This window comes from Maniola jurtina, chromosome 20 (genome assembly GCF_905333055.1).
Source record: "Maniola jurtina chromosome 20, ilManJurt1.1, whole genome shotgun sequence".
NCBI classification, from domain to species: domain Eukaryota; kingdom Metazoa; phylum Arthropoda; class Insecta; order Lepidoptera; family Nymphalidae; genus Maniola; species Maniola jurtina.
This window is the reverse complement of record NC_060048.1, coordinates 12819225-13107582: the sequence shown is the minus strand read 5'-3', so window position 1 is coordinate 13107582 and position 288358 is coordinate 12819225. Positions and strand designations below refer to the sequence as shown.

Here is a 288358-nt window from a genome sequence, read left to right as displayed (position 1 = left end):
CCGAGCTCTTCGTGCATCAACAATTGTTTTATTTTTTTCTCGTTCGATGCAGTCAGTCTCCTTATCAGTTCGCCTTTGAGTTTGTCATATTTGTTGCTAGCGGGAGGGTTAATTATAATATCCTTAACTTCCTTGGAGTGTTGATTTTCAAGATGACCAATGACGTAATTGAACTTTGTGGCATCGTTGGTTATTCCAGATATGGCAAATTGGCCCTCAACCTGCGCGAACCAAATCTCTGGCTCCTCGGGCCAGAACGGCGGTACCCGTACTCCAACTTTAAAAACATTGTTGTGATTTGTCGACTCGTTCCCCTTGCTATCGCCGGGCGGCGATGATGCCGACGTGCCTTGTACGTCCTTACTCATGTTCGTATATAGAGGTCACCAGTAAAGGAATCCTCCGTGCGTCGATGATAAAAATAATTAAACGACACGAGTTCCTTCGTAAAATTTAGTTTTAATTTTTTCTCACAACAACATAAAAATAAACAACGTTAACCAAACAGTCTTGACGTATATCTTATGAGTGAAGGTTTTTTCTTTTTTTTTCAAACTTTTATTTTTAAATAAGTATGTGTGTAACCTACAATGAGCTATTACTGTTTACCATTGAATTAAATGTCGCCTATCTGAACAGAAATAGTATTGTACGAAGCCGGCAATATTAATTTTATGGAATTGCGAATCAAGTTGATCACAACAAGGTGTGACAAATTCCTGGTCGGCCGGCAACGCATCGGCGGTTCTTATGGTGCAAATGGCTGCAAATGTTCATAGATGGCGATAGTCACCATCAGGTGACCTGCTTGCTCGTTTGAACGCTATTTTTTATTTAAAAAAAAAGGATTTTGAGAAAATCCAACAAGATTTTTAAAAATCTGAATCCACGGTAAACCAGGCTCTTGTTCAAAATAATTGAAAAGTAGGACAGTATAAATTGAAATTAAAAGCGCTTTTCAATGGATTATAACGATAAAATAAAAAATGAAAGCGACCATTTTACTCTATTGAAAATAACACAATAGCGGATTGGTTAATTTTTCGTATATTTCGAAACCAATCTCGATTAATCCGTCTATTTTTTTCATGTTGTCATGCCCACTATTAAATTTTTTCGAATAACACCGAAAATACAAAAGTTTTTTGAGGTTATATACGAAAAACAAAGAATCTTTATTTATAAAAATTGTATATAGTCCACGCGGATGAAGTCACGGGCATAAGCTAGTCATAAATATAAAGCCCTTGCGAAAGTGTGTCTGTCTGTCTGTTAGCTTTTCACGGCATATCTGTGTAACCGTTTTTGACGAAACTTGGTACGGAGATTTTCTATCCCAGGGAAAGAAATACTACAGTTTCTCGTTGACAATCAAAGTTTTCCCACGGGATTCTTAAGAAACAGAAATCGACGTGAATGAAGTCTCGGGTTTCATTTGTTTGGTACAGAAATGGCTTGCGTCCTAGAGACGGGCATAGGCTGTATTTTATCCCGAAAATCAAAAATTCCCTACGGGATTTTTAAAAAGTAATTCTGCATCATCCTAGTATTAAAAAAATTACTTTCCTTTACCGTAAGCCTGTTGGTTATAGTCGATTCGTCTCTCACAGATCACAAATGGCTAAGTTATGGTGGAAGCATTAAGGCCAGGCTTTCTGGCTCAAAAGGCGTTGTTGCGCAATTCCACAGCTTTATGTGCTCATTTGGCAAATGCTTGGCGATTCGCCTGGGCCTGGCGCTAAACGAAACGCCATTGTTTACGTAACGCGTTATAAATTACCGTTATTTACCCATTACTTGGCTATTGCTCGATTTTAGGGTTCACTAGCCAAATTGACTATCTGCCCGTTCGAATTTATGTCAGTAGTTTGTAGCATTTTAGATTCATCTGAAATTCTCTAGCAAATTGATATCTACGTTCTATTTAACGGCGGTCTCTGCGCCACTCACTGCATACAAATTAACTTTTATTCTCATCATATTTTGAATACTAACCAATCAAAATCAATGAAATTTTGTAGACACAGATATTAGGGACTAATTTTAAAGTACCAACATTCGAAAGATTTATATGTAGCTTTGAAATAAAATATTTTTATGAAGACCTGGAAAACCACGGCAGACAAGACACAGCCAGTTCCTAGAGCGTATCTTAAAAAAATTCATCGAGTGTGATTGGTACTGATATATATGAGACCCAAACTACATTTGTTTGGTGTTCACTTCAAATAAACCCCTCTTAACACCAATGAAAATTGTCCAATTGTCTATTTAAACAGATATTACAATATTTTCTACCCTTTACGATCTGACATTTAATGGAAAGGGGACAAGGGTTCTACTGGGACAGTAAGTATAATGTACAGAGTGAGGGTTAGACACATCTTTTAATTACAAACTTAAGCGCGGCCCGCACCCCAAGGGACGCCGTTAATTTAATTTTAGCACCTGTCTTCAAACACGTGTCAGTAATAAAGCCATGCGGATTATGGTGTACAATTCTTAAAGCAACGTTCTTTGAAGAGAGAGCTAACTAGGCATGAAGTCGAGTCGCGCCGTAGTAGCCTAGTGGTTAAATATCGCTTGCTTTAACGGTGAAGGAACACATCGCGAGGAAACGTGCATACTTCAGAGCCGATCCGCACTTGACGGCGTGGTAGACTAGGGTCAATCTCCTTCACACTCTGAGAGGAGACATGTGCTCAGTAAGTACTTGGCTTTGCAAAGCTGTTTTGAAGCTTTTGATTTCGGTTTACAGAAATTATATTCCCGAAAAGGAATTACATTAAGATTATTTACATAAAATTCAGTACTTATACAGAGGCATGCATTTACATTTACTTTCTGTAAGTACATCGTTATGATCGAAATTATGAACTTTGGACTCAATTTCAGTGCAGTTTTAGGCCGTTTTGCTTAGATAGAAGTTCAGATTTATATTCAGTGCGCGCAAAAACATGCGGATTAAACAAAAAAAAAGAATTTTGGTCAAAAGTGTTCTGTTCGCCAACTCTTCAAATAAAGTAAAATGACAGTTCTAAGTAAGATTTATTCGAGCCAGTAAGGAGATGTCAGTATCTATTTCAATTTGTAGTTGATTTCGTTTGTAGAGTGCGTCGCGCCTCCTCCAGGAGGAGGGGGGGTGACGTAATTTGATGTACATCAGGGTGACAGGTGACTGACGTGAAATGAAACTCACAGTCAGGGGTCTCATAGGAGTGAGAGGGCCTGGGGAACTGTGCCTAATGCTTATCTGTGATATCATTTTCACTGAAAGCAATTATTGTAACCTCACCACCTGGGTGTGTCCGGTGCACTTCAACCACCCATCGTGCCAGATATTTTTCCACGCACATTCAAATTGTTGAACCCACTCTCTTCGGTAGTGTTCTATTTTTTTGTGTTGTTACCACAAATTCACGGACTTCTGATTTTTTCCTTTAGGTACTTGTGCCATAAGGCCTGCCAAAATTATTCAGGTTTCTAGGTCAACGGGAAGTACCCTAGAGGTTTTCTTGGCAGACACGACAGACGGACAGACAGATAGACAAAAAGTGATCCTATAAGGGTTCTGTTTTTCTTTTTGAGGCACGGAAGCCTAAAAGTCACCGAAGTCGGTTAGTAGTCTTTGCGATAGTCGCGTCGCATACATAATACATACATCTTAATGATTGAATACATAACTTTTTTTGAAGTCGGTTAAAAAGCCGAGAGATGTGGGCCACGTCATGACAGAAGCATGTCTGTCACGTTTCATCATCGCGTTATTTGATTCGTTTGTTTCACTAAAGTAGGCCTCGAAAGTTTGGGTTTAAAAAATACGCACCAAGCCAGAACCTGCTCCTTCTTTGAGAATAGGTTTCGAGGAGCGAACTGGAGCACCGTGCACCCCGGCGCCGCGCAGGGCACATTGAAGGCTCATCAGCAGCTCTCATCAATCAGCCCCGCATGGATCCGTCGTTTATTTTTGCGAAATTCCGCCTCCCAGTAATGGATAATGGATGTAAATCCATTTTCACTGACGCGCGCGATCGCTATCGACATGTAACAGATCGCTTTATTTAAGTACAGTGAAGTGGTAAGTGCGTGCTAAATAATTCATACAGGATAAAGCTCAAATGCTTAAGTCCTCCGCTTAAAAATACTATCAATTAACGATGTGAAAAATTAAAAACACGACTGCCCTCCCAAAAAATTGTGAGGAAATCTGCATGCCTAAGAGTTCCCGATGGTGTATGAAGTCTGCCCATCCGCACTTGGCCAGCGTGGTGGACTGTTGTCAAACCCTTCACATTCGTGAGCCGTCTCATGCTCAGTAGTGAATCGGCGATGGATTCACGATCTTGACGATCTCTTGTAGGGACTTCCACACTCACGGCTGCCTGAATTCAGCGGCTCCCTGCGACTCTGATGCAGCCTGCCCACCTATAGTAGGGGGTTCTTCCAATGCTGCACTTTCCCATGACCCCAACGTCTATTTACCGGTTTTTATAACTATGTGTCCTGCCCATTGCCACTTCAGCTTCGCAACCCATAGAAGCTCCTCGTATAACAACGTATAGAAGACGTGTCCACACGTTGCCGTCGCTTGTTGTGTGTGGCTAAGCTTTAATCCGTCCTCTCATAATCACAAAGGCCAGTTGATCACGCATTCGCAAATGATCGGCTTCCGCAACGCTAAAACCTACCTGACTGAAATTCAGTGCATCAAACCCGCTGAATATTTACTGAGCACCGCTTCATATGTGTGCGATTATATAACTTCACATAATATGTGTAGTGTGTGATTAACATTACAAAAATCTATTCTTACGTGTGGATTTCAGATTTCATTTAAGTACTTATGTACACAGCTGCGAAAATAAACCTACTTGTTTTTCCTCACGGTTTTCTCCCACTATCAACCTTGTTTTTGTGATAAACTCATTGCCAGGATATTGTGTTATTAGAGTGTGTGATTTATGTGGCCCGGCCGCAAATACAACCATCTATTACGCCGTATGCGGAGCCGCGCGCCCGGCACGTTGTTTCTGAGCGCCAGTTATATATACACTTCCGGGACAAAGTATAATGTATGGGAGAAATAGGGAAAAACATTGCCTATTTTTTCCTTTTAGGGTGTTTATGAAATTCTTGTCGATAATATTGCAGCGAGTTTTATTCGCTTTCTAAGTAAATATTTACATATATGTATATAGCAAACTCGGAAAACCAACATGTGCCACTATGCGCCATGTTTGGTAATGCAGATGGCATTTCGCCAGAAACCTTCCCGCAAGTTTCGACAACAACTGTATAAAGGTTCAACCGAATCGTATGAAAGATGCGCGAACGCTTGAGACAGACAATATTATTTTTTATTTCAGTATAGAGAAAAATAACTTTGCTACAAATAAAACCTCAACATTCTAGGAATATATCAGTATTACTTAGGTAAGAATGGACTAGTGGATACAAATGTACCCTAAGCGACATTTGAAACTACGCTTTGACGATAAAAATGTCGCTAGAAAGCTGCGAGTGGTGTGTTGACTTTATGCTAAGTACCTTTTTTTTTTTCTTTAATCTGGCGCTTTACTCTGATTAGCCAATGTCAAGTTTGTGATATTTTCAAGTTATTGAATTTATACAAGTATGGACTCCGTCTGCGCCGGCGCCCGCCGACACACGCGCGGCGCCCCCCTAGAGCGCTTCCCAGTCAGTTCCTCCACCAAAAAACACCAACTAACACAAAAACCAGCCACTCCCAACAAAAAAACACTCCAAACAAGCACAGCACGCGCGCCAGCAAACGCCATCGCAGACGAAGTCCCTACTAAGTACCTAGGAATATGTCAAATTATCAACACAGTTATGGTATTCGTGCTACAACTCTAGTAGTTATGTTAATAGCACCAATCCAGCTAATTAAACACATTACCTAATTAACAGTCAATGTCCGGTTACAATAACAGTCTACTCGGCGCCCGTGTACAACACAGTATAACGAGATAGCATTAGAGCCGGGATTAATAGACCAGTAAATCATATCTAGATCTCTATCAACATAGAGATATTTCATTCCACCCAATTCACCTGTCCTCGGGGGACTCGATCGAGTAATATTGATAAATAGATCGTGAATGCATAGATAAAACGGTATAGTAATATACAATATCTAATACTTATTCTACGTGTTCACGTGTCGTACATCTATATTTTGCCATCCATGAAAAAATCACGTATATCCGTTGCTCCATTCCAGCGTGATTGAAGGACAAACCAACACACTTTTGTATAATTATAATATTGGTAGTAATTTAATTATAATATTAAGATCTTTGTGACAATAAATTGAATTTTTGTAAACCAAATGGCATGAATGAGGAAAAATAACAGTGCTAGGTATTTTTACTGAGGGAAGTTCTCAAATAAAATCAAATCAATTCCAAAAATCTTGGATCTTGATCTCGATAGCACACTATCCGAGATTTCGATCCTTACGTTTTGATATCTGATGTTAGTGATAATAACCGAAAATGACGATCTTATAAGGTAACGGTAAAAGCGACAAGACTTAATTCAGTCAACCATCCAGTTACCGACTTGAGTCAACGCTGCTTAAAAATAGCAATGGATTGATATGCGAAGTCACAACTGGGCTTACACGTCCCTCAAAGTTTATCGGCGCAAAAAGGCGTTGGGATCGGAATAATTCATGCGGAAAATTCCGCGACGACGCGACCCGCAGCTATCGCTATGCCTTTCGCAAAAAGTGGACAAAATATATAAAAGAGAAACAGTATTTTTTACGGCATTGCCGCGACCTCACCTTTTTCATTGATGTTTTTCTTAATTTGTTTTCCTGCTAAAAATAAATTTTATCGTTCATTTTTTTATTATAAATTATCTTGTGCGTAGGGACAACCATGTTTATTTAGGAGTAAAAGTATTGTAGCTATTCCTTGCCTACGCTTTAGTTCAAATATCGGAAAATTTTAAAAGAATTTTTATTCTTGTTAATATTGACAAGTTATCACAATGCTAAAAATAGGGAAATACTGGAGGCATTATTAAAATTCCTAAGTATTTAGTTTCTTGTCAACGGTTTATTAGGGGTTTTTCCAGTAGAATCAACATTTAAAATGTGCATTTTAACTATTTAGTGCGCTCATAACCTAAATAATAGACGCGTTTTGCCTACCAATAAAACGCTTATTAATTTACTTACCTTACTCGATGCTTAAACAATATGAGATAGACGTCATTTGTCCCGCCTTAACGCATCTATCTCGCTCTATCATATAGCGCTGTCCCTCTCTTTCACCACCACCGCCTAGCAGTGCGAAGCGTGGCCCAAAGTGGCCGCGTTATTTTATTCATTGCGTTGAAAATCACCAGGCAGAATTCAAAGTTAAGCATCGAGTAAGGTAAGTAAATTAATAAGCGTTTTATTGGTAGGCAAAACGCGTCTATTAATTTGACTGTACCTTACTCGATGCTTAAACAATATGAGACGTGTTTGTTATCGCCTGGTGGTGGTGGTGATCTGCGCCATACAAAGATTTAACATCTTTGACGCCAATGTGACATATATATAAGACAACTGATATGTTGAGCAAATAATGCCATTTTCTTGCTAAGAAAAGAGAAAAGAAAAATTACGGGGTGTAAATCCTCATTAACAAACTATTCACATGATTGCGAATTAAGAATGAGTTTGCAAGTCGACATACAAAATAACAGAAAAGATATACGCGTGTATGTATTACATCAGGCAAACCATTATAAGCTAGGCAATAAATTTAGCAATTAAAATTATATGCGTGCCTGTATGTGTAATACTCAGTCAATAGGTAAGGCTGACCTCACAAACACTTGTAAATACATTCTTTGCATGTAAAGTCTACCTATTAATTAGACAGCATCAATATTAGGATAGTGATTAGTCATGAAAACAATTGCCATTGCAAGAGTGATTAAATATTTTAGACTCACTCTATGAGTCAATAACATAATATATACCACCAAAAACAATATAACTGGGTCAAAATACAGCTATTTCAACAACATTAGACAATTGACCCAATCGTTTCGAAAACATACTGAAATTATTACCGTCCTGCATGAAATCCTCGGACATCTGATATCTTAGATATCTATTAAGAACAATTTAATCACAATGAACAATCCTGGGTAAAAATAAGTAACTTAGTACATGCACAAAACATGCCATGGAGCGAATTTAAAATGGAAAGGTTCCTTTGTTTAAAATAACTATTTTCACTATGACCAGGAAAAATCTTCCCAGAACAGTCTAGTTTCTTTAGTTCCATGTCCTTTTCTTGGCTCATAGCTTTGCTATTTAGAAAAGTTCGTACAGTTCTCACCAGAACAGAAGAAAATTTTAATTTGAAACTCATAAATAAACAATTCATCATTGTTTAGGTATTTTCTTCATACTCTTTGTTTTATCATTCTACAAGAATTGGGTTGATGCCACTGTCAAAAATAAATTATAGCAAATTAAGCTTTTGGTTCCTTGCATATCATGGACTTCCGCAAAATAACGCTTGCTTCTATAATACATGATAAAAAGTCGCTGATTTGACTAGCAGCCATCCTTCCTATTATTAGAATTAGAAGTTTATTTTAAACTAAGCATGAAAAAGCTATAAAGGAACACTCTACAACCTGCGTTGGGCGGCTGTAGCTAGGACACTTTGAACCAGACCAGGACTTGTAATGACTTATTGTTAGCCGAAATGTTGACTTCATTAATTAATGATGAAGGGATTAATGAGTTAATGCCCAGCTATGGTGATAAAACGTAGTTATTACAAACTGTCTTCTGGCACAATGCTTAGACATTCCAAGATCTATCTTGGCGCGCTCAATATTACCATGTTCTAAAGATTTTAACTTTGAAGCAAAAAAGGAACAAAAACCTTTTGGAGACGTCTCTCAACAAGCTTAAAGTTTCATAAAACGAAACTTACTGGAAATCCTATCACCATGTAAAGGATTATTTAAATGATAAGAAAGCTTAGGAATGCGTTTCTTAACAACTCCGATAGCCTGTAAAGCACTCACCCAAAATTTGACAATCGAAAAGTGACAAAGACAAGGTAGGTAAGTACTACTTTGAATAATTCTGTGACTTTGACCTTTTATGACAAGAATGTTTAACTACGCTGACTTGAAGACAGTCAGCAATGCTCGTACAATTCACAAAAGATATGAAAAGAAATCGACCAAGCTCAATCATAAAAGTGGATATTTCACTGGTGAAAACAAAGAATATTCTCACAGTTTCAAATTATTGAAAGTTTTATGGTAATGTTACCCAAAAAGCCCCTATCGAGGATCAGGATATAGTTAGGGGCACGGTAAGCTGATTCGGTACGAAAATCCATTCCTTGCACAATAGTATCCGAACAAACTGTACAATAAAACTGTCTTAACCTGTTAATTTGACATCTTGGATTGGACTGAAAGCGCTCCCGCGTCGGACATACCTTGCTCCTGGAACTTTTACGATCCAGACCTACACATGACTATTAAATCCAGCAACATCATAGAAGATGTCGTAGATTTTAGGATTACAGCCCACTTATAACATATACAAGGTAAGGTATTGTGTAAATGCTTCTTGTAGCATCCTTGCACACAGATCTAATTCACTCAGAATTAATAACCATGTTACAATTACGAATAACTATGAAATTAAATCACAACCCCTAAACAGATCTTAAGTTCTGATACATCAGGCTGGATCAAAGTTATTATTCGAAATATAGAAATTCGATACATTTGAAATGAATTTTTGTCCGCTGAATTAGTTTCTGAACCAACAATTTTGAAAAATAAATGGGTTGTTTTATTTTAAAAGTATAACCATGAATCTTCTGCCACGAGCAGAGCATATGAAAATTTTTGTCATGTGACTTTGAACTGGAAAACGATTTTAACAGTTTAACATTAAATTTTCCATGTAGGAAAGCTGTCTTGTTTAAGATTATAAATTTGCTACACCGGGCACGGCTAGGTGCGAATAAATCTAGCATTTCATTCTAAAGTCTTTCTCCGCCATACGAGTATGCGGTTAGCAAATGCTAATTCAGAGGAATGCCAAGTCTAGAAACATAGTCGGCATGACCGTTGTTTTGTTGCAAAACTAAAAATGTATTTAGACTATGATCCAGGATTGAAACGTACAAAATACTAAATAACTATTAAATGTCCCACTTTGAAAGCATGTTTCTGAGAAGGAGCAATCTTAGCTTTAGGGGACATGACATGAAGCTACATGTCAATTATCAGTGTCAAATTCATTAAAACACTTTCTGACCAACAGAGTCGGTCACATATGGAATAAATTGCCCAAGGATGTAGTTATGACAAGCTCTGTTAACCAGTTCAAGAAAACATTAAACAAACCTTCGGAAAACTCGAAGCACCTCTGATATAGACGAATCAGCGAAAGCTGCTTAGTCTATTATAAATAATAATAATAATAAATAATGATAATAGTAATCTGGTAGCCACGATGCCAGTTCCCAGAGAGGAGCAGATTGCGTCCTCTTCTGTCATAAGTCCATGCCAGACGAAAAAGCTGACCATGACCTTGGAAATGAGGTGATACTTTTAAATAAACTCTAACATCCTGTTGACTTTTCCATCAAATGCATTGCTCTTAGCATACACGCATTTACATCAAAAATATATTGATTGATTGAAACTTACAATAACCGGAATTTCTCCTGGAATGCATCGGTTTGGTCCAAGGCTCGACAAGAGAAGTCTGCCCATCAAGCACGAAAACGCGATGTCCATGCAACGTTGTTTGTGAGAGAATAAGCTGCAAAAGGCATGTAGATGGAAGAAAGGAGATTCTGATACCATCATCTCAAATCCTTCGCTTCATGCAGACCAATAATATGAGGGAAGGTGCAAAAACCTGCTATTCTTCAGAAAATACAGTCTTGAGAGCCGAAATAGTGGGTCACGTGGACGCAAGCCGCCACTGTTGGCGCAAACATACACTCGCACTCGCGTACTGCAGCGGGTGTCACTCACGTACGAAGTTCGCACGCTCATGTCAGTCACTGAACAAATCTACCTGATCAGTTGATCACTTGGCAAGCTCATATAAACCACAACGATATGACAAGTATAGATTCATTAGGTTAGTTGTAAATAGTAAAAATATTATTATATAATTCAAACTATTTAACCCTTCTCATTTAGTGAAGACAGCCGTGCTCTGTAGTGAGCTGGTGGTGCGTTTATCATGATAATGAATTTAGGTTAACTTATCCATTGAATTAGCGTGTAATGATAGAATTAAGTTTTCTAAATAAAAATAATAAATTGCTTTGTTGGCTTTCCTTTCATGTTATTTATAGGCACCTTTACTTGGTCAGAAGTATGGCTCCTTTAGCTTGAGAGATGTGAATAACACAATGTTATAAACTTAATACTTGCTGCAATTAGCCAGCAGCAAGAGAGCGATAGCCAATTCAAGATGATTGCATTGCTCACTGTACACACTGTAGATGTCAATTTATGGCAATAGGACTGCGATGTTCGGATGACTCCCATTAAAAATATCGGGAGCTTGTAAAAAGCGGTATGCGGTACGCTTTATGAGATATAAGAATATATTTATATTTCTAAGTGTAATTTCGGAGCTTTTACTCTTCCCAATTTGTTTGTTACGTGACGCAAGTGGCCTCTGAAATTTATATCAATATATTTGCATTCGGTATCGCTTAGAACCCATACCTTCGTTAATAAGGTCATACAAAAGACCATAAAATTATTTACGTCGTGACTGAAACGAGAGCAGCTGTGCTCCTAGCAACGACTACCCTGCAAGGGCAAGTAGGCATGAACCATTACAAACAAATGCACGAGGTGTGCTGACCAGCCCGCGTAGTTCAACTGTGCCTACGAGGCGTAGCTAGATTTTTAATCGGCCAAAACATTAGGTCATAAGCCTGTACCTGTAAAATTGAGTTGACCAAGACGAACCAAAGGAGGTTTCGAAGCAAAAACAGGTATAACGGAGCGTAAACCTTAGCATAAATATCGGTGGCGCCCAAGAGCGACTGATTGATATTCCACTGAGACCATAACAATGTCATGCACACTCCCGCGAGGAGTTGCTTACTTGACTTTTACACTGCGCCTGCGAGGCGTAGTTAGCTTATTAAATGGCCCATGCACTCCCACGAGGAGGCATTTAATTTCTAAGCTGCACCTGCGAGGTGGATCTAGGTTTTTAAATGGCCTATGCACTCCCTTGAGGAGGCATTTAATTTCTAAGCTGCACCTGCGAGGTGGATCTAGGTTTTTAAAATGGCCTATGCACTCCCGCGAGGAGGCATTTAATTTCTAAGCTGCACCTGCGAGGTGGATCTAGGTTTTTTAAATGGCCTATGCACTCCTGCGAGGAGGCATTTAATTTCTAAGCTGCACCTGCGAGGTGGATCTAGGTTTTTCAAATGGCCCCTGCACTCCCGCGAGGAGGCATTTAATTTTTAAGCTGCGCCTGCGAGGCGGAGTAAGATTCTTAAATGACCAAAAACACTGCCATGTATACTCCCACGAAGAGCCATTCTGTTTTCCAATAATTTTTAAGCTGCGCCTGCGAGGCGGAGCTAGATTCTTAAATGGCCAAAAACACTGCCATGTATACTGCGTGGCGAAGGTAGATTTATAAAAGGCCTTTTAACATTTCTTTGAGCCTTACACTTTCGCTTCTCTTAGGTAACTCTAATACCGTTGTTCTGAATATAACCATGAATAGAATTCAAATTCAAAATGTTTTTATTCAATTAGACTTATGCCAGTTCTTTTGAATCGTAAAAGGCATCTACCACGGATTCAGTTCATGAAAGCCGGTCAAATTATCAACATATCGTGAGATAATATATATTTATCGTGGTAGGTGGGTAGGCACGAAAGTTTTACATCATTTAATAAGCTATAAAATTTGTTCACTTTCAATAGGCTCAATTAATCTGAAAACTGGTACCTGAACCTTTTCCTTTCAATGTAATCAATTATGTACTTTTAATCTGCAAGAATCTAAAAGTAAATGAAAACGGAAGCACCGGTACTACCGGATACCTTTTATATTAAATCATAAATAGCATTAGTTTTTTTTTTTTTTTTTTTTTAACCAATAAATATTTCAACATTTCTTTCCATAGAAATGATAGCATTTAAAAATACGAATGACGTGAATGTACACGACGTTGCGCGTCGCGCTGCACATTGTTCTTACCTACCCACAAGATTAAATACTATGTACCTACATTACCAATTTGGTATTATGCTGGTTTCTATAGTTTTATTTTTATTGTATAGCTATAATTAATTAACTCAGTGCCAGGTAAAACCAACTGTGGTTTTTATGGCGCTGAATGTAACAAAAATTGCAAATGTTTCAAAAACTACCTACCTTATGAAGTAGTTTTCCGTTCACAATGAATTGTTGGAAATTATATAGGATTCATTGACGGTAGCTTAATAAAATCGATATTTGACTCATGCGAAGTCAAACTATCTGTTGAATCATGTATTTAAATTAACAAACTACCTCTAAGATGACATTTTCATAAATAGCCAATGAATTTAGCTATGCAGTAAAATTTTGCTTAAGAAATAAAAGTATTTCTATACTCAAACATTTACAAGAATTAAATAAATTGAAAAACTCACGTGATCTGGTTTACAACCTCTATGAAATATTGTTAAGTAATTATACTCTTGCATGAGTATTATAATACTTTATCCAATGCAGGTAATTTTTTCTCCAGAGTGCTGCATTTTAGCAAGCACAACCGTTCTCGGCGGGAAACAAAACGCCAATGAATAAAATAACGCGGCCACTTTGGGCCACGCTTCGCACTGCTAGGCGGTGGTGGTGAAAGAGAGGGACAGCGCTATATGATAGAGCGAGATAGATGCGTTAAGGCGGGACAAATGACGTCTATCTCATATTGTTTAAGCATCGAGTAAGGTACAGTCAAATTAATACAAAAAATAAACATTTCATTTTGACTTTATTTTTTTATTCCATTACAGTTTAGTTACAACTGCAATCACATGTGTAGTAAGTGATGATGCAGTCTAAGATGGAAGCGGACTAACTTTGAAGGGATATGGTAGTTTTTAACCCCCGACCCAAAAAGAGGGGTGTTATAAGTTTGACGTGTGTATCTGTGTATCTGTGTGTCTGTGTATCTGTGTATCTGTCTGTGGCATCGTAGCGCCTAAACGAATGAACCGATTTTAATTTACTTTTTTTTGTTTGAAAGGTGGCTTGATCGAGAGTGTTCTTAGCTATAATCCAAAAAAATTGGTTCAGCCGTTTAAAAGTTATCAGCTCTTTTCTAGTTTTCTTGTAGAAAAGAAGGTTAGATAACCCTTAGGTTCATAATATTCAAGTGTCAATTGACAAATGTCAAGCTGTCAAGATGGACGTTGCGTGGATACATAATTATTTATTTGAAAATGATGTTTTGGAAAACTCAGATACTTTGGATCGTAGGCGCGGAATTGTCCAAGAAAATCGGTTCAGCCGTTTGAAAGTTATCAGCTCTTTTTTAGTTGCTGTAACCTTCACTTGTCGGGGGTGTTGAAAATTTTTAATTTACACTTGTATTAAACCCATACTCCTTATCGGTTTCCACACGGCATCGTACAGGAACGCTAAATCGCTTGGCCAGTCGTGCCACTAGCCACAACCGTAGCCTCCCACCAGACCAGACCAGAGACAATTGAAAAGTTATAGATCCCAAATTGCTTTTTCTGGGATCGAACCTGGGACCTCCCACTTATATAAGACCATAACGAAACCCACTGCGCCAGAGAGGCCATCAAAACTTTTATCAAAGGTCTTCACTGAGTAGATAATACATAATTCAGTGTATAAATTAATATTGGAACCGATTCTTGAAAATGGTAAATAAATTTAGTTTAAGGTTTTATTAGGTAGTATTGTATAGGTAAAGGCAAGGTATACCCGGAATCACACAAAGGGCTCGGTACTCGCTATTGTTCAGTAGGTACCGGCTGTATTCTATACCGAGTTATTGTAATAGAACAATGCTTATTTGCCCTCCCAAGGGGGGTAGTTGCTTGTTATTTCATCGAGACCTGTTAATCGATCAAACATGTCAACAATTACATGTAGGTACCTACTGTTTTGCGCTAAACAATGACCTTGTCAAAGCCTTGTAGAATGTGTGTTACTTTTAAACTCAAGTCAGGTCAAGGAGGTCTCCAAGGCGATCCTGATAAATGATATTGAGCATTGACATAAACTATAATTTAGTGCGATGGCCTAGGCCCTAGGGCCTAGGGCGTGGTCTAGGGCTATTCAAACGGCATTTGAGCTATCCATAGTTCCTCTCTCTATAGGCACGGCATAGTGTCACGTATTTTAAATTCGAATTTCAAAACTTATTGTCAGCTTCATAGCTCTGAAGTATTGATGTCGGAAAAAAGCTTTGGGAACAACAAGTGTAAATTAAAAATTTTCAACACCCCCGACAAATCATTTTCAAATAAATAATTATGTATATCTAGGCAACGTCCATCTTGACAGATTGACATTTGTCAATTGACACTTGAATATTATGAACCTAAGGGTTATCTAACCTTCTTTTCCACAAGAAAACTAGAAAATAGCTAATAACTTTTAAACGGCTGAACCTATTTTTTTGGATTATAGCTAAGAACACTCTCGATCAAGCCACCTTTCAAACAAAAAAAAGTAAATTAAAATCGGTTCATTCTTTTAGGCGCTACGATGCCACAGACAGATACACAGATACACAGACACACAGATACACAGATATACACGTCAAACTTATAACACCTCTCTTTTTGGGTCGGGGGTTAAAAAGAGAGAAGTGGGCCTCGATTGCGGTAGAATGACAGCTACAATGTCACGATCGCAATCACCTTTCATTGCTTAATGCTCGCTCACTATTGGCTACAATGAAATTCAGCCAATCACAACGATTGCAATTGTAATAATGATTGATGCACAGAACTACGAAATTGGCCCCCTGAAATAATGCCCTGAACCATTGCATTTGGTATATAAAGAACTTTGTATAAGATACTCGTATATACGTGTGAGGTAATCAATACATTCTTATACTTTCTTCGTAATGTACAAGGATAAAATAGAGTGCAGTGAGTACCGCACGGTCCAGTGGCGTGCAGTAGAATACCGGGCTATAAATTCACTGCTACAACTGGAATAGGGCTTGAGCGCTTATTTACTGAGCTTCCAAACTGGATTACAATTCTGCGAGTTCACTTGAACCGCTTAACAATGTTCCGTGAGTACGTCTCTGAAAATCATTCCAAGCTCCCGAATAATACGCGTACAATGATTTTAAGCTTATTTCGTGGTTTAACGACATTTTATATTGTAGATAATAATTTTATATTGAGTCCCGTCGTAACCACGACTCATGCAACCGAGTCGAAATATCGGAAGTTAAAAGCACCAAATTAATCGTGGTATATACCCGTTATCTACAATATATAAAGTACGCGCATATTTTAAACGCAAAACATTTTTCTCAGCGGTTGTAGAGTTAATTCCTGAGGAAGTTTCGATAATAATGCATTCTGTAGAACTCTCAGACATGCAGGTTTCCTCATAATTTTTATAAAGTGATATTTCATATTAAAACGCACATAATAAGACGTGCCTTTTCGGGATTGCACCCGAGAACTCCTTAAATAGGAGGCTGAGGTATAAACCACTTTACTATCACCATTTTATATTGTATCCCACCAGTTTAAAAGTTTTAAGTTTTAAATTCCAATTTTCAGCCATAAAGTAAAAACCGCACAGGCGCCTAGGCTTTTTAAGTTTGGAGCATTTTCCTAGTAGGTATGTAGAAAAAGAAATGTTATAAAGCAGAAAGTAGGGCACAGCTGAGCGCATAGTGGAAGCTGGAGTAGAGGCTAAGTTATTCACACAACTCACGCCAGCTCGAACTGGGGATTAATTATGTTGATTTATTCATTTCACTTGAGATAATACTTATAGCTTTACGTTTTCTATGATTTTATAGCTTCCTGAGAAGGGTTTAGACCACCATCACGCTGGTTAATTGCGGATTGGCGGACTTCACATTTGAAAACATTATGGAGTTTCCTCACGTTGTTACTTTGATATTTTTTTGAAACGCAGATTGCTTCAAAAATTAGAGTTGCTTATCTGGGATCGATATTCGAGAGCAAGCGTCTTAACTTCTAAGCTATCACTGAGATGGCCTTGCCATCCGTCATGCGGTTTTATGACTGTCGAAAATTTGAAGCCTTGCTCTTAAAAACAAAAATCTCGCACGAAAAGAAATAAATTAGTTAAGATTCTGAGTAATTGTAGGAAAGGAAGTATAAAAAACAAAAGGGCAAAATAAATTGCTCTAAAGCTAAATTGCGTTAGGGTCGGTCATAAATTAGATAAAAGTCGTAAATTTTAACTTAGAAATCTCTACAAGTGTACAAAATTGTAATCACGTGTTATGAGAGTGGTCTAGACAAGGCAAGGGCGTGAGAAAGTAAAAGGTACGGCCCATTAAGGGAAGTTTGAAATACATTTTATTTTCAGCCAATTAGCCATCAGCCAGGGTAATTCTGTGCGCAAGAGTGAACCAATCAGAAACCGAAATTTCGCTGGGTTTTTTTTTTCATTTCAGATCATGGGCGTAGACAAACATATCCGTGTGGACGTTTTAAGTCTACACTGGGAACGAGAGAGGGTCATTCGATTGAGGTCTGGCTCAACGTGCAGTAGAGCCTAACAGTGAATATTAAGTGTAGAAATATATTGAAATTGTGTAGTTTAATGATAGTAAATTATAAATAGAATAAAATAGTGTGTATCCGGACCAGCAGAAGCTGATATATGGTGATGTACTAATTTACATTTAATTTTAAACTAGATTATTTGAAAATCAGTTCCAAAAATCTTGAGTAAAGAATTATTTTACAAACTAAATTAGAGATGATATTATTATTTGGATATTAGGAGGTGTTACAATATTGTGTATAACTATTAGATTTGCATCCAAAATTATAGAAATGGGACATTTCTCTTTGTGGAACTAGGATTCAAATATATCTAGAATAAATAATGAATATATTAATAGACAAACCACTGACTCTACATTCGAAAAATAAGTCGGTAGTCTATAAAAGCCGGTTAATTTCTGCCGCACGCGCATTGACGGCGTGGCGTTCGACAGTGCAATACGTGAAAAGTGTAATCTGAAAGTGTTTTAGGGCATATCGGGTCACATGAGCTATATTTATCTGTTTTTGGTTTATTTTTGTAATTAATTTTATGTGGAATTGTGATTATTTCGTGTGCTTTATAAAATGAGGTTAGACTGATCCTTTTTCTTTGTTTTTGGTACTTCCTTTGTGGAATAAAAATAAGGTTCGATTGTTTTGAATTATTTTTTTATTTATTTCCGCTTCTGGTTCCTAAAATCAGAAGTGGGATAAAGAACTGCTAGAAGAAAACGCTCACATAAAGAATATCAAAAGGGAACAGGACTACCCACATTTTAGAATTTTTATGTTCATTTTCGTGTTTTGGTTCTACGTGTTACGTAAGTACCCTGTGTGTTTTCTTTTAATATTGCCACGAAATAGATCACGTTATTGATTGAAAGATCGATCCAAGGATGGCTCACGTGGCCGGGTTTGCCACAATTCGCGAAACCCGTCACGGGCTAGCTCGCGTTAAGATTGAGATCATATTCGCAAAGTTTTTTGAGAAGTCGAACGCCATGACGCGCCATGATTACTTATCGGGACAGAGAATTTTCATGAACTAGGTCCCAATCGACATTGTCATAAGACTCATTATCGTCGGTTACGTTCTTGTAATATACGCTCCCGTAGGTCGAGCTGTGATCGACGATTGTTTCAAGTCGTCATCTGAGTTGCTCACATAATTTGCAAAATACCTCCAATACGAGGAGCCAAAATTGTAACCATAAAAGTTAAATCGAATGGTCAATTTTCAAACTACCCGCACAGGCAGTTGTTATAAAAACAAATTTTGACGCAATTTAGTGTTTTTTCCATTTGTAAAAAGAGTAATCGTAATGTAGATGATTGTTTTGTTAAACAATATTTGCTGCAAGATAGAATAAAGTCGGTGTTATTTGCACTGTAGTTTTATCAAGGGTACCTGTAGATATTTTGCTTGGCGGTGAATCAATGATATCACTTACGTAATTTATCTGAATCGATTGATAACCATTTTCAGTGTACTCAAACTACCGTATTTTGCATATAACGTGCCATTGACAGCCAAGAGGTAGAATGAAATTATTTTACGATGTTGAACTACCCGAAATTACATTAGAAATCATTTTTTTATGAATAGTTAGACCTGTTGTATTAAAAACAGACATACTAAACCAACCAGGAGCTGCTTACATTTGAACAATGTGCTCACATTGATTTTATGTTTCTTTTCTCGAAATTTCTGGCGCAATACTGTACGCTGGCTGCGAGCTCCTGCGCTCTCGCCGCGCACGCCGCCGCGAGCTCCTGCGCTCTCCGCGAGCGTGACGGCTCGCCGGTGTTGCGGCGATACGCCGCGCACGCTGCTTCGAGCTCCTGCGCTCTCCGCGAGCGTGACGGCTCGCCGGTGTTGCGGCGATACGCCGCGCACGCTGCTTCGAGCTCTTGCGCTCTCCGCGAGCGTGACGGCTCGCCGGTGTTGCGGTGCCACGCCGCGCACGCTGCTTCGAGCTCCTGCGCTCTCCGCGAGCGTGACGGCTCGCCGGTGTTGCGGCGATACGCCGCGCACGCTGCTTCGAGCTCTTGCGCTCTCCGCGAGCGTGACGGCTCGCCGGTGTTGCGGCGCCACGCCGCGCACGCTGCTTCGAGCTCCTGCGCTCTCCGCGAGCGTGACGGCTCGCCGGTGTTGCGGCGCCACGCCGCGCACGCTGCTTCGAGCTCCTGCGCTCTCCGCGAGCGTGACGGCTCGCCGGTGTTGCGGCGCCACGCCGCGCACGCTGCTTCGAGCTCTTGCGCTCTCCGCGAGCGTGACGGCTCGCCGGTGTTGCGGCGCCACGCCGCGCACGCTGCTTCGAGCTCCTGCGCTCTCCGCGAGCGTGACGGCTCGCCGGTGTTGCGGCGCCACGCCGCGCACGCTGCTTCGAGCTCCTGCGCTCTCCGCGAGCGTGACGGCTCGCCGGTGTTGCGGCGCCACGCCGCGCACGCTGCTTCGAGCTCCTGCGCTCTCCGCGAGCGTGACGGCTCGCCGGTGTTGCGGCGCCACGCCGCGCACGCTGCTTCGAGCTCCTGCGCTCTCCGCGAGCGTGACGGCTCGCCGGTGTTGCGGCGCCACGCCGCGCACGCTGCTTCGAGCTCCTGCGCTCTCCGCGAGCGTGACGGCTCGCCGGTGTTGCGGCGCCACGCCGCGCACGCTGCTTCGAGCTCCTGCGCTCTCCGCGAGCGTGACGGCTCGCCGGTGTTGCGGCGCCACGCCGCGCACGCTGCTTCGAGCTCCTGCGCTCTCCGCGAGCGTGACGGCTCGCCGGTGTTGCGGCGCCACGCCGCGCACGCTGCTTCGAGCTCCTGCGCTCTCCGCGAGCGTGACGGCTCGCCGGTGTTGCGGCGCCACGCCGCGCACGCTGCTTCGAGCTCCTGCGCTCTCCGCGAGCGTGACGGCTCGCCGGTGTTGCGGCGCCACGCCGCGCACGCTGCTTCGAGCTCCTGCGCTCTCCGCGAGCGTGACGGCTCGCCGGTGTTGCGGCGCCACGCCGCGCACGCTGCTTCGAGCTCCTGCGCTCTCCGCGAGCGTGACGGCTCGCCGGTGTTGCGGCGCCACGCCGCGCACGCTGCTTCGAGCTCCTGCGCTCTCCGCGAGCGTGACGGCTCGCCGGTGTTGCGGCGCCACGCCGCGCACGCTGCTTCGAGCTCCTGCGCTTTCCGCGGGCGTGACGGCTCGCCGGTGTTGCGGCGCCACGCCGCGCACGCTGCTTCGAGCTTCGGCGCTCTCCGCGAGCGTAACGCCTGGTGCTGTGGCCAAGCCGTGCACGTTGCTGTTAAACGTGGCGCCTCATTATGGTGCCTCAGTGAGACCCACTGTCGCATGGGGTGATGTGATAAGCGTTTGTATTTGTATCAGCTAAAATTTGGTAAGACCTTTCCTATTTTTTTATCCAGTGAGGGTTTATAATGTCGATACGTGTTGTAGAAAAGCACTTTATTTGAATCATTGGTATCATGGAAAGTAAATACCTTGCTCCAGCTTTGCTTGCTTATCTTTGGGTAAAAGCTGTCTAGTATGAAATGCGAAACAATGACGCAGTATTTTAATAAGTTCATAAATGGTGTAATGTGGATGTGGAAAATGGAGATTCAGTACTTTTGGAAAACATTATAACGAACTTTACCAGTTCAACTAGCTTATGGATTTGATAATGTGTCTGTTGTTTCTGCCAGTTTTCAATCGAGTAAATCTCATTTTACCGTTGAGTTTTAGATTTTATTGGAAAGTATAAATTTTGATTGGAATCATGTGCTAAGGTCAGGTAGACCGAGCACATATTAAGGAGTTGATCAAGCGAATTAGACTAACTTCGTTTAACTTGTCTTAAGTTGTGCAGATTAGTTTTGTAGCAGATAGCACTTCTGCAGTTTCAATCAGAAAGGTATTGTTCTTCTACCGTCATGGATACTTGTTTGGATGGATGGAACTTTGTTTTTATTTGACCGGTGTTCGTGTATGGCTAAATTCCACCATGAGTTATCTACGGAAATGTACATACTTACCAAAGTGATGTAGTTTTTGTTGCTCTTTGGTTTTACATGCAAGGTTTTAAGTAAGATTCCTAAGTGAATGTCGTTGACACTCTCCCAAAATTTTTAAGATTAACAACCAGATTTTGTTGTCAAATACTTCAATTCCGCGGGAAAATTAGAATCTAAGATCCAGTATCTTGAGTATTGCGCTGCATGTTCTTGACAATAATATTCAACCGAATATTTTAATGTTTACTTTGTTGCAGTAGCACGTTTGATACGTTTACGTGCATGTGGGTGTGAGGCGAGATGCCTTGCTGGTTGAACCGTGTGGCTGGTGTGGTCCAGATGCAGCGTGCCCCCAAGTCTGGCGACTTAGTGGCTGGTTCTGGAAGTTGCATCCTTTCGATGCGCATCAGTTTGTATTCTGGCAAGCTTCGTCCTGGGAAGTCGTGTCCTTTAGATACGCATCAGGTTGTATCCTGGGAACGTGCTAATGATAAACGCATTCACCAAGTATTGCCTACTGTGCCCAATACGTTGTCAAAAACGAGATCGAGTTAAAACGTGCAGTAACTCAGGGAATTAATTTTATTAAGCGTATCAATCTTGATGGTCTGCGATAAAGGGTGAATGCTTGAGTCCAACGAGTTTATCAAATGGATTTAAAGACCTTGTATTTGAAATGAAATTCTCTGTGTACAGGGAAACTTGATTCGGGAATGCGTGGCCCCTGCAGAGTAGTCAGCATGCTGCCTGGTGGAGGTCGTTGAGCGGCAGCTGTTGAGTGGCAGCTATGGCAAGACCATGCAGGCATGCGGCAGGCGCACGGCAGGCACGCGGCAGGCGCACGTGGTGCCTTGGTGAGACGACTGGTGACCGGAGACGTGTGACGTGTTCTTCGGAACTCGACCGTTTTTGTCTCAATCGAAATAAAACCCTTGCTTGTAGCTCTATTGGTAACCATTCCGCGTAGTAATACACAGTAGTAGTACACACTCTCTATTCACTTCAAATTAATAAATAAACCAGCGGTTCATTTACTAAACTCAACTCAAAAATTCGATTTAGCGTAGGTTAGTATTAGGGAAAGTTAGGCTCTGATTAGGCATCATTAGGCTAGTGGATGGTAATCGATGGTGCTGTAAGTAATGGACGGATTGAGATAAGGATTGGTTGGCAGACCCGTCGGGAGTGTGCGCACTCTGTCGGGTGGGTGGTATGAAGGTTACCGCTGACAGGGAGATGCACATTGCGTGTGTCGAACTAGGGTCCTGACGAGGACTAGTCCGTGTGAGACGGATGGCAGACCCATGGTTGGGTAAATGCGTGCGCGCATTCTGGTTGGCTACTGGGACGAATCACGGCGCAGGGTGCTGGCGGTGAAGAGGAAGCCACTGGCGGGAGGCGCAGGGCGCGTCCAGGCTGTATTCAGTTGGAAACGCCGAGGAGTTTATGTAACAGGGCCCTATTTTATTATTTTGAGACGTCTCTGTGGTGAAGTCTGTGAGATGAAATTAATTATTAGATGATGTGAAATTATAAATGTTGTGTGATGAATGAATTAAATGAAAGCGTTGTCATAAAAGGAGAGTGACGTGAGTCGGATGATGACAACGTCTAGAAAGCTGACTTTTCTCCTAAACATGTTGTTTCTTCTACAGATGACGAAAATGGTTATGCCGGTGGAAGTTCACCAACTTTCGTGGTACAGGGACTGACATCGGATCCTTCGTGCTCCTAATCGACCGTGATTCCTCGTCGAGCCTATCAGCGGCGGGCATTGAAAACCTCGCATCTCCACTCTTCCTCGGTCCTGAGCCAGAGCCTTCGGCGATGGGCGACACTGCTCCTGATGGCACCACACCATGATCCCGGTTCGAGGACGACCCTCCGTCAGGAGAGGCCGTAATAGACAAACCACTGACTCTACATTCGAAAAATAAGTCGGTAGTCTATAAAAGCCGGTTAATTTCTGCCGCACGCGCATTGACGGCGTGGCGTTCGACAGTGCAATACGTGAAAAGTGTAATCTGAAAGTGTTTTAGGGCATATCGGGTCACATGAGCTATATTTATCTGTTTTTGGTTTATTTTTGTAATTAATTTTATGTGGAATTGTGATTATTTCGTGTGCTTTATAAAATGAGGTTAGACTGATCCTTTTTCTTTGTTTTTGGTACTTCCTTTGTGGAATAAAAATAAGGTTCGATTGTTTTGAATTATTTTTTTATTTATTTCCGCTTCTGGTTCCTAAAAATATTATAATTTACGCATAATGTGTGTCCTTAAAATTTACTTTATTATAGAAGTAAGAATTATAGATAATATCTCTATTGATTATGTGGGCATGTGTGTATTTTAGATAAAATTGATGTACATAATATTATATAAAGCCGAAAGGGTTTTTTTGTTTGAATATTTGCTTTTCCCTTTCAATAATTAGTATGGCTTAGGAAGCAAATATTCGGCCAGGAATTAATTAATGTAATAAAGTTACTTAATTCCCAGTCTAAATAATAAATTCAGTTTCTCTTCTTTATTTGGTTTTAAACTGAGTGAGTAGTAGAAAATCTATTCACCAGTAATAAATTATATGAATATTATTTTCCTCTTTTATTGCTATATTTAATTATACCTATATGAAGTAGTGAATATTGAAAGGAGATTCAAGTTAAAGATTTATTAGTTATGGTTCATTTGATTTTTTGATATACCTCAAACTTAAGTCACATGTGTGCATATTTAATTTGATAACCTTCAATATTGACTTTCTCTCTCTAATACCTACCTAAATAAAAGTACTTACTATGGAACTAAGAAATACAAATTTCTTCCATCTTACATTGAAATTAGTATTGAAATTGAGTAAATAAAATAACGTCATTTAGTGGAAGTTGATCACAAAAGTTAGGACGAAGCATCATTATCATCATCATGATCAATCTTTTATATGGTTATGAATGAACTAGAACATTTGAGAGAACTCTAGGGATGTGAAATTCTCACGATGGTTTTTCCTTATACTTTTATTTTCACAAAACGATTAGTACCTAATTTACCAAGAATGCTCTCCACTACTAAAGATAATATTGGCTGGGTTCGAATCTCAGGCTAAAGACAAAGGGACCTTTTACTTTCGAGTCATAGCTAAATTTCATCTACTTACCCTGAACGAGACAATGGAGTACACGCTGCTTCCAGAGGGCAGATGGCGAGGCAGGTAGGTACCTTTTTTTTTATTGTGTACCGATCTTTCCCAAACAGCATTTTAGGTAACATTATCTGTTAAAACCGACGCCAGCTGAATTTGTGAATCACCGAGTTTTTGAATAGATAAAAATACTAGTTTTGCTGTACTTTGTAATTCCTTTGCTTGATATTATATGGTACATGGTTGATTGGTGACGTACCAGCAGCGAGATTCCGGCACAAAGCAAACACGTCATGTCTTTATACAGCTGGACTCTCCGAACTAATAAATTGGCCAATTTATTGACAATCAATCAAACAAATATATAAATATACAAAAATACCATGGTTTTGGGGCGAGCCCAGAGCTCATTGAAAAGAACCTAGGTTTCCGTACCTAGGCAAATTGAAAACGCTTCGCAGCGAAATAGGAGAGTCCAAGTGCTGTGCCCCGATAACAATGCTAAAAGACTGAGATTTCAGTGTAGGGCTCCCCCCGTGCTTGAGGAATGCCGGTTGGTCTCAAACCGATGGCCTAAATAAGGCAAATACACGTATCAACTGATTTTCCACACTAACAGGACGTTCTAAATTAGCAAATCTCTCCACTCATTATATCTATTTTGAGGAGTTGAAATTTTACATTAATTTTTTATAATTCAATCCGTGTAAACCTGTTAGCTGGTCGAGAAGTCTACGTGTTCACCCAACGTACTGTACCAATTAATTACTTGTAAATAACTCATGACTTAAATACCTAGGTGTTTCTATAATTCAGCTGAGTTTATTTCTTATTTTATCTCTTCATAATGCCTAATCTTAACCACTAGTATAGACAATCACAGCGTACCATCACATCACCGCTCTGTGATGATAGAGCAGCAGTAGTGCAGTAGAAATAGTTACAGTACTGATCTAGTTAGTTAGATAAATAAAAATATAACGTTTTTCCCCAAATCTCTTATCGTCTGTCCCGTCGTCGGTATAAGAAACAGGAAAATGCCAGCAAAATCGCCTTAAAAATCTCAGACAAATCGGTGTAAACAAAAAATATGATATAAAAATTCCTTACGTATTATCTCTTTGAAGCCAGTCAAAAGTATTTAGACCGAAATCAAACGCGACAATCTCCGCCATTGTGCTGGTCTTTGATGAAAGTGCTGACCAAGTATTATAATAGGTCTCAAATGAATGGAGGCGGCAATTAGAGCAATCGAAGTGCGATGCAAGTTTAATGAGCCATCACTGGGCCGCGGCCGCGCCGGGCCGGCCGGGCCGCTCCCCGCCAAACTATTCTCATTAGCGAGTCGGACAGTTCGCCTGACTCGGCCCAAGTTAGCTGTCACAGATGGCCCCAGACACTTTTTTATTAATTTTTATACAACTTTTAATAATGATTTCATATTTTTGTCACAAGTTTTGGGAATTTATACAAAAAACGCATGCCTATCTATTTCTGTGCTAAGTAAAGGATTCATGTCCTAGACTACTAATAGCTTAAAACTAGGTAGGTACTGCATTAATAGTTGCAGTTTTTTAGAAGAAGTTTTGTGCTTCATCTCCGAGGATTATCATCAGATCTTCTCCAAAATTATGTGGGATGCCAGGCTGTAGGATAATAATTATTATTATTATAAGAGAAAAAAAACACGCCGAACTGAGTTTCCTTTTTGTTAAAAAAGTTGAAGTTGAAGTCCAAGTAAAAAAGAACCGTTCAAATTCTAAAATCAAATTAAAATATACTATAAGTATATAAAAAAGTCCTACGTCATCAACGCCCAGCCCAAATCCTTGGACCTAGGAAGCCGAACTTTTGCACAGAGGTTCCCTTCATGTCGATGACAGGGATAAAGGCAATATTTTGTTGAAATTCCCACGGAATATAAAGAATAAAGAGGATTTATATTTTCGCCGAGCGAAGCCACGGGGGATCGCTAGTAGTTGGTTCATTTTGAGATCTTACTCGCTATTTTAACCCTGTGACCTCACTTAGGTGAATCGTACTTTTGACATGACAGTTGGCACACAGAGCTAAAATGGCGAGAGAGATCTCAAAATGTACGCACCATATAACTATCGTAATGTGTATACCGAAATATTTTACTATTGACTTACTGAAGTTTTCTTTTTGAATTCTTTGAAAAGCACACAATGTTTGAGATTAAATTACTTTATGCTTCCTTAGCTGTATACTCGTACTTACCTTCAAAATTGTACGTCATTTTATAATACCTCGTCCCAGCCGCCTGCAGTCAACATAATATGGTATATCCCACGTATTATATTATGTGATACGTTCGGCAAATCCGGCTTTTGTCGGAAAGAGGCTTACGTCTGTTAACTAAATATCCGCTGAAATATTCTCCCTCTCAGATGTAGGACGCGCAACCCTCTCCCCTCACCCCGCGTGGCTAGCGTATAGAGGTAAAAAGCTTTTTTTTAGCTTCAATTTCATCAGATCATCTTTCACACAGGATAATCTCGAGCCATACTACCTTTTTCCTCTTCTTTATTCTGGTTCCCGGATTGATGAAAGTATCGAGAAGCTGATCAGAGTTGGGAAAGTGGAAGGCAGGAGATCATGAGGAAGATCTCCTATCTGGTGGTCAAAGAAACTGCTGTGTTCAACTTTTATAATTTTTTTTAAATTATCGACTAGTGCTTGGCTGCAATCAGACCTGCTAGCAAGTGATGATGCAACCTAAGATGGAGCGCGCTTGCCTAGAAGTTGCCTATTCACTCTTGATGCTGAGCAAATAGCTAAAAACTGAACCCGTTGGAAGTACATGATCTACCGCAAAAATGTTGACTGGCTGGGCCAGGGAGGTGATCGCGATACTCAGTCCTGAGGAACTCACTGGAGAGAGAGATCCTGGATCCGTGCCCGTAAGCAGACATTGTCTGTCCGTTATGCTTGATGAAAGTTGGTCATGATGGAAGTTCTGAAAGAAAGAAAGAAAAACTGTTTATTTGGTGCAGCTCCTCGCTAGATCACACCAACCAGCCAGCCAACCAGTCAAACTCGCTCCAGAATCCAAGCAGGCCACTTACTTTCTATATGTATACTACTTTTGCACATTCTTAGGGAGTTATTCTGGATTCTTTGTTTGTGGTTGTGGCCCACATTTTGTGGCACAAATACAAGTTATACCATGAAATAAATTATTTACCTCCTTTAGTAAATTATTTAAAGAAACGTCGAGACCCGCGAATAACATAAAGGTTTGATCTTGATGCACAAACAGCCACAAAGAAGGCCGCCAACCGTCCATCGCTGGATTGCATTAACAAAGTATGAATGCAATCGCACTGGAACCTCCCCCCGCCCTCCCCCGCCGCGCGCCCCGCTGGCGATCCTTTGCTCTTTGACTCTAAACGACCTCATCTCCGGACGATTTCGCCGAAGATGAGGTATTTATTCTTTGATCTACCCTTTTTCCATTTTCAACACATTCTTACAAGATAATGATTTTATATTCATGCTAAATCATCGGCATTACAGTTTGCGGGCACTCCAAACATAACTCCAGTAACTTCTCTTCTCATTTTGAGTTTCTTAATTTTGTCATGATTTATTTATTTATTTATTTAATTAATTATTTAATTAGAACGGACCTTTTAAGTCCAATTATGATGATTTTATGAATGACCTTTTCCTAAAATTTTAGCCTTTCCGAAGTTCTTGCCTTGAAAATTAAATATGAGCCATATTATGCGAAAGTGATCCATATTAAAAATGTTTATTGTTGGTCTATTGGTTTGTCTGTCAGTCGCGTCGCATCGGAACAACGATGTATCGACCTGATTTTTGCCGGGGTATATGGAGAGTATCCGACGCTACATTTTATCCTGCAAAACATTGAGCTCTCATGGGTTTAAACCCCGAAGTGCGCGACCAAAGTCACTGGCATCAGCTTATATCAAATAGACAGCAATTCTGACTTCTAACACAATCAGTGCGACAACGCTTTCTCGCGGTTTTTTCAACGACAAAGCATTAAAAGAATCGCACCGATTGTGCTCAGGCTGCAGAATACGAGGGTATACTAACGATAATAAAAAGAAGGGAGTTATGTGGAATAAATGCAACGAGGAAAACTGCAGCAGTCCGGTCCGCTAAGCTTTACATACATTGGTTGAACACTCGTTCACTACCGACCGAGTTCCACGATAGGTTTCTCTGGCTCTAAGCCTGTGTTCCAGATTACTGGACTGCAGTCGAAGCGCATAAGCGGGGCCGAGTATTGCTTGATTTATTTTGTTTCCATTGGATTTCTGTGAATCCGTTTGAAACATTGATTTTGGGTTTTGGTTGAACAAAATACATATTAGTTATAAAGTACTTATGTATTTATAATATTATTACTCAAAGTATAATTTGACCAAAGAGTAGGTAGGTAATAAAGCGTAATCATATCATCATAATCAACCTATTGCCGGCTCACTACTGAGGACAATCTCCTCTCAGAATCAGAAGGATTATGGCCATAGACGGCCACACTGATCCACCTCGGATTGACACTTATCACACACCTTTGAGAACAGTATAGAGAACTCAGATATGCAAGTTTCCTCACGATGCTTTCTACTCTGTTAAAGCAAGTGATATTTAATTATCTAAATTAAAACGCACATAGCTCCGAAAAGTTACAGGTGCCCCGAACCCCGGACGTGTCGACGAGGAGGTCGGCGCGGCGTCTTGACCACTAAGCTATCACGACTTTTTGATTAATCAATACAGATGGCTAAAAAAAAGGCTCTATATACACACAAACGAATTTTATCGTCTGAATTAACATCCAAATGACATAGAACGCGTTTTTGAAGCCAATTTTAGGAATTAGTTTTGCTACAAAATTGGTTATCGTTTTGTTTTAAAAAAACAATCTCTTTTTCAAACCTAGCTCGGCTTAAAAATTCGTTTTCAATTTTGCGTTAACTTCGAATGCAATATATGTATTCTTACGTATACGTACACCAAACTAAACTGCTAAACTGGGTATTGTTTCTCGTAGACAATCTTTTCGGTCCATTTTATTGTTTCTTCATAGTAACACTACGGATATTGTAACTCGATAAAACCTTCAGATATCCCCCACCCCTCACCCCAACCAGGGGACTACACCAGCGACTAAAAGTGGAACAAGGCTCTATAACAAATTATATTACAATTATACATTCGTACAATTATTCAGCCATGGGATGACCGAACAATGACGCTTTATACTAAGCTCTTTTGTGGCTTTTATAACTTCATTAGGGTTCCGTAACCAAAATGTAACAAGTGTAAATTAAAAATTTATAACACCCCCGACAAGTGAAGGTTACAGTAACTAGAAAAGAGCTGATAACTTTCAAACGGCTGAACCGATTTTCTTGGATTATAGCTAAGAACACTCTCGATCAAGCCACCTTTCAAACAAAAAAAACTAAATTAAAATCGGTGCATTAGTTTAGGCGCTACGGTGCCACAGACAGATACACAGATACACAGACACACAGATACACAGATACACACGTCAAACTTATAACACCCCTCTTTTTGGGTCGGGGGTTAAAAACAAAGCCATGTTAATGTCACTCTACTGTCTATCTGCCTGTCCGCGTGTCACAGGTCCCTATCTCGTAGGCGAAATGAGTTACTAACCAGAAACTTTGGAAGTTGGTGTAGAACTTTGACCCAAACCCGAGTATTGAATTAGAAATTCAATGCAATTATTTTTCAGGAGGGGTCCCATAATGAAAGGACATCATAAATTCAGCTGATAAGAAAAATAGATATGAATGTGGAAACTAGTCTCATTTATCGGTTGGGTTGTATTCTTTCCTTTTGTTTAGTTTTACTAGACATCGGATTTTATAATATGCAAGTGCAATTAAAACATTAATTATTTTCATAGCATTACTCTACTTTCTCTATCATAATTATAATTTATTCATTGCAATGCATGTTTTACAATAGGTGGTGCAATAGTGTTCAGGTCACAGTGTATTTACCATTATAATGGTGTGCAAAATATTACAATTATATTAATTACATGATAATTATGATAGTGCATAATATTTTAATAGTTAAATAATATTATGTTGGGTTACTTGGGCGTATTGTATAACGCAGGCACTCTGTGCAAGTCCTTGGTAATATTGGGAAAATGATTAAACAGAGAACGCCCTTCGGAGATTCCTATGGGAAAAGGTTCGTGGCAAATTAAATGCTGTTCTAAGTATATAAAAACCCAGATATTGAAGAAATAACGAAAGTTAACGCGTTTATCAACGACATCGGTCACTGATTCTCTTCACTGATTGGTTTCTTGCAGAAATCTTAATATATAAAAGAAAAACTGACTGACTAACTTACTGACTGATCTATCTCCGCACAGCTCAAACTGTTAGACAGATCGGGCTGGGCATGTAGATAGTTATTATATCATAGACATCCGCTAAGAAAGGCTTTTTGAAAATTGAACCCTTAAAGGGATAAAGTAGGGGTTTGTTTGTGTAGTCGCGGGTAAAAGTCGCGGGTATTAGCGAGTTGAATCTGTCTTCGAAATAAATATTATTTTGTTGGCGTCTTGCTTTGCACTTACAAAGTTATTGAGGAGAAAGAGACTGTAGGTATAGTAGATAAGTAATAATATAACGCTAGTAATTTATGAACCGGGCGCGAGATGAGCTGAGTCGGTGAGATGAAAGTTATGATTAATGTTGTACTTCTTTTGCTCTGCGCGGGTAATTGGAGCCTCAACAGCTCAACAGATTATACGGAGTATAAAAAGGATGCGAGTTTAAAGTTTGGAGAGTGTACTCAGGAACTTCATAATGTTGTTCCTCCTCGACCGATTTAGGTACCACACAGAACAGAAATCGTAAGCGTTGGCATCCTTATGTGGTCGACACGTTTTTCACAACGTTTCCGATACGAACCGCCATGATTTGCAATTATGCCCTTCCGGCATCCATGTTTCCAAGTGTGAATAGCTATCTTCTAGGCAAACAGACAGTTTACAGGCATTTAATTCTCATAAAGACAAAGAAAAGTCATTCACATGTTTACAATATTCGCCATTTAACTCATAAATATTTAGTACTCATTCAATGCATTTGTCGAAGTAACTCGAATTCCTCATAATGTGAGCAGCTAATTCAGCTTCATCTTAGACCTCATCATTGCTTTAAGGCTTGATTGCCGACAAGCGCAAGCCTATTGTCGTAGGTAGCTAGGTACTTACTCTTTGCACAAGTATGACAGCCTTCCTACGGGATAAACGAGGACGTGTAAGATAGGTACCTATATTGTAACGAATAGGTCAGTGCCTTTTTGTCAGGTATCAATTTGACCAGTAGGTAGGTATGTATGTTTCATAACTACATAACTTTCTATTAAAATATGAACCAAATCAGTGTGTGAAATCTGCCAATCCGCTGGGCCAGGGCAGACTACGGCCTAAGCCCTTCTCATTCTAAAAGAAGATCCTTGCTCAGTAATGGGCCGATGATAGATTGATGATGATGATGATATATATATATATATATATATATTATATATATATATATATATACTCATCTTTTGTATTTACTTGAGTATAGTGGCACTCATCCGTTCCCCGCAACAGACGTCAAAGTAACAGCTCAACAAAAAGCAAAGACACAAAAAGCTACAAAGAAGGTAAAAAGATGTGTTGTTACTGCGCGACACTATTGCGAACTTTGTTATAATAACCCACGACGACAACTTCGAGATAGGCGAAGAGCAGACAGGGAAATATTGTTAAACTACTTAGGTTCTTTATAAAATAACTAGATAATGCACCCCGGATTCGCTCACATGGAATTCCTGAAAATTCTTAGTAACGTACTGCTACTAATAAAAGCAGCATTCATTTTCCCTTACCTTAATTTAACCGATACAAGATGCTATTTTGACAATGGTAAGTGAGACAAATACTTCAACTATTGGACGTAGAAAAATTTAGTTGAATAGACCAAAAGTGTATTTGATGCTAATAATAATAGATAAAGAATATAATTTGCACTTATTGTAAAAAAATTGCAGGCGATTTTTAAATTATTATAGATACTGTAATAAACGATCGATTTTTCATATTTTTATCGTAATTACCAAAAAAAAAAATACAATTTGAATTCGCTAGTAAAGGTAAGAACCTTTTAACTTTCCTCAAGTACCAACAAGGTACCAAGATAAACCTTCCACCAGCTGTTGGCGCATAACTGTTTGCGAGTTGCAAGTTGCGGCTAGCGGGGCTGCCCGGGGCGGTGATCGCGGACCAACTTTATAATTATACGAGTTTCGGCACATTTTTCGAGTTGGATACTTTATTTTTTATGAGAGAATATAACTTTTTTTATAATTGAGTTTCTTTTAACGAATGCAGTTTGCTCGACAAATATGTTCATACTTTAAATGGGTCCAACTTTATTGCGATTTTTCCAAAATCTGTGAACAAATTGCGACTTTTGGGAGGCCTATCGGCTAGTGGATACTCTTTCGCTGTTGCCTAAAATGCATTGTTGCAGCAGTCGTGTCCATGTTGTGTCAGATTTCCATCCCAGCAGTCTTTGAGGGAATAGAGAAAGTGCACACACTAAAGTCTAAATGTGCACCAAGTATAACGCAGTTAGCTATAATCTCTGTGGAGCTTGGCCGCTGAGGCCAGAATTCGCTCATCATCATCATCATTATCAACCGATAGACGTCCACTGCTAGAGATAGGTCTATTGTAGGGACTTTTACACGTCACGGCATTATTACACATACCTACTAGTCAGTGTTAGAACAAAATAAACCATCCGTGTGCCCTGCGACTCGAGATTTGTATTCTACTCAGTACAACGTGTTCAGGCCGTGAATCCCGAGACGCGAGATATACGAAACATTACAACAAAGGACGCGGTAATCTGCTTGAATTATATTCACTAACAAAAACTATGCCCTGATATATCGCCTCCTTGCAACGAGCGGCATCCTCCGCCCCTGTTCACGGGAGTTCTTCCCTTTGCCAAAACATAGGATCGCTGGGCCTCAAAAGTGTTTGTAGTTGTGTAGCGTAGGTAATGTTTCTGTTATAAGTGTTACTCTACTTCAGAAAAATAGTAGAGCTAAATTAGTTGTATACTCATATTTTTCATTCAAGTGTGGGTATTAAAGACTTGTATTTCAACTAGAAATAAATGATAGAATTATTGTCTACGATCCAAAGTGTCTACGTATTGTCTCGTAGCAACGAGATATAATATATGCCTGGGCGCGTATTACGTGCTCTGTAAAAACTGCTGGAACTTTGTTTATCGACCTAGAAACGTTCTAAAAATTCCTGGCATGTCTAATACTAATTGTGTTTGAGCCTGTGTTGCAACCATAGCTATTGGCGCAAATGGACAGTGCTATAAGTAGGTATTATTAAGTGACAGTAATAACACTATGAAAACAATATGGCGTCGCTTTCGCCGCCAAGTCAAGAGTGTGCGGCTGACTTCAAACAGTTCTCGCACCAATTGCAGCGCATCCGTAATCGCTTTAGACAGGAGCCATGAAAATCTACCTTTACCTCACTGTATCTTGAACTTATAGAATTTCGCCTCTGCGTGGCATGTGCCAGTAGTTTCTGAGAGATGCAATGTCTACTTCCAAGCGTGCCACTCGATGTCCGTATCACTATAATTGCTTGTACACGTAAATTAGTACTGTTAGCTCGCTCTGCCTTGAATTTATAGAGCCTAGAAATTGTCCGACAACCAGAATGCTTTTGTTTGCGAAAACAAACACTCATTCAGAAGAAACTAATGGAGATCGTGCTATGAATTATTTGGTAAAATTAAGAAGTTTTAATTAAGTACTATTTGACATTACAAAGACTAACCCGTTGTAAACTTTTGTAGCTAGTACACAAAATCTTGCTCACATTATGATCACCATTTACGAATAAACCTAACCTCAAAAAGTACTATTATTCAAGTTTTGGTTATACCTGCTAGATAAAGTGACTCTCAAAGAAAATTCCCGAAAATACTATTATATGATATGTACATATCTACTAAAGCCTACCGTGCAAAGCCGTTTGCTGAATCCCCGCTAGCCGAATTCCGAATAGCTTTTAAAGGAAAAAATAACTTAAAAATCATTTATTCAGCATATCTCATTTCACTAAGAATGAAGGGTCTTACAGCGACCCTAATTCTATTGTTAGACATGTATTCACTAAGGTCGACATCCCGGCTTAAGAAAGGGAATGAAATTTGCATGGATATGTGGAACGTCTTGCGTATGGAATACTAATCCTAGCCTTCCGTTCCTTCCCGAACCCTTCCGAACCCTTCCGAACCCCGCCAAACCCCGGGAAACTCCCGTCTCGCGCTGAATCTTTCAAAAACTTATTATGTTATGTGATATTTTGAGTAAGCATCGCTTAGAACAGCAGCTATTATCGAAATACTTGTAACGGATTGGCACCTAAGTATCTCCTCTCTAATTAAACTTGCTCGAAGGCACAGGCCACGACGCGTAGAGGTTTTTCGAGAGGGTTGTTAAGTTTACTTATATAGTAAAATTATAACTATTAAGTACATGATACATTATAATTATCCTACAAATTCAACAATCATCACTACTTAATATTACTAATGTGAAAATGTGTTTGTCAGTACGTCCTTCAATCATGTCGCAACGCGCATGGAGCAACGCGGGTTGACGTGATTTTTTTCATGGATATACTAAAAGACCTGGAGAGTGAGTTAGCTACTTTTTATTCTGGAAAATCAATGAGTTCCTACGGCATTTTTAACACCTTAAATCTATACTAATCAATTACCAACTAGTTACTAAGTAAAGACTATAAAAAAGTGTACTATGTAAAAGTTTAAAAATCGCGAGAGAGATATTTTGTCGCGTTGATGTCTCGACGTTTTTTTTTTTATTCACTATAGGTAAGCGCTTGACCACAATCACACCTGATGGAAAGTGATGATGTGGTCTAAGATGGGACGCGTTTACCTAGACGTACCCTATAATAGCTAAATTACCATAAATACCTGTAAGAGTAGGAGAACTAGCTCCAATAAAACTCGCGCCATTGTTATTATTCATCACAGTTTATTATCAAACTTTTAACCATCTTTAATATTACTTTTATCCAAATAAACCTTTACAAATACTTTTGAATCATCAAATGAATCTACCACTGGTTCGGAACGCCTTTCCTGCAGAGAAGAACCAGCAAGAAACTCAGCGGTTGCTCTTTTCAAAGATTTGATTTACAATAAGATTCGATTTACAATATTTTAACCGAAATTACATTTAACCGTCAAACTTAAACGAACAAATTTGAAAGAAGTTAAGAAACTCAACATTTAAACCAAAGTTACAATTAACTGTCAAACTAAACCGAATAAATTAAAAAGGTAGACAAATTCAACGTGTTATCACTTCGACTGTCGATAATAGAATGCCGCTCCGCTGGACCGCTTCGCTTTTAAATACTATCGTGGCGGTGGGGTTCGGAAACGTCGACGACGTACGATGCGTCATTGAGGATTCTACTCGTCATTCGATCTATGAATTACGTGTCTCATTATTGCGCCGATACGGCCATACTGATCATAGGCGCGTCCCTGCGCCTACTCTCGTCCTTTTTCTCTGCAATAAAGTGCATAAATTAGTAAACCAACATCACACACACATAAACCCTTATAATTTCGAAATCAAAAATGGTTCCTCAACACTCTTATCACGTTAAGAATCTCATAGCCTCAGGGCCTCGACACCCATATTAGCTTTCACGTTAACTCATAGCCTTCACGTAAACACATTTCAATTATCTTGGAACACATAAGTGATAACGTCAGAACCTCATAGCCTCAGCGCTAATTTTGGTTCAGCCTCAGAGCCTCGGCGCTCATTTTAGCCTTGACGTTGACACATGAATTACAAGACAATTGAAAACACATAAGTGATCATCAGAACCTCATAGCCTCAGCGCTAATTTCGGTTCAGTAACCATTTTTTGCTGCTTTTTTTTTTCACATTTCAATTATCTTAAAGCACAAATGACGTTACAACCTCATAGCCTCAGCGCTAATTTTGGTTCACACATCAAATGGACTTTAAGGATAATTGAAACCCCAAGTGATGACGCCGGAACCTCATAACCTCAGCGTTAATTTAGGTTCAGCCTCAGAGCCTCAGCGCTCATTTTGGCCTTGACGTTTACACCTTCGGAAAGATAGTAAAAAGTGATGACGGCGGAACCTCAAGCCTCAGCGCTAATATTGGTTCAGCCTCAGAGCCTCAGCGCTCATATTGGCCTTGCCGTTTACACTTAAATAATGGAAAAGTACTTAACTTATAAAAGCACGTCAGTCTGCGCGTCAAATCCTCACTTTGACGTACTATTACGTTTACTCATAGCCGATACGGCCACATTACTTTGTACTTCAAATTTTGGTACGCTTTCCAAACGTTCGTTAATCGTGGCAAACTTTTCTTCTGGTCCCATTGGTTTACTTCGATGAAGTTCACGTCTATTGTTCAGTAATATTCATATTCAGAGGATATTCTTACTTCAGCTTTTACGTTAACATTTTATACAATATTATTATCAGTTTTTTTTTTTTTTTTTTCTTTCTTTTTTTTTTTTTTGCATTGTTTATCTTTTTGTTTGTTTTTTTTTTTTTTTTTGCGGTATTACCCTTTTTTTTTAAATATTTATCCTCTTTTTTTTTTTATCATTACTATCCCATTGTTTTTTTTTTTTTTGTATCATTGTTTGATAAATACAAAACCCCAACTCTACCTAGACCGGCTCTTCCACCCCTATACCGGTCCCAAACCGACCATCTAGCCTAGCTACCACAACTAGTACTATGACCTCAACCAACGGAAACCACATAAGGTAACCACAACTCTAAAACCTACAGTAAGTACGACAGACCGTGTCTACTGAGAAGTGTCTCTGACCAGAGCCGCAGAATAATGAATCGGTTTTGATATATACAACACCCAGCGTTACGAATTCATAAAACACCACGGGATTCTATAACTAGATCTGATATGTATCACCGACCTGTAGAACTCTGATTATAATAACAACAAGTAACTGGGCGACGGTACCCTACACTAGATTGGCTCCATCGTAACTACTATCTCAACCGTCTAATCAACATTTCTAACCAACAATATCCACACGTATGTAAATTCACATTATCTGTACAAATTGGAACGAACTCACCAATTACAACTGCAACTTAAAATCACTTTCACAGTACTGACTCAAGAAGTCCTTTCACTACTTCACTCTGTCGAAACACCACACGTAATGAATGCCGCTCTGCCGCTGGTTAGCGTGTCTACCCCAAAAATCTCCCTACCACTTCACGCCATTTTATCATAAAAATACCCGCGCCACTTGCTATTGGTCGATTCAAACATATCACAAGACTGCCAACATAAAAAATGATATTGCCAATATTGTTAAAGTTGCCACTTGAAAATAATATTGACTATGGACAAACACGATTTACTCAAAACTTTGAATAATTATGGAATTATTAAACAGTAAAAATCGAATCACGACAATTGTAATGTTATTATCTGTTCGTATTTGGTTGGTACCAAAAATTTGTAACAATAAGAAGAGAAAAAGTGGATTCGCAAACACATCTCTTTATGAGGTCTGTACTATTTGGTAGATAATAGGAACACATGGAACCACTTAAATTATAAAATCGCGTCAACACCTTGAAATTAAAATTTGGATTGCACTACAGGAACAAGCGAGGTCTGTCAGTCAGTCATCACCGATATGGTCTCATTGATTTCTTGGGTGAATTACATAATTTGAGAACATGTTCGGCCATTCTGCCCATGACAACCTTTTCTCGTCAGTAGACAATAAGTACCTCAGATATGCCGTGATTAAGTCAGTACTTTCATCTCTTGTAGGATCGCTTTATGGTGTGATTTGATGTATTCCACTGAAGGTTTGATTAGACATTTTTAACTTTCTCGTAAAGCTTGAGCTTGATCTTAATATGGGATGGTGTTATTAAAACTGATTTAAATTGTCTGTCAATCGTCCAAGTAAATTACTTAGTAGAAAATTCTTTACAATAATGGCCTTCTTAATGAACCAAACTTATGAACATTCAACAAATTTATGACTACAAGACTCGTATCTTGGTTGAAAAATGAAAACCTTAAAAATTTATTCACTACTATCATTTAAGACAAAAAGGAAACTGGGATACCGGTTCTACGTATCGTTGATATTTGGCATTGGCACGCACAACACACGGAAACGTTTAAGTGCGAAACTTGTAATTAGAATAAGTCTGAACCGAACGAGAAACTCGAAAGAAATGGCCAATACGAAGATGTTCCAGTAAGTCTTTAAGATAGCTTGGATTCGGGCTCCAAATACCTAATCGAGCAATCCATGTACCCACAAATGTTTAATCCGCCAAATGCGGCAGTGGTCTGAGAAACACGCGGAACAACTATTAAAATATCAACTTAAAAAAAAAAATTAAAAATCTCTGAGATTAAATACTACAAAAGATATTCATAACCGACGGCCAAGAAAGACAATTTAGTTTTCCCAACAACACTTCCTAACGGAGCCAACACTTTTAACGGAAATGGAAAATGATCAGCAAATCACCAAAGCCGTTGAGTCACCTCGCACAGACCCGTCAGCTCACCACAGAGTTTGTCAAAGTTATTCGATAAACCTGTATTACGAAGAAAACAACCGATTCTATATGACACAACATCCAGTCAGTAGCTTGGTCCTTGGTAATAGTATTCCACCATAAAACAGAAAACGTTGAAAAGAAGGAACACTGCCGATCAGTGTCTCCCACCATAAAACAAGCCCTTGATCTAGTACGGTATTAAGGATCACTTAAAAAAACAAAAATACTATGCTATTATGACCTCTCAAAGTGACTGCTGTGAAATTTAAGAATATTCAACGGTTCGCCATTAACAGCGAAATCTACGAATAATCAAAAACGATTTTGAAGACAAAAAAAAAAACGGAACTATCCAGAAACACAACAGGAGTCCGATAAATTGCTTAAACCCGTCTACTATCATCTTGGGACCACGAAATAGTAAAGTAAATGTTTTCAAAGAAATACACCTGTGAAGCTTTACAAAACACATCTGCTTCTAATAGCGGCCTACCACTGGAAAAATAAATAAAGATTATGATAATAATAAATGAAATGATAAAACAGCTCACACCACGCCAGGCACGTCATCTTCTGTCGGCAACTATCTTTGAAATCTTAGGTTTGTATCACGTTCCAGACTTTGGATACCTTCAGCCATTATTTCACTTATCCAACATCATACGTATGCCAATTCACTCAGGTTATACTCCTTGGATTGATTGTTCTAAAACTGGTACTGTACTCCGTGTCGTGGTTTTTAGCAAACATTCCCACGATTTTACTGCTCCTAAATGAGCGCTAGCTGCTTTCAGTCGCACTTCGTTGTATTTTAAATCATATTCATTTCTTTCACATCAGGGTTGAAGTTTGAAAATAAACGGTTAAAATCTATTCATTATTTCTCAATCTATGTCTCTAAAGTATTATCCAGAAATGCCGTTGCTATTAGCGAGGCGATGATGGTAATTGGCGTTGATTCATCCCTTCTTCTGATGTAAGAGTAGGAGAACTAGCTCCAATAAAACTCGCGCCATTGTTATTATTCATCACAGTTTATTATCAAACTTTTAACCATCTTTAATATTACTTTTATCCAAATAAACCTTTACAAATACTTTTGAATCATCAAATGAATCTACCACTGGTTCGGAACGCCTTTCCTGCCGAGAAGAACCAGCAAGAAACTCAGCGGTTGCTCTTTTCAAAGATTTGATTTACAATAAGATTCGATTTACAATATTTTAACCGAAATTACATTTAACCGTCAAACTTAAACGAACAAATTTGAAAGAAGTTAAGAAACTCAACATTTAAACCAAAGTTACAATTAACTGTCAAACTAAACCGAATAAATTAAAAAGGTAGACAAATTCAACGTGTTATCACTTCGACTGTCGATAATAGAATGCCGCTCCGGTATGTGAGCTCGCGCGCCCGCAAGGGCGCGGGAGAGGCACGTCCGAGGCAATGGCCTCCTGCATGCGGGATCTTCCGCCTGGCGTGACTACGCCAGGGTCCTTGGGTTGGCCCATGGGCCTACGGGCTTTCCTCCTCAGTGAGGAAGAGGGAGTTGAGAGCGGTCCTCACGCCGTCGTGGTCCGACCTAGCCGGGTGGAACCCGCTTGTGGGAAGCCCAGCTGGGTGGTCGACGTGTGCGGAGGACGCGCTCCGAGGCATCTATGTGGCGCGGTTCTCTTCTTCCTCCTGTCTGGCGTCCTTGGTAGGCTGGGCCTCACCGGTGAAGGCGGCGAGTCGTCGCAGTCCCTCCAGGATGCGCAGGAGTGGGTCTTCCCCGCCATTTTTAATGGCGTGGAAAACGTCTTCAAGAGTCTCAAACGCCACGGCTTTGATGGCCGCGACGCTTGGTTCGGCGGTCCTTTTGGGCTGGGGCGGGATCCCCTCGGCAGGTCTGGGCTTCTGCGCAGGCGGCGGCGAGGGTGCGCGGGTTGGCGATGTCGCCTTCCTGCGGCGACGACCTCTCCTCTTTCTGGCAGGAGCTCTCTGCGTGGCCTCTCGTGGCTTCGGGTCGTTTGCAGGCGTCCGTACCCTGGAGCCGGTGGTCTCGGTGCGCGGCGGCGGTCTTGGGACTGTAGCCGCGACAGTGCCCGCGCGTCTGTTCCGTGCCTCCTTGCGGAAGACGGGACAGCCCACGTGGTTTGCGGGGTGGCTGCCTCCGCAGTTTGCGCAGGTCGCCGGGTCCTCTCGGGGTCTTGGGCAGTCCCGTGCGCTGTGCTCCTGCGAGCAGATCACACAGGCCTGGCGCCTGTGGCAGTGCGTTGAGGCATGGCGGAAACCCTGGCATCTGTGGCACTGAGCGGGACCCTTCTTCCCTCTCCATGCCTCGATGCGGACTCCCCCCATGCAGAGCAGCTCGGTGACTTCGTACACTGCTGGAATCGTGTGTGGGGTGCGGCGGAGCATGGCGAAGAAGAGGCAACCTGGTCTGCCCTTCCTCGCCCTGATCTGGCGCACGTACTCCGGCTCGAACCCCAGCTGGCGGAGTTCGTCTTCTATCTCTGCCGGCTCGGTGTTGAAAGGAAGGCCGCGGATTGCGACCTTCAGGCTCCTCTCGGCCGGCAGTGAGTAGGAGAACCAGGACACGCCCTCCGTCTTCTCCAGGGCGGTGAGGTACCGCTGGACGAGGCGGAATTCCTGGTCTTCCTGAGGCGTGAATCTTATACCCTTTCCGTAAGGGCGAGCTGCTGGGTTTCTACCCAACTGGAGCTTAATCTGTTTGATGTGGTGCGTCCAGTTGGGCAGATTTTCCACGATGAGTGGCGGGTAGCGAAGCTTTCGCTGTTTCGTCGGGGCTGGGCCGCTCGGTGGCGCACCGCCGGAAGGGGCGGCGGCGGCGGGCTTCGGCGGTGGCGTTGCTCTCGCGCGGTCGGCGTAGGAGCGTGGGGCCGGCGTCGGAGCTCGGGTGTCGTCCGACCCAGAAGCTTCGGCTGTGCGTCGGGGCATCTCGTAGCGGGAGGGAGGGGTGGTCTTCGCAACCCGTTTCGCCTCAGCGGGCGCGTCCTCCTCCGAGTCGGTGCGCTGCCTGCGGCTGGGGAGCGCACGGCGATCTGGGCCTTCCAGGGCCAGGATGGCGGCGTAGTAGGCGTCATCCTGCCGAAGTCTAGGCTGGACCGTTGTCTCGCTGTCCGCCACACTGTCGTCGTCGAGCAAGGGCATCGACAGCGGGCGCGGCGCGGCGGTTAACGCGGCGGGCGCGGGTGCGGCGCGCGAGACGTGCGGGGCCGGTGGCGCGGCGTACGGCGCGAGAGCGCGCGTGACGGAGCCATACGGGGCTACAACGTCGGGCGCACTCGCGGGTGCGGCGCGTGATGCGGGTGCGGCGCGTGGTGCGGGCGCGGCCGGAGGCGCGGCGCACAGCGCGAGGTCGCGCGTGACGGAGCCGGTCGGGGCTGCAACGTCAAGCGCACTCGCGGGTGCGGCGCGTGATCTCGGATCGCGAGCATGTCGTTGATGGTGGCGGCCCTGAGAAGGGCCTTTGGAGGTGGATGGACGGCTGTCCATCCTCGCGCGGCTCTAGCGGCGCGTGGGAGCGGTCGTCACGCCACCCAATCGATCACCGGCTGGTGAGATCGGGCATCTCCGGGGTTCGGGCTTCTCCTCCGCGCAGACAGAGCGCGCGGGCGAAAACTGTTGGAGCTTTTTCTCAAAAAAAGTCTTCAGTTTTCTTTACGGTGTAGGGTGCGTGCGTAGTGGACGACGTAGCCAATCCTAGACGACGTAGCCAATCCTGGACGACGTAGCCAATCCTGGACGACGTAGCCAATCCTGCCGCTCCGCTGGACCGCTTCGCTTTTAAATACTATCGTGGCGGTGGGGTTCGGAAACGTCGACGACGTACGATGCGTCATTGAGGATTCTACTCGTCATTCGATCTATGAATTACGTGTCTCATTATTGCGCCGATATACCTTCTCATTAGTTTTTGATAAATGGTGTCGTTGACTTCATATTATTCCACGTGTCATAGGAACTTGACGCGAAGTGCGAAATATAATAATATCCAATTAAAGCCTGCGATACATACATACAATGCGCGACGGAAACGCGACATCTAATACAAAACGAAAAATTCGAGAATGAAAGAAATGAGAGACGAATGGCTCGAACAATGGGAATTACTATTTCGATATATTTATTATTGTTATAGTGGCAATAGAAATACACATTCTGTGAAAATTTCAATCTCAATTCAAATCTCAATCTATTACAGTTCACGAGATACACTCCGCTGACAGACGGACGAACGGACGGGCGGATAGCGGAAGCCTAGAAATAGGGTTCCGTTGGTACCCTAAAAATAACACCTGTATGAGATACAGTTGCGCGCTGTTGTCGTGTTACGCAACAGTAGATATGATCGCTTCGCACGATTCCGCGTTCTTTGTAACGTAATTCATAGCACGCGCGTTGTGTTGCGTCAGGCTTTTGGACAATATAATTTGAGGTAAGGTAAGAGCAAAGTTCTGAAGGTAATGGGCTCAGGGGGGGGGGGGGGGGGGCTCTCATCAGCAAGTACCTAATCGACCCGGTGCGAGCAACTTTGTTTACTAAAACATGCGAAATTATATGATTTACGAGTGTATAAGGTTGGGGAAGAATTTTACACGCTAATTTATAGAATAAGTACTTGCCGGTGGAAACTTCCAATATACGTAATATTACCTTTTGAAGTAATATTTACGATAACAAATTTTCAGGTATTACTTATTACATGTACTTTTGTTTGTAATAGAAGAATTAAAAGTAGTAGATGTTGGCAATCCATGTCCGGTGTCGGTGGTTGCACTGTCTGTGGTCGTAACGTCAGCGCTAGATCTGTGGTGAAGAGGGTGATGGTGGTTGTGCTGTCTGTGGTCGTAACGTCAGTGCTATATCTGTGGCGAAGAGGGATATGTAGACTCTTTGGACTGGACTTTCGGTTTGGACGCTAATTATTGTGTAATGTGAAAACGATTGAAGAATTATACGGTTTGTTTGAGTAATTCGGAGATTAATTGTTAATATCAGAAGTGTGCAGTGACTTACGCTATGGGGAGAAAACGATCGAAACGTAAACGTGCTCGTTCCACCTCGAGTTCTTCAAGCGCCAGGACACCTCCAAGGAAATGTAATAAGGTATCTCGCAAAGATACCGAGACTGTGAGTGCTTTGAACAATATTATACCTGACTTTGATCCCTTGAAAGATGATATAAATGCATGGCTTAACATTATACAATCTTACGCTCAAACTTTTACATGGTCTGACGAGACAATTCGTTACCAAGCTCTAAATAAGTTAAAAGGGTCGGCTAAAGTCTGGTACGATTCATTATTGCGTACAAACGATAAGTGGCCTTTATGGAAATGGAGCGATTGGAAAGTAAAACTATCGGTTAGCTTCCAAGTTCGAAGAAATATGTTTGAACTTTTAAAAGAAATTGTTGATAAAAAACCAGTTGATAATCAATCTTTGTACGAATTTTATTTTGAACAAAAATGTAAAATTGACCGTTTGTGTTTGAACTTTTCCGAACAAGATATTGTTTCAATTATAGTGGGTAACATCAGTGATTATGCGTCTTTAGAATCTAGCAATTTTAAAACGTGTGACCAGTTGGCTAGTTATTTACATGGGCGTATTTATAAGAAAAATATTAAAAATATGGGTAGTTCACGAGACGGACAACTAAAAGCGGGAAGTAATCAGGGAACACCTTCGGTTAGTCAAAGCTCACAAATGAATTTAAATGTGCCAAATCAGCCGAGTTCCTCAAATTCTGGCCCAGATATTAATCATAACCAAACCCAAGCTCGTAGGTTTATGAAATGTTACATCTGTGGAGGTAATCATAAAAAACAACAGTGCGAGTTAAATAAGTGTGATTTTTGTGGTAGGAAGGGACACGTAGAGTCATTTTGCTATCATAAGAAGAATTCAGGGAAAACAGTTGCTAAACCGGAGCAACAGGAGACAAAATTTGTTTCTTCAGACACCAAAGACAAGTTCGTTAAAAAAGTGTACGTTTTTGATACCTGTCACGAGGCATTTATAGATACTGGGAGTAGCTGTTCTCTCATATCCGAATCATTAGTAAAGGAGTTATCGTTAAAAGTTATTGAACTACCTTCACCTATAATATTACAAGGGTTTTCTAAACAGAGTTGCAAAAATGTAAACAAGAAAATTTGTATTAATATTTCATTTGATTCAGTTGCATTGAGTGATATTGATTTTTACGTTATAGACGATCTGGTTGGGTGTAATATATTAATTGGGCGAAACGTAACAGAGCGATCTGATCTGGTCTATTCTCGAGTAGGTGATTTACTGAAATTTCAATACGCTAGTGATTTAAAAGAGTACTGTAATCGCATTTTTGAATCTGAAGTAGACGTGCATATACTTCAATCTGAATTAGTGGCTTTACTCAATCGATATGAGGATTGCATAGCTAGTAGCATAAAGGAATTGGGTAAAGTTACTAATCATGAAATGGAAATTAAATTATCTAGTTCACAACCAGTCCAATGCAGACCCTTTAGAACCTCACATTCCGATAGGCAGACGATTCGCGACATGGTAGACGAGTTACTCGAAAATAATATCGTACGCGAGAGTAACTCACCGTACGCCAGTCCAGTCCTTTTGGTGAATAAAAAAAATGGAGAGAAAAGGCTCTGCATTGATTATAGGGCGTTAAATAAAATAACGGTTAAGGACAAATACCCCATGCCCCGAATCGAAGATTTAGTGGATAGGTTACAGGGTCATAAAATATTTACTAGTTTGGATTTAAAAAGTGGATATTATCAGATCGCGGTAAATAAGGATTCGGTAGAGAAAACTGCTTTCATTACTGAAGACGGGCATTATGAATTCTTGCGGCTTCCATTTGGCTTGGCAAATGCACCATCGTGCTTTCAACAAATGATGAATAAAACACTTGGTAGCTTAAGATTTGGAAAAGTGATTGTATATTTAGATGACGTATATTTAGTTTCGGAAACTGTAGAAGAAAATTTGAAATTACTTGAGGAAGTTTTGCAAATATTTAAGAAAAATGGTCTCACATTGAATCTTAGAAAGTGTCATTTCTTTAAGAATGAAATCGAGTTCCTAGGGTATAAAATTAAATCAGGGTGCGTTATGCCAAACGAAGATAAACTGGAAGCAGTAAAGAATTTTCCAATGCCAAAAACAGTACACCAACTTCGTCAGTTTTTGGGGCTTATTAGTTACTTTCGAAAATTTATACGAAATTGTGCCATCTTGTCAGCTCCCCTTACAAAACTGTTGAAGAAGGATGCTGTTTGGGAATGGGGTGATGTACAAAATCAAGCGTTTTGCACTTTGAGAGATAAATTGACCTCTGAAAGTATTTTGGCTATTTTTGATCCAAACAAAGAAACTGTTTTATACACAGACGCTAGTAGAGAAGGTTTAGCTGGTATTCTAACGCAAGTGGGGACCGAAGGCGAAAAGGTTGTACATTATTATAGTAGACAGACTACAAACGATGAAAAGAAATATCACTCTTTCGAGTTAGAACTATTGGCTGTAGTCTGTTCACTCCAAAAGTTTCGGTTATACTTGTTAGGTACCCATTTTAAAATTATTACAGATTGTAGTGCTGTTAGATATGCGTTGACTAAAAAAGACATAGTTCCTCGGATAGCTAGGTGGGTATTATCAACTCAAGAATTCTCATTTGATATTTTACATAAGGAGGGTAGTCGAATGCAACATGTTGACGCCCTCAGCCGCAACCCTGTGCCGTCTGGAAAAAAAACTGAAACCGAGATAATTATGTCAATTACGGAAGGGGATTGGTTACTTGCGGTACAAGTTCAAGATCCAGAATTATTGAAAATCAGGGAGATAATAGAATCAGGAGAGGCCGAAAGTAATAAAGATATTTTCAGTAATTACGAAGTATTGGGTGCAAAGGTGTATAGACGAACGAGTCATGGCCGACGTTGGGTGGTTCCCAAGAACTGCATCTGGCAGATAATAAAATGTAACCATGATGACGTGGGCCATTTCTCGTTAAACGGTTGAGCGTATAAGTTCTCTATATTGGTTTCCACGGTTGCGTAAAGTAGTAAAAAAGTATATTAAAAATTGTTTGAGCTGCATTTACTACAAAAACAAAGGGGGGCCGAAGGAGGGAGAACTATACCCCTTACCTAAATATGCCCAACCATTTCATACCTTGCATCTAGACCATCTTGGTCCTTTCGTAACTACTAAAAATAAAAACAAATATTTATTAGTAGTGGTAGATGCGTTTACAAAGTTCGTATTTCTTTCCGCGGTTCGTAAGACTAATACAGCTGGAGTAATTAGAGAGCTAGAAAACATATCAAAAACGTTCGGTAACGCTAGACGAATAATCACTGATGCGGGTTCATGTTTTACTTCGGGTAAATTTACTCAATATTGTCTGAATAGAAATATCAGATTACATACGGTAGCGACGGGCGTTCCTCGCGCCAATGGACAGGTTGAAAGGTTTAATAAAACTATTTTAGAATCTTTAAAAACTATGGGTGCTGAGACTACTGATGACAGATGGGATCAGTGTATAAAGGCATTACAACAAGGGCTAAATAGCACGATACATAAAACTACTCGAGCTATCCCTAGTGAAGTTATGTTCGGTTATAGATTACGCATGGATAGTGATACTTTAGCTCCAGAGTTGAACGACGAAGAGTTAGTAGACGTGTCTCAGTTGCGCGAAAGAGTCGATAGTAATGTTAAAGCTAGTGCAGAATGTCAAAAGAAGAGATTTGATAGAAGTCGTGTGAAAGCTAAACAGTACAAAGAAGGAGAACTAGTATTAATTAAGATACAAAGTCAAGGTAATGACGGTCAAAGCAGAAAACTGCTGCCAACTTTTAAAGGTCCATTTCAAGTAAAGAAAGTCTTAGATAATGATAGATATGAAGTGGTGGATCTGAGAGGTAGTCAAAGAAGTTCGAAAACATATAATGGCACAGCTGTGGCAGAAAATATGAAACCATGGATTAATATTGTTGACTGGAATTTAGATTAGAAAGTCTCCAAAAAAAAAAAAAAAAAGATGGTACAGATCAAACCCGTGTTGGCAAGTTTTCCTTGTATATATTTAATAATGCTATAATTCAATGACTATAATAAAATTTTCTGATCCTAATATGTCGGTGATTGCCAATATGTTAATCACAATATAAAAAAAAAAAAGATATTAAAATAAAAAGTGTAAGTATATGCCCTATAAGTTATATTTTCTTTTTACCACAGTTGAAAGTTATTTTGAATTAAATCATATTCTGGAGTAACTATCATACTTTGTTATGTATAACAATAATAGTTGATACAGCGAGCCGTGATAAATTATAAAAAGGTTAATTTATTGTGAATATTGTACCATGCATATAAAAAAATCACATTGAAATACGACGCTTGTATAATGTAATATTAGTGGGTTAGTGGGGAATATTGTACCATGAATATTTAAATAATATCACATTGGAATACGATGCTTCAACTTGAAGGCAACTTGGTGTCTTAAGTGAGTAAAGGCTCTTTGAGCGCAAGTGGTCTTCACCAACTTGGTACGCTTGAGTGAGCGACATGCTCTTTAAGTGCAGGTGGTTTTCAACTATGATAAACTTGGTCTCCTAAGTGTGGCAAAGTCCCTTTAGGTGGAGTTGTCTTGTTGTTTAAGTTGCAGGCTATCGTATGACTGCTAAGTGATAAGTGGTAACGAATGGGCAATATTCTTTAGGAACCTTACGAATATGAAACTATAACAAACTTGGTCTCCCAAGTGTGGCAAAGTCCCTTTGGGTGGAGTTGTGTTGTTTTTGAGTTGCAAGCTATCGTATGGTTGTTAAGTGATAAGTGATTATGAATGGATAATATTCCTTAGGACCCTTACGAGTATGAAATGTGATTCAGGTATTAACAGATGTTTCTTTTGCAGTGGTTTTATCTCGACTCGTGGGGTGCCCGGGGCGGGCACCAGGCAGCATGGCCGTGTTGGCAATCCATGTCCGGTGTCGGTGGTTGCACTGTCTGTGGTCGTAACGTCAGCGCTAGATCTGTGGTGAAGAGGGTGATGGTGGTTGTGCTGTCTGTGGTCGTAACGTCAGTGCTATATCTGTGGCGAAGAGGGATATGTAGACTCTTTGGACTGGACTTTCGGTTTGGACGCTAATTATTGTGTAATGTGAAAACGATTGAAGAATTATACGGTTTGTTTGAGTAATTCGGAGATTAATTGTTAATATAGAGTGAAATTTTAGCTGAGTTAGGAACTATTTTATTGTGAGGTGATTGTCATGGAACAATGCAGCATGCTACAAATTCACACATTAATAATTTTAAAGCGATTACGCACTCATCCGATTCGAGTCCGTAAAAATAACATCTACCTACATCTGCTGTTAGCTCCGACCGATAATTTCTTGGTGCCTTTAGATTTCCCATGCATTTTAACCGAGAAAACTACCGCCATTTCGTTGCAATTAGATACTGTAGAACATACCTATAGAGACTGTGTTTCTCTGACGTAAAACAGCCTTAAGATAGCTATCGATAGCAAAGTTGTAGGAAGAGGAAGTGGGCGAAACAAACATTGAGTAAAAGGCAGAAGTACAATTTGGTGGGTCGCAACTCGCAAGTTTAATGTGGCGGAGGGAGTTTGTCCGCTCGGCGAACTTGAGCGCCGTGAGAACTTCGTACAGAATATAAATTCCAATTTGAACTCGGTTGTTCAAATAGTGGGTAATGAACCTTACATCTTTTCAGTTTAATTCGCTTTTGAAAAGTGTACTATGTAATACGCACAAACTGAGAATAGCGCGGACTTTGCGCCATATCGTGACGTCTTAGCTGGAAATATTTGAATTTAATACTCTACTACAAAATCCATTGCAAAATTATAAATAGCATTGGATTTTGTAGATAAAATAGCATATTTCCAGCTAAAATGTCACCATCACATAAAATCCAGCCTATCCTTAGTTTTCAAAAAAACATTTCTTTTATTAGCTACCAGAATAGCCTATGACTGCGGACTCGCCCTAATAATGATAAGAGAAAATTCCGTCTAAGATGAAAGCGAGCTAGCTTGGAAAGGATTATGACCCTTAATCGATTTCTATGTTGCATCGTATCGGAAGGAAAATCGCTTGGCGCCACGTTTTTGTCTAGGATAGTATTAATATGTGCACACGAGTGTATGTCTGTGCGTGTGCCTATATTTTGTTTGCTTTGTATGTGTTTTTTCTGTATTAATGTTGTTGTGTACAATAAAAGACAAAGATATTCAAGACAAGATCTCGCCAGACCAGGTTAAAGTAAATAAAGAAATTATAAATTCTGATTGTCACTACCGGAAATCAAACCCCGACCTTTCACTCCTCAACGGTAACCACTGCACCCGGAAGAACAAAAAGATTAAATCAACTAATCACAAATATCTTTATTAAAGTTAAGATAATATTTGATAGTTGATTGAATTTTTGTGTTTTTGTTGGGGATGAAAGGCACCTAACCTTCGCAGTATTTCGCGAAATCTGCTTCCAAACACGATAAAAGGTTTTGGTGCCGTCTAGCAATGAAATGCGTCGCATATCGCTTGCTGCATGGCATACAAAGGCGTCCTCTCTCAAAGGTGAGAGAGATACCTACAGAGATCAAACCGAGTGATCTGAGCGATGCAGTTTATCGAGCTACAAACGCATATTGCACATATCGCTAAGATAATAATATCTAGATTTTTTTTATTCAGATACAAGTTATCCTTTGACAGATATTTCACCTAGTGGTAAGTGATGGTGCAGTCTAAGATGGAAGCGGGCTAACCTGAAGGGTAATGGCGGTTTTTATTAAAACCCTTTGGTTTGGCGGTACGGCATTGCCGGTAGGGTGGTAACTAGCCACGGCCGACGTCTCCCACCAGACCAGACCAGAGATATTATTAAAATTTCAAACCCCTGTTGGCAATCGAATTCAGGGTCTCGCACTTAATAGGAGCAACCACAGCGCTTGCCAATGCGCCAGGGAGTTCTTCCATATATTTCAGGGTACAGGCAATTCCTTCCTTATTTCTGTTATTTGGGTAGAACAGCCTTTTTTGCTTCCTTATTTCTGTTATTTGAGCAAATTATTTTTGTAATATTATTTTAGTAGGGTGATCATATTCCCTTGGACAAAAATTCTACGGATGAGGATAAAGATTAAAATTAAAACTCTCAGATTTCAGCCGGCGCGGCATTTCAATAAAACCGGTCAAGTGCGAGTCGGCGTCCACGTGAAGGTTCCGTACCAGCGATCAAGATATAACACTATGCGCTTTTTACTTATTTTTAATTTGCATGGTGGCAACTTTGGAATTTTTATATTTGTTGTTATAGCGGCAATAGACACACCGTGGAAATTTCAACTCCGTTCCGTTTCTATTACTTTTAATGAAATACAGTCCGCTGACAGACAGATGGACGAACATACAGATGGATAGACAGACGGGCAGTTTAGTAGGTCCCGTTAGTATGGAACCCTGAAAATTTTGTTACGGAAGTAAATTTCGGAGTCCGAAATGTCAAACAGTAAAGGAATCCTTTGTTTAAAAGGCTTTTCTCTTCACGCCTTCTTGTTTTGGTGTACGCGGGGGTATTATAAAGATAAAAAGCTCGGCCGAGGCGCGAGGCGCGACAGACTCCATCTTTTAATTACGGCCTTTATTGAGTTGAGGCCTGCCCTGTGTTCATTTAATTTGACATCCGCATCATGTTTCGTTCTATTCTGTTTATTTTGATATGGGTACTTTCAATTCAAGACTGAATATCATCGCATAGGCGCATCATTAATTGCCACCAAGTCTGATTGCAGCCAAGAGCTGGTCGATAAATTGAAAAATAGCTGACGTGCGTCGCGTCGATCCGTTGCTAAATTGCGACGTGATTGAAGGACTAACCAATAAACCAACAAACATACAAACTTGCATATTTATAGTATGGGTAGTAGGGTACAATCCATACTTTAGCAGATATAGGATAAATCTTATATCCTATATCTAAGTTTCGGTTCATAACTTCATAATTAATGACAAAAGCGGTGATAACCCTGTCTGTGGTTAAAACGTAGATGCGGGTCGGGGATCCGGGGTTCGATCCCGGGCACCTCTAGCTTTGAATTAATGCGCATTTTAATCAATTAAATATAACTTGTTTTAACAGTAAAGGGAAACATCGTGAGGAAACCTGCATGCCTGAGAGTTCTCCGTAATTTTCCAAGTCGTGTGAAGTCTGCCGACTGATGAGCAAACCTTTCTCAAGCTCAGAGGAGACCGTGCTCAGTAGTGGACTAGCGACGGATTGATCATGATGATGATGATAATGATGATGATGAAATTTCTTCAATAGGTATTTGAAAACCATAACCGTTGAATTTCTTTCGCACAAGGAGCACAAAAATATTGTGTACACTTAAAATGTATCATTTTCCGGGCGTTGTACAAAATGACCCTTCCCCATTTATAACCGTACAGAAGAATACAATATATAATAAGTAGATGGCGATAAATCCGAAAGAAAAGTAAAAGTAGGCTGTAGTGCGACCCGAAACAAAAACGAGGCCAATAAATTGTGTCGCGAGACACGGAAGAGGAAGCACCAGTAAATGTGATCGACATAAATATCCCATCACAAGCCGGCCCTCCACCGTCAGCGAAACTCTACTCTCTCATAATATTCCTGCAGCTAAAAAAGAAAACAACGAATTAAGCTACCTTTAAGTTCTTGTACAACCAGCGCCCAAACACCATCCTGAGGTACGAACCATAACTAAGCTAAGCTGGTTTGACGTACCACGAAATCATATTCCTCTGCTTAGTTATATAATTATTATTATTTTTAACTTTTAATATTTCATTTCAAGTCGCAATTAAAAAAACACTTTTGAAATAACTGCTACACAGCCGCCATAATTAATTTTTATTAAAAAAAATTATAGCCAATGTCACTAGGGATCACGTAAGAATTCTAACGATACCCCATACATCAAAATCTAGTCAGGCATTAAAGTTATGGACCCTAAAAACTCTATTTTTTTGGGCAGTTGTAATAATATGATTTTTTTAAAGGATATTAGCCATGCTTAATGATGAACTATTAAATATTTCCCGTTCCCCGCTTGTGATAGAAGTAGATACGACAATGTGCAACGGTGGGGTATGAACTGGTGACCTTTTCGATTTCAGTCTGCTCCTTTGACCGTTGAGCTATTGAGCGTTAATAACTGAAACGTTGAAGCGAAAATCTATTTTATCTTCCACTTGCTACGCCGTAGCCGTCGGCAAACCAGCCCGTAGATTGTCGTAACGGCTATTTGCTACGAGTCACTCGTATATTCCGTAGCCGCTGGTCACTAACCGCACCGCAAGTGATTTGTACCAACTACCAATCGATAACCGCTCTCGCTTCGATAAGCTGAGAGGCTCTGCTGTAACTAACTTGGGTTTCAGTTCGCTTTGCTGATCAAACGGGAATACAAATAGAAACGTTTTTTATTCTAATAAAGAATCGTCGAATGAATCAATCAAAACGAAACATATTATGATCATTATATTCATTTATATTATGCACTAATGATTAAATGATGCTCACATAGATTAATCCACAAGGATTCGACCGCATGGGTTAAGTTTTTTTTTTTTAAATAGCGTGGGATCTCTGGGAACTCTTTGGTTTTCTGGAATAAAAAGTAGTCTAAGTTCGTCTCCAATGTATGGTAACTCCGCAAACTTTAACTCATTTCTAAACAAAACGGTCTAAAACTGTTATAAAATTGAGTCCTAAGTTCGAGATTTCGATCAAAACTTCTTTCAAAACTTTCATTAAGTTTTTGATCCTTCTGTAAAATATGATTCCGTGCAATTACACCATTCTGTTCACCAGCTCCTCAATATTTCTTATCGAGTTTGATATCAGATAGATATAGGTATCTGATATACTTAGCTGAGATTTACAGAGCGCACTTTGGCTTAACTTAGACTTAAGTCACAGTTAAAACGAGACAGCGCTATACACTGGCATATGTGTCTCGTTTTAACTAAAACTTAAGCCTAAGCTAAGTCAAAGTACGGTCTATAGATCTCAGCCTAAGTGTGAATTCCGAAAGAGAACCATTCATGCGTGGTAATATGGAACTATTGTCGACGTTTACTCACTGAACTTTATCATGTTTTAGAAATTCACAAGCGGATAGCCGACGTATGGTACTACGCTAAAGAAGTGTAAATTGAAAATTTATAACACCCCCGACAAGTGAAGGGTAACTAGAATTAAGAGCTGATAACTTTCAAATGGCTGAACCGATTTTCTAGGATTATAGCTAAGAACACTCTCGAATCTCGATCAAGCCACCTTTCAAACAAAAAAAAAACTAAATTTAAATCGGTTCATTAGTTTAGGAGCTACGATGCCACAGACAGATACATAGATACATTAATATAGATAAGTTAAACTTATAACACCCCTCTTTTTGGGTCGGGGGTTAAAAGGAAATACTTACATTTTGTTTTTTCATATCCAATCTAATAAAACTGGTTGAGGCACATCGGTTAGATGGTTTGAAGGTCTATAACGGACATAGGTAGGTAGAAACATTTTTGTGTTTTATATATTTTAGGAATCCATAGGGAGGGTGGCAAGTGGTAGGTGGTAGGTATTGGGCAGTGAGTTAAATTCGCTCTGTGTAGAGTGCGAGCCGCGCTGTGCGACAAACGGCATAATAAATGGCTGTCCCAATAAACGCTGCCAGTTACCACGCTTCCATTAATACTGCACGCTCTATGCCCACTATAGCCGATACTAGTGCTGTTCCTATATTCATGTATCCATCATCATCATCATCACCATCAACCTACTGCCGGTCCACTACTGAGAACGAATCTCCTCTTGAGAAGAGTCTAGGGCGAGATCTATGAAGCACACTTTGACTTTGCTCAGATTTAAGACATTATTAAAACGAGAAAGCGTTATACCGCTGGCATAAATCTGTCTTGTTTTAGCTGAAACGTACCTAAATCTAAGCAAAGTCAACGTGCGCTCTATAGATTTCAATTTGGAACCTAAGCCTAAGATTAGCCTGAGATTAGTCTGTCACGCTAGTCCAGTGTGAATTGACAGACTTCACACACCTTTGAGAACCTTATGGAGAATTCTTAGGTAACTACAGATTTCCTCACGAAGTTTTCCTTTACCGTTGAAACAAGTGGTATTAAATTGGTTAAGACGCACATAACTTGGAAAACTTAAAGGTGCGTGCCTAGGATCGAACGCCGCACCCCCTACACAGGAGGCAAAGACCACTAAGGCTATCATCGCTCCGCACGACATACAATACAATACTAAAGGAAATTGAATTAAATTGTGAAGACTGAAGACGACTTGAAACGAACAAAAATAGATATTCCAACTCGATTCAGGTACTTACCAACTCGTAATATGATCGCGCAGAAAACAACGGCGCTCAATAAAAATTGAGAATATCAGCCGCCATTGGTATTCAATGTGACTGAGGCGTCTCCGTTGCTCAGTAGAAGCCTCGCCCTCGCCTCTGCAAACCGACCTATAGAAAAATATAAATGACGAAAGAACAAAATAAATGAAATTTTATTATGAATTCGAAACAAAAGTCTTGAAAATTGAAAGCTAAGGCCTCATTGACACGACAGCTTTTTTAATGTCCGTTAAAAAAGCGTCCAAATAGAACAAATGTATTCCCAAGTATATTATGTTCAAACGTCCGCTTTCTACCCACACTGGATTATCGTCGTGCCCACGCCTAGCACTTTGACCACGTGGATTTAAATTTTTCCTATCCCGTAGGATTTGGAAACTCTTTGATTTTCCGGGATAAAAATTGGTTTGGTTTACCAGGATGCGCTTCTTCTGTACTAAATAGATAATGTGGACTTTGTGCATGTTTTACAAAAATCGGGGTGGGGACGCTCCGCACACCCTGACAGCCCCCGCGCTCGCCCTTACCGGGTTAGCGCCTCATACCCCGATAGCCATCTCGACCTGTCGCAAAACACACCTACCCTGCCGATTTTTATTCTTTTGACGGGTCTTAACTCTTGGCAGATATACAGACGATGTGATGTAAGGGTCCTTTTTTATCTGAACATACGGAATTCTAAAAACAACTTTTCCGTAATGGAATAAATAAACTTTTCCACAGTAAACAGATTTCAATGACAAAATGGAAAAGAAATTATTAGAAGATGCAATTAAAATTGAGTCTCGCTAAAAGCGGGAAAAATAGAGGCAGAATTTATAAGTTGTTGAGAAGTTTTCATGTTCATAACGTGAAAGCTGAAACTGAAATAATGAAGTGGTTTTAAATGCAGCCGGTGACTCTAGTACAAGTTCGCACGAAACTAATGATAGTTTTATGGGTATTCATTTAACATCAAAAAAACCGGCCAAGTGCGAGTCAGACTCGCGCACTGAGGGTTCTTTACTACAGAAGAAGTAAAAAACTAACTTTGTTTGTAGAGATTTATTAGTTATTTTAAACAACTATGATTGTTAGAGCGTTGGTTTTATTTTTCCTGTAAAATATACATTTTCTATTGACCATAATTATTTCAGATTTTTTGATTGGTAAACTTCGGCGATAAGGGAAAAGTAATGCTATTTCTTTTTTCGACATTTTGCACGATAAATCAAAAACTACTAAGCATGAAACTAAATAAAAATCTGTTTTAGAATATACAGGTAAAACCCTTTTACAAGATATGCCATTTAATATCCCATGATTGTAATTCAACGGGAAGAACTCTATTGGTTTTCTTGATAGACACGAAGGACATACGGATAGACGGACAAACGGACAACAAACTCATAAGGATTCCTTTTTTTAATGCCTAACTACTTATTTCAATGACAAGAAAAACCATAAGAAAAAATGGCTATATTACAATCCTTTAGATACCGGCTACCAATTTTATGGATTATCTCGAAATCAAAAATATTGTTATAGAAAACTTTTAAAACTCGTACTAGAGGTAGGTAAATACTTGCTAAAGCTCACTCAATGTTTGAGTTTTATAGAAAAAGTTGAATAGAAACATTTTATCGATGATTGCGAATTTCGGAGATCACAGATTTTATCGTTTTATAAACTAAAAACTTAGTTTAGATATTATGCATTCGCAGACATATACGCTAAAATATTAGCAGCTATTACTGCAAGCCAAACTAAGCTTAATAATGTAAACTTTGAAGCATCGCCGTATATACAATAACTTCCGCGCTCAGCCACCGCGGCCGACGGGCGCGTTTCACGCTAAGCTCCACAAAGCTATCCCAGCGCTGGCCGTCAAAGGTTTAGTATCCGGCGATATAAAAGTTCCACTAGATGCGGCGCGTCATAGCAACATGTTCCAACGAACATCAGTGTCCGCACTCCTGTCAATCGTTATCCGCTTTAGACGCAGTTTATTAAATACAGCACATTAAACTTGCTCGATAACTTTAAATTAATTCACGTTATCATATTTGCGTAGGTATAGGTAGCTTTAGTACCTATCATAATAAACCGATAGTCATCCACCGCTGGACATAGTCTCTTGTAGAGACTTCCGCACTCTCCGGTTTTGCGCCGTCTAAATCCAGCGGCTCCCTGCGACTCGTTTGATGTCGTTTGTCTATCTAGATTGGGGAGATGGAGTCTCCCAACGCTGTGCTTTCGGGTGCGAGGTCGCTATTCTAGCACCTTGGAACCCCAACATGAAACATCTATCAGTTTTTAAACTATGTGCCCTGCCCTTTGCCACATAGTTATAGTCTGTTCTAAGTTCTAACTTATCCATGTTCGTAGAAACGTCTTTAAAGCGGATTATGATTGACAGGAGTGCGGACACCGATGCTCGTTGGCACATGTTGTCACTGCAGTGCCGCATCTAGGGGACCATTTATATCGTTGTTAATAACAATAACATCGCCTAGTAATTTACGGCATGCTGAATACCAAAGCGTAGTTCAATAAACCCAGTAAATACACAATTAATGATGCCACTAATGTCTGCTCTGCATTTGGCGCGTTGCATTCAAAAGCTTATGAATTCCATAATAAATTGCCTAGAAAATAAATGTTGATAAAGTCGATATAACTGCATTTGAAATTTAAGCTCACATTCGTCGGTCGTAAATTCGACTTAGTCGCTCGATGCCTCAGATGGCCAGAACATTTCAGCGTTCACAAGAAAGATTTATTAAACTTTATTTTACAAACGGTACCGAGTCCGTGGTCCCACCGCTTTGACCCACCGGCACTGGTGGATCTACAGTATATCACCCGTACCATGGTCCTGTGAAAATTTCTACTCTCTACCTATTACATTCATGAGATGCAGTCCACTGACAGACAGGCAGACAGACCAACAACGGAGGCTTAGTCGTTGGATGATATAGTGGTGAAAATTAATCACGTAGACTTAAAAATAAAGCTACGGGAGTTCAAAAGGCGTCCAGCAAGGCGATTCAGAACACTCGATTTGGTAAGTTACCGAATCGAGTGTTCGGGATCGCCCGACAGGTCTAATAAGTTCCCACGACAAATTCAGTCAATATTTTTTCTTTATGTAAGTAAGTAGATACAATGAAATGAAACACGCCATAACAAAAAAAACTATATATTAAACAGCAAAGTCTCATCACAACAAGCCGCCGCGGTCGGGCAGCAGAGGCCGGTCGTGCGCGCGCTTGTCCGGCGGCGGCGCGCGCGCGCGGCGCAGCAGCAGGAACAGCAGCAGCTCGTACTCCGACGTGGCGCTCTGCACCATGCGCAGCGTGCTCTCCAGCCGCTCCTGGCGCGCGTCCCAGCCGCGCAGCCGCTCCACGCTCTCGCGCAGGTACTGGTTCAGCTGCAGGACAAACTACATTGCGAAGCTTTGTACAGACGTGTGGCCTAGTTATCACAAGAGGAATGAGTGGGCTAGTTGTGACAACACATATCTATATTCTATACTAATAAGAGGTAAAGTTTATAAGTTTGTTGGTAGGGGGTAATCTCTAGAACTACTGACTCGATTTTGAAAATTTCACGAGTAGTAAGCTACATTATTCCTGAGTAACATAAGCTACATATAAGTATTTATTTTTCAAAAAAATTAGAGATCTCTGTAAAATTTTCAATCTACCCGTGCGAAGCCGGGACGGTCGTCAGTGAGTAACTGACGTAGCTTATTGCTTGCGAAGCTGAAGTGACAATGGGCACACGTTAGACGTAGAGGTCCCAAGGTGCTTGAATGGCGAGATCGCGCTGGAAAACGCAGCGTTTCTCAATCCATCGTGGAAGTCCCTACAAAAGACCTAAGTCCAGCTGTGGACGTCTATCTGTTTACAATGTTGATGATATCAATCGACTTCCATGATGCACCAGCGAATTGGCGTTATAGCGAATTTAGATTTTCGTTCTTTTAAAACTCACTGTGTAATCCCACGCATATTTAACAAAATTCAGACTACACCTACTGCTTAAAACGTCCACCCTACATTTTAATACCCTTTATATCCAGCTTTGCCGCTTATTGATAAGACTATGACTGTTTTAATTTAAATATGAAATAAGTACGAAATAATAATATTGTTGTTATAACCTTTTGAAGTCGCCTTTCCATTAATTTCCTTTGTATCCATTCGCAAAGGTATGTCATAATTGCTAGCAAAATCAAGGCAAGCGTGAAAATCAAATCATGCGCTGGGAACTCTAAGAAGAACCACGTGTGAGCGGTGGTCGCCGGCGGCGGTGCGGGCAGCGGGCGCGGCTCCGGCTTCACGCGTGGGCGCGGAAGGAGGCTCGGGAAGTAGTACTGCGTGGGCAGCAGCACCAGAGCCAGCAGCCCCGACGCCACCAGCCCGTTCGTGCACCCGCTTATAGCCATGAGCCTCACCGGTCAACCTCACATTTCTCGCTCCCAGATAAAATTCTATCACTTATGTACATTAAAGTTTCTGAATGATAATGTAAATACAACGTAAGATTTTTTGAGAACTAGCTATTTGATTGACATTAAATTTTCTTCTTTCAGTCACTTTTGCGACAGCTCTATTACAAATGCTAATGTCGCGGTCATCGGCCCATAGTGTGCGTAGGACCTTTTGTAGGACCACACTCTACCCATACTCTGCCATAGCCACAGGCACATAGGATGCATACGATCGGGATAAGGTCGAAGGAGAAAACACAAGGAAAATTTAAAAAAATATTTTTGACGATCATTTTTTTACCGGCTATAATAATGGTCTATTCAGCAGGTATTCACGATACGGTGTCCGTTGCTGTTATGATAATTATAAAATAATGATTATATAGACGTTAATCTTCATATGCCTGAACATATGAGCGAACTGGATTCCGAACGGTCGGCTTTTTGAACCCCACCCGTTGTATTATTGTCGTACCCACTCCTGGCACAAGCTTTACGCTTAAATGAAGGGGAAAGGGGAGTATTAGTCATGATTAGCATGACTAATATTCTTTTCTATAAAAAACGGTTGGAGTGCGAATATTTAGGTAAATTGTAGCCGTTATTTTGCCGATAGCGGTGCCAGCGCTAACTACTAAAATACCGTTAGCGGCATATTAAGTGTTAAAACTTTTCGAACGTCTGTGCTGTCAGTGTCATTGTCAAGTGTCAAATAAATGACAATGTCATTTTTGTAATTTTGTATGTGTTGTGTATTTTGTTGAAAAATTTGTTGTTTGAATAGATAAATCGTAAGTTTTATCCTTATTTATGCAAATTATCCAATATAATAATATATTATCATATATTCGCCAATCTAGTTTTTCCAATTTGCATATTAAAAACGAACATGTACGTATTTAGAGTTTTGTATTATTTTGATTCCTTCGCTCGCACGTAACTCATAAAAATTCCATAGCTCAGTATTCTCACCTGTTTCTCGTCCTTTCAGGGTCAACCGTATAATAATGCGTTAGTGGTCAGTGAAACAAAGAACGCGCAATTTATGTTTTTTCCGGTGTACAATTATATAACATGAAGAAAGTTGTGTTGTTCAAAAGTGTGTCAGAGGACTACGAAAATGCTTTCCGGAGTCACAACTACGAGACCGTGTTCGTGGAGCCGCTGCAGTTCGAGTATCTGAACCTGCAGGAGCTGCGGTACAGGCTGCAGGACAAGTCGTACGACGGCATCGTGCTCACGAGTCCGCGCGCGGTCGAGGCGGTCTCCAAGTGCTGGGCGCCGTCCAAGTTCGCGTTGTGGAACTCCAAGAGGATATACACTGTGGGTGAGGCGAGTGCGCACAAAATCAAGTTGCTCCTTGGCTTGGAAGCCCTCGGCGCCGCCGCAGGCAACGCTGAGAACTTGGCGACACTCATAGCTAAAGAAAATTGTGAAGGATCAAAATTCCTTTTCCCCTGTGGCAACTTGAGGTCAGAAATTTTACCTAACATTTTACACTCCAAGCAAATGTCAGTGGATGCTATCACAGTTTATGAGACTAAAGAGAATGAGAACCTCCGGACAAATCTACAGGAACTGAACGACACGGTCAATCCCTGCTGCCTGGTGTTCTTCAGTCCCTCGGGATGTGAGTACATTTACAGACAGCTTCAGACGTTCAACAACAAATTATCCAATCTGCCACACTTTGCTATTGGCAACTCGACAGCTCATAAAATTGAAAACCTTGGAGTGGAGATTGCGGGAGTTGCTGCTAAACCCAAAGCGGAAAGTGTGATTGAATCCGTGCAACAATACTTCCGGACTGCTGAGAAGTGCAGCTAGTGATGTAACCACTTCACTTAGTGGGTAAACAAATAACGTTCCACAGCCAAATATGAATATCAGCCATATCAATTTATTATTTAGTACAAAACAGAATTTGGATCCATTAATCTATTTGGCAGGCTTTATATTAATGTCAAAATTATTATATTATTGTTATTCTTCACTTTTATTCTAACCATCAAGCAAATTAGTGCTTTAGTTCAGTAGTCCATCCAGAAACCAAAATATTAAAACTAAATACATTATATTCAAAAAAAAAATTGGTGACACACTGTTTCAGTACATATATAAGAGCAAAAAAAAGTCTACTTTATCAAGATTCCTGCAACTGTTTCATGGTAAACTAACTAGAAGGATATTTCAACATTAAAGTAGCAAAAAAAAGGGAAAAATCTTTACAATAAATATTCCCTTTGAATGTTTAGAACATTTTATCAGCTCTACAGTAAAAACAACTAAAATTAGTCATTCTTCATTAAGTATATGTAAAAAAGCAGAATATTGTTTAAAGTATAGGATATTTTATGAACTGATTGCTAGGAGAGTACATCACATTGCTACAGCCCACCTTACCTTCACATAGTTGTACAGTATTGTAAAGTATGTTAAATGCAAAATAGAATCTTAGTTACTGTTCTTAGTCATTCAATGCTTGCATAAATAAATAGTACAATACTTAGATACTTGGAAACTAGGCTCAGACTTGTGTCACCTTTGCTATGTTAAAGTGATATAGCGTTTTATCTCTGGCATGAACCTGTCTCATTTTAACTGAAACTTAAGTCTGAGCAAAGTGAAAGTACACTATGGCTCTGAGCCTAAAACCAAAGCTGTTGTTGACTAGAAAAAGACAATTATTCATCACAGTTTGACAGCTACTTTGATAGGTGTTATTGCTGTATGGTGGTGGTTAGTTTGTATATTTTGTAATATAGAACTCGAATATGACTATAGATGTACAAAGAATTTTATATTATATCTAAATTGATAAGACTATGCATTAAAAGACAATTTATACAAAACTTGTTTAATCATTAACACAAAATCATACTTATTACCTACTGTAAGATCTACAAACATCCAAACATAGTGATACAGCTGTGATCCATTTTTATCTTCCGTTGTCTGCACGGGCCGTTAAGGTAAAGTCTATTCACTAGGATTGTGTCGGTACACCCCCAGGTGCACTTATTATTTTACTTTTATTTTATTATTTTTTAGTGTTTGTTAAATAATTTTTTTCTATTTTAAAAATAGTATAGAATACTGTTATACGTATATAATTAAACACAAGTTAAGCAGCAAAGACAATTTTAATGAAAATGTGAGTAGGTAGATGCCAAATCCTCCTGCGGGCAGTGGCGTGCCCAAGGTTTGAAGGTAGGGTAGGCATTTAGGTAGGAACCTATTTAATGGCATCATATTCCTCATTCTGGGAGTCGTGATCTCTTTCATTAATCATATAATAGTAGGATTTTTTTTTGGGATATTAATACGATGGGTTCCCGGGTCTTTCCGAATTTTTACTAGCAGTTCAATGAAAAATAGCATTCAAGTTGTCACAAATAGCATAAGCAGAGCTTTTATGCCTCTATGACCTACTGCCTGCGGGTGTACGCCGCACGTGGCGACATTTGATGTCGCGCGCGGCGGCGCGACACAGTGGAAACAACCCTAGGTATCTAACTAGCGATCAGACTACTAAACGTCCAGTTCAAACCGGCTGGGTCTGGGGGCTCGCGGACTCTGCCTGCGAGCGTCGTCCCATCTCCTGATCACCGACACGTACGTAGTCACTGCGCTGCCCAGCACTAACCCCGCGTTGACGACTGCAAGGGGCTGGAACACAACCACACAAAATAATTAAGTAGTTAAAATTAACCATTAATAAGTAATGGACCAAATTGATTGTGTAAATGATAAAAGTTCCCATGGGATTCTCAAAAGCCCATGCGTCTTACCGATTTATACGAAATTTTGGTGCAGAGGAAGCTTGCATCCCGAAAATTAACATAGGTAACTTTTTATCCCGGAAAATAGTATTAATTATTTTAAAAAAAAATTACGGGATTTAAAAAATCTAAATCCACGCGGACGAAGTCGCGGACATCATCTAGTTCCTTATAAAATTTAAAAAATCGTACTTTTTAAATGTATAAGGAAGTAAGCTTTAGGTATGTAGGTGCCTATCACTAAATGTTGACCACCGATTCTCAATGATATAAACATACAATCGCGGAAATGAACGCACGCAAGTTGAGACCTTGTTACGAGGCGCAGAAACGCCGGCCACCGACATTTATGGTAATTCGGAGTTTTTGCTCGCCAGAAACTTCATTATGTAGCTTATTATTTATTAAACTGGTATAAAATGTATTTGAATAATGAAACGAGTCTCGGCCCACGGCCACCGCCTCGTACCGCGGAATTAAGGGCGCTTGTCCACCAATGCAGAGCGGAGTGGAGACCAATCTGGTTTTACTACGTGGTAATTTTAATCACGTTACCTAACGAAAATTTGATTGGTCGACTAAATACATATCCACTCTGCTCCGCTTTAGTGGACAGGCTTCCGAATCCTGAAACAATAACAACACGCGAAGGCTTTGCGGCGGCGAGCATATTTCTTCAGCTATATGTATTTTATATATTTTTCGGTTTTATTATATTTTTTCTCTTGGTAAGAAAAAATGCCAAAAAGTAGAGAATGTAGAAAATATTATAGAATGGAAAATACCCCGTGCGCGTAGTCGAGCGCGCGTTGCGCGTCACAGAACGCTAGACTCAACACGCCAGATATGAGTAGCCATAACCCGATACAGGTTGACACGATGATATCCTGGAAAGGAAAAACGTTAGGAAAATGAAATATTCAATATCAATTACCTGCCTACCATAAGCTACAGTTTCCTAATCCTAGGCCAATGAGAGTGACGCCGGCATAACATAGCGGCCACCGGCCTATGTGTCGCCAACCAGCATCGCTAGAAAGCTTTCTAGGAAACTAAATAGACAACAATTTATTCAGAAGTACGACTTATATTATTAACAATCAACGTGTTATATTTCAAACCACGTACAAAGATTTATATACGTAAGGAGGTACCTACTTATATTAACACGCGCTTTTCTAGGGAAGTCCTAGGGTCAGCTCGAGCTGTAATTTGGTACAGCTGCTGTTGTTGGAATATTAGAATGAAGTATTGTTAGTGAGGTATTTTACCTACTAACCGTATAGAAGTAGGTCATAGGCGCATACGCAGCGAGCCGCAGGGCATCGACTGCGCAGAGCAGCACGAGAATTGCCGCGGATGCTACGGACGCGCCGCCCGCGAGCCGCGCGCCGCGCCCGCACCCGCCGCCCGCCAGCCACAGCACCGAGGAGGCCGTGCACACCACCTGCAAGCGCCAACAGAGAAACAGACCGAAGAAATAGAAACATTAGGTACTATTTATTCAAATAAACTTATCAGTAGGTAGTTACCTACGTCTCCTAATAATCATATGCATCTAATCTACCGCACTGGTTCGGAATGTATTTATTTCCTTTTGAGAATGCCTTACATCCTACATTAAAGGCCGGCAACGCATCGGCAGTTCCTCAGGTGCTGCAAATGTTCATGGGCGGCGGTAATCACTTAACATCAGGTGACCCGCCTGCTTGCTATTTTTATTTAAAAAAAGAACCAACAAGAAACTCGGCAGTTGCTCTCCACGCATTGTTGGAAGATTATGAGATGATTGAGAAATGAGAATCAAGGATTGATTACCGATTATGGTTCTCTGATGTTTGCTAACCGAAAGTAGTAGTGCGTACAGTAAGTAAATAAGTATAAGTATAGAAACCTATACCTACGCGAATAGGTAGTGAATAAGCTGTAGACCTCCAAATAGAAGGGTCCGGAGTTCAATCCTGGGCACGCATCTGTAACTTTTCGAAGTTATGTGCGTTTTAAGAAATAAAATATCACTTGCTTTTAATAGTGGGCTTCTTATTCTGAGGTGAGCCGTGCTCAGTAGTGAACCGGCAACGGGTTGATGATGATGATGATAGGAAACCTATTAGGCGCTGTATGAACAATATTTAAAACAAAATAAAACAATAATTTGTCACTTACTATTGATAGCACCTTTAGAACGCCTTCCGTAGAAGTGAAGAAATTCCTCTCTAAATAATATTCGCGTAATATCTCACGATCGCTTTCTGCCGTATTCGGCAGTTGCATCGAATTAACCATTTGGTGATGTATCCTGGGCCTAAGCAGTGATACAGGTGTTTTATCAATATGAAACCAATCAGTCACGAATACAAATTATTAACCTAATCTGGCAGATTTAAACGATATTGAATCAATTAAAGTAACATCCAATCAATCGGATCAGTAGATAGACATTACACGATACTTGAATTTAATATAAATAAATGTACGTACTTTATCTTAACAGTGGTCAACTGTAGCCATAGTTTAGCAATCGTACAGTTGGGCGAAGAAGATTCTTTACTCTATAAACTACATACTTAGATGAAACTACTATAACGTAGATTTTAAGGCGTCGTCGATAAGACGAAGTATTTTGCTGATAGTTTTGTCAGTCACTGCCGGTAGGTACTATATAATATGGATTACTGATAGTATGACAAAAATTTGGCTAATTCTCTGCTCCATCAATCATTCATCATTCATGATTTATGAAATCGACGAATGTACCGTCTGATATCATATTATGGTCATATCATTTTTGTTCATTTTTGCCTTTTATTTGGCATCCTTCACTCGAAATGAAACGTCTGTAGGTATATATAATGAATCAAAATGGAACAATTATTCGAGTGAAAATTCACTCGATAATGAATGTTTTTCAACTTTTGTGACGCGTAAAAGCCCTCAAGCTCGAAATCATACTTGTTGCAACTAAAAGTAAAATAAACAACACACAATTTGTATAAAAACCATATATGTATTATCATTAAAATTTAAAATTAAAATTTACTCGCACAAATATTACTGAGATCACAATAATAATAATATTATGTTACAATTCACCGATCCGCGGCAACTCCGCGTCGCCGCAATGACAATACAATGTACAACACACAAAGCAACGGACTCGAAACAACTTCACTGTTTCTGCGGCTCGTTATGCTATTACTTTACTTTACAAAAACTTGGATTGCTTTACAAAAGTTGGTCAATTATGTAACATTATCATTTATTATCAACTTATGTGAGCTTACAGCTCAAACTAATGTTTTATTAATAAACTCAAAATCAGCGCCTTGAGTGTAAGTATTGTGCAGTTTTACAATTCTTTTTTGAAAAGTTACTTCAGACAATATTTTGTCTAGACTTTAACGAATTATTATTAATGTATGGATTTGGTCTTCCATACGAATTGACAGATTAAAACCAGTGCTAGTGGCAACAATACTAACACTCAACTCTCAAACATTTCCACTTACATACAACAGAGACCGCAGAGATAAATGAATGAATAAACATCGGAAGAGAATCATCAAAAGTGTACAATAACAAGTGTGTTTGTGTGACTGTGATCGAAGCTAAAACAACACTTACAAAGTATAAAATCATTTTTCATTAGCTCACTTAAAAGTAGTCAAATCGTTTAGTACTTAAGACGTTCTTACCTCGACCTAAGCGAAGATATTTAATTACGGCTTGCACACCTACGCGAACATTAACCTGCACGTATAGTTTCGCGTCGTGGACTCTCGCATCCCGCGTTTATGACGCGCAGGTGTGGCCGTAGCTTAACAGTGAAACTGTATATAAGTGAAAAATCTTCCTTTAGAACGTCTTATTTTTACGTCACGTCTCGTTTACGCGTTACTTGCGATTCGTTTAACTTTGACGGTGATAGTCCACTGAAGTGAAAAGGAGCGGAAAAGTGTTCAACAATGAGCAGACTAATTAAAATTAGGTACTGAGTGGTAAAATTAACACGTCATCAACCAATAAATCTGATGGGTCTGCTGAACATGTCTCCGCTCCGCTCTGCTTTAGTAATACCATAGAGTCAACTCTTTAATCGCAATGTTTCGTGGAATTTTATCATTTTTTAGTTTTAGTAAAAAAAATCACGTAAAAATTTTTTAGCGATTGAAACATACACCCTAAGTAAGCCAAGGAAATATAGATTATATTGTGTACTAACAAACCGTGTACGAACATAGAGGAATCAAGCAAAATTCAGTGATATGTATAATACAATATTATGAAACAAATCTTGATTACAATTATTAAAAACTTGATTATATAAACATATATGTAGCTTAATGCATTAATACAATATACAGGTGATTTGGAAAGTGTGTAGGTAAACTCTTGCCCAGAAATATGTTATATATTACTAGAGCGTGCAATGTTTCACAAAAACGGCTAAACTTGACTGTATAGTACGTAAGTTTTAAGAACTCACTCGCCCTATTTGTTCTACGTGTCAACTGTCATGTCAAAAGTACGGTCCAGCCTTAAATTAAGGACTAAACTGGATCTCAAAATGTACGCACTATACCTACGCTTTACAACTACACATCTCGCTAATGTCGATAGAACATCAATCATCGAAACACTTTTAGAATCAAAAAGTAGTTGTTTTCTCAGTACTGCTGATTTTTATTTTACAATGTTTCCGCTTGGACTAATGGACGAAATGGAGGAATTTGAACCTCAATACAACCGTATTTAAAAATCAATTTTGCTGTGACGCTACAGTGCTTCGATACTCGATGGATAATGTTGCCGACATTACGGTCGTACTAAGCCGATTGTTGTACAAATTATTTACTATTTATTTATTGCTATTTGCTGGGGATGCTTTTACTCTCTCCGCCAATCATATCGCTATCTTCATCATAATATGACGCAATTCTTACGGTAAAGTAACAAGAGTAAAAAAGACTTATTCAACAGATAGGCGCGCTTTTCCTCGACGTTTCCTGTACGAAGTTTGCTCCTCTAGTAATATAACATCTCTCTGCTTCTAACAAACAAAATGTACAATTGAAACTGAAACTGTTATAAGGGTTACATTAAAGCCAAGAGACCAGCTGGTATGTTATTGCCCTGTATATTGTTCACAAATATTCATTTTGGATAGCATACAATTTGTATAATAAAGATTCACTTGTATAATAATAAAAAAGACTTAAAAACAAATATAAAGGTGTGTACAAGTATTCCTGTTATCAATGGTTTATCATCAAACCTGTTGCGCACGTGTCTTTATTCGCTATACATTGAAAACGTAACCACGCACCTAATGGAGATCGCCCAAGACGTCATTTTACAGCGATTCAGTACTGACACAATCTGATTCAGGATCCCCAAATCCCCAGTGACACTTCCGTAAATGGGGATTTGTGAACTTTTCTTCCACAAATCTCCATTGGAAATCCCTAGAGCTCCTGATGGGGATGAGGGTTACTGTCGCGCGTTGCAAACGTGGTTAGCGGCCAAAAGCAGCGCAGATGCGCGTTAACAAAACGTGCTATTGAATCGCTGCATTAAGTCGCCGTGCAATGTTCACACTTCAACTACACTTTTTTGCTGGAGATAAAGTTATCATTCCACACGGGGTTACGTTTTCATTGCCAGCCAGGGTGCGGGTTGGATACAAAAAAAAAACAAAGAACGGTACAAACTCCTAAGCTCATAGCGCGAGTACGACAGGTTAATTATGCCCACTGCAGCTGTACACTAGTCTATTTGACTCCTATTTACCGCTGCTCGATTCCGTAAAAGTGCGTATTAGAAACGAGGAAGTGAATCGCTTCGTACGAGTCCTTGGAACTTCAACAAACGATGCCTATACCTGTCTTTATGATTCGTCAAGGAATTAAGATTTTTGAAAAGACCCCAATTAGTTTTTGGCCCGTCAAAGGATTCGATGGTGGGACCTGGGCCACACGATGAGGCAGCCAAAGCTGTCAAACAAATATACTCAACCGGTGCTCGATTGCAGTAGAATGACAGTTACAATGTCACGATCGCAAACACCTCTGACTGGTTGGAGCTCGCTCACTATTGGCTGCAATGCATTGTTGCAACAAGAATACCCTAAATTCAGCCAATCACAACAATTGCGATTGTACTAATGATTGATGCAGGTTTTCGGGAATCGACCCGCTGGCATGCAAACGTCAAATAGAAAATAGTACAACATAGTGAGCATAGACAGTATAAAATTACATCCTATAACATCTTAATCGGTATATGTTGAAATCCCCTTACGACTAACTATATATAGTATCTTACGAAGTGTACCATGCAAACTAGTTGATCCGTTACTCAAGCGTCATAGTAAATGAATTCCGCATACAATATTATACAACGACGTGAATTTTGTTAAGTCAAACCTAAATCATTAGGATGTTGAGTGCTCCTCTATATTATTAGAACTTCCAGTGCGTCCAGTAATTCGAGCTGTGCTTTGACAGATCAGTCAGTCAGTCAGTAGTCAGCTCTTCTCTTTATATACTTATTTAGATTATTTATATCCACAATCTATTACTGCTTCGCAGTAGTTTCGCTAGTACAATGATTATTATTAACCACAGACACATCTTACCAGACCAAATTGATCCAGAAGGGAATCAAATCCTTAAAATGTCAAAGAAGTTCTCATAATATGAAGTTGCTCTTAGAGTCGTGCAGGAGAGGAAAGGATCATTAATTTAACTAAATTTAGAGTTTTTAAAGGCAAACTCACATGAGGAAGAAGGCATGGAAAGGGTAGGTTGAGGGTCAAAAGTTAATGTTAAAAACAAAAAACTTGTTACATTAGTGGTGGTTGTTAGTTTATACATAACTATTACAAACTACACTGACAAAACAAAAATCATGCTGTCCTTCTCTGCAGGGAACGGATTGAAAAGGACGGCACTATTTTTCACCCGTCAATTTAGTTTCATTCATGTACAACTGGATAAACGTTAATAACAAAATAAAAAATAAAGGTGCAACGCTTAAATCGATATATAACTTTGACTTAAAAAACCCAGTCTATATTACATAACATAGGCATAATATATACTGCAATATAATTATTTCGTCTACAGAATCCTTATAACAAAATACAATACATCTATTTTGGCATGACGGCCGGATCGACTATAACCTCTTTATCCTTAACTGACTGCGCACTGACCGCCGCCAAAGGACCTTGGTACAGCGAACTGACAATGAAACCATGATAAAAACATAGAGTAAATAACCTTATAGAAAAATAAAAAAATCTTTACAAAAAAGAAAGTATTTTTAATTATTTTCATTATTTTTTTAACGATAAATTTGAGCCTAATTTCACATCCTTTCGTTTGTGCACTTTATGAGTGTGAAAGTTGTATGTATATAGAGATAAAATCACAGCATAGGCAAGCCCGTCCGTGCGGAGTTAGAACGAATAAATCTAAAAAGATTCCGACGAATTGAGAACCTCCTCCTTTTTGGAAGTCGGTTAAAAATACAAAGATGGCCGACCGTCACTGTCAAATCAGATCGATCGTACTTTTAATAAGAAAAAATTACCCTTCACGTATGTATGTATACTGTATAATCCATACCTTACTTGTATACAATAGTAAAACTGGCATCAGGGAATAACACAACATCTTTGTGACAACATAAAGGTCGGCGCTGACAGACGCTCCGCTCAGCATTCAAATGTGGACTGCAATTCGTGTACTGTAGATACATTGCCATATAGTGCCATCACAGATTGATAAAATATATCAGATACGGGAAATCTTAATCTATTGAATTTGTCCAACAATATCAATCTCCGGAACACGATAAGCCCACATTAAATTGATAATCTGATGCTGTATGTTAAGCTCTGGTTTTGTAGGGTATCGGTGCGGTCACATAAGGACCGCTTGAATGACGTCATTCAAGTCAAGATGGCGACGCTGCGGGCTATGTCCGCACCGCTATCGTGGGGAACCAGAGACCGAGAGCGGCGCAAGTCAGCGACGACTATAACACCGTAATAAGAGTGAAAGAGACGCCCAACATCGCACACGTAATAATAATAATTAATCTAACGTTTGTGCAAAAACTACCAAGGAATGCTGCTCCATACAAATACTCCATACAAACAAACTTACAACTTATACACTAAATGGACTAGCATCAAAATCAGACTTGAGGAAACAATAAAATCTATACATTACGATGCTCGTGAATAATACGACAGGCGAGCAAAACAGATGAGCTATTACATGCATCATAGCGCAACAAATATTTTTTGTAAATATTGTCAGTGTTTAATGGAACCGACCCACTTTGGAAAATATTGCCGACATTTCACCACTTTTTAATGATTACTGAAATGTTAGAGATTCTTCAATCAAATAGAAGCTGAATATTGATCTTCAGACATCAAAACATTAGGTAAACGGGAAGAAAGTGTGACAGAGTAATTGTGAAATGCTAAACAATTCCATCTCAGCCAACTCTAGTAAATAAATAAATACCAAAAATAAATTGTACCACACATCACCAAGCATATACCTAAGGGTTAGTTATCCGCACACCTCTAATACTTGAGCATTAAGGCCAGAAGGCCTCAAGCAGAAGCGTCGAAAAAAACTTTGTCAAGTGTGACAACCCGAAAAAAGGTCCCCACTCAGCATAATGCTATATGCTTTACTATGCTATTTGTTTCTTGAGTGTGTGCACAAAAAAAACTTTTTAGAAGTTTCACATCTATTTTGCTCGACTGCTGTTACAGATCAATAGACTAGAATAGAATAAACACAAAATGGACGTGAATTCAGGCGAACTCTAATGGCAGTATAAGACAATCTTCCGACCACTACTAACCTCAGCTCCGCCACTCAACACTCACGGAAATGTCCTCAACTAAACCCTTGTCCTTACAATTTACATACAGCTAACGAAAATATAACTCTCAGTGCGCACTGATCCTAATCATTACACATATCTAAACATAAACACTAAGCCCGAAATCTATACAACTGTGGCTTTGCTCACACTTCAGATACTGTTAAAAGGAGACAGCGTTATATTGCTGCCATAAATCTGTCTTTTTTTGTTTTTAATTTACAGACTAATGCTTGGCTGCAATCAGCAGCCAAGCATTATCTGCAAGCGATGATGCAGCTTGCCCTCATGGTAGCTTGCCTATCTCATTTTAACTGAAACTTGAGTCTGAGCAAAGTCAAAGTGTGTTGTATAGATCTAAGTCCGGACCATCGCAAACCACACACTTTTGATCGTCTGATAGTGAAGACTAATCAATACAAACTATTTATACCACTGAGCGAGTACTACTTTCTGTAGCATTGCCAAAATAATTTCGAATGGTGCTGTTTCTGGTGTCTTTTGCTATACTAAACTTGGAATATCTGCATCTTTTTCTTTTTAATATTGCAAAATAAGGATGGAAAATTAATTTTAAATTAAATAATCAAAATTTTAGTGCTACTCTATACAAACTTAAAACTATGCTTAAGACTGACACCTAAAGTCAGGGGGGTTTTACAGTTTTAAATTAAGTTTATCGATCCTCTTCTCATAAATGTAAGAAAAAGATGTGAATTCTCTAAAATGTAGCTACAATCAGAAACAGTACCATTGAGTCCTTTCATTACATGTACAGTGTACAGGCAAAGCCAATGATAATAAATAGCCAAACTTTGTACTGCCCATCAGTAGTAAGAAAAAGTTTTAGCTATGAAAATACATTTTCAAGAAGTGAAAAGTTTCACAATCGATCCGATCAAAAATTTGTAATCTACAGAAGCTCATAGACAAATCAATTCTGTTCAATATATAATCATTCTATAAGAATCAAGACCTCAATGCAACTAGACAAGTCGAAAATTCTCGCTTCAGAAGACTTGGTATTTTTGTGCCAATCTGTAGCAAATTCGATAGGTGCCTACAGGTTTACTCTTAAAAAGTTCCATTCCAAAGATCTACTATCAATTGATGTTTCTTTAGTTTGTTTAAAAATGTTGATTGGTTTTTCAAAAAATAACGTAAAACCTTTTAAAAATAAAAACCCAGTCAAGTGCGAGTCAGACTCGCACACAAACGGTTCCGTACCATCGTACAAGATATAATATGTACCTAATACTTTTATCTAGATCACTGCGAGTTAATGAGGTTTGATAAATTAATTTTTCTTGACACCATTTTAAATGTTTTTTTTTAATGTAACCACAAATTCAAGGTTTTTGGATTTTAGCCTTTATTTGTGCTAAAGGTCCTAGCTAAGAACATTTTAACACCTTGATGTTTTCCAACGGGAAAGGGTCACCTTAAGCAGTAAACCTGCAGTTTTAGTTAAATAGCTGTGCAAAATATGCATACAAATTACTTCAAGATCCCAAACAACATACACCTAGACCCATTTGTTAACCTGATGGAAAGTCTTTTTTATTAATCGCTAGTTAATACATGTGATGTCTTGTATAAACTAGCGATAGTATATTTCATCACTGAAATGAATATATACAATTACTTTGGAAGAGGTGTAACATACAAAATTACATTGATTTTGTTCCAATTCAAAGCACCCCATCAAGTATGTCCATTTATTGAGAAATATACTATATGAAAAAATCTTTATTTTTACACTTTACATTCCCTTAAATATATATATTTGACTATCAAATGGATGAAGGTCTTTTATATGGGATCTTGGGCTGAGATCTATAGAGCGTCCTTTGATTTTGCTCAGACTTAAGCTTCAGTTAAAACGAGACAGTTTCATGTAAGTATTATAGCGCTGTCTCGTTTTCACAGTGTCTTAAGTCTAAGCAAAGTAAAAGTGCGCTCTACAGCTGATCCCAACTTTAGATTTATGTTAACACATCCCTCCTCAGATATCTTAAGATACACAGTTAAAAAAGCACATCACTAGTCAAATCGGGTACAAAAATTGGGGATCCATGGAAATAGTTTTATAACAAAACTCTCCGCACACGTCACAGTCAGCGTCACACGGCACACGGCACGCACAGTTCACTGCGCAAGTTTATTGTCTGTTCACATACCAACTCCTTCCTGATATATTAAGGATATCAAACGTCCGCGTCGCTACAAAATAGTGCTGGAAACACACTTCGCACATTGAAAACGAAACTGAACCTGGCTAAAAATTAAGATTCAATACCCTCAGTATGAAATTTTACTACTCACCAATTTTCACAGTATTCGAGAGTCGAAACAAAATAACGTAAAGTAAAAAAGACCTAAAGGTCATTGATTTAAAGTTAAAAATTCAGTACCATTGATTTTAATTTAACTTTTTGTTTGGAGCTGGCTGTAAATATATGTGCAAACTTGAGCGTTAAAACAAGGCTGTTAAGAGCCATTTTACTTTAACGCTAAAGTGTTTCCACTCTCAAATACTATCAACGTTGGTGTTAAGTAAAATCTCATATTAAGGGTACAGTATTGCAATTTAAACTTTAGTGTTTAGCAACCAAGCTTAACAGCCAATAATAACGTTCAATCTTATCTGTAATCTGTTGATAAGTTACTTAGCAATGTTGTTGTTTATCAAAAACTGCATGTGCTACTACGCTAAAAAAAGAATGTGCCTCATGCATTACTTTAGTGGTCTAAAACCATATTCGCATTGTTGCCTTTCTAATGAAACCAGTTGGGGCACATCGGATGGATGGTTTCAAAATCTACAACTGACATTGAAAACATTTTCGTGTTTTATATATTAGGATTAGAATTATATGGTCTTTGCGACAAATAACAATGTTCCTCCGTAATTTATCAATAGATTACAGATAGATTGATTATATTATTAACTACGATAAACATAAAGTGACACTAGTGTCATCTAGAAAAGTATAAAAATTATTGAATATAGTACAAAACTCTTTTTCTAACACATTTGGTTTAAAAGTAACTCAAAATTGCTGATTTTGTATAGTGCCACTTTTGTTTTCAATGTGTGACTTGGCACAATTCAAGTCACGCCACGCTGCGTGTGTGGATTGCAGCAAATTGTAGGAGCAAAGAGGCGCGACAAACACCACACAAGTTGGAGTAGTGTTCAGTGTTACAGGTGTTTCCAGTCAAGCTGTTCATTGAATGACGATTATGTTTATGCGAGTTCAATCCAATAGTGCTAACTTATTCAATGTCTCTACTTTTGTCATGTCATCTTTTGCCTTAAAATACTTCTTTCTGACCACAAGAGTTGTTCATATATGGAATAAATTGCCCAAGCATGTGGTTCAAGCTCTGTTAACCAGTTCAAGAATAGATTAGATAAACATTTGGAAAACTCGAAGCACTTCTGATATAGACGCACCAGCGAAAGCTGCTTAAGTGCTTAGTCTATTGTAAATAGCAATAATAAGTCTTTTTCTTTTTAATATTGCTACAAAATGATGTATAATAAATTTTCAACTGATTTAAATTTTTCGTGCTACACTACTTTGAACATTATGCTCAATACTGGCACATAGTCATGAAGTTTTAGTTTTATATTAAAATAACGTTTTCTGCCCTCATCATGTATCTTAAATGCAAACCCACTTCATTCAAACTCGACAGGATGGAGATTTGGTGACGCAGTGCTTAAATATAATCGTCATTCGCTTACAGGATCCACTTCTGTACCAGCAACACCAACAATCACACACAAAAAGTAACAGAGACAGCTGATACAACTGTAGTGCATGTTTTGTAATTTAAATTGCATCAAAAAAGAAATAACATCTAAGTGGATGTGAGCTGTTACAAGTTAAAACTCTGTTAGTTGTTTAATGAACTTTTGTTAGCAATTGGTAGTTTTGCTTGTACAGCGAGCCAATGAGTTAAGTTGGGTATCCACTATGTTTGTGTTCCCACTGTGCTCTGCACAACAGCAACTGCTCAAGTGGAGATGAGATACGCATATCCACAAAATCCACTCATGCCCCACAGTTTTCATAAGAACGTTGAGCGAATATGACGTCACCAGACTTAGTAGCTGCTAGCTAGTGTGGCAAACATTTTATTTTATTCTATGGAAGACTATAAAATGCCTCCTTGGTTTTAGGAATTTGAATTTTAAAAGAAAAGATGTAAAAGATGAAACGGATTGGTTTGCTTGCATTTACGAACACACACTGAGCGTGTGCATATGCATAGAGTTACATTTTACGTGTCACCACTTTGATAGAATTGGAGCGTGGAAACATAATGACGTCAGAGTCAAGTGAACCAATATTCTTTTTGTCTTTGATTCAAGATGAAAAATTCTGCACTATCTATTTTAACGTCACAATGGTTCCACTTGGAGTGTTGGCTGGAGATGTATGAACGAACTTAACTTTAAAACGAGACAGTTAAAGTCCATTTTACTTTAATGCTGAAGTAATTTTCATTTTCAATGCTCATTTTCTATCATCCTCGGTGGAATGAAACATCCATGCCGTAGATTTAATTCATCCTGGGTTATTTCAACTAGGTGAATTAAGTCTACGGCACCAAAAGTCTGATACTAGACACACTGTTTGGTGTTCACGGGACATCCGCCAGCCGCGGAGCATAGAGCGTGAACTGATCTACAATGGGGACAGTCAGAGCACACACATAGTGGAGAGCCACCTCTACACGCTTGCGAAGGTACGCTACGACGCTACGTCGGACACGTGGAGCGGTCGGGCGGCCGGTACGTGTTTAGAAGTCGGTGGTGGAGGCGGGTCACTATAAGGCGTGGTCGCGCGAGGTGGAGGGCTGCGGCGCGGCGGGCGCGGGCGGCGCGGCGGGCAGCGCGCGGTACGCGTGCTCGTGCGGCGTGCGCCGCGCGTGCGCCACCGCCGCGCGCGTCGCCAGCGCGCCGCCCGCGCACGCCGCCAGCGCGCCGCTCAGTCCCACCATCTGACACACCATACAGTACACTTGAGATGGACAGGAATCATGTGAAAAATCGGATAAGCCCACTTTGTACACCTTTGAGAACACTATGGAGAATTCTCAAGTATGCAGTTTTCCTCAAGATGTTTTCCTTCACTGTTAAAACAAGTGATATCAATTGATTAAAACATACATAACTCTGAAAAGTAGAGGTGCTTGCCCGGGATCGGACCCTTGGCACTGGGCCAGCGACTATGGCCTAACACCTCATGTTGATGAGGATGTGGAAAAAAAAAACATGTGAAAAACCTTTTTATATGTATGTATCGCTTGCTTAAAACAAGCCTGTCTTACTTAAAATAATCTGCGAAAAGTCACGGCAAGTTGGAAGACCTCCCCTCCCCCACACTGGCTGAACAGACATCAGGCAGCCGTTGGGTTCAGACAGTTCAAGACTGTCTTCATAAGGGCTTCCATACGCAAGCCGCTATGATGATGACTGTGTATGTCGTGATACTGACCGCGGCCGCGAAGAGCAGCTCCCCCGGCGGGCGGGCGATGGGCCCCATGCGCACGAGCAGCGCCGCGGCGCCGCCCGCCAGCCACAGCGCGCTCCACACGAACGCCGCGCCGCCCTGCAACCACACCGGTCAGCTGTTCACCTACTTTGGAGTACTTTATCATGGACCAAGTTATAGGCTTTCCCCATTATTATCGACGTGGAATCAAGAAAGCTTTATATTTCTAAGAGTTATCATTTAGTTTAGACTAATTAATAATAATTACATATGTAGCCTGTAAATGAGTAGGAGGGTTTACATAAGTTGTCTTATAATAATTATATTTTTGTAAACTTTTAGCTTCTTATTAAATAAAATAAATACACTAGCTGATGCCCGCAACTTTGTCCGCGTGGATTTAAGTTTTAAAAATCCCGTGGACTCTTGATTGACCAGGATAAAAAGTAGCCTTTGTCACTCTCCAGGTCTTTAACTATATCTACGCAAAAAATCAAAAAAAAAAAATGTGATGGAGCAGTTCATAATTAACTTGCAGTGCTATACATAAAAGTGTTAGGTATATAATTTTACAAAATCGATTGTACAACCAACACAAAATGTTTCGCAGCTACTAGCTATACCATAGAGTGTCTGTGACGCGCCGCCTACTCGACTCGATCTAGATACGACGGCGTCTAAACTAACCGCCGGCTAAACCACTCCACTCCACTCAAGAGAGCTCCGGCCAAATTCATTACCTAACTCACTTACTCTGCGTTTAAAAATACACCCTTTGTCCCAGCAGACAAGTTGTAAGAGCTCATCATGGCTCTACTCAAAATTCAAATATAAACTAGCTTAGACCCGCGACTTCGCCCGCTTGAACTACACAAATTTCAAACTCCTATTTTACGCCCTGGGGGGGTTTAATTTTCAAAACTCTTTCTTAGATGTCTACGTCATAATAGCTATCTGCAAGCCGAATTTCAACTTGATCTGTCCAGTAGTATGAGCTGTGTGTTGAATTGATAGATGAGTCCGTCAGCTTTTCCTTTTATAATATACAATTATACATATTTTGATAACAATAAGCAGACTTTGCTCAGCAAACTGCATAGTGTTAGGACAAAGAAGATGGAACCTACAAAACTTAAAATAGGTATATACAGAAACAAAAATGTATTTAAATATACTTCACCTCTTCTGGTCATTACATATTATGTTCTATATTGATAAACTACCCACTGCACAAGTACAAGGTCAGATGCCGTTTAACAAGACACCAAATATGTTAACTGATATATTACTCACTGTGCAAGTTCAAGATCAACGTGACACCAACTGTATCTTACATGAAAAAAGTACCAAGAGAGCATAGGAGCATAGGAAGCTAGGCTGTAATGTTGTGAAGGCGTTACATTTTTTTAAATATATAATTCGACGCCTGACTTAATACACTTAATTTGACTTTGGGGTGTTTTCTTTTCTCTCACCACCCACTGACGCAACCCCCAACGTCACAAGGCTGAGCACTATATATCTATACAACACTTATGCCCAAGAGCATACAAAAAGCAGTTTTAGTATGCTTACAATTAGCATAATAAAGAACTTTATGAGCATGAGTTCAGATGCTCATCTGATTGCAGGTGCTGTTGCCCACAAGTGGAACATTACCAGTTTGTCCCAGTCGAGCGGCAGCAGCGCGTCGAGGCGCGTGACGTGCAGCACAGCGCGCATCGTGTGCAGCATGAGCGACGTGAGCGCGCCGAACAGCAGCGCGCGCGCCGCGCCCGCGCGCAGCCCCGTCGCGCCCCACACCAGCCCGCACACACACACGCTGCACAACTGCACACACATTGTCTTTAAATTATAATGTTGTAATAAAAAGAATACCCTGCTGAGTTTGTTGCTGGTTTCTTCTTAGACCAGTAGGTCCATTCCGAAAACCTGCATCAATCCTTATTACAATCGAAATAATTGTGATTGGCTGAATTTATGTTATTTGTATTGCAACAATGCATTGTACCCAATAGTGAGCGAGCATCAACCAATCAGAGGTGATTGTGATCATGACATTATAGCTGCCATTCTAGCTCAATCGAGCAGCTAGTGTTCAACACTAAATAATAGCCAGCAAGCTTATTGACCAATATACAAATAACAATTTATTAAAGTAAAATTATGAGTTGTCACCGCACTGACTGTACAAGGTCCGCGGTATCAATGGATAATAAGTTGAGTTTGTCCTGAATGTATCCTCAATCCTGTTTGTTGTTGGAGTGATTCAAAAGGATCCAATAAATGTATATCTGGATTAGCTAGAAGTATTCGTAATGAAAGTTTGAAAAACTCTGAATTGTAGGTACAATGCTAGATGTTTCGGCATAACCAGTGCTTGTGTAGGGTTTTGATATGCTGTGTTGAGTAACCTCACCCATCGCATGACCATGGTTGGTTAGTTCTATCAGCTGTACTTGTGACAGTTGAATTCAAAGTAATTGTTGAACAATCTCTCTGTACAAGTACAGCAAAGTATACAGTAAGTGCTGGGCACTGGGGCTGTGTAGGGGTGGTAGCACTCACCGCAAGCAGGAGGGTGAGCGCGCCCTGCGGCGTGACCAAGTAGCCGGCGCGGCAGTAGACGGGCGCGAGCGCGCGCGGGCGCGGCGGCGGCGCGCGCGAGTAGTGCGCGTGCGAGTCCCACGAGCGCTCCGTGAGCTCGGTGCCGGCGGGCGAGCGGCCGCCCGCACCCGCGCCGCCGCTGCCCGCGATCTCGAAGTCCTGCACGTCCTCGCCGCGGCAGCTCGTGGGCTCCAGCTCGCGGATCTCGTCCAGCAGCAGCTCCACTTCGTCGGCGCAGTACAGCTCGCTGGCGGACACGTAGCGCGCCGGCGCCGCGTGCATAGCCCCGCAGCCGCGAGCCCTGCCTCACCGCATCGCCGCCAGCCTCACATCCCGCCGCGCACTAGCGGCACCGCAGCCGCGCGACGCCGAGCCTCCGATCGAGAGACGCTAGCCGCATTATTATAAAACTACTCAATTTAATCGTAAAAAAGTTTAATTACCTATAAATAAGAATTTAACGCTGTACTAGCACGCCATGTTTGTTATCGTATTTTTTTTTAAACCAAAACCAAATCAAACCATAAACAAAACGTTTGACAATTTATCGTTTTCAACTGGCTTACGGCTCTGGGTTCTAGTTTTTTAAGGCCTAATGGCGGATCCACATACTTGTGACAAACAGTAAAATATGGTATAACAAGCACTGGCGAGCGTGTGAAGTGTGAAGATATAAAATAGGAGTTGTGCAGTGCTAGGTAGGTGCCGTGCAAGGGTACAGTTCTAGTATCGACTATAACGCACAAATTACTCGATACTAGAACTTCTTAAACTGGACCTTTTCAAGTAAAGATTTTTAAACCTGTGAGGATGATACTATTATTGTCGCAATTAAAGTGCCATAAGCCTACGTTGTCTTATTAGTTTACAAATTGCGAAAAACCAAGTAAAATTTGAATTTCGCGGGCAGCCCCGTCGCTTCCACCTTAAATCAATAATTTAAAACGGTTAGCAAACTTACGTGAGCTCTAAGGGGGGCTTTTTTTATATGTAACATCCAAAGAGTAAATGGTAACATCCGTCAGGTCTATTTTTCCGTATAAAAATCCACCCGGACCACAATAAGGAGTTGAGTGACACCTCATTCATCAAAATCGGCTCGGTAGTTTAGGCGCTAGTAATATTAAAAAGTACTCTGCGGGTGGAACCGAGAAGTTACGAGCGGACATAGGAACTGACACACATACAGGTCAAACACACTCCGCCGCAGTCGGGCAAAGAATCAAACTTCGTTTATTATGACAATTTATTGTAATAAAGAAAAAACATAAGTATACTTTCGTACACGTACAAGTAATTAATATACCTACCTACTTAATTAATGATTCGAAAAGAAAAAAAAACGAAAACTCCTCAATGTCAACAAAATACTTATATCAAAATAACAAAAGATTATCGACACTAACCAACGCACGCACTGCACTCAGCTCTTCCATTGAATAGGGAGTGTCCAATTGTCGGTGCGTCCCGAACAAATACCTACTACTTAGTCCAGCCGGATATGATGCAATAGGGATGATGCCTACTATCTGCCTACTAGTGAAATCAACAACTTTTTACCAAACGACAAAACTTTTTGGAAAATTTTGGAAAACCCTCTATTTAATAATTACTATGAAAAAATTTATTTTTGACATTTTAAGCATCATCCCTATTGACGGCCGAGTGATATTCGAATATACATATACAAAAAAAATATCCCGACGAATTGAGAACCTCCTCCTTTTTTGAAGTCGGTTTAAAAGTCGCTGATTTGACTAGTAGTCAGCATCCCTATTGCCAAGTAAAATGTAATAATTTCTTCGTTCGATGAACTAATAGCTCATTTCTACTAAAGAGTAGCTTGCTGGAATGTTACGGACATTATCTGGCTCAATTTACATCGGAAGGGAATCGAAACCAATTTCTAAAATATTGCATAGCATATTGACTCGTATCTCCACTACATAAAACACAAATTCTTGCTCAAATGAAAAATTCGCGGGAATGCGCGCGAAGTCGCGGAAATTTTCTTTCTCTGTAGAAATTCGCTTAGAAGTCAATACGCTGTGTAATATTTTAGAAATTCGCTTTGATCCCCCTTTCAATGTAAATTGAGCCTTACACCTGAGGAACCTGAGGCTCTAATCGTCCACAGCTAAACGATTAATGGAGCGGACTGAATTCCCAAAGGTCGGCAGTTCAAACCCCACCCGTTGCAGTGTTGTCGTACCCACTCCTAGCACAAGCTTTACGCTCAGTTGGAGGGGAAAGGGGAATAACAGTCATGATAAACATGGCTATTTTTTTGGTGGTGCAAAGTTAAGCAGTAACAACCAATGTATAATCATAATACAACAGTCAAATGCAAACCTTATACTAGCACAAGTTGAGATATCTTTGCGTCCTTAAACTAACGTTCATTTGTCTTATACTAATTTGTCAGTATCACTAATTACTTAACTCTGAAAAAATACTGGATTTTGACTGAGGTAGGTGTGGCGATAAGGCTCACTTAGCTGAGATGTATATAGCGTACTTTGACTTATCTCAGGGTAAAAACTAAGTTTCTGACAGAAATCTGTGTTACTTTATTTTAGCAGTATCATTTCCACGTGTTTCTATAAAAATCTTTACTTGATAAGGTCTAAACTGGACCCTTTCAAGAAAAGATTTTTATATAAATAGGTGGGGATGATACTGTTATTGTTGCAAATAGAATGCCATAAGCCTACTTTGTCGTATTAGTTTACAAATTGCAAAAAACCGAATAAAATTTGAATTTCGCGGGCAGACCCGTCGCATCCACCTTAAAACAGTTTTTATAATAATGTAGTAAAATTGTATTCGTTTTAAAATTTATGGCCCTTGAAAAATCTCTATTTTTAGGGCAGAGGAACTTCATGCGTAAATAAACTATATAAAAAAACTGAAAAATTAACAACTTCATGTCACATTTTACTTCATAATAATTTCAAGTGTCTTTAGTTTGGGTAAAAAAATACTTTCTTTTGCCAAAAATAGGCGTAACTCCAAACGTCGATTAGCAATTATCACTTTACCGTTTTTGACTAAAAATCTTGATTCTGAAGCAAAATTCATGCACCCGGCCTCTCTCGTGGTGAGGTGCAGTCAGAGGGAAAGCGTGACACGCACAAATAACGTTATTTCCGTCATCTGTGGAAACAGCACTATTTTAGGTTCCCCCCGCCAATGAGTTATCGCTTCGATGAAGCGAGCTCTTAACCGTCTTTTTGAATTTGAATAAAGCCAAAGTATGCTCTATATAACTTCCATCTCACAAGTTATTCTATAATTATTATATTTAATGCAAAATAATGTACAATGATACATTATGATATCTCACTCGCCATTTTAGCGCTGTGTCAACTTTCATGTCAAAAGTACAATTTGAGTCCTTCATTCAAAGGTGAACTGTATTTTGACATGATGTTTGAGACACTGCGCTAAAATGGCGAATGCGATCTCATAATGTACCTACGCACTGTACTTATACAAATGTCAGTTAACAAAAGGTACTACTAAATAAGTATAATGTTTCATGAAGGATATGCAACTAAATCTGTTGTACACCATCTTTAAACTAAAATGACAAGTTTAATGTATTGTTATCCCTTTCATAACACTCCCTGTGGAAAAGAATAGCAGTAGTAGATTTAGACCTGTCAATTTAGTTTAGTTTAGAGATTGTGTTTACAGGATTAGCGACACAACCAGAATATTAGCTTAGAATAACAACTCTGTTGCTCTTACAACTATAGGAAAAAAATGCGAGAATCAAAACGTTCCCTTTAAAAATGAGTACCGAGAATCAGGCTTCTTACAAACTATGTAACTCGTTTCTTAAACACTAAAAGTACCGGAGTCACTTTAAGACTAGACTCACAAAGTCTAAAACTTTACACAAAAAATAACATGGTACACCAATCACAGTTTTTTTCTAATTGCATAATACCGCGAACTACTAGTATGAGCGGCTACATATGTACAGTACCTACTACCACGTTTATAAGTCAAATCTGCAAAATTCGTTTGCGTAGAGAAACGCAACCTAACGCTGACTAAACCGATTGGTACACCAATGAAATATAGACCTTATTGCCTAACGTTAAGACTAACAACCCTTCCTTTCGGCTTTGCCGTAGTCGGGTTAAAGCAAGAACAACAGATACTCGTGCTATCTCGCTCAATAATTCGCGCGTACAAAACATGGCGCGCAAGCGTAGGTATAGTCGCACGCTATGATTGGCTGAGACATTTGCGTCACTTATAAAAATGGTAGTACATACTGTACTGACACTGAAGGCACTATTCTTAGAGCCAGTTTCACAACTTCCAGGTGAACTTTATCTAACGAATAAATTGGACGTTATGTCAGTTTTTGTATTGGGGATCTGTCAAAATGACAAATTTGTCCGTTAGATAAAGTTTATCTGGCGGTCGTGAAGTAGATCCTAAATATATTGATAACTCGATAAGGATCGTCAGTGCTTTGAATAGCAATCAATAAACAAAGTAACTACGAGGTGGAGTTATTATCTGTGTAGCCGGGCGGCGTCAGGCGGAAGTCGTGCGCGTTCGGGTTGAGGCGGGACACGTTCCACGCGCGCGTCATGGCGCTCATCAAGAAATAGTGTCCCCAGTCGGGGTTCTGGCGATGCAGCGTCAAATAGCAGCACAAATCAGTCCCCGTCAGCCACATGCCGTCAATCGGCAGTATTGCGGCAGTAGGGCTGTAGCTCGCCTGTGCGCGATGGAGCTCGGGCACGGGCAGCTGCAGCGCGAGGATGTCGCCGGCGCAGGCGGCGGGCGCCGCGGTCTGCTGGGCCGCGTCGGCGGCGGGCGCCGCGGTCTGCTGGGCCGCGTCGGCGGCGGGCGCCGCGGTCTGCTGGGCCGCGTCGGCGGCGGGCGCAGCGGACTGCTCGTCCGCGGGCGGAAGGCAGGGCGGCACGTGGTTCCGGTAGTCGTCCACGAAGTCCAGCTCGATGCCGTCGCGCACGTAGGCGTTCACCTCCTCGAAGTTGGGCGTGGCGCCGCTCTCCAGCGCCTCGAAGTGCGGGTACAGGTAACACTCCGACGTCTGCAAGCCACCCGGTAACAGTTAATACAACATTCACAGAACGACGGCAAGAGGCGCTGGGCGGACGTGCAGACCTCGAAGTTTTATCGGTTCCCCAATTACGAGAGCTTTGCGATAGATTGGATTGGATATTGATTATAACAGCGCTTAGTCAGTGTATTTTAGAAAATTCAGTACGTATGGCGCGGAAATATCGCAGCCAATCATAGCGCGCGTCCGTCCACTATTGGTTGTTGCCTACGCGCCACGTTTTGTACGAGCGAATTATGAGCGAGATAGCACGAGTCTCTGTTTAAGGTTTTCGTCAAGCGATAAGGTCTGTATTTCAATGGTGTACATACATTTTAGAAGATGTTGAGATGAGAATAAAACAAGTTTGCACTCGCTCAAAGTAGCACATCTCTTTGAGATGGTAATAATAATGTATTGAATATCCATCCACAGCGAAAGAAGTCAATATAGAGCTCTCTCTGTTACGTAATCCCGCGCAAATGACAGAGCCGACATAGTGGGCGTTAACCATTTTGAGTTACTAACCAATTAAAGAAAACCGGAAAATCAAAGTGTTCCCACGGGATTTTGAAACCTTTTATGCGAACCAAGTCGCGGGCCTCACCTTGTATAGTATAAGTGTCGTTCCAGTATTCACGCGTTAGGGACTAGAAAGATATCTCAGCTTATATTTCTACATCAAAAAGCATCGATCCTCCATGAATTACCAACATAATTAAAGTACAACATGTATCACAAATTGAACAGGCGCCCTCTAATGCTAACTTTAAAATATATTCCATTATCCTGTCCCCTAACTGATTCAATAACACGACTTGTGTCAAATACTCGTCAGACGTCAGTTTAGCCCGCGCAGCGCACCGCTAATGATACCTTCAACTCGCCTATCGTCCACTTCCATAACTGATTAAATAACAGTGAATAAATAGATATTTTGTTTTTTATAAGAAATTACGAGATTCTTAATAGGAAAAGCACCATTCATATTTTTCCATTTCTTGCAATTACAGCAAGGAAATTTTATTAAGTAAGCTTTATTTACACGGGAGCTCGCCCACGGCGACTTTTTGCAGCTATTCAGTAGCGGGTTGCGTTAACGCGGCGGTCTCCGTTTTCGTCGATACTAAAGTTTACTAAAATGGAATTAAGTTAGGAACGCATGGATCGAAAAATTTGAAATTAATATATAATATTTTTCATTATATCCCCTTGGATTTGGTCCGATTGAAACATGATTGGACAAACTTTCCTCGATAGAAAAAAAATCAGAAGTTTGGTCTAAAACCTTAGACTTTTGGGTTTTTCTCTTTAATGACAAAGCTCTTAAAGACGTAACTTTCACCATAGGTGTAAAACAATCAAATAAATAATTCGGTCCGATCATTTCACAGTAAGTGCTATATTTCAAATTATATTCTAAATTATTTGATTTCACGCTTCCTCGCTTATTCTCTTCAAATCGCGTACAGAGCGAGTACAAAGAATTTTCGACCCTATTGTTGAGTCTTATGGGCCGTAATTACGTTATCTTGTCAGTCATACCCGTCGCCTCAGCGCGGCAGGACCTGTTTCGGGTTTCATAAGCATTTTGTCATACTGTAATTGTACAGAATGCCATAGAGTAGTAAATTCAGTACTATGTTATAAAGTATTTTTATTTAGGATTTTTCTAGATTTTAAGATAAGTTTATATTGTGCATTTATTACATTAAAAAAGTAATTATTTTAAAAAGAATGCAGTAAACAGTACATTGCAGTGTAGTGAAGCTAATATTAGGTCATTATAGACCAGGACTTATAATTTGAAAATAAAAATTAATTAATCTGAGTGCTCTATCCCGGTAGCTCAAAGATCAAAAACCAAACAAAAATAAAAGTAAAATGCATAAGTATTAGAAGATAAGATGGAAAAAAAACTTTATTGATATCAATTTAAAGGTTTTTAGGGGAAAGTACTAATTATTATGAAAATAGGATGAGAGGAGACCGCGTATAAGCAAGCGTAGTGTAGGACGTCCTCCAGCACGATGGACTGATGATATAAAGCGGCTGGCGCTCTTTAGGGAAGGCCCATGTCCAACAGTGGACATCCACGGGCTCATAATGATGATGATGATGATCATGATTATTATGAAAATGACATCCACTTTCAAGTCCGAGATGTTTATCCAAGGTGTTATAATTTTTAGTTTCTTCACTTGCTATGCAATTATATCATTTATTAGGGTTCCGTACCTCAAAAAGAAAAGCGGAACGCTTATAGGATCAATTTGCTGTCTGTTTGTCTGTCTATCTAACTGTATGTCTGTCTATCTGTCCGCCTGTCAGTCTGTTTTGTCCGTGTGTGTTGTGTCTGTCAGGAAAACCTATAGGGTATTTCCCGTTGACCTAGAATCATGAAATTTGGCAAAAACCATGAATTTATGGGTTCATTAAAAAACAATGTGTTTCAATTTTCAAAGTAAGATAACTATACCAAGTGGGGTATCTTATAAAAGGGTTTTACCTGAACATTCTAAAACTGATTTTAATTTATTTTTAAGCATAATAGTTTTTGATTTATCTTGCAAAATGTCGGAAAAATACCTGAGTACGGATACGGAAACTTGGTGCGCGAGTCTGACTCGCACTTGGCTGGTTTTTTTATGTATATACGTCACTAAGTAGTCAATAATAAGTTTGAATAAAAATTGCAGTGTCATAAATGTTTTATAGATCAAAAAAATAATCATACTATTAAATATTCCTTCAACTTAGACCTTATTGTCACAGCTTAAAAGTTGAAAATGTGCAAAACAAAATTTCATACGTACTTAATACTTTTTCTCATAAAACTAGTTCAATTTACAAGAAATGAAAGATCCTATTGTGTTTGCCTTTGTCAATACAAAGGATCTTTGTGGCTTTTGTGTTCTCACTCACGTATACTAACATTAAAATATCGATGTTAAAATATTCGTTGTAAAACTTACCTTATGCAGTTATTCTTAAAGTATACATTAAATTGTTATTAGGACGAGAGTTGCTTCGTTTTGGAATGCCAAATCAGTGTATCAATTTTTCTTGTTTTGAATCGAAAGGTAAGAACAGTAATAAAATGTAACTACTGAAATCGTTTGTTCGTAGCTTTTATAGGTTCGTGAGAAGTAGTATTGTTGTATGATAATTTGGTCAATTTACAGATCAAATTTCTCAAAATCCTGTCTTAGTGCGGGTCTACGTTATATAGAGAACCAACTGCACCTTTTCAAACTTCAAAATCCCATCAGGACCAGTCCTGGCACAATTGTTAGTTAGTGGTAGTACCTTTTCACCCCCACTTTTTTTCATATTACATCCGTTAGGTCAATTTTTTCGTATAAAATGTAGCCTATGTTACCCGGATTTACACCTCATTCATCAAAATCAGCCCAGTAGTTTCGGCGCTACGGTGGAACACACAGAATCTGGATACAAACACACACACATACATATACAGACTGCTAAAATCATAACTCTTCCTTTAGGCTTTGCCGCAATTGGGTAAAAAAACAGGCTGAATTGAGAACCACCTTCTTTTTGGAAGTTGGTTAAAAATTAAAAAAGGAGCAAGCAACAGACCATTTAGACTATTTACTTTTCCAGACGTTTTAGATACTATCTCATTCAGCGTTTATGTCATCCAACTATGTAATTTGACGTCTGGCTAATGAGGTGTTCTAATCATACAGACTATTCACAATTCCAGACGTTTTGCTACTTGTGCATTCTGTTTTTATGGCGTACAGCTAAGTTGACTCTCTGTTGACTGGGTAATCTGCTTTGATGTCATCTAGCTGAATTGTCTATTGGCTTACTAGGCACTTTGCTTTCATGTCAGTCAACGTAAAATTGTCTTTTAGCGAAAAGGTAATGACCTCTTTTTCTGGATGCCTAATGATAGGCATCCAGAAAAAGAGCTCAGCTTCTGAATTAGAGAAAATAATTACTACAAATTTAAAATTTGAAACAATGGCCCGAATCTGAATATAACAAAAAAGCTATAAAATATTTTAATCTCTGTCTTGACTTTGTTCAGTATCATATAAAAACATTTCTCCAGCGCTTTGACTTTGAACCTTAACGTAAACAGTTAAGTTAGCGTATTGAATGTGTACATACCTACTTATGCTCTTTTGGAATATTTCACCTAATTAGTTAACTTTTATGGCTATTAGCTCCGAGCGGGCCGGTTTGACTGTAACCATATTGAATAAACAAAAACAAGGATTATAAACAAAACAGCTTTTTATACAACACGAAATATATTATAATGTTATCCTGTTATGGCTGCAGGTGCATATAATCTCTTTCAGGTGTTTTTGCACGCCTAGCGCGTGTGATATTTTTTTACTGTAAACGTTTTGATAATATGAAAAAATAGGATTTTACGATCTCGGTAATTAGTGAAATGCAATAAATAGTTACTTGTGTAATGTCCGTGCTAACTATATTTTCATTGAATTTCAGTTGAGTGTAATTTCTATAATCTCAGCATCTATAATAGCAATAAGATATGGAAAATATAAGATTTACCTATAAATGTAAGTAATTAGGAATGACAGTATTATCATTATCAATAAGTGAAAATTTCAGAAACTTGGACTTGTCCATGCTATAATCTTTTATCCATGTGAAGTATCTTCTTTCAAGGCCAAATGTAATGGTCACCACAGTAATGACCAAAACTGGCAGATAGGGGTTTATAATGAGAACGTTAACGTAAAATAGACCTTAACCGCCTTGTTTTATAGCTCAAATTAATCCATTCATGTATAGCCAGTCAGACAGAACCAGAAATTAAAATCGGTGTAATTGAATTTAGGACCTTAAGTCAAGGTTATTTAGGCCCATTTTAATTTAATGTTACTGTGTGTGTGTGATCTCATTCTATGAAAGTTGGTGAAATGTTAAATCTCCTACTATAATAAGCATACAGGTTGAAAAAGACACCTATTAGCATGATTGTAAATAGATCTCATTCATTATTTCTCGTTGTTGACAAAACAATAAAAGTACATTATAATATTGTTGTTTTTTTTTTATCAGTGACTGTTTACTAACTAATGATAGTAACTTGGCAACAGTGTGCATTAAAATCCATACTAATATTATAAATGCGAAAGTGTGTCTGTCTGTCTGCTACGTTTTCACGGCCCAACCACGGAACCGATTTTAATGAAATTTGGTACAAACTTGGGATACATCCCGGAGAAGGACATAGGCTACTTTTTATCCCGGAAAAATGAAGAGTTCCTACGGGATTCAAAAAAACCGAAATCAACGCAGGCGAAGCCGCAGGGATCCTCTAGTAGTATATAAAACAATATTTAACTTGTACACATATTTTTATAGATACGCAATGTTATATATTACAATAAAGTAACCCAGCGAAGTCGAATGTAATCGATTCTGATGATACCTACAGATTAATTTTTTTAAATAAATTTTTAATTATTTCATAATAAATATTTTTTATCACTATAACTTTGAATTTTAAACTTATACATAACTTGACTTTTTACTCCATCGTAAACACTGAAGTGGGGTGACGTAATGATTAAATGCAGGAGCGATGTGAAAATAATAATCTACACTGTGGCGATGCGCAACCGGTTCAGGGGCGTCTAAGAGAGATGCCGATACAATGTGTATCGCCATCTCTAGATTTGAAATTATACCTGGAATATACCGTCCCCTTAACGTGCGTCGCATTTGCCACGCGCGACAGTACCGATTCAGTAGTGATACAATCGCGTAGTATCGCTTCTGGATCGATGTCAACGCGCGACCGTATTGACCACACTATCATCACACTAATAGTATAAAGGCGAAAGTTTGTGTGTATGTTTGTTACTCTTTCACGTAAAAACTACTGGATGGATTTGGCTGAAATTTAGAATGGAGATGGATTATACCCTGGATTAATACATAGGCTACTTTTTATCCCGGAAAATTAAAGAGTTTTTGTGACTGAATCGCTACTAATCGCTGCAATACCTAACACTATCTAGTAGTACTCTCATCGAATATCGCAATGCCTACCTGCTTCTATTCAAAAAAAGAATAATTTCACAGATGTTTCATCACTAATATAGAGTACGCTCACTACTGCTCTCAGCGCCAAAATGACAATAATTAAGTTGCTACAAAAATAGGTCGGCAATTGCAAGTCCAGTGTACTTGTATTAGCAGAGGTCTGTGTAAAAAGAATATGATATTTGAAAAAAAAATATTTGCATAGATATGCGAAATCGAATTACAGTGCGATAAGGATCTGATATTATTTTTTCTTGCTGTAGAAATGAAGATGGCTTGCCCAATATCATTTCAGTTAAAATAAGATAATACTTATTCGATTTTCAACATATTCCCTTAAATTGACCAGATTCTAGTTGCAGGCGGCCATTGTTCTACATCTACGCCCCACTGTCAATGTCATTCAAGTGCCAAAATATCCTTGTGGCACTGTTACTCTTTTTGATAGATCTGTCATAACACCAGACATCAGCATGAATTTATAATAAAGATGGACCAGGCGCTCCTAATACCTACTTGAAACACTTCGACAAAAGAGCTTCCGAGACGGTCAAGCAGATAATTTGTTTTGCTCGATCAAGCTGCTTGATGCGCCCGTCAAGCGGCTCGATCAATATATCTCAAACACCGTCCGAACGTCGCGTCGACCAAAAATATAAAATCGCATCAATCACGTCAATGCTCGACTCGAGCACCAAGCAAACGATCAAAAAACGGTTCCGTTCGACCGCATCGGAAGCTCTTACCAAATTAGTGCGAGAGATTGGACACCAGTGGTGAAGGACCTCTCGCTCTCTCTCGGCGGTCGGAGTGGGATAGCGGTAAGCGAATACGAATACCTCGTGACACGACGCGTCACGAAGGCCCAACTAAATGTTCGCGGTCGACCGCTTTGCTGTAGAGCGCGACACGTCGCTGCAGCATGTTGCTGGTGCCGCTGACCGCCGAGTTGAGTTCCGTCGGGGCACGCAACAGCGCGTGCAGCGCTCGCAGTTTGGCTAGCGGAGCCGACTTGGTGACCGCGGTCAGGCCCGTGGCGGCGCCCTCGCTGACCTCGGAGCCCTCGCTGTCGCTGGCGCAGGCCCACGGCTCCAACTCCTTGGGAGCGGTGCCGACCAGTTGCGACGCGGAGCGGGATATGTCGCTCGCCGCGTCGTCGGCCTCGCGCAGCGTGTCGAGCGAGGAGTCGCTGCGGGGGAGAGAGACAGGGAGGCTTGTTACCCCGAGCGCAGGGTCGGTGCGGCGGTCGGCGTGCTCGGCGGTGATGAGCTGGGTGGCGATGCAACAGTCGTCCTCGGTAGACGTGTCGATGAGGATCACTTCCAGCATGTCGGTCTGGGGAAACGAAAACGTGTGATCATGTAACTGACAAATTATATCGCAATATTCCTATGTTTTTTTTTTTTGTTTTACATGTATCTGGCAGTCACGAGTTTTGACAAGCAACTATAAAAGTGGTGGCGAACATCATGGCTCGCTTCCTGTCGTAACAAATAATAAAAACCAATACAACAATTACACTTTCCCATTTGAAGTTATAAATATGTCGGCAGTGCCGTATTTTAGGTGTACTTTGCTCATCGATGGATTGCATAATTAATCCTCCCCACCGTGGTCGTTGGACTATACAATCTGGCTCTTGCCGGAGGCGGTTGTTTGCAAACACGGTGTGTTGCTATGTGTTTTAGAATTGTAGAGGTTCCAATTGTTACCTAATGTGGTTTCTGTTGGTTGAGGTTGTAGCAGCTAGATTAGTTGGTCAGTCCAACTAGTGTCGCTATAAGGGATCACCCCTTATAGCGACTCCCGGAGGTGTGGAGGTGGAGGCAACTTAGGTAGGGTTAATTAGCGTTGTCCATTCACAATGGAGACACTGGTCTCATACCCATAAGTGAGGGTTACTATGATAATAATTGTTCATGTTATCTCATAATGCGAGAGTATCATTAGTGCGCCCACGAAGGTTCGGCCAGTTTGAAGGGCAACCCTGAAGGTACGGTGTGCGGGACTATAACGTTATAATCCCGGTTCATCGTTATCCAAGTTTACTTTTAGTGGTTTAAGCCTTCAATATTTATCTTAATAATCATAACTCTCGTTTTGATGGAGCGTGCCTTCAAATATATTTAATCGAGGCTTATTTTTATTGCACTGTACCGGCGCGACTTCGCACTCGCATCTTAGCTCAGTGACGACTAACACAGGGGCAAAAGTGCGTGCCTCGGGGGCAGAGACAGTGCAAGGCTCACCTGCGAGTCCAGCGCCTTCACCCGCGCGATGAGAGGCTTCCATTGAATTAAATTCAGGAAGTGCAGGCTCGTGGCGAGCGGCCAGCGGCGGCCGCCGGCCACGGGGCGCACGTTCGCCAGCCGCCCGCGGATGGCCTGCGCCGGCAGCGCGCTCCACTCGCGCCGCAGCGGCCGCAGCGCGCTCACGGCGCAGCGCTCCACCGTGCCGTAGTCCACGTGCCGCACCTGCACAGCGCACACCACACGCCCGTCAGTGTCGCCCCTTTGCATCTCTACACTACAGTAATCAAATTACACTTTTAAACACTGGTTTAAAGCACCCCGCTCTTTTAGGGTTCCATTCACAATCATGTTCTGGTCACAGCTTACAAACGACAAAAAAAAACTTTAAGGCTCGTTGTTTTCAGTAATTATTGTTTAAATACAGTATGCTGGTGCAGTAGAAGCCCACGCGCACGGCGGCCGCCGACAGCCGCCGGTGCTTCCCCTCGCCGCGCTCGTAGTAGCGGCTGCGGACACCAGCGGACGCTCAATCACACGCACGTTACCTTGACAGTGTCGACGTCGAGTATCCGGACGATGAGCGAGCGGTGCCAGTCGCCGTCGTAGCGGCTGGTGCAGTAGAAGCCCACGCGCACGGCGGCCGCCGACAGCCGCCGGTGCTTCCCCTCGCCGCGCTCGTAGTAGCGGCTGCGGACACCAGCGGACGCTCAATCACACGCACGTTACCTTGACAGTGTCGACGTCGAGTATCCGGACGATGAGCGAGCGGTGCCAGTCGCCGTCGTAGCGGCTGGTGCAGTAGAAGCCCACGCGCACGGCGGCCGCCGACAGCCGCCGGTGCTTCCCCTCGCCGCGCTCGTAGTAGCGGCTGCGGACAGCGGACGCTCAATCACACGCACTTCAACACAAGCCACTCGTCCCATTACGGACGATTAGCGAGAAACGAGTGGGCGAGCACCGACAAGGGAGTGTGTAGTTGGGATATAAGCAGGCATTACTTAACGGAAGTCCATAATAAACAAGAAACCACAAGCATAATGCGGAAAAATCCGCTAAAACAGACACATGTGTATGGTATCAGAAGTAGGAAAAGCAAACAATACACACGACCCACACAACACCACACAAGTCTTCTAAAACATGCTGAATGTATGTCTCACTCCCACACCAGAGCATCTTCAGATGTAGACCTGTACCTGTTTAGTAATGGAAGGCCGGTGGTTCATATGACATGCTGCACGTTGTACCATACAAATTGGTATGCTTTGGCGGATAATAGCGAATTTATCTTGTTTGAGTTAATTTGAATAAAAATCTATTCCATTCTATTCTCTAGAGTTTTGCCAACTAGCGCAGTTGTTATCGTTGTTTATTTTTAAGGCAATGTTAAGTGTAAAATAAAGATTTTTTCATTTTTTTTTTTCATTTTTACGAGTGCGTCGGGCGAGTACTCGTCGCTCGGATAGGCGGCCGGGATTTAATTCCTGCAGCAAACTACGCGAGTGTTTTGACCGCCAAAAGAGTGTCGCTGAGCGAGTATTGATCTTTAATAGCTCCTGTCGCTGTGACAAACAAGTGGAGACTGGGAAGAGAGTTCTCGCCGACAGTGTGCTCAGCCTGTCCAATTTTCAAGTTTGGAACCCCAGTGGGGTTCCAAACTTGAAAATTGGACAGTAGGTTCCTTTTATGACATAGGCGCTCACTAAGCAAGGATTTTTAGAATTTGGGGGATGAAAGTTAAACCTAGGTATTTTGTCGTTTTGTTAAAAATGAAGTAGAACGTGTTTCAGGATTTGTGGACTTTCCACCTCCACTCTCGCGAAGCTATCAACTCACTTCATGTCGTCCATCATGTTCTCCATGGCGATGTTGTGTTCGTCGCCCAGGCGCTGCAGCCAGAAGTGGCTGGGCGAGTACACCTCGCCCACCGCCACCTCCAACTCGTCGCCCACGGCCAAGCCCGCCAGGCTGGCGGCCGGGATGCTGTCCGCCAGCCCCATGCAGTCCTCGGGGAACACGTCCGGGGCCTGAAGCACACCGAACTCACGACTGGGCCTCCATCGATTAAAGCAAACCAACTAACATGTCCCACTGCCTCTACATTCAAATCACTACCTATATTATTAATGCGAAAGTGTTTCTTTATTGGTTTGTCCTTCAATCACGTCGTCGCAGCCGAGCAACGGACTGACATGATTTTTTACATGAATATAGCTGAAGACCTGGAGAGTGCACTGCGTAGGTACAAGGTCAGAGGCCTTTTAATTAAACTGGAAATATGTAAACCAATAATTCAGCCACTGCGCAAGGGTAAGGTCAGGCAAATTTTGACGCGGCACCAACTGTAGCTTACATGAATAAAGTATCAGGAGAGCATAGGAGACTAGGCTCAATAGAAGTTTTCATATAACGCTTTTATGCCCAAGAAAATAAAAAATTGGTCAAATGCGAGTCAAACTCGCACACGAAGGGTTCCGCACGATCGTACGAGAGAAAGCACTTTTTATATTTTTTAATTTTCATGGCAGCCATTTTGAAATTTGAATTATTTGTTATTATAGTGGCAATACATATAATAGAAATACACAATCTGTGAAAATTTCACCTCTTTAAATAGGTACGGTTCACGAGATACAGCCTGCCGATGGAAGATGGACGAGCACTACTTTAGAAGCATAAGTGTAAGTAAATACTATTAAATGTATAGAAGCAGGCGTTACTATGTGAAGTCCACCATCATCTTGAGCAGTTTATAGCAATTAACTATAACTCACATAGGGGATCCCCGGCAGCGCCTCCTCGGGGTCGGCGGGCAGGCTGGGGCGGGCGGGCGCGCGCGGCAGCACGCGCGGCGGCGGCGGGCGCGGCGGCGGCGCGCGCGCAGCGTCGCTCAGCAGCCAGTCGCCGCGCGCGCCGTCCGCCGTCACCGTCACGCCGCGCACGCTGCCGGCCAGGCTCAGGATGCTCGTGTACCCGAACCGCGTGAAGTTCAGCTCACGCCCGTGACGCTCGCTGGTGACCACAACCACAATAGTTACTATACTTTACTAACTGACCTATACACTGTATTTTACCTTTTTCCGAAGTGTCTTAATTTGATCCTAAGGTCCTTAATCCTAGACTACCAAAAATTCACAATAGTCAATCAATAAATGCAATAAAAAAAGCAATTTTTTTATTTCAAATTTCCCCACGAAAACGCTAGCTGCCACTTTGGTTAGGTTCGTGAGCTGTCATGGCGTCACACGGATTGGCAAACGACATTGTCTTAGTGAAATACATATTTACAACTACAATCCATGTGACTTCACAGTCGCAAGTCGTGACGGCGGCTACAGCCTACAGCTTCGTGCGTTTCGAATATTTGTAGAACAACTAAAACAGTTTACTCTTTAAATGAAATAATTAGTAGTCTATGAAAAAGTTGCAGCTGGCGATGGGTTGATGATGAGATGATTATATTTATAGATATTGAGCACACTCACCTGTATACTTTCATCAGCTCTGTACACATAAGTCCACTGGAATGTTCCAACACAAGATCCAGCACCTCCTTTTTCAACTCCTCTAGTTGTGCACGCTTGCCGCCGCTGCTGGAGCCTGTCACAACACAACACCTCACCAAACAACACTTGAGACAAAAATGTTGTATACAATGTTGTAGTCTGTTGTAGTTGTGTTGAATGTTGTAATTTAGTAGCAAAACTACTGGCTGGCCTAGAACTCAAAGGTCCGTTGATTGGTCTTCTATCAGATATACTTTGGAGTGTGATAGATTTAGTTGCTAAAGTATTTGAATGCATTTTTAATCTACTTTTTCTGCTACATCTGTCAATGTGAAGATCATTGTATGAAAAAGAACTGTTTGGGTCAAATTGAATACTGTTTCCTTTAGAATACAAGTAAAAGTGGACAATTACAACCATTTAGTGCAATGTGCAGTGGTGACCAGAGCAAATCATGCCTCTCTTATAGAGAGTTACATTTTTGTTCTGTTTGGCGTAGAGACTTTGGGGCCATGTAGCTTAGTGTTGAAAAAAATTACGAGACATTTCACCGAGATTAATAGCCTCATCTGGTGACAGAAGGGCTGGGTCATTTTTTGCGCAAAAGATCAGCCTGGCTGTTCAACATGATGAGCCTGGCATGATCTATTCAGTAATTAGATAAGGCTAGCTTTAAGTTTTATTGTAATACTAGATTATACCCGCGACATCGTCTGCTCCGCTTTAGGTATTTGAAAATCCCGTAGGAACTCTTTTGATTTTCCGGGATAAAAAGTTACCCATCTCAGTTCCCAGGATACAAGCTTGCTCTCTAAACATATAAATCGGTTAAATGGATGGGCCTTTAAGAATCCCGTGGGAACTCTTGGATTTTCTGTGAAAAAAGTAGCCTATGTCCTTCCCCAGGATGTTGTACCAAATTTCATTAAAATCAGTTAAACTGTTGGGCGGTGAAAATCTAAAACTAACTTGAAGCAGTCAGCCGCCCCGAGTCGTCATCTCTGAAGGAATCCCTGCGATCACGGGGCTGTTCCTGCAAAAGAAATGCAGTTTACCTTCTGGAACCCAACACCAATTATATATCCTTCCTCGTGATGTAAATTCCTCTGTACGGAATTTCATCTGAATCGGTTAAACAGTTGGGCTGTGTAAAGCTAGACAGACAGACAGAAGCACTTTCACATTTATAATATTATTATGGAAGTGTGGATGGATTAAGCTTTTGGTTCCTTGTAACCATTTATAGTACATCTGAAGTTAACAAGCATTGTATATCAAGTCAGGTTGGAGGTTAACTATTGGAAGGGGTTTACCTGTGAGTTGACTTGACGGTGTGTTGATGGTTCACCATTGTGTTTAATGGTTGCATGGTTGTCTGTAGAACTGTCTGTACTATCTGTGTACTCCCCGTTCTGCCGGCTACTGGTCACCAGTCTTTTGGTTCTGCTCCATCCATTGCTGAATGTATCCGCTATCAGACCTTGACTTGGCCGAACTGTAGCCGCAGATACACTCCTACGTTTCACTTTACTAAAAATAATTACTAATATGTTACTAAGCTCACACTACAGCTATATCACACTTACATACACACACATGATACCATTTTTGTAAGAAAAGGAAGATAGCTCACTCAGCAGGTAATGGAGAGAGCTATGCGTGGGGTTTATGAGATCAAATGCAGTATGAGATTTGTAGAACCAGAGTTACCTACATAACTCAACAGGTTGCAGCCCTGAAGTGGTAATGAGCAAGCCACATCATTTGAAAAACTGACCCTTGTTTTTTTTCCTGTCTTGTGGTTGCTGATGCATCCTGGTTATTGCCTGTGACCCTGGTTCTCTCTCTGATATCTGAGCTTCTGATTCTGTCCTTTCTCTTTACTCCCACCACCATACAGTTAAATAAAAGTTAAATCTAAGCCACTTACTACTTATTGGTGGCAGAAACTTTTTGTCTCTGGACATGTTCATCAACATGCTTTAGATTTTCTGTCACTATCAGTGTCAGCTCAGGATTGGCAGAGGGTCCCTGAAACTAATTACTTAATGTTACACATATCTATTGCTAACCCAACACTCTTTCTGAGAGGCGACCCTAGTGAGCCCACTACTGAGCGTGGCTCGCCTCTCTGAATGAATCGTGAATGAGAAGTTTGGCCTAATCTACCATGCTGACCAAGTCCAGATTGGCCTTCACCTTTGAGAACATTATGGAGAACTCTCAGGCATGCAGGTTTCCTCACAATATTTTTTCTTCACTTAAATCAAGTGATATTAATTGCATAAAACACACATAACTCCAAAAAGTTTTATAGGAAAGGCATGCGCCAGTTGTAGATGCATTTGATGATTCAAAAGTACTTGTTAAACTTTATTTAAATGTAAAATCTGAATATTTCTTAATCCAATGATGCAATTTCAAAACCTTTTACTCTTAAAAGTACACACAACATGTCCTAGTGGCAATGTGTATAATGAGGCTCCTAAAGTTTTAGTTGAGAGTTAAACACACCAGGCAGTGTAAGATCTCATACCTGGGCCAAATTTTGCTACACAATAGGTACCACATGCTGCAGATAATAATGATGGGTAAAATCACTGATAAAGAGGGGTGGGAAGAAGAGTCATGGCTATGTAACATACAGTGTGGACTAGGGTACCAACCCTACTATAATCAATATACTATTCTACCCAGGCATGGACAAGGAGAAGTTTAAAAAACTAACTACTAATCTTCAGTGTTGGAGAGGCACATGAGGAAGAATAGTTTTATTAAGTACAAGGTATTATATAAAGGTAACTGCGATGTGTGCGGAGAGGCCACGCTTGTGCCGTCGCGCGCTCCAGTGTGACACTGACTTTAGTTTACGTAGGTATTTACCAAGAAGCAGTCACTAAAACGTTCTCTGAGGAAAGCTATAGGATCCCTGAAGCCGAACTTCGCCGTCGGCAGGTGCGTGCCGACCATGTTCCGGTAGTCCCTCAGCAGCGATCGTGCGTCCATCCGCGTCGGGCTCGACACCACGAGCGATCGCAGCACCGACTTCAAATCATCTATTTCTTCCTCCATTATTGTGCACCTTTATTTACCCTAAAAGTAGGTGGTATATGAAAGAACGATAAAAACGCAGTAAAACTAAATTAAGAGCAGACAGCTAAACACTTTTTCATTAGGTACCTCCAAAACTTCGAAATTATTAACAGCAATAAACAACCATGAAACAAGATGAAAGTTAAGTTTACATTTATTATCATTATTATCATGTAACTTACTTTGAGCAATTTACCTGATAATTAAATATTTATGTACATACCTAATACAGAATAATCTTAGCTACAGAGAACCCATATCACAACATTTTGCTGGTTTTCGCAAGGTTTGGCAAGGTTTTCGAATGGTTTTTGACTGTTTCGCTATGTGGTCCAAAGAGACAAGAGTGATGAGTATATTCGTGGATTATTAGTCTGTGATATTCGTCCTGTCCTTTTGGCTCACCGCACCCCTCACCCCTCACCCTGGCTCACCGGCGTCAAAAAGAATAATATAAGTATATGTATAGTATAATCACAACCTACGTTTTGAAATGTTTGATTGAAGGCCAATTGATGGCTACCTATGATGGCTACAATGTCACGCTCACTCACGCTCAAGATCTGATCCACAGACCTAGTAAAGATCTTTTATCTGTAAATTGTTTTCGGGACTTCGCTGTGTTGGTGTAAGCTGGCGGGCGTTCTCTGCCTTTTTGGAGTGTTTTTTTTTTTTTGTTAAAACTGACTGGAAAGCGCTCTAAAGGGGTGCCGTGCATATGTCAGCGAGCGCCGGTACAGACGGGGTCCATATTTATGAGTTTAACTAACTTGTTACAAATAACTACAAAGACATTGGCTAATCTTTGTATAGCCAGATTAGCCAGACGAGAGAGAAAAAAAAATTGTTGTCGTTTTCACGTCAATTTGACATTGCATATTTTTTTTGTTGGTTTCAACTTTCAAATTGCTTTTCACGAAATAGCGAATTACGAAACGAAAATAATTACGTAAGGACAGGATTAATAAACAAAAACATGTCCTTTATTCTAAAACGCACGCTGGGTGCCGGGCGCAACCTCGGGCGCATTGTGTTGAACAGCAAACAATATCCTGGCCTTCAGCGGATCGCTACAAAAACCGATCAAGCAGCCCCCCAAGTCGAAACAAGACCAACAGTAGCCAAATTAGATCCTTTACAGAAGTCCCAGCTTATAGACTTTGGAAAATATGTCGCAGAATGTATGCCTAAATACGTGCAGAAAGTACAGATAACGGCCGGCAACGAATTGGAGGTTTTAATCCCGCCGGATGGTGTGATTCCCGTGCTTCAGTTTCTGAAAGACCACCACAGCGCGCAGTTCGCCAACCTCGTCGACATCGCGGGCATGGACGTGCCCAACCGACCCTACCGATTTGAAATAGTCTATAACATACTATCCCTACGTTACAACTCTAGAATCAGGGTCAAGACCTACACGGATGAGCTGACACCCATCGACTCAGCGTGCGAAGTGTTCAAAGCCGCCAACTGGTACGAGAGGGAGATCTGGGATATGTTTGGGGTGTTCTTTGCTAACCATCCTGATCTGAGGAGGATTCTGACAGATTATGGTTTCGAGGGGCATCCGTTCAGGAAGGACTTCCCTCTCAGCGGCTACGTGGAGCTGCGCTACGACGACGAGCAGAAGCGCGTGGTGGTGGAGCCGCTGGAGTTGGCACAGGAGTTCCGGCGCTTCGAGCTGAGCGCCCCGTGGGAACAGTTCCCCAACTTCCGAGGAAATCCTGCCGCTGAGGAGGTAGTGAACCCAGCAGAGGATCAGCCCAAGAAACAGTAGATTGTTCATCTATGACAGTTATGTTATTTGTTAGATTAATCAATATAAAATGTAAATATTATCTGGTCTTTATTTATAATTTTCATGTTTCTTATTATTTCCTTGAGTTAATTTGTATAACCCATCCGCATAACTAATTTTGATAACAATTTGTATAGACATACTTGCATTGTAGAAATGGACATAGACTACCTTTAAAATACCTTAGAAAATCCATTCGGAATTAAAAAAACTGAAACCCATGCAGACAGTCTACATCACCTATCTACTACACCTTCTATTAGAATATCATGCAGAAGGCTACTAAATTGTCATCTGATGTCCAAGGGAAAAATTATATTATTGACTAGCTGTGCCCGCGACTTTGTTCGCGTGGAATAGTGACTGAATCCTTATGGCAGCGGCGCGGCTCTCAGCGCGCTTTATATAGCCACGGACGCTCAGGCGCGAGGCGTGTAGTATGTACTCTGTACGTTAAAAATGATCGCCGTGATTCTTTAAATTGACATAACTTTTTTATTTATGAACCGATTGACATGAAATAAACACTAAATGTTAAGTGAAGCTTACTACAATATATTAGTGAAAACCGTATCTAAATCGAATAAGCCGTTTCTGATATTAGCGTGCACAAACACACAGACAAACAGACAAAAAAAAATTTAATTACAATTTCGGGTTCTGCATCGATATAATAACAACCCCTGCTACTTTTTTTTATATATTTCCATTGTACAGACACCACTTTTCTACAATTTTATTATATGTATAATTAACATTTATCCATCAGAGCTATGTTGATTGGTCTTATGATGCCTTATTCAAATGCTCACAAAATAAAGTACCGCTGGTATGAAATTGGCAAGAAGTGCAATTGATTATTTTAGCTGATTAGGCAACGCTGGTGAACAACCTCATGTGTGTGCACTAATCTCAAAAACTACTGTATAGTGCATGGATTTCCATTTGTTTTTCATGTAAAAAGGTATAATTTATAAGGTGTTATCAAAATATTACCTATATTTGATGCTAGGTAGGCTATGAAATGACCTACTAAACTTGGATTTCACATCTCTCTAGCCTAATATTTGACAGATTTCGATTTCAGGATCAAACCGAGTTTCCTCTCTAGTTCACTCTAGTATCGTCAATTTCTTTTTAAGGCTGTTATATTATCGAAAAACAAAATACCTCTCCAAATTACGGAAAACCTGTGGAACTAATATATGCAACACCATAATTATTATATTTAGTGCTGACCATACACCATTATAGTAGTGGCACCCCCAGAACAAGTTTTTTATAATTCTGGTCAGACTTTAGTATCATAGAAGGGACAGGGATGAGGGAATGATGTAATGAAACAAGACGTGTGCAATATGAACAAGTGCAATGTATTCAACGTCTGTATCGGTAGCGTTTGAAGTGGAACCACAGCTGGAAGATGTTGTTGTGGAAGTGGCAGCGGAAGCCGCGCTTGTACGAGTACTCCCACTCGCGGTTGACGATCTTGAACGCGATGTCCTCGTAGGGCGGGCCCGCGTGGAACCGCAGCACTGCAAACTCCGGGTTTTCTGGACACGGTTTCTACAATAATGACAAGTGAATATGTCAAAAATAAATTACACACTAATATTATAAAGGCGAAAGTTTGTATGTGTGTGTGTGTGTGTATGTTTGTTACTCCTTCACGCAAAAACTACTGGACGGATTTGGCTGAAATTCAGAATGGAGATAGATAATATCCTGGATTAGCACATAGGCTACTTTTTATCCCGGAAAACCAAAGAGTTCCCACAGGATTTCGAAAAACCTAAATCCACGCGGACGAAGTCGCGGGCGTCAGCTAGTTATTAATTAAAGGGCTTTCCAAAATTCATAAAATCCACATCCCCTGTTAGTTTTAACTTTGCCAAACATTTTCATTTTCAATTATCGATAAAAGTACGGCAAATGTGTATGACGCCTCATTTGTATATTTCATACAAGCTCCCTTACTTAGCGAGCGTTTTGACGTTTGAAAAAGTCGCTAATACTAATAGTCCCTATTCAGTAGACGTATGGATAAACCTGGGCTTTAAAATGAGGCTGTTAAGTTCCATTTTACTTTAATGCAGCTGTGTTTCGACTCACGAAATTTAAAATTTTATTTTTGTAGCACAAGAATTAGAGCACTCACCAGTGAAAACTCGGGTGTGGCGTTCTTGTCGATGAGGTCGGGGTAGAAGATGTTGAACTTGTAGCCCTGCACGATCTTGGGCGGCGGATTGTCCATATCGTAGTGGGTCTGGTTGTACTTGTTCCACTCGAAGCCCGTGTGCACTCTGTAACAGAAACGAATCATTATTTCACCCCATCGCCCACGCCGGCCGGCATCCACTTACTAGCTCATCTCCCTGAACAGGCTATAGTGATGAGTTTTTATCATTACTAATATTATAAATGCGAAGGTGTCTCTGTCTATCTGCTAGCTTTTCACTGCTCAACAGTTTAACCAATTTTGATGAAATTTGGCTATTTAGGCTACTTTTCATCCCGGAAAATCAAAGAGTTCCCACTTGATTCTTAAAAAGTTTAAAAAAGTCAGTTTAAAATTTTCAGTTGTATGTATTGTGTGAGTGTTTTAGTCACCAGTTTACCTGTTGAAGTATCTCGGTTTCCTCGGGCGGTACTTGTCGGCCCACAGACACGGCTGGTCGGGCAGCGGCTGCTCCACGCTGAACTGCGCCGCGTTGCCGTCCGCGGCCGAGCCGTCCATGGCGCGGCGCGCGGCGGCCGTCAGCGCGGCCGTGGACGCGTCGCCCGCCGCCGCGCCCGCTGCCGCCGGCGCTGAAGCCTGACTCTGTGCCGCGCACGACAGTAAACATATTATAAAAAGTCCAAAAGTAGTTTGTGGGATAAAGTATCGAGAGACATCGGTCTCGCGAAATCCGCACGCTTCTGTATTACTATACAATACACCCAATCCGTGTGCAGTTCGCGTCAACTGAGCACGCTTTTGCGATCAATTAGTACCGTCTCTAGTTACCGATCAGATATAATCAAACCAGGCATCAAAAACTGAGGTTATATCAAAAGGGAAGCTTTTTGAGTTGAATCAGTTTGGTTCTAAGGGTGGGATAGAGAGCACAGTTGTAAAGCTAGTCGCACACTCACCGCGAGCAGCGCAGCGGCGTGTATGGAGGCGGCGGCGGCGGCGTGCAGCCGCGAGCGCAGGTACGCGAGCCTCTGCACGTCCTCCTCCGCCTCCGTCAGCAGAGTGCCGGGCTCCAGCGCGCCGGGCCCGAGGTACTGCGGGGAGTAGTTCCCGGCCGTGTACTGCGACACGCTCCACGCTTCCTCCTCCTCCGCGTCTACCAACAAAATCCATCGACATCACTGGCATGGGGTAAATAGAGGAAAACCGGCCGAGGGTTCCGCACCCGGGAATTCATTCCAACATTTTGCACAATAAACTTGAGACTATTATGCATAATATCAAATAAAATCTGTGTTCGAATGTACAGGTAAAGCCCTTTCATATCATACACAACTTGGTATAGTTATCTTACTTTGAAATTTGAAAATGTTATTTGTTGATGACCACATTTATTTATTTTTTATGATGTAACCACAAATTCACTGTTTTCAGTATATTTTGATATTTTTTGGATTTTAATAGACTTACCTTCGTTGCGCTCGGCGTCTTCGGGCTCGGGGGCGCTCGGCTGCTTGTCCGCCTCCGATGGACCCGCTTCTGCCTTGAGCTCGGGGCTTTGCGACCTGCAATAAGTGCCATCCATACTTAATGTTATAAATGTGAAAGTGTCTGTGTGCTAGCTTCTCACGGCCAACAGATTGACCGAATTTGAAATTTGGTACAGCGTTAGCTTACATCACGGGGACGGGCATAGGCTTCTTTTTATCCCGGAAAATTAAAGGGTTCCTATGGGATGTTAACGTTTAACCGATTTATACGTTTAGTACAGAGGTAGCTTGCATCCTGGAAATTTGGTCACTCACCCCTGCGCGTCGGAGCCGGGCTCGGCGAGCTGCACGCCCTGCTCTCGCTTGAGCAGCTGCAGCTTCCTTCGAAGGTTTTCTTGGTGACGATCCCGCAGACGCGCGCGCGCCATGTGAGCTGACAACAACATCAACATATTTTTTAAATTCATTACAGGCAAGCGCTTGACCACAATCACACCTGATGGAAAGTGATGAAGATGGGACGCGTTTACCTAGAAGATGCCTGGTCACTCTTGTTTTAAAGATACCTGGATTGTAATTGATTCTTGAAGATCTATGACTCACATTAGCTAATTACTATAATGTAACGCACCTTTGAGCTGGCTCAGCAGGCTCTCCCAGTAGGGCACGTCCACGCCGTCCTTCTTGCCGCTGATCTTGTGCTCGATCTGCGCCTGCAGCGCCTCCAGCTGCGCGCCCGTCTTGCCCTTGAAGATCTGCGACAACACTCACATTTTACTGTTTTTCAACTTAAACTTCTTTAAGCGCATGGAAGAAATAACAATATTATCTGCATAAGTTATAATTTGCATTTAGAAAAGACGGGCGACACAGATTGTTCATGTAAATAAGAAATAACGTAGGCCCAAAATGCTTCCCGGGGGACCCCATAGGACGGAAGAGACATATCATCGCTTAGGTATTCATTTACCTTAATTTGTTTGACAAGTAATATTTGAAAACATCCAACGCTATACCCATGATTCCTATTTTATCCAGCTTTTCTGGTAGTATGGGGATAAAAACAGTGTCAAGGGCTTTAGACAAATCCAAGCATTTTAACCTCTGGTCTAACGATCTGATCTCTGAATGAGATCTGGTAATAGTTTCAGTTAGATCAAGAGCGGCGTCTTCCAATGAAGGAGTGTGAGGGAGGACCCTGAGGTCCTGTATTCAAGAAAGCAACCAATATTAGAATGTTTGAACCTGCGTGACGTCCTCGGCGACGGCCTCGTGCACGCCGTCGCGCCGCGCGCCGGGCGCGTGCAGTCTGCGCAGCTTGCTGAGCTCGTCCACCACGATGGTCTGAACGTCTTCCCAGTACGACTGGTTCGCGTTCTGCTCCAGCTCCTTGTATACCTGGGTAAACATATATATTGTTTTTCTAAAAACATAAAAGCAATGACGAGGTCTAGGTAGGAGTGCGCTTGCCTTCAAGGTGTTTACGACGTGGCACGAAAAATGGATGCCGGTAGAGGATGTCGACCGCATATAACTACAGTGTAGTGTAGTGGCTTGTGTCATTGCTTTTTACTAGGCATCATTACTGTCGTAAAGCGCAAGCCAATCTCACAATGAATAAGTTGACAAATCTGTTTCTTAGGTTATTTATAGAGAAAGAGGCCTATTTGAATAAAAATAATGTAAAGGCATAAAACGAAAACAAGTATATAATTATTCAAATTTACCTTAATATCCTCAAGTAGATCCTCCAAGTCCTGTGCGTGCAATCCATTGAGGTATGTGTAGGGCTCATGCATCTCCAACGCGTCCACACACTGCTCTGAACTCACGTACCACGCTAGCAGGTCTATCGGTTTGGCTGTAAATAAGGTTCACACTTTAGTATTTAAATGTAAAAGATTCTGAATTTAGTATTTAGCTGTAAATAAGGTTCTTACTTAAGTATTTAGCTGTAAATAAGGATCACACTTCAGAGGATTCTATTATTTCTAACCAATTTAATGTATTCTGATACCCAAGTCACTATATGGCTCAAAATCATTGCATCATTAGTGATACATGCTCCTTATTTACATTGTAATATGAGGAGTTGGCGAACAGAACCTAACATTTCCTATATAGAATTTTAGACAATACTAACATTTTTAATGAAGAAATGTGAAGGTTTTGGAAGAAAAACATGTTTTTACGTGCCGTTTAAGGCAGGAAATATTTCGTTTTTGATACAGATGTTGTAATCTACCTTGACAAACGAGAATCTAAAAAAAAAGGAAATGTCAGAAGCGGAAAAGTTAGGTTCCGTCTCCCACCTCCTCATATAATGTCGTTACACCACGAATTGATAGCTTCGTGGTTAAGACGTCGGTTTTCTTTTCGGGAGGTCGGGGGTTCGATCCCGGCTACGCACTTCTAACTTGCAATGCTTTAACGGTGAAGGAAAACATCGTCAGGAAACCTGCACGCCTGAGAGTTCTCCATAATGTCCACAAATCCACAATCCGTACTCTTTGTAGTGGGCCGGCGATGGGTTGATCATGATAAAACCACAAAATTAGCCTAAAATCATATGAACGTAGAATGTAGCACAAACAAGTATGTATACCTCGTCCATCGCGGATGCGAATCTGGCTCCTGAGGCGCGCCTGATGCAGATGGAAGGCATCCTCGTGGCGCGCCCAGCTGTGGAACTGCGCCGCCTCGCGCGCGCGCGCCGCGGCCGCCGCCTCCGCCTCGCGCGCCGCGCGCTCCGCCTCGCGCTCCAGCCGACGCTGCTTCACCTATACCGGGATACCATTTACACTCACATTCTTTTTCTTCTTGTTGCAGAAGGAGTGATCATTTAATTTTGTTTTTTAAACGTGTGTGCGTGAGCGCTGATTCGACAAAGGGGGTTTCTACATTTTTTCAATATATTGTTAATGCCAGTGTGTTTGTGTGTTAGTTTTTCCTTCAATCAAGTCACAATGCATGGTGCAACGGATCAACGTGTTTTTTTTTTCATGGTTATGGTCAAAGTCCTGGAAAGTGACGTAGGCTAATTTATGTACCCAAAAGTCAAAGAGTTTGCGCTGGATTTTTACAAACCTAAATATCGCGAATATCAGTTAAATTTATAAAGATAAATTAAATGCGTCCTTTGGTAAGGGTGAATTATTATTGACATGATTGAAGTAATAATTACCTTCTCCAGCTCAATCTTGTTCTCCATCTGCTTCTGTCTGTTCAGGGCCTCCAGCTCGTCGCGCGACACGGTCTTGACGCCCTCCTTGGCCAGCTTCTTGGACCACACGAAGGTGTGTGTAAGAGCCGAGTCACCAAAGGGGTTGTCTTGGTTGGTGTAGCACTGGTACTCATTGTCCCAACCCATGCGCTCGCGACGCTTGCGCTCCTTTTCTTGCTTTTCTCTCAGACGCCGCGCTCTGAATACAAAATGCAATTCTTTAAAACAAGCCATTAAAATAAATCCGAAATAAAGAAGCATTCCATCTAGAGGTCCACAAATCTGCTGTAATCAAAAAATCCAAGGTAATAGAGATAGCAAACCTCTTCTCCTCAGGAGTTTCATTGGCCTTCAGCAACTCTTTCTGCTTCTTCTTCTCTTCTCTCAATCTCAACCTCTCTGCCTCCAGCCGTTGCAGTAGCTTTAACTCCTCCTCATCACTGTCACTGGAGGAACTGCTAGATGAGCTGCTGCTGGATTTCTTCTTCTTCTTCTACAATAGAATAGCAACATTCCTGCTTTAAATAAGATTTTAAGTAGAGATTACTGTGTTAAGTATATTATATAAAAAAGTATCCAGTCAAATATGAGCGCCAAGCATCTGGGTTCAGATAGCAAACACATATAATAATTAATACCAATATCGATCACAATAGTTTAAACACTAAAAACATGTTAGAAAAATCTAGACATCTAATTAATAAAATAATGGATGAAAGTTTGTATGGGGAAAAAACATCATTTTTAAAGTGACAAATGTGGAATTTGGTGTTTAGGCTTCTGTTCATAAGTCAGTTGTATCAGCATTATTAGAAATTCATGATAGTTTAGAGTCGAAACTTTAGGCATTAAAATTCATTTACATGTTTCCTGAGATGGGATTCCAAATCAGCCACATGGCTTGTTTTAGAATAATTTATATACTCAAATACTATCAGACAATGTTTGAGTGAAGTCAGGAGGAAGAGACAAACTAACACCTCTTGTAAGTGAACTCACAAGTCTGGTGAGTTACCAACACTGTCTGTACACTATTATTATAAAAGGATAAACTGACTGACCAAACCAAAGTAGTCTATAAACTTGATATTTAGCATGTTCTCTCTATTATGATGTGAACTCCCACTAAGGATTTTTAAAATTCTATACATGTGAAAACATGCAGACTAGCTATAATTACATTAAGAAGTGAAGTTAGTAGGAGGCGTCTAACCAAAGCTACTAATATTGAATAAGGTTATAGTTTGGTTTGGCACTATAGAAAGCCACCAAACAAGAGAAGAAGCAGGTTATAGTTGGATGGAATCTACCTTGCTCTTTTTGTGTTTTGATGTCTTCTCTCTGCTGGAGGACTTGTGCTTACTCTTTGATCTTGATCTACCCCTGTCTTGGTCTCTACTCCTAGCTCTGGAACTCTGATGCTTTTCAAGTGATCTACTGCGAGACTCATATCTGCTCACTGATTGTTTTGATGACCTAAAATAATAATAATAATAAATAATAATTATTATAGTAAAATTTCATAATAATAAATCAAGATAGGACAAGATTTCTAACACTCTCTAGAAGTTTAGTTAAAGTTAATTTAGATAGAATTGTTTGAGAAATACTGGAGATTTAATACTTGTATGATTTATACATGTCAATGTAAAAGCTATCCGAATAAGATATTACTAAAGTTTGATTTTTGAAAAAAATATGAAAAGTAAGGACTTACATTTTCTGGCACTTTTTTATACTACCTTTAAGGCATCTTATTTCTTACGAAAAGAAAACTAGCTAAAATAACAAAACATCATTTCAAAACAGACAATTTACATGGAATTGTCTCGGAAAGTACTGAGAAAATCTTAAAATATTTCTTAAGATATGATTATGAATATTTCACAACAAATATTGTGACGTTAATGCTCAATCATAATTACAATTGCAATTGTTGTTATTGGCTTTTATACTATTGCTATAATTGCAACAATGCGTTGTAGCTAATAGTGAGCGAGCACCAACCAATCAGAGGTGATTGCGATCGTAACCAGTGTTGCCACCTTGCAAAAAACTTTTTCACTAGTTTTGGTCTGAAATTTCACCAGATTTAGCGATATTTTTAACTGAAAAAATCCCCAGAATTCACTAAATCATTTAAAATTAAATCACAAGGTAATTCAAAAATAATATTTTAATTGTGAATACAATGAATAAAATTAAACATGACAAAACTAAAAATCAACTTCAAATACTTCTGTTGGTAATTGTTCTTCATCTTGATCGATTATTTATTGCAGATGTAGATATTGACTTGAGGGATTTCGATAAGTACTTATTGTCTCCTACTTTCGCGAACGAAAACTAGCAAATAACTAAATAAAAGCAATAATATGCAGCACTCACTCATACAAACTTTACATACGTGTTAGGTTTGGTTTATTATTGGGGAATCCCTAAGCATAACCAAACAAAGACGTCTAAAGCTACGTTCCGAAACAGGTATTTTTTACTCGCCAAAGTGTACCCTGGATCTAAAGCACAACATTCGTTAAATATCACTAAAAGTCATCAAATAATTTTTCAGTGATTTCTTTTTCAGATTATCACTGTCTAACTCCTAAAATTCACTAAATCTAGTGACAAAATCACTAAAGTGGCAACACTGATCGTAACATTGTAGCTGTCATTCTATCGCAATCGAACTAAGTCACCATAACAACGTCAAAGCCAAATGTCAAAATAAAAACTGGTCAAGTGCGAGTCGGGCCTCGCTCTTTAGGCTGTACGGAAGCCTAAAGAGAGATACTCCGGATTCGTCTGTGCTCTGACCTTGCTCTGACTTGTCTAAACCAAAGAGTATATTATCACTAACGGTCTGAAGTCTGAAATTTGTGAAGTTTAAGAAATTATTAGTCTGTGGCGAAATTTACCGAAATAAAATCAACTAAAAAATAAAATGAAAGTGAATTTATTTTAATTTAATTTATTTAATTAATTACGGTATATTGTGGTTTGCCAATTCAACTAATACAGGATATTAGAACAAAAGGCATCATTTTAGATTGTACTTAAACATAATTCAACATTGGTTTATTTAAGAAGTGCAAAACGAGTTGATCAGTCAACACAAGATATTTTAATAAACAAAAAATGTCTTTCTTGAGAGGATCCGAAAATTATGTGTGGTGCACTACCAGTGTGTTAGGGAAAGGGGCTACCGGCGCAGTTTTTCAAGGGGTTAACAAGAACAACGGGGAGCCAGTGGCTGTGAAAACGTTCAACCAACTCAGTCATATGAGACCTCACGATGTACAGATGCGTGAATTCGAGGTTTTGAAGAAAGTGAAGCATGAGAACATCGTGAAACTGCTAGCTATCGAAGAGGAGCAGGAAGGCAGAGGAAAAGTCATCGTCATGGAGCTGTGCACGGGTGGAAGTCTGTTCAATATCCTCGACGATCCCGAGAACACGTACGGCCTTCAAGAGCACGAGTTTCTACTCGTCGTGGAACATCTAACGGCTGGCATGAAGCACTTGCGCGACAACAATCTAGTGCACAGGGACTTGAAGCCTGGTAACATCATGAAGTTTATCAACGAAGATGGGACTACTACGTATAAGTTAACAGACTTTGGAGCTGCAAGAGAGTTGCAGGTACATTATTTTATTTATCACTAACAACCCCACACACAACTGTGGATTTAGGTTTTTAATATCCTATGGGAAAACCTTGATTTTCTGGGATAGAAAGTAACCAATTGCTTTGTTGCAAATAAACCAAAAAATAAACGTAATTTAGCATTTATAATATAGGTAGAGATATGACAGTGAATATTAATTATTATTCTATTACAGGAAGAAGAGCAGTTTGTATCACTATATGGAACGGAAGAGTACCTTCACCCAGACATGTATGAGAGAGCAGTGTTAAGGAAGCCAGTGGGGAAGAGTTTTGGAGCAACAGTGGACTTGTGGTCCATCGGAGTGACGCTATACCATGTGGCCACGGGGCAGCTGCCGTTCAGGCCATATGGTGGGAGGAGGAATAAGGAGACCATGTTTTATATCACCACTAAAAAAGCTTCGGGAGTTATTGCGGTTAGTATATATCTTTTTGATTGTAATCCTTGGTTTTAACTTTTGGGTATTCCTTTAACTACTACTTAGTAGTTAAACTTGGTAGGTACTTAGTTAAAGTTTCTAATTTCCCATGTTTTTTGGCAATGACTTAAAACTACTTTTTGCTCTTAATTTCTTCATGAAAAAGAACTGCAGACAGAACTCTGTCAGAATTAGCCTGTCTGTGCCTGTAGAGCATAAAGCAGTCAGCCCTGGGTGTTGTCTGATCAGCTGTTATGAGTTTGCCATCTTTTATTGAGGCATTTAAAAACACCAAGTAGCTAGTAAAAGTAAAAGCTTATTTTTTATCAGTCTCTCATTTTCAAAACTCACTCACTAAACTCATTCGAACATGAATTGTTTTTTTTTAAATTAATTATAATATCTGTCACATTGACAAAGAAGTTTTACTTCAACTACAGATAAAGATTACATTGTTTTTTTTACCAGGGAACACAAACAACAGAAAACGGCCCCATAGAGTGGGCCAGAGAACTGCCGTCGCACTGTCAGCTCAGCGCGGGGCTCCGCAAGATTGTCACGCCCCTGCTGGCCGGCCTGCTGGAGGTGGACCCTCACAGGATATGGACCTTTGACAGGTTCTTCTCTGAGGTTCAGATGGTGACCTCCACTAAACCTGTTCATATCTTTCATGTTAATAAGGCTGCTAGTTTAAAGGTTAGTTTATAAGGCTTAAATTTAAAAATGCAATTTTCTCACAATTCTTTTAATAGAAAGAGATTTATCTGCCATCTTTCACAAAACTTTTGATTAGTGCACTATTGTTAAATCCAAACCATCCAAACTAGCATTATAAATCCGAAAGTGTGTCTGTCTGTCTATTGCCTTTTCGTACCCCATCAGCTTAACCTATTCTGACAAAATTTGGTACAACAATTATAGCATTCCATAGGAATAGAAACTGAAATCCAAATTGGTAGATAGTCTCATATAAATTTTAGACTTGCTGAATCATATTGTGTTAGCTATCAATGTGTCTAGTGATACCTATCAATGTTTGGAGGGATACTGATTATTATTAGTAAAGCATGATCACGGTAAAACAGGTTATTACTATGTACAAATTTTTATTATTTGTAATAATATGAATACAAAGAAAACTGCTATTAGTGAATTTGATATTTCAAGAAAATTTTCTAGTATGTACTCGTACCTAATGCTTATCAATTACTCAGCCAAGGTCCTTATTGTTCCTCTCATTAAAGTTCGTGCCTTTTCGTGAATTTACGCAAGACCTTGTGAGGCGGCGCGGGAAGCGAGGCGCCGTCGTTCCGCGCGATTAACCTTTTTCAATGCTGCTTGTATGATTTATGGATATCTTAGAATTAATGGTGGTAACTACAGGCGTGAAAAATGATGTAGAATGTGAAAGGTGAAAATAGAACATTGACTTTTCAAGTACCAAAGGTGATTTTATTATTAGATTTGAGTAATGAATATGGCAAGCAATAGTCTTGCTGCTAAATAAAAACTACAAAAGTTACAGCTGGACTCGTATTATTGGTATGGTCTGGTGGGAGGCTTTGGTCGTGGCTAGTTACCACCCTACCGGCACAGCCGTGTCGCCAAGTGATTCAGCATTTAGGTATGATGCCATGTAGAAACCAAAAGGGTGTGGGTTTAACAAAAATTACCATACCCCTTCTAGATGAGCACGCATCACTCTTAGGATTGGTACAATTGCAGTCAAGGGCTAACTTGTATCTGGATAAATAAACAAATATATAAGCGCCATACAACTGCATAGCTGTGACAGCCTAGTAGGTAAGATGTTGGCCTCCAATTTAGGAATTTTGGGGTTCAATCCCAAAGGGATCCAAAAATCACTGGGCCCTCAAACATCATTTGTTTCAATGGTGAAGGACAACATAGTGAGGAGACCTGCATGCCTGAGAGTTATCTATAATGTTCTCACAGGTGCGAATTTTATCAATTTGGTAAGAGTGGTGGACTTTATCCTAATCCCTTCTCGAGGGGTTGAGGCGATAACACAATTGCATGAGTAATTCATCATTCAGTTCTTTCATCATTTGGTCCTTTTGCCTTTATTAAAAAATCTTTTTTAATATTTATTCAGCACTGGAAATTGGCTATGCTGTTAAACAACAAAATATGTGACGAGTAATATTAGAATTTTTGTTTAGGTGTTCCTCAAGCCGGAAGAGAAGTACGAGCACCTGCAGACCTATATCTGTGAGCAGACCAGCGTGGTGGCCGAGTCTCAGATCCTGCTGTACCGGGACACTCTGCTGCTCACAGAGATTGATGATAATACGCTAGGTAAGTGTTCAATTTAAAGACTTCTGCTGTCCCGATTTTTTTTTTCTGATACAATAAAATGATCATTTTCGTAAAAAAATGTTAGTTTGGTCATTTTTATAGACAACTCACGCTTGACCAAACAATTTACTAGATTTTTTACAAAAGAGATCTAATATTTACTAAGACAGTTTCCCTGTAGATTCTAATGTTTTGGATTTTCCTATACAGTCCCAGTTACAAAAACACTGTAAAGGCATCCATTTTTCTGTTTCAGGCAAGAATTACCCGGACACCACAGCAGAAGTGCCGTTGATGCTGTTCAACAAGAACAACAACAACGTGTCCATGACGCCGGAGCCCGAGATACCCAAGTTCCCCGTCTTCCCCAACATCGTGTCTGTGGAAAACGATGCTTCGCAGGCTAAGGTATACAGATACACCAATATTGATTGACTAGTGAGTTGCCTGCTTCTTTGGGCTCTGTAGTCTGTACCCGAAAGATGCTAACAGGACTCTAATACTAAGCCTCTACTGCCCGACCATCTGTATGTCAGCTGGCTGTATCTTAAGAACCGTAATAGGAAGGGAGTTGAAATTTTCACATATTGTGTATTTCTCCTGCCGTTATATCAACAAATAACAAAAAACCGAGATGGCTTTAAAAATGGCCACCAAGTAAATTAAAACTTGCTCAGTGGCTTTAGGCAGCAAAGGCGTCCCTTTTCAGGTGAAATGTATTTCAGACGGCGTGCAGCGTAGGGCACGTGGTGAAGCGGCGCGTGGAGACGCTGTGCGCGGCGTCCGTGCTGTGCGGCGCGTGCGTCACACGCTGGGGCGCGCTGCTGGCCACGCGCCTCGCCGCCACCGCCGTGCGCGCGCAGGCGCTGGCCGCGCACGCCGCGCGCCTGCACGACGCGGCGCGCGCGCTCGACCTGGCCGCCACCGCCGTGCGCGCGCTGCGGCCGGCCGCCGCCACGGGCGACGCGTGGTCGCCGGCCGCGTCGCTGGTGGCGGCGGAGGCGGAGGCGTTGCGCAGCGCGGCCGCGGCGCTGCGCACGCGCCACGCGGCCGCCGCGCTGCGCGCCGACTGGGACGACGCGCTGCCGCACTCGCCCTGCCCCAACGACCTGCGGCTGCACCTCAAGGCCAAGACGCTCGTCGAGAGGTGTGTGCTCCACACGACCGCTACAGTTTCCTTAGTCCTTAGTGCTTGAAGTCTTCAAACAATGTGTATTGTCAGTGATGACTTATGGATCCGAGATTTGGTTACTAACTTTTATAGTTACTATTCAAAAGCACTTGTAAAAGTTTACTTGAATAAAAATATATTCCATTCTAACTATAGGCCTAATAAGAAAGACTCAGGGTCACTCAGTGGGCGATGGAGTTTATCTGCATGATTAAATCATCAATTAGGACCATAGGAGACTCGTAATACCTGACATAGCTTAAAAAATCGATAGACATTGGAGTCCCAAAGTGCTAGAATGGCGACCTCGCACCAAATAGTAGCTGATGACTAATGATGCAGCCAAAGGCGCTTGTCTTCTTTTTTTGAAGGTCACAATATTAATTAATATGCCTTTTATCTTTGAAAGAAAGGGGAAGGACGTTTTACCTATTTATTAGTATGACTACAACTATTAGTAGTCATATAATATATGATATAGTTAGTAGACATGGGTTATTGTTACAGGCTGCGCGAGTCGTGGCAGCACCTGGTGCGCGACCGCGCCACGCGCTCGCTCACGTACAACGACGAGCAGTTCCACGTACTGGAACGCATCACCGTGGCGGAGACGGGGCGGCGCGCGCGGGCGCTGCTGCAGCGCGCCGCGCCGCTGGCTCGCGCGAGGGCCGACGCCATCGCTGATTGGTGCGTATTTTTTCTCTCTTCCTTTCATTTTCCTTGAAGTGTAAGTAAAATACTATCATAAAAAGCGGCCAAGTGCGAGTCAGACTCGCGCACCTAGAGTTCCGTACTCGGGTATTTTTTCGACATTTTGCATGATAAATCAAAAACTATCTTGTATAAAAATAAATTAAAATCAGTTTTAGAATGTACAGGTAAAACCCTTTCATATGATACCCCACTTGGTATCTTACTTTGATAATTGAAAATATTACCTAATTATTTGTTCAGGAATACATTTTAATTTTTTTTTTTGTGATACAACTACAAATTCACAGTTTTCGGATTTTTTCCTTCACTTATCCTATGAGACCTACCTACCTGCTCATGATTCTAGGTCAACTGGAAGTACCCTATAGGTTTTCTTGACAGATGGACAGACAACAAAGTGATCAGGGTTCTGCTTTTCCTTTTGAGGTACAGTACTCTAAAAATTAAAAATTCTGGAACTATGTCCAAGTGAAAATCGTTCCTTTAATTTCCCTGTAAGCACGAACTGTTAACGAAAACCTTAGGAAAGATAAATATGTATTGTTTGCAGGTATAAAGTGGCGCAAACCGTGTACTTGCAGACTCAGATCCTGGACAAGGATCTCTCCAGCACGGAGCTGAAAGTGCTCGCGTTGGCGGCTCGGCTGCAGGACGCGGAGCACCGCACTCGGGCCCTGGTCAACGAGGCGCAGGCTCAGGTACGTTGAATCAGCCCTCCATTGCCTTGCATGCGTTCACAGCTGGACAGGCCTTTTTTGTTACACATACACATTCAGTATCAGGAAATATATAAACCAGTCATCTTTCATGTTTTTCGCACTTATCTACCAACATAGAAGTGGACGTCTGATCTGGCAAAACTGTCTGCAGTACAAAACTATGCTGTACTGTGTGCATCTGATAAAAAAAATCTGGTTCATTGACCATCGATAACGGTTAAAATCCTATTAATGTCATCATCTCTCATGACAGTTGAGCGCGCAGAAGGTGGAGGCGCCGGCGGAGAGAGAAGCCCCGGTGGACAGTCAGAGCTGCGGCAACAGGAGCGCGCGCCACGCGCCCGGCGCGAGCGGCGCCGCCGTGCCCGCCAACACCGGCGTCTCTGCGGTACGTAGCACAAGAGCAATAGTTCATCACTTGCTTACACTGAAAACTTTAAATCCTCTACAGATCTGCAAAGACCTCTTTTTTTTTTAATTCATTATCGGCAAGCACTTGACCAAAATCACACTTACAACCAGGTGAGATTGCAGTCAAAGCTAATTTTTATCTGAATAAAAAAAAAAAGATAGCACCTAAAACTATTAGTCCCCTTTATACTCTAGTTTATAATATTCTGTAACTTTTATAACTTTTATTTAACGAAAAATTCATTAATTTTATGTAATTATTTATTATTATTACTATTTGTTACTTATTATATTACTTATTACTATTCTTAGTAATTATTTATTATTGATTTATTCTATGCTTTTCTTAGATTGAATATGAGTTGTATGTTATCTTACTTAGAAGACAGAGATTCATTCTTTCTTTATTTGCATTCATGTCTACATCATTACATTTAGACTGGCTCACGCTCTACTTTGCACACTTAGTGGCTGCAGACCTTAATGTAATGATGTAAATGATAAATAATAATTTACCAGAGCGGAGCCGGGCTGCGCGCGCTGCTGGCGGAGCACGACAACGTGTCCTCGGCCGCCGCCGCCAGCGCAGCCCTGGTGGCGCGCCTGCTGCACCTCACCGCCGACGTGGCGCCCTAGCGCGCGCCCCGCGAGCGCGACCACAGCCCGCCCCGCTCCACTGCGCAACCCAGTGACCTTCCCAGTGCCGATCGCGACTGTCGCGACTCTGACAAACCTAGTGACTTATCCCGTAGTTTAGTGAAATCTGGTGACTCTATGAATGCCGAGCGCAGCTGTCGCGTCGTAACTAATCCTTGTGGAAAGCTAAGTGCCGATACATTTATAAAACCCAGTAACCTTGCTAGTGACCACCGCGATGGCGTCTTCCATAACTTTGCGAAAGCTAGTGACTCTGTTAATACCGAACGCGACTGTCGCGACGCAGATAATTCTTCTCAAAAACCTTGTGACCCTATTTGCATTGATCACGATTATCGTGATTTTCCTCGTAACTTTGTCATACCTAGTGACTCTATTAATGCCGAACGCAATTGTCGCGACGTAGCTAATCCTCGTGGAAACAATAGTGACTCTATTAGTCCCGATCGCGATTATCGCGATGACTTTCCCCGTAACTTTGTGAAACCCAGTGATTCTATTAACGATGTGCTCCATAGTTATGTAAAACCTGCTTACTTTATTAGTGCCAATCGCGACTGTCGTGTTGACTTGTCCCGTAACTTTGTGAAACCTAGTGACTCTATTAATGTCGAACGCGACTGTCTTGTCGGAGCTAGTCCCGGTGGGGAACCTGGTGACTTTATCAGTACTCAACGCGACTGTCGCAACTTCTTGCCATCTATTTGTTTAACTGATGATAATATTAATGATAAAAGTGATTGTAAAACGACAAATAAATTGGTTATAGTTAATAAGCCTAAGACAAGTCAATTTATAGTTGATAATAGATTAAATTGGGCCTCAAGACTTTACATAGAAGAAAGTTTAAAGTGTTTAAACACAGAGTGTTGTGGTAACACCAACTTTAATAGTGATTCAAATCTAAATGTTAATGTTTTAAATGATGGTGTATTAAGTGGTGGAAACAACGTTATAGACGATTTAAATCCAAATATGAGAAATAGCAATTTAATCAGTGATTCAAATCCAAATATTGAGTTAAGCGATAATTTAACGAGTGATGATAAATGTTGGTGCAATAAGGACGACTGTCGAATGTATTTAGATAATAACTGTTCTGATTACTACATGCAGAATTCTGATGTTGCATATGAAAATATTAGATTTAAGTGCACGGAAACCTCTTTAGCTTTAACAACTGTAAAAAATGAATGTGGAAATAAATTGAATGTAAAAAATGAATGTAACATGAATAAATGTAACTTAGGTAAGTATTATATAAATAATGCGACGGAATGCTCTGATTCAGAGACTAGTACTACATTAGAGAGTTCGGATGAATCTATGACTTCTCTGGAGTCCGGGATCAATACTGTAATATATGAGTCTGCCAGCTGTAAGGAGATCAACTCTTTGCCAGAAGACACTGAGGATGTCAATAAGAACAGATGCACAAAACCGCACTCCAAATCAGCCTGTGTACTTAGTTAATATGTCCAAGAATTATGCATTTATTTATACTCAATGGAAACTTGTATATAATATGTAGGTATGTAGTACATAATCATATATGTGTACACCTACACGACACATACATACATGTTTACACACACGCACACATACACACAAGCATACACACGCACACACACACACACACAGAGGAAAATATGTATGTAATCCTACACGAGATTTGCACATCTCACATGATTTTCGTGATTTGTTTTACAACTAGTCACATTCCACATTACCAATATTAATTTAAAAGTTCACACCAGATGCTGTAAAAATTAGAAAAACTACATCGAATTTTCGTAAATTAAGACTCATACTAAGGAAGTACTGTAAAAAGTTATAGTATAGTTGTAAAATATTAAATAGATTTGCTAGAAAGATGAATAATGGATTTTCTCTATTACATAAATGTATATCTAACACATGTCTATATACAGACAAAAATTTGACTTATTTGTTAACTTATTGTCTTGCCTACTGAAGATTCTAAGCAATCAGTATTAAAAACTAGAATAAAACCACAGTTTAGTTCATAATAATATGATTGGTAATTTAAACTACATTGCTATAAATATTATAATGACTGAGTTTTCCTTTAAAGATCTCATGAATTGTTCCATTTCTATTTTTTAATTACTTATGTGATAATAATATTATTTCATACATATTTATATAGTAATAGTCTAGTTCTCCTGATTTTGATCTATTTGGGGGGTTTAATTTCTATTTTTATATATTCCGATATCATTTACATAAGGGCATTTTACATATTTTACTTGTATGCCAATAAAGAATCGAATCGAAAATGGTGGAGTTTTATTCCCTCTCACTTACACACTATACCTATGTATAATGTGCAAGTGAGAGGAAAAGAGTGCTACAAGTTCTAAAGTATTAGTTAAGTTTTATTATATTCCTTGGTGCTTTTACATTCAATAAATAGTAGTTACTGTTAAGGGTTAATTCTGTATTTAAAGTTATGAGTTTTAAACTTTTATGCAAACAATTGTTATTTTACTGTTAATAAAAACATAATAAAATTCTATTCTAAAATTCTTGTTTTATTAATTTTTAGGGTTCCCTACCTTAAAAGGAGAAAAGGCGCTCTTCTAGAATCACTTTATTGTCTGTCTGTGGGTCTGTGGTATGTCTGTCGACTGTCGATACCTATAGGGTACTTCCCGTTGACCTAGAATCGTGAAATTTGGCAGATAGGTAAGTCTTATAATGCTTATAGCACACTTATGGGGAAAAATTCGAAAACAGTGAATTTGTGGTTACATCACAAAAAAAAATTAAAATTGCTCATGAACAAATAATTAGTATTTTCAACTTTTAAAGTACCTAAGATATATACCAAGTGGGGTATCATATGAAAGGGTTACCTGTTCATTCCAAAACAGATTTTTACTTATTTTCATGCACGGAACCTTGGTGCGCGAGTCTGGCTCGCACTTGGCCGGTTTTTTAATCACCGCAAACGTAAAATGAGGGGTGGACTTCGTCTGTGATGGCGTTTGCTGGCGCGCGTGCTGTGCTTGTTTGGAGTGTTTTTTTTTTGTTAAGAGTGGCTGGTTTTTGTGTTAGTTGGTGTTTTTTGGTGGTGGAACTGACTGGGAAGCGCTCTAAAGGGGCGCCGCGCGTATGTCGGCGGGCGCCGGCGCAGACGGAGTCCATACTTGTATAAATTCAATAACTTGAAATTATCACAAACTTGACATTGGCTAATCAGAGTAAAGCCAGATTTAAAGAAAAAAAAAAATGAGGGGTAAATGTCTTCGACGAATATATTTTCTTTGCCAAGGTATAGATAGCATTGTAGCTCCCAAATGGATTTAATGAACAAGTCAAAATCGGAATGTGCAGATAATTTATTACAATAAAATTAATGTCTTACAGTCTATTTACAAAATGGTTTTCTGTAGTAAAACTATTTAGTTATAGCCTTAGGTACAGTTCAGCAAACTTGCTTACTTATTATATTTATAATACCTATTTTATATTATTAACTAATACATAATCTTTTAATAGTTGAGAAATCAACAAGGAATTAATCTAAAAATCAACAATTAAACTAAGTATTCTTTTTGCTACAAAATGTACAAAATTTTATTTAGTACAGTTTGTTATTTTAATACTTAAAAACTATGATTTTCTAATATATAGTATGTTTTGAGTAAGTATCAAATAATTGCCAAAGTCAACATAAAGAACAAAAGAGTATTATTTTTGTTAAAATGTACCTAGTATTGTTTATATTTACTCGCAAATTTTTAATTATGATTTATATACCTCCGCCGAAAAAAAAATACAGCAGTGGCGGTAAGTGAATCGTAGCCGATTGGTCAAAGTCGCTCTGAGCAAGACGCAGGTTGGAACCCTGCTGGTTGTGCAATTTTTGGTAAGTATGTATGTATGTATTTAAAATGATTTAAAAACCTTGAATTAATGTGTCAGAATTAGTCGATACTACAGCTAATTTCTTAACCTGGACCCTTTCAAGTAAAGATTTTTATATAAACCTGTGAGGATGATACTGCCATTGTCGCAATTGAAAATGCCATAAGCCTACGTTGTCGTATTAGTTTAAAAAATGCGAAAAACCAAATTAAATTTGAATTTCGCGGGCAGGCCCGTCTCATGCTCCTTAAAGCGTTCGTAAAAAAACAGACAACACACGAAATATGGGTCTCAGGAATTAAAAAATAGACTATAGTTGTTTCATACATCGCCTACCTAGCGTCAAATGTAGGTAACCTTTGACGCCTGCCAGTGTAGGTGGAGCCTCGACGTTTTGTTACAAATTTCCTAGGTGTCGTGAAGTGTGCGCCGCTCGGGGACGATTCAAATTTTTAATTAACACTCGTTATATTAGTGTCAGTTGACATGTTGTGGTCCCGGGACTCCTGCGGCTACGAGTAGGGCCTGTCGAACAGCTTGGCGCGACTGATTCGTCGCTCCAGCGTCTTGTAGTCGCGATGCGCGGCTTGCACGCGTTTGAACTCTTCTATCAGTGCCTCGAAGTCTATATCCGTGCGATCCTCCTCCCTGCAAGAGTGTGATCAATTATGTACCGTACCTACTTCTTCAAACTTGTAGATTAATCTAAGCTAATCCTTTATATCAAGCCACATCTATGTTATACACAATCTCTAAATTAGCACGTCTATAAATAGTGCTGTCCTTTTCATAATACTCTCTGCAGACAAAGATAGCATTAGATTTAGTTAGAGATTATTGAGACCTGTCAATTTAGTTAGAGATTATGATCAGTATCTTAAACGTAATACGATGATAAAAAATAATTCGCGACATCACAAATCATTTGCCGAATCCCGATAGTGAAGCTGAACCATTACAACCATTAAGTTCTATTTTAGAGAAGTGGAGTCGCGTCGCTTTGTCTCTCCCACCAATGTACCTTTAGCCTTACCTATGTCGTGTCGCTTATCTGGCTGTGTGGATAACATTTTGGAGTGAGCTTGGCTGGATGGGGTGATTTATTTCTAAATTTCTGGTCTAGTCTGGTGGGAGGCTTCGGCCGTGGCTAGTTACCACCTTACCTGAAAAGCTGTGCCGCCAAGCGATTTGGCGTTATAGTACGATGCCGTGCAGAAACCAAAGGGGTATGGGTTTAATGAAACATACCCCTTCCAGGTTAGCCTTCTCCCATCTTAGATCGCATCATCACTTACCACCAGGTGAGATTGCAGTCAACTCTATCTGAATAAAAAATAAAAAATACGACGGGGAGCCGCGTCTCAGGGGTCTCACGTACAACAGACATGGGCTAAGGCTGTGATGTATAGAGCGCACATTGAGTTTGCTTAGACTAAAACGAGACAGACTTATGCCAGCGGTATAACGCTGTCTCGTTTTAACAGTGTCTTAAGTCTGAGCAAAGTCAAAGTACACTCTATGGATCTCAGCCTACGTGCGGGAAAAAACCCAGGAAGAAAGGAAAGAAGAAGAAATACCTGTGTTGCGGCGCGGAGTCGGAGCGCTGGTGCGGCGGCGCGCAGTGCAGGCGGCGCCGCAGCGCGTGGAAGGCCTCACTCTGCGGCAGCAGCATCAGCAGCCCGAACAGCGCGGCGCGCAGCTCGGCGCTGCCCGGCCCTCCCAGCAATTCCAGCCGGAGATCTGACCACGACCATTATAATATAACATCATCAGCATGATATGATCAACCCTCTGGGTGTATGTTCGTTATAAGAGTTAATAATAAACGGGTCTTGTTTAACAAAGGATGTGTTTCAATTTCCCTTACTAGCTTATCTCCATGACTTCGTTACACAAATTACCCGCATAGGGGTTGAGTTTTCAGATATCCTTTATTCATTACTAGCTGATGCCCGCGACTTCGTTCGCGTGGATGTAGGTTTTTAAAAATCCCGTGGGAACTCTTTAATTTTCTGGGATAAAAAGTAGCCTATGTGCCAGGGTATAATCTATCTCTATTCTAAATTTCAGCCCAATCCATTCAGTACTTAGTTTTTGCGTGAAGGAGTAACAAACATACATACAAACTTTCAGGCAAGCAGGTTGTAGAATGATATATTGAAATGTAAGACATAATCAGTGACCATCAAAAATAGAAGTAAAAATTTTTATGAACAAAGAAAGTAGAGCTTTGTACTTACATGCAAAAACTGGAGATTCAATTAATTGTACTAATTTATCTATTTCTGTTAGAAAGTCGACAGTTATTTCGAGATCACCACTGAAATTCTGATAAGGAAATTAGTAAATCATATAGCGAGGGCAATAATTTTAGTACAAGGTATAGTTCGGGACAGGTCGAGATGGCAATTTTCTAATGAGATGGCATCACATACCGGGTTATCGATATCGATAATTTTTTTGGTACGCAACTGGTAAAATTCTTACCACCTCTTTTTCGATCAAATCGAATCAAAATCAAATGAACTTATATTAACATTGATACAAACTTTTGATTTGAATTGTGAAAATGATTTTATTCTGGACGTAGACTTCTTTTCGTGCAGATGACAGACCCGTGTTCGTTTTTGCTATCTCTACAACTACACTCTGTATTTGTAACAAGATTGGCTATTTATCCGTGTTTGCGGAGTACCTTCTGTATGTGAAAGGTTCTAGAGTATTCCGTGATAGTAAAAAGGATACAAGGTGGTGATGAGCTGCGCGCAGTGCTTGTAGTTGTGCGTGAGCAGGCACAGCGCCAGCAGCGCCACGGGGCTGTGGCACCAGCACGCGTACAGCGTCCTGAACAGCGACACCGTGGCCTGCGCATGTACACACGCATTACTGGCGCGCACCACATAGCCACGCGCTCCAGACAATACAATTCTAAATTTGCCATTTCTTTATTTTTTTAATTGATTGTCGTAGTACAATACAATACAAGACAAAATAATTTCGCTACAGGAAAACACAAACTTAAACTTCTTTGTCCCTATTAACAGTGGAAACTTAATCGGCCTATGTAATAGCTTTTCTGTATATAACTAAGCTGTTCGTTTTGCTAATGAATTTTAAAAAAACACGCTGCATTATACAGGCTTCCCACAAGTGAATATGCGACGGAAGTGGAGCAGCCCGCGCCAACGCACCATGGGAAGAGTATCGTCGTCGTCGGTGGCGCGCGGCTCCGCAGAAGCACCGCGGGAAGTTTTTTTTTTAAAGAATATAAGGTAATTTTAAGGATCAGCCAGTTAAAACAATCATGTGTTAGTCATGATTAACATTCCCCTTTCCCCTCCAACTAAGCGTTAAGCTTGTGCTTGGAGTGGGTACGACAATAGTGCAACGGGTGGGGTTTGAACCGCCGACCTTTCGGAATTCCGCTCCTATACCCGTTGAGCTATTGAGGCGATGTGGGTCACTCACGGGGTCGTCGAAGGCGCGCAGCCGCAGCCGCAGGTGATGTAGCTCGGCGGCGGTGAGCAGCAGCGTGGCCAGCACGTCCACCAGCCGCGCCGCGAAGCGCAGCTCCCGCTCGCCGCGCACCGCGATCGCCACGCCGCGGTACACCGACTCCGCGCCCACCAACACGCACAGCTGCCTACGAACATTATACTGAACAAAACTCCCGAGTCCCGACTGAGGAGACCAGAGAACAGGCTGCCGAAACTTGTATAGACTACTTGTTTCTCATTTGCGAGGAAACAAACAACTTGATTTAAAAAAAACTAACATAACCATTTGTACAGTCAAACAATGATAATAATTACATATAACACATTTGCCAAGTAGGTATTGTCCTACGTAGGTATTGACGTATTGTAGGTATTGACTACGGAACCCCAAAAGCTGTAACAAACTCTCTATTTGAGTTACCATCTAAAGTGCATGCTTGCGAAATATTTATTCAAACTCAAACAAAAATCATTTATTCAAATTGGATACCATTTGTACACTTTTTAAGTGTCAATTGTAGAATTTGTATGATAATAATGTAATGGCGATATTTAATTACGGTAACTTCAAACTGAAGCTACGAGGGTTCCAAATGCGCTAAGTTAAATCTATAGTATAAGGTGGAATACCTATTGCCTACCTTATAATAAACGCTCCCCGGTCTTCCAACAGATTTTCATCAGCCGCCAGTAATCTCAAAAGGGCTTTCAAAAACTTGTGGTAGTATGGACTCGACTCTAAATCAGCTGAAAACAAAATAGTAGTTAATGGATCGGTTGCGTATTTTATTGTATATGAGTTGATAGTTCTACCAAGATAAAATCATTTATCTGCGAGAAACAACCAACCAAAATTTCACGCTATTTGAAACGTGGATACGCACCGCTTCCATCTGCGCCGGCAGCTGTGGTAGCAGTAGTAGCAGCAGTAGCAGTAGCAGCAGCAGCAGGGCAGGAGCAGATTTCGGCGAGCACGGCCAGAGCACGGCGCACGACATCGTCGGCCGCGTCCGTGAGGCTGCCCACCACGCTCACGAATACCAACTCCGTTTGCAGGTACATCTGACGACGTGGGCGCCAACCGTTACATTTTATAAAAGTAGAGATACTTTAAAAATGTCATTCTCTAATTTTGATCAGACACCAATTGCTCATGAGAAAGCTGAGTCACTTAGCAGGCAATGGAGAGAGCTATGCTCGCAGTTTCTCTGCGTGATCAACTCAGAAATGAGGAGTTCTGTGGGAGATCTAGAGTGACCGAGATAGCTCAGTAGGTTGTGAAGGTGAAGTGGCAATGGGCAGGGGATATAGTTCGAAAAACTGATCGACATTGGGGTCCCAAGGTACTACAAGGGGCACAAACCGACAGATAGACAGTTTCACATTAATTTAATATTAGTACTCACCTCTGAAGGCAGCTTGTTGTACAAATGTAAGATCCAATCCAAAGCGGCCACTTTGGTATGCACAGAACTATGATGAAGCATCTGAGTCAATACCCCCACCACAGCCTCCAAGTTCAATCGCGGAGGCCCCTCGTCCTCAACTCCTTCGGGCGGGGAGCCTTCTGCTAAGTCCCCTTTTGTCGGAGGGCCATCTGCCTGGGCCCTTTTTGTCGGGGGCCCTTCGGAGGATGCGCGGGGCTCGGACATTTCCGACACTAGTTTGGTTAACTGTAGGTTAACAGTAGCTGCCGTTTCCCGGATCTCTGATTTGTATGTAGTAACTGTTTATAGCTCAATGTTGTTATGAACACAGAAGGACAAACACAACATTGAACACTGATGGTAAATAAAAAACTTGTAAATAAGCCTTTTGTTAGACATGGCTCTGCAACTCGGAGATAAGTGAGATACAATTGTGAAAGTTTGTCACATGAAATTTAATTTCTTGCATGAGATTTGTGTTAGCAAATTGAGATTGGCGCTGTTAACTATAAGATTTAAGGTTGCCAGATAAGCTGCAAGTTACTTTAAGTTTGTTACATAAGATTTAAGTTTGTTAAATGAGATTTAAGTTTGCCATATAAAATTTAATTGTACTACACAAGATATAAGTTAGTCACATCAAAGGAGAAAGGGAACTATTATAGTTACATTTGACATATTCCGATATTCTTTTTTAAATCTCTAAGTTCAAGGATCCAAGCAATAAAGGCAGTCAAAGGATACTCTTCCGTGGCTCGTCGGTGTAGGCCAGACAGGGTAGCGCCGCTAGAAGCATTCCCGAAGCGAACGGCAGCACGCGCTCTCCGCTCAGCTCCGCAAACTCCTTCAGCCACGTCACTGCTGTCAACTGAGGAGAAATTTATGTCACCGTCGCCGCCCACGAAGAGAGAATATTCTCTCACTCTCATAGCTCCCTTCACCCATGCCTGTCACTGCGTATCAGTACCCAGCACTGTTGATATAGTCTTTGGTGAACCACTGGGTGAGCACTCTACAGGATGTAATTGGAACGCTGGCAAAAACTTAGTACTATTATTATACTACCTGCAATAACAATTTGCCATAAATACTTGTAGTCCTAGTAATTTAGTATTTTTCAAACTCGCAATGTATAGCGTGCAAGCTCGGTGACAATGCCCCGGCTACGACGTAGGCTCTATCGCAACGTTCGTTGAGCTCTAGCACCAGTCAGATGCTTTATTTGCAATACATTGGAAACTTCCTGTGATAATTGTCACTGAAAATTGAAAGTTCAAATAAATAGAAGTTCACAGACCTGCAGTAACTCTTCCGTGGACTGCGCGTGAGTGATGAGTATATTGATCATGGCTTGAAAGTTCACTTCCGAAGGCTCCTTCTTGATGCTGCGTAGGAACTCGTTCAGCTGTACGTCACATCTGGAAAAAAAACCCTGAAAATAATGCCTTTCCATCACTAACGGGAAACTTAGTGGAACACCTCCCATCGCCCCATCAACCTCGCGGTTATTTGCGCCTAGTATTACGCCTGCTCAGTACTTGCTCTTGGCATGTTTCCGGGTCGCGTTCTTGACTCCCTTACGATGTATAATGGTGAATGAGGTATATCAGTTCTCACATGCGGCGTATCTCAGGGTTGGGGTCGTCCAGCACGGTGAAGAGCCCGTCCAGCAGGTCGGGCAGGTGCCGGCGCAGGCCCAGCGCGGGCGCGGCGTCCAGCGCCGACACCCACGCCACCGCGAACTGGCGCGACGCCGCGCTGCGCGTGTACATGCGCTCGCGCACCAACGGCACTATCGACGACAGGTCCAGGCACGAACTCTCTGTCACTATATCCTGAAAAAGTCAAACTCAATAAATGATGGTTAAAATTGAAAAAAAAAGGGCATACAGAATTGAAATTTATCTCAAAAGGGAGCTCATAACTAGTACTTTATTCCATACTAGATGATGCCCTGGGCTTCGTCAAGGAAAACATGTTACTTGCTTCAAAATCTAGGATAATAATCTGATTTTGATGCAACTGATGATGAAATGACAGAAATTATAAAACCTCTCTCAACTACATTATAAATATATTACAAATTACAATATTATAGTCTGAATAATTAAAGAAGTATATCTAGTGATATGAACAGAATGTATATGCAATGCTATTTAAAAAAGTATAACAGTTTACCTTAACAAGTCTATCCAACACTTCAGCTCCATTCCTCACTTGTGGCTCGGGGTCAGCAGCCAGCCGGGCCAGGGCGTCGAACACGAGCGGGAAGTATGTGACAGTGGCGCTGCGAGCCACCTTCAGCACGTTGAACAACGCCTCGGTGGCGCCGTAGCGCACGCGCGCTTCGCTCTCGCCCAGACATGCTATGATGGGGTGGATTAATTCTCCTATGTACAAGTCACAACCCTGCAAAAATCAACCTTTCTACAATAAGCATTATTTTATTTGTATATAGGGTAAGTATGGCTTCATAAGAAAGCTCAGTCACTCAGTGGGCAATGGAAAGAGCTTCTTAGAATTTATCTATGTGATCAACTCTGAAATGATGAGATCCATAGGAGAACCAGAGTAACCGACACACCAGAACAATAGGTTGAGAAGCAATGAGAAGTGGCAATGGGGAATGGTGACCTCGGTGGGCAGACAACATCAAAAGAATCACAGGGCGCTGCTTGATTCAGGTAGTGTAATACTGTGGTGAGTGGAGATGACCTATTTAAGCAAACCACACAAAATCACCAAAGAAATTTTTATTAATTTAAAAGAATATTGGCTGTGTTGAATTTGTTTTATCTTCCCATTTGGCCTCCCATTAAGAACAATGCTGGCACTACCCTATCATCATTATCTCAACCTATCTCCAGCCCACTGCAGAGCACAGATCTCTTTTCAGAACCCCAACAAGGGGAATCATAACCTATATTTCACAGTTCTCTCCTGAAAAGTATGTAATGTAAATTATTATATATCCACCTTTCCCAAACCAACAGCAACAGAAGAGAGACCCATCAGAGCTCCGTTCTTGACATTGGGGTTGGTGGAAGACATCAGCTCCTGCCCCAACACTCGGATGAGGCGCTTGATTTGATTTGTGTTGTTAGCATCGCTGAAGTCTTTCACCATTCTGAAATCATCCAACATACGAGTGTTAGAAAATGACTAAATATCTCTACATAGATAGTATAAACTAAGTCGTAAACTACATTCTGTGTTATCGCTTGTGTTAGCAGCGTTAACTTCTGTTTTAGTCATTACTTTGAACATCCCCGTTTAATCTGTAGAATAGGTAAGCTCACCCATGCAAAGCCAGGGTCGGGAGAAGGGAGATTCATATTGTGAAAAAGAGAGAGAACTGATAATTTTTCTATCATATTTCAAATAATATTAACGCCCCTAAACAAAGATCAATAGATTTGGATTCAATAATGTTATTTCTAGTTTAAACAGTTCAAGCACTAACTATCCCAATAGCGATGGATTAGAATCAAAGGAATAGTAAGTTTATGCCATATACTATCGTTATACTAGTTTACAAAAGCTACGCTACAATAAAACAAATCGTACTTCTCAATTTCAACACCTGCAAACTTCCTTTTATCATATAGTTTGTCACACAGTCCGCGGACACAGGCTCCACTTAACGGAGCATAGTCGCGCTCAGTCATTTTTGGTAATTAATTCAAAAAAATCAAATGGATTTTTCTATTTCCAAAATATTTTGTTTTAAAACCAAAATAACCTCAACTCAACAACTGACAAGTGCAGTGACAAAAACAAATGACAATGACAATCGATTACCGGACTTGGTCCTAACGTCGACATGACATTGACGAGCAATGAGACTCGATGTTTCCACTTGAAATTACACCCCAATTTTGGCCAATACGACTAAAATATTAGATACGGATTAGGGTGGTTTTTTTTTTATTTTGCCAAGGTTTTAGCCTAAAACAATTGAATTTCAAGCGGTAGAAAAAAAAAATTTTAATAATTTTGTAAACTTTTTTAAAGCCCTTCTCCTTAGGTAAATCTAAAAATACATTGGGTGGGTATAAAAATAAGCTACTACTTGAAGTTCAATTTTTGAGCAAATTCCTACAGAAACTAGGGTAAAATCAAAATCGTAAGTGGAAACACTGCAACCACAATCCAATCACTATCATATACTATGTATGTTATTGGTATTGCCGCATGTGCAAATCACGTAGTGATTACATACTCTTTGGTGCCAACTGCCAATTCAATCACAATGTTATTGGTCTGTGGTGCTCTGTGCTGCTGTCTGCCAGTGTTAGTGTTCTTCTGTATCTGTAATCTGTCATTTCGTAATTTGTTGTGTTATTTTACTTAAACTTTCAATATTCACTGAATAATCTCGGCAGTGTTGTTTAGATAAAATTTTGGTTGTCCAACATTCGATGCCCAGCGCGAAGAGGGGATTTTTGTCCAGTGCGAAATTAAGACTGGTTATTCAGTGTGGACTCGGAGAACGTTCACGATGCCTGTGACACTGGTCGACAGGTTGCCATTGCCAAACCTCAAGGTTTACTCGGCGGGAAGTGTGCTACTGCTGTCGGTGGCGGTGTATTACGCTGTGAATGTGACTAGTGATCCTAGCTGGAAGGCGAATGCGACGCTGCAGCGCCAGGACGGCGCGCGCGAGGCCGAGGCGGTGAAGATGGTGCCAGCTATAGACTCCTCGAACGGCACGAGGAACCTTACCGACCACTTCGCTGAAGTGGTGACGTTCATGATGCAGGAGCCGCTGTGCATGTGGGTGAGTGCAATGTTACCCATTTTTTTTTGCAACAACTTATCAGAAAATTGCATCACTGATGAGTTTATTTTGGATTCTAGTAAGTTCTACACATTATACTATAACTTCTTTCTAGGTGCTTTTTTAGACTTGATTCACATATTACTTTTAAATTTTCTTCTCACTAAATTGTATGGCAGATGAAATTAACTTCATAAAATAATTAATAAGGTATAAAACATCCGGTTTGCTTATAAACAATACATAAAAGGTAAATACTTATATTCTAAGTATATCTTAGAATATTTAATCTTCTTTTAAAATTCTTTAATCATCAGCATTTTAATTACTTAATATTATAAAATGTAAGTGAACAGGTTTTTATTCAAATTAAAGTTCTTACCTAAGTAATTCTAAAAAGTGTGATTTTTAATTTTCCTTCTTTATTAAAGACTAAATTTCCATAATCATCAAGTGAACTATAAAACATTATAATTTTGCCTCCATTTAAGTAGCTCCCAACTTTAGTATTTACTTAGAGACTGTGAAACATCATCATTACTCACTTAATATATAATGTGAAAGTGTGTCTGTCTGTTTACATTTTTATGACCCCATCTGATTTTGACACAAAGTTTACAAAATTTAGCATAGAAATAAATTGCATCCAGGGATTGAATAAAGGCTATTTCTCCTGGAAAATCAGAGTTCCCATGAGGTTTTTAAAAACCTAAAATCCACAATGATAAAGTAGCAGGCATCATCAGCAGGCAAGTATTTGAATAGATAACTTATTGGTTTGTGTGGGAATAATTTTTCATAGCTATGACTCAATGACAAAATCAATCAATAAGGTCAATGATAAGGATCAAGACACTCTATTGAGTTAAGGTCTTTTAAATTAAATAGAAGGCCGTAAAACTTAACAATAAATAATATTTGGTCTTCAATTAAGTACTCTGTTATTATTACTCTTTTTATAAAAATCTGAAATCTTCTGAAGAGATCTTTGAAAAGAGCAACCAAAAGCTATAACTACATAATTATAATAAAGGCTACCCATTTGAAGTGTGGCAAGGAAGCTAGTTTGTGACATTAATAATAGGTATTGATGATTGATGAGTAAGGTAGATCAATGACCTCACTATAATGTAATATCATTCATTTTATTTATTTATTTAAACAACTTTATTATTAACAAAATTATATAGATAAAGAATACAGGAGTATTATACAATTAATAAAACAAAGGGCAGCCTTATAGTGATAAAGTCTAAGGGATAAGAACTTTAGTGAAAGTGATCTCTTCCAGGTAAGAAGTTATAGACCTGTAAGATGGGGAGTCGCATTGTAGCTATATACACAAACATACACTGTAATAGGTAGGTACATACTATAAAATAAATTCATTTTATGACTTTATCAGCATCTGATTTTAAAACTAAAACCAATGGCTTTTATTTTCTAGGCTAAAAAGAGTATATCTCACTCTCCAGGTCTTTAACTATATTCTATGCAAAAATCACGTCGACCAGTTGCTCCGTTGCCCCGTGATTGAAGGACAAACAAACAGACTTTCACATTTATAACATGGGTAGTGATCATTTTCACAGTAAGCGTGACAAAATTTCATTTTCCATTAAAACACAATTAGGAATCATTACCATGTATGTTTGTTTTCAATTAAGTATAATATTCCGGTGTAGAGCTACTGTCAAGTTGTTAAATAGCTAAATAACTCATTATGGTAATGACAAAACATTTAGTGATTTACTTAAATCAAGTAATTAGTCACAGTTTTTCCTGTATAATTAGCTTTTTTTTAGTAACTGTTTCTACTATTTGGGTTAAAGTGTATCTCAGCTCAGGTCATACTTTATGCTTTGGATGGAACTTCAGTGTTTTGATTTCAATCAATGTAGTGTTTTTTTAAAACTTTTTCATCAATTAAGTTAGAACTTAATTTAGTGAAGAACTTAATTTATTACGGTTCATGAGATACAGCCCGCTGACAGATAGATGGACAGACAGACAGCAGAGGCTTAGTAATAGGATCCTGTTGGCACTATAAATATGTATATGGAATATGGATATATGGAACCCTATAAACACATAGGTATATTATTTAACTTCAATGTATGACTTCTTATGTATGTCATTAAACTATTCTCAATTTCCAAACAAAAAATAGTGTGAAATGATGTAAACCTGTGTAAATAAATGAATTTAAATAGAAATCCATTAAAATTGCTTATTGCGTACAAAAATATTAGTTACTTAAGTAAGTATATTAAGTAACTGCAAAATGACAATAATTTTACTAGTTAACTTATCTATTGAATTCTTGAACAATAGCTTTTTGGTCTTATCCGTATGGTTTGTGGGAAAGTACTTACAGTACCCCACAATCTCGAGTACCTATTACGTACCATTGTCATTCTGAACTGCAACCACATTCTAAAAAGCTGTCAAAATGACTATGACCTGTGGAGTGGACCCATCAAGTTACAAGTATAAGTGAGTGACGCCGATTGTATATATATCACTTATTGAGTAGGTCATAATGATTATAATATTATTTACTTAATTTCAGCCCGATTTAAAATTCGTACTTATTAGTAACGTTATGAATTGAAGGTGATTTAACTGTTTCGTGGCCACGTTGCCCAGTGGCTCGAATTACGCGATAATTTTCGCGGGTTCTCTTGAAATAACGGGTTTTATATTTATTTTGGCGCGATGCGTATAAAGTTGGTCGCATACTGGACGACTTACAAGATGAGGCGTAAGAGACTTGATCTGTGAGAAATGGGACGCGCTGAACACAAAATATATGGTGCTCTATGAGAGAAAACGGGTGCGACCGGACGCTTGTATTTTGAGGCGGACGTCATAACCACTAAGATATCACCTCTCAAAATGAACCACATTGAAATGTTAGGGGAGCGCTATTCTGACAGATAAAGCGCTGAAGAATATTTCTGTGCACGTTTATCCGCTAGACTTGCCTAATCTTATAAGCATGAGTAGGCATCACTCTGCACCCACCTTCTGTTGCGATCGCAATCGGAATCTTCAGCGCGTTCGATGCATCTAGTTTATTAACTACTCGCGTTGGCGTCATTTGCAATTTCCAAATTTCAATACCGAAATATAGGTTTCGAGCGGCTCTTAAAATTCAAAATTCAAAATATTTTTATTCAATTACACTTTTACAAGTTCTGTTGAATCTTCAAAAGCGTCTACCACTTAGGGGCCTGCTTACTGATTCGCTATCTCAGCAGTGGCGGTCTTAGGGGGTGGCGAACGGGGCAATCGCCCGGGGCCTCGCTCTTACAGGGGCCTCGCGCGACAACCCAAGCAAATTATAAAAAATATACATTTTTTAACTATATTTTTTATTTAAAACTTTAGATTCTGATCTTTAATTACTTATTAAGATTAAAACATAACGGTAAATTAAAATAAAGTTAGTTAACTAATTCATCGCTCGGGGAATCCCCGTGTTTTATTTCGTTCGTCAGTTCCTGTCACCTTAGAATTATTTTGCTTGTAGTATGAGTTACAAAATTGTTACCTACTGGTAAGGTTTTGGGGGTTCAAACTCCCAGACAAAGAAAGTGTGAAATAGACTAGGTAGTTCTCGAATGCCTTCAGGCTCAAAATGTCGAATTCCTAAAATGTTGAATTTGCAAAATGTTGAATTTCGGAGTTGCTAATAAATGTTAGATCCCAAAATGTTGGATTCGCAAAATGTTGAATTTCAATTCCCAAAATGTTGGATCTTAAAAGTAAGCTTTTAATTCGCATATGCTTAAACGTAATTCACAAAAAAAAAATTCAAAAGAAAAATAAAACCGACTTCAAAAACCACAAACACTAAAAAGTAAAAAATAACTTTTGTTGAGCTACACGTGTAATGTACCTAGGTATGAAGTCGAGCGAGCATATTAAAACAAAATTAGAAATACAAGAAGAAGCTCGCCCGACTTCATACCTAGGTACATTACACGTGTAGCTAAACAAAAGTAATTTTGTACTTTTTAGTGTTTGTGGTTTTTGAAGTCGGTTTTATTTTTCTTTTGAATTTTTTTTATTTCACAGTTTTTAGTGGCCCCCCTGTACTATAATATGCTATGCCCAGTTAAAACCCTAATGTTTACTAAGCTATTACAATGATCGCGAGCAATTTGCTCCTATCCATTGAGGAGTTCTGTTCTCCATCTCCGAAGATATTCATCAAATCTTCACCAAATTTATATGAGACCACCTGCACAGTATACCCTTTCAAACAAAAAAAAAATTTCTAAATTGGTCCAGGGGTCTTTGAGTAATCAGGGAACATACATAAAAACAAAAAAAAAAAGATTCCGACGAATTGAGAACGTCCTCCTTTTTTGGAAGTCGGTTAAAAAAAACCGGGCAAGTGCGAGTCGGACGCGCGCACCGAGGGTTCCGTACTCGGGTATTTTTTCTAACATTTTGCACGATAAATCAAATACTTCAACATTCACACAACAAATTCAACATTATAAGAATTCAACATTTGCATTTTTGGAATTCAACATTTTGGACTTGAAGGCTCGAATTTACCAATCTCTTATGTAAATATATCGAAAATTTTGCGCTCGCTTCGCTCGCGCTTTTATGTTGTATTAATTGAACCTCGAAACTTCGTTCCCATCGATTCGGGTTTTAAAAACACCGTGGTAACTCTGATTTTTCGGGATAAAGCATCTGTGCGCAAGCTATCTCTGAATGATACCAAATTTTAGCTAAGAAAATGGGCCCTGAAAAGGACTTTGGCTAATATTAATATGGTTTTTTTCGTAAATATATCAAAAATTTCGCGCTCGCTTCGCTCGCGCTTGTATTGTATAAGTTGATACCCGAACTTAAACCACATTGATTTAAGTTTTTGAAAATCCCCCTAGGAACTCTTTGTTTTTCCGGGATAAAAAACCTTGAGAAAAGTAGAATGAGGTGCTTTGAAACATAAAATTTTGTTACGGCTGAGCTCGTTTATATTTCTCTTATTTATCTGTATTAAACAAAAAAAATGCGCTCGGTACCAGATCTTTCAATTTTACTGAATCCTATTTGACCGGCCCCGGCTTCGCACTGGGAGCCTATCTATTCCATAGACAAAATATGGGTATGAATGTGGTATACTTGTGTTATATTATGGAACAGGTAGGCTCCCAGGTGGGAGCTCACAGGTGGGCGGGTCAACTAGTTATGACTAAGAGTCTACTTTCTACTAAGCTTATTATACTAATCGCGATCGTTTTGCTGATATCCGTTGAGGAGTTCCAGCCTCTGTTACCGAAACTGTTCATCAGATCTTCACCAAACTTACATGGTACCAAGTACCAACCTCACAGTACACCTTTGTAAAAATAGAAAGTGAAAATCGGTTTAAATTTGACGGAGTTATGGAGTAAAATCGATAAAAAGTTTGATCCCGTATCTCGAAGAATCCCTAATTTTTAGGGTTCCGTACCTCAAAAGGGAAAACGGAACCCTTATAGGATCACTTCGTTGTCTGTCTATCTGTCCGTCGTGTCTGTCGAGAAACCTATAGGCTATTTCCCTTTGACATAAAATCATGAAATTTGGCAGGTGCTAGCACAAGTACAGGAATAAATCTGAAAACCGCGAATTTGTGGTCACATCATTTAAAAAAATATTAAAATATGTTTTAATTTTCAAAGTAACATTTACGAAATGAGTTCGCCTGATCGTGATGCCGGTAGAAAAATTGAGTCAGGTAGTTCAAAAAGGAAACGAGCTATCAAAAGAAAGCAGGTATAAGGAAATCTACGTGGATCTTTACCCTTTGGTCTTATCATTCGTTAGATTATTGTGCTTTAATTAAAGATTTTAGTCTTAGGAAAAGCCGCTTATATCAATTTTAAAATTTATTATCTCTGTATTTGTTAATTTCTTCTCTTGAAATCTTTCAATGTAAAATATTTTAAAACTCTATTTATTTGTATAACTTTAGCATTTCTCTTTAAACATGAAAAATACCTAAACTAAACAACCAGACCTACTTTCGCATCACATACTTTTCACTAAGGACAAACTAGGGCCTCGCAAGACCTGCTGCCCGGAGCCTCGCAATGGGTAAGACCGCCTCTGTATCTCAGTCTCTAACACTGAATGATATATGATAGCCACCGAACTCATTTGAGATTTATTTTTAATCTATTGTAGGTTTTCTACGAAAATTATTTTAAAATAACTCGGTAAAGTAGCAATCTAGAATGGAACAGTGTCGAATAAGCTCGTTGGCTATCATTGAGTGTTAGACACTGAGTTAGCGAATCACCCCGGTGATATTGCAAGCTCCCCGGGCGCTCGAACGGGATGCTGTGAAAACAAAATGTATTGCACTCTATGGCAGTGTGCGATCGCCTTACTTGTGCAAATATGCGCGCTACACTACCGTTGGGTGCTGCCATTTAGTGTTTATTGTCTAGTCGAGTTTATTCAGTGACCTTACTGACCCGATGACCTCTAGACGATCACCGATGGCTAATTATATCAACAAGTGCAATAATATGATAATCGTTATCTCTCACTCAGGTTGCATATTTATTAATTAGTAGCTGCCCGCGATTTCGTCCGAGTGGATTTAGGTTTTAAAAATTCCATCAGAACTCTTCGATTTAGTGGGAAAAAAAACTTATGCCCTCCTATGTATATTGTATACCCTGGGATGCAAGGTATAGCGTTTTATGTGAGAATTAAATGAATTCCAAAGGCACTAATTACATTCTCGATTATTCGAATGACTTTGTAAACAGGCCGAATATATTTTTATCTGACCTTAGCATACTTAATTATGTGAATTTAAAACAAATATCCTTCGATCATTGTTAGCGCAAAGTCACACAAGCGACAATCGATATCTGCCTATCAGGTAAATGAATTATGTTGTACTCTACTACTAATATGCGTGTGACAAAAAGATCGTGTATTCGCGAAATCGCGGGGAATAGGTTTTTGGACTGTAGCAATAAAATTACTCTTATCATTTGACTTCGTATTTTATGATTTAATTTAACCAGTTTCCTTAAAATACCTTAATAAATAGTTGAACTCAGTTAGTGAGCTAACTGAATTCAACTATTTATTCCCAGTGGTTCAACTCTTAAATGAACTTTAGACACAGTTGAACTATTGGGGGAAAAGTCTCACTAGTGACTTAGTTAAACGGTTGAACTAATCAGCTGAACGTGAGAGTTGGCAGCGAGCGCAAATTAAAAGAAAAAAATGTGTAATTATACCGTTTTGTTTTCCCGCTCCTCTGTACTAAGTGTATCAAGTATATAACGTTGTACTTAGATATGGTATAGATTGGTTGGTGCGCAGAGAGCTTCTAATTGCTCGCAAATTAGATTAGGGCGAGCTCATGTGGCCGAGGTGGACAACCTTGTGGCGGCGAGGTCGAGCGAGACGTCCGCCCGCGCTGCTGATGGCCAATGTCACAAAAACGGTCGTTACTCCCCGACCAGAGAGGGAACTCTCGGTTTGATCCTAAATAAGGATAAGGAGTAACAAACATACACATACATACATACACACACACACACACACACACTCATACAAACTTTCGCCATTATAATATTAGTGTGACAAGACGATATTGCCTACACGATGTACCCTATAATCTATATGATATCTCGAATAAACATTTTTCTATTTCTATTTCTGATGTGAAATCAAAGGAAAATACCCGATTCATAGCGTCAAATGTAGGTAACATCGCCTGCCAGTGACAAGTGCCAGTTTTGTTACAAGTTCTCTGACTGTCGTGAACTGTGGCCCGACTATGAACAGAGATAATATCACGTATATTATCCTTCACACAGTAAAAGATAATCTCCAACCATATTCATCATGATCAACCAATCACCGGCTCACTATTCACGGGTCGCTTCTCAGAATGAGAAGGGCGGTAGTCGACCACGTTGGCTAAGTGGGGATTGGCATCTCACACCTCTGCCTGGACACCTCAGCCTGTTAATTCGTTGAGCTATGTCAGTGTACTTTCGTTCTCCCTCGTTACGGATGTTGTCCTTCATAGAGACACCCAACGTAGCCAGCTCCATAGCACGATAGGTAGCTAGATACAATGTATAATAACATATAATTGTATGTACAATATGATTTAATAATATTAAACATGTCATATTGAACAACCTTGCCTTGACGCGGCAGGGGCTAGCAAGATTACTGCCACGGCCGCCGTGAGCTCGCAAACTAGATATAAACGCGCGATTAACATGAATTCTGTATTTCCTATTTCAATGTTAAACATTAAATAGCTATTACAGTGCCTAGCACAAAAATAAAAAGTGCAAAAGATGAGGTAAAGCATTGTCTATCAAAATAAATTAAGACCGCAGGGTTGTCGGTGTTTTACAGGATATAATATTTCGGAGAGTAGGTATGCTCAGGCGCTATTCGATTTTGTTCCCCTTCACTGTTACTTCACTTATCAACCGCAAGACGCCGTGCGAGTTTCCAATTCCACCCCTATGTATCTATACGTCCTAAACCTTCCCGAAACGCTTTGCGTCATTATTCCTTACGCGCATGGCTAGGGCATGTCTACACTCAACATGTGACTGGCTAGGGTTTGGAATACTCTTCCGAAATCAATGTTTCCTACGAATTATAATCCGGGTATCTCTAGGGAACGCGACCCTTAGGCCAGATCATCACTACCTATCAGGTGTGATCGTTGTCAAGCGTGTGCTATAGTGAATAAAAAAACTTTTTAACTAATCTATATGACAGGTAAACCTGGTGGAAGATGAAAAAAAAAAAGAAAAATTACTGATGTACGTCTATACGATACCTATATTATATAAGACAAGTAGGTAGGTACTTAAATATTAAGTTTATTTTTTCATAGAAATAAAGAAGTGAAATAATTTTCAATGAAAAAATTATCTACCTAAAATTAATATTTTAAGACACACCTACGTCATATCATTCTAATTATCTACATACCTAGGCTATGAATATCTAATAATATTGCCTAAGTCATAATAGAGGCGTTCACATTATATGTAATTTTTATAATAATTAGTATAAAAATTATACCAACCAATTATAATTGGTTTAACTTAGTATTTAAATCCCAAAGTTTATTCAAGTTGTCTTACCTAACTAGAGACGAATTGGTTGATTGCGCAAAATCGCTTCTTAAAATTCATTTTTAGCAAGAGTATCAAACCATTATTTATTTACTTTGTTGCTTTTACTATTTAAGTTTCAATAGATTAATATTATTAATTTACTGTATTTTTTTCATTTAGCTTTCAATCGGCCGCGCATATTTAGGTCAGGGCCAGACACCACATTATTATTAACTGAGTAAATTCAACGTGTCCAACAAGTCTAAAAAGATCAAGGAGAGATAGCAGCAGTCAGCACGCTTTTCAATTTTTTGACTGTCCTTTTTAGGGTTCCGTATCTCAAAAAAAAACGGAACCCTGTCTGTCGTGTCTGTCAAGAAACCTATAGTAGTAGTAGTATAGTACTTCCCGTAGACCTAGAATCATGAAAATTGGCAGGTAGGTAGGTTCTATAGCACACATAAGGGGGGAAATCCGAATAAATCTTAAAATCATGAATTTGTGGTTACATCATTTAAAAAAAATCTGTTTAAATTTTCAAAGTAAGACTACTATACCAAGTGGGGTATCATTTGAAAGGGCTTTACCTGCACATTCTAAAACAGATTTTTATTTATTTTTATGTTGATTTATCGTGCAAAATGTCAAAAAAAAATACCCGAGTACAGAACCCTATGGTGCGCGAGTCCGACTCGCGTTTGACCGGTTTTTTTTTCTCAACGAAAGTGGTTGCAACATTCCATAGATGGCAACATTATAACTGATGGCGTTTAGATCAACTTTCTTTTCTTGTTCTGCAAGCTTTTTCTGATTTGATAGATAATAGCCATTTAATGACTCCCGCGTCTCCGTCCGCGTGGGCTTAAGGTTTGAAGATCTTTTTGAAAACATCCAAAATCCTTTTTAAGTGGAGTTCTGTGATATACATATATAGAAAAACATACATGGAAAAACAATTTTTTCCGAAAATATTCTCAAAATAACACTTTTTAAGTTCTTATTATGTTTTATGGTTTTTAGAGCAGTGGGTATTAACTTCAAGGTATGTATTCTGTAGTTATTATAATTTTCTATGAGCGGTTAAACAATGGTACAATCACCTCTAAGTAGGTAAGTACCTAGTATACTTTATTTTTTTATTTTAACATCTCCCTGGCGTAAGCCATATCACTAGAGTTGGGTAACTAACAGCTTATGCCATTTCGCTGCGACATTTATATTTACTTGTTCAAAATTTTATTTCAATATCTTTATTCTTTTGGATTTTTCTTAGAAAATAAGAACCACTTAAGTAATTTATCAAAAAAAAAAAATGGTACCTAATCCACTTAAACAAACAAATCTGAGAAACAAATAAACAATTTGACAAGAAAGCCAGTTAATAAAAACGTGTTAGGTACCTACCTACTTAAATACTAACATGTTCGCAAGTCTTCAAAGAGTAACAGATTTACATAATAATATAAAGTACACTAAGTAACTACCTAAATACTTAATGTATTATTTTGTTAATTTATGTGTGTTCCGTGTGTGGTATCAAATATCATTATTCTGCTAGGTAGGTCATTTTATCTTTTGCATTAGATAAAATTATTTCTATTATTTGTTTCACGTGAAAATATGACGTGTTGATGGATTTAGATTAGTCAACTATAATCCTTATCCTAATATCCTAAAGTTTTGATGTTTGTCACTCGTTCACGCCACAAAATGTCTGAACCAATTTGACTAAAAGAAATGGAGGTAGATAGACCCTCCATTCAAAACAACGGAAAATCAAAGAATTCTCACGGGATTTTCAAAAAATCCTCGTGGAGGAAGTCGCTGCCATCATCTAATAACTAAAAACACAAAAAAAAGAATTAATTGGGCTCTATTTAGTGCGGGCTGTTCAGTAAAAGTTTTTGATTGAATATTTATTTAATTAACTTTCTTAAATTAAAATATACTTAAGTAGGTACCTACTTTCACTCTTTTATTTTCACTGTTTCAAAATTAGAAGAAACTAGAAACATAAAACACTAGTAAGTATTACTTGTGTAGGTAATATATTACTGGATGATGCCTGCGACTTCATCTGGGTGGTTTTTAAAAATCGTCTGGGAACTCTTTGATTTTCCGGGATAAAAAGTACCTACCCAATGTTCGTATCTCTACCTTTCGTCAAAATCGGTTAAACGGTTGGGCCTTTGAAAATCTAGCGGGACATCTATTTTCCGGGATAAAAAGTAGCCTATCTCCGTCCCCGGGAAGCAAGCTATAATATCTGTAGCCTGTACCAGGTTTCCTCAGTATCAAAAGTGTAAAACACTTTCTTCTTCTTCTTCTTCTTTCTTAGCCATCTTTAACCATTGTTAGACATAGGCCTCCTCACGCGCACGCCATTCTTCTCGGTGTTGTGCGATCCTCCTCAAAGTTTTTCCTTGGTAATGTCGTCGGACCAACGGGAGGGCTGTCTTCCAACGTTCCTCCTTCCGGTACGCGGCCTCCATTCCAGCAGCAAACGAGTCCATCGCTCGTCTGCAGTCCTACAGACATGCCCTGCCCATCTCCATTTCGACACCTGGACAATGGACATTTTCTAGACACTTTCAAAACAATTTCGCATTTATAATAGTAGCACATATTAGTATGGAATATATATACCTATGCATTTCTCATTGTTTTAATTATAACTTTTTTATGATGTGAACTGTAAATTAACTCAAATGAAAACATTAAATGAGCATAATAATTAATTTATTATAATGTAATGATTGTCTAATCTGTGACAGTCGATTTAATGTATTTTTTTCTGTCTACACTATAAAGTCGTTAACTGATTAAAGTTTATTGTGTTTAATTTTTTTATCACTCGTTTCCTGGGTCATACTTATTATTGTTGCTTTGCATTTTAATCTAACAAGAAGCTATTAGCGTCGATTCTCATGTTTTTCTCTGAACTAAAAGTGTATCTGCATCTTTTTCTTGTTAGTATTGCTAAAAAAGGACGGAACATTGATTAAAGACTGTTTTAGTGCACGCTATTTTGAGCAACAGGCTAGCGATTGACAGCTAAAGCACAGAAAAATATGGCTAAAGTCACGAGGTTTGACAGCTCTCAATTAAATTTAAAGCTGTCAAACTGTGTCCTTTTCATATTACACTAGCGACCCGCCCCGGCTTCGCACGGGTGGACGCTACCACGAAAAATCCTATCTATTTTCCGGGATAAAATATAGCCTATACGGATTCGGAAGAATCCCTCTAAGTAATGGTAAAAGAAATTTTGAAATCGGTCCAGTAGTTTTTGAGCCTATTCAATACAAACATACAAAAATACAAAAATACAAAGGTTTCCTCTTTATAATATTAGTATAGATTAGTAAGCAGAGGATGCGAATACTCTAAAATTTAGTGGAGCTCAGAATCAGTACCATTGTCAGGAGATTACGGGGTATTTACCCATTTACATATAAACCCGGGATTTACCCAATTACATATACGTAAATAAAAGAGGTCTTCTTGGTAACCAGACGTTATCACTTATCGGGTTCCTCCTTCAACGTTTTATCACTACAAAACACTAACTAGGTACCTATACTTGTCGTGTTTGCAGCCTTTCGTAATTATTGTTCCGCAAAACCGTCTAACCATAGGTTACTTATTACGAAGCTACTCGAATTCTTCACTTCTATATAATGTGGATTGTTCTTCCGGCATCCGCATTTCGCACGATTTGTTTCAATATTATATCTTCCATGTTGAAATCCTAGTTATTCCTCCCAGCAAAGTATAGGGCAGAGGAGTTTTGTATCACCCAGATACCTACCTTTCGACTGAAAACTTACAAGACATCCTTGAGAACCACCTGCTTTTTGGAAGTCGCTCAACAGCATAGATTCATTTATGATTGCTTGGTGACTAAAACGGACATTTTTGCATCTATCTTTTGTACGATTATTTACGTTACAGAGAGAGCGCCATACTAACTAACTTATTTCCGCGGATAGACAGAGTATAGTGCACACAACACAAAGTTAGTAAGTAAATAAGTATACATTTAATTGTTTTTCAATAGAAACGTATATAAAAATACATTCCAATTTAAGTAAGTGTGTATTTAAATTAAAAATACCCTCAAATTGTACTTAAAGAATGTATTTGTCATTCATTGTGTTATCATCGATATAAATCATTGATATCCAATGATAAGAGGTCGTTGTAGCGATCTAGGTATTTTAGTGCGTTTTCACTTGTCAATAACATAATTATCTAATCTAAATACAATTAACACGATTATTTATCAATTCATCATCACCATCAGTTAACAAACAATTACTCGCAAGAAAAACTAATTGTCTGCCAAAATGTACCTCAAATAACAAGCAGACTGGAAGTTAGTCTTGACGAAACGCAACAAAAAACAATTACCTACTTAATTAGTTAATTCACTTAAATCTGAATTACATGATTTTAATACAGCTGTTATGTAAATATCGGGTAAGTAACACCATAAAATTATGATGATTTTGAACTATCCATACAGGATTGTGGTGCCTCAAAATGGTTGACATCCACTGGGATTTATCATTTATGTCTCTTTCATTTGTATGCGATTAAGTAATGGAGCGAGCCCTTTTTCGTAAGGGAAATCCGTCATCAATACCACCGGCCATGGGCGAGCACAGTGGTTATGTCCGAGTCCTACCGACTAAAAGCCCCACGAAGTTCCATCCCACCGCAGATGATGGAGCACAAGAGACCGACGACGCGGACGCCTCGTTACTCCGCCAGAAGGTCCGCCGCAGCAGACCCACCACTGGGTCACTACGTGCCCCCATACACCATTAGAGGCATGCCGGAACCACAGCACGCCAACCAGCCCGAGTACCATACTGTGAACGTCGGACCGCCCCGTCTCTATCAGGTTCTCCTGAGGATTAGGGCACAGGGTTCGTGGGGAGTGCAATTACCTCTCCACGTTCCCCATCCTCAACATCTCCCTCGCCCGTCACCAAACTGTACAGGCGAGAGACCGGTGGGGCAGCCAGTGACTGAATGGGTGATGAGGCCTCACCACTCACTAACCACCCAATACAGCCACACCCTACGCTCCTGGGGCGTCTACTGCGCCCTCTGTTCGGGACGCGCAGACAATATCCCCTCCTTGCCAGGTCAATTAGCCTGGCATGTTACCAAGGTACACCGGCCGAAGCGCTTGTGTTGCTCGCAACACTCAGGCACACGGGGAGGTTACCTGGCTGGTACCGCAACAGAGAAAGCCCTATATTAACTTCCTAATTATAGATATTCCAAGTCCTTGCACAGAACTAAGGAATACTGTCATCACACGACCTTCCTTCCACCGGACACCTTCTATATTATGTGGCGACGTGGGCTACGCCTACTAGCTCTTTCCGTGCTAAGTAATTTCCCATTTCCGTGAGTCAAAACTCCGGCGGTAGGCCCACAGTCCGTTGAACTGACGTTACGTAATGACAATATAACGCCCGTGGCCGGCCACGCGCACGTCACTCCAACGCGCGGCCACTTCCGCGACCTTGCGCTTATCGAGCTATCATTGTCACACATGTGGGTCATTGGGAACGGCTTCTAGTGCTCGCTGCGGTTCAAGTTTACTCTAAAGTCTAAGGCCTCATTTACACGAGATCTTTGTTAAAAGAACGTCCAAATAGAACACATGTATTCCCAAATATAAGACGTTAAAAAGTTCTCATGTAAATAAGGCCTAAGGCTGAGATCTGTACAGTATTATTTCATTTTGCTCAGACGCTAAATGGGGCGGACTTTCTTAAAATCGTTGCGTAGTGTGGTGGAGTAGTGTGTTGGAATGGTAGGATCTAAGCGCAGTTTGGAAAATGAGTCAGATTTATGCGAGAGATATACCTCTGTCTCGTTTTAACTCTGTCTAAATTCTAAGCAAGGCAGAGCGCGCTCTATAGATTTCACCCTGAGTTACAGAGAAATCTCAAGTTTTTAAATCCAGCTATACGATGTCAGTCAATTTATCCCTCTAAATGTAATAAATAGATGATTAAAATATTACATAAGAATTACAACTAAATTGTTAGTGGATAAATTAATCAAGCTATATCATTTATTGCATTAGTTTTGGCTGACGTGGTTATTATCTAGTTTCTGTATAGGCAGGTACTAAGGTTATTTGTCACCCAAGTGTCAAGACTCGAGATAGGACACGTAATTTCCTTTAGGTATTTTACTTCCGTGAATTTCTTCTTAAGCTTCCGTAATACCTTTCGTAATGGCTGATTTGATAATAGCAAAAAATAAACAAATCCATTATTCTTTGGTAAGTAATTAATAGAGTAACCGTTATTCGTTCATTCATTCACGTCTGCCAAAATTAGTTTTTTTTTCTTAAAATAGACTGGCGCTTGGCTGCAATCAGACCTGCTGGCAAGTGATGATGCAGCCTAACATGGAGCGCGCTTGCCTTTTTCTTCTAACAACTTCTTTTAAGGTCAACAAGGAAGACCTGGTTAGCCCGTTGTTGGACAACGAAACGAAACGATTTATCCGTTGTTGGACATAGGACTCACGTACATGCCATTCTTCTCCAGAAAATGAAAGTTAGCTCTCTGCCAAAATTCGACGAAGATCAGTTTAGAGGCTGAGCTGTGGAAATATTAGGACAGACACACTCAACATATAATTTTAATATGGATATTCATCTATGTGGTTTTATTAAATCAAACGTCTATTAGAGCATTATTATGAGTGGCTAAGAGGAAAACACGTGATTCTTGTGATTGCGCTCGCGTGACCAACTCTATATGTAGTACGCGACAGGTTGAGACGGCACTCGGGGTACAGGGGGGGGGGATGCCCCGGTTGCCATCTCGACCTGACGCGAACTATAGGTGGTTTGAGTGTGACTATGATGGAATGCCCTTCCGGCATCACCTTTCCCCTCTAATTTCATGTCCCTTCAATACCTTTAAGTCAACAGTCAATAAGCATCTTCTAGAATTCTAGATAAGCGCACTCCACCTTAGGCTGCATCATCACTTGCCAGCAAGTCTGATTGCAGCCAAGCGCTAGACTATGAACAGTTTTATAAACTTTACATCATTATCACAGCAGGGCAGGAAGATATAATCCGTGATGAAGACTATCATGTTATCACTTTATGAAAATTAAACTTTAATCAAGTCTTGTCATATTTCAAAGCTCTTAATTTCCTTATGGAAAATAGCGGTTTTCCGTCAAGGTTTTATTGCAAAATCGTTAAAAGAAGCGAGGTAAAGTGTGCGTCTGTAAAATAAAACAAATATTATGCTTACCACTATTAATTCAATGTATAAAACGAACTATTTTATGGGAGAAACTTCTTTATTGTTATCATTGTGGATTAATTCATACTTTATATCACAATTTTATCATATTATCTAGACGATAATCGCTTACTAAAGCTTAAAGTCGATCACACTAATATTATAAAGGCGAAAGTTTGTGTGTGTGTGTGTGTGTGTGTGTGTGTGTGTGTGTGTGTGTGTGTGTGTGTGTGTGTGTGTGTGTGTGTGTGTGTGTGTGTGTGTGTGTGTGTGTGTGTGTGTGTGTGTGTGTGTGTGTGTGTGTGTGTGTGTGTGTGTGTGTGTGTGTGTGTGTGTGTGTGTGTGTATGTTTGTTACTCCTTCACGCAAAAACTACTGGACGGATTTAGCTGAAATTTAGAATGTAGATAAATTATACCCTGGATTAGCACATAGGCTACTTTTTATCCCGAAAAATCAAAGAGTTCCCACGGGATTTTTAAAAAACCTTCATCCACGCGAACGAAGTCGCGGGCATCAGCTAGTACTCAATAAAGGTTAAAAGTAATTTGCAATAAATATTTATAAGTAAGAATTTAGTAATAACATGGTAATAAACTAGTGATAAAAACTTAATCTAGCCATTCTAACAAAATCTAGAATTTAAATATTACCGATATGACCTTTGTAAATCAATCAGATTTCTGTCAAAAAGTTATTGAGCTGTATTAGTAGATGTGGCAATATTTCTTAGTTGGTTAGTTGCATATTTATTTCTCCAAGGTATAGTGTAAATTATTTACTTCATAACAAGTCTTCAGGAGGAATAAGCTATGCCCGGAATTCATTTGAGAGAAGCCCGAAAAGGAGTAATGCGCCAAAGAACTAAATGTTAATCATAACTCTCAAGGATAGAGACGTTGAAAAACGAGTTCACGACACTGAAACGAAGCTCTTGCAAGACTCTGAAGCCCTCTGCAAACAGAATATAAGGCATTCTCGGCTAAGAAAAGCGACGAAAAATGGCTCGCATCATTTCGATGCGAAAGGCCTATGATAAGAAACCATGGGTCAACTTAAAGGAGGCTTTCGGTACTACTATAATATGTCCAAAAAGGACTTAGGTATATTGACCGTTGATGTTGATTGATGAAAAATATCATCAGGTTTATGTGTTTTATTATATATGTATTACCTATAACTTAAGTACAATACTGTATGTTTCCATAAAATAAATAAATTAAATTAATCGTCTTCTGGGAATCAGGCACACGTACTGCCTTGTACTTATTAATTACTCAACAGTTTCAAGCAGATTGACGGGCATATCGATCCGATACAATAAAAGTTTATATGACGATCTAAGATTTGTAACTTTAAATTACCGTATCGTTAAATAAACTTTTACCTTATGTAACTTTGCGAGCGACCTGTATAACTTTCGCCCCGATATGAGCAAATTCGCTTCGAGTTGTCCGCTGCCAAGTTGGCTGGGTTCCATTCAATGAATTGCTCCACGACATCTAAAGAGGAAAAGTTTGCTTGCACTTTCGCATGACTTACCTACTATACTAGTGGTGGGACGCAAAAGGGATTTATTTCTTTCTACAATTCCCAAGTTAATTTAATGAAAAGATCTCTTTTAGTTACTTCCACACGCCACGATCTCGTGCCGCCTGAGTGTAACGCCTCCCTGCATTTCGTTTGACAGCATTCCGAACCAGTGGTAGATTATTTTGACGATTCAAAAGCACTTGTAAAAGTTTAATTGAATAAAAATAATTTAAATTTGAATTTGAATTTGATGTTTTCTATCCACATGTAACCTATTACCTGCTAGTATTATAGTTGCACTTAATACCTTATGCCACTATAATACCTTAATACCTTAATACCTTATACCACTATGAAGTTCGGCGTTACATTTGAAATCTGTTTTATAAATTATTTCTTCTGTTAAGGTAAACCTACTAGTTATCGTATCGAAGAAGAAATCTGCATAAAAATCTCTGTGAACATTTCATTTTCCTCAAGGAAATCTGCATATCTTGTGGGGGAAAATTGAGATTTTGTGAGTCTTCACACAGTCTAACTAAACTGTATCCTGTGTCTAGTCCGTATCCATCTATATCAGAGTTGAAACCTTTATTTGTGAATATTATTATGGTCCTAGATCCCAAAGCCTACTAATGGTCAACTAATCCTCACAGCATTACTCAAAATGGCGTAGGTCTGGGTGCTCTGGGACTTTTGACATGACAGTTGACACATAGAGCAAATATGGCGAGTTCTTTCTCAAAATTTACGCATTATATAATACATATTTCGTTTTTATTCCAAAGCTAAAGAAATAATTGAATTTTTCATGTTACGTAGACACGTTTAGTTCGATCGGTTAGCACTTGACCTTATATCGGTGGCGAGTGGAAAGCTCTCGCGAGCGCTCCGTCGAGCGACGCCTTACGGATGTGTATCCTCCGAGACGATTTGCTAAAGCAACGTTGTCGGTTACGCAACAAGCAAAACTTTCACTCTCAAATCCAGTATAATTTGTTTTTGTACCACGAATTTCTTAACTGAATTATTGGTGATACCGAACGTGACAAGAACATATGTGCTCTGTTTTTCCGCGGCGGAATAGCTGTTCGATTGCGGAAAAACTGCATCACCGGAGGACGTACACCATTTATTGGTGGAATGTGTTCGGAACGAGGCGGAGAGATGGGAGATATTCACTAGATTTCCCATTCTTCGCCAGATTGGCGGCTGTAACATTGCCCTATCCCAAACTCTGTCGAATGAGGCTAGGGCCCTGTTACGGCTATACAAAAATGCTTTACGGAAATAGATGTTTTCATAAAATCTGATGTCTTACGGAGTCACATATTCCCAAAAGGAAAAAACTCCTCGCATAAAGAATTTAAAAAAAAACTGCATCAATCATTATTAAAATGTGAATCGTTTTGCTGAATTTATGGTATTCTTGTTGCAACAATGCGATGATTGTAACCAATAGTGAGCGAGGGTCAACCATGGTACACGATTGCGGTAGAATAGCAGTTACAATGTCATGATCGCAATCACCTCTGAATGGTTGGCGTTCGCTCACTACTGGCTACAATGCATTGTTGTGACAAAAATGCTATTAATTCAGCCAGTCACAACAATTGCGATTGTAATAATGATTGATGCATGCCTTACGGAATCGACCTGCAGAGGTGATTGCAATCGTGACATTTCATTCTACCGCAATCGAGCCCCAGAGATCATAAATTCAATTCATAATATGTATACTGTATAGGTTAGATAAAAATTCGTTATAAAATATTTGTTATTCAGCATTGGTCTCAAGAAGTCCGCCGCCAAGTTGGCATCGCTCCATCGGGCGAGCGGTGTCGCGACGAGATGAAAGTGTCCCTGACATTTGCCTGCCTACGTAGGTCTTACGTGTACCTACCATGAGCTAAGACTTCCTATTTAAGATATAGTACTCCTTGTTTTCCGCTGGAAAAAATGCAGTTACGCATTCCGCTCTAAAGCGGGTATGTGGGACTCACTGGCTATGCTACAGCATAGCCACTAAAAAACCCAGCGGTACCGTCCGCGTCAGGTATGAGGCGTCTCAGGATCCCGGGTATCGTATGCGACTGAGACGTCCCGACGTTAAGCCGGCACAGGTTTACACCAAAATCCTGGTGCGGGAGAAGGTGAGCATAATGTCTTCTTCTCTCCTTTCTTCTTCTGCTGAGGGATCTCTACTACTGGGTGGGCGTCAGTAAGACAAACTATACCTAGAAAATCGCAGATCCCCGCGTGCCTCGCGGTCCGGTTCCTCTCTCAAACACCTACCAAGATATTGGTCCACGATCACGCAGCCGAGCTGCCGCCTCATGTGCTATTGGTGCGCCGACTCTCTTAGCTTCCTGATTCTTTTTATATTGTAGATAACGGGTACATACCACGATTAATTTGGTGTTTTTAACTGCTGATATTTCGACTCAGTTGCATGAGTCGTGGTCACGACCGGACTGCTGAGCTGTGAGGGATAAAGTTCGAGCTGTCATGGGCAGTACCGATGTACCCTGGAACTTCGCGAGCTGTTCGGCAAAATACACTCTATCTTTGGATGGCGTACGATCCTGTCCTGGTTTGCATAACTCTACCACTGGATTCTACATATTTCACGCAACAACATATTTCGACTCCTGCAACCGAGTCGAAATATCGGCAGTTAAAAACACCAAATTAATCGTGGTATGTACCCGTTATCTACAATATAAAGCACGAAATAAGTTTAAAATCATTACCTCCCGATTCTTTCCGCCCAGGCGACTAGTTTTTTTTTAATTTTACAGACTAACGCTTGGCTGCAATCAGACCTGCTAGCAAGTGATGATGCAGCCTAAGATGGAGCGCGCTTGCCTAGAAGTTTCACTCTGATTCTGGCATTAGACTGTATCTTCTTCGGTCAGGGAGTAGGGTACAAATGTCTTGCGACCAAGTCACGGTAGTAGTCCGTAAACAAATGAACGCTGTTGTTACCGCCAAGGCCACCCACATTCTATGGCATTTCATTTCATATATGTAAACATTAATGACATTTTAAACACTTGCAATCGTCATACAATTCAATGAAATAATCTTGGAATAATATAATTAAATCCGTCCTCTCAAGCGCTGCGCCAATTAGGTAGGTATATACTACTACAGTAAATTGTGTAGTTTTAACAAGTGTGCGGTATCCAATTACCATCTAAAATGGGTACTTATCTATGTACAATGCTCGCATAGCTAATTATAATCATAACTTTATTGACATAAATGCAATGTGCTAACTGATATTCTGAAGCATGACTTTATTCTAAGAGGTGCTTTAACATATTATTATGTTTTTTTATAAGTAAGAAATAGCGAGCAAACGAGCAGGAGGGCCACCTGATGTTAAGTGATTACCGCCGTCCTAAACATAAAGTGCAGGTATTTTTTCCCCCGTTCTCTATCCCCGTTAACGGGGACAGGCGAATTGAATCAAATTATTAAAAGCTCATCCTGTTGGCCCCGTTTTTTATTTATATTTAACGGGGATAACGTTAAATGAATAAAATTATTGAATATCAAGCCCATTTTCCCCGTTCTCTATTCCCGTTCAACGGGGACTGTGGTAATTGATATAATTGTTATAAACCTTGTGTTGATTAAAGTATGGTGTAGTTTTGGCTAACTAATTTATGTTAATGTGTTATTTACGTGGCACATGATATCTATTTACCATCTATCCCATGATGCCAGATATCCCATTATATCTATTTATCTTATCTATTTACCATTGTTTACTATCGGCTACATATTTGCGGTCGTGAGTATTTCCAACTGTATGGTTTGTTTACAAACAACGTAGTTATGACCGACCGAGTGTCTACTGCCAAGTTTTACATAACCTTAGCCACTTGTACCCACTGAACAGACGATCGAGATGCGGTTATTTATAAACTGTGAAACACTCATTTGTTTGTTGTTAATTACTTATCATATTATGCAACTAAAGTCTAAACTCCCATGACAAAGCGGAAAGAATTAAAAACAGGTCAAGTGCGATTCGGACTCGCACACGAAGGATTCCGTACCATCGTACAAGAAATAACACTTTTTAATTTTTTTTTAATTTTCATGGCGACCATTTTGAAATTTTTAATATTTACTGTTATAGCAGCTATAAAAATACACATTCTGTGAAAATATCAACTCTCTACCTATAACGGTTCACGATATACAATTCACTGATTGATGGACGGACGAACGAACAACGGAGGTTTAGTAATAGGGTCCCGTTGGCATCCTTCGGGTACGGAACCCTAAAAGTACGTAAAAAATAGTTCTCGCTGGTTTTGTGCTTTGGCGGTTGAAACGATTAGAATTTATATTGTGTCTGAAATGCAGTTATTCATATTCTGACACGGTTTTACAATATCGCTACTTATTTTATTTTTTTGCGAGCCAAGGAGTTTAGATTTATCCTAGATCTTTCGTGCAAATTTTATTATATAAAGTAGGGTAATGACTTAATGCTACGAGTATTTGCCTTGAGCATTTTCAGACGTGTGTCGTAAGATTTGTAACTTTGCAACAAAATCTGATGATCTTGACATGAAGCTTCAGCTTAATTCTAAATTTTTGAGTGTTTCTTATTGTTCCAATTCAAGCCACAGAATAATATAATAGCTTAACTAGAAACTTTTACTTAAGTATATAACATCACATGACTTAGATAATAAATTCTTATCAGTTAATCTAGGGTTGTTTTCAAATTATAAATATCTGTGAAGGCTATTCACAAATTTGAAGGTTATCTAAGTGCTTGTAGTTTATCGCCTCTATCTACAACAATAAACCGATTCCTAGTTATTGTTTTGTTTCTAGACCTTATCGTGAAGTAGTCTAGAAGATTAAAAAAAAAAACCGGCCAAGTGCGAGTCAGACTCGCGCACCGAGGGTTCGGTATTCGTGTATTTTTTCCGACATTTCGCTCGATAAATAATTAAACTATAAGTGATACTATAAGGGTTCCTTTTTCCTTTTGAGGTACGGAACCCTAAAAAATATATTTATTCTTTTTTCTACGTTGTTGTCAAGCATACACTGGCTAACTACTTCATAAAAACATTACACTATCACACTAATATTATAAAGGTGAAAGTATGTGTGTATATTTGTTACTCTTTCACGCAACAACTTTTTGACGGATTTGGCTGAAATTTAGAATGATAGATTATGCCCTGGATTAACACATCCACTTTCATCCCAGAAAATTAAAGAGTTCCTACGGGATTTAAAAAAACCTATATCCACGCGAAGTCGCGGGCATCGGCTAGTAGTATAATAAAACGTGACCTGACATCACGTGTTTAGCACAGTTTGGTGATGCGAACAGATAAACTAATCTGTTATTAAGTGGGTAATATCAGATGGTGAATATTGATCGTCTGATCTCAGGCTCTAACGGCGATTATGTCTATTAGCCATGGTAGGCTGGCTACGTGATGTAACGCACGCACTACCACCATGACCGCTTACAATTATATCCATTTGCATACCCTAGCGAGGTCGAATCTATTCCTTGTTATACATGGAAGTTAGAAGTCCTAATATGTAGCTCAAACGCAAAGAGGGGAAATAATTCAATGTATCTACTTATCTATACTAATATTGTCAAGAAATCTGTAAAGAATGTAAGTTTATTTGTAGGATTTTGAAAATTCTTTCACCGGTAGAAAGCTACATTTTCCTGAGTAACATAGGCTATACTTATTATTTTTATTTAAAAAAAATAGAGACCTTGCAAAATCGTAAGCTACCCGTGCGAGGCCAGGGCGAGTCCCTAGTCTGTTATAAGTAGGCTGAATATAAAAAATGTGACCATCGAGGTAGAATAGTAGGTACATTATACTTAAATCTATGATTGTGACGAAAAAAATATTTGCCTTTGAAAGTGTTTGTCGAGTCCACAGATAACGGAAACAAGCCACTGGGCTAGACAAATATTACGTAACTGTACTAATTAGTATTTGCTTCCTTCCGTTCTACAATCCTTTGTACGACTTCTCTACAATCTTTCGCTATTTACTTCTTTTCGTCTTTATTCCAATTTTTCTTGGATTCAACCAGCTTCGGCCAGACAGAACTTCGGCCAGCGAAAAAGACTTTAGATACTAAAAGTTGATAAAACCAGATCATCGTCGTCTATTATATTCTCCCTATTTTATGAATTTTCTATCTCTGTGCAATCGTCCTATCATACTCATTTTTATATACAAAATATTTCAATAAAACTTAAAGCTAGCTTTAATTACTATACAAATGCCAGCGTGGAATGGTGCCAAGAATACTGGCTGCATTTCCGCCCTGGACAGCCAGGCTGATCCGTTGCGTAAAAAAAGAGCCAGCCCTTCCGTCATCCGCTATAATTAACCGGCTATTAATCGCGGTGACAGCTCTCTTAAATTTTAGCACTAAGACTCCATGGCCCCAGGGTCTCCACGGCAAACTGAACAAAAATGTAACTCTCGATAAAAGAGGCATACTTGCGCCGCTTGCCGCTTTCAGCCATTTCTGCTGCGGCTCCCGGTCTTGATGCTGTCTCCGTGATATGACACAGGGACAATGTCTCAACGCACTGTTGCGTCCCACATTAGCGCCCGTCCCGTTCCGTCATACTCATTGACATATCTCACAAACTGCAGTGAAAGGTTGATCGCGCAAAAATTTATAGACGAGGTCGCAGAACAAAAGCAGTCGGTACTAGACAGGTAGTAGGTAAAGGCCAAACCTGAGTGTGAATGCAACTTGATATACCAAACTACTGTTTTATCCTGTTCTAGCTAATGCCCGCGACTTCGCCCGCGTAGACTCAGTACACATTGAACCCCCTATTTTACCCCCCTAGTGGTTGAATTTCAAAAATTATTTCTTAACAGATGTCTGCATCATAATAGCCACCTTTATGCTGTGTGTTGATAGATCAGTCCGTCAGTCAGTTTTCCTTCTTATCTTGCTGGTGCAACTTTAAATCCTGTTTGATCTTATAATGTTATTTACTTACTGTCTTCAAAGATTCAGATTGAGTTGTAAAATAAGTCGTAGATAGAGCACTAGTAGAGATGGACAGTTATTACTGTTTTTTTAGCACAGTGATTTCAAAGGCAGTTTTCGTGGATTTTCGCATTTACGATTGTTTGCTATACAGAGTATTTTTGTTTCCAACACGTAACGATGGGAATGTTCTCTCTCGCAGAATCTTTAGCGCCTTAGCTCGGATCGTTGACCATACGCGCGCGAAATTTTAAAATATAACAGGATTAGGTAAATGTAACAATTGTCAAATTATGATTTTACCTTATCATTTTTCACAGGCTACTTAAATAATTTACGTCAAAGTCAAAGTCATTTATTCAAATTAGGTACTGGTAGTAACACTTTTTAATTGTCAAACAATGATATAGTGATGATTATTTCTTACTCGTTAACTTAAAACTAAAGCTACAAGGGTACCATGGGTACCATTTAGTTAGTAGGTAAGTACTTCATGGAAAGGCTTTTCACGTGATTTTTCACATCTATGGAAAAGTCTATCTTTAAGGAAGTAAGTAGCTCTATAATTATTATAGGCTGATATTGACCTTGATAAATTTATTTTGTTGCCGTGTTTCTAACTTTTTTAATAAATAATTAAACCGTTCCTTTCGAGGTCAACTTATAGTTTATCGATTTAAATAATTAGAATACAACCATTAAACTTGACATTGAATAGTTAGATAAAATAATAATCTTCATAGCCAATCGTAAATGACGAATCAAAGTAATTATAATATCTAGACCAAGCTGATGCTTTGTAGAATGGAAAAACAGATTTTCACACTATTCATCTTTATCCTTGTACTCTCTAGAAATTTTGTTCAAAACTTTATAGAACGTATCAAAAGATGGGGAGATTATTTTGGGGTGTAAAATGAGAGCTTTAGGCTCTCATTTTACACCCCAAAATAATTCGCAGATTTCACACACCTTTAAGAACATTGATGGAGAACTCTCAGGCATGCATTTTTCTCATGATGTTTTCCTGCATGGTCAAAGCAAATGATACTAATTGCTTAAAACGCAGATAACTCCGAGAAGTGCAGCTATAGATGCATTGGTAACTTGTCTATGACTATCAGTTGTGGAGCGACACGTAGTAAAGAGGAGGTTTCCGTCGGTTGCAGACGCTGATCAACATGGCGTACTGCTCGCTGGCGCTGTTCGGCTTCGTGCTGCAGCGGCTGGTGTTCGGGCGGCTGCGCGTGGCGGAGGCGCAGCGCGTCAAGGACAAGTTCTGGAACTACGTGTTCTACAAGTTCATCTTCGTGTTCGGCGTGCTCAACGTGCAGTACATGGACGAGGTGCTGCTGTGGTGCTCCTGGTTCACGCTCGTCGGCTTCCTGCACCTGCTGGGGCAGCTGTGCAAGGATAGGTTTGATTATGCAAGTACCTATTTGTTACTGACCTATAAACTATCGTGAGTGATTTCAACCTAAGGAAAAGCTGATTGACTGACTGACTGATCTATCAACACTCAGCTCCAAACTACTGGACTGATCGAGCTGAAATTTGGCGTGCAGATAGCTATTATGATGGAAACATCCGCTAGGAAAGGATACTTAAAATTCAACCCCTAAGGGGGTAAAATAGGGGTTTGAAATTTGTGTAGTCCGCGCCGATGAAGTCGCGAGCATAAGCTGGGTCAGTGGTGTTATTAGTGGGAGGAATTGTATATTTGTATTCGTACGTACGAATTGTGTATTTAGTTTGATACTCGTAATAAAGGTAAACAATAAACAAACCCATGATTCACATTATTAGGACTTTTAGCCATTCATCGAGAATCGTGACTCTGCAAGAATTCTTACCATTTAACAGAATAATTTCCTTTGATCAGGTTTTTGTGTTTCCCTTGGTGGATTCTCTGAATGCATTAGTAGTAATATTTACATATTTATGTAAATGTGATAAGATTTGTTTTTTATGTGAGTGAAGTAGATTTAATTTTTATTTTAAACTTGATACAGCTACTGCTGTGATATCAGAAAAAAACAGGTTGATTTAAAAGGACAAATCTGAGAGGAAATAAAAGATTTTAAAATTAAAATCACTTGTTTAATTACTAAGCAGTAATTATTATAAAAGTAATAAAAGTTTAGCATTGAGTATTTTAATGAAATAATGCAACAAAAATATAATCGGGAAGTTGGATATATTTTGAAATTACCTCCAGCATGAAATAGGTAGATACAAATCATAAATTCAACCAACTTTTACTATTATTTTTTTGGAATCGTCAAGTCGGTCGACCATAAGTTAAATATTAAATCTACTGAGATATTCTACAAAAATTCACTAAAGTCCGACCTCATAAATAACAACTAATCTACTTGTTGGTACCTACTTGTGCCTAAATTGTTGAAAATGTTACAGTAAAATTATATGAAATCAAAATATTTCTTATTCAAATAAACTTTTACAAGTACTTTTGAATCGTCAAATGCATCTACCACTGGTTCGGAACCTACCCAGAAGAACCAGCAAGAAACTCGGCGAATACTCTTTACAAAGATTTGTTACACAATATTTGCCATGTAAGTATAAAAGTAAGTCCAGTGCATTGCTGGCAAATGAGTAGATATGCGACCTACAGGTCAAATCTACGCTCTTACAACATTTACATAATCTTCGATTTGTATAAATGCTTTTTTACCTACATCCACGCGGACGAAGTCGCGGGCATCCTCTAGTTGTAAATATATTGAGAGGCTACTATACTTTCCTGTATCGCGATTATGTTCAGACATCTTGGCCGAGACGAAGAATTGTTCATAGCAACTTAGGTACTGCCTAGGCTTACGCTCAAGTGCTAGACGACCTAGATTACATGAGGGTCTCAGACTACAGCTGTAACATTATCTCTGGCATTATATTAGTTACAAGGTAGCGTTCTTGAGATTACAGATATAGTCCGCGACATGTTGACATGGCAATCGGGGTATGAGAGGGGGGGGGGGGCGCTCCGCACATCCTCGCTCACCGTACTATAGGTAACACGGTTTACAGAAAGTATAAAATGGTGCAGGCCTTCCTTTTTTTTGATCGCTTTAATCTGCTAAAGTACAAATCCGTGTTGCACGTGATATGATATGCTGCATATGCACCCGCCTTCCCATTATTGAACATGCAGGAAAAGCAAGCAACCAAGCAACCAACAATAGGTACTACCACACAACAACACCCAAATCGAAAAATCTTCATTGTACCATACAGATTTGTTTCTTTTGGCGGATTATAGCGAATTCGGGTTTATTGTCTCTTTCCTATTTTAACGTACTCGTAAGAGACACTTAATAGCCGTATGCTTAGTATGAGATTTTGAATCTCGAAGTCGAAACACTTCAGCGTTACTCGATTTTTTTAATTTGAATCAAGAGGTTTTAGGTTCATTTTATACTGACGTTATCATGTTTCGATGCTCGAATTCTATCCACGTCGTGTCGGTGAGCTATAAAATCTCATACTAAGCAGTTTACCCCAGGCAAAGCTCCGCGTTCGCCGCCCCACCCGGTGACGCTGTAGAGTAAGGCCTACGGAGCATAATCAATCCGAAATAAATAAATAAACTCCGGTTTTTACACTAACACGGAAAGATCATAGGCACGATCATTAACTTTTTCCTCCAATTCATTAGTTCTTTATTGGGAGGAAAAAATCTCATAACCAGTCTCATCAATTTCGAGGCATTAACTAAAAGTTATTTCATTTAGAATTCGATTGAAAGATGCTTACGTTTTTACTGATATACCTACTAACTAACCTAGGCGTGGGAAACAAACATTTAAAGTACTTTGTAGGTATTTAGACTGAGAATTTATAAATAGAAATGATGTAGATTGTAGACTATCTAGGTCCGAGGTAGGTAGGAAGATGAGATTGCAGTCCAGCTTACTTGTATCTGAATAAAAAATATAATAACAAAAACCTCACAATCTAAAGCTGAACAATCCCACTTTGATTGGGTCCCTTCAGCAGTGAAAGTCCTATTTTTCTACTTTCGTAGCGCGAATTTTAAAAAGCTGTAAATCAAATATTTATACAGTAAAACTTTTTATTTCTGGAATAATAAATACCTATGTTACTACCTCTGTTGAACTCGGTCATTTGTATAAAAATATATATTATATTACCAAGAAATTGAGGTCAAGGGAAGTATTTATACAAATAGCTCAATGTCTTGTGAGTCGCAAACAAGACAATTTGGATTCTGAAAAGTATAATTTCTTATACTGCTAACAAAACGCAGACGCGTTTTATTCGTCAGTCGTAGTCAACTTTGGAGACTGTAATATTATGACCCACAATATGTCATGTGTTCTATTTACGCAGATTTAAATCGGACCAACTACCTATATTTTCGGTCATCTTCGACACTTCAAACCGAATGAAGCGTTGAATTCATCATTATTATCAAAGAACTGTTTTTGTAAACCGTTTTTTTTTTAAGTATTTTTACTTGAATAATAATTTTTAGGAATAAATAGATTATTTTTGGTGTACGCGGCAGAAACCTGCTCACCCGTCTGATATAACAAGTTCAAATATTTTGTATCATCTAATATTAGCTCTCAGTAAGTAACATTAATAAACATCACGCAGAATACGACGCTATTATTATCTTGTTTTCAACAAAAAGTTAATTTTAGCGTGATTTATAATAGTAATATGTTCACAAATGTTCACTTTTGGTGATAACCCTGATTTTTTTCAAAAAAGGACTGAAACTAAATTTTTCTAAATTTTCTAATCATGACAATTTTTACCCGACTAGGGCAAAGCCTTGATAGAGTCTTGAAGGGAAGAGTCTTGATTTTAGCAGTCTATGTATGTATATAATATGATTGTAACCAGATTCTGCGTGTTCTTCCGCAGCACCTAAACTGCTTGACCGATTTTGATAAATGAGCTGTCAATTGATTCGTTGTAAAGGTCCGAGTGACAGGCTATTTTTACACGAAAAAATTGACCTAACGGATGTTACATCATAAAAAGTGGGGGTCTCAAAAAAATTTTTTCTATTCGACTTTTCAAAAATGCTTGCTATTGCAATTTTTTGTGATATCCGCTAAGAAAGGGTTTGTTCAAATTCAACCCCTAAGGCCTAAGGGTAAAATATGGATTTGAAATTTGTGCAGTCCATGCGGATGAAATCGCGGGCAGAAGCTAGTTATAATCACAAAATAATTAATTAATTACTACTAAAGTACTATCATCATTCTACTTTCTATTGATGCAATAATAACGTGCCTGATGTTTTCGATTAGCCCTGATAACTCCGCATGACCGTTTTACGCCCAGACAATGTATGTTAGTGTTGTAAACAAACTGGACATTGTGTGTAAATTCGCCGAAAATAATTTTTTTGTTGAAGTAATACAATGCACAACGGGTCCTCATTAACATGTCTTTGACCTGCTTAATGCATTTAACTTTATTTACAAGTAGGTATCAGAATCCGTAATCCATACTAATATTAAAATGCGAAAGTGCTCCTTTCGATAATCTGATTACATTAGCTTTTCATGGCCCATCCGTGATCCGTTTAACCGATTTTGATGAAATTTAGTATAGATAGCTTGGATCCTAAAGACGGAAATAGGGCTACTTTTTATCCTGAAATTGGATTGAATGGATTCCGTCGATTTCGTTCTTTGGATGAACCATAAGGTTTTTGCGCATGTGAAGTATATTTTTCTATTTTTAGAAGTTGTTTATTACCTTCCACATTGGTTAGAGACCTCTAAGTAACCCTTTGCACACCTTATACATTTATATTATTACGTTGTTTACTTTAAAGAATTCTCCACCTCTTAACTACCTAGTTAAATGACTTAAGAGGGCTCTCTCCGTCACTCGTTTCATACAATCGTAGTTCCAATTTCATTTGAATATTAAGCAACCAAAGTCCATGAAATTTTGCAGACATATTCTAGAAACTAATATCTATGTCTGTGGTTTTCCAGATTTCTGTTAAAATATTCGGTTTCAAAGTTAAAGTCTTAAAAATTTTCATACAAATCTTTGAGCCCCTGTAATTTTAAAACTACATATTTTTAGAAAAATCTAAAACACCACAGACACAGATATTAGTTTCTAAAATATGTCTGCAAAATTTCATGGACTTTGGTTGCTTAATATTCAAATGAAATTGGAATTACGATTATATGAAACGAGTGGAAACGAGTGACGGAGAGAGCCCTGTTAATGATCAACGCTGTCATTAAATAACTTTCCATCTAATTAAATTAATTAATGATTCACAAATATTATGATCAACAACTTTTAAGATGCATATCTTAAAGGATTGTGGCAATCTAATTATATTCGTTTTTCCGGTTTTAAAATAGATCGCAATTATACGGTACGACTCACCAATTAGCATCTTCAATTAATTTTATTTAATGAAGTCATACTTACCTATCCCGAGTTAAATAGCATAAATTAATTTTATTTAGATTCAATAAAGGAGGCATGTGCTTTTTTGCACTTATCAAATAGAATACCTAATTATAATCTTTTGTTTTTTTTTTTGTTAGATTATGACCAGTATTATTTTTATTAAAAGTTGTTGGTTAGTCAAATAAAATAAACATAAAAAATATCATAAAATAATTGTAGTAATTATTAACATTAAGATCGTCGATAAAAATAAATCTAGCACATCGACCGAACATAAAATGAGTGTTATTTTTTTGGGCATTTAGCTTGCTATGATAACCCAATGAGCTAAATATGAAAATACTTCCCTTATCGTCATCGTGTCGGTATCTCACGAGATGACCTCGTGAGGTTAATCTTTATTGTGGTCCATCGTACTCAATTTTACGAACTCAAGCGACAAGTTGATGACAGACTATCCTAATTCTGTGATCGCCTATTTAGTTTAATTGGCTTTAGGATTTTATGGAACTAGATGATTTAGGCTTTTCTCTGCTTTCCGAGATAAAGAACTCTTTGATTTTCCGGGATGAAAAGTAGCCTATGTCCGTCCCCGGGATGTAAGCTAACTCGGTACCAAACGTCAGAATCAGTTAAACTCTTGGGCCGTGACAAGCTAGCTGACAGACAGACACACACGCACACACGGAGACCCGTGCTAGTGAGCCGGTGATGGGTTGATGAAGATGGTATCGGTAACCATGTGCCCTGTTGTCTGCAGTTGTCGTCATCGCCGAACGTGGCGCGCTGGGCGCACACGCGGCTGCTGGGGCTGCTGGTGGGCATCCTGCTGGCCGCGGCGGCGCTGTTCGCGGTGGCGCTCGCGTGGGGGCTGCCTGCGGGGAAGGACACCTTCGCCTTCATGGCGGCTGAGGTAAACTGACACGAAAGCTGAGGACTCTGTGGGACCTACTATCGAAGTTATTACAAGAAAGCGGTTGTGTATCATTGGTTATACCACCGATTGATATGTACAGGAATAATATGATGTGAGCTCAACCGTAACAATAGAAAAAGTTATTTCTTTATTTTCATAGGTTAACACTTCATTAACGCTATTCAGGCGATCTGATATGAAGTGAAGTGATCACGCGGAGACGGAAAATCTTATAAAAAAGTTTTCTTTCTTTCTTTCTTTCAAATTAAATCAACCAAGTGCGAGTCAGACTCGCGCATTGAGGGTTCCATACTTGGGTAATTTTCCATTTTGCACGATAAATCAAAAAACTATTGTGCATAAAAATAAATGTAAATCTGTTTTAGAATATACAGATAAAGCTCTTTCATATGATACCCCACTTGGTATAGTTACTCGTATCTTTCTTTAAAAATTGAAAAAAAAACTAATATCATTAACACATTTAAATTTCTTTGTGATGTAACCACAAATTCATGGTTTTTTCGGATTTTCCCCTTTACTTATGCTATAAGACATACCTAAACCTGTCAAATATGATTCTAGGTCAACGGGAAGTACCCTATAGGTTTTCTTGACAGACACGAATCACGACAGACGAACAGACGACAGACAGACAACAAAGTGATCCTATAAGGGTACCGTTTTTCCTTTCCTTTTGAGGTACGGAACTCTAAAAACAAGCTTGATAGATGAAGTATTGTTGTTCCAGTGCCTGCTGGTGGGCGTGTCAGCGCTGCACGTGGTAGCGCGGTTCACACTGCGCGCCCACGACGCCGACGCGGCTGGCCCCGCCGCCTACTATACACATCTTGCCTTCGATGTAAGTACTTTTTCATCAAAATTAATCAAATACTAGTCGTACGAAGGGATTTGATTCTTCCTTTCGAACTGGAATATGGAATACCCTTCCGGCTTCCGTTTTCCCCGCTAGCTATGACACACATTCTGGGTAGGTGCGCTCCATTTTAGGCTGCATCATCTTTTGTTTGGTGTGATTGCAGTCAATCGCAAGTTTATTATATAGTTTAAAAACCCCTGTTTTCACAGTCCTTACTTGGTACAGTCATTACTGAAATCGGTAATGACCGTACCAAGCCGAATTGGCCAAAATATATCATGCGTGGATTCGGTACGCTCCTCTGTAGTCTCTCGGATTTCAATATTCAATGTATTTGTCAAAAAAGAGCATATAAAATTGTTGACAAATATAACCACTTGTTAAGTAAGTTATCGACAGATTAGAGATAGATTGAATATTGAAACCAGATTTCATTAGATATCCTACGAATTATACCTCGAGTTCGAGGTAGCTCAAAATCGTCTTTGTCGCGTCAATCACGCACCGTGTGTAGCCGCCTTAACAGCCGTGTTAAGCTGATTTTATGTGAAGCTACATTTCGAATGTAAGATCATGAATGTAGAATAACTTTTAAAGTCATATAAAGATACTAAAAAAATACTTGTTTATTGATTTTGATTGTTAAATGTAAAACCACTAATTTGAATATTTAATTAAATTAAAGCTTGTTTACTTTATAATAATTACTATACCTATTTAAGGCTGTAGCCTGTTTTCATTCTTATAAAAATAACACTAATAATTTATTAATTGAAATGTTTTTAAATCTTTACTTTTGCTACAACACCTACCTTGCCTTTCATGATTCTAGGCCAACGGGAAGTACCCTACAGGGACAGTCACAACAGCCAACAAAGTGTCCTATAAGAGTTCCTTTTTCCTTTTGTAGGAACTCCAAAAAACATTTTTTTGCCAATATTGAAGTTATCTGAAGGTTATTAATTATTCCGCTTCGGCCGAAGGTTATTACATATTCTGTGGTGGTGACGATGTCCGATCAATCGATTCCAGTTTCGGCTTCGACCAGAAATCGGCCTTTGGTCGGACGGCCTCTCTAGCGCAGTGGTAAGCGCTGTGGTCTTATTAGTGGGAGCTCCCGGGTTCGATTCCCGGCAGGGGTTTGGAATTTAATAATTTCTAAATTTCTGGTCTGGTCTGACAGAAGGCTTCGGCCGTAGCTAGTTTGCACCCTACCGGCAAAGACGTGCCGCCAAGCAATTTAGCGTTCCGGTACGATCGATGCCGTGTAGAAACCAAAGGAGTATGGGTTTAATGAAAACTGCCATACCCCTTACAGGTTAGCCCGCTTCCATCTTAGACCGCATCATCACTTACCACCAGGTGAGATTGCAGTCAAGGGCTAACTTGTATCTGAATTTAAAAAAAAAACACTTTATTTTTCAAGTTGTCACAGTAGTTCATGCTGCTTTTGTTGTGTCGGCAGGCGGTGTCGCTGGTGACGGAGACATGCCACGTGGCGCACATGGTGGTGTACAGCAACGTGGTGGTGTCCATGGCGTCGCTGGTGCTGCTCATGCAGCTGCGGCACCTGCTGCACGCGCTGCTGGCGCGCTTGCGTCGCCACCGCCTCTACGCTGCGCTCGCAACGCACATGAGTCGCAAGTATGCACGCACGCGCACACACACACACACACACACACACACACACACACACACACACACACACACACACACACACACACACACACACACACACACACACACACACACACATACACACACATACACACGCAAACATTATATAATCTTTATTGTATTACAGTATTGTTATGAATATAATCCTGTAACAAGTGAAGCCAAATATAAGTCTCTCGTTGCCTACGTATTAATTATTACAAGTAAATAGCTTACACACTGTTTACTTACACATATTGTCTAATTACTCTCAATCATTTATTTTTTTATTAATTCTTCATTTTGTTCAAAAATGAATAACTAAATGATTCAAATAGGATTATTGTTGAACTCTACACATTGTACTTGCCGTAAGTTATCTAATAGCATTAATTATTATTATCGATCGATTGTAATCACTTATTTAAAAATACTTTTAAATTTAATCTATAAATGATTCACAGTGTTGTTTGTTTACTAATGAACTAATCGGTCGATGACTGATTAGTCGTTATGTGATTAGCAAATATTTGCGGTTCATGAGGTGCAAACAAATGGTTAACGCATGTGGCATTCCGATCACAAGTTACGTCCTCGGACGAGGTCACGCGAGTGAGACTATTTCCTAGAAAAAAAAACCGGCCGTGCGAGTCAGACTCACGCACCGAGGGTTCCGTACTCGAGTATTTTTTCCGACATTTTGCATTAAATCAAAAACTACATATTATGTACAAAGATAAATAAAAATCTGTTTTAGAATGTACAGGTAAACCCCTTTCATATGATACCCCACTTGGTATAGTTATCCTACTTTAAAATTGTAACACATTTTAATAATTTTTTTTGGGATGTAACAAGAAGTTCACGGTTTTCAGATTTTTTTCTTTGCTTGTACTATATGACCTAGTTACCTGTTAAATTTCATGAATCTAGGTCAACGGGAAGTACCATATAGGTTTTCTTGACAGACATGACATACGGACAGACAGACAGACAACAAACATTCTATAAGGGCTCCGTTTTTCTTTTTGAGGCACGAACCCTAAAAATCGGAAAATCGATTCCCTGACCGCTGCTTGTGGTTAAAATGAGATAATATAATATTCTAATACTATAATGATATCTAGTCTTATGTCTATCTGTCTGCTTATTTCTTCTGTTTAATTGTTGTTATATAGTGAAGTATATTTTGATTTGTGGAATTCCACCAGACCCCATTATATACGTAATTTGTGAATAACCAGCTATGTAGCTTTAAGCCAGGTAATCCATCTCAAATGTATAGTATGAATTAAATCTAAAAACAAACAGTTTAAGAGAATCACTAAACATGATCAAAGGTTTGCTAAAAATAGAGTTGAAAATGCCAATATATTCATCTTTAGTTCATAGATAATGTTTTTCTAAAACTGTGGTCAACAAAAATTACTATTTTTGTTCTATGCTGTTTGGTTCGGTCAATTTCGATTTTATGGAAGTGGTTAGCGAACATCATTCTCATTCACTGGACATATGTTCTGTCATAATATTACAGTGTCCAGTCAAAGGCCGTAAGTTGTTTAGCACCGTCATGATTATACTCGCGTGGCATGGTCATGCACATGCGTTAGGTGTGTGTGGCGTGTTCATAGAAAAAGGTCATAAGTGCGACAGGTTTATGATGCAATAGTTTCGCGGAATTCTGAGGCGGACCGTACATACAAACAATTTTATTTGGTCCACAGTTACCCGATGGCGAGTGCGGAAGAAGTACAGAAGAACGAGGATAACTGTGCCATCTGTTGGGAACCCATGAAAGAGGCGCGCAAACTCCCTTGCGCACATCTGTTCCACAAGTATGTCACATTGTCAGTTTACGTAAAGTTGTTTACGGATTCCGCCCCTCAGAGAGACACCCAACACAGCCCGCTACATAGCATGCTGAGCGACTTTGAACTCTCTGCCTGAGATCCATAGAGTGCACTTTGACTTTGCTCAGAATTAAGATACTGTTAAAACGAGACAGCGTTATACCGCTGGCGTAAGTCTGTCTCGTTTTAACTGAAACTTAAATCTAAGGAAAGTCAAAGTGCGCTCTATAGATTTCAACGTCTGTCACTCATGATAAACGCTAAAAGTACACAATATTGTCAGACAATTCCAGAAAATATGGTGAGGGTCCTAAAAGTCCTGGTTGTTGTTAGTTCGTGCCTGTGCCGCTGGGTGCAGCAGGACGCGTCGTGCCCCACGTGCCGCCGCGCGCTGTCCGCCGCGCCCGAGCCGCCCCTCGCGCCGCGCGCGCCCCGCACGCCCCTCGGCCCGCTGCCGCCCTTGCCGCCTCGCGTTGACGTGCGCCCCAACCATCTGTTTCACTTCGATGGTGAGTCACTACACTATTGGCAGCTCGTGCCTGTGCCCGCCCCACGCGCCCCGCATGCACCAGCTGCTCTACACCCGCTAGCGTCCGTGCCGCCCCGCTTGCTCCACTTCGACGGTGAGTCATCTGAACCTAGGAACGAAACGTTACTAGCCAAATATCGATACTTACTCGATACCGTATCGGTAAGTATCAATGCCTACTCCGTATCGGTAAAAATTCGATACCTAATTTCTTTAAGAACTAGATACAAGTTAAAACAGTGTGTAATTTTACAATTTTAAGTTGAAGAGTCACAGCTTTAAATAACATACCTACATAATATTCAAATTAAACGCGTTCAAAATCGTTTTTTATATTCTCAAAAATTCAATAATAAGATTTAGATAGCGAAAAGAATTTAATGTGCCGTGCCAGTGCCGTTTGACAGTTGAGGAAAAAGAATAAGTTGACAGTGAAGTTTGGTTGTCATTTTCAATCACTTGTCACGGTCAAAATCATCGTGTCGCAAAAATGTAAGAAAGAAAATATGTGTTAAAATAAAGTGTGGGGTAGATGCGCCTGTGCACTGCGCTCGGAGCGGGCTTGTTCTTTGCGCTGTGCTGTACGCTGTGTTATCTGTTCACGCCCAAACTTGCTCTGCCACGGAACCCGACAGGTGCTATGTTGTTATTTACAACCTTTACAACGCATCCAGTATGGTCTAGCCGCTAGGATAAGGCCAATATCTCACTAGGACACCCTCATCACGTCGGCTGCGCCACTGTGGTGTCTTGGAGGCCGGAGCAGACATAGGGTGAGAACAATCTCCTCACATTAGATTACAACAGGGGTTATTCAAGAGGCAGACTAACTTATTCCTGAAAGGCCGGCAAATGCATCCTGAACTCCCAAATATACCCGGAGTTAATATGCATTAATTTTATTTATATTCTAGCAAAATAAACGATTATGATATGATGGTGACGTATTGCAGGGTCGCGCTACGTGTCTTGGCTGCCCAGCTTCTCGGTGGAGGTGACGCGAGTGCGGGACCCGCCCGCGCCGCATCTGCTCGACGCCATGATTGAACAGGTGACCCTTAACCACTTACCTGGCAGCCTTTCTGTGAGTTTGACTGTAAATAATTCATTGAAAATTGAGATAACCTTTCTCCTATTATACCATCGCCAAGGTCTGCACCCGAACGTAGCTGAAATTCCAAGGACACGTACGAAGCTATTTGCCTCTTCGTTTTTAATTCGAACTGCTAGGATATGAAATGCCCTTTCAATATCAGTTTTCCCCTCTAATTTTAATATGGGTACCTTCAAGGTCTTGCTATGGTGAATAGGCATCTTCTAGGCAAGCGCGCTCAATCTTATTGCCTTCATCTCACTCTTTTCCTCCTCTTCTTCGTCGTCGCCGCCATACTTGTGAGCAGCTCCGCCTCCTGTGCCACGCGTGCGCGAACTCCCGCAGTTTGATTGCCGGCACTGAGTGATGCAGAACCCATCGTTTAACAAGGCCTTACGCACAGGTGCAGCAAGTGTTTCCGCAGTACCCGCGCGCCCTGGTAGCCGCCGACCTGGCCTCGTCGCGCTCCGCCGACCTCACCATCGACAACATTCTAGAAGGCAGGCTGCCCCCGCCGCTGCCGCCCGCCCTGCCCCTCGCCGTGCCCAACATTGCAACAGGTTAGTGAGCCTGTTATTCCTGCACTCACGAAGTAGAAGTAATGGAGAATTAGTTCCATGAATACTTGAACTATGATATGAATAATGACTTGAAGCGAATATTTCATTATCGCTATCCTACTTTGACTAACCAATTAGAGCGAGAAATCGGTCTCCAGAGATCGCATCTCTCGCTCTTGCTCGGCAGTCGAAGTGGGATAGCGATAAATAGATTGTGCGTCAAGTAGGTATTACGAGTAAGCAATCCAGGTATAGATTAATTATAGATTCATGCCCGCACTATGTTCACGAAAACGAGCCAGTAGTGACATGAAACTAGTGTTTGGTCGCAGATAACGGACATAGAGCGCATGAATGTCTAACAAAGCAGGCTCTTAATGCTTACTTTCTGTCGTCGTATAGTATGTAATCAGTTGTGATGTGTTCCCAGCGCCGGCGCCCGCTCCCGCGCCCGCGCTGCCGCGCGCCGCGACGCCCACAGAGCGCATCGACCATAAGTGAGTTGGCACTTTTGTTTCTCTGTTCACTTTTGTTCCTCACACTTGATCACTAGCTAGATCTGGCCGGCTTCGCTCGCATGGAATTTGAGAAATGTTAACGGGATTTCTGAAACCTAATCTCCAGGCTACGCGGTGGAAGTTGCGGGAAAGTCTTGACTTCATGCCTGTTTCGTAGTTTAAAGACATAATCTATATAAAAAAAAAGGAAAAACTAACTGACTGATCTATCAACGCACAGCTTAAACCAGTAAATGGATGGGGTTGAAATTTGACATGCAGATAGCTATTGTGACGTAGACATCCGCTAAGAAAGGATTTTTGGAAATTCAAGCCCTAACACATTAACTACTACTACTAGCAACTAACTAGTCCTAACACTAAGTTATCAAAAATGCTGCACACCAACACCACCCCATACACATGTCATACATTGGTAATTGTAATTTGTAGTACGGAGCCCGAAGCGAGCACGCAGTTCTCACAGAACGCGGCCGAACGCGAAGCGATGCTGCGACGACGCAAAGAGGCGCTGCTGGAGACCGCGCGGCGCCGCTACCTCGCGCGCATGTCCCGCGCCGGCGCCGACCCCGCCCCCTCTGCCGCTGCAGCCAGCAACACGCGCAGCTGAGTGTTCCGCCACGTCTTCACGCTCCTCGCGAGACCACGCTTTGGCAATACCGCCACTGGCACTGGCACGGACAGTAGTGTCATTGGCACCGTCACTAGTAACGTTGACGCAACTACTGGCAATTCTGGAACAGCCGTTGGTACTGTTAGCACCGCCACGGGCACTGGTAATCATATCACAGACTGTGGCAGCATTGGCATCAACACTGGTAATATTGGAGTGACTGACAAATCTGGAACAGGCATTGGTACTATTGGTATCGTCACTGGCACTGTTAATCAAATCACAGACTGTGCCAACATTGGCATCAATACAGGTAATATTGGAGTGATTGGCAATTCTGGAACCGTCACTGGCAATATTCAGACTTCCGTTAGTTCTGTTGGCACACTCGCTGGTAATAGTGAAAACACATCTGGTAATATTAGCACGATTCTTAGTACTAGCACCGCTACTGAGGTTAACGATCGAACGAATAATATTATTACTCGCAATACTCGCACCGCAACTTGCAATACCGAGATCGCCCCTGGAAATGCTGTCACAGCACCTGACAATATTGGCACTGGCAATAATAGCACAGCGAATAATAATACTGGCACTTTTAATACTCATACTAGTGTTATTGATAATAACAGACTTGCCAGTTCTGGCACTTCTGTTTCTAAGTCTACAAAGTTGAACACTTCTCTAAATAATTGTAACACCACAAGGGATTTTAACAAAAGAAATATTGCAAGTAATATAATCCATTATGGTAGAAATAAAATTGCTAGTAAAATTTCTCAAAACAATACAGGATATAACTTTGCCAATAATGTAGATTCTGGAAATAACACTGCTAGCAGTATGGCTACTAACGACTGTAAAAATGTCGTTAGCCACAAAATCGTTAATTCTGACCCTGGCAATACTGTTGCCACTAATAAAGGTCATAGAAATAACATTACCAGCAAACCTGCAAATAACGTTGCCAATAGCGATAGCAATGTCATAACGCGGCCAAGCAATTCGGTGGCAATTACCAATACTACTGATAATCGTATTTCTCACGCTAACAGTTCTGTCACAAGTATTTCTCGTGCCGGCACTGTCGCCATCCCCGCCAGGCAAGGAAGCACAGCCGCGTCGCGCAGTTGCGCGTTCCGTCAGCTGTTCACGCGCATCACGCGCCCACGGCCTCATGGACGCTTTGCCCACGGACAAATTTATTCATATAACACTAGTGCATGATCGGTTAGACTATTAATAAAAACCAATTTTATAGATCTCCTTAAATGTTAATAATATCATTGATAAAATTCAGTACCCAAAATCAATAAAACGTCGATCCTCCTTGTAGCTAAGATCTAAACCAAAAATAAATAGGTCAAATAGTTGCTTATTTAACCATCCCAATCAGCTGTTTTTGTGAGTGAGATCCAAGCGTCTTATCCTAAAGTGTTGCCAGAACAGTATTTCTAGCACTGGCGAAAGTATTTTTAGTACAGGCAACCGACTTTCTGGCAGTGGCAACAGACTTTCTAGCAGTGGCAACATAATTTCTAGCGCAGGCAATGTTATTTCAAGTACTAGCAACTTGATCGATATTAACAAGTAAATGTCGTCTTATTAAAAAACTGATATCAAATATTTTTATTATACTTTGCTTTGCATTTTGAATTATAGTCCAGTCATTTGGTAGTTTTACCTGGAGTTTTGAAAATCGGTGATTTTATAGATTTCAACATGCTCTTTCCGAATTTATAGTTTGCCATCTCATGAAAAACTTTAAACGTGGTGGTTTTTTGGGGCCCTTTTTGAGGACCAAATGACTGTACTATTCAAAAATAAGTGCAAAAGATAAAATAATAAATTTATATTTATAAAGACTCTTTTATTTAAATAATAAAAGCATTTAATTACGAATCGATTTGAAGTCATGGGCTGGATCCCAATAGCTGCTGTTTCTACTAATATTCACTATACAGATAAATTACTTTATTCACCGTTTTCACCGTTAAATAATTTATTGAGCGAGGATAAAAATATACCTAGCTCTCTAGTATCGATTTGTCAAGTACAAAAACCTATAAAAACCAGTGAAGTAGAGTTCCGTACATCGTTCAAGATATTTGTTGAAATTGGAATCATTCAGCTCTCTACCCATTACGGTTCATGACATACAGCCCGACAGACAGACAGATAAACAGTGGATGCTAGTAATAAGATCCCATTGTCACCCTTGGGTATGGATCCCTAAAAATGATGGATTGATGATTCTTGTGAGTATAAATTAAAAGATTTTTTAGTCAAGTAAACATTTACAAGTGCTTTTGAATCAGACACCGAAATTTTTTGAAAGCAAACTCATACTAGAGATATAACAATAATTTTTTGTATTGTAAAGTAGGTTTTATTGGTGGCTGAGAAGACTCATAAAGTTGCATCTCAATAACATACTTTGGGTCACTGATTTATGGAACATTTTAGACTGAAGGTTACAGTGCCTGGAAATCGAGTTACTTACGCATTTCTCCAAGAACTTTTCCGCCTGCGAGCGCCTATTCTACCTTTATCATACATTCATGAGCTAAGATCTACAGGGCCTACTTTGAATTTGCTCAGACTTAAGTTTCGACGACCGCCCTGGTGCAGTGTTCTTATTAGTGGGAGGTCGCGGGTTCGATTCTTGGCAGGGGTTTGGAAAGTTATAATTTTGGTCTGGTCTGGTGGGAGGCTTGGCTAGGTACCACCACCGACAAAGCCGTGTTGCCAAGCGATTTAGCGTTCTGGTACGATGCCGTGTAGAAACCAAAGGGGTATGGGTTTAATAAAAACTGCCATACCCCCAGGTTAGCCCGCTTCCATCTTAGACTGCATCATCACTTACCACCAGGTGAGATCACAGTCCCTTGAGTGCTTACTTGCATCTGAATAAAATAAAAAAGTTTCCGTTAAAACAAGACTGATTTATGTCAGGATAATGCTGTCTCGTTTTAACAATGTCTTAAATCTGAGCAAAGACAAAGATTGCTGTATAGGCTCACTTCTCAGCTGCCAAAAAAATTGACTCGATTTTATGTTAAAACGATGACGTAACAAGATACGTGCGAAAGAGAGAGATGTAGCGACATAGCGTTGAGCAAGGCTGATTTTACCGTGTTATTGTAGGTGGGTTTTGTATTGTAATATACCTAGAGATCTTTTCTTACTCGTGTTTTTTATATCTAGTCGCATCGAGGCTGACCTCTTTGTGATCGTCCACTAACGATCGAAATTAATATAATACTTAATTAATTATCTTTTTTATGATTGGTCAGTAAAGTTCTTTTTTAAAAATGGTATGTTCTAGTAACAATGTTGCTAGACTAGTAAAAGTATCGACAGATTGATTTTATTAATTTCGATCGTAAGTCCCCAAATCGAATCTTGGTATTTTGCCTTCATATATTAAAAATATAAATACCAAATGAGCTCGGTGGCTATCATTCAGTGTTGGTCATTGAGTTAGCCAATCAACCCGCTGGTCGAGCCACCACTGGTGTGAAGTGATATGGAGCACTCACACCTTTTTCAGCTGTTTCTTTGTTATTAGACTCATTTTCAGAGTAAATATGGGGACATGTTTACTTCACTTGCGATTCGAACGGGCGACCCAGTGGACGTTTTCTAGACTCCGACAGTCTGGATGCGGCTTCAATGTTTATTGTATTACTCTTTCACTTATAACTTTGTGTTGAGTATTATGAGATTTTGCATCACACTGACGTTTATCGAATTCGAGAACATACAGCTCAGATTTAAAGTAAAATGGACTTTAAATGCCTCGTTTTAAAGTTCCAGTTCGTCCATATATCTCCAGCCAGGCGCTCCAAGCGGAAACGTGAAATTAAAATCGGTGATGCTGAATTTTTGACTTTACCTCGGGGACACTTAGGTCCATTTTACTTTACGTTATGTTTCGATCTCGAATTCTATCATTGTCGGGCCAGATGTAAAATCTCATACTATACTCTATCTACGGAGAGAAGTTAGTTAGGGCTTTCTCTTTTACATAATGTTAAACCATACAAATAACAAAGACAAAATGTCAGTGGGCGTTAACCATTTCGTATCACCAACCAATCACAAACGAACTATGTTTTCTGATTGAATTTCGAATGTTTTTTGAAAATATGTTTAACTAAAAATGGATAACGCCAACTGAGTTTTTTGTCTTTGACTTGTATGGGATTACGTAACAGAGAAAGCCATATACTAACTTCTCCCAGTGGATAGAGTACAAGCACACTTGCCGCACATGTTTACACTTCACACGGGGTTATTATACTGATAATATCCGCGTATATAATTCTATAGTACCTATTTTAATGTAATTACTTATTACAGTTTATAAGAGTTGATGTATCCATTGTACATTTATATCGTTCGCATATAAACGCGGTTCCACTTTAGATGTGATGGAGATTGATCAGCATATTAGAAGTTTTTGTTCGTATTTATTTACTGAAAATTTAAGTGATGGATTAAAAATCTTAACCATCATAAACATTATAGAGCAAGATCCCAGACGTTACTTATACTCTGAGAAACAAAATGAGTGGCATAGAGTATTTTGTTTTCAGAAAATAAGTTACGTCTGGCGGTCCTGGGATCTTGTACCATTAAAACATTTTGAACTTATACGATCGAACACTGAAACGTCTCTTAATATTTAAGAGCATCTTAAATATCAAATGACTTAACCTCTCGTCTGTGTTGGCATGGATCTGTGCGGGGTGCCTTGTGTGTGTTGTCATGGATCCATGTCATCCATGTCTATACTACCTTGCCTTCTCTTATTGGATTTTAAACTTTATTTCGATTGAAATAGAGTTTAAAGTCTAATGTTATAATATAGACAGATAAATAATGAACAATAATACAGTCACTCATTTCGTTCCAAGTACCAAACGTTGCTTGGTACGTCCATTTGAATTTCACTTCCGGCGCGCAGGTGACGTCATTTCCACACAGACAACGGTAATTTATTTTTAATACTTTTAACAGACGAGAGGTTAATAGTATTTTATCCATGCAACAAATTATATATTAAGAAGTATTTAAGTATTAAGAGGTATTACAGTATTCAACCGATAGTCATAATAAGTTAGTTATTGTAAACTACATCATATACCAGTGAAAATTCTGTCCAATATTAATCGATTTAATTCTTTTCATATAGAACTTGTGAATTTAGATGATTGTCCAGTCCACCATTTTGTAAAATGAAATGAAATGAATGTGATATAATAGTAAATGTTGTAATTTATTGAAATTCGATGTGACACTATTTGGAAAGAGCCTGTGAGGGCCTGACGTTCGTTAAAAGTAACTGACTAAAAATATTTAGTTTTATTATTTTATTTTATAAAAGATAAAAGTTTTCCCAAGTCAGCGAACAATTAGTGGACTATGAAATTTCGATCATAGTGGCTTTGGTATAAATTTTTTGTCAAAGAATAAAGTATTAGTAATCACGTCATGCATTGCCAGACTCTCAGTATCCTGGCAACCTCACACCTGTGCCAGACACCCTTCAACTTTAATAAATTGTTAAGTTTTTATAAAATCACGAAGGTTTGGCCCTCACGGGCTCTCAGTCCACGTTGAGAGTAAATGTAAGTGTTTTAGTGTTGTTTAGTGATGTGTGTTGTTTGTATGTTATAGCTCAAATAAACACGATGTGTTACAACAGTACGTAGTAATGTATTATTTTATTACCGTGTCTAAAGGGCTCATATACTTTGCGTACAACAGGTGTATAACGCGTCCAAACTAAGAAAGGGAAATTGTGTCCGCCATATTGTGACATCCTAGCTACACATATATTTTTATTCAATAAAAATATATTGAATCTAAATATATTTCTAGCTCACATCACAAAATGGCGAAAACGTTTTCCTTCGTTAGAAATTTGGACGCGTTATTGGTGTCTTATTCCATTTCTGTTGATCGTTGATACTTTTTTATATTTTTTGTTTCATCTTTTCGCCTCTAGCCAGGCTGCGCCACTAGCTATATGGGTCCTGTGAGATGCGACGCATAGTAGCTTTTTAGTATGGCGTTAAGTGGGTTTAACACAAAACTGATAATAAATGTGTTTATAAAAAGTTTTGTGTGCAATCGACTAAACACCGTTAGGTACGTTTCGACTGAAGCGGGTTCGAACTGAGCGGAGCGCAAACCTACAGTACTGGTACCTTTTATAAGTCGTATCAGCGAAATTTATTTGCGCAGAAAAGCGCAATCCAACGCCGACTAAAACCAAATGGCACCAATGAAATACATACCTTATTGCTTGACGTTAAAATTCTAAACGCACAGATGCTATCCCGATCATTGTCGGTAACACCAGCAGAGGTAATTAATTATCTTCAGATTTAATCATTCAGTGGATGAGTAAAATTGCCAAACACACTCTTACTTCGAACTGCCACAGTGACTGGGTGGTGTTCATATCGCTTCCGATCAAACTAAGGATTATAGTTTTTGTGCCACAAAATGTTATTTTTCTGTAACCCCTGTGAACCAGCACAGTCTCCTACACTCATAATTCGCGCGTACAAAACATGGTGTGACGGCAACAACCCAATAGCGGACGGACGCGCGCTCTGATTGGCGGAGATATTTTAGCACCATTGAAAAATAAGATTTCTGCGCAGGTATATCGGCGTAACTTATAAAAGTAGTAGGTAGTACTTGTGTGATTCGTGTATTTCTGCAAGTCTCCGCTCCGCTCCGACTTCAGTGTAAACGCTTATTGTTTGGATGTGTAGTCGCTCGCTAGACGCTAGCGACTTATTTTTCTATAATATTGAAAGTGTATTTTTGTAACGAGTAGATGCGGTTTTAAATATCGATGAACGTTGTCCATAGTTATTAAGTTAGCTTTAAATATTATTATCGATTAGTTTTTTTTTTAAATATAAATCCTTGTAAGATTTTGTCATTTTGAAGAAGTTTTTATTTACTTATTTAGTCAATAATTCATACTGATGCTTGGCTGCCCACTGAAAAAGGTTTAAAAGCAAAGTAAGCATGAAAAATTGACTAAATAAAAAATAAGCTGTACTATTTCTAATATTAATAAATTACTGTCTCATATAATTTATTAACGCTTAAATAGGCATAAAGATTAACGTGTGACGGCAAAAATCTTTTGCCTAACTGAAGCAAAACTATTGCCATAATTTTAATAAAAATTGCACACGTAGTTATATAACGCACACCAATAAAGAAACTAATCGAAAAGAGCGGCGTTAATTTATTAGATCTCACTCACACCTCTCTCACATCTCACTCAAACAAGTAGGTACACCTGTGTATGAGTGAGATGGAATGATTAACGCTGCTTCGTATCGAAAAGAGCGGCGTTAATTTATTAGATCTCACTTACACCTCTCTCACATCTCACTCATACAAGTAGGTACATCTGTGTATGAGTGAGATGGAATGATTAACGCTGCTTCGTTTCGATTCGTTTCTTTATTGGCACGAGACAAGTACATATTTGTATTAAAATGTCATAATTTAATTTTTTTGTTTTACGTAAAATATTTACTGTGGAAAATTTTGATAACTTGCATAACATAGTTCGTATCACGTATGTTTGTATTTGTCTGTTAAGATATAATATTAAAAATTTATTTTAGTAACGTGAGGCTGCAACACTTTATTAATATAATTATTATTATTACTATTACTAAATATCTGATTACAACTACAGAGTTTCTAGAGGTTAGTGATATACAGTTCAAGTCTTGAAGTAGTAGTTTGATAAATGTTACATACTTAGTAGTTGTTATTACTTTACTATATACAAAATACAATATACATTTCTTGTAAAGCTCATTTTATTAGTACTTACAAAAGTGTGTGGAATGCTTTAAGAATTAGAGGTAAAATTCTGTTCTATTCATTTTAGCGACATGAGTGTTGATATTATATTATCTTGTAAAATTTAGCTTTCATATTCACTAAGCAATAACTATGGTAGGTAAATTAACCTTTATTAATTAAATTATTTGTCTAACCTGAGATTGATTAGGAAACTGAATAATGTCCTGGGCTTACTTGCAACATCCCACTCGGCCCCAACCAATGTCAAATGCATATTAGGTCAAATTAAGTATGGTCTGGTGATCACACATTTGATTCAAGATGCTCACTCAGTGTGAGTGGGCTGGAATGTTGCAAATATGTCTCTACCACTAAACTAAATAATTTTGATTGCTTAATGAATATGTGGCTGCAATTTTAACTATTTGTGTTGTAATTTAATAGATTGTAATACTAAAATTTATTGAAAACTAGTCAAAAATAAAAATATTGCATTAAAAAATATGTACTTTATTTCCTCACATCCTGTTCTGAGTAGACTGCTGATTTCTTAGATGTTCTGTAAAAGGTGTACTAGGTAGGTGCTTGATAATTCTATGGGCGCTAATCATTCTCACTATATACAGAAATAATTTGAAATGACATTGACTGAAATGCTGCTCTTTTACTTTCTATCAGCATTATTATCTATGGAGAGCTCTCAGGCATGCAGATTTACTCACGATGTTTTCCTTCACCTTTAAAGCAAATGATATTTAATTGCTTAAAACACATAACTCCCAAAAGGTACCTGCCCAGGATTGAAACCACGACCTCTTGAATGGGAAGTGCATGTCTTAAGCACATAGCAGCTCTTTTTCAATTAGATTCACTTATACATCTCTAAGTGAATCTAATTCAATAGTTTCTATTGCTGAATAAACTTATGGGCCTAAATCTATATACCTCAATCATGGTCAATTGGTATGAGCAGACTTCAGCTGCTTTAGGGCCAGTCATTATGATATTTGAGCTGTAAAAGATGATAGGCTAGTGGTTAAAGGTGTCTGCTTCCTATTTGGGACATCAGGAGTAGTGATTACATACTCTATGCATGCACCTCTAACTAATTAGAGCTATGTGCATTTTACACAATTCAATATCATTTGCTTTAATGGTGAAAGAAAACATCGTGAGGTAACCTGCATGCCTGAGAATTCTCCATAAAATTCTTAAAGGCGTATAAAGTCTGCCAATCTACACTTGGCCAGTGTGATGGACTATGGCCAAATCCTCCTCATTCAGAGAAGAGACCCGTGCTCAGTAATAAGCCTACGATGGGTTTATCTTTATGATGATAATTTGTCTATAAACAAGCACTAGGTAAAAGCAACAGTGAAATAAAACAATCAATAAAGTTGATATTATAACATTATTATTAGGGAATGAAACCAATTAGAGAAACAAAATCTTAACCTATAAAGTTGATAACAACTATGTGCAAAACCAGGTGTGCAAATATGAAATCTGCAAATCCTCTCTCAGCGCTCAGTCCTAGGAACTCAGTCTTGTTCTCTGGATTCACTTGAAGTCTCAAACACACTGAAAAGACAAACATTATATTATTTTATTTAGTTAAATTATTGTAAAGTGGTTACTAGTTGGATAATAAATCTACTTTTAGTTATATAAAAATACTTTAACAGCCTCCAAAGAGTGTAACAAATGATCTATTACCCCATTCAATACTAAGAGGCTCTGTTTGGCCTGCTAACTTCAATCCGTTGCAGCGTGATTGAAGGACAAAACAAACTAACACATTGCGGAATTATAATATGGGTAGTGCTGAAAGATTCTTTACCTCCGAGTACGAAGCAGCTGACAGTGGAAATGAAGCCGCTGAGAAAGGAATTGAACGGGAAGGTACCGACGAGGCAGCAGTACACGAACTGGATGACGGCGGTCAAGAACACGTATAGAAGATACGCGTCTATGATCTTCAGCTTTTTGGGAGTTTTTGTTGTGTATTCTTGGTACAGTTTAGGGATTACAGAAGCTATAGAAGTCATTTTGATATAGTTAACTATTAATTAAAATTATTAATTTCACTGCCCGGTGCGGCGTTTGTTTTGACCTGTGATTTTGACCAATTTTGACAAGTGACGTGACCACCATTTGTCAAAATTGAAAATAATGACATAAAATGACGTGGTCTTAAGCGTAGACAATATTTTTTTTTTCTCTCGCCTGGCTTTACACTGATTAGCCAATGTCAAGTTTTTAGTTATGTACAAGTTAGGGAAACAATATGTATAAGTATGGACTTCATCTGTACCGGCGCCCGCCGACATACACACGGCGCCCCTTTAGAGCGCTTCCCAGTCAGTTCCACAACCAATAAACACCAGCAGAACACAAAAACCGGCCACTTCTACCAAAAAGGTACAACACGCGTGGCAGCAAACACCACCACAGAAGAACACCGACAATATTATCTTAGATCATCCTTGTTTCTTGCTGAGTGCTCGGTAGTAGATAATCTATGAATATAACATCTCAATTGGGCTAGAATCCAGAGCCATAAAAACCATTAAAGAAATATGTCAAACTGAATAAAATTTTGCATGTCATTCGAAACTAGTAAAAAAATAAACTTTCTTGTTTTGTCTTTATAGTATTGTATTAAAAATATATTCAAATCAAAATGCTTAGTATCAACGAAAACTTCCCTGAATATGCTGTCCCTGGCGCAAAGCAGGTATCCTTCGAACCTTACGCGGACAACGGCGGAAGCGTCGTCGCAATCGCCGGCGACGACTACGCCGTGATCGGGGCCGATACCCGCCTCAGTACGGGCTTTTCCATCTACACGAGAGAACAGAAGAAGCTGTTCAAGCTGTCTGACCGCACGGTGCTCGGCGCGACGGGATGCTGGTGCGACACCCTCACGTTAACGAGACTGCTGAAGGCGCGCATGCAGATGTACGAACACGAGCACAATAAGGCTATGTCGACGCCTGCGGTCGCCCAGATGCTGTCCACGATGTTGTACTACAAGAGATTTTTCCCCTACTATATATCTAACGTGCTCGCTGGACTCGACGCCGACGGCAAGGGCTGCGTGTTCAGCTACGACCCCATCGGCCACTGTGAGCGGTCCAACTACCGCGCCGGCGGCAGCGCGGGGGCTCAGCTGCAGCCCCTGCTCGACAATCAGATAGGGCTCAAAAATATGCAAAATGTACAAGAGGCACCCCTGCCCAGAGACAAGGCGCTGGCTCTTCTCAAGGACGTGTTCACCAGCGCGGCTGAGCGCGACATCTACACCGGCGACTCTATCTACATACTAATCATCACTGCCAATGGCATTCAAGAAGAGAAGTTTGAACTCCGTAAAGATTAATACCTAATTGTACATATAAAATAAAAATTTCAAATAACTGTTTTCTTTTCAATAAGAACTTTAATACCTTCTGTTAACAAAACAGGCTTAAAAATAAGCAACTGAATTTATCCTAAGAATAATTAATTACAGGGTAACTACAATATAATTACATATTTGTTCAAATTATTTACAAATCTCAATTGCAATGACTAATAATTTAATACAAAATGAATTCATTTATACTTAGGCATAACAAATATATTTCTAGGAAAGTTTTTCTCAAAGATTTCTGATATTACATCCTGCCTCGAGTTGTCCCCTAGTACTGTGGCTTTCAATCTCGGTGGAACTGTGTTTCCTGTCACCAGAGGCAGAATGTTGTAACACAGCTCCAGCTCATCCTTGGGAGGAACAGTGACAGAAAACTTCTTATATCCGGAAAATATGTAAGTGTCTGTCCCCTCCACTGACAGACAGAGTCGGATGGGCACGTTGGTTCTTCCCCTCAGTCTACACTTGAGTGGAACAGAAGTCATGAGTTCTACAACTTCTGGATAATTGACTTCAATGGAAATAGGACAGTCTTCTATAGCGATCCCCGGCAGAGCACTGCTACTCATCACACAGTGGCCACTAGTATTGTCTTTCCGCCTCCATGTGATGTTGTACAAGCCTACTCTTGTAGGTGGGTCTTTCGGTTTATACTTTGCTTGTATACATATGGCATCAGATGCTACATTTTTTTCAGCCACCTCTAAGTTGCTAATACAAGATGATGGCTTCTTATCATCCCCGTACCTGAAGCAGTCCACCGTCTCTAACTCAGTGTCTAAAATAAGTAAATCCCATGGACTTAGAATTTTTATTTGAGGCATTACTATAAAAGGATCGTCTACAAAGCATTTGGTGATAGGCATAAAATTAATTTCTACGAAATTAGTAGCTACTTCGAAAGGCTTTATAACTGTAATTTTTGTAGTAAAATCTTTGAGACATTCAAGCTTTGGTGTTTCCTGAAAGTCTATGTTATAAGATACTCTTAGCTGCACAGTAGCTGTGGCAGTTCTGTTGGTCTTCAAGTAGAATGTGTTGGTGTATGTGGATGCCTTGTCCACGTTGCCCACTTGGAACTTCAGAGGTTGAGGCTGTGGATCACCATGCTTGGAACTCAGCTCTGTCACTGTTTCTGGATTGGGATTATCTGGTGAGCTTAGAAGAGAAAGAGCTATTGTCATATCGTAAACCTGACTGTCTTCGTTATTCATTACAGTAAATGTTGTTGGAAACCACTCTCCTTGCAGTGCAGGAACCGCATTGTCAATTCCTAGAGACAATCTACACTCTCTGCTTGTGATACTTGTGCTAGTCAAAGGTACAATACAATCATATTCATAGTCACTCTTAGGACTCAGTATGAAGTGTAGTAACTCTGGATGAACAGTTGGTTCTAAGGATTTATTATCTTCCACTTTAAAATTCATAACAATCTTTCTTCTCCTTTCTGAATCGAGAATAAAGGATACATTTTTAATGCTCAAATTAGATCCAATATCATGTGGATTACATTTAAATTGACATAAGAACCTTTTCACCTTACCACCTTCTAATTTGACGTGAGAGTTTCCTTCATCCAATATAGGAATTTCAATAGTTTCTGCATGTGCCACTATTGTTAGGAGCGCTGCCTTCACTGCTAGAGTGGTGTTGTAGGTGAGGCGTACGAATAATTCAACCTCAATAGTGTCATCCAGTCTATACTTACTTTGCTTAAATTTTGTCTTTACTTCTAGGAAACTAGATATATTCACCATGTCGATAACAACTGTCAGTGGCTCCTTCTCCACAGCCATCTGCCAAAGCTCCAGGGCTCTACTCTGTGAAGAAGCAGGAAGATCTGGCTCGGGTGCTGGAATGTTTAGATTTAGAACAGACATAACATTCCTAAATATCCTGTCCTTATCATTATTTGGCACTTGAATGTGTTTGGAGAGTGCCTCTATAGAGAGCTGAATGTAATCTTGAATCTTTGCTGACAAGTAGGCGCATTGCAAGGCTCGGCTCAGCACGTGAGAGGCCAGGAACCACCATTTCTCTCTCCTGTAATCCCAGAGCATATGAGTTAGAAGCGTGAGTGCCTTCCCATAGTCTGCACAATAGTAATATTCATTGGCCATTTCAACAACTAGCTGCTTTCTCATCCGGGGGGAATGGAAAGTCTTGAACTGGGTGATGGCACTACCTAGGAAGCTGATTATCATTGCAGAGTGATTGAAAACTCTCTCATTGTACTGCAGTGCTAGTACTGCTGCCTGCTCTTTTTGAGGGTCGTGAGGATCGGCGCTCAGTCTCCCCGGCCTCCAAGGCCTCTGACCATAAAATTCCACAATGCCCTCCATTGGATCGGGAGGTGGTGGATACTGCAGGGCCTCACAACACACGGAACGCATGGCTTGCCTCCTCTTAGCTGTGAATTGAGCTGCTTGTTGGTAATAAAACCCTGGATGTTGGGACTGGATTGCCGGGAGTCCTAAGCTAATTGCTTCATCGAAAAGTTCTCCAAATGCACTATACTGCCTCGCTATCCAAGCATAGTGTTCAAAAAGTAGTTCAGTTGGTCCAATTCTGTTTTTATAGCGTTCAATATGTGACTTGAGCTGTGCGATGGCATCCCTGGCCAGGTTCAATGCGAAGAGCAGTTTACAAAGTTTGTAATTGATGTACCCGGCGACAGTTCTTATCTCATGAATGTTGGTGTCAACCTGACGGGTCTCCAGCAAATTGTTGTAAGCGTGCATGTAGTGCTTGTGGGCCGTGCTCAGGTCCTGCTTCAGCTCGTTCAGGAAGCCCAGCTTGAACTGGTGCCGAACAAATAAATACTGATGAGTGGTTTTGTTCAAATGGTCTCTGTGTTGCTTGATGTTTTTGGTTTCATGGTGATAGTAATTTTGTGCAATATCATAGAAGGCGTTCTCTAACCGGACGATGTATCCCATCAGATGATCGCTGTGAGGCAGAACGAACAATGATTTGGACTGTATCTCGCAAGCGGAGCAGAGCGCCTGCGCCCTCTCGGCGCCGAGCATGTACTCGGAGGGCGGCGGCGACAGGCCGCTCTGCACGACCACGACGGCGACGCGCGTGGCGTGGCCCTCCACCGCGGCGCGGATGGACTGCACCCGCGAAGCGCATTCGATGATCTTTTCGTTCCACTGTGGATCGTTCCATTCCATGTCGTAGAAGATGACGACGACGGCCGGTATTAGGGAAACACGTTTCGGTATCCAGTTTTTCTTCAATATGCCTTTCGGAATGTACCACTCGTAGGAGTTTCTCTTCGGTTTGACCACGGGGAACTCGAAAGTGTTGTTGAGCAGTTTGAACTTCACCGAGGCTCGATCGGGGCGGCGGTTGTTGGAGAAGGCGTCCCATATCGTCTTGTGTATCGCGTTGTTGATCGTGTCCAGCCCCGCGAGGCCCACCAGAGCCAGGGGTTTGAGAGTGATCTCCGGCGGAAACTCGGTGTTGTCGCTCGGCTGCGCAGTCATCGTGTTACTTCACCTGGGTCGACTGAAGGGCCGAAGCGACAAAAGCCTGTCTTATGTTGCTATTTCATATCACTAATCACTATTTACAATTAATAATTAACAATGCAATAATAATTAAACGAGCTCCAACTCCCCATCGTCAAGTCATTCAAATCACAAACGTCAATGTCAATCACAGAATAAGGATGTCAATCAAGTATCAACCAACAAAGACAAAAGTTTTTTTTTTAGCTCCACATGCTTGCGTTGCTGGCGACAAACAAGTTGTACAGCAATCTCAAGCAATTTCTCCCAGCAAGCATACGCGAACACCCATCCACATGCTTGCCGTTTGCTGCTTGTATGTTGCCAGTTGCCAGCATCTGGCAAAGAGTGTATGAACATGAACATATGATTAACCTAAGTGATAAACACTTGGCATCTGGCGCTAGGTACCATAATGCTACCATAGATTATTTATTTATTTATTTTGCGGCCCTGGATATCAGTGATTTAAAATGGCCTCACCACTGATTAAAGCAAGAAACAAAGCTCCCTTAGAAAAAAAGTTAAAATTATGATTGACACTTGAGTCTTGACACCATTGACGTTTTACACTTGACAGTTGACATGGTTGACACCTGAAACTTGAAAGATCCAATTCCAAATGTATTTTGTTTGCTTGTGTATTGGAATACCTAGATTTTTTCGTGTGGCCTGAATATCTGTTAAAGTTAATTGGTCAATTCAGTCTTGAGTCTATCGCAAAGTTTAAAAATAATACCATTTGAAGTTGTAAAGCAGTGTTCACTTATTAAATCAGTGAGTGAAACGACAAAAACATCATGACTTCCCAAGCTCTAGCTTCTCTCACAGCCACTTACACGGATTCAGAAGGCGAGGAGGACATGGAAGACGGACAGCAGACACCGGACAAGGACGAGCCGGCGGTCACGCAGTCCCTGCCCGCCAGCCCGCACATCCTCGAAGAGAACAAGCAGTCCTCTTCTGCGCCCGCGTCGCCTAAACGAAGACTAGTCTCGTACGTTGACGACACGATAGTCTCAGACGAGGACCCTTTGTCGCCGAGTGCTGAAAATCTAGATGACATGAGAAGACTGTCGATGGAGACGGATACGGACGAGGCGATCCCTCGCTCCGACCCCGACGACTCGGAGGACGGTGTCGTCATCCCCCCCGAACCGCAGGGAAAATGCCCCAAGGAACTACAAGATACAATAGCAAAGTTTTATAGCCGCATGATGACAGAAGGCCTAGACATGAACAAAATAATTCAAGATAAAAAGAACTTCAGGAATCCTAGTATATATGAGAAACTAATTCAGTTTTGTGATATAAACGAGTTAGACACTAACTACCCCCCTGAAATATACGACCCGCTGCGTTGGGGCAAAGAGTCTTACTATGATGAGTTGGCCCGAATTCAAAAATTAGAAATGGAGAAACGTGAAAAGGAAAAAAAGGATAAATTGTCAAAGATTGATTTCATAAGTGGAGTCACTAAGAAGTCTGACAGTGACGATGATAAGAAACGAAAGTCGAAATGGGATCAAGCGGCACCAAATGTGGCATCAAAGCCCAGTATAAAGCAGCCCGGCCTGCTGCAGCAACCCCTGACAACCAACGTCACAGGAACCAAGGGAACAGTTATTTCAGCATTTGGATCTATAGCAAAAAAGTCTAAAGTATGACCTAAAATAAAGTTGCTACAGTGAAAATTTTTGATATCTTTTAAGTTATAAGTAATTTATTGTGGCACCTTAGTGCCAAGCTTGAACTTTCATGATTGTAAATAATAAAATTTTAAATCATATATAAAACAGCATTGTTTTAGTGGATGGGATAAAACAAACTACCCTGAAAAACCTCACACTTATGCAATGCAAATATGTACCCTAATAATACTATGAATTTTAGCAAGGAGTAGAGCCATTGTATAAGTATGGAGCTAAGGTGAGACCTTCCATATTGAAAATCCAGGTATGGATTTTATAAAAAAATATTTTTGAGATATGACATTTTATTTCTAACAGTCCTGGTAATGTACTGGTATCACAGTTTTATGAGTATATTAGTGCTACTCCCTTGTCCCTTACTGAATTAAAGATTAAAGATAGTATTTACAATAGGTACCCATGTACTGGAGCTAGCTAGGGAAACTACCTACTTAAGGTGGAAGCGACGGGCCTGCCCGCGAAATTCAAATTTAATTTGGTTTTTAGCAATTTGTAAACCTAATAGGACAAAGTAGGATTATGGTATTTTATATGCGACAATGGCAGTATCATCCTCACAGGTTTATATTAAAATCTTTACTTGAAAAGGTCCAGTTTAAGAAATTAGCTCTAGTATCGACTAATTTGTGAGAATAGTCGATACTTTCTTGCTCATAAGCTTCTTGGGAGGATAACTTTATACCCTAATATAATTCTACTCTATGGGTATAGTACCTACCACTACCTATAGTCATAGAGTAGGGTATAGTATATAGTACGCTATGATAGCGTTAGTTTCTAAACTAAACGTCAAAATGCGTCAAATGTCAATAGGCGAAGAGGAGGGGGGAGTTCTTATATAAACACAACAAACCTTTGTTCGTCGACGAAATTAAAAATTGTTTTGATTGACTAGTTTTCATTGGTAATAGTGCGTTTATGTTATATTAATTATTCGAATATTTTGTTTAAACTCGCGCAAAATGGCTGAGGCACCCGTGGACGAGCCCGTGCCGTCCTCTAGCAAGAGTCCCGTACCAGAGGACGCGCAAGAGGACGAAGGGCCAGCGCCCAAAAAACGTAAAACTGATACTGAGGACACGGACAAGTTGGAGCACAGGCTCGGGGGCATCCTGTGCTGCGCAGTTTGCCTCGACCTGCCGCAGGCGGCCGTGTACCAGGTATTCTAAAACAGCTGATACGTAGCACTTGCACATCTGAATCAGCTGTTTTTATTTGTTTACTTTTACTAACATTGTTTTAATGAGCCACGAAATAATATTTAATTCTCCTACGCAATATTTGCTCAACGCTTTGGGTCTTGGAACATTACGGCGACGATAACCCACTTATATTTTATCGACGCCATAATGTTTCGCGTAGGATTTAGGAATAGTTTGTTAGATACCTATCTGTTTGTTAGGTTCCATTGGATAATTAATGTTCTTTTGTCATAAATTTCTGAAAAATTGTCATCGATCTGTGATTAATTGATATATTGAAAATGTGATAGGTAGTTAAGTTTGTTAAATTGTTATGGTTAAGTCTCTGTGATATTGTAAAGCTGTTATTTAGTCTGTATGATCTCATAGTTGTATATTTTTTGTAGTTTTTCACAATAATAAATAATTGTTTGAGATATACAGTTCTTTCTTTATTGAGACTCCTTAGAAAAACCCCTATCCCGACCCAAATTTAGAATTATACTTTTATCCCTGTGGACATTATTATTGTTATAAAAATAAAGACATTAGTATAAAAATTCTTAATACTGAAGTAAAATAATTCTTAAAAGAATTTGGCTAAAATCTCCACATAATATTATGTAATATCACTGATCAGTATTGTTTCTTTTTAAGCCTTTCTTTTTTAGAATATTGTACTTAAAATTTAGAAAACAATATTTTTGACTTTATAAAAACTAGGTTATATCTGGCATGCATCCTTATCCACATATTGTACATTGATGGAACATTCTAAACCTTCCTGACCACAACTTTACAAAGTTTCATCTTAATTGGTTGAATGGTGTGCAAACAAAGCTACATTCTTATATGAAGTAGGTACATACATTTAAATGAATTTTAGAACTCAATCTTATAGTTTGGTTTCAGGATCTACAAATTATGAGCCGCTCAGGTAGAACAAACACACATTCAATTTACATAACTACAGTGTAAACTCCCTAATGACCAAAGTCAATATATCAATCCATCTTTAATCTGTCGATAAGTCAGTTTGCAATGTTGTTACTTTCAAAGATTGTAGTTGTCTTTATTGATTGAAACAACAACATTGCTTTGCTAAGTAGCAACATATTACAGTTAGGTAGATTGACTGATGATTTCGTTCTTAAAAGAGAGTTTTATTTATCTATTGATTTAAAGTACAGGTAATTTAATGCAGGTAAATAAACCAAAATTTATTTAGGAAGTTTTATTTATCTGTTATTAACAAAAACTTAACAGGGAATTATGTTAAATAATAATATGAGTTAAATAAAGTAAACTTAAATAATGTTTATTTTATAGGGAGATTCGCATTAAAGAGAGTTTACATTGTATATTTTATTCAAAGATTTATTAAACTCCAGATAAATCTTGTGCTTCCATAAATGATGACCCAGTATCAGAGTTGATTTTATCAGTGTCCTTTAGACTTCACGAGAGAGCTGTGCCCCAAAACTAAAAGTTTAATTATTAATGTGCAAATTAATACATATTCATAGTACTGTGAATTGTAATAGATATTATTTTTAACAAGTCAAAATTCAAATCTTAAAGAATTTTTTAAGTCAATATTACTGAACCAGTTAATATTTCATTTTCTATCTTATTACATTTATCTTCACACTCCAATACCATTTACATACAGTGAATATAAGGCTGATCGCACACTAGAGCCCAGCCACACGCGCCGTAAAAGTCTCGTTCGTTGATCGCAACATTTGCAGTGCAGAAAACGTGCATGACGTCATCATTGCTACTATACTTGCTGCATACGCCTGATTGCGGCTGCCGATGCTGACGGTTCCGTCGACGCATTTCCGTCAATTCGTTCTGCTAATCTCATTTGGCTTCTAGGCTTGAATTCGTCTTACGCTGATGTCGACGTAAGAAAATTTTAAGGCTAAAGCTGGTTGCGGTCGGTGCATGTAGCTTTTACGGCGCGGCGCTGCCTGTAGTCTGTGATCAGCTGAATACTAAAAAGTATTAGTACAAGTATTTGAATGCGTGTTGTTTGCAGTGCAGCAACGGTCACCTAATGTGTGCACCTTGCTTCACTCACTTGCTGGCGGACGCTCGCCTGCGAGACGAGAGCGCCACGTGTCCCAACTGCCGCATCGAGATCTCCAAGACCTCGGCCTCCCGCAACCTCGCGGTAGAGAAGACCGTGTCGGAGCTGCCCTCCGAGTGCCGGCACTGTGCCAAGGTGTTCCCGCGCCACTCGCTGCAGCATCACGAAGAGAAAATTTGTGAAGACAGGTAATTTGACAAACTGCAAAACGCAGCTAGCTAGCGTGTCGTGCTGCGATAAAAACAACCGAAGAATGTACAGCCGCAATTTGACGTCGACCGTTACACTTGACTCCAGAATTGCGAGTTACATACCACAGTGTTATATTGTTTATTTTTTCATGAATACTTTTATGTCGGTAATGTTTCACAGCTATTTTTCTCCTATTAGAGGTGTAGGTACAGCGTTCTACCACAATTTTAGAACTAAAATGAAATTGTAATTAAATTAATTAAAAATCATCACGCATTTACATAATAATTTATGTTCTGAGTAACACCTGCCATGCCCATTAAACACTGTAGCCGAGGTCATAAATTTTATCATTTAAGTACCTAAAAGGTCCACAACTATCCATAGTTTTTTTATCCATCTAAAACTGACACGGAGTTTCGTCCCCAGGCAGTACAAGTTTTCCCAAGTGGTTGTTGATTCGGAAGCACGTAGCGTGTTCTCTGGTTTGGTTCGCATTGTGGCCAGGCTGTACTGGCTGCTGGTGTCCGCTCTCAGGAGAACGTACCTCGTCTCTGAGCTCACGGACTCGTCGGTCAAGCGCCGTAGGTACCTCAGGTGTGTTGCTCACTTCTACACTTTGGCGCTGACCGGAATTAACATATTAGAACCGCTTTAACGCTTTATCCATACTAATATTATAAATATAAACTAGCTGATGTCCGTGACTTCGTTTGCGTAGATATAGGTTTTTAAAAATCACGTGTGAACACACACACACACACACACCCACCCACACCGACACACCCACACACACACCCACACACCCCCCCACACACATACACACACCCCCACACACACACACACCCACCCACACCCACACACAGACACACACCCACCCACACACACCCACCCACACACACACACATACACACACACACTACTTTTTATCCCAACAGAATTAACAGAATTTGACGTAATTCAGTTCATTGCATGCCGGGGGATGGCCAAAGACTTTTTATTCCAGAAAATCAAAAAGTTCCCACGGAATATTCAAAAACCTAAATCCACGCGGAAGAAGTCGCGGACATTATCTAGCTTGTCAATATTTATCACTTTTACCTACTTATCTAACTACATAATTAGGTCATTCACACATACCTACTTAGTTACATTTGTAGGGTCATAAAGCTGCGAGTATCTTCGATAAAGTTAATTATTAAAAATCTAGTTACGTCCTTTCAAACATCGTGGTACCTGTAGTGGTAGTGGTTGACAGTCTTATAATTAATATGTATTTAATAGTGCTAAAGCAATTAAACCGAGACCTCTGGCAACTGGCAAACTGTGATTAAATCAACTAACAAATAGGTGTAGGTGATACCAAATAACACTTGGTCTAATGCGAACCAAACATATGTACATATTTATTTAGTATAGAAAGTTTTAAGTAAAGAATTTTCTTTTACTAATCATTCTGGTAAAAATCGAGATAGTTTTTTCAGTGTACATCAGCAATTCTGCACCCTTAATTTGACACCCATATCGAACATACTTAGGCACCTATATTCGAAAGTCGTTTTGATTTTCCGTCGTTCTCATTTCCTGTCATCCCTAGCGGATGAAGAAATTTCAATTCATTGAGTTAGGTTTGCGCTTGACGACAATCATGGAGAAATCAATGGAGAGCGATCATAAGATATAGCTTGGCTAGAGATCAATATTTCGTTCCTCCTTCCTGTGCTGTTTCGCATGGTCTACAAAAATGTCGGTTCGGGCAGGGTGACGGGGTGCCGCTACGCGTGCCTGGGCTGCGGCTGGCGCGGCGCGGCGGCGAGCGCGGCGGCGCACGAGGCGGCGTGCGCGCACCCGCGCCAGTGCGCCGCCGACCTGGTGGAGCTACTGCAGCAGCGCGAGCGCGCCGCCGCCGACGCCCTGCTGCTGCACACCCAGCTGCTGGACCTGCTCTCCTACGAGAAGATCACCTTCACAGGTAACCCCAACACCACTACAAATAGATCTATTCTTCTTCTAGATAAAACTTCTTGATGACTTAATTTCTTAAAAATGGAATCCCACGCGCGTTAACGAATGCTGCTATGGATTTCACGCTATCCTTTACACATACTTAAATTATTTTAAAAGTATGACATCAACGGCCTCCCTGGTGCAGCGGTAAGCGCTGTGATTTTATTAGTGGGAGGTCCCGAGTTCCGTGGCTAGCTACTACCCTACCGGCAGAGCCACGCCGCCAATCGATTTAGCGTTCCGGTACGATGTCGTGTAGAAACCAAAGGAGTATGTGTTTAATGAAAACTGCCATAGCCCTTCCAGGTTTACCCGCTTCCATCTTAGACTGTATCATCATTTGCCACCAGATGAGATTGCAGTTAAGAGCTAACTCATATCTGAATTTAATAAAACACTTGTTAACACACTGGTATCCTCCACGTTGTTGGTTCAGATTTGCAGCTGAAGCCGTACCGCACAGAGGAGCTGCACAAGCTGTACTACGAGACGTCGCGCTTCTCGGCCTTCGGGCACCAGTGGCTCGTGAAGGCCTTCGTCAACAAGCACCAGCGGGACCCCACGCAGAGCGCTCAGAGGGAGATTACGTATCAGGTACTATCATATAACTAGTAGTAGCCAGTGTAATGCTGACCGTGTACTGCTCTACTGTGCTATACTCTATCACTCCTATTAGATTATAATGAAGATACAAACAAATCCTGCTGCGCTGCGTTTTGTAAGGCAGTGCTGTGTTTAAAACAGCAAGGATCATGCGATAACTCATCATCGCATTGCCCATCTCGCTCAGTCTTCCGTCTATCTCGCTTGCACTTATGCACAGGGGTATCGCTGTCGCACAGCATACCGCGAAGTTAAAAGTTATTTGCAGAAAAAATATAGCACCAGAAAGTTAGCTTATCTGAGCACAGCACAGCACACAGCAGGATAGCTCAATGTTGATTGGTCACCCTAACGAGGGAGCTGTTCTGTGTCAGCTGATCCTGAAGAGCAAGCCGCCGTCGCCGGTGGGCGTGTGGTGGGTGTGGGTGCGCGGGCCGTTCGGCGAGGCGCGCGTGGCGGCCGCGCTCGCGTCGCACGCCTTCCGCGAGGACGAGGCGGCGCCGCCGCGCGCGCTGCCGCTCGCCGACCCCGCCGACGCCAACCGCCTGCTCTCCAACAAGGCCATCCACTTCAGGTACAACTACTTATTAAAAAACAGAACTGCTCTGCCACATTGACTTTTTTTTTTCATAAAATTTATAGTTAGTGTCACTCGGGATGATGCAAGAATTCTAACGATACCTCATGCATCCAAATCTGTTTAGCCACTTAGAATTTATGGTGGAACAAAGTACTTAACATGAACCCCGAAAACATTACACTCCTTTTTTGAGCAGTCGTGTAGTTATCATTTGCTTCTTAAAATCCCTCATTCCTTTGATTCGCCCTTACATCTTTGACCTATCAAGAGTTTGGCTTCCTCTATTTAATCACCCACCTTGCCCATTATTGAGCTTAAGATTTTTGAAGTGAAACTTCTTGAACATTACTATTATAGGTGGTAATTTTATGAAAATGGTCGAAATGGCCTGAAGTTATAGTGACTGATATGACACGGTTAAGGCCATGGGTTGAAATTGCGCCACCGCCGCACCGCCATTCATTGCCTTCAATATTTCTCTTTGAATAGAATAGAATAGAAATTATTTATTTGCATAATGTGTGTTACAAAAGATGATATATATGATTACAAGGTTCAACACATTAGCCGTAGTGGCGTACAAATATTGTGTTAGTTATATCTCTGTGTCTTATCATACTCTCTTAGGTCTTCACTTTTTTTTAAAGAAATGAATATACCAAATAGATGATCAATTAAAGAAAAAAATCATTTAAAATCCTTTGTGTACCAAATTGTTTGATGAAGTTCGTTAAAAATGTCGACGCCTTTCGTCGTCGAGTCGAATTGAGATTTTTTGAAAAATATTTTTTGTGTAAGTAATAAAAAAATTAGGTTATAGAGAAAACCTACATGCAAAATATCAAGTTTCTAGACTTGGGCTTAAGCTGTAAGTCAATATTATGTCAGTCGGTCATCTCGGCATAGATTTATTTCCACGTGCCATTTAAACAACGCAAGCCACATTCTAATTATAATGTGTTTATTTTTCCAGGTTAATTATGTTCTTGTCGGCGAAATGATCTCAATATTTCCGCGCTTTGGACTGACCAAAGATCGATGCGGTTCATCTGGTTTACAAATTAAAGCTTATCACCCACGTGGCTGCGGCGAACATACCCAGGACATTCAAGTTCTATGAATGCATGCGATACCGTGTTCGGCGCGAACCGGTGTGCGGTCAGCTTTATACGCAACCACATCGATTTTTAATCAATGAAAAAAAATAGTTTAAATTCTAGCAATAAATATAATTATTATTTTATTTGTAAGTACTTTAAATTGCACATTTTATTTTTCAGATTATGTTTATTTTATTAATGGATTTTAATTTTTAAGAGCCTTACATATTGTATTTTTATAAAAGTCTGATCACAAACTTTTTATTAGTGACTATAGAAGTTGAGTACAAATTATTTAATATATTGAATTGCAGCCCCAAACAAGAGCTGTTATAGATTCAGTTAGAATTATTTTAGATTGAAAAATGGTTGAAATTGATTCTGCGGAATGATTGGTTCTAGATAAAAAATATCTAGATAATAGATATTTATTTAAATTTTAGTTTTCAACCAGCTGCTTTTCTACTAATAACCAAATAATACAGACTCCTTCCTACCTGACTACACTTTTAATTGGACATAAGTTGGACCTGTTACGTGAAAATAATCGAACTCACACAGAGTTAATTTTAAGATCATAAAGTATACTGAGAGTTTAAAATTGACTCTGTAATGGTTTACACTATCGATATTCGACGAATTAATTTGGCACACTATTCGAGATACAGCGAATGTTTTGTGTTTATATATTTTGTATTTTTAAATAAGTTTGGCAAATCAACCGTCCGACGACATCTTCTAGATAAACGCGTCCCATCTTGGCCACATCATCACTTTTCATCAGGTGTGATTGTGGTCAAGCGCTTGCCTATAGGCAGGCATTCATCCAAACTAATACTTAAATGAGAAAGTGTGTTTATCTGCTCGTTTCACGGCCCAACAGTCTAACCGATTTTGATAAAATTTGGTACAGAGTACATTACATTCCGAGGACGGACAAAGGCTACTTTTTGTCCCGGGAAATTAAAGAGTTTCCATGGGATTCTTAAAGGCCCATCTGTTTAATCGAATTATATGAAATTTAGTACAGAGGTATCTTGCATCCCAGAAATTGAGATGGGTAAATTTTTACTCCTGGAAATTAAAGAGTTCCCACTGGATTAAAAATGAAAAATTAAATCCACTCGGATGAAGTCGCGGGCATCATCTAGTTCATTATAATGAATGAATAAAAAATCATTCGGGTTCGGGAAATTTACGAAACGATACGACTGCCGCTGGCTACAGAATTAGCGAATCATATCATAGGGCTCGATTCTTTTCACGTAAACAAATTTTTACTCAAGCTGTTTAGTTTAGTTGCACAATAATTTTAGTGGAGGTGTGTGTTTGTTATAATGTTTGTCTTTTACGGTAGATTATTTTAATATTAATTAGCGAAATTAAATGATAATATATTTCAATAGGTCTTTTTATTTCGAATTTAAATAAAGTGCTATATTAATAAAGATTGGGTACCTATTATAATATATTGTGTTTCATTACGTCCTCTTTACCTGCTAACTGTTCTAACACCAAGAAGATGAAAACTACTTAACAGTCCTATCACGTTGCATCGGTGAAATTGGTGTGCCCAGAAAAGCGCAACCTAACGCTGACTTAAACACCAACACCAATGAAATCCACAGATCTTACTGTTTGACAATTGACGATAAGATTTTAAACAAGAACTTAAAAAAAGAATTTTCGATTGGCGCGAAAATATCTTGGCCAATAAGCGCGCGTCCGTCCGCTATTGGTTAGCGCGGTAACACGAGCCTGTTGATCTTGTATTTAAAATCTTAACGTGAAGCAATAGGGTCTGTATTTCATTGGTGTAGGTATATCAGGTTTTAGTTGGCTTTGCGCTTTTCTGCGCAAACGAATTTTGTCGATGCAACTTATAAAAGTGATAGTACGATAAGTGATAGAGATCTTACAAAAGAGGTAGTAGTGGTATATATAGTATAGAAATTAAAAGAAAAAACTGTTTTGAGAATAGATTTATTCCGCATGTTACTATTTCTCGTATCAACACGTCTAGAGCTTGTGGCATAAAGGAGGATGTCAGTAAGGCTTGTGTCTCTTGTCGTGTAAGCGCAGACTGGCAGTCAGCTTGTTGGCCACCGCCTCCTCGTCGGGCTTATCGCTGCTCCACAGGTCGATGAGGCCCGACTCGCCCGTCGTAACCAGTAAATCTCTCTGAAAATAGAGAAAGAAAATATGTATAACATAGTATGCCATTGCGGACATGTCTGTTAATTCTGTCTAGTAGTTAAATGCCTTCTGTCTGCTTTGTAGAGCTCGCCAAAACAACATATCGCCTGTTTGCAACTACAACCTGTTATTGCTCAAATATCAAGTTTAAGAATTAACACATTGTAGTCACAAACAGGTGATGTTATTTAAAAGAAGACGGCGGATATGATGGATGTGTCATGAAGCTCACCATCCCATGGGCATGCACCATTCTGGTAATCAAGGAACGTCCCCGATAACATCTGTTCTATCGTCTTTTTATAGTTCGATAGAAAAAATAGGAACCCTTATCATTATAGGATCAATTTGTCTGTCTGTCAAGACCAGTCAAAGGAGTCAAAACTGGGTACATCCCGTTGACCTAGAATCATGAAAGGTAGGTTACAATGTGTTATAGCGCAAGGGAAAAACCAAAAACTGAATTTGTGGTTATATCACAAAAACAATTAACAAATTGTATACAAGACCAACTAGCACATATGACTAATTTTTTCTTCTGATTTATAGTCCATACAAAATGATTCTCACACGCCATTTTAACTGTGTCAGCTGTCACGTCAAAGGTACGGTTCTTTAAAATAAGGTAGAGGCCGCACTACGGTTTTTTTTTTTCCAGCGAGCGGTTAGCCGCTATAACCGCAAAACCGCCCGAGAATCACACACTACGATTAAAAACCGCGAAATTGCTTCCGATTTTTACTACGTGTAGATAAACTTCCTCCCAAAGTTTATTTTTCTCGTTTCTATCACTATACTGACGCAAAGTAGTATCATACAAAGCTGGTCTTTTTTGTACTTCCACTATGATTTTTTGGGATAAACTTTCATATTGTGGATCGTGTGAAACAGACTCTGACTCGCTCGACGACATAGTTACAATAGCGTGACCATACAACCACTCTTCACGGCGGTCTGCCGAATACTGGCAAAAACCACCCGCGGTTAACGCGATAGTGCGTGCGCGCTAAGTAAGTTCTATGGATTACAAATTATAGCACGGTTTTTACCCGCGAGCATTTTGCAACATTCCACGGTTTTAAAATCAGTCGCGGGAAAAAACCGCAAGTGCGGCCGTTTGTATTCGTTTGCTTGACTCACAAAATCACACGTTTAAAAACCGCGGCCGTTCAGCCGTAATGCGGCCTAGCACTAAAACCTAAAATTGTACTTTGACATACTGAAAGTGGCGCGTGAGAAGTCACTTTTTCCCATTACACTGACCGATTATAATCAAAGACCTGGAGAGGTAGACTAGAGATTGACATTGGCTACTTTCTATGGCGGAAAATCAAAGAGTTCCAAGGGATTTTAAAAACCTGGACGAAACCGTGGGCTTCATCTGATTACAATCTATGAATTCTCTTAAAATTTTACTTACATGTTTGTCGTAAGCACAACATCTGACGGTTTGCTTATTTTTGGTAAAGTTAGTGGATGGTTGCAGCCGTTTTTCCGTCACTACTACTGATCTGAGAACGTCTCTGAAATTATAAGCAATACATATATTTTTTATTGCACTTGACTCAATCATGCTTACAACAAATAAGATTGGAGCGCGCTTGCCTAGAAGATGCCTACTCACTTTTGCCTTGAAGTTCAAACTAAAACGCGACTACACTTAATACTAAAATAATGGTAAAATGTACTATAATATTAATATTTAAGTATCTCAGAATTTTCTCTCATATTTTGAATCCAATCAATATATATTATAGATAGCAAAAACTATTTCAGAGACGCCATGTCTTCACTCCGACTATAATAGAGAATCGATTGACATCTCATTACTTAAAATCGGCTTAGTAGTTTAGGCGCTACGGTGGAACATACAAATACACATAGACGGTTAAAATCATAACTCTTTGGCTTCGCCATAGTCATGTAAAAATATTAGCATAAAATAATATGGTCAGTCATCTAGGGAGATAAAACTCACCCCTCCCCTCCATAGGAGCCGGCCACTATGACCGCGGAGTCACCAGCCGCCATGTAAGCGTCCACCACGTAGCAGTCATCTGCTCGACTTCTCTGGAAAATATTACTTTCTGTGATCATAAAGTAATTGATTTCTAATGATTAAAACTGAACTTAGTTTTTTTTTATTCCATTGAAATGTTTCAAAATCCTTTCTTAGTGGAGTCTATAGTCCCCGACAGGTTGAGATGGCAATCAGGGTATGAGGCGGGGTGACTACCCGCTCGCTCGCATCGTGTTAGCGCGAGGGATGTGCGGGGCGTTGATTGTCATTTCAACCTATCGCGTACTATACATACGTTATAGAGAAACTACAAGCAAAGTCGCAGGAGTCTAGACAGTAGTTTGAGATCATGAATCTATATATATTTATGGATCGAACGCTACTAATAGCTACTTGAAGCAAATAGGCTATCCCACTTCGACTGACGAGTGCGAGGTGAGACATCGTCCGACCTCTCACTCTCGCCTGGCAATCCAAGTTGGATAGCATATTAAGAGCGCTTGATACACAGTTAAAATACATTCGTGTTTGGGTCAATACTTGTTATACACGCAATATGTGGGTCTGACTTAAGGGGATAATAAGTTCCTCTTGAATAAAATAAATATTATTGTACAGAGAAGGAAAGTTATTACGTACCTTAATGCTCCTAGCAATTTTTTCTCTATCATAACTCTTTAGCCTGTCTCCACTATTGGTGTCCCACAGCTGCAAATCATTGGACTGAGTAACACAGGAGACCAGGTTATCACTCAACCAAGTTATTTTCTCTACAGAGTTTTCTATGTTAAGAGAGTATGTTAAGGCATCATCTTCGGCTGGTTCTGCTATGTTGTATATGTTGAGGAGGCCATCTTGGGAACCAGATGCTAGGATTTCTGATTTGTCTTTGTGGAATTTTACCTAGAATATTAAATAGCAATATGAGTGATTTTAAGATTTATCTGGTCCACTTGTAACAGACATCTCTGTCCACACTGGTTAAGCTGTGTTGACCCTCAGTAGGAACTGGATGGGTGGTCACAATTTATTTGCAATTAGACTAGAACACAACTTGGCGACCTCCCTGGCATAGAAACAATAAATCCATACTCCATACTAATATTATAAATGCGAAAGTGTCTGTCTGTCTGCTAGCTTTTCACGGCCCAACAGTTAAAGCAATATATATGAGGTACAGAAGTAGCTTGTGACCCAGAAATTGACACAAGCAACTTTTTATGCCAGAAAAGCAAAAAGTTCCCACAGGATTTTTATGAAAACCTTAATCCACGCAGACGAAGTCACAGGCATCATCTAGAAGTATGTTATAAAGCCTCGAAAGAAATAAGAAGTAGCACACCTGTGTAATATCTTCAGTGTGTGAATTCCAATATCCCCCCAGTGGCTCCGGGTTCCTCTGGTCCCAGAACACCATGTACGCATCATCCAGAACCATCTGACTGCCCGCGCATATGACGCGGCCTGTGCATGACACGTCCATGCATTCATATGCACGAGGGGAAGCATCTGGTTCATCTGGAAAAGTCATGTTTTTTTGTAAAAATTATTCAACTATTTTTTGGAGCACTCAAAATCAAGTCATCCTTTTTCTCATCATCTTTCAGTCCTGTCAAACCACTCTTAGTATCACCCCAAGGTTCTTGTGTTCAAGAATCTAACCTTAAAACAGGACCCTAAAAAAGAATTATAATTAAACATGGAAATTGAAAAATGAAGTTACTTGTATCACATCCATATTTTAAGTTTATGTTAGAGGTGCGTGCCCGGGATTGAACCCGCGACATTTTAACCACAAGAGTCTAGTGGTTAAATGTCTGACTAGACTATCACTGCTTGCTTGAATAAGATAACTGAATAAATTCTTATTACCTTTATATTCTTGTACACACAAGCCGCTAGTCCTAGTGTCCCACAGCTTGACACCATCATGTCCAGCGGAGTACAACAAGTGCTCTTCCTTAGGGCTGAATACTACTTCCGTGAGGGTCTTCTTGTGGCCACTGAGACGGCACACTTTGCAGAGGGAGCTCTGTTCCAGTCTGTATACTTCTATACTATTGTCTAGTAGGCTGACTGCTATGTTTTGAGACCTTAAACATAATATAGTTATGCTGAGAATAACTGGCCATATTATAAATGTAAAAGTGTGTGTGTGTGTTAGACGTTATCCTTCATTCACGTCGCAACGGAGCTATAGATTGACTTGGGTATAGTTAAAGAGCGACATAGGCTACTTTTTATCCTGGAAAATTAAAGAGTTCCCACAGGATTTTTGTAAGCTAAATCTAAGCTAAGTAAAATAATATTTTCAAAGAAGTTTGACAATCTGCAAGAGAAGACCTATGCTCAGTAGTGGGCCGGCGATGGGTTGATCATGATGATAATGAGGAATAAAAAAGCTTAAGACTGCAGTCTTGATAATAATCAAGACTGCAGTTTCCTCTTAACTAGATTATCTGGTCATTAGAGCAAGAGAGGTTAAGAGTGACAAAAACGTAAAATTTGAGGTTAGAAACCAATTTATTTCAACAAGTGTTTTACAAACTATTGTAGATAACACAACCACAAAATAAATATACTTTTACTTACTTTGAAACGCTTAACTTATTAATATAGGTTTTCTTCAGTGTGACTGCTGTTTCAGCTAACAAATTGTAATTTTTACTGAACAAAGTATTTAGTTCCTCTGGTGAAACAGTATCTTTGTCTATCTCTATATTTTCTATTATGTCAGCCATTTTGTACACTAAAATCAATATTTTTATTTACAAGAAACTAGAAAATTATAGTAAAATAACAAAATTAACCACCAACTGATACGAAAAAATTGTAAACAAAACAAAATTAACAAGACTTCACTTTGACACTTGAGTTGACAGCCTTTTTTTTTTCTTCTCTCGTCTGGCTTTACACTGATTAGCCAATGTCAAGTGTGTAGTTATTTACAAGTTAGGAAAACTATATGTATAAGTATGGACTTCGTCGGTGCTGGCGCCCGCCGACATACACGCGGCGCCCCTTTAGAGCGCTTCTCAGTCAGTTCCTCGGTCAGTTCCACCACCAATAAACATCAGCGGGACACAAAAACTGGCCACTTCTAACAAAAAAACACTCCAAAAAGTCACAACACGCGCGCCAACAAACGCCACCACAGACAAAAGTCCATTGACAGCCTATGACATTGGCAGACATCAGTGAGCGCGTTTAGAAACTTGAAGAAGTCAAATGCCACTAAATCAAGAAACAACAACTTGAAGTTTAGTGAACTTGGTGGTTCGCGAGTCACAGTCGCCGCCAAGATTTCTCTGCCAAGATCTATCTATTTAGAGCGTACGTACGTTGCCTTTGCTCAGACTTTATTAAAACGAGACAGAGTTATGTCTCTGTATTTTAGAGCTTCAGAATAATTTGCAGAGTAGCATAAATAAGCTTCTTTTTTGTTAGTTTGATGTAATAAACTTAGTAAATAAAATACATACAAGTTTCTATATTATTAACTATTTAACTAATATTTCTTTATTTACTTATTTAAATAATTCAATGTTTAACAGTACCTAACTATATAAATTTATTATCATTAATTATTTTTACATTGAAAAAGTAAGTTATTGTCAATTTAATCATGTAAAAAAATATAAATCGCTTTGTATGATGTCGGCCTATTTTACTTATAAATCTTCCTCGTGCCCCGGTACCTCGGGCCGATACGCTCGATGTCGCCGGCCGCGAGCCTCGCCACCAGCGCCCGCAGCGGTATGGGCGGCAAGCTGCTTAGATCGCAAGCTTGCGCGGAAAACGCCCAGCGGATGTAGCGCTCCATGCGGACGTGATCTAAAATTTGTAGAATACGTACGGTCGGCCTTAGAATTCAAGTAGCAATTCCGCGAAACTATTGCATCACAAAAACCTGTCCCACTTATGGCCTTTTCTATAAACACGTCACACACACCTAACGCATATGCATAACCGTGCCACGCGAGTACCTTTGATACGACTCCTCCTATCCTAAACGACTTACGGCCTTTTACTGTACATTCCTCTCTCTAGTTGTAGGTAATTATTAAAAAAAACGTTACTTTTATTGATATTTTCGGCTAAAATTCTTTATAAAAAACTGGTCAAGTGCGAGTCGGACTTGTATACGAAGGGTTCCGTACCATCGTACCTACAAGACTATAACCACAGTATAAGGAGAGTTAACCCTACCATCCTTACTCTGTGCTATAACACTGCACTTTTTAGGGTTCCGACTTCCGTCCGTCCGTCCGTCCACCTGCAGTCTGTCTCTCAGTGGGCTGTATCTCGTGAACCGTAATAGGTGAAAAATACAAACAGAGTGTAACAGCAACTGTTACACAGAGGAGATAAGACTCACAGTCCAAAGTTTTATATTAATTATTATTAATTAGGTAAGTACCATATGCGCAATAATTAGTTGTTGTTTTACATGGTAAGTATAGTTTTTTTATGTGAGGTAAGATAAACATAGATAGGATAATAAAACCATACTTATAGCGGGATCCACGATAGCAAAGGCGCGTTTCAAGCTGTCGACTGACACGCTGTTGGTGCGGCGTCCGCCCAGCGTGCCCACCACCTCGCGGATGTACTTGTCTTGAGCGAGCTGTCTCTGCCGGTACAGCTCGCGGGACAGCTCCACGCGGTCGAAACCTTCTTCATTCTGGAATTGTAGCACAAATACTCTAAATAATCTAAAGCGGGGGCTCCAGACCTTCCGTCTCATATGGGAAGGTGGCAGCTTGGTGTGGCACGAGCAAGGATAGGGGGGCATTTTCTTTAGGACGAGCGCAATGGGAGTTGCGCAAGTGGGGCATCGATAAGAGATCTCAGAGCCTCCCAATATTCACTGAGGGGAGTTTTAATAGGTTTTGGTTGGTAAAGTAGGTGTACCTCATGGAATAGCTTATCCAAGTTGACTTCGTTGGCGTTGATTTTCAACTTCAGCTGTTTTTTCACGACATCAGTTAGATTTTTGATGTCCACTTCACTCTTCAACGGAAAGGTTGCCCTTGTGACTTTTTCAAAATCTTCGATCGTGATTGTCTGCAAAGATACAAATGGTTAATAGCATTTGTATGAGTAACTATTGCAATTTTTCCAAACAAAATTAACTTTATCAAAATCAAGCTCCATTGAAACTCTGCGAACATGAACATTGCTAGTTATGAACATTAAAGGAACACCTGCTTCAGGTATGCCACTTTGTGCTTTGTCCCAAACATTTCCGTGCTGCACCACCCAGAACACTTGTGACTTGTACAATTATTTGTTATGCCTCGGTACACAGGGGTATCGGACTGATGGCTTGTATATGAAGTACTACAAGGTATTATACCAATCATACCTTACTTCTCCATCTTTGCCTCATTTGTAGAGCTGTAAAGCGTTCAAGTTTAAGCGTATACCACTGTGTGCGGTGAGGGTGTCCTCAGTAGTCGTCTATTCTGAAAATACTCATGTAGAAGCACCACAACAGATTCACTTGTGACTCATCTAACTTTTATTTCACCGCTTCACACAGGTTATGAGCCCATTATTTTGTGATTGATGGACGCTAGTATTGACCAGATATTATTACCTCTCCATCCTTGCTGTGTTTGTAGAGCTGTTCCTTGAGCGTGTACCACTGAGTGCGGTGTCCCCAGTAGATGTCTTCACTGAGATGTCCATGTAGAACCCCCCAGAACAACTTCACTTGCGGTTCGTCCAACATTTGCTCCGCCCCAGCACACAGGTTATAGGCCCATTCTGCTCGGACTGACGGTTGCTGGTATCTAGAGAAAAAAAAGTAACATCACTTTCAGTGATAGGTAGTTGGACCTAAAAACTTCCGAAAAAAAAAACTTCGTTTGAAGTACAAAAGTATGATATTACGGGATAGTTTATTGGTCGAAAATATGTATCTAGAGATCACCATAAAAAGAATTGGAATTCTTTTTATGGTGATCTCTAGATACATACAGAGCACTACTTGTACTCACACGAAAAAGGAATTAAGTATACAGTGATCAGTGATCACGAACGGTAAGACTGAACCATATCAACTTACAAATGTCACTAGATGGCGTCACAGGTATCCTCAATCGCATTAACGAAGTATTAAACTCCTGAAGACCGCGTGTCAAGGTCTATGTCCAGCAGTGAACTTCCACAGGCTGACTATATACCTAATGATCTACCTTTCCTCAAAGTAATGGGTGACATAATCCTGCATGGCAATGTCGCGCGGCTGCCGCAGCTTGCCGAGCCAGATGTCGTTGATGATGACGCTGATCTCGCGACGCGACAAGCGCAAGTTGCGCACGCGCCCCTCGTACCGCAGGTAAGGAGGAATCACTGGATCCATTCCCTGATAAAGCAGATCTTTAATTAAACCACATGATTTTTTTAGTCGCTTGTACCGCTTCGGGCATGCGTGTCACCTACACAAATAAATTTGAGCTTAGCCCATCTGAAGTCTTATAATTAATTATCTTTAGTTACGTTAAATTAAATTGAAAATTACAAAAACCATATTAAAACTCGAGACTTTGTTGAGGTACTTACAAGGCCGTCAAAATATTCCAAATGTTCACTCTCGGCGGCAGGTCCAAGTTCTTTCAAAAGAACTCTGAGCATATCCCTCGAAGACAGGCCGCTAGCCAGCTGCCACCACCTTATGAAGAAGTTTATATAAAATTGTTTGATTTTATTAATTTCTTTAATAACAATCAATTATTACTAGCTCCATCATGGTAATTTTAACCAAAACCAAACTAAATAAAAGCTTTTTCTAAACAAAGTTAAGAAACATCCCATCTTATCCCTATTCCTATAGAGGCCCCAATCTAATTTTCAGGCAGGATAATGTTGTCGCTCTATTTCGATGACTTTTTATAACTTTAATCTTCTAGGCCTTTCTGAATACTGTCCACATAATATACCTAAATATCCTGAATAGGTGAAATGTATTAATGTTTTAGAGTGATATCTCTACCTCTCTCGTCCACCGCCAATAAAGTCAGCACATAACTCCCACCGCGGCCGCGGCGTGCCCGCGCGCTCCAGTTCACTGCATTTCTCCTTACACTCTGTTAATTCCTCTTCCACGCTCTTCTTTTGAGCTATCAAAAGGTATTTTTTTTTAAATTGTGATCAATAATGTTCGAAATAGCTAAATACCTAATTATTTTAGGTGGCCAGCCTTGGGCCTCACGTCAAGGGGGGGCCTGGTCCTTGAAAATTCTCCAAATCTGGCTAAAATATAATGTGACACGTAGTAACGTCAGCCAGCTACTTTGGAGTTAGAGGCCCCCATTAGTTGTTTGAACTTTCTTAATTAGCTGAATATAGCGTACCTAGGCATGTAACACAATAGGAAATTGCAATCTGCGCTTTAAAGATCTATTTATACCTACCTTACAGTCTGCTATAGGATATCTATAGGAGGACAGCAGTCATATACAGGTTGTAACAAGAGCGCTGGCGAAAACAAAGACAGGTGATTATAACGGATAAGATATAGGTATCACAAAAAAAAACATGAAAAAATAAATTTAAAATCCTGTATTTTTTAAAAGTCCACAATATAATGCCAATAAAACATCTGACTGACGGCAGAGGTCATAGGCGGGGCATTGACCCCGAGTTGCACGCTATGCATTGCGGGTTCAAAAATACTAAATCACTAAAACTACAAGTATAAGGCTAAGTTTTTGCTAGCGTGCTGGTTACACCCTGCTGAGTACCACTTTGTTACCTAGCACTCGCTTGTGTATATTCTGATGCGCCTCGTATTCGACGGAGATCGCTTGGAGCTTCATCGAGAGAGACCTGAGCTTGGCTTCTAGAGCGTCGTGCTCGCGTCGCGGCACACTCTCCGCGAACTCCTCTTTCATACTCTTCAGCTCTGTCTGCGTTACTGACAATTGCTCTCTGAGGATTTTATAACTGATCATCACTAATGAAAGCCATAAAAAGGTATTGGACATTAGTTAGTTCTACATTAATGCTTCACTGAGCAATATAAAAATATTTTTTCATAGAAAACCTTCAATGAAATGAAATGTCAATTGAGCTTGGTAGCTCCTTAGAATAAGAAAGTTCGTAGTAGGTACCTAATATGTAGTAGGTAGGTAGATAATTAGGTACTTAATAATTCTATGGCTTGGTTTATGCTTGATAGTACCTATAGCAAGTCCCTTCGTTGGTTCTGACTTCTGATACTAAGTGGTTATCTCACCGACATCTGTCGAGCGCTATCTTCAGCACCACGGGGTCGCGGTAGGCGTCGTCCGCGGCGCAGGCGCGGGAGCTGCTGTCCAGCTCGCGCACCTTCAGCTGCAGCGCCACGTTCTCGAAGTACAGCGTGTAGCGTGCTAAGTGGTTATCTCACCGACATCTGTCGAGCGCTATCTTCAGCACCACGGGGTCGCGGTAGGCGTCGTCCGCGGCGCAGGCGCGGGAGCTGCTGTCCAGCTCGCGCACCTTCAGCTGCAGCGCCACGTTCTCGAAGTACAGCGTGTAGCGTGCTAAGTGGTTATCTCACCGACATCTGTCGAGCGCTATCTTCAGCACCACGGGGTCGCGGTAGGCGTCGTCCGCGGCGCAGGCGCGGGAGCTGCTGTCCAGCTCGCGCACCTTCAGCTGCAGCGCCACGTTCTCGAAGTACAGCGTGTACCGTGCTAAGTGGTTATCTCACCGACATCTGTCGAGCGCTATCTTCAGCACCACGGGGTCGCGGTAGGCGTCGTCCGCGGCGCAGGCGCGGGAGCTGCTGTCCAGCTCGCGCACCTTCAGCTGCAGCGCCACGTTCTCGAAGTACAGCGTGTAGCGTGCTAAGTGGTTATCTCACCGACATCTGTCGAGCGCTATCTTCAGCACCACGGGGTCGCGGTAGGCGTCGTCCGCGGCGCAGGCGCGGGAGCTGCTGTCCAGCTCGCGCACCTTCAGCTGCAGCGCCACGTTCTCGAAGTACAGCGTGTAGCGTGCTAAGTGGTTATCTCACCGACATCTGTCGAGCGCTATCTTCAGCACCACGGGGTCGCGGTAGGCGTCGTCCGCGGTGCAGGCGCGGGAGCTGCTGTCCAGCTCGCGCACCTTCAGCTGCAGCGCCACGTTCTCGAAGTACAGCGTGTACCGTGCTAAGTGGTTATCTCACCGACATCTGTCGAGCGCTATCTTCAGCACCACGGGGTCGCGGTAGGCGTCGTCCGCGGCGCAGGCGCGGGAGCTGCTGTCCAGCTCGCGCACCTTCAGCTGCAGCGCCACGCTCTCGAAGTACAGCGTGTAGCGTGCTAAGTGGTTATCTCACCGACATCTGTCGAGCGCTATCTTCAGCACCACGGGGTCGCGGTAGGCGTCGTCCGCGGCGCAGGCGCGGGAGCTGCTGTCCAGCTCACGCACCTTCAGCTGCAGCGCCACGTTCTCGAAGTACAGCGTGTAGCGTGCGTCTCTTTCCCGCATCAGCGACAGATAGTCCGAGAACTTGTCGTCCTTTAGCTATAAAGTGTACCATTAGGTAAATCTATAGATCCCATTCATTCCAAGGCATTTGTACGGCGCGTTTTTCTTACTACCTATTTAGGTACGTAGTGATTCATATGCTGATCAAAGAACCGCTCACACCGCTGTTCGTAGGTACCTATAACCTACCTGCTGCCAAAAAAGCGCATACAGACTTAACAAGGTGTTCAATACTCAGTGTCTGAACTCTGCTTCACTAGTTACATATTCGGTAAGCTGCCTGGTTGGTCTAGTGGTTAGCATGTTCACTGTCGATGACGAGGTCCTGGGTTTGGTTCCCGGGTCGGGCAAAAAATATACCTAGTTGGGTAAACAGCGGTTTTGTGTTAGGTAGGAACTAGTCCCGAGTTCAGAAGTCGGCGGTATTTCAGCCGCGTGCCTCAGAGACACAGTTTTCTGTGCACAGAGAGCACGTATTTAAGCCGTCGATCCTGTGCCTCATCGCTCCGGTCGTGTTGGATTTCCGTTCCATCGGACTATGAGATTGAGGAAATAGAGAGTGCACCTATGTTTGTGCATACTCTTATATTATAATCTCTCCCGCGCAGTTTTATGGAGATTAGCTACCGTGGCTAAAATTATTGTGAAAATACCTTGTTAAAAAACGTGTGGTGCTCATGTCGTATGAATTGGGAGGTAATTGGTTTCTAGGCAAGTGCGCACCATCTCAGGCTGCATTATCACTTGCTGGCAAGTCTGATTGCAGCCAAGCGCTAGTCCATAATTAAAAAAAAAGACTTACAAACCTGTCCCAAGTCTTTCCTCAGTCTTGATAACTCAAGCGTCAGCTTTAGGTTTTCCTCCTTCAATCTTTGATTCTCTACCGTTAGGTATTTAATTTTGTCGTCGCGCTGTTTCTTTTTAACGGATATTCCAAAAACTTTCTGAAAAAGACTTTAATAACTATACCTAACTATATTTAAAAAAACCGGCCAAGGGCGAGTCACAGACTCGCGACCAAGGGTTCCGTACTCGGGTAATTTTTCCGACATTTTGCACGATAAATCAAAAAATATTATGCATAAAAATCTGTTTTAGAATGTACAAGTAAAGCTCTTTCATATAATACCCCACTTGGAATAGTTATCTTACTTTGAAAATTGAAACACATTTTAATTTTTTTTTAATGATGTAACCACAAATTCACGGTTTTCGAATTTATTCCTTTACTTGCGCTATAAGACCTACACCTACCTGCCAAATTTCATAATTCTAGGTCAAAGGGAAGTACCCTATAGGTTTTATTGATAGATAGTTTTCCTTTTGAGGTACAGAACCCTAAATAGGCAGTCACCAAAGTAGAGAAAGTGGGCGGTAACCTTACCAAGGTTACCGCTCACTTAAAAAGTTTATGAAGATAACTGCACCTAATCGATTTCATAATAATTTACAGGTAATAGGTGAATGAAAACACCAAATAACGAAATTATAAATGCTGTATAATTATACAATCAACCTTAAAACTACATGTCAATAATTATGTTATATAATATGTACCTATCACTTGATACGGGTAGTGATATATTTTGATTATAAAGGCGAAAGTGTGTTTATTTGTTGGATTGTTCTTCAATCACGTCGTAACGGAGCAACAGATTCACTCGATTTTTAGCATGGGTATAGTTAAAGACGAGAGCGACATAGGCTACTTTTTATCCCCGAAAATCAGAGTTCTCACAGGATTTAAAAAAGTTTAAGTATTTTAAAATCCCGTGAGAATGGACGAAGTCACGGGCATCAGATAGTAATAAAGTTAAGTTACATGATTGCAAGACACGTAACTTGAACTTTGGAATTGATAAGGGCTAACCAAGCCTTGACATGAGTTTAATGAATGGCAAATACAAACAGTTTAATGAATGACTTATCAAATTAAAATTAATAATATTCATAAAGGCACTTATTTTCTTAATCACAATTTTTTCATTCTTAATAATACACTTAGCTCCACTCAGTCATTGGCATAGTTGAGATTGTTTAAGGCCCCAACACACTTGGCTGTGGCGCGGCGCAGCATATTACAAGGCTTTTATGAGTTTGTATGGAGCTAGGCACTACCAAGTCGCGTCGCGCTGCACAGAGCAAGTGCGTTTGGACCTTTACTACTAAGATTTAAACTTAAAGTAACTTAAAATCAACAAAGCTATAAAAACTTATAAAAAAAATGAATAAAGTAGGTAACATAGTAATTTAGCAACCATTGTAGGACAGAGTTTACAAAAAAATCTTAAAGTAGGATACAAAAATAATGAGCCCCTATTGCTCAAAAAATGAAATAATAACGCCTGCCATATATTCAGGGCTCTCCCACTAGGGGGCCTTCATATATCAAGTATTTTTGGTTTAGAGGGCCTTAATACAGTAGCATGCCAGTATTACCACCCTATTAATAACCCAGTTTAAACATTCAAAGGCAAAGCATCAACTTTTTTACGTATAGCAGCTATATCCTCTGCATATGTCCTGCAGCACCCCCCCACATACTTCACATTCAGTTTCAACCACTCATCAACAAATGTATGCAGGGACTTACACTTATCCTTTTCCACCCATCCAACCCCATGCTTAAATTTCTCTCCTGAATTGGGGTACGTTACAATGGGTATGGGTGGGTTAAAACCATCGTTTATACCGTCTATTAAGTTTGAGACATAGTTTGGAGATAAACAGTTAATGCCTATACCGACTAATTGATCTGTATTCTTCTGCCAAAGAGCCCTAGCAACCGATTGAAAGTTTTCACCGTGCGCAAGGCTCTTATCATCTTTGCAACTGAAAGAAATCCACGCTTTAACATCCGGGTACTCTTTCAACATCTCAGCAAGTACAAATGCTTCCGTTTTACATGGTATAGTTTCTATCGCAAGTAAATCGACGCCGGATGAAACTAATATGTCCATTCGAGGTTTGTGCCACTCGTACAGTGTTTGGTCCGCTGTTTTGTCGGCATATTGGCCGGTGTACTCCGAGCCGTCGTGAAGGTAAGCTCCGTATGGGCCTACGGAGCCCGCTATGCGAACTTTGCGGACCGGCAAACCTTGGTTCTGACATTCTTCTGAATACGTCTGTCGAGCGCGTTTGGCGAGCTCTACGGCTCGTCGAATGAGCCTGCATGCCTCTTCAGCACTTATGCCGAGGTGTTTGACGAAACCTGTGATGGACGCTTGGTAGGTGTTCGTGCTGATTACGTCTGCGCCGGCTCGTAGGAAATCCAAATGCGTCTGGTAGACGTCGTCCGGGTTGGTCAGCAGGAAGCGCGCGGTCCACAGCGGGTCGCCATCCACGTTGGTTCCCACATAACGCGATATTTGTGAAGAAAACCCGCCATCCAGCACATACACTTTGTTGTTCACTTTTTCCGGCGAGGCCATTTTATACAGGTAATAAATGTTCTCGGTTCAAAATAATTTCATAACTATTGAAATATTACACACACTTGAGAATAGTGACGCTTTGTTTACAAACTGATAAATTATTATCAATCAAAGTAGGTAATCAACATTCAGCAGCAAACACCGAAATGACAGTAAACAAACGTAAACATTATAACAATCGGAATTTGTGCTTGGAATTTGGGGAATGTGGGCATAATTTAATCCTACTCTATGAATGTGGGGAATTTGCAAAACTTTGCATAAAACTAGTGTTTCCACTCAAGATTTCTGTTTTACCCTACACGTTAATGTATGAACTTGGTATGAACTAGGAACTCACCTTAATATTTGGAATACCTACCTTGACTTGGGCGCATTGACAGTTATTATTTCAAAAAAAAATCTGCCCTTTCTCTATCTGAGTCATTTTTTATATCTACAAAAAATGCAAATTACGACGGTTCAGGGTATAAAAAAATATGAATACCATCTGAAATTAGATAGACATGGAATTATCCTTGCCAACACCAACAACGCCCTAAACTGTACCTAAAATCATTTTGCCATAAAATAGGGCGGAATCCCTAAAAGACTGGAAACACTGCATACAACTTTGCTCATCGAGGTGGCAGCCCTTTTTTTTTTTTCTTCTCGTCTGTCATGGTGGTAGCCCTAGCCCTCTGAACCAATCACTGATTTTATGTTGTCTTTGCCTCGGCCTGCCTCTGGGTACAGGTACAACATGGCGGGCCACGACACCGGCGTAGACAGAGGACTAGTAAGTACAGTGTGTTATCTATGGTAAGTACTACGGCCCCTAATGCGATATGCCACATTACCCTTGTCAGCCATCGCCTCGTCAAAGACCAAAATTCGTAGATCTAGCCTAATTCAATCTTGAGATTTTATGCATAGATTTTCAAAAATATCAGACCAGACGTAGGAAGTGATTTTCAAATACAAAGAGTACAATCAGAGTGGGTAACTTTGATATAATGGGGGTTTAATTTGTAACTTCACGGTACCAGTTCTCAGCGTTCCGAGTGGTCTGAGAGAGGATCCGTGCACAGTCCAAATACGTAGAGTTGCTAACAACTAACGAAGAATTCCTTCTGGCCCCGGGATACTTCAATGTATGTGTACTGGCGTGCTAAAAATCGCATTCATTAATCGCAATAACTACCTCGTACGTCGTAGGTTCAATACTTCATGATCAACCCAGTGCCGGTCCACTACTGAGCACGGGTCACTTCTCAAAGAGAGAAGGGTTTAGCTTCAGGCCATAACGCTAACGCATACGCTAGGCCAGCGTTACTAGCCTAATGCGGTTTGGTAGACTTTACACAACTTTGAGAACACTTTCCTACGCACATATAACTGAAAATTTAGAGATGCGTGCCTGGGATTGAAGCCTCGACTTCCGATCAGGTCCAATACTTACGTCTTGTATAATAAATTGTGAAATCCGCTCATCTCGTATCTGCAAAGCATCTTCGTATGCAATTTTAATTTTACTCAAAAGCGATGAATGAGTTATTGTACACTCGATGAGGTCTTTGAAGGCTTCTTGATAAATCTGGAATACATAATACATGGTAGTATTAATAGAAATAACTGGTCAAGTGCGAGTTGGACTCGAACACAAAGGGTTCTGTGCCATCGTACAAGAAATAACACTATTGATTTTTTTTTGTGATGTAACCACAAACTCACGGGCTTCGGGCGGGCAGGCAGGCAGACAGACGGACAGATAACAAAGTCATCTTATAAAGGTTTCTTATTTTCTCCCTACGGAGCCCTAAAAGTTAGAAGTTAGAAAAAGTGACTTTTCAACAGTTCACAATAAATAGTTTTGTAATATTATAATGTTCAAGGTTAAATACATATTTTTTTCTAATATAAAATATAAATAAAAAATTATTTGCACCAACTTTCATTAAGAAGAAAAAACAGAATGTTGTTAAATTAACTAGGTAACTACTTACTTTCTAATAATTTTTTACCTACCTCTAGTACTTCATCAAAATACATCTGTTTAATTTCAAATATTTCAGAATTAGTACGTTTAACTAATTTTAATTTTGATTCTATTTTAGATTGAATTGTTTTAATATATTTAGGAGATACACTTTGCATTTTCTCGGAGCTTCGCAAGTTCGGCACGATTTAGTTATATTATTATCTTTAGGTGGTAAAGTTATCTGCCTGAAGGATTTGTTTCTGTAGTGATTATCAGTAAACATTAACAAAACACGCCTGATATCTTACTTATGGAATCAACTCCGAAATATAGGTAATTAGGTACATTATAACTTATAACATTTATACATACATAACTACAAGCATGATGTTGGCTTGAGGGTATACTTTAAAAATTTATTTCTATAATTTTAAGTTTTAATGTAGTACATTTTAATCTTTTTTAATGTAGTTAGTACATAAAAACATATATTATTATAAAGAGGAACGTCGTATCATATCGTCGTCGTTAATTCGCATTCGTATCAAAAAGCAAACAAAGAAGTTAAAAATAATTGTAACCAATTTGAATTCTGAGGTGAGCTTTAGCTGGCTTTTTTGAATTTAGTATCAAGAAAAGTTTTAAGGAAAAACCGGAAATACTTATGTCTAGGGCATAGATAATAAAAATAGTAATATGTCCATGGGTTATAAACTAAAGAGTAATGTACGTACGCACTAATCGAACTGAAAAGGAACGCTAGCTTGCCAACCAAGAATCCAATTTGAATCCAATATTGTGCCAACTTTAGCCAATGCTTGGCCAATATTTGACAATTGGCTTTGGAATGCTCTAGACTGTCTATGGTGTTGTAATGTTTAAAATTATTTTGCACAGTCTGTGTAGAAGACAGAAGTGGATGTGACGTCACTGACAATCATGAATTACGGAAATTAGAAATGGCTGCGATGGGTAGTGGACGGGGGACGATGGATTCCCAAAATCAAGTGCAAAGTGATACTGTAGATCGTTTAAAATTACTTTATCCTAATGTGAACGAAGATGAAACACCACTGCCGCGATCATGGAGTACAAAGGACAAATTCAGCTACATCGGGCTATCGCAAAATAATCTTCGAGTGCACTACAAAGGTAAGTTTCAAGGTTTGTTTATGGGTTAGTTATTAGCAAAACTCTCTAATGATCCTCTCCAAAGTGGCTGAAATGCATCCACGTTTGTCTAAGGTAGATGATAAGGTTCGTAGACAGTCTGACGTGTCAGCATTTCGTAGTAAAGCAACGCTCGAAACTGCTCACGTCGAGTCAAACAAAGAAATCAGCTGATCGTATATTTTGTTACTGTACGCGAACATAAATGACGACTTTGTTTATTCGTCTCGAAAACTGTTTGAAATCACCTTACGCGTTATCTTTTCCGTGTTATCTCGATTATTGTGACGATATAATTGAATAAAACAGTTCGATATTTACCAAGGTCTCTCCTCTACTAGAATGGCAGACAAAAAGCTATGATAGGAAATTATAGATAAATAACAAGCGGATAATTGGCAAACAGTTCAACTACATCCCTTACATAATATCTCTTAGGTAGGTGAAATAAAAAAACTTTGTTTTAACTTTACTGCTACTAAATGTGGCAACAAGAAAACAATAGAAATGAAAAAAAAAATTTTTTTTACAGACGACCTAAATTATATTATAATATGTGTTAGGAGTCCTAATGAAACCACACTTTATTCAATTACAGAGTAATTGCTGTCGTAATATATTCGGGTTATTGAAAATCCGGATAATTGAATGTATCAAGAAAATCGATTTTTATACATATACATAATATTAACACATACCTAATGTTAGGTCTTAATTTAAATCTACAAATACAAATCGGACTTATCAACAAAAATCAATGTTAATTAAAAGAATAAAGATACACTTTTATATGTACACAATATGTATCTACTTCCATACATATTTTTTAAATTATTAGTCACTTGGCAATCCAGATAATTGCGAATCTGTTTGTCTGGGTTCTGGATAATTGAGTCCTTACTGTATCTCTTCTGTGTTAAAATGGTTTGTTTTTGAAAAATCTTTTCCATAATACAGAATTAGTTATATATATAATTTTATAACAGTTATTAAAGCACTAGATGATGCCCATGACTTTGCCTGTGGGAATTGTTTGATTATCTGGAACAAAAAGCAGCCTATATCCTTCTCTGGGATGTAAGCTAACTCTGCACCAATTTTTTTCAAAATTGGTGTAATGGATGGGCCGTGAAAATGTAGCAGACAGACAAACATATAGACTGACAGAGATACTGTGGATTTATATTATACATATTGATTGATAACTTTAATGTTATGTCACAAGTACATTTACTATCTTTTAAAAGCAAAATTATTCCTACCTATTGTTAGGGACCTTTTTCAAATTATAACTTTTTGAGATGCTGAAATGACATAGCAAAATAATTGTTTTTGCAATAACTTTGTGGGTTATTCTTGCATAGTTACTGAATCACTCTTGTTATCAATATCTCATTATGAATAATGAATTTGTAGATTCATGTTTATAAACAGTGAGTAAAACTTGATAAAACTAGTTTACTGGGCAGTCGCTTACTGATTTCTGATTCATAGTTCTTTTACAACTTAATAGTTTAAAGTATTTTAAAAATCGGGTGGGAACTCTTTGATTTTCCACAGTAAAAAGTAGCCTGTGTCCATCCCTGGGAAGCAAGCTTTTTTGTACCACAATGATGTGGATTCATGATCATCATTGTTAATTGATAGACGTTTGCTGCTGGACATAGGTCTCTTGTAAGGACTTCCGCACGCCAAGTTCTTGCACCGATTGAATCCAGCAGCTCGCTGCAACTTGTTTGATGTCCACCTAGTGGGGGTGTTCCAAGGTTACGCTTTATGGTGCAAGGTCGCTGTTCCAATACCTTGGGACCCCACAACATCTATCGATTTTTCGAATTATGTGCTCTGCCCATTGCTACTTCAGCTTTGCAATGCAATATGTTGGTTACACTAGTTTTCATATGAACTCTTCATTCAGAAAAAACTGAGAAGTGTCTGATTTTCTAGCACAAAAAGATGTCCATCTCCGGGGATCCCTCTGTGCCTTTTGACAAAATAGATTTAACAGATGGTATGTGAAAAGCTAGCAGACAGTAACACTTTTGCATTTATAGTAAAGTGTATACTAACTACAATAGAATCCCACTAATCCAGCACTATGAACATGTTTTAGTTTGTCATACCATCACCATTACTACATTTCAAGACACCTAACAATAATCATTCAAAATCTTATTGTACAACCAATTGTTGAACCAATGAATATATAATATTATACATTCAAACACTGACACCCACACACATAGCTGCTAATCTCATAGTAATTACTTGTAATTATGACTACTTTCTGTATTTTGTGGACAGAAATTCTCTAACATCAATTTCCTATACTGCCACACTGTCTTCAGATTGGGTGTTATTTGCTAAACGAAATCATTATCAGACATACTTTTGATCGTGTTTGTATATACTTTTGGTACAAAAAGTGTTAACAAAGTCTTAAGAGTTCCATACCATAACAGTGGTACATAAAAGGAACCTTTAGAGTGTAACGAGTGTAACTAAGTTTATCTGTTCTTCCTACTAATGCCATGAATGAAAGATGTTTATTATTATCACTGCAAAAGGGTCCGTAATGGGTAGAGTGGAAATTTTAAAGTTGGGGGGGGGGGGGGGCGCAAAAAAGGAGTATCACATGAAACACATATGAAAGCGCTGCAATTTATATTCTTAACTGATTTTTTATGCCTATAATATAGTACATATAGTCAATAATTATTCCTTGTATATATGTATAGACTATATACAGATTAGTTTAGCGACTTTTCGCAGGTGGAATTCCCTTAGATTAGTCCCAGGCTCGAGATCGATGCTGGGCGTCCCGCCGGGTCGTGCCCTTAGCGCGTCGTTAGCTTCGTCCACGGAGTGCATTCACCCAAGTCTAGACCCGACTGCTGCTACTGCGTGTCAGCACTCCGCACCCTTTGTTGTCTGACCTGGCGTTATTGGAGGGATATCATTATGCACAACCTTAAACGATATCTGTCACCAGTACTGCGCGCAAACTTTCTACAAGCTTTTATGGCGATAAGGGAGCGATACGGTTTCTAAGATTTTGAAAAGATCGTATCTAAAAGCTCGTGCGCCAGTGTTGAAGGTGTTTCCACGTACAACCCACCTGTTGCTGCTTATCATTGGAAGTGGTCAGCTATAGTTAGCATGCGCGCTGCGCGTGCGACGTATAATATATCAGTCGTTACTCAGTTGTTTAGTATCATCGATGCTTTGTAGTTAATATCGGTGTAGGTACTAACGTGATTCAGCAGTTCCGCATCTGAACGCATAGTTGGCGACCATGTCACGGATCCATATTATGTCATCACTGGCAACAGCGCTGTCACAGTTCACGACGGTTAGGGAACTTGTAATAAAACATCGTCGAGGTGTCGACGACTGGTAGGCGTCGAATTGTGGTGGAATGTTTGTACATAGCCCTATTTTTCTATGGTTTCACGACACCATAGTCTAATATTTGACATTAGCCGATGCCCGCGACTTCGCCCGCGTGGATTTAGGTTTTCCGAAATCCCGTGGGAACTCTTTGATTTTCCGGGATAAAAAGTAGCCTATGTGCTAATCCAGGATATTATCTATCTCCATTCCAAATTTCAGCCAAATCCGTCTAGTGGTTTTTGCGTGAAGGAGTAACAAACATACACACACACACACCCACACACACACACACACACACACACACCCACACACATACAAACTTTCGCCTTTATAATATTAGTGTGATAGTGTGATATCGCCGATTCAGGATCAAACCGAAATTTTCCTCACTCTAGTTCACTCTGGCACTGAAAAGATGTTATCTCAATACAAGATTTTTCTATGGTATGATCAACCCACAACTGAGTACGGGTCTCCTCTCAGAATGAGAAGGGCTTAGGCCATAGTTTGCCACGCTGGCCCAATGCGGATGGCAGACTGCACACACCTTTGAGAATATGGAGAACTCTCAGGCATGCAGGTTTCCTCACGATGTTTTTCCTTCACCGTTAAAGCAATTGATATTTAATTGCTTAAAATGCACATAACTGAAAAGTTAGTGGTGCGTGCCCGGGATCGAACCCCCGACCTCCGATTACGAGGCGGACGTTCTAACCACTAGGCTATCACAGCTGTTTTCTATTCTTAAACAAAATTATTTGAAATGTTTCTCTTTGCGGATTATTCTGAACATGAAGTTTAAATCGTCGATATATCGCCGGGGGATATTTTCGCCATTACCTATAATTTCAAAGCTTTCCAACTATATCGCTTTCTCTATGTAATATCGGTAGATACCAGAGAGTAGAGACAGCAATAAAGTATTTCTCGTTAAAACATGTACATGCAGAGTTAAATTAAATAATTATTCTCTACACAAAATAGTTATGTAGAACAAAGTTGTAATCAACGTTTGACATTGTCGAATACAAGTTTGTTAATTTTATAACTTTTTGGGCTTTGAAGATTTTGGCCTACCTAGTAGACCGCCATTTTTCTTTTGAAAATGGCGGACATGTAGGCAAGTCTGGCTCCATACTAAAATATTCAAACCCCCCTTTAAAATCCATAGGTCAAGTTGCATAATCGGCGGTTACTAGTTAATGCCGTTTTAGACCCAAGGAACCCAGTGTAACATTGGGGCATGCCACAGGGCCGCGAATCATTGGCAGTCTTTCCTATTATAATAATTCGATACAGCCCGATGTTGTTTTTTTAACCGACTTCCAAAAAAGGGCAATTCGGGGCGTAATTTTTTAAATATTTTTTTATTCAGATAAAAGTTAGCCCTTGACTACGATCTCACCTGGTGGTAAATGAGTGATGATGCAGTCTAAGATGGAAGCGGGTTAACCTGGAAGAGGTATGGCAGTTTTATCTCTGCATAATATAGACTGCCGTATGTTGCTTCGGTCGCAAAATTGTAGCATGTTGCATTGTCGCATGTTGTGCGACACTGCAGCATGTCACACCCCGGCGTTAAACAGTATGTTACCGTTTAACTTGAGCACCGAAAAAAGCCAAGTAGGTATCGTACGCGACAGGTTGAGATGACAATCGGGGTATGAGGTGGGGGGACGCCCCGCACGTGACCCGCGTCGAGTTAGTGCGGGGCGTTCACACCCCAGTTGCCATCTCATCCTGTCGCGCACTATAGGGTACAAGAAGACAGTATCTATTTATAAGTTAAGTTTAAAAGTATTTAGATCTAAAGTAGGTAGGTATTTGTTCTAAATATTTTTTCTCTCCATATTGAGCTTTTGTTAAGATCTTAAACTATGATAAGTACCTACATAGTTTATTTTGCAATCGGTACATATACCTACGCGTAATCGTTTCCGATTTCCTAGAAAGCATTTCAATTTACTTTTCTTATTAATCGCTTTATGATCTAACCTTACGTAAGGCAGCGGCTTTTTATTTGCTCTATGTCATTATATTATGAAATAATTTTTTAATGATTAATATGTTCTGAATTAATTTCTATGGACGCCATAACTTTTCATGTTATCATACCGTGTTTGCGATTTCGGCGTGGATTTGGTTTTTAGGGTTCCATACCCGAAGGGTGCCAACAGGACCCTATTACTAACCCGTCGATTTCCGCCCGTCGGTCCGTCTGTCTGTCAGTGGGCTGTATCTCATGAACTGAAATAGGTCGAAAGTTGTCACAGAGTGTATTTCTATTGCCGCTAGAAAAAAAAATACAAATTGCAGCCATGTAAATTAAAAAAATTTAAAAGCATAATCTTGTTAGACGGTATGGAACCCTTCATTCGCACTTGACCGATTATTATTTAGCTTATTAAGAACTGGATGATGCCCGCGACTTTGTCTGCGTGGGTTTAGTTTAGTTTTTTAAATCCCTTGGGAACTCTTTGCTTTTCCGGGATGAAATTTGCCTATGCCAATTTCCGGGAGGCAAGCTACCTCTATACCAATTTTCGTATTAATCAGTAAAACGGATCGATCTTTAAGAATCCCGTGGGAACTCTTTGATTTTCCGGGATAAAATCGTGTAAATGTGTCCGTCCCCGGCTGTAAGCTAATTCTGAACCTTTCATCGAAATCGGTTAAACTGTTGGGCCGTGAAAAGCTAGCAGACAGACAGGCATACTTTTGCATTTATAATATTAGTATGGATAAAAATGCGTCCCGCATGCAACTATAGCAATAAAGCAACTGGTAGCGAAGGGCATTGACTGACGACCGGACTCCGGAGGGCCGGAGGACTCATAAAGGGCATTATTCACTTCCACGTGCTACGCCGCTTCATTGTGTGGAGTGCTTCATTTGTGGGGTTCTGTACCCGAAGGGTGCCAACGGGACCCTGTTATTGTCTATCTATCTGACTATCTGTTTGCGGGCTGTGTTGTATCTCATGAACCGTAATAGGTAGAGAGTTGTGCATGTATTTCTATTTTCTATTGCCGCTATAACAACAAATAATAAAAAATCTGGATGGCGAATTTGAAAATGGCTGCCATGGAAATTAAGTGTTAGATATCCTGTACGATGGTACGGAGCGCTCGGTGCGCGAGTCTGACTCGCACTTTGCCGGTTTTTTTTTCTCTGTAAAGTCATCGTAATCATTCCTGCGGCACTATAATCTACAACCCTTTGTGGGCCTTGGTCTCTTCAACAAGTTTTCCCATTTATCAAGGTCCATTTAGGCCTTCTCCAATTAGAGTGTTTTTCTATTCAGATGTTCCCCGCATTTCATCCAATTATCTCTGTAACTACACACGTCAATAGACACTTCAAACAATTGAATTAAAAAAAACCGGCCAAGTGCGAGTCAGACTCGCGCACCGAGGGTATTTTTTCCGACATTTTGCACGATAAATCAAATACTATTATGCACAAAAATAAATAAATATCTATTTTAGAATGTACATAATATGAAAGCCCTTTCATATTATGTACCCCACTTAGTTTAGTTATCTTACTTTGAAAATTGAAAATACTAATTATTATTATTATTATTATTTGTTCATGAACATTTTTTTTTGTGATGTTACCACAAATTCTCGGTTTTCGGATTTGTTCCTTTACTTGTGCTATATAATTGTGCTATTGCCTACCTACCTGCCCAAATTCATAATTCTAGGTCAATGGGAAGGACCCTATAGGTTTTCTTGACGGATACGACAGACGGAAAGGCGGACAGACAACAAAGACGCGATCCTATAGGGGTTCCGTTTTTCCTTTTGAGGTAAGGAACAATAAAAACAATCTTAATCCCAAAAATATAAAAGAAGTTTTGAATAAAGCAAAGCCGTTTTATAAATAGTAAAAAAGTTGATAGTGGAATTGTTAACCTTCCTTTTTTGACGTCAACCGGGCGGTTCACAGACTGAATAGATCGATGGCGCCTCAAGTATTTAATTTGCAAGCTCTCTTTATTCGCTTTGCAAACATATAAATTGCTCTACAGTCTAGTCTACGCTAGGGCTTGATAATCGGACTATTTTTCAGCTCCGGAATTGGGTTTCGATGCGCGGCGTTCAAAGTCCGGAGTTCTGAAGTTTCGAAGCGTCAATTATTTATTTTATTTAGATTTTCTTTTTTAATTTCATTTTATTCATTAACAAAAAAAAATGTAACAAAATAATGCGCTTGATTAGAATATTTTTTGCGCCTTAATGAATGTTCAAGTCTGTTAAGTACTAATTTGATTTGAATTTAGTTTGTAAGGATGAGGCTGGCCATATGGGTCACCTTTAAAAGCCCCTTAAAAATAATAGAATTTAAAAAAGACTGTTATACTTACATGAAAGTAAACAAAATGAAAAGAAAACTTTATTTTACGACCTAGTAAAATTAATTAGTTATAGAGTAGAGTTTTCATTTTGATTTTCTAAAATTATGTTTTCAATCCATAAAATTGGATATTTATATTATGTACAGTTTTATTAAGACTATACTGTATTGTAACCTCTGAAAAAGCTCGACTTTTTTCTAAAAATATTAAAATCGCAACTCACGTTAAGTTCACGTTAGCTCCGGCTTTACAAACGAACCTGTAATCTTTCGAAACTCCCGAGTTACACCAATACCGGACTTCCGGAGCTCAAGCCCTATCTACACGCGGATCCACGTTTTTGTCTCAACAGCTTCCTGCTTAGGGCCTTCAATTAGATTCCAGGACAGCCTGCCATTGTTCTTCATTTTAATTGATTAAAACCGTCAATTCGACAGAGATGTATAGAAAGTAATCAACTTCGCATAGTTACAGCTGTACACACTAGGTAGAATCACTACGCATATTATAAATGCGAAAGTGTTTGCATTTAGTTTCTCCTTCAATCACGCCGCAAATGATCAACGGATCAGTCACATCAATAATGAAAAAACTTTGTTAAGTCACCAGTAAGTATTCCGACATATTATGTTAACATTATCAGAACTATCATTAATACCCATATTACAAATGCGGTAGTGTGTTTGTTTGCTGGTTTCTCCTTCAATAACGCAGTGATAGTTCTGTCATGTATATCATATCTCGTATACTTACTGGGTGATTTACAAATTGGTTTTTTCATTATTGGACGAACTGATAATATTATTGTTGTAGTACAATAATTCTGTATCTTATAAGCATTGTTTCTACTAGATCATTCATTTCTGCATATCGACATTAGCAGACAGGAGTTTGGCTCGTGTTGATATCATTAAACTAAAATAATTTACTCCCATTTAATATTACTTAGAAAGCGCTGGAAATTCTATTTTTATGACTATCAGATCTACTGAATTACGCAAATTGCACTACCATCATAATATTTTGTCTTACAATAAACAGGTAAATAGGAATGTATAGATATCAATCTTTTATTTTTTAATCCGCAGCATTATCTCTTTAGTCACGTTAACAGATCTTCATTACTAAGGCTGAAAGCTATAGACCATACTTTGATTTTGCTCAGAATCTATAGTTTTACAAAATTTACAGAACGAGACAAAGTTATTTCTCTTGATCTAAATTTGATCCTTGAGAAGAAAGAGAATTGCTTTATTGCCATCTCTATCTCAATATACTACAATGAAGAACTCTCACAATTTTTTGCTTGGTTCTTTTGGCCTTTTCATCACGCGGAACTTTCACCAAAATATCTAATACGGCTTGTTAGCTTTACAATCTTTAGCAGAACATGGTTTTCAGGCAAGTATTTTGTATGGCATAGCTCATTTGACCTGGGTAAGTAGGCTCAAGGCTCACCTTATTCCCCTATCCTCGGCGTCGGCGCGGGCTCCCGGGGGAACTGTAAGTAATGGGGTCACGCAGCCCGCAGGCGACGCTTACTGAATTTCACTGCAACCCACCATTTTGAATTATATACGACTCCGACATATTGCGTTTTTCGTTTCTAGTTTCCATTTGATTAACACCGTTTATCATATCATTCTGCCTAAATTATGGGTTGTTTTGGGTCTTATTTTTCTTTTTAAAATGATTCGTAAATCGGTCACGTTTTTCAAATTCTAAATGTTTACTCTTTCCTAAATTATCATATGTATAAATATATTGTAATTATGTAAATATAAAATGATATTTTATGTATTGTAGATTTTTATAGGACATTTGTTTTGCTTATAGAAGCAATAGACTGCATTCAGCTGCCCACAATATGATTGTGTAATGATTTGTTATATTCATATAAAGTACCTGGGCTCGTCAGACTTGTTCTCTGCATCTTTCGATTTGATTATCCCTGAATTCACCTGAGAACTCGGAAATGACACCTATCTACATAAACGTGGAATAGAATAGAGTAGATTTTTTTTTATTCCAACAGACTTTTACAAAAACATTTGAATCGTCAAATGCATCTATACCACTTGTTCGGAATGCTTTTCCTAGAACAACCAGCAAGAAACTAAGTGGTTGTTGCTCTTTTCAAAGATTCGATTTACAATAATCTTGGTCTGGTGGGAGCCAAGCCATAACCCTACCAGGTTAGCCTGCTTCCATCACTTAACCACCACAGATAGCAGTCAAGGACTAACTTTATATCTGAAAAAAAAATAAGCATATTTTGTCATGAATACAAGTAATTGTAATACATAATATCCGAATCCTTGGAGCCGGTGTCGAGATACCAATTATTGCCCGATGAAAGTACAGCCTAGTGTAATGTGCTGGTTTTTCTGCCGTGCTGAGTTTCTCGCCGACTCTTCCCAGTGGAATCAGCTTTCCAAACCGGCGGTAGAGTCTTGTCTTGTCACAAATTCCATAGGTTATATGAAATAAATCAATTTTTCTTACGGCTGTCGAAAAGTTGACTAGCAGCGATGTTATTTGTCAAGAATTGTAAGGTAATTTTCTAACAAATGATAACGTTGCTAAGTAACTTATCGATAGACGGACTTGGATGAATAAATACTCGACGGATAGATTAATTAATTACCTATATCAATTCTTGGCTCATAAATAAACTTTTGAGCTTTGACCTTTTCTTACAAAAAAGTCATATTGTTTTCAATTTGTTTTTCGTTTGTGTTATAGTTTTCTGTGCTACGTTGACTCCTTTTCTATGTAGCTCGTAAATCCGTTTGGTAGAATGAATGGTCGTAGCTTTATGAGATTTCCTTTGTCCTTGTAAAACGAGATCAGGGGGCGTGCCATGAACGTGCTTCTCTTGTCTTGATTGTATTATTTGTTCGAGATATTCCTATATACAATTTATATAGAAAAACAAATCGAAAGATTTTTTAAAATACATTTTTACGATTGCTTTTGAGTCACAATAAGCTAAGGTGCTGCTTGATTGCAAAAAACTGCATCAATCAGTATTACCATCTCAATTCTTGTGAATTGTAATTGGCTGAATTTATGGTATTCATGTTGCAGCAATGCATTGTAGCCAATAGGAAGCGAGTGTGGGCCAATCGGAGGTGATTGCGATCGTCTCACTGTAGCTGTCATGAAAATTGACAGTCAAAAAGTGGTAGTACCCATTTTTGAATAAATGAGATGTATAGAAGGCACTTTACTGCTATGCTAATAACACTACTGCTGACATAAAACCTCTCGTTTTAACTGAAGCTTAAGTCTGAGCAAAGTACGCTCTGTAGATCTCAGCCTAAGCCTAAGGTTCCCTGTTTTTTTTTTGCCTTGTTTCTATGAAGCCGTGAGACTTTCGCTCATACAATCAGTTGAAAATATGGGGCTTTTGATATGATTCCTGCTCGCGTGTAATTAGCTCGTTCGCCATTGTGTTCAGTCGCATATAAATATTGCCTCCCTTCGTAACGATCGAGGAAGCGTTATTATACCGACTCGTTTTTGCTCTTTTGTCTTTTTCATTATGTCCCGTTTTGTATGAGTTACTTTTTTATAGCTGTTAAACTAGCTGACGCTCGCGAATTCCCGGGGATTTAGGATTTTAAAAATCGCTTGGAAACTCATGATTTTCCTGCATAAAAGTGAGTAGGTATAAAATACTATATCCGCAAATTCGTCTCCAGGAATCAGGAAGCTATCTCTGTGTCTCTCAAATGTTAATGCTAGCGTCTTTGTCCGCATGGATTAGGTTTTTAAAAATCTCGTGTGAACTCTTTGATTTTTCGGGATAAAATGTTGTCTAAGTCACTCTTCAGGTCTTTAACTACACTCATGACTCAGGACGAATCAATAAACAAACACTCGCATTTATAAAAATATGAAAGTATGAATTACATACGCAGTTTTTTGTTAATACATATTATATAGGTAGGTATGCGTTGTTCCGAGTGCCACAAAAAATATTTCAATAAAATGTTTTTCTTTTTAAAATTGTTATAATTTATTCTCTACGCAGTTCGATGGTCGATGCGTAGTTTCAAGCGTCACAAAAACTTTATGAGACATTTATTTTTTACTGCGTATTTTTCATTCATTATCATCGCCAACTGATAGGCGTCCACTGCTGGACATCGGTCCCTTGCAGAGAATGCTAGACGCCACGGTCTTGCACCGTATGAATCCAGCGTCTTCCTGCGACTCGTTTGCTGTCGTCTGTACACCTCCAACGCTGAGTCTTTCAATGCCAGGTCGCAAATCCAGTACATTGGGACCCCAACGTCTATTGGTTTTTCGATCTATGTGCTCTGCCCATTGCACTTCAGCTTCGCAACCCGTTGGGCTTGCCGGATACTCTGACCTTCCAAGTATTTTTCATTAGTTTCTTTAAATTGAAACTGGTCTATAGGTATCTACATCTATTGTGAACTTTTGGTACGCAACATCAATTATCATTATTGGTTGGATTAAATTGTTGTGCGCATGGCACTATTCCAAAACTGCGCTTGTTTTCAATATGTTTGGATTCCATTTATCTACTTCTTTGTGTTTGCGAGCTTTGCGAGGATGAAATAAAGGGAACTAAAGTTAGAAAAGCTCGTATTCTTTAGAAAATATTGATTTAGTCTTTCGTGAGTTATCCTCATCACCAATACATATTATAGTTCTCTTTACAAATATAACTACAAATATGTGATTTACATAATATTTAATCGCATTTCAATCGATTCAAAGTTCGAGAAAGCGAATCATATTAAAAATAAATTGCCTTCATTCTTTAGATTTTTTTCATGCAAATACAATAAGGCTCCATCTGTAAATTTTCATAATGTTTCAGAAACAATAGTTTTTGCCTTTTTGTTACAGTTGAATTTCATTGTTCTAGGAATTTAATAGTTATCAGCTCTGATATCTATATTTTATAGAACAATGCTTAACAATCTTAAAACGTCGCCAAACAAGTCAGAAAGTGAAGGTATCAAAGGTTTTCACACAAAGAAATCGGCGACGAAGGGCCTCGCTTACGAAATGGGACCAAAATGGTGCATCTAGTAACTGGGTCAAGCTCGCTTACGTTGGGTCGCCACGTGTTCTCCCCTCCGTTCAAAATCCCTTCAATTATACCTTTTATACCTTACTTCAAACATTTAAAGTCTATTTTGTTTTGCCCTGAGTTTTGTGCTATCGGCCTTGTCGGAGTATTGCACGCGTTACATTTCAAGCTGATGGATAATGTCTGCTATTCAACGGTAATAGAGATTGAATTCCCTTGAAAGTCTGCCCCATTACAAAAGTCTCTACAGACGGGAGCAACTTCCTTCTTCAATTTTAGTTTCAGCCTATTTAGCAATAGCTAAATTTGGCGCTCTGCGGATTTTGATTATTGAAACCCTCAAAGCTTAAGCTTATAATATAACCTCGAATCAGCCCCCAATTGTGTGAGAAAAAAGTATTTATTCATCGTTATCGACAGCAAATTCTGCCCCTTGATTGACTGAATAATTTGCTGTTCACATTTTATCACATCCAATGAAGGGACAGAATTTACTACCGATTACGATGACAATGAACACATTTTTCTTAGGTAGTATTATTTCCGGTTTGTGCCAGAGCAGACAATCGGCAATTTTGTCTGCTGCATAGCGTCCTAAACTGCCCTTCAAAACTTGGGTTCTCAATCTGATATAAAGTGCATATACATATTTTGAGAAAGTATTCGCTGTATTGCTCCATGTGTCAAATTGACATGTCAAAAGTACGATTTTAGTCCTTACTCTAAGATAAGTATCTACAGAGCGCACTTTGACTTTACTTGGACTTAAGCTCTGTCTTAAATCTAAGCAAAGTCAAAGTGCGGTCTATAAATCTCACCCTAAGAGTAAAACGTACTTTTGATATGACAGCTATTGACACATAGAGCAAAATGGTGAGTCTTTTCTCAAAATGTATGCATTATAATTTCATTCAACATGAATAGAAATTAAGAAGTTTCTCTTGAACTCTTGTTTAAGATCAATTTACCGCCTCTTGCTTTGGAACTGATTATCTATTTATTATTATCTATATAGGTTATTATCTAATTAGAACGGACCCAAAATTGGCCAAGGAAGTTGGTCATGACTGTAGAGACTTCAAGCGTTGCACGAATTAGATTTCTCCTCGTTGTATAATCTTTGCTATTCATCGGTAATAGAGATTAAGTTCCCATGCAAATTTATCGCAGTTAAAACAATTTGTCGACGTAGTTACTACGTCGATAGTGTTTGCATTTTGAATGTTACGACACGGAAGTTACTCGTCCAAAGTCTTTGTCTTTGCCCAATGTTGGGTTGAGTGAAGGACGAAAATTGACTACGTACCTACATCTATTACGTAAAATAGTAGCTAACTACTACCACGTAATTTAAAACCTGATTGCCCTTCACTACTAATTTGTATATAAGTTTCTTTATTCCTTCTAATGTCTTTGTTAGTTCAATTATTTATGATTAATTGATAATAATATGATTTAAGATTTTGTAGTGTTCATTATTTTCATGTCAGCGTCGCGTCCTATCAATATTCTGAATTGTATTATACAGGCTGTCGTGAACTGTGGTCATATTATGTCTGCGTGTGTGGTCTAATCTCTGGAACTACTGAATCGATATTGAAAATTCTTTCGTCAATAGAAAGCTACATTATTCCTGAGTGACATAGATATATTTTGTTTTCAAAAAAAATAGAGATCCCTACGAAAATTGTAATAAGCTACCCGTGCGAAGCCGGGGCGGGTCGCTAATCTATTTTCTTATCTTTCATTTGTCTTCATCCTGTTTCGACTACCTAACCTAAATGATTACGGAATTAAATCCACTTCCTCTTGTATCCAAACCGCGGATGCTAGTGGTAATAACTAATAACTAGAACTCCCTAACTTTCTCACGTCTATATTTACTTAATTGGAATTAATATGAAACACGAATTAACTACAAGTTTGTGTCCAAAGTAATTACTGAAATAAACCTTTTGATTCCGTCATATGAACTATGTGTTATGTAGGTATTCTGAGATAGCGTTCAGAATTCCTTTTGCGTGGGATACCGCCTCCTACTAATCCAACTGATTAATCGTATTGTTCATAAATTAAATTAATTTGGATTCAAATTTTGTTTGCCCATGGCATTTGTTTATTGTGTCGAACATTTTTTAGGGTTCCGTATTCGCAGAGAAAAAGGAACCCTTATAAAAACACTTCGTTGTCTGTCTGTCGTGTCTGTTAATACCCGTCAAGGGAATCAAAACCTATAGGGTACTTCTCGTTAATCTAGGATCATGAAATTTGGCAGGGGGCAATGGCGTCGATTCTGATGAATAAAAAAAAAGAGCAGCTACATTTTTCTTTTTTAATATTGCTAAAAAAGGACGCAAGATGAATTTAAAATTAAAGACTGTCCTTTTCATATCATTTTCCTATTAATGTGTAGTAGGAAAAAGATGCGAATACTCTACAATTTAGCTATATGACAAAAGAGAAAAATCCGTAATTGAATTTGTGGTTACATCACAAAAACAATTTATTAAAAAATGTTGTTTCTTGCGTGATGGTATGGAGATTGAAGAACCCTTCGTATGCGCGTCCGCCTCGTATATGACAGGTTTTTTTTTTTGGGTAGAAATAATAGAGTTCGGGGTTTATTGTTTCAGTTACACGCTTTTGCGTTGAGGCTCTCAGCGAACTGGGTCGCACCGGCGTCGTTGCTCGGGTCAAGTTCGTTTGACCTTTTCTTTGGTCATTTCCTCCTTTGCTCAGTTGTTTTTTTTTATTGATAATAAAAGTTTCTTTGTGAATTACAGCAACTACAGACCTTCAGTGTACACATTTTATTTTTGTATATTCTGTTAGGTTTTTCTGTTTGTATGTTTTTTGTTTCTTTACATTATATAATTGTGTAAGGTTTTTGAAAGTTTATCCATTCATTGTAACTTTGTTAGGCGATACAGTTTTGTAATTTTCAAACACTAATGTTTCTAAAAAGAACGCTAGGACCAAGATTTTTAGTTAGTTTCTAGTTACCTAACGTCTTTTTTTATATATTTCTATTGCGAAGAAAATGTAAAAAAAATTGACTTTGACGTAAGATTTTTTTTACATCTTTATTACCTGTTGTCTCCCAAAGCCGCCATGATCCAAACTTCATAGTCGCTGATTGGTCGTCCCTGTGCTGTAGACAATACGCAGAGAAAATTTCAGTTTTTATAAAATAACGAAGGTCTGGTATGCGCTGGCTCTCTCAATAACAATATGAATTTCAAATTATTTTCCACCGCTGTCTACGAAGTTACTTTTAGAATAATATACATAATTTGAACGTTTCATGATACAAACTTCAGACTAAAACACTAATAATTCGCTTACTTTGAAAGATATTTAAAAGTTAAACGACTTCAACATTTGCGTACTGAATTATATAGATGCTAGTTGTTCTTTTTCATGGACTTAGCTTTTAATTTTATTCACTTCAATAGGTTTAATATGTTCTTCTTGGAGTTGTATCTATAATACATAGATATATTATAATAGTTCTATGTAACTTTTGAAGGGATCAAAATTCAGAATATTACCATTAGTACATAATATTTTATTACATAGTAGTAAATCGCTTACCTTATCTAGCACTTTTATAATCCGCTAACATTCCCATACATCAATGATTATACCTTTATACCAAATTAGTTCAACATCTTAGATTTCTTTCAGAGAAAAATCTTAAACCTTTTTAAGGGTTCCGTAGTCCGTACCCGAAGGGTGCCAAAGGGAGCCTATTACCAAGCCACCGTTGTCGGTCCGTCCGTCTGTTTGTCAGCGTGTTGTATCTCGTGAACCGTAATAGGCAGAGAGTTGTTACAGAATGTGTATTTCTATTGCCGCTATAACAAAAAATAATAACAATTTCAAAATGGCCGCCATGGAAAAAAAAAGAAAGGGATATTTCTTGCACGATAGTACGGAACCCTTGGTGTACGAGTCCGTCTCGCTCTTGACCGGTTTTTTTAGCTTTAGGGTAGAGTTTTCAAAATTATTGTGGGATAACATGGGGTTGATCTTTATAACACAACAAGGTTTTTCCAAACAATGTTAGCCATGTAAAACATGCATAATATTTTTATTATCAAATTCTTTTGTTATCAAATTCTAAATGTTATCAGTGGTATTTCTAACAATACCTAGATAATACAGTTTGGTCAACTAGATCAATGTACCTACTAGCCTATATTATTGCAATAAACTCATTGTTTTCATCAACAATTCAATGTCCACACATTTTTGTAGCCTTTTTTTAATTTGTAAATTCTGGCACGTAGACAATCACCTATTTACTGAAAGGTCAATTACCTATTTACTAAAAACCTATTGTTGATTATGTGAAATAAGCCCCGGCCCGTTTGATGTCATCTCTCCATCTAGTGGGAGGTTTTCCAACGCTGCGCTTTTTTGCAAGGTCTAGCACCATTCTAGCACCTTGGGACCCCAACGTCTTGGTTTTTTTGAATGGCGTTGAGTTATGTCTGTTAATCTGGTTCTCCTACGTATCCACATTGCTGATGTGATCACGTAGAGAAACTCCAAATAAGACTTTGGATTATTTAACAGTGACGAAGTTTCTTTTAATAGTTTCGCCGTAATGTAATTAACTTGAACGACCTATAAACAATCAGATTTCCATGTAAACAGTTTTAACACGGAGTTAGTGAGTGAAACTAATAACGCGTGAACGGTTTGATGTTACCTACTGTATGAACCTTGCAGCGTGCAGTTGCTAAGCGCGGTCGGCCTTGATTTGCGGTTAGGTTAGGATGTACTAAACGATGTTTATGTTACCTACTGGATGATGTCCGCGACTTCGTGTGGATTTAGTTTTTTTTGAATCACGTGGGAAATCTTTGATTTTCCTCAAAAGTATGCTAATCACCGTCAGAATCCAGATTTTTAACAGCTATATCCTTGCAAAAAAACCGGTCAAGTGCGAGTCAGACTTGCGCATCACGAGTTCCGCACTTTTTGACATTTTGCACGATAAATAAAAACTATCATGCATAAAAATAAATAAAAATCTGTCTAAGATGCAAGCAGGCCTATTTTGAAGGCGTTAGGCACCCATGCCCTTTATAGGTTTCTGCACGGCATTGTAGGTAGGTACATCGCTTGGCGGCACGGCTCTGCCGGTAGACTGGTAACTACGAGTAATTAATCACGGTCGTAGCGTCCCACCAGACCAGACCAGACCAGAGACAAATATTTAGAAATTCCTAAATTGCCTCTGCCGGGAATCGAACCTGGGACCTCCCACTTATCACACCACAACGGCCACCGCTGCCTCAAGGAGGACGTCAAATAGTAGGTACCTAAGAGCGATTATGCACTGCATCCGAAAATACGTTCCGAAGTAGTCATAGAATGATTTGTATGGTAGTTTACGCACTAGCTCCGACTTCCGTCATCCGAGTTCTCTCCGTCATCCGTGAGAATACACGTGACATATGACGTAGATATGTCAAAGATGTGCACTGAATTAGCTTGGATTTGGAGCAGAGATCGGATTAGTGCGTAAGCAATATCCGAGTTCGGTCCGAGATTTTTTATCCGTATTTTCACTGATTCGGATCGGATGAGTGCGTAATCGCCCTAATGGTTGCTCCAATATGGGTATATTGGGTAGTGATTCAACGGTAGTAGGTACTTGCGCAATCGCATTAATGAAGTGGATTTATGAACCAGCGTAAATGCTGAATTAATTATATTATCGTGTAATGAGCGTAGGGCGTGCTATCGAACCATGTCAAATGGCCACTACATTGTACGAGTACAACCCAGCTATAGTTGAAGGTCACGGAACTAAAATGTTTCTGCCATAACTCATAGGCATTTATACATTTCGCCGTACAAAAAAGCCCGGTAGACTAGTGGTTAAGACGTCCACCTCCCATTCGGAGTTTCGATGGTTCGATCCCGGGCTCGCACCTCTAATTGTACCGAGTTATGTGCATTTTAAACAATTAATCGCTTGCTTTAACGGTGAAGGAAATCATCGTAAGGAAACCTGTATGCATGAGTCTTCTCCATAATGTTATCAATATGAAGTCTGCCAATCCGTATTGGGCCAGCATGATGGACTATGGCCTAAACCCTTCTCATTTTGGGACTAGACCCGAGCTCCGTAGTGAGCTGATCATGTTGATGGTGATGATAGGTACATTACGTATCTGTCAGATGTCTTTTGATTGGCGTTAATTAATAAGGTCCTGAGGGCAGAGTGAACTAGAGTGAGGGAACTCTCGGTTTAATCTTAAATCAACGATATGTCAAATTTAAGGCTATTTTGACGTAAAATAGGGCTACTTGCGTCAAATGTACTAACATTTGACGCGTGCCAGTGACGTCGAAGCCTCAACGTTTTGTTAAAAGTTCCCTAGCTGTCGTGAACAGTGCTAAGGGGGTATATGTATAGAATATAGATCCTTTTGCAAAAATACTTCATAATAAGAAAGACTAGCATGTGTGCTCGGTTGAACGAACAAAGCGAGTAAAGACAATTAGATACACTGATGCGGCATACATAACAATCAGCCGTGGCGAATTGTTGCTCTATGTATTCTACTGGCAGGGAATGCCATAGATCGGTAACTAGTCCAGTAACAACGTACCTGTAATCTGTACTTATAATTTTTTTTTCAAAAATAATAATAAAAACGACTTCAATAACATACTCGTACCTATATTATACGAGAGTTAAATGTTCTATATTAACATTTTTTGGAGCCGGTTCCAATTAGCCGCACTAACGGTCTACTCTTTATAATATTGTTTGTGACTCCACATTGGCACCTCATTGGCATCGACTCCAAAAAATGTTAGTATAGAACTGCATTAGCTCTTGTATACATAATTATATTCGATAATAAATTAAATTATTTTTTACTTTTTTAGTGTTTGTGGTTACTGAAGTCTTATTTTTTTGAAATTTTTTATTTCACAATTTTAAGTGGCTTCAATATATTAAAATATGTTATACCTGGATAAAAACCTACTGTTTACTAAGCTATCACACCATCTTTGAGGAGTTCTGTTCTCTATCTCCGAAGATATTCATCAGATCTTCACCAAACTAAAACGGGACCACCTCGAAAGTATGATCTACGAAACAAAAACAATACCAAAATCGGTTCATATTTGGCTGAGTTATCGCGTAACAAACATACAAAAAAAACATATAGTCGTATAGAGAGCCACCTTTTTCTTTTATAAGGATAATAAAGGATAAACTGAGATTGACTGACAATATTGCCCCGCTTGGCTATCCACGGTATTCGTAGCATTCGTCTCCACCTTTCAAACGCATTCGAAAGGATTGGACACTGCAGGGATATTTCAATTGCTACAAAAAATGGTTTTAAAGACCAGCGTCCAACAGTTGCCAAAAGCAATCTATGTTCAATCTCAGTTGGCAAAGTAAATTCTGTCCAATTGGCAGAGAAGAAAGCCCGATTTAAATTGAAAATCTTTAGTAGAAATAATAGAACTAAAAATTTGTATTTCTAACGGTGGTAAAATCACTGCAAAAGAAAAAAAATCCGTTTAAAAAGTACGAGTAGGTACGCCTTCTTGAAATAAACGTTATTTGCATTTGTTAAATATGGACATTCGCAATTAGCGAGGGGTAAAATATCGACTTCACACTACTAATATTACAAAGGCGAAAGTTTGTGTGTATGTTTGTTACTCTTTCAAACAAAAACTAGTAGACAGATTTGGATGAAATTTAGAATAGAGATAGACTATACTCTAGGTTAACACATAGGCTACTTTTTATCCGGGGAAATTTAATGGTTCCCGCGGGATTTTGAAAAACCAAAATTATCGTATTCTCTCATGCCACAATTAATTAACCGATTCGAGCTGAAAGAAAATGAGATGGATTATACCCTGACATAACACATGGCTACTTTTTATCCCGTAAAAAATCATGGTTCCTGCGGGGGTTTTCTGTCGTTCTCTATGCCAAGTTGCTCTTAGAAGATTCTGTTTAAATTGTTTTTACGTGTACAAACTTATTCACCTATTCACCGCGGGCAACACCGCGAGGCGCAGCTAGTTATTTCGTAAATGTGGAATTTTATATATGAGAAAAATGAAGGCGCAATTATGCGATAAAAGTTAACAAACAATTCCCAAGTCACGTCCCACGTTCATCGTTTGATTACGTATCATATATTATGTATGAGTAAATATGTTCACATCATCGTAACTTCAAAATCACATTCTTTACGCGACACACGAAGCGTCTCTTCTTTGATGTCTTCATTTCACTTTCTTTAACTTTTAATTAAATTAAATCGGTTAGTTAAAAATAAGCTGCTATATTAAGATTTCAAAATGCCTTACGTGTATTATTAAATATTAACCAGTTTGACCTTTAAAATGTTGCTTATGATTTCAACTCTATTCTTTTAAATGACATTTTATCTGCCACGATAGACGAGAGACCTTGTAGTATTAAAATGTACTTTTTCTTAAATTTTGACGGTAGCTTCCTAAAAAAAATTTTCCTTAATACTAATTGATAAAATTGTTGCTAATGCCTTTTGCATTGTCAAGATTCTTTATCATCTCTCACATTATTGACGTTATCTAGAGTTAAAGACCTTTTATTTAATTTAATCTCTTTTAAAATTATGTTAATGCTATCGATTTCCTCCAATTATGCAGTACTTAGTTTAAGAATAAATATTATTAAAATTGTCTTAAGGCTAATGGAGTAGCAGTAGTTTTAAATTTAATTAGTTTTAATTTAACCGGCTCCATAGCACCACTATGCTCTAAATGCTCGTTTGCGGGTAGTCGGGTTGTTGCATGTCGTGTTTTGGCAACGCATCTTCAATTGCCACCTCCGCTGTTTTGAGAAAAAGCTTTACTACCACCAGCATTTAATATGTTGAGGATTAAGCTGATTTTATAGATACGCTGCTCCATTTTAACATCTACTGATATACCATGTTGTATGCAGGGACTGATAAAGTACTGGTTATCTCGATTCTAAGGGCCGATTTTTCAATCGTCAAATAACTTTTATCTAAGGAATAAATTTTACGTTTTGACAGATTTCAAAAATGTCAAACCTTAAATTGGTTCCTAGATAAAAGTTATTTGACAATTGAAAAATCAGCCCTAGTCGACAAAATCCGTGACAAAGTAGCGACAATTCTCACGGTAGTGCTTTGCCTTCTGTATCAAAAATGTCTTTATAGCTCTTGAATTTCGTAGAGTTGGCAGTGTCTATGAAATCAGCTTCAGATTCATTGCATTAGCACGTAACACTTGCTGGAGATATTGGATGTAGAGTCGAAGAACTGATTCGCCGAGCAGCCAGACGCGTAAGTGGTGTATGGGGCCTCAATGGAACTGTTTAATGGACATGGATGTTTTCTCTTGTTGGAAGGTGGGACGCAGGGCCCGGGCCGAAGACCCCACCTGCCCTACCTCCACTTACGCCTCTGGATGTATCGTACGTCAACATCTATCATACACTGTCATCTTGTTAACAAACAGGGCTCGCTAACAGGATTACCGCTAACTTCTAAGCGCTCCAACGTGAAACGTTCTAATGTGACAACTCGCTAGACAGTTATTACACTTTAATATTTCTATGTACAGAATATCTTTAGCTGAGTCTATGCCAATAGTAATCCGCTTTATTTGTCATGTTCGGTGAAAATAATGTACAGCACAAATCAGCCTATGATATATCGATTTTTGATCATATCGATGCTGTTGAAATATTTGTTGAATTGGATCAATAACTATGTAATAACTGTCCAGACTCAGAAAACTGAATTCAATTCTCATGTTTTTAGCATTTCGTACATTTATAGCAAGCATCAAAAAATACCTCTAATTATTTATATTTAAAGTGCGCTTAAGAATTAATTGACACATTTTCATGATCTTTACGGTCAGTAAAGAGTCATAATACGAACGTTGAATTTAGTATTCAGATCTTAAGTCCCCTACTCGTTAGTATACTAGAATGTTAGAACGTTGCCCTTTTCCATTGGGATTGGGCTTAAAGGTCACCTTAGTCTGACAGATAAATGGCCATACATAATCTTAGTAAAAACCAATTTGTTATTCCCCTGAATCAATTCTGTTGGCCCCACAATAAAACTTTTATCTTTTGCGAACAAACAAGGTTTGCGAAGAAATTAAATTAGATTAATAATTGCCCTTGAATGTAGTTGCAATGTTAAGCTTTCTTTTTTTAATTATTCATTATAGGCAAGCGCTTGACCATAATCACACCTGATGGAAAGTGATAATGTTTGACCGTAAGATGCTGATGATTGATGATCGCGACTGAAGACAGCTTCTCAAGGGTTGGGATCTAAGGTTACACCTTCTGTCTGAGATCAGTCCAATCCATGATTTTTGTGATAATCGTGCATGGCTTTGGCTAGATGATCATAAGTCATGATGAGTCATGACTGATCAATTTTTAAAGCACCTTCTAGGGTGCAAGCGCGCTCCATCTCAGGTTTCATCGTCATATTTTGCCGACAGGTTTGATTGCAGCTAAGCGCTAGTCTATAAATTAAATAAAAGTATACTAAAACGCCTTTCTATTTCCAAAATATATGTAAGTTTATTGTTAACTCATATTAATAACGTTCTTTCACACAATCTGTTACTAAAATAAACGTTTGCTATTAACTCATATTTCCAAAACGTCATTTTACATCATTCACTTGTCAGAATAAACGTTTATTGCTAACTTGTCATTTTTAAAACGACTTTTCACACCATTCTTGTGCCAAAATAAACGTTTATTGTTGACTTATCGATCCCATGCTATTCGGTCATTTGTGACTAAGGTCAAGGGCTGAACTTATGCTAATCTGAGCGTGCAGACGCCGTCATAGTATATCATTCCATTCAAGACTAATATGTATTGGCATGGACGTTTATTGTTTATCTTTCAGTCTTATAATATTAATCATTTATTTACATTACCTGCATTGCTGTGAACTGAACGAAACCTTCCTCTTATTTCAATACATTTAAAGTTCCAAGATTTAAAGTACCTTATTTGGTTCAATAATTTTGTAACTTTGGTCTGAATATAAAAATGAATAAATAAATGAAGCCCTGTTTGTTAACCATGATTATTAATAGTAATAATTAATTAAGTAATATGTAATTGTAAGGCCTTATGACATATTTGCTGTGATAACCTAAAATATAATAGAATAGAATAATTAAATCGAATGGAATATTCTATTTTTAGGGCCGATTTCTCAATCGTCAAATATTTTTATCTGAGGAATAAATTTGAGGTTTGACAGTTTTTGTATAGAAAATCTGTCAAAACGTTCTCAAGATGTGTGAAATCTGCCAATGTGCACTTGGCCAGGCGGGGCAGCCGGCGATGGGTTGATCATGATGATGACATACGAGGTATTTGAATGTTATCGCAATCTTATCTGACACAATAGGTATTTTTATTAAATCCAAAATATATCATGAGGCCTAATTGTGTGACAAATGTTCGTTGGTCCAGCACTTCACATAAGACCAACTGAATAAACTGCTTTTCTCACGTTTTTACGTTGACACGGTACTATTATGTACGTTGATGTTTTCAGTGGAGTGATTTCTGGGTTAGTAGTGTTCTACACCATCTTGCTGAGTTGCACAGGCTTGACAATGTAACGACATCCGCGTTAAGTTTGCAAATGTATTCAGATTTACCTTCATAAAGTCAAGTCACGTTTTTTGTGCAGAATAAGCGAATTTACTCCTCTAAAATTGTTACGATAAATGTTCAAATCGGAATCTGCACTTAATGAGACTAAATAGCTATGGTCTCACCATAAAAACTTAAACAATGTTTAAGTAAATTTGTATGGGCTAAACGGGTTTGTTTGAACCAAGTCTAAAGTTTTTGGGGTGGGTAAGCCGGAAGGTAAACTTTGAGAACGAGTTTCTATTGCTCTTGGATCAGAACGTGTATTTTAAAACCTGAAATCCAACATTTATGACAGTAAAAGAATTTGAGTGTTTATATCACATTACAGCGTCTTTCTGCATACTAAGGCCTCATTTACACGAGAACTTTTAACGTTGAGGAATACCACGTGAGTTCAGCCTGGAGCATCATCTATATTTATAATAGAAATCACTCACGATAGTTTAAACTTTAAACGTTTAAACGCTAAATTGTTGCTTACAAAATAATTCATAGCATTAATTAGAGTCTAGCTTACTTGTTTATGAAAGCAAGATGACTCATGATTACTCGCAAAATAAAAACACTGTTTCTGAATTAATTAAGCGCCCAAGTCATTGAGGTCGTATGAATTTGATAACGTGATTTTTACTGCGCAAATAAAAACTCTACAATTAGTATATTTCTATGCGATAGATATTTCATTTTTAGGGTCCCGTGCTCGAAGGATACGAACGGGACCCTATTACTAAGACTGCTATCCGTCCATCCGTTAATTGTCAGTGGGCTTATCGTGAACCGTAACAGGTAGAGAGTTGAAATTTTCACAGAATGTGTATTTTTGTTGCTGCTATAAAAACAAACAATAAGAATTTCAAAATGACTGCCATGAAAATTAAAAAAAAGTGTTATTTCTTGAACGATGGTTGGTACGGATCCGTGTGCGAGCGTGACTCGCACTTGGCCGGTTTTCTGTGAATTACCTTCCCTACTTCGTGGTAAGGTTTTGGCCTTGGATTTGTTCTGGTAGGTACTTGTAACCGCCTGCTTATTATTCTGACCCAGGTTGGACAAGTCTCCAGTTTTTTTGAATGAAATTATTTATATTTACACTTATGCTTGTACTTTATGATAATATGGTTGTATGAAATTGAAAATAGTCGTTTGAGATCCATGGTAGGTACAAAAATTGAGGGTAGAAACTCTAGCAGCTTTAAAAGCATCAGATTGGTTATGTTGTGATGAATTAAGGTTTGAAGAAGCTATTGTAGTAACGACAGGAATCTTCTTAGTTTACTTAAGTTTAATCTACTTAAGTTTTGTCTCCTATTTATATTATACTAAGGTAAGCTGCCATCTGACAGCCCACAAGGGTTCCGTATCATCGTACAAGGTGTAGGTACAGCGAAAACTTTATGTACTTAAATTTTTTTCGTGAAAACATTTTAGAGCCTCGATAGCTCAACGGTTGCGGAGCGGACTGAATTCCGAAAGGTCGGTGGTTCAAACCCCACCCGTTGCACTAGTGATGATTATCATGGCTAATATTCTTTTTAAAGAAAAAAAAAAAAAGAAAAAAAAAAAAAATTTTTTTTGTGGTATAACCACAATTTCATAGTTTTCGGGTTTTTCCTTTAGTCTTATGCTAAAAGAATTACCTACCTGCCAAATTTCATGATTCTATAGGTCAACCGGAAGTACCCTATAGGTTTTCTTGACAGCACGACAGACAGACGGACAGACAACAAAGTGATCCTATAAGGGTTCCATTTTTCCTTTTGAGGTACGGAACTGTTCAAGGTTTTCTAATTCTCGTCCATTTTTAAAGGTGCATCTCCGGGATGTAATCCTGGAACCCCCCGACGTCTTAACCACGAGCCTATCACCGCATGATTACAATTACTTGGTTAAAATAAAAATAAAGCCACACAATAAAACGCAATGCAGGTTTTAAAATGCGGTTGTCTAGCAACAAAACGCCGAAAAGAGATCGTTAGCCGCGCGGGAGGACGCTATTACATTTAATGTTTTATTGTGATGCCATTTGTGATGCTGCCTTTCGCCGCTTTTAAACTGTATTTATTAAAACGTACATGGCTTTACATTTACAAGTATCTTCAGATTTCAGATTTCATTTTCGCGCACAGTTTGTGTCACAAATAATACCAAGTATATAGTTCAGTCTGCTCAGATCTATAGAGCGCACTTTGACTTTGCCCAGACTTAAGTTTCAGTTAAAACGAGACAGATTCATGCCAGTGATATAACACTGTCTCGTTTTAACAGTGTCTTAAATCTGAGCTAAGTCAAAGTGCACTCTGTATATCTCAGCCAGAGTGTACGACAGTTATTTATAACAAAACGTCGAGGCTTCTACGTCACTGGCAGGCGTCAAATGCTACTTACATTTGACGCCTCCGCGCACAACGCAACTAAGAGTCCGATGATTTCGACTCCTACATTCCATTTCTTGCATCTTGTAAAGAAGGCATGGAAAACTTACAAGCGCTTTCATTTCCTTTTCTTTCGGATTTTGTATAGTCCTATGTTGAGTTCAAATCTGAAAATATCTTCAGAATTTTTCGTAGCTTCTCTTTAGAACACTTAGTATTCTGTCTTTAGCGGATTTTTTTTTGCACAGCCAGCACTATCTTGTTTCGGTGGAAACTTTTGCAGTTCTATAAACTTTCTTCAGTTCAACAAAAGTGTTCTGTCTTGCTCTAAAGTGTCTTAGTTTAAACGAGTAAAAACAAGACAAAATACTATTATAGCTAGCGGGCTAGATAGCATAAGTATGTGTCTCAGTTTGTTTCAGTTGCCAACAAGATACATTGTTGCACTTTTTCCATATATTCCAGTCATTTCGTCCGAAAAAAAGGCAAATAAAAGAAAATGAATTTGCGCTTCTAATTTTTTAATATGTTGTAGGGGATACCTAGAAAAGCTTAACTTGAGATTGTCGACCAAGCTTTCCTAGGAGCTTTCGCCGCCATCTTGGAAAACGCTTAAAATTTGTTTTTCGGCAATAACTCGGCTATCCGATGAGATTCGAAAATTTTTGTAAGACACTTTTTGTAGCTTTCTTTGTGCTCTACAATAACGGCCCGTTCACACATGGGAGTCCGTTTTACTGGTACGTTTTTAACGGATACGTCATAAATTTATGCTCTGTTCACACATAGGCACCGTATAACGTTCAACGGATCTGTCATTACTGGATGCGATGTGTGAACAGAAAACTCGCAGTATACCGCCGCTATTCTACTCGCACACACCGCTCGCCACGCACACAGTATCTATCCGTTAAAATTCTACGTATCCGTATATTTCCGTTCCGTCCGTCCAGTATTCGATGACAAAACGGAATGTAATTTTTTTACGGAACGATATTTTTTACTGTATACAGAATACTGTGCCATGTGTGAAGTCGCTCATACAACTACATTCGCAATCGAGGAAAAAAAAAACGTACACGATAAAACGGAACAGTAAAACGGAGACATGTTCGAACCGGCCGTAACGCCTGAATCATTTTTAGCGTATCATGCATCGTTATCGAGATATCGATCGATAAAGTCAAAAATTTAGGACACAATTTTTGTTTTTTCCTTTTTTTTCTTTGGGTCTTAATAAATATGAAAAATTGTTGAATTCAAACTTGTAGAGCATATTTAGACCTACAATTTCCTTCTTGGATTTTTTTATGTTGGACAAAAATTACGATCTCCAGCGCGCCGCAAAGTCAGTGAATCCACGCTCAGCGTCGAGCGCGCTCAAGTTAGTATATCGTATCGTGTTGAGTTTTTGCTGTGCGTAGTGTAAATCGAGGGTTCCGATATTCTGGGCAAAAATTTCGATATCTAGTTGGCTGTAGAGCCCGCATAGAGCGTCCGTTGGAGTTGGAGGGGTCAGGTATAAAGGGACCCTTTTGTTAGGGTCTACGTGTTGAAACGTGTTCTTCTTTTCGCAAAATCAATGACAGCGAATAAAGTGCATCACCTCTCACTACTCCCGCCAACCAAAAGCGCTGTGCGTCAACACATTTTCCGGACGTATCTCCAAGTTCAAACCTGGCTCGGATTTTTCAAGGATCCACAAGGATGGGGTTGGCGACAGACCAATCGAGGGCTCGAACCAATCACCAGCACCGCCGAACCCGCTCCGCCTGAACTATTAAAGCTCATTTCCTGTAAGTGTAAAGGAAATTGTGAGGCCGCCTGTGGGTGCAGAAAAGCGGGAATCAGTTGCTCCGTTATTTGCATGCACTGCAGTGGGCAAACATGCAGTAACGCCAGAGTCGACATTTTGCTTGACGACGACGACGATGTCTGTAACGATGATGATGACGATGCTCTCATCGAATCAGCATCATTTCCAACGTTTCAACAGACACAACAACTCGAAGAGTTTACGGAGGACGAAGATCTTCAGCCTGGACCATCCAAGCGAAAAAAAACATGAAAAAAGTCCATCGTTCGTGTCTCGAGTGCAGAAAAAAATATTTTTCTTTCCGTTTATTTTGTTTTGTTTATTTTGTATTGTAAAAAAATAATATTTTTTACTGCACAAACAAATTATTTGTTTAGTAAATTACTATTGTGTGATCCTTAATTTGTTGCTCTATGTACTTATTTTTTATCCCATCAATTTCCTGAACAATTTCCCATTCGATTCGACATCCAGACACAACCGAGCGAGCAGCTCGCTCGACGCTGAGTGTGGATTCACCGACTTTGCGGCGGGCTGGAGATCGTAATTTTTGTCCAACATAAAAAAATCCAAGAAGGAAATTGTAGGTCTGAATATGCTCTACAAGTTTGAATTCCACAATTTTTCATATTTATTAAGACCCAAAGAAAAAAAAAGCAAAAAACAAAAATTGTGTCCTTGTGTGTGTTTTGACTTTATCGATCGATATCTCGATAACGATGCATGATACGCTAAAAATGATTCAGGCGTTATTGTAGAGCACAAAGAAAGCTACAAAAAGTGTCTTACAAAAATTTTCGAATCTCATCGGATAGCCGAGTTATTGCCGAAAAACAAATTTTAAGCGTTTTCCAAGATGGCGGCGAAAGCTCCTAGGAAAGCTTGGTCGACAATCTCAAGTTAAGCTTTTCTAGGTATCCCCTACAACATATTAAAAAATTAGAAGCGCAAATTCATTTTCTTTTTTGAATGTACGTAATGACTAGACTAATACGCACGCCCCACTTAGCAACAACCGTTTTGACATGTAAGGCACGTTTTATACAGGCCGAACTCCATAGTTCAGTGTAGACTACTTTATGAGCAATAAATGCAGAAATATCTGATAACAAAGGTTCTATTGGGTGATGGCGTTAATGACGGCAGAACCAGGTCAAGGTTAACAGATCAATGCATGTTGTCATAGGTTTCATATTATGCTTGTATCTACAGGGTTCTTAGATTTAATTAAGTGATTCTTAGATCTGCCAAAAATCAATGGAATCATGCCTGATACCTCTGATTGGCCGACATAAGGGCGATACTCTTTCACTATCGGCTGAAATGCTTTGTTGTAGCAAGAACACAATAAATTCAGGTAATCACAAATGACTCTTAGCAATGATTGATGCAGCATTTCCGTAATCGATCAACAGATCAGCCAGTAAAAAAATAGTGTGTGAAGTGTGAACATCGACGACATTTTTTCAAAGGTTTTTTTGTATTGTTAAGTGGTTAAGGTTGTTAGTATTGAATCCATCGTGATCATTATCGTCATGATCAACCCATCGCCGGTCCACTACTGAACACAGCTCTCAGAATAAAAAGTGTTGACGTCCACCATTATAACTAAGTCCAAATTGGCAGACTTCACACACTTACATTATGGAGAACTCAGGCATGTTTTCCTCGATGTTTTCCTTTACCATAGCCTATGATAATCTCGTAACTCCAATGCATTCAATGCATCACTGGTGTGGAATCTTGTGATTACCAGGAAGTCCAATAAACTCAAAAGTACTCAGATGAGTAATGAATAATGATACATTTGCTCGGTTGCAATATTTCCGCATGATAACGGTACGGTGTGCCGTGTGATGCGGAAAGTACAGGATGTTCGCGGCTGATTCGCTCAGTATTTCTTATCCTTTTCACTAAGTACGTGCCTTTTGCCCGGTGCTCCTATTTGCTTTGTTTTCATCAGAACCTTATGCATATTGTGATGAACCAGCAATAAACTCCAAAGTAGCGAATGACATGATACTTGAATTTTCTCCGCGATAAGTTTTCAGCATGATAATGATGCGGAAAGGTACACGACCAACGTCTGTATTTCCTCTACTTTTCACTACATGCCTCTTGCCCGGTGCTCCTTATTCGCTTTTTATCAGAATGTTACGCCTATCGGGAAGAACCAGCAATAAATTCAAAGTAGCAAAGTCAAAGTTAAACCATTTATTCAAAATAGGTAACATTTACGATTGTCAACTATTGGATTTGTAGGATAATAATGTAATGGTGATAAGTAATGACGTAGCTATACTTAAAGCTCTTTACTTTTACTATACTTAAAGCTACGAGACGAATAATTATGAGACGTACATTAGCTCGACGATAATATTTCCGCATGATAATGGTACGGTGTGATGCGGAAAGGTACAGGGGCAATGTCTCTAGCGGTTATGGCTAATTTGCTCTCCGTTTCCTTTCCTTTTCAGTACGTTGCCACTTGCCTGGTAGGTAGTTGTACTCTTCATTCGCAATGTTGTCCTTCGTTCAGAGGAACCTGCAATAGTTTCAAATAAATATTGGACAAGAGATTTTGTTCCGTAAAAGAAAGCGCATTTTCTCGTTGCATACCTACAGCGAGGCAGCACGCTCCCTTGGGTCTTTGACGTTAACGTCACTTCTGACCTTAACCCTGGTATAAGAGATATTTATCTATCGTCGCTTGAGTTCTCACACCACGTAAATGAAAATTAGGAACTTCACAGGAGAGCGAAAATACTTACTTAGTTTTTATTAAACCCACACCCCTTTGGTTTCTACACGGCATCATACCGAAACGCTTAATCCCTTGGCAGCACGGCTTTGCCAGTAGGGTGGTAACTAGCCACAGCCAAAGCCTTCCACCAGACCGCCAGACTTGGCCAGTATGATGGATTGTAGTCTAAACCTGAATTTTGAGAGGAAATCCGTGCTCAACAGTGGGCCGGCGATGTGTTGATGACGATGATGACGTATTCCATGGAAGGGTTCATGAACCTTAGCAATTATTCCCCATAATGAGAGGTTAAAATAGAACTATAGGATCCAAAACACGAAATCGATACAGTGAAAACAAGTGCAAGCAAAAAGTTGTCGGAATCTCGTTATAAGCGTGACAAATGAGTGACGTACGCCGTCCCCACTGCAACAAAGGGTCCACATCAGCCTCGCCATACGGCCGGGTTATCTCCAATTCCGATGTGTTTACAGTTTACACGTGGTTCGTTAACCTGCGCCTCCGCCGCACGACCAATGCGAGCTATATTTGCCCTTTTAGGGCGAGCGCAAACTGGACAATTGCGCAAAATCCTTTATTTTATTTAGTTACTCATACCGAAAAAAATTGTAGCAATAAGAAGAAAAAAGTGGGCAAAGCAAAGCACTTATCGCGATTCACACAGTGAAAAGAGTAAGCAGCTTAGCAAGCAAAAAGTTAACGGAATCTCGTTATAAGCCACAGTGTTTCATTTGATCAAAAAATTTGCCTTTACAGTGTAAACACAAGACGCAAATAGATCCCTTGCAAAGGGATGCATTTTAAATGCGCGAGTTGAACACCCAGGTTCAAATACTTTTTAAAATAATAAATATTGAAATTCGAGTGATCTTTTCATGAAAAAAAATATTTATTTATTTATTTATTTATTTGTACCAGAAAGTTGTAACAATATAAATAAAAGGAAAGAAAAAGTGGACAGGGAAGCACTTATCTCTATAAGAGATCTCTACCAGTGACCCTTGGCAGTGTGAGAGGTTGTAAATGGAGTAGAATAGGTACAGCAAAGATAGACAGTAATCATGAAAAAAAATATATATATATAGTAGATATTATGTTATAATATATACTTACAAATATTTATATATTAAAATAGACTTACAAAAACATATATACCTTAATACATAAATATATACTTATAGTCATAAATATATCTTATAATATATACCGATAAATATATGTAAACAATATGTTATGACAGAGAGGAAAGATAGTGCTGTTTCAGACGAAGTTTGAAGGTGCTGATGGAAGGGTTATTTTTAAAAATACTGTCAGGTAGTGAGTTCCAAAGGCGAGTTGCGAATACCGTAAAAGATTTATATTGTTATATCATGAAAATTCCCAAAAAAACGGTCTGGTAATTTCCAAAGGAAATTAATATTTTTGAATTTGAATAATTCACGTATACCTACCATTGTGCGGCCGGCCTTAGCTCGTCGATCAACTAGTCTGAAATCGGTGCATGCAACACAATACCGCAACGCAATAGATGCAGTTCGATATCAAACTTTTTGTTGCAGCAGACGGGGATAAAATACAGGGCTGTGCAAAAACCAGTTGATTTTTGATTTTTTTACGATCCTTTTAAGAGTACAACTTCTTACGCGTTTCTCTTTGTTATTCTGTTATTTGTTATTGTAGATCTATAACTGGATTTCGATTTATCTCTCCATTATCTATGCCATAGAACAGTAAATATACTTAGTAAAATTGTATTTATTTTGAAAGTTCTGACCCTTGAAATTTGAAACAATTTTGAGTAAAACTCGTGCGTAAATAAACCATGCAAAAAATTAGTGCAAATCTATTCGCTTATGGCAAACTTTACTCAATAATAATTTGAAATGTCTTTAGTTTAATAAAACAAATGAATTAATTTACAAAAAAATAATTGCCTTTATTCAGTTTTGCTGTTATTTGAAAGCGTGAACTTCGTTAACTGTCTAATTTTATTTTGTTATTTTAATTGGATAGTAGTTACCTATAACGTTTGTGCTTTAGAACACAAGACTGTAAAATTATTCGCGTAAGGATTATTTTCGTGAATGAGATTTTGTTTATCTATGTTATGTGAATCAACGTCCGAATTATTGGGTGTAGTAACACAGTTTAGCCACGGTACAGTTGGGTAAAGAATGTAACTAATAAACACATCAATGCCGAAACAGGAAACTGCTTATTAATCACGATTGACCATTGCCAAAGTCGTCAGCGTCTTTTGTGTATATTTCAGTAAGTTTTTGTTAATATTTTAAAGATGAATATGCGCAAAAGAGGCACTTTGACCTGTGTTGTTTTAAAGATAAGCAATAAAAAATGTATAGAAGATTATTGTACACTAACCTACAGCAACAGCTAACAGTAACACCACTGTACAGTAGATAAACGGCGGTAGTAGTATATTGTGGTGTACATCCTGTTTCGCGGGGTCATTAACTCTTCCGACGACCTTGTGGTGTTGTGTTCGTATTTGGACGCGCTTCAAAATCAGCCTGTATCTAGCGCAGCGTACATCGTCATAACTACATGTTGTTTGTGCAGAGTTGCCCCACTGTACGGTAGCTACAGCGCGGCAGTAGTAAATTGACGTGTTTTTACGCTTCGCGGGGTTATTAGCTCTTCCGTCGACCTTGTGGTGTTGTGTTCAATAGTCACACTGCGTATTTGGACGCGCTTCAAAATCCGATTGTATCTAGCCTGGCGTACATCGTCATAACTAGATACATGTTGTTTGTGCAAAGTTGCCCCACTGTACGGTAGTTAGAGTGTGGCAAGTAGTAAATTAACGTGTTTTTATGCTTCGCGGGGTCATTAACTCTTCCGTCGACCTTGTTCAATAGTGACACTGCCTATTTGGACGAGCTTCAAAATCCGCTATTATCTAGCGCATCGCATATCATAACATCATTTGTTTAGAGTTGCCCCTTGCTTCGAAATCCGGTTGTTATATCTAGTGTGGCGTACATAGTCATAACTGCACCTTGTTTACGTATTTGCCCCACTGTATGATAGCTACAGCGTGGCAGTAGTAAATGGACGTGTTTTTATGCTTCGCACTAATAAAATTAGTGGCAAAACAACCCTAATAGATTCAGGATTCAGGATCCCTCTAGCGCTGTCGTAAAAGTCGTGGAATTATCGCTTCTGCATTGCGTCTCTGCTTCAATCAGAATCAACCCTAACGATTAACTCTAAGGATCTATAAAGATGCTAATTCTTTAATCTATGGATACAGATTACAGACGGACTGCAACCCGACAGTCGGCGCGGCGTGCAGTTTTATACTCTAGTGCGGGCATTCAGTGTGAATTGCATGCGGACTGCGCACTCGGTTGCAGTTGGGATGCAGTTGTGTCAAGTGCAATTTTGTTGTCGGCATGCAGTCAGTCTGTACAGACACTTAAAATAAGAAATTGTCTTTTGTTTTATTTTTAACCCCCGACCCAAAAAGTGTTGTATTGGGTGTTATAAGTTTGACGTGTGTATCTGTGTACCTGTCTGTGGCATCGTAGCTCCTAAACTAATGAACCGATTTTAATTTAGTTTCTTTTTGTTTGAAAGGTGGCTTGATCGAGAGCGTTCTTAACTATAATCCAAGAAAATCGATTCAGCCGTTTGAAAGTTATCAGCTTTTTTTATAGTTATTACTGTAACCTTCACTTGTCGGGGGTGTTATAAATTTTAAATTTACACTTGTTATTAGTAATTTGTAATTGTTATTAGTAACTTGTAAAAGCTTATTTGTATTAGCTTTTCTGTATATAACTAAGCTGTTTGTTTCCCTAATAAATGAATAAAAAAATAGAGACGGCTCTATAATTTTAACATAGTTGTGAAATGTCAAATAATACAATACTGTAACTTCAACATAGCTTTTGAATGTAACGTTTCACCTTGAATTTTATGTCCCAACTGAAAATCAATCCAACAATGCGGTTCTGAAATTGCTGCGTCAAGTTCGCCCGAACGACCTCGACAATCAAATACTCACTTGTTGTCATGTCACTTACTATCCGCGTTGTAGTCAAACACATGATTAATGAATCTATACTACTAATAAATAAAATTGGAGTGTCTGTCTGTAATTTCGAAATAACTACCTCATATTAAGCTCATAGGGTTATTTGAACGATACCTTAACTGAATCACACGTTTTTAAATTTTTTGTCTGTCTGTCTGTCTGTCTGTCTGTTTGAAAAGGCTAATCTTCGGAACGGCTGAACCGATTTTGACGGGACTTTCACAGACAAGTAGAGGATTGACCAGGGCGTAACATAGGCTACTTTTTTAACCGACTTTCAAAAAGAGAGTTGTGTTTTTCTACCTATGTACACCGAAATCTCCGAGATTTCTGAACGGATTTGCGTCATTTCTTTTTTAATCGATAGAGGAACTTTGCGACATTGTTTCATAAAAATTCGGATTCCAACTCCTCAATCCTGATGCTGCAGGGGATCTGACCAATCCACGCGGGCGAAGCTGCGGGCATCAGCTAGTATTTAAATACAAATCGCCTGATTGCGATTACAACGTGTTATTTCGGAAAAAAATATTTTTTAAATAAGTATATATGTTGAAACCTATTAATCCTTTATTTACATTAAATTCATAATATTCTTTCTTAATCTATCATACTAGACTGTTAATTCAACAGAACACACCGTCAACCCTGCAGCATCGGGATTAAGGAGTTGGATGCAAAAAAATACCACGCTAACGCAAACTATTGCTGTTGATTGAACAAAAAATTTTCAAATCGGTCCATAAACCTGGATAAAATCGGTAAACATGCATGAAAAAAAAAAAACGGGAATTCGGTTAAAAAAACTGTTTCTTTGTTGCACGTGCTAAGATCCACTTCGGATCGTTGAGCCATCGGAGTTGAGTCAACATTGGAAACGTTCCTGGAAAGCTTGGCACAGACCTTGCCAATATTATGCCAAGTTATACTTTGAGATTTCCATTCGTAATTTTAAATGAATTTTAGATACTTTTAAGGACTTATTTTTGCAACAATAAGACCCACTTGCTGTGGTAAGAGTGTAATGGTCGTGGGTCTGGCCAAACCTGGAGGAGAGCCGTCCTCAGCAGTGAGCCGACGATGGGTTGATGATGATGAGCTGCCTATAATAAATGGAATTATACGAGTAGCTATAATTAAGGTTTATATGTCATGTAATTTTGTTATGTGTGATCCTGTTAGTGGTTCTAATAAAATTAAATAAATAAGGCTATTTATTGTATTAAGAAGAAGACTGTGGTAAAGGCCTGCTAGGTAATTCGCTAACTTGGCTTGGATTGGTTTGAACACCGAGGTTGGTTGGTTCTACATTGCTTCTTCACTGTGTGATATTAAAATATTGTTTCGTAGAAAACCTTCAATGGAATTAAGAAATGAGCTCGGTGCCTCGGTTATTCACTGTTAAACACTGAGTTAGCGTATCACCCCGCAGGACCTACAAAGGTTTGAAGTGTATGGTAATAGTGATGATGGTATTAGGGAAGATTTGTCTATGTTTGCAGGTCATGGCAAAACACACAAGGATGCGGCGAGCGTGCGCGCCACGCATCCGATACCAGCGGCGTGCGGGCTGTACTACTTCGAGGTGCGGATCGTGTCCAAGGGCCGCGACGGGTACATGGGCATCGGGCTGTCGGCGCACGGGGTCAACATGAACAGATTGCCTGGTGAGTTGTTGCGCTTCACTGCGCTGGTTCCGTGACCCAAAGAGGTTCTTGGACACCAAAAGCTGCCACTCGGGCTGACATCTATAGAGCGCAGTCTGACTTTGCTTAGACTTAAGAAACGAGACAGATGTATATCTCTCATATAAATCTGTCTCGTTGTAACTCAATCTTAAGTCTGAGCAAAGCCAAGTGCGCTCTAGAAATCTCACCCTTAGTTTCGTGAGTCCAAGAGCTTGCAGGTTTTTTACAACTATCGTCGAACCAACACAATACCTGGAATACTTAACGAAGCACGATTCTTTCCCATCTTCTAGGTGCCTGAACTAGGCATACATACATATAGGGGACGAACAGATACAAAAACTGATAGCCTAGTCTGTTCTTCAATTTAACGAGACTCTTACTTGGCATGTAATCCGAACCGCTAGGATATGGAACGCTCTTCCGGCATCAGTTTGCCCTTCCAATATTAATTTGGGTACCTTCAAGACAAGAATGAATAGGCATCTTCTAGGCAAGCGCGCTCCATCTTAAGGGCTTCCGAGACGGTCTGATTATTACAGCCAAGCGATAGTCTGTAAATTGAAAAAAAAAATTGTACCTTTTCTCAGGCTGGGACAAACACTCATACGGCTACCACGGCGACGACGGGCACTCCTTCTGTTCGTCCGGCACCGGCCAGCCCTACGGCCCCACCTTCACCACGGGCGACGTCATCGGCTGCGGCGTCAACCTGGTGGACAACACATGCTTTTATACTAAGAACGGACACCATTTGGGCATCGCTTTCAGAGGACTGCCGGTGTGTGGTACTATGATCCTTGTTTATTTATCTTCATATAGTTGTCTTTTTAGGGTTCCGTTCGCAAAGGGTGCCAACGGCATAGCCATACTCCGTGTATCAGTGGGCTTTATCTCGTGAACCATAAAAGGTAGAAATCTGCAATTTCCACAGAACACACACGCTATAACAACAAATACTAAAAGTTCAATATAATTGCGTCCATGAAAATTAAAAAAAATGTTATTTCTTGTACGATGGTAAGATACCCTTCGCCCTCCCCGCTTTCAGTAGCGGAGACGCTGTAATATCGTTCCGTTCTTCCGCAGCCAAACCTATACCCCACAGTAGGCCTCCAGACTCCGGGTGAGGTGGTGGACGCGAACTTCGGCCAGCAGCCCTTTGTGTTTGACATCGAGGACATGCTGCGCGAGTTGCGCGCCAGGACTCGTTTAGCGATCGACGAATTTCCCCTACCTGACGAACAGGGCCAGTGGCAACAGGTGTTACACAGGTGAGAACTATCTATTATCCACACTAATATTATAAATACGAAAGTGTGCCTGTCTATCTGCCTCTAGCTTTTCATGGCCCAACAGTTTAACCGATTTGGTTGTTTGGTACAGACTTAGCTTTCGTCCAGGGGACGGACATAGGCACACATCTTTTTATCCCAGAAAATCAAAGAGTTCTCACGGGATTCTTAAAAGCGCATCTGTTTAACTGATTTATATGAAATTTGATAGAGTGACAGCTTGAATCCCGGAAGTTAATATAGGCAACTTTTCAGGATGGTCTCCACATACCTGGTGCACCACGGTTACTGCAGCACGGCCGTGGCCTTCACGCGCGCCACGGGGCAGCCCATCGATGAAGACATCGCATCTATTAAGAATAGACAGAGTTAGTACACAGTTATCCCTCTCTTTGTCTTTCTGGGTCGGCTCTCAGAATGTGATCCTCAGAAATGTGGCGCAGAAAAAGGGCCTGATTTATTTATTTACATTGCACGATTGCATGTTTAAGATCTAGTTTTGTCTGAATATTTTTTGAGGTTATTTTTACCTCACAATGATCTCCATTCACTGAAAATTAAACAACATTAGGGAACGATGTAAGTGGATTAAGGCACTACGAATAAAAAATGTGTAGAGTTAACAAAGAACTGGTTCGGTTGTATTCTTCAGTTCCTCAATTGAAATTGCCTCATCTAATACCCTTACTATTGCGTGTTCCAGGGATATCGAAGCTAGTACTATCTGGGCGTATCGGAGAAGCGATCGAAGCGACGCGGCGCCTGTACCCTTCCCTGCTGGAGCGCGACCACGAGCTGCTGTTCCTGCTCAAGTGCCGCCAGTTCGTGGAGATGGTCAACGGCTCCGACTCACAGGTAACAATCACAACATATCGCGACTACATAGGCTCATAACACTTATTTACAGCAGTTCAGCAGCTCTCCCTATGTCATAAGGAGAGCCACGGCAATCCAAATACGAGGAGATAGCAGTCATATTGGTGGTGATTGTATCTGTTCGTGTTTGCAGGCGCTGTGTGAAGCGGGCGAGTGTCCGGAGGGCGCGCTGGGCGCTGACGGCACGGCGGTGGAGAGCAACGGCGTAGCCACGTCCGTTATATCGCACGTAGGCCGCGCGCCGCCCCTCGCCACCAACGGGGACCATCCTGCGCACACCAACGGTTAGTTATGCTTCCTACACACTAAATGGCTCTGTACTGAGTTGAGTCATGTTAGCGGATTGTCCGTGTACATAAATAGGAAGATAGTATTCCTAATTTAAAAATGAAGGGCTGTTTATTCATTCGTTTGAATTTAGGTTTTAAAGTGTTATCAATCTTTGTAAATTTCGTCAAAATTCGTTAAACGGATGATGAGTTTCTCGCTTACTTCGCTCGCGTTGCGCCGCAGGTGTGGTGGAAGCGGAGGTGGACGAGCGACTGAGTTGCGACGTGGACATGCCGCCTGCCGCGCCGGCAGCGGCCGCGCCCGCTGCCAACGGTACGCACGAAGGTACGTACTTGCGCCGCACCATTCCGACACATTGCCGGTACACTACTGACCACGGCTCTCCTCTAGTAGTGAGAAGGGTCCAGTTACCAGCGAGATGTTTTGCTCAGTGATCATCACTAAATGAAAGCCATCAAATGACATTAGTTGGATCTACACTGCTGCTTCACTGAGCGATAATATAAAAACAATATTTTCTAGCAAACCTTTAATGGATTGAAAATAAATTAGTTTGTTGGCTTTTAGTCAGTAATGATCACTGCGTTAGCGAATTGAATCGTCCTACCATACTCCGCCACGCTGACCAAATGCAGATTGGTAGACTTCACACATTTAAGAACATTATGGAGAACTCTCAGGCACGCAGGTTTCTTCACGATGCTTTCTTTCATCATTAAAGCAGTGATATTTAACTGTTTAAAACTCCGCAAAGTTAGCGGTACCCGGAATAGAACCCCGGACCAAATAGGATGCTGAAATCTTCATCACAAGGCTATCAAGCTACTCGTGTGTATATTGCTTGTAATTTATAGTTAAACTTTGGAAGTTGTATTATTGAACTATCGAATCGATTTTATGTTTTATACACAAATTAATATTATTCTACAAGCATAAAATTTCGTCACTCCAAAATAATAATGATAAGTATATGTAATTTACTACACTAAAATTAATTAAATCAATTTATTTATAAAGTATATTATGCATAATATATGTTAATATTGTACTCTATAATCAATACATATTATTATAATTTGATTCTAGATAAAATAATAATATTAATTATATTATCAGTGATTTTGTATGAAAATTATTTGAGGTTATTTATTATTTGCACATCATCTCATCCATATTATTATAAATACATAATATAATATTCGAATATTGAATCAAAGTTATTTGTTTAGTTTTTATTTTTATCATAATTCAATATTATTTGCTCCTTCTTTTTAGTTTCTCACTTTTTTACATAATTATGTTGAAAGAATATTATAGCGAGATACAAATGAATTATTATCCATTATATTTATTAATAAATATTTAATTAAATAAATATAACACACCATCCCATTCCAACTGACTAATATGACTAAATATTCATATCATAAAGGGGGTTAGAATATTAATATTTTATAACACTTAATTAGTAGTATTAATAAATATTAATCAAACTAGTTTTTATTCTAATAAGGTGCTTGGAATAAAATAAAACTAAATGGTTGAAATTTTACGTGTTTTCGTTTAATTCAATTGTTTTGTTTTATACAACGTCGGAAGCATAGTAAAGTTATTAGTGCTCATGCTTACAAAAAAATGAATAAGTACCTGTGTCTATTTTATTGTACTTCCAGTTAAATTTTATCATCACACATTAGTATTTGTCATGATTCAAAGCTCGCTTGGTACTGATATCTTTAGATAGAGTATGCCACCTCTGTGAAAAGATACGTAGTTACATAAAATTGGACACCATAAGATACCATAAAAATAACTACGAATTTTTTTTTTAAACTCCTGTATTTTTTAAAAGTTCACAATATAGGTATTGGAAAGGAAACATGCGACTGATGCTAGAGGTCAACGGACGTTCCGTAAATAGGCCACTCGAAGTCAATGCTGCGTCGTAGGAGGGGCATTGATCCGAGTTTTGCACGCTATACAATGCGAGTTTGAAAAATACTAAATCACGAAAACTACAAGATATGGCAAATGGTTATTGTATTGACATTGGATTGTGTTAAGGCAGTATAATAATAACGCTAAGTTTTTGCTAGCGTTCTGATTATACCCTGTATCAATCGAACCGGATATCGCTGCTTCCTTAGGCTAAGGACAAAACGAAACGGAAGCGAATTTCCAAAATATTACATTGCACATTGACTTCTATCTCCACCATGTAAAACGCGGGAATTCCGGACATGACTAATATTCCGCTTTCCCCTCCAACTAAGCGTAAAGCTTGTGCTTGGAGTATGTACGACAATAGTGCAACGGGTCGGATTTAAACCGCCGACCTTTTGGATTTCAGTTCGCTCATTAACCGTTGAGCTATTGAGGCTATACATTGTTGGTAACAAAACAAGAAGATGAGTGAAGTTCGCACGAGGCGGAAGATAGCGTCTGTTAGAATAAGGATGATGACTACTAGCAAATTAGCGTCTTTTAATCAAACTTCAAAAGGCTTGCTTAGCAAGGGAGCTTGTATTGAAATACACAGATTGACGTCATGAACATTTGAGGTAATGGTTAGCAAAATCAAAACTAACAGCGGCCGTGAATTTTACTAATTTTGGAAGGCCCTTTATTTAAAAGTTCCTAAGGAATTATTTACTTTTGACATAGTCACATCCCGATTCGAACAGGGTTACAAATAAAACGGACACAGGTAATTTGATTGGGTTTGTCGTAAGACTAGTAGGTTGCATGTTTAGCTTCTTATGGCTTGTTCTCACCGACCTAGGCCGCATTCACATCGGCACCCTAGTGGCATAAGCTTCTTATGATTATTTCCTCTGGAACTACCCTTAGGCAAGGATTTTGTGAAACAAATCTAGTTAAACGGACAAATGTTATTTTGTTATTAGTTAAGATTTAAGAATACATACATATGATTCCAGCGTTTCTATGTTTGTTTCTGTAATTTTAACCCTTAAAAGCTAACTATTAAAGAGAGAATACATTTTTATTCTGATCTAAAAAGATTGTTTCTAAGGTTCTTAAAAAAGGCTGTGGCTAGTTATTCACCTAAAAGGATATATGTTTCATAAAATCGTCCTGAATAAACAGTGATTGCGATTCACGATAATATGTATTTTAGAGGTATAGATTTTTTGTAACACATTTTATATAAAGTAATTAATATATTCTAAAGATGGCGCTTAGGCTTTGCTTCAGTTTTGTCACAGTTACTGACAGTGAGTACAATATGGTAAAACTGGTAGGTTCCGACTGCATTTTCTACTTAAATTCAATTAAACCGCCGATTCGGTAAAAGTCGCGATCTCTGTTGATTCATAGAGCTAGCTAGTAGCGTGCACTAAGGAAAGACAAAGAACGCACTAATTCAGTGTGTTAGAACCTCCTATTTTAAAAATAAGTTAAATAGTAGGATCATCAATATTTGAAATTCTTAAGTGAATCTAATATAGACCCGATCATCATAATCCCATCGCCGCTGGTTCAACATTGAGCACTTGTCTCCTCTCAGAATGTCCATGTCTCTGGCATGTAAGTTTCCTCACGATGTTTTCTTTCACTGTTAAAGCAAGTGATATTTAATTTCTTAAAACGTACATAACTCCGAAAAGTTAAGTGCCTGCACGGGATCGAACCCCGACATCCCGAGTAGGTCGACGTTTTAACCACTAGGCTATAATCGCGCTCGGAAAAAATAATGATTAAGCGAGACACTAGCCTTCGTTTTTGAAACGTTTGGAACGTTTTGGCGGTCGACGCTTCGAGGCTGTTTATATATTGTTCCGGTACGATGCCGTGTAGAAACCAAAGGGGTTTGTGTTCAATAAAAACTGCTATACCCCTTCCAGGTTAGCCCGCTTAAAAAAAAGCTCCGATCCAAACGTGCCCTGTACAAATGTCTGCACATTGCACGCCATTAGCTTAGCTGGGGTTGCCATAGGGTAGTATAGAACGTTAGGGCTGGTATGGTACAGTGGAGTGGTATGGTCGGCGGTTGTAGGTGGCGAGCTGGTGATGAAGGGCATGCCCGGCGTCACGGCCAGCGTCGCGGCGCTGCTGGCGACACGCATCGGTGGGTATTGCGTCGTGCGTCTTGTATGCAGCACGCCATACGGTGTCCGTCTTCATTTGTCGCTGTCATTCAGTCTGTAAAATTAAGTGTCTATACATACGGGCTGCATTTGGACGGCAAGCCGATTGCAAAGTTACATTTAGGATGCAGTTATATTAAAGTTGACACAACTGCAACGCAAATGACGACTGACCGAGCAGTATGCGTGCAATTTGCACTGCATGCCCGTACTCGGACAGTAGTAGCTGCGACGCAGTTATCTCAACTGCATCTCGACTCCAATTATGCAGTCAGTTTGCAATCCCAATGCAGTAATGTCTGTGTAGACCCTAAGGCGCCCTTTCCACGGACGAGAATAGCGACGAATAGTCTCGCCGTGTCACAAATTTCGATACAAACTATGGGCCTATCTCCACAAACCGACTGCATAATTGGAGTTGGGATGTAGTTGACACAACAGCGTCACAACTGCCGATCGAGTGCGCAGTCCACGTGCAGTCCTAGTACGGGCATTCGGTGTGATTGCACGCGGACTGCGCCGTCAGTCGGCAGTTGCGATGCAGTCGTGTCAACCGTAATATTATAACTGGAATTTTGCAGTTAGCTTGCAGTCCAAATGCAGACTGTATGTATAGATAGACACTTAATTTTTATTTTTTGTTTCATCCCAAAGTTGGTCACTCAAAAATTAGCATTTCAGGCTAAAGCCCTTATCATCCACGCTCTTCTGTCAATATTATTCTCCATTCGTCATTGTCATTCGTTCTCTATCGCATGCAAAATCACATAATTTTCAGGGATGTATCTCTAATTCCTGAATCATGCACATATTATTTTGCAAGGGCAACATAATTAAGCTCGCACTTTTGCTCTTGATTTGTCTTTCTGTTTAGATTCTCTCGTTTACCATCCAACTTTACTTTTCAATGTTGTGTTTCACAGTCAAAAAAATTCTTCTTTCCTAAATTTGCAAAATTTTAGGAGTAAGTGTAATGTGCGCAAAATAAATCCAATCCAATCCAAGGGCAAAAAGTCCAATCGAAGCACGAGGCATATTACATTGTACTTATAACAAGTTGCTACTTACACTTCTCATTGTACTTATAACAAGTTGATACTTAAAAAACCACTATTCTGCCATATTTAATTTTTTACAAAAAACTTATAACCAGTGCCACTCGGAATGATATACCTAAGATTGTAACGATACTTTATACATCCAAATCATTTAAAAGAAGTGGAAGAAAGAAAGTCACATACATAATATATGAACCCTGAAAACATTACACTCCATTTTTTGGGCAGTCATGTAAAAACAGCAGTGATCTCTGCGCAGCCGAAGCAGAACTGCGCAGACCGCCATGTTGCGCCTTCAGATTGGATTACTGTTTTGTGATCACTATACACCAACAATTTTGTGAATTTATTGTCATTCATCTGTTGTCATTAGATTCCTCCGTGAATGTTATCAGTTCACTTTCAATCCTATTTCGTTTTTCGTTTTGCAAACGCACATCTTACATTATAACTTTTTCATTTATCGTGCTGTGAATTTTCTTGCGAACACTATCGATTGGATCTATCACTGTTATCACGTCATTCGTTTACTTAAACATTGTTTTTATTAAATCTTACGTCCATTTGTACCCATTCTGAATTTTTTATAATAATAGAACATGTAAATTAGGAAGGTATGTATACTTATGGTTTTAAACTAATGATTATAGGCTTATTTCGTGGTTTTACGACATATTATAATGTATATGACGGCTACATACCACGATTAATAAGATTTAGATTTATCGATATTTTGACCCACTTGCATGAGTCTTGGTCCCGTCGTGATCACGACTCATGCAACGGGCTCGAATCATCATATTCAATCGTGGGCCCATTAATACATTATAATATTGCGATTTTTTGCTTTTGTGGATCTTCTGTTTTCTTTAAGCTAAGTATTAATGTCATTTAATAAGCACAGTGAGGTTCTTTAGTACACAAATCTAGGTTTATTTGTAATAGCCTTAAGGTTTTGTCTAGTAGGCTAGCCTAGTTTCTGGCCTTTACTTGTCTGTAATACCTACCTACTGTAATTCGCCCATTATACTATTTTCTTTCTGAAGGGATGGGATTTCCTATCTGCAACATTCGACCAACCACTGACTTGCATTCGACTTTCTCAAAAGTTCTGGGTAACTTGCTCTGCCATGCAATGTATGTAACTTTGGGGGACCTGGAAAATGACCGTAATTATCTACCCAAAACAATGAAGAATGAAGTATGATATGATATTTTTGACAGTTTCGTGTTCATATTACTGTCAAAAAATACATCAATGGTATTTAATAATCTATCCTTTTTCGCAAGGAATATTGTGAAAAGGATAGCAATACTTTTAGACTGATAGGTCTGAAAGTAGTACTTCTTGAACCAGGAATAGTGCTATTGTGTCTATTTCTGTTTTACTCAATTTCTAAACTAAAAATACATTTTTAAATGTGTTGCTATCCCTTCCCTAATGCTTTCAGCGGAAAAGGATAGCACTAGATTAAGATTGTCAATTTAGTTCACACATGTATAGAAAATATTATAATGGACTGATGATAGATTGCATGCGGTTAAATGGGTGAATGAAATGGGATGGTATTTTTTTATTTATCGGTATTGGTTCTTTATTTATTTACTATGACATATTATATTTCCTTTTTCATTACCTATACATGTAGTACATGAGTTTATGTGTAATTGATGTAACTTTATACTATCACACTTTTATTACATACACATACAATTATAAAATAATATAGATACATACAAATATAATGCCAATCACAATATTTATGTAGCGATCATTTTTTTCTTTTTACAAATTTATTTAATCTCACACTGTTTCATGCGAGTCAGTGTTTTCTTTTTTTTTTCAAAGCTGTCTTTTAACTAACTTGAAAGTGTCGTGAGTACGTCCTATTTATAAGTGACCTTGAAATATTATGTATTGGTCTAAAATTAGCGAATTAAGGAGCTACTTAAAAGAAATTGTTGTTTTTTTTTGTCAAAGTATATTTTATTTATTTCAGTTTCATATCAAAATTAGCTGCTGTTGGTGTATGAGTTTGCTCAGACTTAAAACAGCGTTAAAACGAGATAGATTTATTTTTTACATAGCTTTGTCTCGTTTTAACTCTGAGCAAAGTCAAAGTGCGCTTTATAGACCTCGGCCTTAGTATCATGAAGACCAGTGTAGCAAGCATATTTACATGTGATAATATATAACACGCTATGGTATTTAAAATAGCACTGCGGTAAAGTTTTACAATAGGTCGTTGGATACGATAGTTACGCTGTAAATATTAATCTACAGCTAGTTTCATAATATTAGCACAAATAAACGAAATATTTTTGTTAATTTTAGACCAATATAGCGCGATACACAGGGAACAACAAGTTAATTTGCTAAAATCCTTCAAAGTAGACAAATCTATGTGGTACAAATTAAAGCTCCCCCCACTATTAAACCTGCAACCAAGCAAGAAATATAAACTACCACATATTTTTTTACAACTTCCTCAACTTATTTATTATGTTTCACTCCTACCCTGGAGCATCCTCAGGAGATGTATATAGACTTTGTACAATTACAATTAGATTGTATAGTCTACATGGTGTGTGTTCATATATTGAGTTTATTTTGTATGTGTGAGTGTATTATACTAGCACACAACACACAGATCTAAATCATGCTCAAGGTACGACTACGTTTCACTCCGACAACAACTTTACAAAGTTTCACTTTTGCAGTAATTGTGCATTGTAGACTACATCTGCTAAGTATGCTCCCTCCGGTATTGGAGTGAAACGTACGTTGAGTGTTTTAGAAGATTTGTGTGGTGTTGCGTATTGCTTTGTTTCTTACTTTTCCGGAAGTTAAAGTTAGCTTAGTTTAGTTTAGCAGTGGGGAGTGGTGATGCGTATTGCACGCTTCACTTTGTACTATTCAGATATGTCAGTTTTGGAGTGTTGTAGCAAATTAAGTGTATCATCGACTTTCAAGCAAAGTAACGTCTGCTTCTATCCAAAGTCGTTACGATCAGAACTAATGAGTTATTGAATGCGCTGTAGAGGGTGAAGGCTGCGGCTCGCGCGCGTCGGTGGAGCGCATGCTCGCGTTTGGGCGCGAGCTGTACGCGATGAGTCAGAAACTAAGACAGGACCACTACCATAAATCCATGTTAGAAGTGAGTATTCTATCTTAAGGGCAGTAAAAACGCAAACAAAATTGTTACATGTTTTATAATATTTCAGGCTGAATTCATTGACATTCCGTACAGTATCTATGCCAAACTGAGGATTAAAATTATGAAATTTGAATCATTATAACAACAAAATTCCGAAAAACGTTTTTATTACTAAAAGTAGGGGTTACTTCATATGACACTAGTAATATGACACAATAATAAATCCTTCCGAAGCCTTCGAATTTTGCTGGTTCAGCAATTTTTGATATGTTTAAAAAAAAAAAAATTTAGAAATTTCCTTGAAGTGTATACTATAATAAATATGTAGGTACCTTAAGTGATGGTATTGTATTTCAGGACGCATTCAGCCTGCTCGCGTACAGCAACCCGTGGGACAGCCCGGTGGGCTGGCAGCTGGAGCCGGTCCGGCGGGAGGCGGTGTGTGAAGCTCTTAATTCCGCCATACTCGGTAAGTCGACGTTGAACTTTACTTTGTAAAGCCGCGTTTTCAATTGCTCGCCATAAGCGAACTTTTCGATCTGAGCAAGCGTTCACTATTCATCAGCCCACATTTGCTCAAAATAGGTAAACCTCTTTTCACTATGAGAATGAAGAACCCAACAAAGGCTGGCAACGCATCGGTGGTTCCTCTGGTGCTTCAAATGTTCGTGGGCGGCGGTAATCACTTAACATCAGGTGACCCGCCTGACAACATATTTAATGTACAGGAATCGTCCAGTTTTATAATAAGTAATGATACACATAAACTAAATGTTTAGAAAGAGGAACCGGCGAGTACCTTGCTGGTTCTTTTCGATAGGAAAGGCATTCCGAATCAGTGGTCAGTCGTTGGACGTTCGTGGATCGGTTGGGGATTGTATATTGTTGTGTTCCGGCAGAGTGGCAGGACATGCAGTGGGTGTCGCCGGTGGAGGCGTGCGTGTCGCACTCGCGCGAGCTGCTGCGGCGCATGGCGCGCGCGTCGCTCGGCGCCTGCGCCTTCGCCGACCTGCCCGCGCTGCTGCGCCGCTGACCCCGCCCGTCGCCCCGCGCCTCCCCGCGCGCCGCCCGCGCCCGCGCGCGCCTGCTGCCGCTGCTGCTCTCCTCCGACGACGACTCCGCCGCCTCCACGCCCGAGAAGCGCATGCGGCCCAGGACGAGCGTCTGAACACACCGTCATAACAACTAGTACCTCTCTTGTAACATGTCAACACTAGACTACTGCCGGATGCGTCCGAGGACGAGCATTTCACTATATATAAATGATAATAAATACTGCTCTTATGACGTTCCAAACGATACTGGAAAAAGAACTAAAAAACATTTTCGCCACTTCTCGGGACACATTACCCAAACTACTACTAAAACTAACTTACCTAAGTATCCAGAATTTGGGAAAATATTGAGCAAATCGCTTTACCCTAAAACATATAATATGCATATAAACGATCTGCTACGACCCGGAATCGTTGGGTACGCAGACGACAGCACAGTAATGGAGAGATACATATCCAGTCCACGTGCTAGTAGTTCTGAGATCAATGAACTCAGGGAGGCAATGGTACTGCGGTTAAACTCTACCCTGAAATACGTTTCTGATTGGGGTGATGCCAATTTGGTAGAGTTTAACGCTACCAAGACGCAGGCGTGTCTACTCACAGCTAAACGGAGTCCTTTTACCTTGACTCCCACTTTCCGGAATGTATCTATTAATATCACCGATCATATTGATCTCCTAGGTCTCGACGTGTCTGCTAACATCAACTTCGGAAGATCCATCGAAGCCAAAGCCAAGACCGCCGCAAAAAAACTAGGCATTCTTAACAAGGTCAAGCACTACTTCACGCCGCGCCAACTGATAACTTTGTATCAAGCACAAGTCAGGTCGTGCATGGAGTACTGCAGTCACCTCTATGATGGCTCCGCTAAATATCAACTAGCAGCTCTGGATGCCGTTGATCGTCGAGCTAGGAGACTTGTAGGCGAAGACTCTCCTTTGTTGGCGAAACTTCATAGTCTCGATCACCGCCGTAAGGTCGCTGGCTTATCGGTGTTTTATAGGATATATTTCGGAGAGTGTGCACAGGAACTTTTCGATCTTGTCCCCCCTTCACCATTTTACCACCGAACCGCAAGACGTCGGGCGAGTTTCCATCCTTATGTCGTCGACATTCCATCTACACGCACGAAACGTTTTGCGTCTTCATTCCTCATACGCATGGCTAAGGTTTGGAATACTCTTCCCCGATCTGTGTTTCCTACCAATTACAATCCGGGTATCTTTAAAACAAGAGTGAATAGGCACCTTCTAGGTAAACGCGTCACATCTTAGACCACATCATCACTTTCCATCAGGTGTGATTGTGGTCAAGCGCTTGCCTATCGTGAATAAAAAAAAAAAAAAAAAAAAAAAACCCCCTGCTGTTCCCCTCGGACGCTTCGCTTCCTCTACGCCCCTCAATGAGACACATATGCGGACCAGGACGAGCGTCTGACCAAACCATGATAACAATTAGTACCTCTCTTGTGACACCCAGATTCCCATACTTCCAAATCGGTTCATGCATTTAGAAGTTTTAATGGAATAAAGAAACTCACATACATGAATTCTGAAAACATTACACTCCCTTTCTGGGCAGATGTGTAAATACTCCTCTTATGACGTTCCAATCGATAACAAAAACTGACAAAAGCTTTCCGCACTTCTTAGGGCATACATTATCCAAACTAACTACTAAAATAAGTTTCTAGAATTTGGAAAAAACCACAGTCTCCACCTGTTTTACATCCGAGAAAAGAATACGTCCTAGGAAAAGCGTTTGACCATTATGATAATAAATAATTCTCTTGTAACGTGTTAACTCTACGACCAGTTCGAAAAGCAGATTTGGCAGTTCCTTAAAGCGTACCAAAATCGACAAAACAATTTCTTATCCACCGGAATTTTGGTGAAACGTGTATATTATACATCAAGCGAAATTTCTCTGGTAACGCCCTATCTTGAACAGCGTATATAATATCTGGGGCAGAGTATTTGACGTACTATGCACCAAATGAAGAACCGATTCAAGAATTGTTATTAAATAACAATTCTTGAGTCGGTTTTGCGATATCGGTTTTGAGTTCAAAAACTGTTCGATTCCGCCACATTTGTCCCTATGTTGAGGCGGACTTGAGCCTAAAAGCAAGGTAGTTAAGATCAGTTTTACATTGCTGAAAGGTTTCGACGTTCGTATGCAATGAACTTTGGTGGATGTAAAATCTTATAGGCAGGTACTCTGACGTCACAGGCATTTTCAAGTCTCCAGATGTATCAATCAAATGATAGAAATACTGCGTGCAACCACCTCTGAGTGAGAGAGTGCTATACATTTGTTAACGTGCGAAAGAGAGACGCCCACGCTAAAGACAGCTATTATTACAATATTGAATTTATACTTGACAAAATATTCGACGGGGAGATGGGGAGGATTTGTAATATATACCAACTTGTAATAATAATTAAATATAGATCTTATGCCAATGTATATAGAAATCAATTTTGTTTGAATACTGTGTATCAATGTTACGCACAGACGTTGCCTTAGACTTTGTTGCGCGAGTGTGCGTCAAACTAAACAATGTCCTAAGGGCCCGAGCAGACTGCAGACTTTGAATTCGATGATTTTTTCAATGCAGTGTTCATTGGGGGCTAATCTGAATCTGAATGTTCTAAAATTAAAGCTCTTTTTTAATTTATTTCCATCTCTTGCGAATTAAAATTTAGTATTCTCATGAACGCAAAGTGCGTTTAACTTTATACACGCAAAATGAGCCTTATTAAATTGTTATTTCCGAAAAAGGGGGTGATTGAATGTCTGCAGTCTGTGAAGACCCTTATACTTCATGGTACGATCTTCTAATGCTTAGCACAGTACCGCTTTTGCTCTGTGTTGCATACTTTATAATACACATCTATCTAAAAGAGAGAAAATTAAATATTAATATGCATACAAAGTAACAATGGATTCGCCATATTTGCTTTATGTCACAAAAAGTCAATTAAAAAGTTGCTAATCGGCCGGTCTACCAGAGTGAGGAAACTCTCGGTTTTGATCCTGAATCGACATCTGTTAAATATTAGGTTAGGAGTGACGTCAAACGTAGGCAACATTTGACGCCGGTAGTCGGACAGCGTGTGTGACGATCGCAATCATTATATCTGCAGCTCGATTGCGGTAGAATGATAGTTACAATATCACGATCACAATCACCTCTAATTGGTTGACGCTGGCTCACTATGGCCTACAATGCATTGTTGCAACAAGAATACCATAAATTTAGCCCATAACAACAATTGCGATTGTAATAATGATTGATGCAGGTTTTACGGAATCGACCACCGAACTTTCCAAATGACAGTTGATAGATGAGCTAATATGGCGTGTCCATTGTTCCTTTGTACGCGTCATAGACTACTTCTTGGTATTACATTGACACTTATTAGTGCGCGGATACAATTTTGAAAACATTGTGGTCTAAAATCATCGATGTATAAGGATACGCCATTCCCATATAAATCCGTTTACAAAAATGAGCCTATAAAAAAATAAATATTACGTCATTGAACTCGTCAGTGAATTTGACGCGAGCGTCAACTCTCTGTTATTAAAAAGATCAAGGATGGAATGGAGCTGTTTTGTGCAATATTTCGTCAATTTTTTTTGCGTTAAAAATATTATTAGTGCAGATATGAGCATGTAATGAATCTAACAAAGAATTTTCACAAATAATATGTAATAATATAAACCATAACCAAAAAAACTTCTGTAGTACGGAACCCTCTATCAATGCGGCAGCTTCGCCGTTGCGGATGCGGATGCCCGCAAAATCGCTAAAATATAGCTACGTCATACGTACGACGTATACATACAAAATACACACATCGTTAAATAGTTAAACACATACATAAACATACATAAAAAATACATGTAAGCATGTATACACTCAAACATACATATATAGTTTTCGCGACTTGCAACATCCGCATCCGCGTGACTATCCGCATTGATTATTATTATTGTAGATGCAGATGTGGATGCCCAAATCAATGCGTAACCTTCACAATTGCGGGTGAGGATGCGAATATCGGAAACATCGCTAGTCTACTAGTACAAATATACATACATAGTAAAACAGTTAATTATATACAAACATACATAGTTAAATACTTACAAACATACAATCATAGTTAAATATATTCATGATCATAAGTAGTCTGTCATACGCGAATAAAAAGTTTTACTTCAAAAAAAATAACACGACTCCATTCTTTCTGTATTCCAATTGTACGATATTTTTGCGGCAAATATTTAATCATAGCAAAATTAAAAATATACCCAGCTTATACGTTAAATTAAATGAGAAAACGATATACTTACGAGTGAAATGTTATTCCATCTTTTTTTTGATGGATTTCCGTACGGTTTTTGCAAGATTTGACCGCACATGACGGCATTTTCGACAGTCAAAAACACGTGCGATACGATAAAGCGTGTGCGGCCGACTGATGCGTGATAAAGAGACTTTTGCCAATTCTCTTTAACTTGTGAGCGCATTTTTTTTCTTCTAAGGGCCTATCCATATACATCGATGTCTAAAATATACAATAAACGTTTGGGTAAAAACTTGGTAAATTCTTAGCGGGTTATATAAAGAAACGTTTGTATGTAATTTTTATTTGTAATATGTATTGAGTCAGTTGGAGGCTTTGTTGTATTGGACTGTAAGGTGCATATTTGCGTGCACCATTTTACACATAAGTTTTAGGATTAGATAATGTATGCTTTCTGCACGTGCACGCGAATATGCACCTTATAAAACGTGACAAAGTGGAAATCTTAATTTTTTAAATAAGTTTTTAGTTAATAAGTTTTTTACCGGAGTTTGAAAAAAAACGCATAATATGACACATTCGTTCGCGTTGCAAAATAAAAGTGATTGAAACTTTTTAATACATAAAATAATATAAATAATAATTAAATATAAATATGTATTAATATTATCATATTTAAATAGTGCTCGTGCTGACAAAACGAAAACGGACGTTGTGATGAACTGATTTAAATTGAAAAAAAAAAGAAAACTTCGAATGTAGTTATTATATTGTGATGTGGTTTCACAGACTATGCGTTGTGTATATTTCAGCGTATATTATAGCTTATATTAAGCCTAAACGTTTAGAGACTTCTAAATATCAAAATAATAATTTTCCAGTCTTTTTTTGCTAATGTTTTAAAATACGCTTTGAATCAAAGAAATCCCCTTTTCATAGACTTAAAAATAAACAAAATGTGGAAAAAAATTGGTTTTTTTGTTAATTAAATATTTGGAAGTTTCAAAGCGAATAGACTTTATAAATATTACATAATATAATATAACTAATATAAACGGCATCGCGGGGCACTTGTGTTGTAAAGGGATCTTATGGTACTAGTTGTAGATGTGTAAAATGGCATATTACTGCACACATGCTTATTTACGCCTCGAAGATCCCGATTCGATTGAATGTCGTTGGTTAAATGTGATATTTTACAAAGCTTTATCACGTTACAGTTTTGATGGGAAAAATGTTTTAACCTACAAATAAAAGTACTAGATACGATTTAATGTGTCAATTTATATAAATCAGTTTAACAATACAACACAATCTTTAGTTACTTACTGAAAAACTTTGTGCGGTCCTACTTACTACCACTTTTTCAAAGATTTTTCCATACCTACATTTCCTCGTGTTAAGCTCTAGTTTACTATTATAGAAGATATGTTTTTCAATCCAACGTTACGGTGTCAAAATAAGTTAAGTCTGTTAATAACCACGTCATCTTGTTTCCATAGACAAAAAAAAAAACGTTTCAGTGACGTCATTCCACGTTATTTCTAAGATAGTAGTTTTCATACCACCGTCAAAACCTAACTCCAAAACTTAAAATATTCTAATACATTATTGCTTTCAGTGGTAGTTGAGGAGAATTTCGCATGATTTTTAGTTAAAACTGTTAAAATTAGTATGCATTTTTGATTGAACTCGATATTTCCTCGCTTTATCCATTTAAATTAATAGGTGACACAAGCTTTGCTAAATGTCACTTTCGTGTTGTGTATAATCTGTCGGTTTATAAGACTTATACATTAAAATACTGCAGTGCCCCGCCCCCTAACATACATAGCGTAAAGAGTTATTATCGTGAGCCGATGATCGTTTTGTAGAGACACTAAGATTTAAAAAAAAAATTGAAAACGTGACTGCTTTTAGTCTACGGACTTAGGCGGAAACATATTTTTAATACGTGACAAGTGTTGAGTCAAATCAAATCCTAGTATTTTCTGTACTATGCAATCTAAGCTTGTAGAATTAAAAGTATGTATCCACCCTTAGTCCATGTTGTTTTATGATTGCCCGCCATTTTGTGATGTACATGTAATGTACAATTAGGATAGGTTGTTAAAGGGCCTTTACTAAACTAGTGCGCTAAATTGAACTTTTTTAAATTTTAACTTTTAATTCATACTATAAATATAACTGATGTGAGAAAGTCTAGTGTACTAGTATGTAAAGGTGAGAGGTCGCCATTGGTATGTAGACTAGAAGCAGTGGTATGCCTAAGGCTTATTCAATGCACAGACGGAGTTACAATAAAAAGTATTACAGTCACGGAAGCTGAAAGAAAAACTGCGTGCTCGCTTCGCTTACATCAATTCTATGTGTGAAATAATAAAATCGTCTAATATGTAGCGTTTCAAATGGAAAGACCATAGCCGTATTTGAAATTAAATGTTAGACTTAATCATTTTTGAGATTCCTTTATGGTTATGTTTTTTTTTACGTAATTCTTCTAGCTTTTGTAGTTTTCATAAAAACTATAGAAAAATGTACCTAAACCATTTTTTCGTTGGAAGTGGTAAAGTTTGATAGGTAGGTAGTACTCATCGATGGTCTTATCTTTCGAAACGCATAGTACTGCATATTTATATATAACGAGTACTGCATATTTTCATCTTTCGTGGCTTTTACTATATTACTTTGTTTTTAGGATAGTACGTAAAATGTGTATTTTATTGTTATATGTAAAATATTATGTTATATATCTTTACTTTATGCATTTAGTGCATGCTGTACATATATAATATATTTCATTTAAATAGGTTTATTATCAACATGTATGACAAGTTTTTATGTTGAGAAATTGTATGTTTGACAAGTCTTTTTTTTCGATGAAGAGATCAAAAACTGTTCTTACAAATCTTAAGTGGGATCTGCTATTATTCAATCAAATTAAAATTGTATATTTTACTTTATATCGACCATTGCAATAAGTTAAATCGAATTGTGTATGTTCTTTGACTGTATATTGATAAAAGGAATTCTTATATTTTATAAAGATTTTCTATATTTCTTAGTCCCTGCATTATAACTCAATTATTAAAGGGTAGATGCCTGATTTTGATTTTTTTTTGTGATGTAACCACAAAGTCACGGTTTTTGGATTATTTCCTTTACTTGTGCTATAAGACCCTACCTACCTGCCAAATTTCATGATTCTAGGTCAAGGCAAGTACGCTATAGGTTGTCTTGACAGACACGACAGACGGACAGACAGACATACAAACAGACAAAGTCATCCTATAAGGGTTCCGTTTTTCCTTTTGAGCTACGGAACCCTTAAAACAGAGAGAACGCTGTACTAACTTCATTCCTCGGATGGGGTACAGAGGTTAGATAACAATCTTTGCATAAAAATAGTAAAAACAATCAAATCATCTACCCTATTCTATGTGTGATACTCTGTATTTTTTGTACATATTGTGAAAATAAAGGTAAATATGTTAGCAAGCCCGTCTGTGCATTGAGCGGGCCGGTCGCCCGCCGACGCCTCTCGTTCTGTAAAGATGATTCTACAACATTGTTCTTGTATTGTATTGTTTTCTTTTTTTTAATAATATATTGTGTTTAAACGGCTATATTGACTTTTATTCCTGAATCCCAATTGGCAAAAGGAGCGAGGAATCCAGTAGCATAGTACAAGGAAGAAAGTAAAAACCCTTTTTACACACAAAGGTTCTTATATTATGAGTATTAAAAAATGAAAAATATTTACAAATTGAGGAGAAAAGAGCCTTATCATTTGCTGATCTCTTCCAGGCAACCAAGATAAGAATAGATTGCACGAAGAGGATGTAATGTGCAAATGGTATAGAGAGACCTGACAAAACTTCCTTCCTAAAAGGGTTCCTTGTTGACTACGGAACCCTAAAAAGAAGTCCCTATTATAATCAGCAAACTTACATACAAATTAGAAATCTATACTATAAAACATACTAAAATAACAATATGAATACATTATACTCGAATAATTAATAAATGAGTAATTAACCGCAGTAGCCAGATTATAACGACATAGCTCTGCGCGTGCCGTCATCGGGTTGCGAAGCTAAAGGGGCAACAGGCAGGGCACATTGTTCATTTCATTTCATTTCATTTATTGCAAGATTGCAGTAAGTAAAAAAGATGTTACATATTCGAATTCGATGTGATGTTCGAAAAATAGATAGACATTGGGGTTCCAAGTTGCAATAATGGCAACTTCTCGCCGGAAAGCGCAACGTTGAAGACTCCTACTAGGTGGATAGACGACATCAAACGACTCGCAGGGAGCCGCTGGATTCAGGCGGCGCGCCGTCCCTACACGAGACCTATGTCAGCAGTGGACTTTTACCGGTTGATCATGATGATGATGATAAATATGTTATAATAAACTTATCAAACAGGATTTACTTGAATAATATTTACTAGCTGATGCCCGCGACTTCGTTCGAGTTGATTTAGGTTTTAAATCCATCGAATTTCCGGCGTAAAAAGTAGCTTATGTCAATCTTCAGGTCTTTAACTATATGCATTCAAAAGATCACGTCGATCCGTTGCGACGTTTGAATTGAAGGACAAACCAACAAACAAACATCCTTTTGCATTTAAAATAATGGGCTGTGATAGCGGTTAATAGTAGGTAGTTTTTCTCTATTGTAAGGCCTCATTCGCACGAGAGTTTTTTTAACGTCCGTTAAAAAAGCGTTCAAATAGAACAAATGCATTCCCAAGTATCTGTTCACACGTCAACGCTTTTTTAACGCGCACTTTGTATTGTCAGCGCAACGCCGGGTTTTAACGCAACGCTTTTTTAACGCTCGTGCGAATTAGGGCTGAAAGTAGTCCCGCGGCCAGTAGGTACGTAGTGGATAAAGTTGAGTATTGAAGTCCCCAGAACAATATTATAGTTTGTTCAAGCACAAAGAGCGATTTAAATTCTAAAGGTAAATCTTTGGAAACTGCAAGGAAACTAAGAATTTACTTTTCATTAAAAGTTAAATGCATATAATTACAAAAGTGCGCGACCCTCGGGGGTAGGAATTTAGTTAGATATTTAAATGTGCCCGAGTTGATGTCTTCGCTTCGCTGCCTCGGTCCTCGCCCCTCGTTAACGTTAAAATATAGCCTCTATAGCTCAACGGTTATAGGAGCGGACTGAAATCCGAAAGGTCGCCGGTTCAAACCTCACCCGTTGCACTATTGTCGTACCCACTCCTAGCACAAGCTTTACGCTTAGTTGGAGGGGAAAGGGGAATGTTAGTCATGTTTCACATGGCTAATATTCTTTAAAAAAAAATGTAGATAGTACTTAGTTGTAAATACTTTGACCAAACTTGTTGACTAATTACTATAAATTTTTGTTTATCTAATCCATACTAATATTATAAATGCAAAAGTGTGTCTGTCTGTCTGCTAGCTTTTCACAGCTCAATAGTTTAACCGATTTATATGAAACGTACAGAGGTAGTTTGCATCCCGGAAATTGACAGGCATCTTTTTATTCCGGAAAAGTAGAGTTTCCAAGGGATTTTTAAGAAACCTCAATCCACACGGATGAAGTTGTGGGCATCATCTAGTTTTTTACCCCCGACCCAAAAAGAAGGGTGTTATAAGTTTGACGTGAGTACCTGTGTATCTGTGTGTTTGTGTATCTATCTGTGGCATCGAAGCTCCTAAACGAATGAACCGATTTTAATTTAGTTTTGTTTTGTTTCAAAGGTGGCTTGATCGAGAGTGTTTTCAGAAATCCAAGAAAATCGGTTCAGACGTTTGAAAGTTTATAAGCTCTTTTCTAGTTTTCTTATTAGATTGGTTATTACTATCCAGTGGCGGTCTTAGGGGGTGGCGAACGGGGCAATCGCCCGGGGCCTCGCTCTTACAGGGGCCTCGCGCGACAACCCAAGCAAATTATAAAAAATATACATTTTTTAACTATATTTTTTATTTAAAACTTTAGATTCTGATCTTTAATTACTTATTAAGATTAAAACATAACGGTAAATTGAAATAAAGTTAGTTAACTAATTCATCGCTCGGGGAATCCCCGTGTTTTATTTCGTTTGTCAGTTCCTATCACCTTAGAATTATTTTGCTTGTAGTATGAGTTACAAAATTGTTACCTACTGGTAAGGTTTTGGGAGTTCAAACTCCCAGACAAAGAAAGTGTAAAATAGACTAGGTAGTTCTCGAATGCCTTCAGGCTCAAAATGTCGAATTCCTAAAATGTTGAATTTGCAAAATGTTGAATTTCGGAGTTGCTAATAAATGTTAGATCCCAAAATGTTGGATTCGCAAAATGTTGAATTTCAATTCCCAAAATGTTGGATTTTAAAAGTAAGCTTTTAATTCGCATCACAAAAAAAAAATTTAAAAGAAAAATAAAACCGACTTCAAAAACCACAAATACTAAAAAGTAAAAAATAACTTTTGTTTAGCTACACGTGTAATGTACCTAGGTATGAAGTCGAGCGAGCATATTAAAACAAAATTAGAAATACAAGAAGAAGCTCGCCCGACTTCATACCTAGGGTACATTACACGTGTAGCTAAACAAAAGTTATTTTTTACTTTTTAGTGTTTGTGGTTTTTGAAGTCGGTTTTATTTTTCTTTTGAATTTTTTTTATTTCACAGTTTTTAGTGGCCCCCTTGTACTATAATATGCTATGCCCAGTTAAAACCCTAATGTTTACTAAGCTATTACACTGATCGCGAGCAATTTGCTCCTATCCATTGAGGAGTTCTGTTCTCCATCTCCGAAGATATTCATCAAATCCACCAAATTTATATGAGACCACCTGCATAGACCCTTTCATACAAAAAAAAAATTCCAAATTAATCCAGGGGTCTTTGAGTAATCAGGGAACATACATAAAAACAAAAAAAAAAGATTCCGACGAATTGAGAACCTCCTCCTCTTAAAAAAAACCGGACAAGTGCGAGTCGGACGCGCGCACCGAGGGTTCCGTACTCGGGTATTTATTCTGACATTTTGCACGATAAATCAAATACTTCAACATTCACACAACAAATTCAACATTATAAGAATTCAACATTTGCATTTTTGGAATTTAACATTTTGGACTTGAAGGCTCGAATTTATATGTAATCTCTTATGTAATCCAATCTTATCCAATCTCTTATGTAAATATATCGAAAATTTTGCACTCGCTTCGCTCGCGCTTTTATGTTGTATTAATTGAACCTCGAAACTTCGTTCCCATCGATTCGGGTTTTAAAAATGCCGTGGGAACTCTGATTTTTCGGGATAAAGCATCTGTGCGCAAGCTATCTCTGAATAATACCAAATTTTAGCTAAGAAAATGGGCCCTGAAAAGGACTTTGGCTAATATTAATATGGTTTTTTTCGTAAATATATCAAAAATTTCGCGCTCGCTTCGCTCGCGCTTGTATTGTATAAGTTGATACCCGAACTTAAACCACATGGATTTAAGTTTTTGAAAATCCCCCTGGGAACTCTTTGTTTTTCCGGGATAAAAAACCTTGAGAAAAGTAGAATGAGGTGCTTTGAAACATAAAATTTTGTTACGGCTGAGCTCGTTTATATTTCTCTTATATTATATCTGTATTAAACAAAAAAATTTGACCGGCCCCGGCTTCGCACTGGGAGCCTATCTATTCCATAAACATAATATGGGTATGAATGTGGTATACTTGTGTTATATTATGGAACAGGTAGGCTCCCCGTGCGAAGCCGGGGTGGGTCAACTAGTTATGACTAAGAGTCTACTTTCTACTAAGCTTATTATACTGATCGCGATCGTTTTGCTGATATCCGTTGAGGAGTTCCAGCCTCTGTTACCGAAACTGTTCATCAGATCTTCACCAAACTTACATGGTACCAAGTACCAACCTCACAGTACACCTTTGTAAAAATAGAAATGTGAAAATCGGTTTAAATTTGACGGAGTTTGGAGTAAAATCGATAAAAAGTTTGATCCCGTATCTCGAAGAATCCCTAATTTTTAGGGTTCCGTACCTCAAAAGGGAAAACGGAACCCTTATAGGATCACTTCGTTGTCTGTCTATCTGTCCGTCGTGTCTGTCGAGAAACCTATAGGCTATTTCCCTTTAACATAGAATCATGAAATTTGGCAGGTGCTAGCACAAGTACAGGAATAAATCTGAAAACCGCGAATTTGTGGTCACATCATTTAAAAAAAAATTAAAATATGTTTTAATTTTCAAAGTAAGATTTACGAAATGAGTTCGCGTGATCGTGATGCCGGTAGAAAAATTGAGTCAGGTAGTTCAAAAAGGAAACGAGCTATCAAAAGAAAGCAGGTATAAGGAAATCTACGTGGATCTTTACCCTTTGGTCTTATCATTCGTTAGATTATTGTGCTTTAATTAAAGATTTTAGTCTTAGGAAAAGCCGCTTATATCAATTTTAAAATTTATTATCTCTGTATTTGTTAATTTCTTCTCTTGAAATCTTTCAATGTAAAATATTTTAAAACTCTATTTATTTGTATAACTTTAAACATGAAAAATACCTAAACTAAACAACCAGACCTACTTTCGCATCACATACTTTTCACTAAGGACAAACTAGGGCCTCGCAAGACCTGCTGCCCGGAGCCTCGCAATGGGTAAGACCGCCTCTGTTACTATCCGACCAATACAAATTAGTGTCCAGCCAAACTCTAACAAAAATGTGTCGAGGGTTTTATTAAATTTTAATTAAATTTTACCTTGTGTATTAAATGGTCAACCATTCCCGGTTTTTGTTCATAGTTGATTATATTTTCTTGAAAATGTTGATATCTTAAGAAAATTATATATTCTGGGCTTTTTGTTATTAGCTTATGCCTGCGACTTCTTCCAACCCTAACCAGAGATAATTGCCAAATTTCGGGAATTTCGAGAATTTCGGGAATCGAACCCGGGACTTCCCACTAATAAGACTACAGTGCTCACCACTGCATTAAGATATCGTCAAACATTATCGTTACTATACTGTACCTATTGATCAGTTTCCCAGAAGGCTAAATATCATTTGCGCAACACTGTGTAAGATCTTACTTTCGCAGTTAGTAGGGTGTTTGTGCAATGTGTGCCTCTCTCAATGTTCCGAGAGCTAGTATCGTTAACGTAGAACCGTCGAGTATGTGCCGACCAAGTGAACTCGCCAATTATTAGCTAGAACCACAGTGTCTGTTGTGCTAGGACTCATGTACCTGTGTAATAGTGATAATAGCTTCACTTTATATCGTTTATGGAACATTTAAGCTAATATTCGGTGATTTGTGTTGATTAATATTATTTATAGATTTTCTATGTAGGTACTAAAATGATTTGGTGTGAATTCTGACAAACCGACTTCCAAAAAAAGACGTTGGGAATTCAATCTGTTGGAACTTCTTAATTTTAGTACTTAGTTGGCGTTTTTTTTTTTTAAATTTCCACGGTTTTTTTGGAGATAAGTAAATCAAAAATTTATTTTTGCAGTTAGCCGTTTTATAGACTAGGTCGCTAGTATATTGCACCTAAATAGTCATCATGGTAGTTAATACCTACAATAAAATGTCGAAAAATGTGAAATCATCACCAAAAGTATGAAGGCAAGAACTGCAGCTGTGATACTGTTGCTGTCGGTATGTGAAGCGTGGGGGACGTTGACGCCGGTGGTGGAGACAGGCCAAGGCAAGCTGCGGGGCCTGCGCAGCGCGTATGGACACAACCGGTACTTCGGCATACCGTACGCTACCAGCGACAGATTTCAGGTAAACAACCTTATTTATATTATGAGGCTGGTAAAATCCAAGGAAATATAACCCTCTGATAGCCTTCGCCCATTTATTCGGATTCCGGGGTTCGATTCCCAGCACCCACTTCTAACTTTCGGAGTGTTTGCGTTTATAGCAATTAATGAATCTCTTGCTTTAACAGTTTCAGCGTGAAGTTTGCACAGACAAGACAAAAATATCAAAAAAAAAAAATGTTTTGGAGTCTATATCGATAATAATTTAATCGGAGATTAAAATTATATCATCAGGTTTTTAAGAAATTAGAGTAATGTAACACTACTGATCATCATTAGAATTTTTTCTATTACTTAAGTACTTACCATAAAATTATTTAATTACAGCCTCCAAAGGAGCCACCAAAATGGAAAGGAATCTTCAACGCGATAAATCCATTTGTAAGATGTCCTCAAAAAATGGCATTCTTTATAACTGGAACCGAAGACTGCCTCTACCTCGATGTATACGCGCCGGAAACAGCTACACCTCGACATAAGCTGCCTGTGATGGTGTTCTTCCATGGCGGTGCTTATTACAAAGGGAGCAAAGCACTGTACGATCCACAATTTCTAGTCAGCAAAGGTGTAGTTGTTGTGATAACTAACTATAGACTTGGAGTGCTTGGATTTTTGTGCCTAAATGGTATCTCGAATCTTGGTTTAAGAGATCAAGTAGCAGCTTTGATATGGGTGAAAAGAAATATAGTAGCATTTGGTGGAGACCCAGATAATGTGACTTTATGTGGACAGAGCGCCGGTGCCAGTTCAGCATCACTACATTTACTGACGGAATTAAGCAAAGGATTATTCCACAAAGCCATTTTGATGAGTGGAACAGCGTTGTCTACTTGGGCTTTTAATTTGGAACCTTTAACAGCAGCTTTTGAAGATGCTAGAAAATTTTCCTTACCTTTGACAGAAGAAGATGTATTCAATACTTTTGCTCGGGCTGATTTACAAACCCTTATAGATGCAACTCATGATACGTCAGTGAATCCAAGATTTTTCAAGTATTCGCCGTGCGTCGATGCAAATTTTAGTGAGCCATTTTTTAGAGATACTCCTTTTAATATTATAAAGTCTAGACAGTTTAATAAAGTACCACTAATGGTTGGTTTTACTGATAAAGAAGGAGGTTTCTTCTATAGATTATTAAGTGAGGAAACAGTAAAAGATTTGAGCGACCATTTTAATGACAGACTGCCGTGTGTATTCTCGTGGTGTTCGGAAGAAGACAAAAGGAAAATTGGTAGGATGATGCGGTCACATTATTTTGGAGAAGGTTACTTAGATTATCGGACGTCTGTAAAAGGCTTGATAAATTATTATTCCGATTGGATTGCATACGGATCAATAAATGCTTTTTCAAAAGTCTTGACACAGTTTTCAGACCAGCCTATTTTCAATTATCAGTTTGCATACGAAGGCGGTAGAAATTTTGGGAAATTCATAGCTGGGACCGATTTTAATGGGACTACGCATGCTGGGGAAATATTCTACATTTTTAAACCTATAGGAATATCGCTACCTCTATCAAGGCAAGACGAACACACGATTGATAAATTTACAACATTGATACGGAATTTCATGAAGTTTGGGTAAGTATCTCAAATAACCGATGATAGCTTAGTAGTTAAGACGTGGGCCTCCTTTTCAAGTGATCTGGGGTGCAGTTCCCAGCACGCACTTCTAAATTTTCAGAGCTATGTGCGTTTCAACAAATTAAAATATATAACATGCTTTAACGGTGAAGGAAAACATCGTGAGGAAACATGCCTTAGAGTTCTCCATCACACTTATATTATAAAGGCGAAAGTTTCTATGTGTGTGTGTATGTTTGTTACTCCTTCACGCAAAAACTACGAGACGGATTGGGCTGAAATTTAGAATGGAGATAGATTATACCCTGGATTAGCACATGGGCTACTTTTTATCCCAGAAAATCAAAGAGTTCCCACGGGATTTTTAAAAACCTACATCCACGCGAACGAAGTCGCGGGTATCAGCTAGTAATATTATCAAAGGTGTGGGAAGTCTGCCAATCCGTACTTGGCCAGTGTGATGGACTACGGCCTAAGCCCTTCTCATTCTGAGAGGAGACCGGGCTCAGTAGTGGGCTGGCGATGGGTTGATGATGGCATCTTCTTTTTAAATTTATTATTAATATACAGAAACAATTCAAAATCAGGTAGCTTATTAGCTAAGAAGGATCTTAAATTGACGTGGCTGAAACCGAAGGCAAAAATGAGTAAAATTGAAGGCTTACAGTTATTAAGTTTGAAAAGTCTAGATAGATTTTTCATAATCCTTTTCTCAATTTCAGGAACCCAACACCAAAGAAAAGCAAACTCCTTCCAGTGCGTTGGCCACCAGCTACCGCCAACACGTCTAATATCTTCATCCTGAACAAAAAGATGAAAGTGATCAACCGACCTCGGAAAGACCAAAGGGGTGACTTCTTCTTGAAGATGCTGTGTATCTATGGGAAGAGTGGATATGTACCGTGTGAGAGTCAAGAAATGTGTAAACCTAGATAATAGTAATTTAGTATAATCGTAATAATTTGGGTTTGTCTGTATTTGCAAAATAAATGAACAGTAGGATACCAAATAAAAACTAGACATCTCATTATTGGTAACGACTTTTAAGTTTGAACTCAGCCAAAAGGTTTCAATATTTTACCTATCTCCCCCAAATTATTTGTTGAGCTCTAGGCTAGACCTTGTCTGGGTCCAATTTAGTTTATATCATTGTGCTTATTCGAGAAATAATAAGGTAATGTTTGTAAAAATATTACATACAGGTATATTGTGTAAATCCATACATACCTAATATCCATTGGATTGGAATTAATATTATAAATGCGAAAGTGTCTGTATATGTCTGTCTGCTCGCTTTTCACGGCCCAACAGTTTAACCGATTTTGATGAAATTTGGTACAGAGTTAGCTTACATCCCGGGAAAGGACAAAGGGTACTTATTATCCCGGAAAACCAAAGAGTTCCCACGGGGCTTTTAAAGACCCATCCGTTTAACCGATTTGTATGAAAGGTACCGAGGTAGCTTGCGTCCAGGTAATTGACATAGACAACTCTTTATCCCGGAAAATCAAAGAGTTCCTGCGGGATTTTTAAAAACCTAAATCCACGGGGACGTAGTCGCGGGCAAAAGCTAGTCCTTCTATTTGTAGGTATATCTGCCGCTACAAATCCGCAAGATTTACACAAACAATGCGGTCCTGAAATGAGATATAAACAAAATAAACTATGGATCTCTAAGTAAATAAACTACGGATCAGCCGTCGCCCGCGGCGCGCAAACAATTCCCGACTTTTAATATAAATATGCAGATCAAATATTAAAAGGAGCTCACGAGATGATTTCAATGCAGAGCAATGAAGAAGATGGATTTGAAGATTTCTTAGTTTTATGTTTTTGTTTAAGTTGTATGTGGGTTATTTACATTTAGTAAAAGTGCGCTGAAGTCCATTCAAGAAAACCATATTGTCTGGGGACACCTCGTTTTGCCCCGTGCATTTTGACCTACTTTCGCAGCTTGCCAACTTTTTGAAAAATTTCGCATAGGTAGATCCATCTCATTTCATCTCCAATTTTATACGCTGTAATCATCGATGTGTTTAATCTATGGGATGCGGGGTAGAAGTTAAGACGTCGGCTTGCCGTTCGATAGGTCCGGGATTTGATCTCGGGCATGCACCCTCGAACTTTACGGAGTTATGGGAACTTTAAACAATTAAATATTACCTCCTTGCTTTGACGGTGAAGGAAAATATCGTGAGGAAACCTGCATGCCTGAGAGTTCACTATAATAATCTCGGCAGCACTTACCTAGGATATTGTGGTGATTGGTGAGTAGGTATGGCCTAAATCTTTCTCATTCTGATAGAAAACCACCACAGTATTATTTGTTCTGTGGAAACCACCCTAGCGGCAAAGCCGTGCCGTCAAACGATTCAGCGTTCTGATACGATACGTGTAGAAACCAAAGGGTGTGGGTTTAATAAAAACAGCCATACCCCATCCAGGTTAGCCCGCTTCCATCTTAGACTGCGTCATCACTTACCACCCGGTGAGATTGCAGTCAAGGGCTAACTTGTATCTGAATAAAAAAAAGGAAACCTGTTCTCAGTAATGGACCGGCGATGGGTTGAGATTACGATTATGATGGTAATGCTTTAACATAGGTACTTGATGTAGGTAGCATTCTTGGACTTTCGATACATTCCTATGCCCAGCTTATATTACGTTTCTCAGTTTATTCTTTCCTTCACTAGCTGATCTGTGTCCCGGTTAACAATCCACTATACGTACACTATAGAATATTTGATATGGTCCCGGGATGCCCGGAGCGGCGTCTGTACCGGGATAAATATTCAATGTTTTGATTCAATTGGCCAGCGCGCCGCGCGGAAGAATTTCGCTGTTCAAATACTGATATAAACTCATATTTCGTATTGACTCAGCAAAAATGCATAAATCTTTTGGGCTGTGATTTTAAGATGACTCTTTTACTTACTTCGACGAGATATGCCAATCGGGTCTAGTTGGTTTTAAGTTATATTGCGAAATGGTGATACAAAAGAAAATATGACATATTTAATTTATTAGGTAGGTTAGTATTGTTGTGTACACATATAATTATTAGGGGTTGTTAATAAATCCTAGTCTATTGTTTTACATTTAATATTTTTTAGTTGCAACCTGTTTTGTGTGACTTTTCAATAAAAGAAAATAACTGCTAAAATCAGAAAGTGTGTTTGTTTATTGGTTTGTCCTCCAATCACGCCGCAACGGAGTAACGAATCGACCTAATTTGCATGAAAGTTATAATTAAAGACTTGAAGAGTGACATAGGCTACTTTCATCTCGGAAAATCAAAGAGTTCCCACGGGATTTTTAAAAACCTAAATCCACGCGGACGAAGTCGCAGGTTGCTAGATTTAGTTCAAAATTGTAACACTGATTAGAAATAAAATAAATTCACAGTAGATGTCTACTATGAAAATATTGATAGCGCAGTTCTGATGCAAATAAATCGGCCGCAATGATTCGCGCGCCTCGCTACATAAATAAAGGCTTTGCGCGATATCTCGAATTAATGCACACTGTGGTATCGGATGCGGACACGCGTTTTCTGCGTTATGATGATAATCCTTATACACTGACATCATTATTCTGTTTAACATAATACATTTAATGATGACAACGAAGGGCCGCGAGGCTCAGCCTCTTTACCCAGGTATTTTATATCCCGGCCACATTAACGGCCAACAACGCGGCGTTTTCCACTTAGATGTAGCCACGATCAACGTACAACAGCATTCACAATGCCATTTGGCGTTAGACGATTTTAACCCCAATTCAATTGGCATGAGACGTTAACTGTTCAAGTGTGGCCACTCAGTTTAATGCGTTGATTATCGTGATAATTATGGCGTTGTAGGGCATTGACATTAACATTAATGTAGCCGCAACATTACAGGTTGACCTTGCTATAGGTACCAGGCTTCTTTTATTTTTGGCCTGGCCAAGGCCTCATCTCAGCCTAGGGGTTAAACAGGAGTTTATTCGTAGTGCGCTCTAGATAAGCGTAGTTTGATTAAACTCAATGGGATTTAGTAGGCACGTTTAAATTTTGTGTATGTGTTTTTCAGGATATCTGTAAAATGTTAATTTTTTTAAGGTTTTAACTTACTTTTGAAACTATGTACACATTTATACTAACCGCAGACACAGGTACCTACCTTAAATATTAAGTAGGTACCTAATTTCTAGAACGTGCGTTTTAATTCGTTGTCCACCACTGGCTATCGCAGCTCATACATAATTATTCTAACGCTGTACTACACTTTTTTTTTCCTGTTATTATCTGCAATCAGTCGGGGGACTATAAGCAGATTATTTGGGCTAAATTTGAGATTTAAAACGGAAGGGCCATTGCTCCATCGTCCATCAGATATCGAGCACGTCAGCTCGTTTTAATCTTTTAACTCTGGGGGCAGCTAGAAGTGAGTTGGCAAATGGGTTTGGATGCTTGGCAAGTCGAACTTTGTGGTTTTTGGAGTACTTGTTTATTTCCTCAGCAACAGTTGGCATATGAAGATACTGGTGTAATTCATCGTTGCGTGTAAACCAGGGCGCGTCAGTTATTGTCCTTAGTATATTGTTTTGAACCCTATAGCTGAACTACACTTCTATTCGAATTTTATTTCACAAAAAGCCTGCTGCGCAAAAAATCATTACCAAGCCTCCTTCGTAACATAAATTACTGATAATAATTACAGCCTTGGGGCCTCGCAGCCTCAAATCTCAATCACCCTCACAATTTGACTCTATTGAATCTGGGCCCCAATCATTCTTCTTCAGTTATCATAATTATTCAATGACTCGTTATTTAGGGGCAAAAAGAAAATCTTCAACTTCAAGGGGAGATGACCCACGATGTTCCTAAGGGCCAAACATGACCATGGTCAAAAATATAATACAATGGATGAGTTGAAGTGACGGTAGTATAGCTTTGCGAGAGGTCATATACCTAAATCGACTAGCTTTTCCCTGTGATACATGGATTCAGGTTTTTAAAGAACCTAGGTGAAAATTTCAAGTTTCTACACCCAACGGTTTAAGTTGTGTGGTGTTGGTTTAGTCAGTTTCTTATTGTGCTGTGCTTGTGTTCTTATTGTGATTGTGCTGATCCGAGTTGGGTGACTTTGGA

At 39.4% G+C, this 288358-nt stretch overlaps 22 protein-coding genes across 28 annotated transcripts in view; 10 read left to right on the top strand and 12 right to left on the bottom strand.

Annotated features, from left to right (window-relative positions):
- Window positions 1-368, bottom strand: part of LOC123875886 — an 852-nt gene extending 484 nt beyond the window's left edge. Inside the window, exon 1 of the mRNA XM_045921952.1 lies at window positions 1-368. This exon is cut by the window's left edge and continues 484 nt beyond it. Within this exon, the coding sequence (XP_045777908.1) occupies window positions 1-368 (368 nt within the window).
- A 59026-nt stretch (window positions 369-59394) lies between these two features.
- Window positions 59395-60776, bottom strand: LOC123875885. The gene is made up of 2 exons (XM_045921951.1): window positions 60340-60776; window positions 59395-59604 (listed from the first exon to the last, which is right to left on the bottom strand). Exons 1-2 carry the CDS (start codon window positions 60622-60624, stop codon window positions 59395-59397), a joined length of 495 nt encoding a protein of 164 aa, XP_045777907.1. The 5' UTR covers window positions 60625-60776.
- Window positions 60777-61402: 626 nt separating this feature from the next.
- Window positions 61403-63521, top strand: LOC123875808 (uroporphyrinogen-III synthase-like). Of its 2 annotated transcripts, none has more exons than XM_045921852.1 (2): window positions 61403-61460; window positions 61661-63521. In XM_045921852.1, the coding sequence occupies exon 2, from the start codon at window positions 61744-61746 to the stop codon at window positions 62494-62496; it is 753 nt and encodes a 250-aa protein (XP_045777808.1). In that variant the 5' UTR covers window positions 61403-61460; window positions 61661-61743; the 3' UTR covers window positions 62497-63521. The 2 variants fall into 2 exon arrangements, with proteins under 2 accessions (XP_045777808.1, XP_045777809.1); XM_045921853.1 differs by having other exon boundaries at window positions 61424-61560.
- LOC123875810 lies at window positions 63108-66981 on the bottom strand. Its single transcript, XM_045921855.1, has 4 exons — window positions 66618-66981; window positions 65731-65898; window positions 65237-65338; window positions 63108-64338 (listed from the first exon to the last, which is right to left on the bottom strand). Exons 1-4 carry the CDS (start codon window positions 66735-66737, stop codon window positions 64201-64203), a joined length of 528 nt encoding a protein of 175 aa, XP_045777811.1. The 5' UTR covers window positions 66738-66981; the 3' UTR covers window positions 63108-64200.
- Window positions 66982-70827: 3846 nt separating this feature from the next.
- Window positions 70828-81975, bottom strand: LOC123875807. Its single transcript, XM_045921851.1, has 5 exons — window positions 81443-81975; window positions 80534-80704; window positions 78878-78991; window positions 75343-78380; window positions 70828-75187 (listed from the first exon to the last, which is right to left on the bottom strand). The coding sequence occupies exons 1-4, from the start codon at window positions 81761-81763 to the stop codon at window positions 78207-78209; spliced, it is 780 nt and encodes a 259-aa protein (XP_045777807.1). The 5' UTR covers window positions 81764-81975; the 3' UTR covers window positions 70828-75187; window positions 75343-78206.
- A 2692-nt stretch (window positions 81976-84667) lies between these two features.
- LOC123875809 lies at window positions 84668-101894 on the bottom strand. The gene is made up of 12 exons (XM_045921854.1): window positions 101705-101894; window positions 101272-101481; window positions 100319-100425; window positions 99702-99918; window positions 99358-99421; window positions 98368-98482; window positions 97657-97894; window positions 96719-96909; window positions 95609-95750; window positions 94880-95104; window positions 93852-93965; window positions 84668-86561 (listed from the first exon to the last, which is right to left on the bottom strand). Exons 2-12 carry the CDS (start codon window positions 101458-101460, stop codon window positions 86001-86003), a joined length of 2163 nt encoding a protein of 720 aa, XP_045777810.1. The 5' UTR covers window positions 101461-101481; window positions 101705-101894; the 3' UTR covers window positions 84668-86000.
- A 463-nt stretch (window positions 101895-102357) lies between these two features.
- On the top strand, window positions 102358-103319 carry LOC123875806 (NADH dehydrogenase [ubiquinone] iron-sulfur protein 3, mitochondrial-like). Its single transcript, XM_045921850.1, has one exon. It carries the CDS (start codon window positions 102458-102460, stop codon window positions 103256-103258), a length of 801 nt encoding a protein of 266 aa, XP_045777806.1. The 5' UTR covers window positions 102358-102457; the 3' UTR covers window positions 103259-103319.
- Window positions 103320-104631: 1312 nt separating this feature from the next.
- LOC123875804 (cactin) lies at window positions 104632-112088 on the bottom strand. Its single transcript, XM_045921846.1, has 14 exons — window positions 111886-112088; window positions 111479-111644; window positions 110492-110661; window positions 110130-110367; window positions 109551-109725; window positions 108673-108806; window positions 108191-108343; window positions 107577-107700; window positions 107261-107378; window positions 106926-107020; window positions 106415-106611; window positions 105898-106100; window positions 105438-105582; window positions 104632-104845 (listed from the first exon to the last, which is right to left on the bottom strand). Coding segments are annotated over exons 1-14 (2109 nt in total). The 5' UTR covers window positions 111888-112088; the 3' UTR covers window positions 104632-104656.
- Window positions 112089-113032: 944 nt separating this feature from the next.
- Window positions 113033-122792, top strand: LOC123875803 (serine/threonine-protein kinase TBK1). Of its 2 annotated transcripts, XM_045921845.1 has the most exons (12): window positions 113033-113807; window positions 114009-114251; window positions 114723-114950; window positions 116438-116573; window positions 116830-116981; window positions 117299-117720; window positions 118252-118431; window positions 119009-119156; window positions 119431-119565; window positions 120108-120235; window positions 120284-120295; window positions 120512-122792. In XM_045921845.1, the coding sequence occupies exons 1-10, from the start codon at window positions 113304-113306 to the stop codon at window positions 120222-120224; spliced, it is 2265 nt and encodes a 754-aa protein (XP_045777801.1). In that variant the 5' UTR covers window positions 113033-113303; the 3' UTR covers window positions 120225-120235; window positions 120284-120295; window positions 120512-122792. The 2 variants fall into 2 exon arrangements, with proteins under 2 accessions (XP_045777801.1, XP_045777800.1); XM_045921844.1 differs by having other exon boundaries at window positions 113034-113807; window positions 120108-122792.
- On the top strand, window positions 120239-122792 carry LOC123875805. Its single transcript, XM_045921849.1, has one exon. It carries the CDS (start codon window positions 120363-120365, stop codon window positions 121716-121718), a length of 1356 nt encoding a protein of 451 aa, XP_045777805.1. The 5' UTR covers window positions 120239-120362; the 3' UTR covers window positions 121719-122792.
- A 1497-nt stretch (window positions 122793-124289) lies between these two features.
- On the bottom strand, window positions 124290-132834 carry LOC123875789 (protein VAC14 homolog). 2 transcript variants are annotated; one of them, XM_045921820.1, is made up of 15 exons: window positions 132631-132834; window positions 132040-132190; window positions 131242-131472; window positions 130681-130898; window positions 130361-130481; window positions 129808-129931; window positions 129256-129344; window positions 129043-129225; window positions 128521-128698; window positions 128278-128383; window positions 127608-127782; window positions 126885-127003; window positions 126380-126459; window positions 125717-125879; window positions 124290-124787 (listed from the first exon to the last, which is right to left on the bottom strand). In XM_045921820.1, the coding sequence occupies exons 1-15, from the start codon at window positions 132729-132731 to the stop codon at window positions 124652-124654; spliced, it is 2175 nt and encodes a 724-aa protein (XP_045777776.1). In that variant the 5' UTR covers window positions 132732-132834; the 3' UTR covers window positions 124290-124651. The 2 variants fall into 2 exon arrangements, with proteins under 2 accessions (XP_045777776.1, XP_045777775.1); XM_045921819.1 differs by having other exon boundaries at window positions 129043-129344.
- Window positions 132835-133337: 503 nt separating this feature from the next.
- On the top strand, window positions 133338-178157 carry LOC123875790 (E3 ubiquitin-protein ligase AMFR-like). Its single transcript, XM_045921821.1, has 11 exons — window positions 133338-133843; window positions 160010-160267; window positions 166045-166197; window positions 166952-167062; window positions 168546-168724; window positions 170461-170571; window positions 170920-171095; window positions 172069-172166; window positions 172612-172768; window positions 173199-173265; window positions 173719-178157. Exons 1-11 carry the CDS (start codon window positions 133565-133567, stop codon window positions 173894-173896), a joined length of 1767 nt encoding a protein of 588 aa, XP_045777777.1. The 5' UTR covers window positions 133338-133564; the 3' UTR covers window positions 173897-178157.
- Window positions 178158-183151: 4994 nt separating this feature from the next.
- Window positions 183152-183905, bottom strand: LOC123875795 (dolichyl-diphosphooligosaccharide--protein glycosyltransferase subunit DAD1). The gene is made up of 2 exons (XM_045921826.1): window positions 183600-183905; window positions 183152-183340 (listed from the first exon to the last, which is right to left on the bottom strand). The coding sequence occupies exons 1-2, from the start codon at window positions 183805-183807 to the stop codon at window positions 183210-183212; spliced, it is 339 nt and encodes a 112-aa protein (XP_045777782.1). The 5' UTR covers window positions 183808-183905; the 3' UTR covers window positions 183152-183209.
- A 419-nt stretch (window positions 183906-184324) lies between these two features.
- On the top strand, window positions 184325-185179 carry LOC123875794 (proteasome subunit beta type-1). The gene has a single exon (XM_045921825.1). It carries the CDS (start codon window positions 184443-184445, stop codon window positions 185139-185141), a length of 699 nt encoding a protein of 232 aa, XP_045777781.1. The 5' UTR covers window positions 184325-184442; the 3' UTR covers window positions 185142-185179.
- On the bottom strand, window positions 185166-188828 carry LOC123875788 (trafficking protein particle complex subunit 11). Its single transcript, XM_045921818.1, has one exon. It carries the CDS (start codon window positions 188666-188668, stop codon window positions 185357-185359), a length of 3312 nt encoding a protein of 1103 aa, XP_045777774.1. The 5' UTR covers window positions 188669-188828; the 3' UTR covers window positions 185166-185356.
- A 445-nt stretch (window positions 188829-189273) lies between these two features.
- LOC123875793 (SAP30-binding protein) lies at window positions 189274-190499 on the top strand. Its single transcript, XM_045921824.1, has one exon. The coding sequence runs from the start codon at window positions 189493-189495 to the stop codon at window positions 190357-190359; it is 867 nt and encodes a 288-aa protein (XP_045777780.1). The 5' UTR covers window positions 189274-189492; the 3' UTR covers window positions 190360-190499.
- Window positions 190500-191208: 709 nt separating this feature from the next.
- On the top strand, window positions 191209-199118 carry LOC123875791 (cysteine and histidine-rich protein 1 homolog). 2 transcript variants are annotated; one of them, XM_045921822.1, is made up of 7 exons: window positions 191209-191564; window positions 193630-193868; window positions 194302-194469; window positions 195633-195844; window positions 196316-196473; window positions 196857-197056; window positions 198036-199118. In XM_045921822.1, exons 1-7 carry the CDS (start codon window positions 191367-191369, stop codon window positions 198061-198063), a joined length of 1203 nt encoding a protein of 400 aa, XP_045777778.1. In that variant the 5' UTR covers window positions 191209-191366; the 3' UTR covers window positions 198064-199118. The 2 variants fall into 2 exon arrangements, with proteins under 2 accessions (XP_045777778.1, XP_045777779.1); XM_045921823.1 differs by lacking the exon at window positions 194302-194469 and having other exon boundaries at window positions 198036-199117.
- Window positions 199119-200129: 1011 nt separating this feature from the next.
- LOC123875997 (WD repeat-containing protein 89) lies at window positions 200130-205241 on the bottom strand. Its single transcript, XM_045922134.1, has 7 exons — window positions 204971-205241; window positions 204251-204471; window positions 203721-203896; window positions 203018-203281; window positions 202337-202428; window positions 201779-201881; window positions 200130-200343 (listed from the first exon to the last, which is right to left on the bottom strand). Exons 1-7 carry the CDS (start codon window positions 205117-205119, stop codon window positions 200209-200211), a joined length of 1140 nt encoding a protein of 379 aa, XP_045778090.1. The 5' UTR covers window positions 205120-205241; the 3' UTR covers window positions 200130-200208.
- A 750-nt stretch (window positions 205242-205991) lies between these two features.
- Window positions 205992-217416, bottom strand: LOC123875614 (translin-associated factor X-interacting protein 1-like). The gene is made up of 12 exons (XM_045921539.1): window positions 217288-217416; window positions 216722-216856; window positions 212653-212790; window positions 211695-211882; window positions 210141-210316; window positions 209379-209505; window positions 208949-209057; window positions 208582-208751; window positions 207981-208176; window positions 207293-207445; window positions 206891-207062; window positions 205992-206212 (listed from the first exon to the last, which is right to left on the bottom strand). Exons 1-12 carry the CDS (start codon window positions 217414-217416, stop codon window positions 206046-206048), a joined length of 1860 nt encoding a protein of 619 aa, XP_045777495.1. The 3' UTR covers window positions 205992-206045.
- On the bottom strand, window positions 213325-215557 carry LOC123875615 (homocysteine S-methyltransferase 2-like). Its single transcript, XM_045921540.1, has one exon. It carries the CDS (start codon window positions 215275-215277, stop codon window positions 214306-214308), a length of 972 nt encoding a protein of 323 aa, XP_045777496.1. The 5' UTR covers window positions 215278-215557; the 3' UTR covers window positions 213325-214305.
- Window positions 217417-218153: 737 nt separating the features above from the next.
- LOC123875981 (ran-binding protein 10) lies at window positions 218154-267759 on the top strand. Of its 3 annotated transcripts, XM_045922120.1 has the most exons (13): window positions 218154-218392; window positions 240665-240730; window positions 255483-255647; window positions 256259-256449; window positions 256758-256942; window positions 257219-257331; window positions 257667-257818; window positions 257973-258123; window positions 258353-258454; window positions 262149-262220; window positions 266340-266455; window positions 266813-266924; window positions 267355-267759. In XM_045922120.1, the coding sequence occupies exons 1-13, from the start codon at window positions 218200-218202 to the stop codon at window positions 267486-267488; spliced, it is 1752 nt and encodes a 583-aa protein (XP_045778076.1). In that variant the 5' UTR covers window positions 218154-218199; the 3' UTR covers window positions 267489-267759. The 3 variants fall into 3 exon arrangements, with proteins under 3 accessions (XP_045778076.1, XP_045778077.1, XP_045778078.1); XM_045922121.1 differs by lacking the exon at window positions 240665-240730; XM_045922122.1 differs by lacking the exon at window positions 262149-262220.
- Window positions 267760-280985: 13226 nt separating this feature from the next.
- LOC123875984 (juvenile hormone esterase-like) lies at window positions 280986-284182 on the top strand. Its single transcript, XM_045922124.1, has 4 exons — window positions 280986-281119; window positions 281329-281603; window positions 281969-283221; window positions 283947-284182. Exons 2-4 carry the CDS (start codon window positions 281436-281438, stop codon window positions 284158-284160), a joined length of 1635 nt encoding a protein of 544 aa, XP_045778080.1. The 5' UTR covers window positions 280986-281119; window positions 281329-281435; the 3' UTR covers window positions 284161-284182.
- Window positions 284183-288358: the final 4176 nt, after the last annotated feature.

What these genes read in the sequence shown, in the direction of transcription:
- LOC123875804 (XM_045921846.1), bottom strand. An exon ending in ACAAGATTGAGCTGGAGAAG is followed by an intron (nt 109,726 to 110,129) that starts GTAATTATTACT and finishes ATCCCGGTATAG; the next exon opens with GTGAAGCAGCGTCGGCTGGA. An exon ending in ATCTACTTGAGGATATTAAG is followed by an intron (nt 108,344 to 108,672) that starts GTAAATTTGAAT and finishes ATGTTTACCCAG; the next exon opens with GTATACAAGGAGCTGGAGCA.
- LOC123875788 (XM_045921818.1), bottom strand. Translation starts at nt 188,668, where the DNA reads ATGACTGCGCAGCCGAGCGACAACACCGAGTTTCCGCCGGAGATCACT.
- LOC123875791 (XM_045921822.1), top strand. Translation starts at nt 191,367, where the DNA reads ATGGCTGAGGCACCCGTGGACGAGCCCGTGCCGTCCTCTAGCAAGAGT. An exon ending in AAGCGCCGTAGGTACCTCAG is followed by an intron (nt 194,470 to 195,632) that starts GTGTGTTGCTCA and finishes CGGTTCGGGCAG; the next exon opens with GGTGACGGGGTGCCGCTACG. An exon ending in AGAGGGAGATTACGTATCAG is followed by an intron (nt 196,474 to 196,856) that starts GTACTATCATAT and finishes GTTCTGTGTCAG; the next exon opens with CTGATCCTGAAGAGCAAGCC.
- LOC123875615 (XM_045921540.1), bottom strand. Translation starts at nt 215,277, where the DNA reads ATGGCCTCGCCGGAAAAAGTGAACAACAAAGTGTATGTGCTGGATGGC.
- LOC123875997 (XM_045922134.1), bottom strand. Translation starts at nt 205,119, where the DNA reads ATGGCTGACATAATAGAAAATATAGAGATAGACAAAGATACTGTTTCA. An exon ending in GGCTCCTATGGAGGGGAGGG is followed by an intron (nt 201,882 to 202,336) that starts GTGAGTTTTATC and finishes TTATAATTTCAG; the next exon opens with AGACGTTCTCAGATCAGTAG. An exon ending in GTTGTGCTTACGACAAACAT is followed by an intron (nt 200,344 to 201,778) that starts GTAAGTAAAATT and finishes CTCTATTTTCAG; the next exon opens with AGAGATTTACTGGTTACGAC.
- LOC123875614 (XM_045921539.1), bottom strand. Translation starts at nt 217,416, where the DNA reads ATGCAAAGTGTATCTCCTAAATATATTAAAACAATTCAATCTAAAATA. An exon ending in ATAGCGCTCGACAGATGTCG is followed by an intron (nt 210,317 to 211,694) that starts GTGAGATAACCA and finishes TAAAATCCTCAG; the next exon opens with AGAGCAATTGTCAGTAACGC. An exon ending in AACACAGCAAGGATGGAGAG is followed by an intron (nt 207,446 to 207,980) that starts GTAATAATATCT and finishes GTATCTTTGCAG; the next exon opens with ACAATCACGATCGAAGATTT.
- LOC123875806 (XM_045921850.1), top strand. Translation starts at nt 102,458, where the DNA reads ATGTCCTTTATTCTAAAACGCACGCTGGGTGCCGGGCGCAACCTCGGG.
- LOC123875885 (XM_045921951.1), bottom strand. Translation starts at nt 60,624, where the DNA reads ATGGCTATAAGCGGGTGCACGAACGGGCTGGTGGCGTCGGGGCTGCTG. An exon ending in TGGAAAGGCGACTTCAAAAG is followed by an intron (nt 59,605 to 60,339) that starts GTTATAACAACA and finishes TTTGTCCTGCAG; the next exon opens with CTGAACCAGTACCTGCGCGA.
- LOC123875790 (XM_045921821.1), top strand. Translation starts at nt 133,565, where the DNA reads ATGCCTGTGACACTGGTCGACAGGTTGCCATTGCCAAACCTCAAGGTT. An exon ending in TCGCCTTCATGGCGGCTGAG is followed by an intron (nt 166,198 to 166,951) that starts GTAAACTGACAC and finishes TTGTTGTTCCAG; the next exon opens with TGCCTGCTGGTGGGCGTGTC. An exon ending in ATACACATCTTGCCTTCGAT is followed by an intron (nt 167,063 to 168,545) that starts GTAAGTACTTTT and finishes TTGTGTCGGCAG; the next exon opens with GCGGTGTCGCTGGTGACGGA.
- LOC123875789 (XM_045921819.1), bottom strand. Translation starts at nt 132,731, where the DNA reads ATGACTGAGCGCGACTATGCTCCGTTAAGTGGAGCCTGTGTCCGCGGA. An exon ending in AACCCTGAGATACGCCGCAT is followed by an intron (nt 130,482 to 130,680) that starts GTGAGAACTGAT and finishes TTTTTTTTCCAG; the next exon opens with ATGTGACGTACAGCTGAACG. An exon ending in ACAACAAGCTGCCTTCAGAG is followed by an intron (nt 128,699 to 129,042) that starts GTGAGTACTAAT and finishes CCACGTCGTCAG; the next exon opens with ATGTACCTGCAAACGGAGTT.
- LOC123875807 (XM_045921851.1), bottom strand. Translation starts at nt 81,763, where the DNA reads ATGCACGCGGCGCCGGCGCGCTACGTGTCCGCCAGCGAGCTGTACTGC. An exon ending in CGCTCACCCTCCTGCTTGCG is followed by an intron (nt 80,705 to 81,442) that starts GTGAGTGCTACC and finishes ATGTGTGTGCAG; the next exon opens with TTGTGCAGCGTGTGTGTGTG. An exon ending in AGCTGCTCTTCGCGGCCGCG is followed by an intron (nt 78,381 to 78,877) that starts GTCAGTATCACG and finishes ATGGTGTGTCAG; the next exon opens with ATGGTGGGACTGAGCGGCGC.
- LOC123875805 (XM_045921849.1), top strand. Translation starts at nt 120,363, where the DNA reads ATGAATGCCGAGCGCAGCTGTCGCGTCGTAACTAATCCTTGTGGAAAG.
- LOC123875794 (XM_045921825.1), top strand. Translation starts at nt 184,443, where the DNA reads ATGCTTAGTATCAACGAAAACTTCCCTGAATATGCTGTCCCTGGCGCA.
- LOC123875981 (XM_045922120.1), top strand. Translation starts at nt 218,200, where the DNA reads ATGGCTGCGATGGGTAGTGGACGGGGGACGATGGATTCCCAAAATCAA. An exon ending in CAACATGAACAGATTGCCTG is followed by an intron (nt 255,648 to 256,258) that starts GTGAGTTGTTGC and finishes ACCTTTTCTCAG; the next exon opens with GCTGGGACAAACACTCATAC. An exon ending in GCTGCTGGCGACACGCATCG is followed by an intron (nt 262,221 to 266,339) that starts GTGGGTATTGCG and finishes AATGCGCTGTAG; the next exon opens with AGGGTGAAGGCTGCGGCTCG.
- LOC123875809 (XM_045921854.1), bottom strand. Translation starts at nt 101,460, where the DNA reads ATGGAGGAAGAAATAGATGATTTGAAGTCGGTGCTGCGATCGCTCGTG. An exon ending in AACATGATGGACGACATGAA is followed by an intron (nt 95,751 to 96,718) that starts GTGAGTTGATAG and finishes CGCTGTCCGCAG; the next exon opens with CCGCTACTACGAGCGCGGCG. An exon ending in TCGACGTCGACACTGTCAAG is followed by an intron (nt 95,105 to 95,608) that starts GTAACGTGCGTG and finishes TGCGCTGTGCAG; the next exon opens with GTGCGGCACGTGGACTACGG.
- LOC123875793 (XM_045921824.1), top strand. Translation starts at nt 189,493, where the DNA reads ATGACTTCCCAAGCTCTAGCTTCTCTCACAGCCACTTACACGGATTCA.
- LOC123875810 (XM_045921855.1), bottom strand. Translation starts at nt 66,737, where the DNA reads ATGGTTAATTCGATGCAACTGCCGAATACGGCAGAAAGCGATCGTGAG. An exon ending in TTCTAAAGGTGCTATCAATA is followed by an intron (nt 65,899 to 66,617) that starts GTAAGTGACAAA and finishes TGGCGCTTGCAG; the next exon opens with GTGGTGTGCACGGCCTCCTC. An exon ending in CGCTCGACTACGCGCACGGG is followed by an intron (nt 64,339 to 65,236) that starts GTATTTTCCATT and finishes GTTGTGTTCCAG; the next exon opens with CCCCTTGCAGTCGTCAACGC.
- LOC123875803 (XM_045921845.1), top strand. Translation starts at nt 113,304, where the DNA reads ATGTCTTTCTTGAGAGGATCCGAAAATTATGTGTGGTGCACTACCAGT. An exon ending in GCCGACGCCATCGCTGATTG is followed by an intron (nt 118,432 to 119,008) that starts GTGCGTATTTTT and finishes TATTGTTTGCAG; the next exon opens with GTATAAAGTGGCGCAAACCG. An exon ending in CCAACACCGGCGTCTCTGCG is followed by an intron (nt 119,566 to 120,107) that starts GTACGTAGCACA and finishes ATAATTTACCAG; the next exon opens with AGCGGAGCCGGGCTGCGCGC.
- LOC123875808 (XM_045921852.1), top strand. Translation starts at nt 61,744, where the DNA reads ATGAAGAAAGTTGTGTTGTTCAAAAGTGTGTCAGAGGACTACGAAAAT.
- LOC123875984 (XM_045922124.1), top strand. Translation starts at nt 281,436, where the DNA reads ATGAAGGCAAGAACTGCAGCTGTGATACTGTTGCTGTCGGTATGTGAA. An exon ending in CTACCAGCGACAGATTTCAG is followed by an intron (nt 281,604 to 281,968) that starts GTAAACAACCTT and finishes ATTTAATTACAG; the next exon opens with CCTCCAAAGGAGCCACCAAA. An exon ending in CGGAATTTCATGAAGTTTGG is followed by an intron (nt 283,222 to 283,946) that starts GTAAGTATCTCA and finishes TCTCAATTTCAG; the next exon opens with GAACCCAACACCAAAGAAAA.
- LOC123875795 (XM_045921826.1), bottom strand. Translation starts at nt 183,807, where the DNA reads ATGACTTCTATAGCTTCTGTAATCCCTAAACTGTACCAAGAATACACA. An exon ending in CAGCTGCTTCGTACTCGGAG is followed by an intron (nt 183,341 to 183,599) that starts GTAAAGAATCTT and finishes TTGTCTTTTCAG; the next exon opens with TGTGTTTGAGACTTCAAGTG.